The sequence below is a fragment of the Miniopterus schreibersii genome, assembly GCF_964146895.1.
Source record: "Miniopterus schreibersii genome assembly, chromosome: 8".
NCBI classification, from domain to species: domain Eukaryota; kingdom Metazoa; phylum Chordata; class Mammalia; order Chiroptera; family Miniopteridae; genus Miniopterus; species Miniopterus schreibersii.
In genome coordinates, this window is record NC_138109.1 from 38,768,182 (window position 1) to 39,056,539 (window position 288,358).

Consider the following 288,358-nt stretch of genomic DNA (forward strand, 5'->3'; position numbering starts at 1 on the left):
TGGCCTTCCCGAGCCCTCCCGCCCGGGCTCGCGCAGGCGCCTTCCAGCCAGAGCGGGGCGAACGTGCGAGGTCGTCTCCCCGGCCGGCCGGGAAGGGAAGGCGGCCCACAGGGGCAAAGGCGCGGGGGACTGAGGCAGGAGCGCCGCACTTTCCGCGGAGGGTGTACGGTCGCCCACGGCAGTGCTTGTTTTTTATTGGATAGGCGTGGGCTGGGGCTGCGATCCCAACGAGAAAACCCTGGCGCCCGCCGCGAAGCCAGCGGGTCAGCCATTTTCTGAAACTAGTTTCCCTGGTAACCCCGCCAGAGGGTGTACGCATGGAGGGGGCGGGGCTTGTCGCGAGGGCCCTACTCCGGAAACCGCACCCTCGGGGGCCTCGAGGATTCACAAAACGCAGGACGAAATGTAACAGTCGGCAGCAGAGCGCGCACTCGAGTGCCAGTGAGAGCGGGAGCGGAACAGCTCCTGAAAAACGCTCTGCATGGCCAACAATGATTGGCTGGAGCCCCTTCTTTTTTTTTTTAATTTTTATTGAACTTATTGGGGTGACACTGGTTAAGAACCCTTTCTTCTTGGTATTGGCGGAACTTCCTTTCCCCGCCCACTCAACTGGCTTTTGTCTAGGTACTTCTGATTGGCTCCTCTTGACCGGAGGCCGGGGTGAGCTTGGTCGGGGGGACAGCTCAGGGATTGGTGGGTTTGAGCACCTGGCGGCTCCTTCTCCAGGAAGGAGCCCGTCCCATCTTACCCCTGTCCCGTCTCCCGACCCGTATGCCTTTCCTTCAACTCGCGCGCACGAATGGTTAAAAAAAAAAAAAAAGAGTAGGGTGGGGAGGTGTGAGGCTCGAGCCCGCCAGCCAGGCCGCTAGCACCTAGCGCGCGCCCTCAGCGAGGACCCGTGCGAGCTGCCCGCGACAGTGCCTGCGCTGTTTGAAACTGCAGAACCCGTTAGGAATTTGGGGAAACTACCGTTCCAGCTGGTTCCGGAGCACGTGCGTGCCAGGGGGCTGGTGGCAGTCGCCAGGCGGCTTCTGCCTTTCGCGTCTCTGCACCGAGGAGACTAGAACCGGCATTTTCTAAGGACACACTTCCATCGCAGCGCTGGCGCGGGCGGAGGCTAAAACACGGGGGTCCTGAGACGGAGGAAAACGCGCCAAGTTCCCCTCGGTGGTGGAGTGGGAAAGACCCTAGCGGTTCAGGCGCTGCGCCAGCGGGACTACTTCTTGCGCTCCTTTCCAAGCCGGGGCAGGCGCGGCGGGCGCCGCTCCGGGGATGTAATCGGTGCCGGCCAAGGCAGGACCAAGCGGCGGCCCGGGCTCCCGCTCTTGAAAGCGAATGGTCACTCCCCCGCGGGGAAGGCGATCCGTCCAGCTTTTCCTCGGGTTGGGGACTCCGCGCGCTCGGGACAAGGTCTTATCTGTCGCACCCACACTCGTCCCGGCTGGACTGGCCGGCGTCACCGCCGCGGACCTCGCTTCGGGCCATGACCAGGTAAGGAGGGCCTGGGGAGGGGAGGCCGTTGCCGGGCGCCGACGCAAGTTGGGCCGGCTCGGGAGCGGGGCTGCTCCGGGACTCCGGCGTCGGTGCGCGGGGAGGACGCGGTTGGTGCTGCGCCCTGGCGGAGCTGCCAGCGGAGCCCTTTGGCACCAGGCGGGGCGCCCCCTCCTGCCGCGGCAGGACTAGGGAAAGCAGGTGCGGGTTGGGCGTCCGTCGGCCATCCCCGCGGGCGTGGGGGCCGGGGTTGTGGCTCTGGCCAAGGACGCCACGGCCAGCCTCCCGCCGCGCCCCGTGCTGTGACGGGCACCGACATCAACACAATTTCGTCATCTTTCACTTTGTTTTGCGTTCGTAGAGTGGTTCGGGTTAGGGAGGAGCATGTTTTCACTTACGTTGTCCTGTGTTGGTAACTGCTAAATTTTACCGCGTAGTTTAATTTCTCTAGTATTTAGAACGCCACGTGTCTTACACCTTTGTCGAGGGTGTTATTATTTTGCATTTTTCTTGAAAAATGGAATTGAGGCGTGTCATTTTATAGAAGAAAAAACTTAAAACTAATGGGACTGAGTGTTCACACTATTTGTTCAAGAACATTCAGTGTTTGACTCATTGTGTTTTCTGATTTAGACTTATACAAGAGAAATATTTTTTATGTAACAGCCCCCAGTTTTAAGGAAAGCCAGCTAGAAATGTTATGTTCTCATTAATGTTGAATCGTTGCTTTGAGGGAGCCAGGGCGGTTGGTTTAATTAGGGTTGATAATCAGTTATTTCAGCTGCTTGGTCAGTTTTTCTATTTATTTAAGTTTGGTTACTCTATGTCTTAGAGAGTCCAGTTTTCATAATTTATTAGAATTGGCTCCTAAGAAAAACCTTTTGAATGCTTGAGAGAGCCCTGACAACTTAGCTCAGGCTGGTTTATCCATGGTAGCATTTCATCAGTAGCATTAAGTGGCCAGGAGAGTAAATTGAGTTGGAGGAGGGGATGGGGAAATTGGTCAACTTTTCCACATTCCTGAGTTGAGTCAAAAATGTAGTTTCACTGCCGATCAAGTGCTGTGAATTCCCAGATCTGAAGCAACCAGTGAAATGCTTAGTAAGGATGGAATTTGAGTGAATTTTGTTAGTTCATGGTATTATTCTGTATCTGTATTTGAAAGTTGTTGCTGAACTTCTGGGTTCTAAGCAATTCCTCTTAGATAATTTCCCCCCAGATATCCTAATGAAAAATAGGATTGACATATAAAGTACCACAAAGAGTGCCATTTTTTTAAATCTAAAAGTTTTACTTTAAAACTGGGAAGAAAGATAGCAAAAGGCAAACCAAATCATCTTTTTCTACATAAAGCATTTTTTTTTTTAAAAACACCTGTAGTTTAAAAAATGGAAAATTAGTAGTGTGTTGTGGTTTCTACTACATAAGTATTTTATATACACAAAGTTGCCCACTATCCCAACTTTCATTTGTTCTCTTACTTTTCACTCAAGTTTTTAGGTATAACACCACCAGATCTATGCCTTTTCTTGTATTTAAATTATACTTTAAAGAGATGTTTTTAGAGACTTTCATGTATTCATATTAATAAGTAGAAAAGCCCGTGGAAGACTTATTACAGCATCCTTTGATTTCCCATTCATCCCTCTGTTTCCCACTCCTTACTTAGTAAATTAGAGATGGTGGTTGCTGAGTCAATATTTTTTGAGTGAATAAATTATAATAAAAATTAAGGTTTTACTTTTTAATCTACTTTACTGTAGGTCTACAAAAATTTGGTATCTTGTGAGGTGACCCTTACTCTAGTAGCAGGCTAAAAAAATATCATTTATCTGATACTTTTTGTTGTGTAAGAAAGTTAAGGACAAATGGCAAGCATTAGAACATTGAGTGCTTATTGTGAGGCATTAGGTTTCCAAATATGAGGTTTTAATTAGTATTATTCCATGGTAAATTTGTTTTCAAAATTGATTTTATTGCCTGCAGCTGATAACTGAAAACTAATGAAACCTTTTCTGTGATTAACAGATATGATTGGTGATTATAACATCCCTGTATAAATCAATACTTGTCAACTCTTTGGTATTTGAAGAGAAAATGCCTGGTGTCATACCTAGTGAAAGTAATGGGCTTTCAAGAGGTAGTCCGTCAAAGAAAAACAGACTTTCCTTGAAGTTCTTTCAGAAAAAGGAAACTAAGAGAGCCTTGGATTTCACAGATTCTCAAGAAAATGAAGAAAAGGCTTCTGAATATAGAGGATCTGAAATGTAGGTATTCTAAGTATATTTCTGTAGTTTTAAAATTCTACGCCAGTGAAGAAGCGGTGAAATTGGATCGATACTTCCAGACATTCCTACCTGATAGTCCTTAGAGGCAACCCCGCCCCCCCCCCACACACACACACACATTTGTGAGACAAGTCTAGCAATATATAGTAGAAACAGAACAGAACTGGTGGTGTTTCCCCGCAGGGAGCACATCCATAATGGTAACTCATTTACATTGTGCTCAGCCAATCAGCTAACTTGGAGAAATATTTATCAACTAAAACTTTTTCAATTTACACTTGTTTGTAATATAAACAGATTTAGTGTAAGGGAAAAGAAATGAGTGACTTTTTTTGTTTAGGAATACAGTACTTGACAGTTACCTGAGATATTTAAACTTTACAGTCATACCTGATATGTGAGTTATCAAATCTGTTGGTATACAATTGCAAATTATATTTAAAATAAACTTGTGTCAGAAGCATTTGTTTTTAATTCCTTTGGTAACTGAAAAGAAATCAGAACAAAATGAAATACTTTATTCCATCGATAGTTGCTCCACTTGGAGTCTACACTAGCTCCCTATTCAACAGATAGGCACTCTGCTGAATTATTAAAGTAGATTTGGTTTTATGTGTGATTTCCTAATATTAACCAATAATCAGCTTAGATTGTGTATAAAGCTTTTGTTTACCAGCATTCATGCCTATAAACACTTTGAGGTGCTAGAGTAATAGCTAGAAGCTATAAAATAAAAATGCTCTGATGATCTAATGATTGTTAAAGTAAGGTAATAAAATTATAAACTTGAACAATTTGTTTTTAGTGAGGGACAGCCATATAATGCTCTTCATTGTCTCTTTCCTCTTACTCTTTTATTAATAGAATCTAACTTAGTACAGCCTCTCCCAAATATTGTCATAGTCGTTATTCCCAGGTTTCTGTTCAGAGTTAAACTGCAGTTGATCTTTGAACAACATAGGTTTGAACTGTGTGGGTCCGTTTATATGGGGATGTTTTTCTATAAATAGTAAATGTATTTTCTCTCATGATTTTCTTAACATTTTTCTTTTCTCTAGCTTTATTATAAGACTATAGTATATAATACATATAACATACAAAATATGTTACTGTTTTGTTTTCAGTAAGGCTTCTGGTAGGCTATGAGTAGTTAAGTTTTGGGGGAGTAAAAAGCTATAGGGGAGCCCTACCCAGTTTAGCTCAGTGGTTAGCACATTGGCCCGCGGACTGAAGGGTCCCAGGTTTGATTCCAGCCAAGGGCACGTACCAGGTTGCACGCTTGATTCCCAGCCCCAGTCGGGGTATGTGTGTGAGGCAGCCAATAGATGTGTCTCTTGAATCAATGTCTGTCTCTCTCTCTCTCTCTCTCTCAAAAGCAATGGGAAAAATATCCTCAGGTGAGGATTTAAAAAAAACAAAAAGAGCTATAGGGGAATTTCTAACCATATGTGTGTGGGGGGAAGTCAGTACTTCTAAATGCCCCCTACTCCTACCCCCACCCTATATTGTTCAAGGGCCAGCTGTACTTGATAAAAGTGTCATCACTACTAGGTTCCTTAGTTTTCTACTCTGTAAAATGGGATTAATAGCCTCGATGGAATTAACTTTGAGGCTTCTTAATTATAATAATGTTTTTAAAGTGCTTATAAAATTTTTATTCTGGGTGTACAGCACATTTTTCACCTGTACATATTTCTTCTCTTAAAATGTCTTCTGAGTAAAATCCATATGCTTTTCAGATCATACAACTTTTGGGAAAAGACTAAATCTAGAGAAATAATATTTTTGCTTTGTTTTTTTAAGATACTATTTCATTATATCTTTCGCCTCCTCTCTATACTTAATAGTGATCAAGTTGTTCCTGCAGCACAGTCCTCACCTGTAAACTGTGAGAAGAGAGAAAACTTGTTACCATTTGTGGGACTAAATAATCTCGGCAATACTTGTTATCTTAACAGTATACTTCAGGTAAATTCACGATTTTGCTATATAATAAAACTTTAGTAGACAAAGGACGATATAACATTTAATGCTTCTGAGAATTGCAGATTATTAGAGGATTTTAATTGTCCATACTATCTTTGATTTTAAATAAACTAGAATGGGCTTAAATAAGAATGATGATTCTAAGTTGTGTGTTATAAGCTTCCTTTGGGGTAAGAGAAAGTGATACATTAAATAATCCTGGGAGAGCAAACTGGGTAGACCTTAGTTAAGTGGAAGATACCAAACATTTAGTTTTTCTGCCCAATTCCTGGTGCTATGGTGATAAGTATTTAACCCTTGGAACTATATCTGTTTTATGTTGTACTCTTCCAACCCATAGTCTTAGCAATATCTGCTCAGGCTCAGTACTTTATTGCCAGTGAGGGAAGAGTGTGGGCTATGATGATGAAATAGAGAACAATTTTTGACACATCTTAATCTCAGAATTTTAAGTAATGCACATTTAAAAGTGCTCTACAAAAAGCATCATAGTGCCCGATTGGTGTGGCTCAGCAGTTGAGCATCGACCTATGATCCAGGAGATCGAGGGAGACACGGTTCAATTCCTGGGTACAGGGTACATGCCCAGGTTGCAGGCTCGATTTCAGTAGGGGGCGTGTAGGAGGCAACCGATCAATGACTCTCATCATTGATGTTTCTATCCCTCTTTCTCTCTCTGAAATCAATAAAGATATAGTAAAAAAAAAAGGCATGATAGTGTTTGAGTGACTTTAGGTATATTATTATTGTTTGTTCAGTAAACACTCAGACAATCTCACTTTTTATAGGTATTATATTTTTGTCCCGGTTTTAAATCTGGAGTGAAGCACTTATTTAATATTATTTCAAAGAAGAAAGAAGCTCTTAAAGATGAAGCTAATCAAAAAGAGAAGGTAAAATATGAAAGTAACAGAATAATATAGTATGTAAATGAAAATTCACTTCAAAATAAAAAAGTGATACACAGAGGATTTGAGAGGAGGATGACAAAGATTATTTCTCAGTTAAACTATAACTGAGAATTGAATTTCTCAGTAGTTTACATTGTCAGAAAGGCAGTTATTTTTCATTCTTACAGGGTAGCTAACTAGATTATCCCCTTTTACTGTCTTCTCCAGGCCTTTAATTTATTGCTTACCAATAAACATTGTCATTTGTATACCACCTTTGAAATTCATCATACCTTTGCCACACCTGTCACTCATCGATTGTTTTTCCAATTGACTCACTTTTAAAATTTAAGTAAATAATAAAGGAATGGTTGACTTACATAATTACAAAACCATGATAGAAAATAACAAAACAAAAATTGTAAAAGCTTATTTGTATATCTCCATAAAATCAGTGCTATAATGAAATGAAATTTAGAAAAGCTAGTTCTGTCTAATGAGACAAAGACAAGGGGGACGGTACTTAATTTGTTCAAAAATAAAAATATTGATTTGTGTGTTTCTTTCTTGGCAGGGAAATTGTAAAGAAGATTCTTTGGCAAGTTATGAACTAATATGCAGTCTACAGTCCCTAATCATTTCAGTTGAACAGCTTCAGGCTAGTTTTCTCTTAAATCCGGAGAAATATACTGATGAACTTGCTACTCAGCCAAGGCGACTACTTAACACACTCAGGTATAGCCTATTACATAATTTTAGGATTCTAATTTAGCTATTTGTTGCTTTCCTTGGAGGAAAGTGATACATGAATAAATGGGGGTATAGTAAAGGGCAGGGAAAATAGAAATTATAGTTTTATAGCCCTTAATATCCCAGAGGCTCCAAATACTGGAAATCTTTTCATAAGTTTGGTATTAAACTTATTAAATCTAAATTTATATGACTTTATAGTCTTTATTATTTGTAATGTGAAGATCCATACATTTTTTGTAGAAATAGGAATAATGTGTGTACTTAGGGGATGCTGCCCCCTTATCATGTTGGTTATATATATTTTACTTATGTGCCATATTGTCTTTTAATCTGAAAAATTCTGAATTCCCAAACTTCAGATTATGAATTATAGGTCTGTATTAAAAATATGTTATGCATAAGAACTATAAATTCCAAATATTCTGTTGTGTGTGTGCTTAGAAGAGAGCTGTTAACTGGATTAGGACTCTTTGTAGTATTGTCTTTAAAAATAAAACTTTATTCTATATATAAAATAGCTTTATTTAAAATGTTATAGGTTAAGTCTTTAAAAAATTACCTAATCATTTGGTTTAGGAATAGACATAGGTGTAATACGTTTGTTAAGAGTTGTGTAGCATGGTGACTAAGAGCAAGTTTGCATCGTGGCTTTGTATCTTAGCTAGTTCTGTGACCTTGGGCAAGTTACCTTCTGTAAATGATGATAATAGTACCCATTTAATGGGGTTATTGTGGGACTTATGTAATACATGTAATATAACAAGCATTTTGAATAAAACCTGGTACATGGCAAACACTACATATTAGTTAATAATATATTCAGAAGAGGGTCAAAGTATTTGTGATAATGAAAACGAGATAAAATGTATTTCTTTCAGTTACAAGTTGAGGTAAGTTTCACATTTGTAGCTGAATAAATGTTTTTAGATTTTAAAAATAAAGTTACGGGCCTGGCCGGGTGGGTCATTCCTGTACACCAAAAGGTTGTGGGTTCGATTTCTCGTCAGTGAAAGCATATCCTTGGGTGAGGATTTAATAAAATAAAATAGTTATATCCTTATAAATATGAAATCATTTCTATATAGAAAGGTTTTCTTTTTTGTGTTATATCTTTAAAACTAGAATATATGAAATGGCAATTTTTATTTATAGGGAACTCAACCCTATGTATGAAGGATATCTACAGCATGATGCACAGGAAGTTTTACAGTGTATTTTGGGAAACATTCAAGAAACATGCCAACTCCTAAAAAAAGAAGAAGTAAAAAATGTGGCAGAATTATCTAACAAGGTAGAAGAAAAGTCTCATCCGAAAGAGGAAATTAGTGGTGTTAACAGCAAAGAGATGGACAGTATGCGGCATTCTGAAGACTATAAAGAAAAACTCCCAAAAGGAAATGGGAAAAGAAAAAGTGACACTGAATTTGGTAACATGAAGAAAAAAATTAAGGTATCCAAGGAACACCAGTCATTGGAAGAGAACCAGAGACAAACCAGATCAAAAAGAAAAGCTACAGGTGATACATTAGAGATTCCTCCTAAAATAGTTGCCAAGTACATTTCTGAAAATGAGAGTGCAAGACCCTCACAGAAGAAATCAAAAGTTAAAATAAATTGGTTAAAGTCTGCAACTAAGCAACCCAGCATTCTTTCTAAAATCTGTAGTCTGGGGAAAATAAACCAAGGATCCAAAGGACAGTCTAAAGAAAATGAATGTGATCTTGAAGAGGACTCTGGGAAGTGTGAAAATAACACAATTAATGGTTGTGGACTTGAATCTCCAGGAAATAATGTTAAGCCCATTAATGGTAATGAAGTTAAGCCCATAAACAAAGGTCAGTATAATTTATTCTTAGACATTGATAGGTAGGCAGATTAACAGTTGCAGAATTGAAATTTTTCTCTTAGATATATGTACAATATAAATCTGGCTGAAATTTTATTTTGTTTGAAAAGAAATTCAACACAGTGAACTGTGGTGGTTTAAGCACTGTGCTTAGATTTATTTTCTGTGTCTGTATAAATCTCAATCTTAAGGTAATGTTTATGGTTAATAAACTAAGGGAGTTCAGTAAATTTTAACAGAAAGGATAAATACTTTATCCCCTTATATAAGCAATATTTGACATAAACTCATGAAAGGTATTTAGTGAAATGCAGTTTTTTTAAAGTAGAGAACTAACTAGTTTGTACTGTATGTGAACTGGATTTCTACCCACTTTCTTCCAGATGTACAGCTCTCGGGGAATATGGTATGGTACTGATGTGGTCATGGTTTTACCGAAAATGTCATCCTTATTTTGGGGTTATTCTCTTAGGGGTTGTCTTTGGGAAAGGAATTATGAAGACACAGTTGTGACTTCTTCCTTTTTTTTTAAGAGACAACAGTAATTCATATCCTAAACTACCTTTACAGAATTTATATTTCATGAATAAGGCACCTCTTAATGCTAATAAGCAAGTTGAGATTTGAAAGTCAGTCTTTTATTCACACACGCTTTAAATGAATATTGGCTACGTGGGCTGTGCTGAAAAAACTAATATGTATAGACTTATATTTTCCTATTTTTGTTTTAGGCACAGAGCAAATTGGTTTTGAGCTTGTAGAGAAATTATTTCAAGGTCAGCTGGTATTAAGGACTCGTTGCTTAGAATGTGAGAGTTTAACAGAAAGAAGAGAAGATTTTCAAGACATCAGTGTGCCAGTACAAGAAGATGAGCTTTCCAAAGTAGAGGAGAGTTCTGAAAGTAAGCAAAAATTGGAGTATTTGTAAGGACCGTGAAATAGTTTTCTTCAATAAGCACAGTCTAATAATGGCTTGTATGATTAGTGAGGAGTTGTCTTTTAGTGTCTTTGGTGTAGTAAAATCTTTCTGCTTCTATAGCTTCACTTGTCAATAGTTAACATTTGGAAAAATTTGGAATCTTTATTTTGATGTGTAGAGTATATGAGAAAATGAAATACTTTCATAAGTTAACATTTGGGTACCTGAATTTCTCAGAGCTACTGAGGATATTTTTGTTGACACAATATTTGAGCCACTGTTTTGCCTAGTATAAAACAAAAAATATGAAATGTTATAGGAGATGATCATGAGACTGGTTTACCTGTTCAGATATTGGAAATTGGCTATTAAATATAAACTAGTCTGTCTTAAACTGAGTCAGAGACTAGGTTTGTCATGTTTTTCCTGTCTCGAACATCTAAATGTTTTTTGGGCTGACCAAGTACAAATACTTAAAAGACCTGTGCACTGCTGAGTATGAACTTATGATAAGAGGATGAACTTAATGATAAGAGTTTCTGAACCTAAAAAAGAAATGTCTTTAGTTATCATTGGAAGGGTTAGTCAGTTGAAATTGCATGCTAATTTTGAACATGGAACTTTGTGGTTTAGTTTTTAAGTGTCTGACAGATTTTTCATTTGTGAGTGAAAGGATTCTCTTATGTAGTTTCTCCAGAGCCAAAAGCAGAAATGAAGACCCTGAGATGGGCAATTTCACAATTTGCTTCAGTGGAGAGGATTGTAGGAGAAGATAAATATTTCTGTGAAAATTGCCATCATTATACTGAAGCCGAACGAAGTCTTTTGTTTGACAAAATGCCTGAAGTTATAACCATTCATTTGAAGTGTTTTGCTGCTAGCGGCTTAGAGTGAGTATTATAAATAAAAGCTATATGAAGAAAATGAGCTGCTATATAAGAGAAGTTTTGTTCAAAATAGTATAATACAAACTACTGAAATGCAGTAATTTATAAAGATTGCCTTAGAAAAGTTTGTTTTCTTGTTAAGTTTCCCTGTAAAAATGCATCAGTTTAAATCCTTTTGGTATGAATACATAATCTGTGATTTCTTCACACATCTTTTCATTCCTTATTAGATACAGTTGAATTGATTAAAGCAGAGAACAAATTGTATATACATCAAGTTTTTTTTGAGGGGAGAAAAAGGCAAAATTACTTAGTTTTAAGGTAAGCCAGGAAATCAAACGAATCTGAACAATTTGAGAGAGATTCTTCTGTAGTTGAAAATATAAATACCTAAAAGCAATTAGAAAATAAGTATAAAAATGACAAATTTTGAATAGTCTGACTTTCTGACATGTATACATGTCATTGTAGATTTTTTTAAAATTACCATAAGAGCTTCCCAGTAGCTCTCAACATACTTTATTGTGCCAGAAGAATGACATATGGTCCTTTCTGTCAATGGGCTTTTTTTTTTTTTTGCTACAGTACTATTTATTTTTGTCCCCAAGTCTTGGTAGAGATATATTTCACATTAAAATGACGTAATAAAAGGATTTTGGTTTGAAATTTAGTTTTGCTTTTTTTAAAATGCCATTTATTTTCTTACTGCACAGAATTAGGGAAATGCCATATAGCTTTCACAAAAACATCTGAATATGGCATTTTTTTAGTATTTTTTTCTTTAACTATTTTAAGTATATAAATTGGGGTCTTTTTTGTGTTTATTCCTCAGAGCACTAAATATTAAGGGTTCATTCAGAATCTTACTTAGTTTCACATTGGGTATAAGACAATATATAAAAAGTGGAATAGCAGAAAACCTTTTTTTTTTTCTTTCTTCCAAAGGTTTGATTGTTATGGTGGTGGACTTTCCAAGATCAACACTCCCTTACTGACACCTCTTAAATTGTCACTAGAAGAATGGAGTACAAAGCCAACCAATGACAGCTATGGATTATTTGCAGTTGTTATGCATAGTGGCATTACCATTAGTAGTGGGCACTACACTGCTTCTGTTAAAGTCACAGACCTTAACAGTTTAGAACTAGATAAGGGAAATTTTGTGCTTGACCAAATGTGTGAAATGGGTAAGCCAGAACCATCGAATGAGGAGGAAGCTAGGGGTGTGGTTGAAAATTATGATGATGATGAAGTGTCAATTAGAGTCAGTGGAAACACACAGCCAAGTAAAGTTTTGAACAAAAAAAATGTAGAAGGTATTGGACTTCTTGGAGGACAAAAGAGCAAAGCAGATTATGAGCTATACAACAAAGGAGCTAATCCTGAGAAAGGCACCAGTACAGCATTTGCCGAAAGTAGAAATCCTGAGACTAACATTACTAATGGGACCCATGAATCTGACAGAAACAAGGAATCCAGTGACCAAACAGGCATTAACATTAGTGGATTTGAGAACAAAATTTCATATGTAGTGCAAAGCTTAAAGGAGTATGAGGGGAAGTGGTTGCTTTTTGATGATTCTGAAGTAAAAGTCACCGAAGAGAAGGACTTTCTGAATTCTCTTTCCCCTTCTACATCTCCTACATCTACTCCTTATTTGCTATTTTATAAGAAACTATAGAGTGTACATTTTCCTTGTGTGTGTGTGTGTGTATATATATACATATATATATATAAACCGGCCCAGACAAATGTCGATAAAGTTGATTACATCAAAAAGTCTGGCTTATCTTTTGAAGCTATTGGATATTATTGGTCTCTAGGTTTTTATATAGTGAAATTTGAATAACTGAAAACCATGTTAATTTTTAGAATTCATTTTCCTTAGTAGAGACTAGTGATGTATTAGCTTCTGGGAACAAACTTGTATAGGTTCTTAATTGAATTATCCAAAATGGAAGCATTTAAACACTTTTGAATTTACACCTTTTTGTGTTTGCTTTTTAAAATAAAGTGCTTGTATTTGTATCTCCATATTTTGGAGTAATTATCTACATGTTTATAGATCCTGTGGTTTTTCAGCTAAGAAGCAGAATATCATTTCAGTACATTTAGTTTTATAAGTCATGAAGCCAAATCTTTGATGGGCTCTATTAGAGGCACAAAGTCTGGAGTATGTATGTATTCACAATGGGGTGTACATTTTGTGCCTTGGGTCGCTTTGAAAGTGGCTCAGAAAACCTGGACAGTCCTGTCTTCACAAGAATTTTGTATGTATTTATGAAGATGATGATTTAGTAAATCTTTTTGGGCATGGACTAATTTGTATCTCTTCATAGTCATCTTCTGCACGATCTGTATATAGTACATCAACTTAAAAGGTATGACCTTGAGTTTAACTTTTTTAAAAATCATAAGGTCAATAAAATTTTAAGTGCTTAAAAACTATGTATACTAATGCTTGGATTTTTTTACTTGCTTATTTTTACCATAAATATAGCTGGGTTCTCATGTATGTATGTATCATATACATATATTGTGCATACATTCATAGAAGAGAATAAAAAGGCACATTATCTTTACTCAATAATAAATACTCAATACTTTTGACAGTTGGAGTGAAGAAGCTTTGAAGCAGGAGAATTCAAATTGTGCTTGCTTAGTGCATCTAAATTGTCATACTTAGAAGTATAGTAAAAACTGTTTGCTGTCCTTTAAAGTAGACACATAACTTTATAGGATCCAGAACTGGAGAACTTAAGATGTTTTGGGCACATACAAAAAACTGTTTAAATTTTCACTTTAAATACAGTATATTAAATTCATAAGTGGTCAATTATGACTTGTTAAAGGACATTCTAAAGAGTAACATTTTTACCCCATTTTAACAAATAAAGAGTTCCTGTCAACTAATAAATTACATAGTTAAGTAATGTCTTACATTCGTCCAGAAGATGTGTGACAAAAAAAGTCACGGCTCTCACCTCTTTCTATGTTCAGAATCACTAAGGGAACTTTTTAAGTAACAGCTCTGAACATTACCCAGAACTTCTGATGGAGTAGGAATCACTAATATAACTTTTAAAAAGAAATAGCCTTGACCACTACCCATAAGCTCCTGATAGAATACTTCTAAGATAGAGCCTGGGCCTCTGTAATACTCAAGGACAGCCAAGGTTAAGAACTACTAGTACAGATTCCTGATAAGAAAGTTTATAAAGAAAGTTGGAGTACATGGGTAGTTACCAAGTGTTCATATTTTAAGAGTAAGAGGAAGCCTCTCCTGAGTCAAGTCAAAATAATTAGTAATGCATAATTAAATCATAATTATATAAAAAAGTTCTTGATATTTTCAGAGATTTGTGTGAAACTACTCAAATTTTTACATAAATGCAACCTAATGAGAAATGACCTAGGGGTTTAATATCCTGTCCCTTATATCTACCTTCCCCTTTCCACACCCATGAAAGAGAGTATATGAAACCTTTTTTGTTTCAGTTTCCATTAACGCCTGCAATATTGTCCATCTGGATCCTTTGTCCCCAAATATATTTTTGAAATTATACCTTTCTGACTCCTCAGTTAACTCCTTGTGGTCCAACATTGTAGACTCATCTGCAAAATCTCTTCATAATTCAGTCTTTCAATTGATATAGGTAAGAATTTGAGATGATATTGCCTGTTATAAAGGTAGGCTGGAGGGGGGTAGATAACTGTCACTTCACCTATGCACTCAGGAGAATCATTGTTTTGGAGATCTTATTTTTAACATCAACTTCAAAATGAAGACACAAATTTGATCAGTTCTCAGCAATTCATGTAACTGGTCAGTAGATCAGAGGAACAGATTATAAATTATGGCTTTCTATAAACTATAATACTACACAAAGGGAAAAAAAACACTGTTCAAAACACTTCCAGAAATCATTAATGCACTTTCTTGGAACTATTTGCCAAGTAATTGAAATATATTTTCAAAAAACCTTTTGCATTAGTTTCTTATAAAGTTATAATTTTAAATTAATTGGTTCTTCAATTAAAACAACTAATTTTACTTTTACACATCCTTTGTAAAATCTATACAAGTATCAAAAAATAACTTCTCAGCTGATACATTAAAGTCAAACAGTAGCTCTCCCATGTTTTTTATGGTGATGTAACAGCTTTAAAGCAGATTTCCAATTTAATAGTTTGGATCACTAAAAAACTGATGACTGCCTTGTTTAATTTGAAACAAACCATATTAGTTTGCTTGAAAGTCATTAAGTTCATATTACTATCATTAGTATAATAAAGTTGAGAGTCAAAGATCAAGCTGCTGTCACTGGTATTAGTTATCCCAGTACTTAATAAAGTTATTTCTGCAATTTACTCTGAACTCCTCTGTTTTTTTGGTGTCTAAATTGAAAATACCTTAGGAACCAGTTTTAAGATTTCACAAACCAGTTATCTTCATTAATTCATTTAATTTGGGACTCTGGGGCCATGAAGTGACTGCCAATTTTTATTTTCATTTTGCTAGTTTTGGAACTAGTTCTTGAATCAACTCTCAAGACTCTCTGCCTTTGTCAATAAAGAAAATTTTTAAAGTCCCACTCAATAAAATTAGTGTAAACGTTCACATATTTAATAGTACCTTTAAAATAAGCATTACTACATTAAAATGGTTCCAAAATGAATCTATAAATGGTCATATAAATTAAAAAATACAAACTTAAAGTAAATAAATTTAACAGCTATGGTATAAATAATGGTAAACGTATAGTGTACCCTTGAGTCATTAAAATGTCTTTTAAGAAAGATAACAGCGTATTACCAGAACTTTAGAAGCCATAGCCATGATTCTCAAACTTCAACAATGTAAATTTGACTTGGCCACTGCATTCTTCATTGAGTAAATTAATGCTATAATTTTCAGAATTAAGTCCCAAGTCTTATTTTAACTTCTTTTCACACTCAATGTTGAATATGTGGCTCTTTTCAAACAAGTGTGAATAAAACAAGTGTGTTTATTTTAGAGATCCATTTTGCGCAGGCTCATTCGACTGAAGGAATCTCTGGGAAGAAAAAGGATATCATTATAAACAAACTTTGCATATTTCTTTAAAATAGGTTTTACATTTTTTTCTGTCAAAGTTATCTCAAAGTTTTGCCACTTAATAACTTTAAAACTTTTTGCACCAAAGTTGTTATTAACTTGCAAGTTACTCTGCCTTATACATGTTCTGGCTTACAAACTTCTAGATTGACGGTATATTACAGTAACCACTTTACCAAGTGCTTTGATCATTTATTCACTTGCCCAGTAGACGCATTAGATATTATGATAAATAAAACAAGGAATTAAGGGATAATGGGAGAGATTTCAGAAAAAGATTTTTTTTTTTTTGCGGTTATTAAAGGGCAAATGGCAGGTGTTTATTATTTAAAATATTAAGTCCTAAGTCTTAAATCAGTGGTTCTTAAACTTTTGGATTTTACACTTAAAAATTCAGAACCCCAGGAAGCTTTTATTTGGATTGTAGGTATTTACCATATTAGAAATTAAAACTAAGAAAATTTCAAATTATTTTACAAAATAACCCATTACATAAATAACATTGTTTATTAAAAATAACTTGCAAGAGCCTGGCCGGACGTGGCTCAGCGGTTGAGCGTCAACCTAGGATCCAGGCGATCGGGGTTTGATTCCCAGTCGGGGCACATGCCCGGGTTGTGGGCTACAGCCGATCAATGACTCTCTCATCATTGATGTTTCTATCTCTCTCTCTCCCTCTCCTTTCCTCTCTCTGAAATCAATAAAGATATATTTAAAAAATAAATAACTTGCAAGAAATCTTAGGATAATTGCATGCTTACATATTTAATGTCTGGCTTAATAGAAGGCCTAGATTCGCATATCTTTTACAGTATCGTGTTGCATGTAGTCTCTGGAAAACCACTGTACTCTCACAAGAGAGTGATGGTGAAAAAGGCAATATTTGGTATTAATATAAAATTAGTTTTGACTGAGGAATCTCCTTAAAGGGTCTCCGGACACCCTCCCACAGGAGTCCCAGATCACACTTTGAGAACCACTATCTTAATACCTTAATATTCCAGATTTTTTTAAATCAGTAAAATAAAAATTTGAAATTCTAAGGAAGTTTTATTTTCTAAGTTGTGAAGATTTAATAGAAGAATATTCCTCAATACCTCTTAATGTGTTTTCCTTTATCCTTAATTTCTTTTACTTATGCTTCCTGCTATTAAGATTAATCTTTGAGGTTTACAATCTCCAGGAAAGGAGAGGGCAGGTATAAAAGTCATGCTCAGCTTTGAATTTCAAAGTGTGGTTTTTCTGGCTCCAGGGAAAGTAGCAGTATTAAAAACCAGATACTGTTCATAAGAGCTTTTCTAAATTCCAAAAAACTTCCTGTGAACATTAAGAACTGAAGCTTGGAGAATTGACCATAAGGCAAAAAGCTCAGGATAACAGTGTAAGGGAGTTTCCTTCAGACAGGAGGAATACAGTCTTTCCATTGAAAAGAGTGGGAGAGATTCGAAGGAGGTGAGACAAGCATTAGTAAACTGCCAGACTACCTCAGGGACCCAGCACCCTCATTCCAGGATGTTTAACTGGAGTATAAGACTGGTGGAGGGGGTTAGAGGCAGCAAAAAGGCAGAAAATCCAAAGTGACTGAAGGAGATACCACAGGTGGAGGGGACTAGTGTTGCTTCCCACTGGCAATTTTAAGAGGAAACCACCTAGGGTGCTCGCATCAGTATAGGACGGTGGAAGCAAAATAATATTTTGCCAGAGGGAAGATCTAAAACAGGCCCTCTGGTCTCCCTCTTCCTGTAGACTGTGGAACAGATTCAGACAGTCTAAATGCTTCCGGTAGTGGGCATGACACAGCAGGCATTTAGTAGACATTTTTTGAATGAACGTATGATTTTTTTCAGAGGTCTACAAGTACAGAAATACTAGATTACTGAAGAACAAGGATGAATTCCCAGCTGATCAAATAGCCAGTTTAACTGTCTTTTGTAGCATATTTTAGCATACATTTACGTTGTTTTCTTATAAGCAACTTCAAAGGCCTTCTAAATATTAATCAGGTAAGTATAATTTAATAGCTTTACTGTTATTAATTCAGAGAAAAGGGTGGTAAAATATTGGTGCCACAATAATTCAAGTTGTATATACATTTGGATTTCAAAATGCCAAAAAAGCAGTTTACCTTTAGCAGTTATGCCCTGTCCAGAATCCAGGTACTAAAAACTAAAATGTTAAGCATCATTCTTGGAAATTTACATGCCATTTAATGTCCACAACCTTTCCAAGGGAAGAAATTTTAGAGGAGAAATCTAAAAATTAGATTACATTATTTGCTTAAGTACAACTAGGATCAGTTGTAGAAAATTCCAAGTTATTTCCATTTCTAACTTTATGTGTCACACTTAGAAAGTGGAGAAAAATACGCCTTGATAGCGGGGCTACATGTTTTAATACAAACCTAGAACACTGCATACTACTGACTGTCAGGGCTGAGGGAAACAAATACCTGGCTCCTGATATATTCCAGTGAATTCTCCCACAAAAATACCAGAAAATGTGACAGGACTTTAAAAGGAATAGTTTTAAGAGTCCAGAGTTATTACATGTGGTGTCCTGGTTAGTATGAGTACTTAACACCACTTTGTGAACCTTGAATTACAGAAAGAACAAACATCTTGGAGACTGATTCATGAAAAGATGATAAAAGACTTATACTAGTTGAACTTGTCAGGAGGCACAATATCTGAAACCATGTAATAAAATTTACACTAATTCACTATTAAATAATTGAAGCAAGTTTTATTTTTCTGAACATATCACAAATAATAGAAAAATAAGCATACCTGTGGCAGGTGACAGGTAATACTGCCTTATATAACTGAGGGATCTTTCTGTTTATCAGAGGCTGTAGGGCTTCTTTAAGGCGATGATAGTTTCTCTCCAGTTCCCTTTGATACTCCTTTTGATCTGGCCCAATTAAGCTCTTATTCTTTCTTAAGGCATCCTCACACCTAGAAAAAGAGTGTGTTGTCAAAAACTTTCTTCTGGCACAGTTTGAGGGCTTAGTGCTATCTATATATTCACCATGATGAAGACATTCAGTTTCTTGGTTGAATGTTAAATATCCTGTCTTGTATTAGTCTTAAGAAAAGGAACAGATGATCAACTGAATTCCTTAAAAATCTAGCATTCCACTTTCAGTTCTCATTTAATTGAATATTCTATATTTTTATTCAATAAAATTTAAAAATAAAATTGTATATTTTTAAATTTGAAATGTGAAGCTCCCCCCCCCATATTACCAATAAACTAAAAGCTCTAAACTAAAAGAGAGATAACCACATTCATTTATGAGGCACCAATGGCATCTGGCACAGTGGTCTGCCTGTGTTCCAATGTTTCTTAAATGAATAGCTATTGAAACAACTTATTCACATATTTAAGAAAAAATATCTGGACTCTGATAGATAAGTAAAAGGATATTAAATAAAAAGCAATGTATGCATATCACTACTTGCAGAATGTAGCTAAAGTGACGCTCAAAGGAAAATGTAGAGCGTTCCAAAAAGTGTACACACACACTTTGAATAATTATAAAGGCAGTGGTTATTAAAATACATTTCATTTTCAAAATTGAGCTATCAACTGTTAAAGTGTGTATACATTTTTGGGAGGTACCCTGTATATAGCCTTAAATGCTTATGTTAGAAAAGAAGGCTAAAACTGAAGAGCTAAGCAACCTAAAAAGAACAGAATAAACTTGAAGTATAAGGGAGGAAATAAATTTAAAAGTGTTATAGCTCTATATCAATATATACAAAAGTTGGTTCCTTGAAAAAAATAAACTAAGCGCTGGCAAGATTAAATGAAAGAAGCCTAACTATCCCCTACTAGAATTTAAAAATGAGATGAATACAGAAGTTTATAAAGGCACAGAGGATATTATGTATCAAATAAATCTGAAATTATACTTTTCTAGATTAATATAATTTACCAAAATAGACTTAAGAAAAAATGTGAATAATCCTAAATCCATCAAATACATCCAATCAGTCAAATCACATATCTATCCACAAAGAAAACACCAATATGTAAATTCTACCAAATACTGTAAGGATAGATAATCCCAATGTAACCATTATTCCAGAGTATTAAAAAAAAATTCGGAGTATAGGGGGGAAAAAGAACTATTCCTGAGAAGAATTTCTGACTCATTTTTCAAGGCTGGGATACCAAAACCTAATGGGGACTACTAGAAAAAATTGCATTTCAATCTCACCCTTGAACACAGTTGCAAAACTTCCAAGTAAAATAGGAAACTTTTACCAAATATTATGTACACACACACACACACACCCCTCATTTGATAAGTTTTAAATTTGTCATGATAAAAAACAGCATAACTACAAATAGGTGGGAGTGTCTTTAATCTAATTAAGGCAGCTACAAAAAACCTGATGTAAACATTACACTCAATAGCGAAAACATTTCCTTTTAGATCAGAAACAAGAAAATAATGCCTCTATTACTATTACCATTCAACATAGTGCCAAAGATCCTAAACATCGCTGTAAAAAGGTTCTACAGATTATTAGAATTAACAAGTGAGTTTGCCAATATTCTCATGTAAAATATAGAAAATTCAAATGCGTTTCTGTATACCAGTAAACAAAACATAATTTTAAAAGACACCATTAACAAAAACAAAAGTATTAAATACCAAGGAATAAATCACGAGACACACAGGCCTCCACAGAAAATTAAATAATATTAAGAAAACATTTAAAAGATGTAAGTAAATGGAGAAGGACACAGACTATTTTTCACTGTGAACCACTGTCCTAGATTTTCTCTCTTCAATTGTCCCTTAAGACCCTTATTTTTACACTGTGGCTTTGGACACTCTCAATTTGAAGATATTTATGTAGGAAGTCTTGAATACCTTTTAGTAAAATCTTTGAAGCAGAGTCGCAGTTTATTATGATGTCTGAAGAGTTTTGGATCACTGGGTATTTCAGATAGAAAAACCTGGGCAACTTCCAAAGGCCCCTGTAAAAGAAGAAAAACAAGAGGTGTGTTTTGTCTTCTCTAAAACCAAAAGAGAGAGAAGTTACCTGAATGATTTTTCTTAGCACTGAGATGGCTGCATTTCAACTTGATGCATATATCTATGCCTATATTAAAACTCCAGAGACAGATCCTGGCAGTAGGTTTTCAGTTTTTCCTAATGCCAAATCTACATTCTTGCCTACTACATTTAAATTAACCCACTAGTTCATTTTTCAAAGAAAAAGAGTAGGAGCTCAAGGATTGACTATTGTATTCATTAATGTGTTTTGCCTTGAATTTTTTACATTCTTTAATTTATCCTCGATGTAAAAGTTGTTGGGCTACTGGCAATCAATTGTTAATCCAGATTATTAGACTTGATTTCCTGAAACAATGCCTCATTATCCTAAATGTGTTCCCAACACTGTGAATTAAAGATAATCCTTTGAAAGTTATATTATTTGGAGGTAAAAGCTCCAAATCATGTATGTTTTAGGGGGTAAAGGTCTCAAAGTGTCTGCTTCAGTTCTGCTAGGGCCTTCTTCGGCGTTATTCCTTTAACCTAAAAAACAGGTAAGACATATTATGTAAAATCTTACTTGAAGCCTGTCTGGATTTTCTCTGACCTCGGAATAGTCCCTAATCATCAGCAAAGAGACAATCAGATGCCTTCTATCTACATATGATAAATCAACAGTACTATTTTGTGTACATATATTATTAAAAATTTCAAAATGATTCCACATTATTTATTCCTCACAGTTCACTATGGCAATCTGGAGAAAATAACATCAGGAAGCCTCTGAGAAAGTAGGCATTTACATGCACATACATAGCTCTGAAAATGAACTCTCCTTTTTAGAGCATATTCAGTACAAACTTAAAGGAAAGGCTAGTTTATATTTTTAAATGAATCAGTTCCTTCTTAATGGAATGTTTAAGAACAGATAGGTAGAAAAACATAAGCAGTATAGAAGGCAGGAGTGAAAATCTTTACAATTAAGATTATACTAAAAATTTTTGTTTTTCAGTTTATATTTATACTTTCAGTGTCTTTTGCAATCATTTTTAACACCTTTTTTATTTGATTTGGCACTTATTTGTGATCTTTGTAAAATACAATAATAAAATCATTCCAAATTCCATTCATAACTTAAACAGCACTGGCAGAAAGCACCAACCTGATTCACAGTTGTGCCCACAGACCCCTGGAGCACCATCTGAAGCATTTTGGGATCTGCCGGATCCTGATGTGTTGCAAATGCCAACTCCTGTGTCTTTTTCTGCATGTCCTCAATAGCAACTTCAATTGGTGTTAAGATGATCTGGATGAAATAACATTTATTAGGTCAGTGTACTGATAGAAAACTATTTAATGAGCTTTATATATAATCAATAAAAATAGGAAAAAAAGTGGAGACCAATTGTAAACCGTCATCTAACAATAAAATCCCAAACTTTGGATGCCTTATGAAAAGTCACCTTTTAAAGAAAAAGCTGAGGGTGAAGTAGGGACTTAGAAGCCTAAAGTTAATGATTCAAAAAAGGGTACAGTTCTAGTATGTTACTACGTGAGGGGTGGTACGTAATGGCACATCCACATTGTTCTTGCATGACTAATTCTGTTTCCCCATTTGTGAACTTACCTCCTCTTTATGAGTAACATTGACCCTTGTCTTAATATAAGGAAAAGCATGAGAAGTAGTCAGAATGGTCTTCCGTTTGAACTGCTCATGAAGGTCCCCATGGGCACGGCCATCTAGAGTGAAGGGTGTACAGTACATGAAACGGCGAAGATTATAATTTTTGTCAAAATATGTGATTCTGTCCTTCATCTCATATGTGTCAAAGTATGGCTCCACGTAGGTAATCTGAATATACGCCTGGGAAGGGAAAAAGTCCTTTATTTTCTCACTGTTAAATCAAACTCAGTCTTTCTCCAACAAAATCACAGTCTCAAAAATATACCTATGTGTCACTCCAGTCTCATCAACCATACCTTGTTAGGATCTAATTTACACTTGTCTACAGGATTAGAATCCTTGATTACTTCAACCACATCCTCTCCAAATCTTTCTCCATAAAATCCCTACAATAAAGAGAAAGAAATCTTTTACATGAAGTTAACAGTATTAGAGACTAGAAAAGGCCTCTGAGGGAGACTCCTAAGCAAAACTAGGCGATTTAGTAAGTTTTTGTACAACCATGTTAATAATCATAAAGTAAATTATAAATAAATTATATTTAGCCTACAAATTAGCCCAGTCTCAATTCATATTTATTTGATATTATCCCCATCTACTCACTTAACAGAAAGCAAAGACAAAAGAAACTCAGTATCTTTGATGTATAGGATCTTACTTTTATTAAGTTTGATGTGGCCTGATTTCTTGCAAACATGGGTCAATGAACAAGCACTCATTTTTATGAATGATTTAATGCAATGTTCCAGAATTTCAAATAAAAACACTAACCTGTTGAAGTTTTATATAGGTTTAGATTTTGAAAAGGCAACCCTGGGTCAAGAATGTAGTGACTTTTCCACATGACATTGAGTAGCAGCATGGGCAATGAATGGGAGCTATTCAAAAGGAGAAACTAATCTGAATCTTGAAAGGAGAAAACCTACTCTTTCCCCAAAGATATTTTTTATGATTAAGTTTGAGAAATACTGCCTCAATATTTCCCCAGATTTACTTAATTTCTTGAAAAATAAAAAGTCACAGTTTAAGCCAATCTATGGAAGTAGAGCTCAGTCAAGTCACCAATAAGAATAAAATATTCAAGAAATTAACATCAGTTGAGAATAAAAACAAGCCTAAGGGCAGTGCTTCTCAAACTCTTATGTGAATACAAATCACCTGGGATCTTGTTAAAATGCAGATTTTGATTCAGAAAGTCAGGGAATAGGGCCTGAGATTCTCTCCTAGGTGAAGCCAACGCTTCTGGTCCCTGAACCACACTTTAAGTGACAAGAATAGAGAAAGGCTGGAAAGGATAACTACAGCAGAAAAGATTGACTAGAAGATTGACTAGCCTTATAAGTATGAAAAATAATCATTTATGGTGAAAATTAAGAAACTATAAAAGTTAAGGGATCCTAGGAAGTGCTTTCAAGGTATGATTTCAGTCTTTAACATTCTAAAAATATCTCACTGGCCTGGCCAGGCGTGGCTCAGCGGTTGAGTGTCGACCCTAGGATCCAGGAGATTGTGGTTCGATTCCTGATGAGGGCACATGCAGGTGCTCAATCCCCAGTTGGGGATATGCGGGAGGCAGCCGATCAACGATGACTCTCTCATCACTGATGTTTCTCTCTCTCTCTCTCCCTTTCCCTTCCTCTCTCTGAAATCAATAAAGATACATTAAATAAATAAATAAATAAATAAATAAATAAATAAATAAATAAATAAATAAATAAATAAATAAATAAATAAATCTCACTGGAAATCACTTAAGCCAGAGATAAAGCTCTTGGGTCAGAAATTTCTTGGAGTTCTAATTCCATAATTAGATGCTACTTACTTCCTTATGCTTTTTTAAAAAACAAAATGTGGATAATACTATACATTTCTCCATAAATTATAATAATTCTGAAGGGTACAAGGGTTTTTAAAATATGTGTGAAAATAGTGTCTCAAAATAAAGTTAATAATATTGTTTTATTGTTGTCATAAAAGATTTGAAAGAGTATTATTGTCCTTATCAAAATTCCTTGTACTCTAAAGGACAGCTCATTTGGCAGGATCTGGATTGTTAAATGATTCGATCTTGATCTGAAAGTCTATCACTACAAATTAAAGATGACATTTTATGAACCACCACAGCATTCACCTCCAATCTGTGAGATATCTCTGCAAGTTTGGTTATTGCAGGCTCCTTGTAAACAAATTCCTGTTCATCCAAATCCCCGAACTTGGTTCCATAAAAACCAACACGAAAATAAGTGCCAAACATCCGCTTACCATCCTAGGTTTAGGAAAATAAAGAAACTTTAATACAACATATTTTGTTTTTCACATTATGTTTAGATCACTGTAGTATAAAATTCCCAAAACATTGCAAAATGTTTTAATTCAAAATTACAATATTTTATTATTTCTCAAATGAAGGTAAAAAACAAAGCAAATAATCTTTCCTTTTTCATTATTTCCAACAAATAACATTACGTAATTGGGCTTTCACCAAGTAAATATATCACATATGGTATACGCTTTTTAAGGTTTGTACCAAGTGACTACTTCACAATGGTTTATGTTTTAAGTCCATATACTTGAAATAAATTCACTTATTTTCCTTATTGCAAGAAAAGATACTTGGCATAACATGAAGTGTGTCTTAACTGTCCTGAAATTACAGCATACACTACATAAAAACACTAACATTTTTAAATAGCCTCATATAATCTCTTTACATATATTAAGTTAGATCATAAAAGTTAGGAGCCAAATATAGCACCTGGTATAGAGCAGATAATCAGTAAATGTAAAGACCATCCAGAAGCAGTAAAGCAAAAATTTACAATCAGTATCCCTGTGCTGATAAAGATATTTTTATTTGGATGAGTAACTAAAAGTGGAATAGAAAGGGAAAATGTGAGACTGAAAAATAAAAGGGGAAAAACTGAGAGGAGCCGGTTATTCTACAGTCCTCAAACCACCCACTTGTTTCAAGTATGAAGTACACTAGAGTCACTTTTACATAGGGCATTTGGCAACAAATTCCTTCAATAAAGGTAAAATAGTGGAAGCTTTCTATGCAAGTCTTTCAATTTAGATACAAAGATACTTCAGAAGGATTTTGTGGTGGCTCCTACATACACAGGCACATGTAAGTATTTTAGTCTAATCGGTTCTATACTTATTTTTCCTATACTGAGTTCTTACTGAAAAGGCAAAGGGGCATGCAAAATAAGTCACAAATGTCAGATAACCAAGCAAAATGGGAAATTCTGATCTTTAACTCACCAGTTTTATAATACAAAAAATAAAAAAGATAGTGACCAAAAATACCCCATTTTTGTCCAGAAGAATTAAAGTTTTTTTTAAAAAAAGTCTTTGGAGCTAAAGAAACTTGAGGTTTCTAACTTAAAATTTTTTCACAAGTTATTTTATTTCAAAATTTAACATACATAAAAATTAACTGATCTCTATCGCAAAGGAAATCTTTCTAGATAGAGTAAATGTATTCAGCCAAAATTCTGATTAAAACCATCAATATGACAATGGAACGATATAATAATAGCAAATTTTGACATAATCAAGGAATGAAGAAAGCACTGCATGGAAAATAAAAAACTATTTGAGGAAACTAATGATTTGTGATCGTTATTTTTCAAAAATATCATATACACAAATATTCCTACAAATATTAAAATATTGTTATTCTGGCTGTACTCTTCTGAGGTTTCCAATTTAAAACACTATTTCAAATCTTCAATACTGCGGCCTTTTAACTATTTAAAGACAGCTTTTACAATTTATTTCCTTTAGTTAAACTTTCCAGTTCTCAATCATCTTCATAGGAGAATAGTTACTATCCTGTGTGCATTTTATTTGTTTTTCAGTGCCACCTTTTTAAGTGTGGTACCTCAGAAACAGACACAATACTGCTATGATCTGACCTGATCGGTGAGGCTAACTGCCTCCCTGGGTCTGGATTTGAGTTTTATTATTGCACCTTAAAATTGAACTATGAGCAACCATTTAGACTCTTTATTTACTTTCCATACTAACACGCAGTTCAAGGAAAGACACTGAGTGCTTATGATGTGTTAGCCACTATTCATCAGTAAATGGAATATAAAAATAAGATTTGGTTCCTCAAGAGAGTAAAAAATGTAGGAGCAGCAGAGGATGGAAAGTTGAGTCTAAGTAAATTTATTTTCTACTTAGAGTTCTCTAGTGTCAAACCACTGACCTATCAGGCTCATGAAAGCATTAACACACAGCTTCATCTTCAGGAAAAACATCACTTCATCTTTACTTCCTCTTCAGAGGGTGGACCACAGAATGATATGTTTTCCTTTGAATTTTTTTAAAAAAAACAACACTTTCCTATCATCTAGCCTATGATTTCCTAACATTATCTTCCTCTACTGTTAGGAACTTTTTGAACTTCCCATCACACCCCCACTTCAGCTTACTCTTCCTCAGCGGCAGTTCTATCACTGATTCCACACTCTTATGGGTGATGAAACTATTCCAGACAAGGAAATCCACCTACTCATCTATCCATGTTTCTAATGGTTGAAATGTCTTGTGACAAATCTATTAAATCTGTTCAAGTTCTTAAAATCTGTGTTTCATAAGGAACATTCTGTTGGGCTGGTTATATTTCCACAATGACATTGCTTCTCTAACTTCTGTCCTCACCCAACTGTTGTCTAGCGTGCGTCCTTCAAGCAGCATACCAGTATTCCACGGTGGCCATCCCCTTCCCTCCTGTTAGATCTATTCCTTTTAAAGAGAACACGCAGCGCTGGCCTGTGTGCCTCACTTGGTTGAGTGTCGTCACATGCACCCAAAAGGTTGCCGGTTCGATTCCTGGTCAGGGCACATGCCCGAGTTTCGGGCTCTATCCCCAGTGGGGGGCGTGCAGGAGGCAGCTGATCGATGCTCTGCTTTCACATTGATGTCTCTCTCTCTCTCTCTCTCTCTCCCTCTCCCTTCTTCTCTCTCTAAAATTCAAGATTAAAATTTTTTTTAAAAAAAAGTAACATACTTAAAAGGAACTCTTTTTTTTTTTTTTTTTAAATATATCTTTATTGATTTCAGAGAGAGGAAAGGAGAGGGAGAGAGAGAAACATCAATGATGAGAGAGTCATTGATCAAGCCCGCAACCCGGGCATGTGCCCTGACCGGGAATCGAACCTGGATCGCCTGGATCCTAGGTCGACGCTCAACCGCTGAGCCACGCCTGGCCGGGCAAAAGTAACATACTTAAAAAAGAGAGAGAAAACACTTTTATCAGTTTATTTAGTCACAGATCTCAACTTGGGAACATAACACCTCTTAGATTTTATTAACCAAATTGTGTAAATATTTCAAGTAATAGTAATAATAATGATGATAATCACAAATATAGTAACAACAAAAATAATAATCTCCAACATTTTTTGAGTACTTAGTGTGTGCTAGACATTGGCTGTCCACTTTCCGCATTATGTCAATTCTCATCAAGCTCTGAATAAGGAACCATCCTTTCCCCCTTATCTGAGGATACGGAAAAATAACTTGCCTGAGGTCACACTTGGAGACCATACAGTAGTGGAGCTGCGAGTTAAATCCCAATATATTTGACACCTTAGTCCAAGTTCTTGATTAAGCCATATACTCCCCATACTCTATACTGGTATACAAACACTAGGACATAAGTATATATACCATCTTACACTTCCCTGATGTTTTCCTTGAGAATTTTTGAGAATTCCCTTGAGTAATTACTTGGTACTTTTCTCCCTGTATCTTACAACACTCTCTACTATGAATACAAATTGTCTATTTTGGAATACAAATTGATCACTATTTCATAAAGATATAAATGTACCTTTTAAAAATGAAACACACACACAAAATATGAGACAGTTATAAAAATTTCCGAACAGAAATTCGACATTTCTTCTTTATAAAAATAATTTAAAATGCAATAATAAATGATTAAAGCACATTATATTTCCTATTATTTTAAAAAATGGACTTGGGGAAAGTGAACAATAAATAGCGATCGAAGTACTGAAACTGGCCAGCAGTTTAACAGCTACCATGATTCATGAAGGGTTTGTGATTTTGCTAAGTGTCAAGTTTTAGAGTTAATCATTTACATACACACACAAACGCGCACACACATCCCCCAAAAGCTTTGCCAACTCAAACAATTTATACCAAATCAAGGAGCATAATGAAAAATGAAACACATTGCTAGTATAAAATGTAGAAGGCTTTTCCTCTAAGTCAGAGTCATTCTACAATGTATAAATTATCTTTACTGAATTTCAACCCAATGAGAGTTCTTTGAGAATACTAGGAAATTAGCTAGAAAACATAGTTTTTTAGAAAAAATGAAATTACTGAAGTTTTTCGAGTCAAAAAGAAAAATATTCACAAGATAGGAACTTACCACAATAGACAATAGTAAAAGTAGGGAGTAGGGTCAGCAACCAGGGGCAAGAGAGAAGAGAAAACAGAAGGCATTTTAATTAGGGAAATTTCAAAACAAATAAGCAGCAAATGGTAGCAAACACATTTTTTAAAAAATGCAAGCATCCATTTAAGTTTCACAAGGAAAAAGCAAAAAACAAGCGTGCAACAATTTTAGAAGCTACAAAGCTAAAGATCCAGTGAAAGGTAGTGACAAGATAAAAACAAGAAGATAAAGTCTGTGCGACTTTTACCATGCAATAAACATGATGACAGAATGATATTAATATCATAACCAGTGAAAATTATACCTTTCAGGGGTCGATTTAGCATCAAGCAGACTAGTAATAAACTGCTCAGAGGTTTCCATATATCTTCTTTTATGTTTACTTTTCAGCTAATTCCATTTCATGACAGGAAATCCATAAGGAACTTTATCATTCATAGATACCCATGGCCATTCTCTTTATATATGTCTTAATTGAGCCACAGAATGAAGGATTCTATACTAGGTATTAATAAGGTCATACACATTTCATCTGGAGAATTAAGGTAGATGCAAAAGTACAAAAGAAAAAGGTGGGAACCAATTCAGAAATGGAAAAAAATGCAGTAGTAACATTTATTCCTAAGGTTTTCTATTTGGGTCCCAAGACAAGGACTGCAATACAAAACCAAACAGAAAGCCTAAGCTTAGTCAACATGAAATGGACTATACAAAGTGAGAGGGCAAAGCAGACAACTTCACAAATACACCTAGCTTTAAATAAATCTCATGTATTAAAATACTCTGCTTTACCTCATCAAAATAAATTAGAACACATTTTAGAGAATTCTTTCCTTTACAGGAAATTTAAAACAATGGCAATCAGTTTCTTCCTGGCATTTTCAGGTAAGAGTTGATCTATATATAACTCATGAGGCAAACCACTTACTGCGTAAAAGGAAGCACAGTTTTCATTAAACACTAATTATCAAACACTGTCAGAATATGAGGTCAAATTCAAGTTCTCTCAATTTCTTTATCCCTCCCCTCAACAAAATTTAAATGACAAAAGTGAATTTCTTTCCTCAGGAGTGCTTCTACTCAGGGGAAGTGACTCAAGATCCAATGAACACATTCTTTCATCAATTCTAAGATGCACACTTTTTTTGGGCCTACATTTTAACATCTCTGTAGTTGGCATTCATCTTGCAACTGATAGATGTTGTGATTTAATACACAGGTTTCTCTTTTCTTTCTTAAATGCATATAAATTAATGGGATGTCTTACAAATGATGGCATCTTAGATCAGATGAAATACAGTATTTTCTATTTACACCTCTGAGCAATAACACATAAATCGACCTCTGTAAAATGAGGTGAAACAATATGGTTAAAAAAAGAAATCTGTGTGTAAATGTTGATGAAAGAAAATGCTTCAAGGGATAAAAACAAACTAAAGTGATGACAAAGTGGCTCATTTACCAAAGAACCTCATTAGTGTAGTATGGATTTCCATGCACTGCCTACACCTCTTAATAAGAAATTAAAAAAACAACTTACAGTATTTTAACAGAATTTCTTTGGTTAATGAATTCAGTTGATAGCAGATAGCAACAGAATGCCCACAGCTAGCACATGTGGGCAAAGCATTGGCATAAGAAATCTGATCAAATCAATCTATTAGTGTCTTTAACTAACTAAAACATTACCTACCTCCCAGCCAGTACTCTGTATAATAAAAAGTAAAAGAGGGCAGGTCATAAAAAAAATTGTTTAAAAAGAACAAAAAAAGGCCAAAGGAAGCTCAGTAGTATAAAGGCACCGTATACCATAAATTCTTCTCCAAGAATAGAAGACACTAGGATATTTTTAAACCCCATATTCGTTCACTTTTAAGACCTCTGATACCTTTACAAATTGCTTGTTCAAAATCTAAGAGCTAAAATTTCACCTTTTAAAAACTTTAAAAGGGAAAGTACCCATGTTGGGGAAAGAAAGCCTACTACTTGTTCCATTTGAGTGTCTAAATTAGATGTCTAACTAAACTTAGCTGTATGCACTTCACTGAACTACCCGGGGTAAATTTTAATAGAAATTTCAATTTTTCTCAAACGCCTTTGGTAAAAATGGATAGAATTTTCTTGGAATCTACTAGCTCTAGATGTTCCAGACTTGACCTGTATAATTTGCAGTTTACAGTTCTAGAAGCTGAGATGAGTGAGGTTCCTTTGACAGTATATGTATAACTGATTATAAAAAAAGACCCACCTGTTATGTTCATGAATCCTAGTAAATCTTTTGCAATTTCAGTATTTTAATAGATGATAATAAAATTCTGGCGTAACAGTATAGCAGCCCTATTTTAAGACTGTTAACATTTTTAGATTATATCAATTCAACTAGAACAGCTTAGTCCATGGCAAGAAAGAGGAAGTCAGGCTGACAGAGAATAAAGAATAGCACTGAACACAGAAGCGGACATTCCACATCCCACTTCCTTCTTAGAGGGCGGCGGGAGCAGAGGCCAGCAGGGGCAGCGCAGGAAAGGGAGTGGAGTGGAGGCGGCTCAACGGGCACTGCAGGGTATTTAAACGGAGCCAAGGGTTTAGTTTCAGGGGCGTCAACTGCTAATAGTCTGATTCATTTTTAAACCAAGTTTATTTGGAATCTAAATTTTGTGATAATATGTGGATTCCATAAACTATAAACAAGTACTGAAGTCATACTATTATAACTGAATAAACATAAGACAACCATTTTATCCATTACTTTCATATTAGAAATATATCAAAGAATGACTGAATGGAAACATCTAGGAAAAACAGTTAAGTCCAGTGAAATCACAAAATATTAGGGGCTTGTTAAACTTTCCTATCATTTAATAAAGTATTAACTTAAATATAATAACATTTTTGGCAGCAAAGGAATAGAAATCAACTTAAAAATCAGATTCATAATTATAACGCACTGTGAAACAGAAAAGAACTCACAATTTAAAAAAAAACTGGCAACTAGTAATAATTCAAAAAAAGTGAAGAAGAAAGCAAGCTATGTGGGAAGCTTATGATGATCTTACTCTACTTGAGGTAAATTCATTTTTTTGTTAATGAGCCTTGCTTTGGTCCTGAACCATCATTTTGACACTGTTCATTTGTAACCTGATTAAAATGGACATTCCATGGGATCTAGTTTGACATCAGTACAATGCACCACTAATGCTTTTAGACAGTTTTCTCCATTTATACTGAAGCTAGAAATTGCAATCATTACCTGATGAACAATTTTGCCGAATGCTTCTTGAAGTTTACCATGAATTGTGGACAGTTTCTTTGCATCCCGATTAGCTTCATGAATAGGAATAAGTACTTTGTAAACTTCGTTAACTGCTTCATACATACCAGCCTGTAAGAATAACATTATAAGATACTGCTTTCTTTTAATATTTCTGCTAAAACAATACCTGCTTTTCCAATAGACATAAAAACAAACAGTACTAATTTTTAATTTTACCAAAGCTTAATAGAAGAATTTTGCACAATGTGTTGTCTCCCCTAGACAGATATACATGTATGTATGTGTGTGTGCATTTAACATACATATGCATATTAATATTTATTTTTCTAAGTTTATCTTTATTGTTGAAAGTATTACGGATGTCTCCCCCAAATGATCCCCTTCACCCTGCATCTGCCCCCCCCCACTGCATATTTATATTTCTATATAATTTGAATTGGACATTCTGCTTCTATGTACCCAGTAATTACTTCACTAAGGTAAATGTGTGTGTGTGTGTGTGTGTACTTATATATGCACATAAACTTTTGCAGAAACCCAATTATTACATTGGTCACATATACACAGCTATCAGATAACCTGTGGCCTCCAACAAAACTAAAATTATTTAACTTTTCCAAAATATTAAATTGGCACAGGAAATCTTATTGGAAGTCTCCTATGGAAAAGTAACTGATTTATAACAAGACACGAGAAGGTCCTGAGTCATCAGATTTTATTCCTCTAGTAGCTAGTTGGCCAGCGGTTGGCCAAGGGTTGCTCTGGTTATACTCAGAATGAATGATGAAATAAACATATGGTTTTATATTTTCTAGTTAGTTCACAGGAGTATGTTTAAGCAATCATGTAACTGTAACAGTGAACTATATTTTGTGTAACTAAAATGCCTCAGTAATTATTTAAGATTAAATAGATTGATTGAAAAAGAATGGAATTCATAATTACATGCTGTTTATTGCAAAAGAAATTCTGTAATATAGGCCACTGTACCACAATCTAAATTCACTACTGAGAATTATTAAAATTACAAACATACATACACATTAACACAGAGTGTATACTTATTAAAATATTCCATTAATAGCAAAAGGCCTTTTTCCCCTGCTAGTTCAGATCAATTATACTGAAACTCAAGGAGCAGAGATCCACGGAAACCAGGACAATCAAGATTCTCAAAGACAAAAAATTTCAAAGTGGACCAACACCTAACATTCTTAGAGTCTAAGAATCATTATACTTATTTATTTTGAATTATTATTATTTTTTAATCCTCACCCAAGGACATGCTTAGAGAGAGGACGGGAGAGGGAGCGAGAGAAACATTGATGTGTTGCCTTCTGTACGTGCCAACAGGGGATCAAACCTGCAACCCAGGTATGTAACCTGACCAGGAATCGAACCGGGAACCTTTCGGTGCACAGGACAATGCTCCAATCAACTGTGCCACTTCTGCCTGGCTAAGAATCACCACATTTAAGTGAGCTGGTTCTAAATGCCAATGATGATGAAGAGGAGGATAATGACAAACACACTATTACTTACCTGGAGCCACATTACATATATTAACTCCTTTAATCTTAACAACATTCCTATGAAGTAGGCACTATTATTAGATGCAATTAATGGGTAAGAAAAGTAAGGCACCAATAGGTTGAGTAGTGCCTGAAGTGATTTAATGACTAAGGTGGCAGAGCTAGGATTTGAATTCTGGCTGTATGTCTTCTAAATCAATACCCTTAACCAATATATTGCAAGGTAGGGTTAGGGCCAAGAGAAGAAATATCATTTTTCTATAGTAGTACAATGGGGAAGGAGGACAGCATTGCATATTACCTCGAGCTACCGTCTCATGCTAACATGAATTGAACCTCACTGTCTCCTAAACCTTGGTGCTGGGACAGAAAAGCCACAGAAAGTAGGTGACCCTATCACCATGGTTCAAGAAAGGGACTCAGCTAGCTATCTCTCTCTTCTCTGATAAACATCCATCTTGGATCCACATGACTACTTCAATTTTTCACATATGGATGGGGAGAGGATTGGGGTTAAAGCATGGTACAGTAGGTCAGACAGGGATCTAGGATGTAGTTCATGAAATTCCCTGATAAGTATACCCCAGGCCCCGAATACCTACCTAACAGGGCAACCAATGGGATGAGAGACCATAACTTTCCCGAGTACCAGGGCAATGCCCAACACACTCAAAATAAGATTCTCCCTTTCATCCAATAAACAAGCTCTGTATCTAGAGCCATGCCAGTCCACCCAAACAGGAACTTAAATTAAATCATGTAGATTTTATTTTGCTCTGTTCTGTTTTTCATAAAATTTTAAGGTTTTAGAAAATGTTTGGTGGTAAAAGTTTTGTAAACAAAAAAATCTGTTGTAGATTAAGAGTTGGTCCATAAACAAGCAAATGAAAAACACTAGAAGCGACAGATTATTAAGATGCAAAGGAGTAAGCAATGATGAACCTATGAAGAAAATCTGTTCCTAGATAGTTCTTAAGGTACTTAGAGAAAACTATTGTAAAGGAAAAGCAGGGTCACAAGCAGAGAAATATACACATCACTAACAATTCAGAGGTGCGTAACTGGGGAAAGAGAATGAACAAGAATCATCTACCATCGAGAAAGATGCAGCTGCTTGTTCCAGCAATCCCACAAGTCCTGACTCAGTAAAGTACTTTCCAGAGCAGATACCTTCTTCATCTGGAGATACCACATCATCTGAGACTGCAGACTCTTCTAAAACATTAGATGAAATATTCTAGGAAGAAAAAAAATTGAAAAGGTTAGTGAAATGGATTAATTTCTTAGCATAAAAGATGTATATGAAGAAGTAATTTAAGATGAAATACAGTTACCAGCTTAGATTAAAAAAAGGGTAGTCAATGCACAGATAAAAGACAAATCTCCAAAACTTTTTGTAATTTTGAAGATGACAATAAAATGAACCACCATTGCTAGAAAACTTTTCCATCAATAAAAAGTTGAGAAAGAAAATTTTAAAAATCATGGGCTAAGGAAAATAGTGATACGACATAGGACATCTAAGGAGACTTAAATAGTTTTTAATTTAATTGATCTTGTCAAAACTTCCTATGAGGGAAATTAAGGTACAAAAACTGGTCTCTGACTTGCCCAACGTAATACACTGAGTTAGTGAAAAAACTCAGGTATAATAAAAGTCCTTTACCCCATAAGATTAGGATCAGCCATTAGTTTTAAAAAAGAAATGATACATATATAACTTAAGTATTTTATTTTAACCTGAACATTTACAGTAGAAATACACTCATCTGTCAATTTTTTCAAGACTCACTCATAACTGACTCTTTGTAAGAAAAGAATTCAACTAGTGAGCCAGAGGTACGTAACCCTACTAGAGAGTAAACTACCACCTCTGAGTCATGGCATTGGCATATTTTACAGAGGGAATGGAGAATGCTGGTTTATCTGGTGTATTAAGTAAAAGCCAAGTAACAGTTTCTACTGAATTCTGATTCTCAGTTTTTGTTTTTTTTTAAGTATGTCTTTATTGATTTCAGAGAGAGGAAGGGAGAGGGAGAGAGAGAGAAATAGAAACATCAATGATGAGAGAGTCATTGATCAGCTGCTTCCTGCACCGCCCCCCCCAGGGGATCGAGCCTACAAGCCAGGCATGTGCCATGACCAGGAATCAAACTGTGACCTCCTGGTTCATAGGTCGATACTCAACCTCTGAGCCACACCAACCAGGCTGATTCTCAGTATTTTGAGTGTATCCCATAGATCCGTAAAGTCCATAGCAGTCTAGGCAAAGAGAATAAACCTACGCAGCCCTGATAATGCAAAGGTAAGAACATGTGGAGAGATTTAACAAGAAGTACTGTTTAAAAACATTAACAACAATGACAGTGAAATGTCAATCCATCTTATGAAGCATACTTCTCATCTTTATGCTTTCCTTACAAGATGAATTAATCTAAACACCAGCAAGAAAAGTTAAAACCCAAAACAGACATACCTTGATTTAATGTAAATCTGGCAGATTCCTACCTGAAATGTCACACACCCCACAGGAAGATATTTGCGGTCCTCCAGCATACTCAAGTATTCAGCAACCAGTGCTGCTGAGTGGACCAGGCACTGTGCAGCCTCAGCGTGATTGCTGCGCTCTGAGTGTTTGCCAGCCATGTTCTGCAACCAGGTCAGTCGCAGGTCCGGAGAGGTCTGGTAGCCCTTGGCAATTCTAATGAGAACAGAAATTATTCCCAATTAGCATTTGCTTCCCAAGTGGAAAGGGAGTTTATTTATTTTATTTTATTTTTAAAATATATCTTTATTGATTTCAGAGAGAGGAAAGAAGAGGGAGAGAGAGACAGAAACATCAATGATGAGAGAGTCACTGATCAGCTGCCTCCTGCAAACCCCCGAATGGGGATCGAGCCTGCAACCCAGGCATGTGCCCTGACTGGGAATCGAACCCCGATTGCCCTGGAACCTAGGTCGACGCTCAACCGCTGAGCCACACCTGGCCGGGCGGAAAGGGAGTTTAGACTGCTTGTTCAGTGTTTACATACTAAAGTTTCTGTTACCTAACACAACCTACGAAGACACGTTTTTGAGTGGTATGGAAATGTCCTTGTGTACGCTTAGAGAAAATAGTTGTGGGCCCACAGAATGGGTAATATTTTTGGGGGATAGGGCACTAAATCAAGACATGCCATAGTAAGATCTGGCCATTAAAGAAAACGACTGGTAAAGGAAAAACTAGGAGAATTTATGTGTTCTCATTATGGAAACATAAAGTTTTACTCAAGGAAAAAAAGATTTAGAAAAGATAGTTTCATTGCATCATCTACATTTTAAAGAAAGTATCTGTCTTATTCGTGCCTTTAAAGAATTCCAAAACTGTGAAAAGAGAGGGTAATGTGGCAAAGAAAAAGCCTCAGGTTTTACTTACATTTTTCAACATATAATATAGGAATCACAAAATTCTCAAAATCTGCCCCTAGAAATATTATTCTGTAGGCATAACCATATTCAAAGTCAGGAAAATTAATGTTATAATAAACATTAATACACTGTATTATCTTCCTAAAGGACTGATTTTTTTACATTTAAAATATGGGTCTTGGGCCTTCCTAGGAAGTCTAGGGTCCAGGACTCCAAGGTGTTAAATGTGTTAACGATTATTTTTTATAACCCTCTTGTTTTTGATAATTAATAAATACACTGAACAATTACACATAGTACTTAAAAAAAAGAAGTGATACAAGGGATTTGAAAAAGTGCATTTTGACTTTTCAATCTACCATTAGAAAATGACTTAAAATTTTGTGTTTATTTTTTTATCCAATATTTCCTGTGTCTTACCAATTTAAGCCCATATACAAGGTATAACTGAATCAAACAAATGCTACCTGTACATTAGGTCGATCAACATTTCAGGATCCTCCTGGTGTTCCTTCATTTTAACAGTATCAGAAAGGATCATATGGAGATTGAAAACTAAATCTTGGACCTGCAGTAAAGAATTATATGAAAAACATTCTTCAATTGCCATTCATTCACAATTACTAAATTAGTATGGAAGATATTTCAGATGAGTATCTGAAGGTTTCAAAACAAAGGACTGATATTGATATAGTTAAGGGTGGGAATGCTGGGGTATAGTGGGTTAAGGGTACTAAACTTTATACAAATGCCTCAGCAGACTTTTTTTTTTTTTCAGTTCTCTCACCTGGAAACAAACAGAACTGTAAATAGAAATAACATAGAGGGATAGAGTAGATACAAAAAAGAACACAAAAGAAAATTCTCTATGTTTCTGATTTCTCCAAAAGGTAGTTTGTAGAAACTTTAGTTTTTAAGGCAAATTACTATTTCAATAAAATAAGTGGAAATAAATTTTAAAAATTAATTAATTTTAAAAAAATAAAAATAAGTGGAGATGATGTTTCATCATAAAACCTTTTGTTTGTTTACACTGCCTAAGTCTACTGTTCTTTTTGTTACAAATACATAGAGTTAAACACTTTTTACTAACCAATCTGAGAAGGAAGAGTAGCTTATTGAAAAAAAAATCATCATGAGTTCCTCCCGTAAAAAACAAAGTTTGATTTAACAATTTGGAAAAGTGCCTATTTTCACAATCCTGTTTCAATTAGTGATCTAGAAAGTAGCATTTCTAACCTGATCAGGAAATGTTGTTTCTCTCAATTCCAGATCTTCTTCAGCATATGTCAATATAGTCTTCAGAGAACGTCTTAAGAATTCTTCATTAAAATTTTGAGATGTACCCACCAAGGAAGACAGTGACATAGTTACCTGCATTTTAACCCTGGCAAAGTTCTATAAGAAAGAAACAGAATAATGTAATTAATAAGGCATATTTGTTTGTTTAACTCAATGCTCTAAAAATAAAGAATATCCCTTCCTTTTAAATGTTTGCGTAACATTTATAAAAACACTGTATGTACAAACACAAATGCACATATCCATGGTACAAAAGAGACATACAATGTATGATCACACTGCAATAAAACTAACATCAAAACTTTAAAACAAGCCCTGGCTGGGAAGCTCAGTTGGTTAGAGTGTTGTCCCAATACACCTAGGTTTCGGGTTCGATCCCCGGTAAGGGCACATATGAGAACCAACCAATGAATGCATAAATAAGTGGAACAACAAATTGATGTTTCTCTTTCTCCTTCCCCCCCTCTCTAAAATCACTATATATATTTAAAAAGACATTTTTAAAAACCCTTTAAAATAAAAAGAACTATCAACTCTTTGGGTTAAAAAGGAAATGTAAACTGAAATTACAAAGTAACTACAAAATAAGAATATTAAAAATACTACATATCAGAACCGGTAAGATACCAAAAGCAGTGCTCAAAGGAAAATTCTACAATTTAGTTCTTAAGTACTTACGTGAGTAAATATAAGTGAATTAAACATTTGACTCAAGAAAACTAAAACAAAAAAAACAACACATGAATATATTATCAAATAAAAACTTAAATGGAATTCCTCAAAGCCTGGCATATAATCATAAAATATCAAGCCAAGCCCAGCCGGCGTGGCTCAGAGGTTGAGCATCGACCTATGATCCGGGAGATCGATGTTTGATTCCCGGTCAGGGCACATGCCCGGGTTGTGGGCTCAGTCCCCAGTAGAGGGCATACAGGAGGCAGCTGATCAATGACTCTCATCACTGATGTTTCTATCTCTCTCTCTCCCTCTCCCTTCCTCTCTCTGAAATCAATAGATATATTTTAAAAATAAAGAAATAAAATTATTCAATTCCTGGTCAGGGCATGTGCCTGGGTTGCAGGCTCGATCCCCAGTAGGGGGTGTGCAAGAGGCAGCTGATCAATGACACTTTCTCATCATTGACGTTTCTTTTATTTTTAATTAAAAAAAAAAAAGGAATGCTTCACAAATTTGCACGTTATCCTTGCACAGGGCGATGCTAATCGTCTCTGTATCGTTCCAATTTTAGCATATATGCTGCCAAAGCGAGCACTCGTCATTGATGTTTCTATCTTTCTCTCCCTCTCCCTTCCTTTCTCTGAAATCAGTAAAAACATACTTTAAAAAAATATCAAGCCAAGATATTTAAATCTTTAATTTTCTTTATTAATTTAATTTTACTTAACGATAATAATTAAAATTTGTAATAGCTCAACATACATGTATATTCTAAGTCTACTACTATATGTGTTATTTTTAATACAGGAAGCAAAATTACAGATTTGAATTTTTATAAGATATCCAGAGAATGAGAAATATCAAGATAGTCTATGATTAGGCTCAAAATATACAAAATAATTCCATGCTTCCCTCAAAATCCACTTAATAAATAGCTGCAGGAGTTATATTTCATTATGAATCCAGATATAAAATCCAGAGACAAAATACTTACATTCCCTATTTCAAAATTCTGTCTCATCAGTAGGTAAAGGGAGGCACTAGCATGTGACCGTATTGTACTGATGCTACTGCTACAGTGTCGGAGAAGCCGGAGGCATAAATCAGCACACTGCTCTGTCTCTTCCTCAAACAGGAGTTCAGGGAACTGTAAAAAAAAAATACCAACACTGAATTTATGCAGCCTGAACTAGAGATATGTTAGCATAGCCAAGAATTAAAAGAATGGTTAAGGGACAATATTTGCTAATGCTTAATAATGTGGACGAGAGCCAGACAGACTGGGTTTGAATACCAACTATGCTACTTATTGGCTAGGCTAGTAGCAGTGTGACCTTGGACACGTTTTCTCATCCATAAAATGAGACTAATAATATTAATATTATCTACATGGGGCTGTATGGCTATCTTATATTAGATAATGTGCATAAACTCTTCGTATTTTTATTATCACAAAATAGTAATATGAGTTATTTCCACTGGTTAAGTTTCATCAATAGCTCTATATTCCATCTTATAAGATGACGAAGATGAAGTAAGCTACCTTTAAGATTTAAGAATATACATATTTCTGGGAGAAAACCAAGGTAGGAAATAAGTATTTGAAGTAGTTGAACAAATAAATGTATTTCCTTTTTCGTTCACCATAGGATAAGTTAATTTCAATGGACTGAACTACTTATACACTACTTATAACTTGATAAATCAAGTTAATAAGGAACTGACAGAACAAGAAGAACAGAAAACAAGAAAAGACCCAAATGTAAAATCAGCTATTAATTTCAGGCCCTTCTCCACATCAAAACTCCAATTTTTTAAGCCAGAAACTGGTTAAAGGTGATCCAAATAAGAATTCTAAAAGGCAAGCAGTAGAAGAGAGACAAAAAAGAATCAAGGGTCTTGGGTTTTTATGAAAACTCTATAAATATATTAACCACTGAACATGTCAAATGATCTTAGACAATGTTAATAAAATCTGACAAGACTGCCAGTACAAAACTAACCTACCTTTGAAACCAGGGCCCTCTGTGTAGCGAAACAGTGCTGTAGATAAACTGCACTTTGGTTACAGGCCATACTATGTAGTAGCACTTTCAGCACCCCACCAAGGATGCTCTCTTTGGATTCTGTTACAGAAACTGTCTGCAAGATAGATAAATAAAATAAAGATGTACTTGCAATTTGGTTAGGAAGACAGAATATGTATAAACAAACAGGTATTTAAAAGATCTGGGAGGACTTCAAAAAAAAAAAAAAAGGAGTTTACCAGGATTTGGGTAAGAGAAGAAAAGGGGAAAACAGAATGGGCAGGATTTAAATGGGGGGTGGGGAAGAAAGGCATAACTTTTAGGAACTACTGATATTTAAATGTAACTTATGACTCCATAAATACTTTTCCCCCAACCTCAATTTACCAAATCTATACTTTGAATTCCTCTTCTTTGTGTTCTTACCTGGACAACAATCTCTAGTGTATCCAAAATGATTAAGTTTGCTTCAGTAGCCAAATTTCCATCAATCAGTGCTTCATGTTCAATCTCTGCTCTTGACCTTATGCAAAATAGTATAAAAAATTATATTTATCTTAAAGAAAAACCAATAGATCCACAATTCAAAAAATACTTAAAAGATTCACAGAAACTTGAAACCATTTTTCAATATTTGCGTTAATGAGAAATTATAAGAGAATAAGGGAAAAGACAATATTTTACATATTAATGTTTTGTTTTATCCTACATTTTGTCAACCACGCTCATACATATTTTCTCACCCTATTACAGTCCTACAGTGCCACTAAAAGCAGAAATACTTAGCTTCCAGAGATACAGCAAACACAGAAAACAATCTTTTATTCTGAATGGCATAGACACTAGGTGGTGCTATGTGGGCTTGCATTTAGAGCTGCTTCATGTAGCAACATTCAAAATGTTCAAGGATAAAAGTACTCTTCCCCCCTAGTTTCACAATTTCCCAAAATTTTAAAATTTTGATGCATTAAACAATTTAACTCTTCAATGAGACTCTGGATGGAATCATTCATTAGAAACAAAATACCTTGATGCCAATCAAGTCATTTACTTGAATATCCTATATTTACAAAAGTATTATTTAATAAAAATAAAAAAATTAAGAAAAACTACAGATGATTTATGAGTAAAGTTGACATGTATTTTAGTTGCAATGCATGTATAGAAACTATATATTACATCTAAATAGACAAAACCACACAAATCAAAGTGGAAGTGCAAGGACATATTAAATGCTAAATCTCTGAAGTTCTTAGATGTTTGAGTCTCTGAATCTTTATTACTACCACTAAAGAGAACAGTTCATGACTTTACATTTTACAAATTAAACGAGAAAATAAGCATAGTTAGAATTAAATTGAAAAAGAAAATAATACATTGTTCAAACTTAAAATCCAGCAAGATTTATGTGGAGAAACATGATAATAGTAAGATGGTTTAAACAAAAAGAATCAGGAAAACACTAAAAAAAAGGCTTCCTTAGAACACAACAAGATAAGCAGAAAGAACACATTATACAAATGCAGAAATAAAGCAACATACAGATAGTATAGTATCTGAGTGCTTTGTGATTTCCACAACACATGTGGAAAAATAATCAAAGAAATGGACTTGGGCAGACAAAGAAGAGAGGAAAGTGAACACTCAAAGCTTAAAAATGTTAGCACATTTATATTATACTCAGTATCTGCTATGGTCTAACTGTCTGTGTCCCTGCTTAGTCCTCATGTTGAAAATCTAATGCCCAAGGTAATGGTATCAGGAGGTGAGGAAAGAACATGAGGGCAGAGGCCTTGTGAATAGGATCAGTGCTTTTATAAGAGGCCCAAGGAGTTTGTTTGCTCTTCCACCATATATAAGGACAGAGAGAGAGAGGTCCATAACCTGGAAGAGGGCCTTCAGACACCAAATCTGCGGTGCCATGATCTTGAACTTCCCAGCTCCCAAAACTGTGAGAAATAAATTTCTGTTGTTTATAAGTGACCCAGCATGTGGCATTTTGTTAGAGCAGCCTAAAGAGAGTAAGACAAGTTTTGATAATTCTAAACTCTCATCTATATGGTACTGAGTCTGCTGTCTTGTTTCTCTCTCTCTCTCTCTCTTTTTTTTTTTTAATATATCTTTATTGATTTCAGAAAGAGGAAAGGAGACAGAAACATCAATGATGAGAGAGTCACTGATCAAGCCTGCAACCCAGGCATGTGCCCTGACCAGAAATCGAACCCCGATCAGCTGGATCCTAGGTCGACGCTCAACCGCTGCGCCACGCCCGGCCGGGCTGCTGTTATGTTTCTCTATTGGCTTGCATAGGGCCTTGTTTCCTGTTTTATGATTTCACTGTCTGTGAACTAATATTTCTGGAAGTTTATTTGTAAGAATCCTCTAACACTTGGGCTGCAGATGGTTTCAGACGGAGTGACCAATCATCTTGGTTTGTTTTAGGATAGGACTGAGGGGTTCCCTGGGATATGAAACATTTAGTGATAAAATTAAGAGTACTAGGCAAACCTGAATGAACTGGCAACCATATTCTAAAGTTTTTCTGACCAGTCAAGCTACTTGAGGGCTAACTTGTAATTACAAATTGTCAAGAGAAAATATTTAGCCCCTTGATTTACTGCCAAGTTTCAAACAAAGCAATTTTACTGCAGTTGCCTAGGCAGTGAGGAGAGTTTATTTCTAGTTTTCTTTACACTGAAAAGTGCAGTCCTTTAGGCTCCTGGACTCATGGTAGTGCCTTTTCAGTTGTTTTGTGCATTAGGATCAGTCAGTGTACCTAGCTTGCCTCTATGCTAGAATCAGAAGACCCAAAGTGTTTTGACGACTTTAATTATATTTTAAGCTCCAAGAGGACAAAGATTAGTTTTCTAGTTTTTTGTAATCTCTGAAATATTCAGTTCAGTGTGACATCCAAAATATATTCTAAAATAGTTTCAGAATGCAATTTTCCAAGATGGTGTTGCTGGGGAAAATGGTACATTTAAAATATGTAACATTTTGCTTTGCTTTAACCACATTAAAAATTCTTCCCCCAAATCTTTTTAATTCTTCAATTTAAAAATTAAATACAACTTTTTCTTCTAAGATTTGAATCCCTAACATATATATAAAAAACACTAAAATTAATAATTTTCCTCTTGCATTTGAAATTCAACAAGCCTATCAGTAACATCAAGTAGAAGGTTATATTACTTGTCAAGCTTCTCAGTGTTTTGACGCCAGTGAGTCATATCCTTTCTCCACCTCAGATTTTCTTGACTTCCAAAGGCACTTCCAGATGGGCTTCTCTCTGCCAAATAAATTTCAAAACCATTTTAAAAATGTTACTTCAATTGGACCACATATATGTATATCTGCAAACATTTAAGAAACACCGCACAATGTTACTAATTTTATACACAGCTATTTTATCAATATAAGTGGAAAAACCTGACAACAGTGCTTTTTATTAAAAGTTTTCACAACAGTTACAGAAGAAATATATTTGCTACATATATTACAAAACAACAAGACCCTTTTAAATAAGCAAATTTCCCAATACTGATCTTCTCAAAATCTTAACCATGGCTTTTATGGCCCTACATGATATAACCTTACTTCCCACCACTCTTCTTCTTGCTTACACCACCACAGTTATTGTGTGCGGATGTGTATTCTGTACATATAGTTTCATGATATATGCTCCTGATTTAGGACCTGTGCAAGAGAGTTGTTCCTTTTACCAGATTGCTCTTCCCACCTTTTCACTGGCCAATCATCAACAACACAGAAACTCTTAAACACTCCTTTTCCTCTTAATTTTCTTTATTTCTCTCCATAGCATTTATAAACACAAGATCATAAACCACTAGAACAGAGATTATGTCGACTTTTCCACCACTTGATGCCTGGAGTTGACATTTCTGGTACATTTTGAGAGCTCAGTAAGTTTTTGTTTGATAAATAAAAAAAATAAGGAGAATTCCTAAAGTAATTACTTCTTTTGGACAAAGGAAGGCAGAACAAGAGAAAAACAGGGGCTTTCTCTCAAGAGGTTTCTAGGATGGAGGGTGGATTGAATAGTATAGACTCTTTTAAGGGGCAGTAGCAATAGACTTGATTCATACAAACCTAGCAGAAGTGGAGAAGGCATTGGGAATTGTGCAGAAATATAAAAATATTCAAACAATAGAATGTTATGATTTTAGGCTTTCAATGAGAAAACTAATGCTCCTTTTTGAAAAACATAAGACCTTAAATTAGTTGGAAAGATGAAAAGAAAAATGAAAGTAAACATTTAGAGTTCAAATACAAATTTAAAAAAATTCTGAGAAACAAATGTAATTTGTTATACAACAAAGGACATGTCTGGATATTCCTTCTGCTCTCTCTCCCTTCGCTTCTCTTTCTTTTCTTACCTCTTTTTGATTTGGAATCTCTATCTTTAAGAAATTTTGTAAAAGAAAGCAAAAATTATATGCCTGTATTAAGATAGTTCACTGAATAAATACTTGGTTTATTTATATTTTTATCATAAACTTTTTTCCCCATGAAACTGTTTCATCTCCTTAGTTAAGAATGTCTATCATTAAGTGACCTAGCTTAAATGTCCAAATGCAAGTAAGAATCACAAAGGCCCAATTTTTCTAAGACAAGAAGAATTTCAATTCTTTTTTTAAACTGACCTGTAACATAAGTTTCCGATGTACAACATAATGAATTCAATATATGTATATATTATAAAATGATTACCACATAAAGTCTAGTTAATATCCATCACAGCACACACATGAAAAATTTTTTTTTCGCCCGGCCGGGCGTGGCTCAGTGGTTGAGCGTCGACCTAGGATCCAGGCGATCGGGATTCAATTCCTGGCCAGGGCACATGCCCGGGTTGTGGGCTCAATCAATGACTCTCTCATCATTGATGTTTCTATCTCTCTCTCTCCCTCTCCTTTCCTCTCTCTAAATTCAATAAAGATATATTAAAAAAAAAAAAAGGAAATTATTTTAAAAAAAAAATAAATTTTTTTTTCTTATAACGAGAACTTTTAAGTTCTACTCTCTGAGCAACTTTCTAATATGCAACACAGTATTATTAACTATAGTCACCATGCTGTAGATTACATCCCTATTTCTTATATATTTCATAATTGAAAGTTTGTACCTTTTGACACGCCCCCCCTTTACCCATTTTGCCCATCCCCACACTCCTGCTTCTGGCAACCATCTATTGGTTGTCTGTAAGTTCAGTTTGTTTTTTTACATTCCACATACGGAACTTTAATTCTTAATTCAAACAATGATAGCTGTCTGAACACAGGTTTAAAAATGTAACAAACATATTGTTAACAGCTCCACTCTTTCCAACAATACACTTCAAAAAGAACTGTGGTATAATGTGAAGAACACTAAATTGGAAGTCAAAAGATCCTGATTCTGTCATTTAGTTTATAATAGGCAAGTTATTCAACTTTATGAGTTTTATTTTCTTTACCTTAAAGATGAGGCTAATTATTCATTAGGTTTTGGTAATAATTAAATGACCTAGTTAAAGGTTAATTTTCATAGCTTTTTAGAAGTCTGTTGTACATAATAAATGAGTTAAAATAAAATCCATAGGTACACTGTGAACTGACTATAACTACAGTGAAAAAAATGGTGCTCTAATAATTCCATTAAAGGCAAAGACTTATCTTATTAATTAAACTGCAAACACACATAGCACATAAAAGATATTTAGGTTCACTTAAATAAATGATCGCTATGGTATCAGCCTTTCAGAAAACAATAAAAAATATACATGCAAATGTATGTTCATATTTTAAGTCAACAAATATATATGGAATTGTTAGCATGTGTCACATACACAGATGACTAAGCCATGGCCCTGACCTTAAGGAGCTCTCAGCAACAATATTATTTGTGTGTCACTTTAGAATTTATGAAATGCTTACACACACAGTCACTACAAAGATAAGATCAGTTTGTTTACACTACCTTTTAAATTCTCAAAACTATCACCAGCAGATGAAGAAAAGGAAAATGAGGAGATTAAGTGACTTGGCCATGGTTATATGGTTCACGGTTAGCTGATCTGGGATTAGAAACAAGCCTCTAAAGCTACTTTTTCTTCTCCCTGATATTTGAGTTTGATGGGCAATATCTTTGCCTTAGATATAGGGTATATTAATTCACTGTGTAAACTAGGAAACATTTAAGAATAAAAGGTGGCGCTACATAGAATTTATGGCACCAAGAGTGAACCCTAATAGAAACTATAGACTCTGGGTGATCATGATGTGTCAGTGTATGTTCATTAGTTGTAACAAGTATACCACTCTGGAGGGGGATGTTGATAATGGGAGAGGCTATGCCTATGTGCAGGCAGGGAAATCTCTGTTACTTCAGCTCAATTTTGCTTGGAACCTAAAACTGTACTAAAAATAGTCTATTTTTTAAAATAAAGGATACTATTAATAATCATGCAAGAGCAACAGGAATAAACTGAGACTATCCAGAGCAAATCACAAAGTATGTTTTACCCTAAAATCAAAATTCTAACTTGAATTCCTGCAGAGAAATGGTTATTCAGCTTAATTCACAGTTACATTTAAAATACTTTTTCAAAAGTATAGAATTGTCATTGAAGACTTGCAACAATGATCATTATAAAATATACTTAAAGGAAAATGAAGTAATTCTCACCAGAAGGAGAAGGTATTGTGTACGTACCAAGCTGTCCTCGGCTTCGGCGCACCATTTCTTGCCTAGCACCTATGCTCCCAAGAATAGCTTCTTCAAGCTTAGCTCTCATGTCTTTTGATTTCTTAAAGGTCAAACTATTCATTCTTTCAAACACTTTCTTTCCCTAAAATTTAAACATTAGAAAAGAAGAGGCATTGAGAAAAATTTCTTCTTTTTCCACATAGTTCCCTTTCTTGCTCCTCTTCGCAATGGTATAATGACCACTTACTTTGTATTCAAAGCAAGATACACAGAGATAAAGCAGATCTAACAGCCGGTTTAGCTGCAAGACTGAGAGATCTGTAAACCACTTTTGTAGAACTGTCTCATCTGCATTCTTAAGAACCCAAAGTAGACAGATCAAAAGGCTCCGACTTGATTCTGCTGAAAAGGTAGTATGTTGCCTGCCACTCTGAAAATCAAGAACAGTAGAATGAGACAGATTGAACAATGATCTTTTTTTTTGGGGGGGGGGGGTGTCAGTTGTTTTCTTCTAAAAGCAATAAAACAAAATTTGCTTAAAATCAAATATTAAAAAGAACCATTTGATTTAAACAATGCTTGTATATATCATGTAGAACCTTAAACTTAAGGTCCTGAAGTTTATTGAACCTTTCCCAGCAACATAAGATTGTTTTAATTTGTGGTAGGGCTTCCAGCAGATGTTAACAGAAAATATAAAGCAAAAAACGAAAAGGTCTTGCCCGGCCAGGCGTGGCTCAGCGGTTGAGCACTGACCTATATAATCAAGGAGATCGAGGTTCGATTCTCAGTCAGGGCACATGCCCGAGTTGCGGGCTCAATTCCCAGTAGGGGACATGCAGGAGGCAGCCAATCAATGACTGGCTCATCACTGATGTTTTTAACTCTCACTCCCTCTCCCTCCCTCTCTCTGAAATCAAGAAAGACATATTTTAAAAAAACAAGAATAAAAAAAATCTAAAGGTCTTACCATTAAAAACTAACATATCTACCACACAATATCAAACATAGTGAAAGTAAAGGAAAGGAAACCACACAACTGACTCAGAAAATAACAGAAGTATAAGAACAGAAAGTAATAACAAAAAGTTTATCAGGTTTAGAGAACAATTGTTTTCTGTCAAGGGCCACTGACAAAAAGGAAAAGTCTTAAGACATTATATAAATAAAAAGCATTTTTACACAGAGCATATAAAGAGGTTAAGGTGCTATTTTCAGTCTGTATTTGTACACATTATGTAAAATACAAATGAAAAACTAGGAGTAAGAACTTGTTTATAGTATTATATATTGGATATTTACTCTGTTCCAGTGATCAGGCTAAGCTCCTTATATACATTATTTCATTTAGTCTTCCAACAATAGGATCAACAAATTTCATATAATGCGGTGTAACAGACAAATACAAAATACTATAACTAACAATTGAAGAATATTCATTCTTTTATTGTTACTTTAAAAAAAAAAATCATTTTAGAGAGAGAGGAAGGGAGAGGGAGAGGGATTGGGAGAGAGAAACATCAATTGGAACCTGCAACCTGAGCATATGCCTTTACTGGAATCAAACATGTGACCTTTCAGTGCACGGGACGACACTCAACAAACTGAGTCACACTGGCCAGGGCAGACTATTCGTTCTTTTAGAATATATAAGATATTTGCAAGAACTAAACATATATTTAGACTATAAAACCATTTGCCACAAATATAACAAACTGAAATTATACAGAGTCAATTCAAAGTAGCTTTAACACAAGAAAATGAACTGAGCCCAGACGGCATGGCTCAGGGGTTGAGCATCGACATATGATCCAGGAGATTGAGGTTCCATTCACAATCAGGTCACATGCTCGGGTTGTGGGCTCGATCCCCCAGTAGGGGGAATGCAGGAGGCAGCCGATCAATGATGACTTTCTCATCATTGATGTTTCAACTCTCTCTCCCTCTCCCTTTCTCTCTCTGAAATCAATAAAGATATATATATTTTTTTTAAAAAAGAAAAGAAAATGAATTGAGGGGTCACAGTAAAAGACTAAAAAGCAAAATAACATGACTGTTTGAACAGATGCCGGAAAAAAAAACATGATAAGGTTAAACAATTATTCATAATTAAAAAACAGAACTCTTAGCAAACTAGGAACAGAAGGGGACTTCCATAATATATAGCACATATGTTTAAGAATGAAAAGTTGGAAGTTTCTCTTTTAAGGATGTCAACTCTTCTATTCAACATTATGTTGGAGGTTCTAGCCAGGAAAGTAAGTTATGAAAAAAATGAAACAAAGAAACGAAACTGCCATTATTCACAGATGATTGTGCATGTAGAAAAAAAAATCTATACATGTTACTAGGTTATCAATTTCTGCTGGAAATAAACATCATTGTATAAAAATCAATTCTATTTCCACATAAAAGCAATCAACAGTTAGAAAACATAATTTTTGAAAAACATTTTTATAAGAATATAAGATTATATGTAAATATATGTATTATTTTATTATATTACATATAATAAAAATATAAAAAACATGAAGGACCAAAAATATATCTACAAAAGATGTAGTAGGCCTCTTTGGTGAAAACTATAAAAGTTTATGTATTCACAGACAATAGAGAAGACCTAAATAATGGGGAGATCTATCACATTCAAGAATTAGGAGATTCAGCAGTTTAAACATATCAGTGTTCCCAAAAATTAATCCATAGATTCAATACAATTTCAACCAAAATCCCAATAGGTTCATTGGCTTTTATTTATTTTAGTGGACCTTCATAAGGGAATTCTACCATTTATGTAGAAATACAAAAGAACAATTAGCCAAGAAAATTTTAAAAAAATGTATGAAGACTTTCTCTACATGATAGACCATACAGAGGTAGTACTCCAGAGCAGTAAGGAAAATAACATTTGAAAAAATATATTTTTATTGATTTTTAGAGAGAGAAGAAGGGAGAGGGAGAGACAGAAACATCAATGTAAGAAACATTTATGGGCTGCCTCCTGCATTCCCCCCACCGGGGATGACGTCCGTAACCCAGGAATGTGCCCTGACCAGGAATTGAACTAGAGACATTTCAATGCTCGGGATGACACCCAAGCAACTGAGTCACACCATAAATGAAGTTGAGATGATTTGGTATAATATATAAAATAAATAAATGAACCTGGATCCCCCAAATTCCACTGTTCATGAAAACCAATTCCATTATATTTTAGGATTGTATGTAAAAGGAAAAACAAAAAAAGTATTTAAAAAATAACATAAAGGAATACCTTAAAAAACTTAGAATAGGGAAATTAAAAAAAAAAAGACACCAAAAAATACTAGGAAAAGACTGACAAATTTAAGTATTTTAAAATAACACACTCTAATCACCAAGTTTACTACTAAGTGTGGGAAAAAGCAAGCCACATAAAATATAAGACCAACTTATAATTGACAACAGGCTTGAGCCAGAACATATAAACTTCTGCAAACCATAAACAAAGGTAGACAACCCAACGGAAAATGGGGGAAAAACTCTAGACATTTTAAGAGAAAATCCAAATGGTCAATACACAAATGAAAAAATGTGCACCCTCATAAGACACCAGGGAAATGAAATACAACTATAAATTACCAGATTGACAAAAGCTGAAAAATCTGGAAATTCTAAGTGATGATGAACATATGAAAGAATGGAAACTCTCATAGGAGCAAGTATAAACTGAGATGAACCCTTCAGAAGACACCCTGGCATATCTGGTATAGATGAAGAAACATAGTCTATGACTCATTAAATTCCACTCCCAGTAAATACTCCAAATAATAGTATATACATGCATACAGAATACATATAAAAGAATATATAGGATTGCTATTTATAATAATAGACCAGAAACCATTCATGCATCTATCAACAGAATGGGTAAATAAACTGACCTATAGTCGGATAGTGGAATACTATACAGAAAAAAAAATCAGTGAATTATAGCTACAATTTATAACTTGCATAAATACTAAAGACATAATATAAAACTAAACTATAATATGCAGACTTAGATGGTAAAACTATAAACAAAATTAAGCAACTATTTTATTAGTCAGAATAATGGGAGTTTGCTAAATAGTTGTGGTAGAGAAAAGCAAGCTAAAGATTTCTAAAAGCAGTCAATGTTCTATATTTTGTCCTAAGTGATGGCTACAAAGGCATTCATTTTATAATATTTTGTTAACTTGTACATTTATGTTTCATGTACTTTTTCATGAGCAGTATATTTCACATAAAAAAAAAGTTTAAAAAAATGAAAAAGTCAATAAAATTGAGAGTAGTGGTTATTTTGAGGGGAGAGCTGGAGTGACTTGGGAACTTCCAAAGTATTTGCAATGTGCTATTTCTAAACCTGGGGGGTAGGTATACTGCTGTTTCTTCTATTATTTTACTTTAATTGTACATGTACTTTATATATTCTTTTGTATGTGTAATACCAAAAGGACAAGGAATAAAAGAAAATTGATAAATTAGAATTCATCAAAATTAAAAATTTTTGCACTTTAAATGACACCATCAAGAAAGTGAAAAGATAATCCACAGAATGGGAGAAAATATTTGAAATCATCTATATATAGGAGTTGTACCCAAAATGTATAAAGGACTCTTTCAAGTTAGTAACAAAGAGGAATAACACAATTTTAAAATGGCAAAGAACGTGAATGGACTTTTCTCTAAATAAGATAGATGTGCAAAAAGATGTGCCGATAAGCAAATGAAAAGATGCTCAACATTAGTAGATATTAGGGAATTGCAAATCAAAACCACATTGAGATGCCACTTTATATGCACTAAGGTGGCTACAATAAAAAAATAAAAAGATAATAACAAGTGTAAGTCAGGATTTGGAGAAACAAGAGCCTTTCATTCATTGCTGGTGAGAATGTAAAATGTACAGCCACTGTGAAAAAGAGTTTAGAAGTTTCTTAGAATGTTACAGATGACGTGTTGTGGAATTGTGCACCTGAAATTTGTATAATTTTGTCAACCAGTGTCGCCCCAATAGATTCAATATAAAGGAAAAAAAGAGAATAAAATGGATTAAAAAAGAAAATAGGCTATATAATAAGGCACTTTCAAAATTCTGAATGACAGAATACAGAGCTTCATACCGTAAACCCTGAGATAATTAATATTTTAAAAAAAAACTTGGTACAAGATAGTAATATTGTCAGAACCTTAATGTATCCACAAAATAAATTAAGCTTAGAGCACTTCTGCATCAGCTAATATAATAAATAATCTCAGTTATTTAAGAGTACATCCTTGTAAATATCTGTCTTTCCAGAGAAAACTTCTGTAGGAGGGTTGTTTTTACCGTTGATGTGAGGAGGAAACTGCCAGGCCTTGTTAGCTGAGGAACTGACGTTCCTGCAATTGCCATGGCAACTGTCTGGCTTATCATGCTTCCACTCTCACTTTCATAATCATCAGTGGCTATACAAATTGGTCTTCCTCGTTGATTGTGAGTTTCTGGGGGAAAATAATCCAAAATAAATAAATAAATAATAAATAAATAAAATTTCTGTTTAGCTTACTTAACAGTTACTGAGCATGCAACCCCCTTTCCTATTCTCCACTACTCTAAAAAAAAAAACAAACCCCCAAAAACCTGTTAACATGTAATATTTATCCTTAAAGTTACCTCTTTTAAACAGTATTTTAAATAACTTAAACATCAACTTATTCCTACAGTAATAACATTAGTTTTGTAGCAAACTTTACCTTGCTAGTAAACAGTGAAAGAAGATTTAATAATTTAAGCATTTTTGTCTCCAAATAAGGAAACCTACTTGAGTGATCAAAATACTGGAAAAATTACTCAACTATCAGTCCTTTAAAGCAAGAAGTGGTTATCTTTGTATCACCAGCACCTATTAAAGTTCTTCATACTAGGTACTCAGTTTTTATTGAACTGCAAGTATTTATCAAGTTAATAGCTAGGGTTTTTTTGGCTTTATTTTTTAAGGGAACATTAACCATTTATTCAAAGTTAAACAATAATTTGAAAAAGTAAAGTCCTCTGTGACATAAAACCATTTCAAATAATTTCATTTCTCAGCTGAGCAGGAGAGAGTGAAAGGAACAGTGAGTAGGCCCCATTTTGGCAGCAAGATAGTAAAAACGGACTCAACAGCAGCCTCCCCCAGCCTCCTCCCTGACTGCCTGCATGTGTGGCATTAGTAGCAGCATGCTGAGGGCAAATTTTAATGCCATTTGCCTCATTATTAATGTCAAAGACTCCTTCTTGGATTTTTTCATAAATTCCTTTTGCTGTATTAATAAATGCTTCTTCTACACTGGAAGCAGTCTTCAGAAGTTTCCATGAAGATAAGTCCATGTTCTTGTGCAAAAGCTTCACCTTCTTTTTCACTTCTCTTCTAGATTCTAAATCACTTTTATTTCCAATAAGTATAATGACCATGTTGGATTTGGAATGCTGGTAGGTATCTTCTAACCAGGTTGTCAAGTGGTTAATGTATCTCTCCTTGTAATGTCATGTACTAGTAAAGCCCCCGCTGTACCTCTGTAATGACCTTGTGATAGAACGAAAGGACTCTTGCCCTGCCGTATCCCATATCTGAAGTTTTATTTGTTTCCCATCAATAGTAATCATTCGAGCACCGAATTCTTCATCCTACAGTGATTTCTTTAGAGCAAATGAAGGAATTCAAGTAAATTCTAATATGAAAAGCAAGACCAATAAAACTTTGCAGGTCCTAATTTTTAAAAAGCAAAAAAACTTCATCTTATTAACCCAATGTTAGCAATAAACCTAATTATTGATATTCAGGTGAATATTAATTTAAATTATATTTATATCAATAAAATTGACACTGAGGGTAGTAGACAGCTTTCAGGTTTTCTTGTATTTTAGAGGAACAATAAGTACACAAAAACCCTATTTCCTAAGAAGTAGGAATGGAAACACTATATAATCATTATTTTAAATTTTGTCATAAGAACTACTTATAGAAAACTTGCAGTGGATTCTCTCACACAGTCAAAAGATTTTCAGTAATATGGTTAAGTATTTCTAGTTTACTTAGGTCAGTGTACATTTCCTTGTATTTCTTCTCCTAAAATAAGATCTTTATTCTTGAGAAATTTTCTAACACTTTTATATATTGAGGTTTGCTTTTAAAATCTGTCTTAAATATACTAAGTACCTGTAAAATCATACAGCTGAGGAACAGTTTCCATGATGATCCCAATCAGAGGTAGATATAACATGGCCACCCGAGCCTTTGTCGGAGGGTCAGAGTACCGTGGGTCTGAGTCATGACTGGATAGTAAATTGTGTACCATATTGATGACTTTCTTATGCAATCCAAACAGCCTATTTAAAAAGAAGATGGAGAAGCAGCAGCAGTAAGGTCACAGAGATTAGTTAATATCTTTAAAGCAAACAGTAAGCCATGGTAATCAATTTTGTTCAACTTCTTAACTTTGCCACATATTTGAATGTATTCCTATAAAAACACTTCTCATTTTAAAGTTAATAAATATCTCTCTGTGTAAATAAGAATTGAGGGAAAAGAAATGTACACAAACTCACTTAATTTTTTTACATTAACTCATTAATACATTTCAATATTAAATAAGTTAAGAGCAGTTACGGTTGTATTTTAAAGCAAAAAAAAAAAAGGAGGGAAATTTTAAGTAGCTGTAAATTTTATTTCATCAAATGAGATCTTTTCACATTTACCAAAAGTAAACTTTTATTTCCTTTTTCCAAAAGGAAAATCATCTACTTAGTAGATTATGAAGTCCACAGGCTGGGGTTGCCTTTGACATCTTTTTAAACTGAACTTTCTTGCTCATATACCTCATTTGGGCCCTTACAACTTTTCTAGACTCCCAGTTGCCTGCGTCTCAACTGGGCTAATACACTAGGAATGGTCACTCATCTTCACACTTTTTTTGCCTCTCTTTGAAGGCACTTTGACTATGCAAACCATTCTAATTAAAAATTCCTACAATTTCAACTGGCCCTGAATGCTGTACCTGGCATCGGTTTCAGATCTCATTCTCTCTCTTCTTAAGCCTCTCATCATCAATCTCAGTAAAAGACCTTACCCCCAACTTCTTTTTCTTTTAAGAAAAAAGCCATTACAAATTTGCTCTGGTCACATCTTTTAACACATCTCCCTCTTTATAACTAGAGGATCATCTTTCCTTTTGTCTTAGAAACAGCTGTTATCTTCTCTCAGAAAGTAATTACCCCATATGTTCAATGAACCCCTATTTCTTCAATAGCTTCAATGTCCCCCTTCATTTTTCAAACAAGCCTTTCCTATCTTGAAAATACATATTCATGCCTCACTGGGTGTGGCTCAGTGGTTGAGCAACAAACTAAGATCCAGGAGATACTGGTTCCATTCACAATCAGGGCACATGCCCGGGTTGCAGGCTCGATCCCCAGTAGGGGGGTGCAGGAGGCAGCTGATCAATGACGACTCTCTCATCATTGATGTTTCTATCTCTCTCTCTCTCTCTCTCTCTCTGAAATCAATAAAAATATATTTAATAAAAAAAAAAAAAGAAAATACATACTTCACTTGAAACTAGTTTCCTCTAGCTTATACAGCATTTCACTTAGTAATAAACTATTATATGATGTCTCCAGTAATAATCTTTCTGAATGTTAAGACTATACAAGGGTTTCCATTTACTTCCTACTATCTACTCCCTTTGTTTGTAACTAAGAGTATTTGAATGTTTACAACATGGTACTTAATAACTTCATCATTTAATAGCTAAATGATTTTTTTAAAAAATATGTTTTTATTGATTTTAGAGAGAGAGGAAGGGAGAGGGATAGAGAGAAATACCTATCGGCTGCCTCCTATATACCCCCTACTGGGGATCAAGCCAGAAAGCCGGCATTGTGCCCTGACCAGGAATCGAACCAGTGACTTCTTGGTTCATGGATAGATGCTCAATCCCTTAACCACACTTGCCAGGTGCTAAATGATTTTTTGAAGACACTGAACCTGTTTCCTTATCTATGTATGAGGGTAATAACCTATCTAAGGTGGTTTGAAAATTAAGTTACATAATTTATGTAACATGCCTAATAAAGTACCTTGTATATTGCCTTCCTCAGTAAATACTAGCTTTTACCTCTTAAAAGCATTCAGATTTAAAAGCTGGGATTTGAAACCAAGTAGTCTTACTCCAGAACCCTTAATCTTATCTGCCATTTTATATAGCTGTCTATGAATCTAGCTGGAGATTCTTTCTTCTCCTTTTCAGATTTTTATTCAGAAAATATATTTTCTTTCTGAACACTATCAAGAACCATATCTAATGAACATACGTCAGATTTCATTCTCTAGATTTCTACTGGACACTTTGTCATCTCATATATTCTCTTCTCAATACTTTCTCCAAGCAGTTCCTCCCCTACTGGTCACTTGCTTTCTGGGTTCTCCCTTTCTACTTCCTGTCTCACCAGTGATCACTCCCAGACCTGAGTGTGCACTCCTTATCTCTCAACAGCTACCAACTCCAGACTTCAACCCATCTAAACTCAATCACATTCAGTAATTAAATAGAAACTTATGCAGGACCCACAATATCCTATTCTAGATATTGGGATAAGACATCGTCCCTGTTCTTAAAGAGCTTGTTTTAGTAATAGAGGAACAGACAGTAAAGTAATAATTCAACGTTACAAATGCTATAATAAAGACATTAATCTTCTACAGAACTATGTCTGTAGTACAAAATTAGCATTTAATCATAGTATATTGTTTCAGTCTTAACTTTCTTCCTATAATTAAGTTTCTAGAAAACAAATCAGTGATCAGTATTAGAACATATTATTGCTACTTATTACTTAGCAAGCTGATGGAATAAAAAGAAAAGCATTCCGCTCAAGTAGAAGAGTGGGTAAGAGTATTCTTTTGATGTAGGAAGTTTAAGTGAGATGTTTCTGTCCCATTGTTCAAAATCAAACCGATACATTCTCCAAGGCAAAAACTGGTCTACTTACCCTTCAGCCTCAGGGTCTAAAATGACAGCCAGCTCTGTTAATACAAGTCCTGCCAAATAATGCTGTTGGCGGAAAGGCACGGACAATTCAAACATATTTGCAATCTTCTGGTCCTGTACATTGGTGGAAAATCCAGAACTCTGTTTGGAAGTGAGGTAGAACAAACTATAATAGCTGTACAACAAAACATCCCACAGACAGATTACAACAAATAAACTGAGGTGATTATCTGAAAGTGAGACAAACTTTGCTTAGGGTAATTTATTGCCTAGGGTTTATTATAGATCATTATTATTAACACTGGAGAAAGTAACTGCTCTTACTTTTGGTATAGGAAATGATGAAATACACCTTTAATTATTTTCAATTTCCTTTTTCTCATACTAAAACTTTCCATCTGTTTTTTCTTTATTCTTTTAGCCACTTAATGTTTTAATATTATATTTTGAATGGGAAAAAAGCACCTATGTCCAAATAAAACACAGGGTGGGGCAAAAGTAGGTTTAGAGTTCTGAGTATTCAAAACACAGTCTATTCTTGTATTACTATTTATTAATTATTGTATTATTTCCCAAATGAACAACTGTACACCTACCTTTGCCCCACCCTGTATTATGTACTCACTGCTGAGTATAAGGAAAATATTCATAGTCAAGGTTATTAGTTTTCAGAGAAATTTCAAATATGGGTAAAACTGTTTCTCAGAGAAAATATTCTCTCTAGAAAATCACTATCATTTTATGGTCTACTTATTGAGTTTTTAAAATGTTTTTTAATACTGCAAAATAGCAATCCCCAAGATATAGTTCAAGGCAAGAAGGTCCTCAACTTCATCCCCTCTAATCCATAATTCAAGACCATCCACGAGGTTTCTTAGAAGAACAACAGATTTCAGATTTACTACAGAGAAATCATCTTCCTAATAAGTATAAAATTCCTTTTGCCCCTCCCCACCCTGGCAAAACAGTGCTGTCTCTGCTATATATCAGAATCTGAAAATTATGTACTGAAGTTAGATGACAAGATAGGGAACAAGATAATGAAAGAAATTCTGTCAATTTCTTGGCTGAATATGTTCAGCAGGGAATTAGGTGTAAACAAATGTGTTTCATTAAAGGTTTTAGAACTGTACCTATGTTTAATTTGTACTTGACTGTGTAGCCACATCTTTGGAATAGGTTGGGCAAAGAAAGCAAAAGATTAGCTTCATCCGTTACAGGAAGAAGTGTGTGCTAGCTAGGTAAGAGTATATGGAAATAAGATTTTTTGCAAAGGTAAAGTGAAAAGTTGTGGGTGCTCTCAGATGTTTTCCAGTCTTTCTAAGTGAAGTTTAAAATTTTCTTTTATCAAGCATCTGACATTAATCTAACCTACAGAATTACATTAAGGAATTAAGTATCTCAAAAATAAAATTAAGAGTTCAGATCAACTTTGACTTTAGACATTAAGAGCTTAAGGAAGCAGCTTGTTTGCCTCAGGGATTATACAGCAAAAAGACCGTTTCAGTAGGAGGGAAAATCTAAGCTTCTTTGATACTAAAACCACAAAATCCTTTAATCCCAAACTGTATGACAGGATACATAATAATTGCTGATAACCCTTTTCATCTTTAGAGAAACGACTAGCTGTTGAAGTCAAGTGCTACCCAACAAACCTATAAACATCTATGTAGTTTCCTTTGGGTGTTCTGGATACAAGAGAGGTAGGTAGGGCTTTGTCAGGCTTGCAGTGCAGTTTTGTAGCCAAGCCCTTTTGTGATTTTAATGTTCCTAGTATTTTTTCACAGCTAGAATAATATAATTCTTAATTAGGATATAGGTATACGCTATAACTAAATGTTTCAATTCCTCTGTCACATAGTTTATAGTCCAAGATTAAGAAAGTATATTAGTCATGTTCTAAAGGACTGCCTGCACATGAAGTTCCAGGAGAAATGTTTAAAAGTAAGCTTTGAGATAACAGAAAAATATAGCTAGTTAAGCACAAAACAATGATAGTTTAAACAGTGCAAGAGTCACGAGATGTCAAGTTTCTGCCTTTTGCTTGAAAGATAACGTCACTGACAGGAGACAGTCTGTAAAATCTGGGTCCTTCAACCCTGCATGCCTTGTTCTCACTATATAATTTGGTGTTGCAGAAGTACTGCTTCTTTGTTAAGCAGGGGGAAGTAACTTCAGTGTCTCAAGAATTTATTTTTTTGTAGAAGGAAAGAATATCTTCAAGGTAGCTGTGACCAGCTGCTGACGCCTAGGAGTCTGATACAAAAACGTGTTTCTGTGACTAAATAAACATAGACTTCTCACTTCCTGGAACTCCTCCGCTCTGCTTCCCTAGCTACATAAAAACTCCCTACTTTTGTCTTTTGAGAGAGACAGGTCTGAGAGATCTTGCTCTCTCATCCCCTCATGGTGACAAAATCAAATAAATCTGTCTCCGAGCACTGGTGTCTGTTTGGCTAGTGCATTGGGTACACAAACCTGAATTTTGGGAGGTAATTCTGTAACACTTTGACTTCTTTCTCCGCTAAATTATGCTTCATCCCCCTTCCTTTCACTAGTATTAAGTCCTAATAAACATCTTGCACACCAAACTCAGTCTGTTTGCTTCAAGAAAACCCAACTTGTGAAAACATCTAAATAAGTGAGTTTACGTAGGTGAATTCACTTACATGTATACAATCTGTAAGAGTACAACAAATGTCTAGTCACTGTTTTATGCCTGAAACTAATATAATATTGTATGTCAACTGTAATTGAAAAATAAATTTAAAATAAAATAAAGCCAACATGTACCTTGGTTCAAAGCCTAGCTTTGCCATTTTACTGTGTGGCCTGGGGTAAGTTATTGACCTTTCTGTGTTTTAATTTTTTCATCTGTAAAATGGAGATAGTAATAGAATTTACCTCCCAAAGTTGCTCTGAGAATTAAATGATTAATACTTAAAAAGCACTTAATACAGAGCTTGTTATACAACTGTTATTCAACAGTGTTACCTACAATTTCTCCAGTATTTAAAATGCTTTTTCACAAATGTGGACTTTAAGAATATTTCCTTCATACACTTTGCATACCTGAGATGTTGCAGAAGAAACAGAAGGTGATGGTGATGCAGGTGGAGTAAGCAGGCTACAGGGTAAGTTTAATGTAACATAGTGCTCATGGCTGCAGATGATTCTCAGAAAATCCAACCTCAAGGACACCAGGATACTTGGATTTGGTAATGAGTAAAGTTTTGAAGACACCTTGTAAGCACAAACAAGAGAATACCAATTGAATATATCATTTCTCTAGTATCAACCAGAATGAGATTAAAAAATTAAAGAACAGAACTCAGTGGGCAGCTTTTGGGTTTTGTGATTTAAATAATAGTATCAGCTTTCTTCAGAATTACTGTTGAAATAAAAAATTTTGAACTACAAGATTTACCATAGAAATCCACTGATTAGGCTAAAAGGCACATTCTTGTATTTCCAACATAGCATTAAGATTTCTACTTCTCAAAGATGTGCTTTATGGAAAAAAAGTACATCAACAAAACAACTTCATAAAAGAAAGTACCCATTCTTTTTACAGTACCTTGTGTTAACCTATATTTACAATGATCTATTTGCTTATTTTCCCAGCTATACCATAAACTACTTGAGGACATATATAAATAGGCTTAATAACTTTTTAAAAATATATATATCTTTACTGATTGCAGAGAGAGGAAGAGGGAGAGAGAGAGATACAAACATCAGTGATGAGAGTCATCGATCGGCTGCCTCTTGCACGCCCCCAGCTGGGGATCGAGCCCGCTACCCAGGCATGTGCCCTGATGGGGAATTGAACTGTGATCTCCTGGATCCTAGGTGGATGCTCAACCGCTGAGCCATGCCCGGCCGGGCAATAACTTTTTTTTTTAATCCTCACCCAGGGATATTTTTTCCATTGCTTTTCAGAGAGAGTAAAAGGGGGGAGGGGGGGAGAGAGAGGGAGGGAGAGGGAGAGGGAGAGATGGAGAGAGAGGGAGAGGGAGAGGGAGAGGGAGAGGGAAGGAGAGAGAGACATCGATGTGAGAGAGACACATCGACTGGTTGCCTCCCACATGCGTCCCTACCAGGGCCGGGGATCAAGCCTGCAACTGCGGTACGTGCCCTTGGCCAGAATCGAACAAGGGTCCCTTCAATCCACAGGCCAATGCTCTAACCACTGAGCCAAACCAGCTAGGGCTGACTTAATGACTTCAGCATCCTTAGGGTCTAGCTCAATGTTTGACAAACATAGGAGGTCAGTATTTGAAGAATAAAGACAGGAATCGATTTGGGAAGCAACAGTACATTAAATTTTGGGGACAAAGTAAAATTAATGCATACTGTAGCATACTGTATGCAAATGGGTCAGTGCCCACACGTAGTTTTAACTTCTTTATTAAAAGAAACACAGCCCGGCCGGGCGTGGCTCAGCGGTTGAGCATTGACCTAGGATCCAGGCGATCGGGGTTCGATTCCGGGTCAGGGCACACGCCTGGGCTGTGGGCTCAGTCAATGACTCTCTCATCATTGATGTTTCTGTCTCTCTCTCTCTCCCTCTCCCTCTCCTCTCTCCGAAATCAATAAAGATATATTAAAAAAACAACAACAACATACAAGGCATACAATAGAACAGATCTTCAAAATTCCAAATATTAGACTGCTAAATAGCACTGAACCAGTAGTTCTCCAAATCTAATCTGTGGATCAGCTAGGAAGTGCTTTATAACCACTGCGTTCCACACTCCCCACGCCTGCCACCAGGATTCAAACTCCTCAAAAATGCTGAGATGGAACCCAGAGTTCTATATATATATATATTTGTTTCTTTTTGTTTAAAATAGCGCAGATGTCCCTTTTTCTCCCCAATGACCCATTCCACCCTGTACCATCCTCACCATTGTCTGTGTCCTTGGGTTGTGCATATATGCATATGAGGTCTATATATTTTTAAAGCTCCTTTAAAATGTAATTCTAGGATGGTCAAACAGCTTACTAGCAAAATTGCCTATCAGGTCTAATAAGAAATGTTTTCCAAAAGGCAGTTTTCATTAATCATTGATAAAATTTTTAAAACAAAATCAGCTGTTTGTGGGAAAGTTCCAGGATCCTTTTAGTTTAGTAAAAGCAAAATGAATGACATTTGGGACATGGGTAAACATCTGTCTATGATTCTAAACCCTACAATGTCCAGGGCTGCATTAGGAGGAATACATAGCAAAATGCAGCTGCTTTAAATATCACTGAAGACACAAAAAGTGCAGTTAGTTCTTCATTTAGTATAAACACTGTACTTGGTATCTTGGGGCTGCTTTACAAATAGACTATTGACTTGGTGGTATGCTCCAGAATGGGCCAGTGTAACCCAAGGAATAGCCAGTTAGTTGTACTGATATCAGCTTGCCACAGTCTTATGTCCTGATTAAACAAATATAACTTACTTTTGCCTTACTAATAAAACTATGCTGTTTTTAAAATATCAGTATATGCATGTGTTCTTAAAGATCTCTTAGCTCTAGCTGTAAAAAGAGCAAACACAGTATTTAGGTTATTTGATTACTAATTATTACTAATTATGCATTACCTGTTTATAGCAGGTCTTTATAAGGCTAAAGACAAATCCTCTGTCCATAACAGACAACAGATCATTAAGAAAGAATGCAAGACTTGTGTTGAGTCTTTCAACCATTTCTGTGTCCTGAGAAACAGAATATAAAGCAAAAACAAAAGTATGAGAATTTAATGTGAGCTTGAAAAAGATTGAAAAAAAATAAGCCATCATTACCTTCTGAAATCGTGAAACTATATCATTAGCAATTGTACTGACAAGAGCAGCAATGTCATCCATGAAACGCTCTGGAAAACGAGTTTTCCTTGGCGCACCTAGTTTATCATTAAAGTATAAATGGTGCACCATGCTCTTCACCTGAAAAAATAAATAAGCCATTAGTTTAATTTTTTATGGATGCAATTAACAGCTACAGAGACTCTAAACAATAGGGCTAATTTTTCAATGTACCATGTGATTTAATAGATGGCTGAAATACTTTTAGTTCCTGAAATATTTTGAAAAGTTCACTACGATATTTTGTATGTTCTAAAGAAATAACAAATAAAATACAATCCAATCACTGCATCACCTTCATAAAATTATTCTGGCTATGAATAGGGAAAAAAAATTCTGTGTATGCAAAAGAAAAAAATAGCACCCTTCAAAATTGTTTTAAATTAAATCTTTCGAAGACTCAATAATTTTGCCATTCCATATGCCCCAAACTGTAAGCTTTGAGAGGTTGGAAGCCTTGACTTCACTGTAGTGTCTTCGGCATCTAGTATCTAGTGTCAAGTGGACTAAATATTAATTACAAAATATTGGGTAAAAATTAACAAAGTGATTTAAGCTTACAAAATGTTTTTGGGTATAGATTCTTATCACAGCAATATGGTAACGGTAATAAAAATTTGAGATTCAGGGAAATTGAAGCCAAAGTTCTACATTTAGTAAATAGCAGAGCCAAGTCTTCAACTATAGCCTTTTGACTAGTTTATATTTAAGAAATCTGAATAAACATGTAATACTAAAAAACTATATTAAAAGCACATGAGCCTGGCCAGCATGGCTCAGTGGTTGAGCATCGACCTATGAACCAAGAGATCACAGTTTGATTCCCAGTCAGGGCACATGCCCAGGTTTTAGGCTTCATCCCCAGTAAGGGGCATGCAGGAGGCACCTGATCAATGACTCTCTCTCTCACCACTGATGTTTCCATCTCTCTATCCTCTCCCTTTCTCTCTTTAAAATTAATAAAAACATATTAAAAAAACACATGAATTACAAATTTGGTGTTTATTCTCTAGGGGAAAAAATGAGTTACCTATCATTTATGTATGGTCCCTTATTTATTTGATTAGTAAATCCCTAGAAGAAACAGCTTTTTATCCCCAATATAGGTAACATTCAATGCTGAGAATGACCCTATGAGGTACTCTAGAAGCTCCCTTTGTTTCTTTTCTACCTTTTTGTTTTGGTTTCCTTAGCTTATTTATTTTTTACATCTTTTCTGGTAGAAAAAGTTTCAGTGATTTCACAGCTTTCTAGAAGCTGAAGAGGAAGAACCCCAGTGCCAGACTGCCTGCATCTGGAATACAGTTCTGCTCTCTACAAGCAGAGTATACTTCAAGTTACTCAATCTCTCCGTGCCTTGGTAATACTTAGCCCATGGAGACAGTGCTACCAAACTGTACGCACCTGATAAACACATATATACACAAGAAATAAACACTTATGTGTGTGTATAAATATTAAGATACTAATTCATTCACTTAATATCATTTATTAAATTAAGTAAATAAGTATTTTTTAATTGGCTGTAATTGGCATTTCCCTAAGAGGTTTCTACCATAAAAGTAAAAAGTATCTTAGAGCTCTTTTTATTTATGTTTGGTATGAAATCTATAGTACTGCTATTATACAGTAGCATGTTTAGACTAAGAAAGAATGTACCACAGGTCCTTTAAAAAAATAGCTAGCTTCTGCAACCATCCTTAAAAAAAATAAAATGAGCTTTATAATTCCAACTAAATTGTGCTAAGTGTTCACAGTGTTTATTTAGAGCTGTAACATACGTAATTTTGCCTTGGAGGAACATGTAAAACCATTAAGATGGACAATAGAAAAATATTTTTAGTATAAAATAATGAGCTAAGATGAAAGTGTAAGGGAAAAAAATTTAAAAGTGTGTTTATTTTGCTTACCATTAACTCAAAAAAGAACCAGGCTTGTTGCAAAGCTGATTCCCGAACGCTGCCACTGCAAACAACCCACTGCAAAGCCAGCTCCTCATGAAAAAGCTATCCAGAAGTAAATCCAAAGTTATTATCAAAGTCAAGTCTGTTAATAACACAAACCAAATAATAATGCAACTGCAAATGAAGATATAATGAAAATAAGCAAAATAAGGCATGTGAACCATTCAATGATGCAGTGAGAACACCCATTAACGAAACGGCTATTTATACATGTAAGACAGTGGCATGTTGAATAGCTGAAAAATTACATGTTATCTTGCAGTAAAATGTAATTTTAAAAAAACAAGTGGGAAATAGCCTCCTAAATTGTACCTGCAAACAGAAACTAGACCAAAAACTAAGTTACAAATAAAATCTTGTTTGCGCCTTACATACATAGTTCAACATATGCAAATACATTCATAAACTTTGCTGGTACAATTTAGAAAATACCTTTAAAGATTTAAGCTTTGACATAAGACACTAATTTTCAAGTTTTCAGGTATTTAAAGTCTTTTTATAAAAATGGTAGAAATTTCTTGCCTTGTAATGGATATGCGTACAAAGCATTTGCAAAGTAGTGTATAGTAATATGAGAAAGGACTAACGAAACTGTGCATAAGGGAAGCAAAGCAACACATCTTACTAAGAGTGATAATTTTTCTAACTCATCTTCCTTTTCCTGGAGATTTAAAACACAAAACAGAAGCAGTTACAGATACAAAATTAAGAGTTGATACATTTTTTGGCACTAAAATTTGATGATCAAATTTCAATTCACTAAAGTCTAAAAACAGCCAGTCCCAAAAATATACACATTAGAATAATGTAAAAGAGCCTACGCTGGAAAGGTATGTCCCAAAAGGCATCAGTCAAGCAGTGCTTGCGCAAATGTAGTTTTAAATGCAGTGCAAACACTGCAATATCTCATACTGATTATGTAAAGAAATCTTATATCTAGTTAATTGTTGGAGTTATTTTCCCCCTATATGGATTGTCTTCATATGAATCTACCTTTTTAGTTGGTAAGCGTCCCGTTAATGTTTGTAAGAAACTTGACGTCTCTGTGTGCGAAGACATACGATTACAACTTCGATCCATAGCCTATGGAGTGAAGATGAATGAATGACGAGATCACATTAAAGTCTGCCGTGGATGACTTTGCAGCTCAAGGAACACAAACAGTTTTTAAATAGTGTTTTATTGCAGTTTCAGCAACCATCTATTTTATCGCTCATCTCATTTTCACCATTTTAAGCTGTTTTAATAAATATCAAAATGGCTTATAAATATTTTTAGTCTTAAAAAGATGAATATTTTAATAATTACATAAATTCAGAGTGCTGCAAAAAATGAAATTTTTATTTGTGTGATCTATACACATGCACATAGCTAGTAAGAAAATGTAAAAACATACTTCTCAACTGGTTGCACACCAAAAAAAAGAAAACAAAAAATACTTTTATGTTCAATAAAAAAATATAGAAAGTTTAGAATTTCACTTTTCACTATTATCAAAACTAGTACTCAGGTTTGCCATATACTACATGAAATGTAAGTCAATTATAATATTAAAATGCAATTAAATTGTTTCTTCAAGAACAAGACCATTTTCCTCCAAAGCCAATAAACAGATGAGAAGTATATTTTAAGGTATCATGCAGTATTAGCTATCAGGCAATTAGACCTAAGTAAGCAAAACTTAATTCAACTAAATTACAACAAATTTCATTCTTTGCAACACAGCACAAATTAAAACAGATTTTTGCTTCTGGTATTTATTCTTATAGGAGGGGAACATATACTGCTCACATTTAATTTCTGCTCTATTACCAGTACTTTTAGTCGGTGATTATGGAAAAAATGACAAGGTAGTAAATGCTAGATGGAAATGATACAATAACTACACTTTAAACCAAAAGCAAATGGAAAACTGTCAAGTTTTTCCACATAAAATTTTTAAAAATTTCTACTGAAGATGTGCTAGCCCTAAAGTAGAAACTCTTGTCAAAGTCATCAATGCATAAGCAGCAGGCACTGAAATGCTGATAAAGTGCAGGAGGAGGGAAGGAGGACACAGGAAATAGGAAAGCAGAACAATACTGGTGCAACTGGTGGTTTTCATGCATAGTAGTTGAAAAATGTGCTAAGTAAACAAAAATACACACTTTTTAATGATTAAAAACGCAAGCCACTGAAATCATAGTATATGCTAAAAAGTAATGTTCTAAAGGGAAACATCAGCAGCCAATAAAGAAACCTCTAATATAAACACCACCTGTGTTGACTCTGCACTTGGACTGGGGTTGGATCCCCATGGGGCAGCTTTTGGACCACCAGTGTTAACCCAGGAATTGGAGCGATCTAAACCCTAAGCATATAATAGAAAGCAGTTGGAAAGGAAAGAAATATTACATGTGGCATGCTATAAATTATTCTTAAAGAAATCCAGAATTTCCAATGCAAACATTTTTTAAATTAGTACTGTTAAAGCAACCAAAAATTTTAGGCATCTACAGAGTATTAGTTCACCAAAATTATCTTATTACATAAGTATTTAAAAATCACCAAGAACATTAAGTATAGCATCTAAAGGTAATTTCTCTTTATGTAAAGGGATCATCTTGAAGTCCCAACAACTAAAGTTCCCACAGCACCATCCCCCCCAATTTTCTTTAAAGATGGAATGAGTAAGCAACAGTTAATTTACTCTGAATATAAATAGGGCTTAAAAGAAAAAATGGAAGAAAAAAACCACTTCATTCTTTTCTAAAAGACTTTAATTTCATTCCATGTGTCAGCAACTGAAAACTGTGCAATGATACTCCATAATTCTATTTGATCTTGCCTCTTATTTTCTTTCAGGGACTGTTAGGAGAAATTAAGTAAAAAAATTAAGAAAAAAATGTCTAATACTTGCTCCTTCCTAAAAATGATGGTAAATTTGGGGTTGTGCTCAGTTTTATTGTGCTTGTTGTAATTAAACCTAATGGACTACTATATATATTAAGAAAAAACATTCTGGAGCTATTCATAGGAATTATATCTTTATCATTTCTATCACTAATTTTAAGTTAATTTAAAATGTTACTAATGTGTATGACCAGAAGTGAATTATATCTGTCTGTCTCTGAAAGAGGTTATTATAATCCCTGGGCCTAGGGCCTGGGAATCTGCTAATAGAATGGGAGCAAGTTAAAACAAATCTTTAGAGGATTGCTGCAGTAAGATTTATGAAGACAACCCAAGAGAAACTGACTACAAATATCAGGACGTAAGTATGGATCCAAACCAGAAAACACCAAAAGACGGATAGGTAAAAGAAAGAGTAGTTACAGTGCTATTTAATTCTGTAGAGACAGTATCACCTAGGGAAATGCATAGTTCATCTACAGCACAGTATTAAGTATTAGGTAGTAGTAGAGGGTAGTAGGCAGGTAGATGCAATGGTAAAAGTCTACCAAAGTTTTCTTCTGATGACTTCAATTTTCTCAATGAAGTAGAAGATAAAGTGAGAAGGAGGACTGGTGAGGAGGTGTTAGGAGGTTTGAAGCAACAAAAAGTGGCATGAAACCCTTTTCTGGCAGAATGGGGAAGTAAATGGAATACAGAAATATATATATATATAATTGCTTGATAACATCATGGCTCTCTGAGGTTCATGGTCTTTCACTGCAAATGACACCAGTCATCATGGTATTTCTCAAGTCTTGTGGCACAGGTGGTGACATGGCACAGGCAGTCAAATGGGTTGAACTATGGTTTGAGGTTTGGTTAAGCAAGTAAAATGAAGTGAGAGAAGAATAGGAAAATTGAAGTTTGATTATAATGACTGGTCATGACATTTTAGCTGGCTAAATTGGAAGAAATAACAGTAAGGGGGGTAAGACATGGTAAGTATAAAGGTCATAGGATCAAGTATTTGGAGGTTGCAGAGGAGTAGAGAAATTGTTAGAATTGAGGTACTAAAGAGAAAACTAGGAGCTAGTGGTTGAAGAACAAAAATGCATGAAACTGAGATTATGAGGGTTAAAGTTATTGGTAATGACAAGGTCTAGGTTATGACCATGGCTGAGACAAGGTGAAAGACAAAATCATTAAAGAAGAAGAGTTACTTAAATTTCTAGGCCAATAAAATCAGACTAAATGAAAAGCAGCTATAAATAAACTTCAACATTCCTTACAATTTTTCAATAAAATAAAAATATATACTATTATTATTAGGGATTATGACTAAACGACAGTCCAAAATAAAGGTAACTAGCAAAAATTTTGCAAAAAAGAGAAAACATAAAAACCATTTAAATAAAACTTGATTCATACAAGGCTATGTTGTCATTAAAAAAAAATTCTCATCTTATGATGGCTTTCTCAAAAGTTGACATTTATCAGTATATATCATCAAAAGTAAGTTTATATCATTATGTCCCATTTTATAAATTATTTAAAAAAATAAAATAAACTACCTGAAAAACATAAAATAATCATTCCAATATATGTAAGACTTTTGTTCTAAATCTTGATGTTGTAATTTATTAAATACATCATATAAAAGAAAACTCTAGAATCATGCTAAATGAGGCATAATGCAAATCTTACAGAAACTGAGATGTTTTAAAAGTATAAGCTTGAAGAAAATGGTGTCTATAGTTTAATAGGAAAATTTCTTTTAATTCACAAATCAGATTCATTCTACTAAAGAACTGTATTACGTAAATAATGCTAAGTATTACTTCTATTACAGTGAGATATCATAAAAAATAAAGACAAGGATAAAAAACCTGAGTTCTCTTCCTAAACATGGAAATATATGTGGGGTAAGGCTACAAAATACATTTTTTATTTGTGAAAAATTACTTAAAAACTGCTTAAAAGTTATTTTAAAATGAGCAATGCTTAATGCTCATTAGAAGCTTCTGAAAATGTAAAATTTCTGTAACTATATGAATAGATAGAAATAGTCCTGATGTCTCTGATCAATGTTCCAGTATTTCACCTAACAAACCAACCAACCCAGATCTTAAAAAAATATTCTACTGTAGTTCAGGCTCAGTGTTAAACACAGACCCTAGAACATGTTTAGTAATTCTTCCTCATATCCTTATTACCAGGCTAAAATGCCAAAGAAGAGTTGGCTATGTGTATTTTACATTTGAAATGGTTTGGTCAGAACACAATGTGATATGATTTCTTCGCCTTAGTTTTACTGTTCTTTTGTCCACCTTGTTTAAACTCTGAGTTATTTTATACTTTACATACAGAAAGGGAATAAGTATTTGTTCCTTACGTATATTTCTTTGGGTAATAAAGATTAATGCTTTAAATAAAATATAGCTAGATCTTAAACTAGCTGGCATCTCCCTTATTATCTGTAATAATCATTAATCATCGTTAAATAAATCATATTATTCTAATTCTGGTGCACTTTACATAGAGTTTTTCATAAGAAATGTAGCTCAATTACCAATCAAGGCTAATCACTGTTCTATAGTTTTTTGGAGAAGAACTTATATTTTGTATCAATGATGATATGTCCCTTCTACCCAGCAGCCACATAGGTCTGTTTTAATTCTATAGAAAAATTTTTTTCACACAATGAAGTATCAGACAGACAAAAGTGACTCATATGTGACTGGTCACCCTGGACAAATTTGAGAATTTGGCAGATTTTTTTGAGCACAGTGCACAAACCAGTTTGTAGCAAGCATATTTAGTAGAAACATGAAACAGTGTTTACTGAAAGAATAGAAATGTACAATTTCTTGCTTATTACTAACTCAAATACACTTGAAAATTAAGAATAAATTAAAACATTTGGACATTTCTCATTTGTTCATGAACTGAAAATCAAATTTACAGGGGCATATCTTCAGTTTACCTTACTGCCAATGATTGACCGCACTTCATCATCTGGTGACGTGGGAGTCCCAGATATATCTGGATTACTATTACTCAGGCTCCGAGAACGATTTAAATTAAGGCTTGCAGGTCTCACAGCCGATCTAGCCATCGTGGCATAATGCACTGATCCTCCTAAACCCCCAGGACCTACAGTTGTATATAAAACAGCACATAATTAAACAAAGAAAATTAGTCAAGAAAGGGCCTGAAAATAATCTCTGCCACTCTACAAAATTTCACCAAAACCAAGAATTGCTTTTGTTTCTAAGTGAAAAATACTATAAATAAGAAAGAAAAATACTCAAGACCTAATGATAGATACACAAAGATGTTCTACTTCACAGCAGTTGGCAAAACCATATGAATTATAAATACAATTCTCTTCAATGTTTCTATGATTACAGACTACATGTACAATAAAAAACAAAAGTAATAGAAAACACTCACACACACTACCCTTACTTACATACAGGTGTATCTAGGACTCAAAATGCTTCAGCTTGTGTCTCTTGTTTTTTCCCCTACCCTCCTTGCTTTGCCCTTTGATACAGTCACTAGAGGGACAGCCAATTTATTGTCAACATCTCTTGAATGAGATTATGCTTTATTTCTCTATCTTTAATCAGCGACACTCGGAACTATAACAAAATGGTACCTTTATATTATACATATAAAAAAACCTAAAGATAACTCTTCTAAGAGCCCATCTTATATAAAAAAGCAAAGAAACCCTTTATGTCTAAAACCAAGCCTGGCACCACCATTCAACCATGTTCTATGAACGTAAAAATACCCAGTGATTGTATCCATAATTTATCTCTATTTTTCTTATTTAAAGAAATCATTCTGAATGTCATATTTGCAAATGACACTAATGTTAACTAACTGTAAGTCTTTCAGGTCACCATGTAAAAAAGAGGTTTTGTATAATCTGTGGTATTCTAACAGTGTACTGAATGAAAGAGTAAATGGAGGGTATTTTATATAGTCCACACAATTACTTAAACTCTCAGAGCCTCAAATATTATAATTTTTAAAATCAAGATAGGAAATTATGAACCATAACATGAGTCAATTACTACTGTTTTTGCAGTTAAGAAAAACAATGAGCTAAAACTCAGAGTCAGATTATGCTTAGTTTTCATAATGAATGTCATAATTATTTATCACCATTATTAATGTTAACCTTGCCGACTGCTGGAAAGGGCACTTATTATTATCACTAGTGATGAATGATAATTCACACAGACAAATATGTGAGCAAGTTGAAAGGTATGCATAATATATTCACTAACTAACCGAACTACTAAAGATTTATTCAAACTAAGACATCTACCACCATCATATAAAAAACAAGTAGTTACTTTGGGCTCTAATATTCTGAAAGGCTATATTATTTTATTAACAATGGAGAAATCAGAACTTTTCTAGAGAATAATCTTTTATATTATTATAGGATTCATGGGGTTATCAGAAACTATTGAACGACCATATTTCTTTTTTACTGTCCAATAGCACTCCAATGACAAATACAACATTCTCTTTATCGTAACAGGAAATGATAAAATGATTCGAGACGCAAAGTTATTTTCAAGGTTCATTTCCAAAAATTAACCAAGATCTAACTCAAATTAAAAGAAGCTGTGTTAATAATGATGCTCTAAAATGTAACCTATTTATCTTTTTAACTCCAGCACCTTGTATAGTCCATGGTACTTAAAAGGCATTCAATGAATGTTTGCTGTTCATAGTAAAAAGAGTAAAATACCTGGTGATGGTGAATTAGGGTATGTATTTGGTAAGCGAAAAACATAATAGATATATGATGCAAGAAGACTGTTCCTGCCATGCTGGTCATGATTTCCTTCCAGATTTTTGTGAAGCCGATTTATAATTGATGCCATTGCTTCAAAAGATGCTTGACCTAGATTAACTTTTAAGGAGGAAAATATTTTTGCATTAACTTTTTTAGACTATAAGTTCCAAAAAGATCAAGGTTTTGTCATCTCTGTCTGTGTTAGGTATAGTGATTATACACAGTAATCATCACTGTGTAAAGATATTTGATGTTGATTTTTAAAATTTATTTTTCAATTACAGTTGACATATAGTAATATATTAGTTTCAGGTGTATGTTCAACATAGTGATTAAACAATTTGATGTTGACTTTAATAATTATCTTGCATTAGATGAATCAAAATTACTTTTCTAAAGAAAATGAGAAAAATTTCATTTTACTAATTTAATGTGAAAATTGTATGGGTTTGTTTAGTCGAAAAATAAAACATCATCCCACAGATACCTATAATTTTGTAAAACAATACAAAGCACGTAGGAAAAAGAAATTCATCTGGGATATTACCTTTTAGAAGTAAATTCATTTTAAAGATGACCCTGAAAACCTACATCGCAAACAATGAGCATGTGACTTTTGTTTTAAAAAAATCAAAAATATTAACAATAAAAGTAGATTATTAAAAATATCAACTTAAGATAATAAAAAAACAATGAATAAACAAGTTGATTGAAATGAGTGAATCTGTAAAAGGGAAAAAGACTAGAAAAACAGGTTAAGGAAGGACTATACAGCATTTTAAATGTCAGGCTAAGCAACCTAGCCAGTCATTTAAGTCAGTATATAACAAAAATTTTCCAAAACCTGGGAAATTCTGATAGCACACTGAATAAATGGGTAAACCAAACAGCCATTTTGAGCAATAGAGTCTCAAGAGTCTATGATTTATTTAATCAAGACAGAAAATTATGAACAGATAATGAGGCCAATTAAGTTTCCTAAAAGTGGAATAATCAGATAAAGTGGTCATTTTAGGAAGATTTATCTATATATATACTGAACTAGAAGAGAAAGAGACTAGAGACAGAGAAACCTAAGTAGGATTTAGCAATCCTATTTGTGTTCCTGGTTAATTCCTTTTCCTCATAGCTGCTATTCCAAAACATCAGAATGCTCTTCAAAATTCAGGTCCACCTTACTCCCTTCTCAGCAATCTTGCTTTTCATCTCTCAGAAGAAATGTACAAAGCATGAAAGTCCTCAAGTTTTTCCTACAAATTTATCAGAATCAAAGCATTTTTACTTTCTTTCCAACGAAAGCAGTGTTCCTCTCCTACGGAGTGATCTATCCACCTTTACTTTTGTCTTACACACTTGCTTAACCCTCTCACACTCCTGTATCTTAAATTTCCCCTCTCTGCCCCACAACTATTTCTCAGAGCATATAAACATGCTCAAATCTCTCCATTCTAATACCCTAATCAACCTTGCTTCCTCTTTTAACTAAATATCTTTGAAGTGTGGTATATGCGTTTTGTATTCCTTTCATCAATACTGTTTATTACTTCATTCTCTGCAATCTGGTTTCTAGTCTCACTATCTGACTAAAACTATTCTTGTTATTTCACCAGTGGACACTTCTTAAAGTACAGTACAGCGACTTTCAAGCAAGTGCTGCGGCACAATGATGCGCTGCAAGAATTTTTAAAGCAACACCGGACTATTTAGTCAGGGGCACTGACCTCTTTTCCCTTAGATTGTCAAATAAAAAAATGACAACAGCCAATGCAACAACAGCCATCTGGTGTGAATGAATCAAAATTAATACCTTTTTTTTTTAGATTAGCTAAAAATATATTTTTTGGTGTGCTGCAGAATTTTAGTCATTAGTTTATGTGTGCCACAAGATGAAAAAGGTTGAAAACTGCTAATATACTACGTAAATGTGGGACTGTGGAGTCAGCTGCTTGGGCTTGAATCCTTAGGCAAAGAGAATCATGTTCATCACTTTACTCACTCATGAAATGGTGCACTAATGATACTTACATAAGAGCATAGCACACCACTATTACTTAGTAAGGACTATGCAAATGTTTGTTACTATTGTTATTATTATTTTACTTATAGACTCTACAACAATGTTAACATCTTTTCCTTAAAATCTTCTCCTATGACTTCTGTAATGGTACTCCAAATTAACTCTTAACCCACCCTCTCTTCTCCATCCTGCTATCACCTGTCTTTCATCAGGACCTCATAGGTTTTATATGAAATACAAGATCCCCAATTTGTCTCCCTGACTCCAGATTTTCCCACTTTTAACCCATTTCCATGCAATACAGTTATCTTTATAAAAGCCAAACTGGGTCACATTACTTCTCTAATTAAGACCAGAGCCATCAAAGACTATTGATTCCTTACAGAATCATAGTCTCAATTCCCTGAAATGTCATTGAAGAACCTACTTCATCTCCCCCACCACCTATCACCCCTATCACCAACCTTCCAATTTATCAGTAATTACTTATAATTTCCCTAACATTTCCAGGTTCATCTGTGTACTGTGCACATGCTGTTTCATCTCCCTGGACTAGTTTTTTACTGTCAGAGTCCTATTCATCTTTAAATGCTTATCTTTAAATGACCCAAGAATTACCTCTACTTACAAGTCTCCCTTAAAAAAATCCCAAGGCAATGAATACTCCTCTCCCACTTAACACAAAATTTCCCTAACAGCTCAACTACTTTGCAGGATTTTAGGTGGAAGATGTTAGCAAAAGTAGAAGAATAAATCTTGGAAAAAGGGTGAGAAACAAAAATACCTCTCCTTCTAGAACAACATAGAAGAAAAAAATAATACAGAGATTTTGAGTTAATGAAGGAAAGAACAGCTGTATTAAACAGAGAGCAGGTGAGTGAAAATGTAGTCTAGGTATATTATATGTCATATAAATGCAACATGATTTATGTTTGCCTATTTTCCTAACTAGTCTGTGAGATCTTTAAAATAAGAAACCATGCTTTGGACAGTACTTATCAGTGTCTGGGTGCATAGTAAGTGCTTAAAAAATACTTAGTGGGCCCTGGCCGGTGTGGCTCAGTTGGCTGGAGCATCACCCCGTACACTGAAGGTGGCATGTTCAATTCTTAGTCAGGGCACATACCTAGGTTGTGGGTTTAATCCCGGTCAGAGTGTGTATGGGAGGCAACCGATCAATGTCTCTCTCCTCCCCACCCACCCCTTTCCTTCCTCTCTCTAAAACCAATAAAAAAACATGTCCTCAGGTGAGGATTAAAAAATAAATAAATAAAATACTTAGTGAGTAAATAAATTAATTTGTTTCTGTAATTTGAGTAGAAGTCTGTATGGCACACTTTATAAAAAACAAAAGTTATCATTTTTTGGTATTAGAAACAAATAACACACACTCTCCCCCCCAATCAAATGCAGTCCTTAGGGATAGCAAATAGGAATCATGGTTCTATTTTGCAAAAGTTAGGAATACCCAATTATAAATTTTATGATTTCCCAAACATAAGTAATTACCTATTTGGCCAGCAATGACAGGAGGTCTAACAACTAAAAGTATCAGTTTATCAAGCAGAAGGTGAAGAAATCGGACTACTGGTTCCAACTGAGATGAATTCAATGCTGAAATACTGCTCTTCAATTCATTTTCTAAGTTATTTTCCATGATTCGCATGTCTCCAATTCGGACGGGGAACATGTGTTCATCCAGAGCATTGACAAGAGCAAAAAACTTGTCAAGATAAGGATCCTAAAACAAGGAATGAACAAAAGCACTAAATAAGTATAGCTCTGTAAATTCTCTAAACTATGAACCACTAATAAAACAGCTCATATTAATTGATAATACAAAACAGTACATATCAGTATATACAAACATTGTTTCCAATTAAACACTACATCTACAGGATGGGGCAAAAGTAGGTTCACAATTGTCAGTATAAAAAATAATACAATAATAAATAAATAATAATATAAAAATAAACTCTTTTGCATACTCACAACTGTAAACCTACTTTGCCGCACCCTGTACTTTCATTTATTATTGTAAAGTAGCCACTTCAAATACTACTGATTACTCAAGAAATACATTGCTACTAATTAAGAATTTTTCCCCCAGAGTGAGTCTGCCTTATCATTTTAGAGCTCAATTATTATCATAGTTTTGTTAGTAACCTACCTGTGCGCATTCTTAATTTATTGCCTCTCAGCTCCATCCACACCCATCATCTTTGCCACAAACTGAGTCAGATGCTTCAAACTACATTTCTCCCTTGTCAGGCAGCTTGTGGTTAGGCTCTGATAACCACGCGCTGTCTGGAAAGCTACGGGCGGCAGTCTGCCAGGCCTGGGGAATCAGCAGGGGCTTTTCTCCTCGTTTGTCCTCCTGATGGTGACTAGGAGATGTGAATACTGTGGCTCAGCGCTGAGAAACAGGGGCAGCACTGTTCGTCACAGTAACAGTCACCTTCACCAAGTTTCTTCCACACCACAGCATGGCAGGCAATGTGTTCCTGTAGAAGTGGTCCGATTCAGAGGTCTGATTCTCAGCCTTCAGAATCCACTTCTAGGTTTCTAAGCTGCTTCCTTATCATTTTCTGCAACTGCTATCTCTGTTACAATCATAGAATTCTCTTTTACCCCATTTAGTAGTGAATCATCTTTAACGTAGTTAACAATTTATATATAAATTTTCTCCATTCAAATTACCAAGTTTCCACCTCCTGACAAAATCCCGACTATTATTTAACCTCCTCTACACTAACAGAATCAGTCTTATTAAAAGTAGTAAGTGTCCACACCAGGATACATGCTTCCTCTTCCAGCTCCCAGCCTTCATTATACCTAGAGATGACCATGTGCTACAGTTCTGACCAATGAGATGTGAGCAAAAGTCTGTTGGAATTCTCTGAAGGCTTTTACTTAGTTAACAATGAAAATACACTTTAAGAAAAGATAGTAATGCTGAACAGCTTCACATTCATAATTTTAGTATTGTTCTAATTTGTTATGTATGTTTTAAATGAGTAAAAAATAATTCTCTGGAGTTCTAACTATACATCCATTAAATTTCAAAGATCTAAAGCAAAGTATAAAATATCATAAGAAACATTTATTGTCTTCAATCAATCCTTTAAAAAAGGTTACAATACATGATGAAATTGTTTTACATATTTATAAGATTTATAACTTTTGAGTATTAGTCATCAGAATTGTGAAGGCCAGAGTGCTACAAAGCAGACTTCCACTTTATTCTTCCCCTACATTCTATAGCTTCTAAATCATCTATATAACATATTTTGCTCCAAATCCTTCTTTGTCACACAAAGACAACACATGTATTAGCCTCCATAAAAACAAAGTTAGGAGTAAAGCATAAATATACTACCAACTTTAAAAAGAGAAAACTAACAATGATTATAGGAATAAAATAAAGCATGTAAAGTAATGTATTTGTATACTTAAGAAGACATATAATGTGATACTAAGAATACTTCTATTAAGGGAAAGAATATGTTTCAACTATATACTAAAATGTGAATCTTGCCCTGGCTGGTGTGGCTCAATTGGTTGAGTATTGTCCCATGCACCGAGAAGTTACCAGTTCGATTCCTGGTCAGGGCACATGCCCAGGTTTTGGGCTCTATCCCCAGCAAGGGGCATGCAGGAGGCAGCCCATCAACGTTTCTCTCTCTCACTCTCCCTTCCTCTCTCTCTGAAATCAATAAAAACATTAAAAAAATAATAAATAATTCAAAGAATAAAACAATGCCAGTGTTCTTAAAAAAAAAAGTCAATCTTATTATCAGAAGAATAAGGACTATAGGAAACATAGGACATATTCAGTAACAGGACAGGAAAAACTCCACTGGAGCTATTCTTTAACTGGGATCTACCTGTGTAGTGCTAAATAAAACCTTTTCTTGTTATTGTTTTAAAACATAAAAGTGCTCGGTCTTCTTATTTTTCCCTATCTCGCTGTGCAGAAAAGAGTTAACATAGGAAGCTTAAGACTGCTATCATTTGAAAGATCTTCTCACAAAGGTGGCCCTTTGCTAGTATCTAGAAACTTGGATTTCAGGAGGGTTCCTACTGATAGGGATGGTTCACATGCCCAAACTGTGTAGACAATATGGTTTATGCTGAACACCTGTTTTCCTTCTGGAAATCAAGAATTTTGGTATGTGTTAGGCAGAGGGTGCCTGTGTGACAAGTCTGTAGTAAAACCCCTGGGAACTAAGTCTCTAATGAGCTTCCCAGATAGAGCCCTCTGTGACTCCACTAGGAAATGACTCTTAGAAGCCTGTACCTTGTTCCCTCTGGACTTGAACTCTTTTGTCTTTGCCAATTTTGCTTTATGTATTTCACTAAGATAAATCATAGCTGTGACTATGAGTACATGCTGAGTCCTCTGAGTTCTGCTAAAAAAAAAAAATCACCGAATTTGAGGGGGCCTTGGAAACCCCTGCAAACCAGTCCTTCCCTTTTCAAGTTGGAGAACCTCTGAATTTCATTTTAAACACTTGCTTCTTCTCACTCTACATTTTCTCCCTGGAAAAGCACATTCACCAGTATAGTTTCAACTATCACATTTATTCTGTTACCTCTAATCCTGAACACGAAACTAATTACAACTGCCTATAGGACATCTTTATCTGAAGTGTGTAGGCACATCAAACTCAACAGGCTCAAAAATAAACTCATTATAGCTCCACAATTGCTCCCCCTTAGTGTGCTCCCAAATTTATTTCTCTCGTGCTTCCTATTTAGGTTAGAAATCACCATCTATCTGGACTCTAAATTCTACAGCATTCAAGTTTCTTCATAATCTGTTACCAGCCTGGTCTTCCATTCTCAGCCATCACAATTTCCCATGCACTTTAAACTGTGTCCACACCACATCACTTGCCCATACTTGAAAGATCACTGTCCCTTTACACTTGCTTTTTATCTATTCAGTTGCCCACCTTCTCTCTCTGTATGGTAAATGCCTACTTAGTGCAACACCTCAGTTCCCAGCAAAACAGATAACTCTCTCTTCTGTACTTGATTTAGTTCATATGTCTAACATAGTACTAATTTTATTGTACTGTAATTATTTTTACATTTCCCCCTGTTGTACGGTCCTTGAAGGGAAGTCTCTTTCCTTGACAGGTAACAGTATCCCTGATCTCATGATGCCTACAATCTAATGCAAGAGAGAACCAATAAACAAGTGCATATTATGTATGCATATGTACACACACACATGAAAGAAGACACACAGAAAGAGTGAGAGAAAGCGAAAGTGTGAGAGCGCATGAGAGCAAAAGGCAGTAGTAAGTGCAGGGTAAACCAATACAGAGTAATGGGGCTGCTGTGCTTGAGGGAGTCACCAGAGAAGGCCTCTGTGAGGTAAGGAGGAGCCTTCAACAGAGGTCAAAGGAATGTCAGAAGGAAAAGCATTCCAGCTAGAGGAAGTAAATGTAAAGGCTTTAAGGAGAGCTTGGCACGCTCGAGAAACACAGCGAGGGATATGGAATAAGTGATCAAGAATTCTTTCCACTTGAAACACCCAAGTCCGTGAGAAATAAAGTATATTGGATGAAGTCAATAAGTTTGAGAGGTAAAATGTTTGCTTTTGTTGACATTAACTAATATTTTGTTGATAAAAAGTAATTTCTAAATCTATACACTTTTAACTGACTTACACTCCTAAGTCTTACAGCAGGCAACAAAACTGATTTAAGTGCTAGACAATATGTTCAATTCATTCAAGTGAAATTTGATCATAAAAATCATTAACACTCACTTACTTGTGTATGGATAGATGAAACAGCAACAACTTCAACATTAAAAACACCTTTGTGATTATCTACCCATTTCATGCCAGGTAGAGGAACCTATAAAATATAAAATACAATTATCACCGGTGCGTAAGTTGATTATGAACTCTGAAAACAAATTTAAAAATTATAATATCTCAATGAGAAAAAATACTTTGAAATATATTTTTATGCACTGTAAATAAATGTAAAATTTGTTTTATTCTTATTACAAAATCAATGTTTTCTACAATGTTTTTCTAGAATTAAAAGGCTCAAAAAGCAAAAAGCAGAAAATATACACTCAAAATTCTATCTTCCCAGAGACTATTCCTTTATATAATTCCAAACTGTCCTCTATGCAAATATAGTTTTATACACACCCTTACATAGGTGATATCAAAGATATTATTTTGCAATCTGTTTTTCACATATTACACTGTGAATCTCTTTTCATGTCCACGCTATCATTTTAATGGTTTATAATATTCTATTTTCTTTATTTTAAACACCCCTCTTATGTTTTAAGTGGGCTTTAAAATATTCACAAGCCGAAGAAGTCTGTTTTAGCGATGAGAAAACATTTTTTTTTTGCTAGGAATTAAAATTACATAATAAAATCTTCTTTTTAAAAGAGAGAACATCAGTTCCCTCTATTCCTCCTGCTAAGTACTGCTAAAAAAAAAACACCTCAATATGATCCGAAAAATGAACATAGAGACTGAGGGTGGACAGAAGAATGCAGACAGGCCAGGAACCTCAGGATGGGAGAGAACTATAAGGCAGTGTTTCCGGGGTTTTATTTTTGCCTCATATATCCTGGACTAGGTGCTAGAGAAGCAGATGAGTCAGAAACACCAAAAGGAGCAGCCAAAAAAAGCTCCAAGAAAAGCCTGCTCTCTTTAGTCAAAGCCAGTACTTGCCCTACTCTGGCAAAAACAAATTGCCGCCCCACCTCACCTCCATAGGCTGAGTGGAGAGCCTGGGTGTCCACCCTCAGGTGGCTGCAATGAGGTGAAAGATGTTCACCCCTCCCCACACACATTGGGTGGTATCAGAGAAGACAGAGGTGGTGGAACTGATCCCAGCCCAGTGGTACACCCACCAACTGTGGTGTCAGTGGAGGCCAAGAGGAAAGTAGTAACAAGGTGCCCCTCCTCCTCACAGCCAGGGAGGTATCAGCAAAGCCTACTGGGGATTGTGAAATCTAAGCCCCTGCCCCAAACACACTGCAGCGTGAGGAATGTGGACCTTTACCTGGTAACAGCTTCTACCCCCACTGCTAAAACACAAGACATAAATAAGATCTAGAGTCAAAATATCTAAAATGTTCATGATGTAATAAAAAAATGCATCATACTAAGAAGCAGGAAAATCTCAACTTAAATGAGAAAAAGACAATAGACACCAATACTAAGATGACACAGATGTTGGACAGATTTGACAGAATTTTAAAGCAGCCATCGCTTTAAAAAAAACCTACAAACTACAGTAAGTAATTATGAATACCTGTGAGACAAATGACAAAAATATAGTCTTAGCAAAAAAAAAAAAAATTAAAAATAAAAGAGGGATTTCTTTTCCATGGTTTCATATTTTTATGTGTAGAAAAGAAAATCAGGAGGGGGTCAATGGGGGAAAAGGGACATCTATAATACTTTCAACAATAAAGATAAATTAAAATAAATTAATTAAAATTTAAAAAAAGAAAAGAAAGTTAGTTTCCTGTTAAATAATTCAACATAAATAGGTAGAAGATGCAATGTCTCTACTGAGGTAAATAATACAGATTTGGAAACATTTTTGGCAAAGAAGAAAAAGCTGGTGAATTGAAACTACTCAAAGCAAGAATCACTACTAGCTCTCTCAATCCCCAAAACTGTTTTCAGTTACCAAAAAATAAAAATAAAAATAGGATACACAAGTAAAATGTGAATACATACTTCTTTAAAAATAGCGGTTCTCAAAGTTTGAACTTTGGATCAGCAACGCAAACATCATCTGGGCACTTGTTTGAAATGTAAATAATTAATCCCCAACCCACATCTGCATCAGAAACTGGGGGGGGGGGGGGGGGGGTGGTGAAAGGTTCAAAATGGTGTTACAACTCTCCAGATGATTTTGATGCTTGCTAAAGTAAGAACTGCTGTCTTAAAAAATTCTAACAAGCAGTGTGGTAAAAGGAATGGCATAATAGCAGCAAATACTACTTTAATACTCTTTATGTGCTTGGCACCATTCTAAATGCTCTGCATACCATTAAATCATTCAATCATCAGCACAAATCTTTATTATAAGTATAAATTATTCTTCTCAATTTACAGATGAGAAAAGTCAGGCACAGAGAGTGTCGTGTCTTAACTCGGGCTGCTTTTATAAAATAGCATACACTGGGTGGCTTAAGCAACAGAAATTTATTTTCTCACAGTCAGGAGACCAGAAGTCCAAGACCAAGGCACCAACATGGTCAGTGTCTGGTGAGAACCTCCTCCTAGCTTGCAGATGGCCACCTTCTCACTGTGCCCTCACAAGAGAGAGAGCAAGCTCTCTGGTGTCTCTTCTAACTAATTCTATCATGAGGCCCCACCCTCTTGACCTCATCTAAACTTCCCTTTCAAAAGCCAAATCTCCAAATACTATCACACGTAGGGAGGCTGGGGGTTAGGGCTTCAACATATGAACTGGACTGGGGGGGGGACATACAATACAGTCCATAATAGAGAGATTAAGAAACTTACTCCAGATCATACAACTGGAAGTGGTGGAACCTAGAGTAAAAGAAAATTACGCCACACTGCCTTTCCAAGTATATGAGGTTTAAAACAACAAAAACTTTCACAACCCCACGCCCCTTCAAGAACTAACTTTGCTAAATTTGAAGTATATTTTCCAAGCTATTTCCTACACAATTACTGATGTATACTGACATACAATTCAGATGATAGTGTTGTTGTTTTTTTAAAATATGTCTTTATTGATTTCAGAGAGAGGAGTAGAGAGGGAAAGATAGAAACATCAATGATGAGTCATTGATCAGCTGCCTCCTGCACACCCCTACTGCGGACCGAGCCCGAAACCTGGGGCATGTGCCCTGACAGGGAATAGAATGGTGATCTCCTGGATCATAGGTTGATGCTCAACCACTGAGCCACACCGGCCAGGCTATGTTATGTATATTTACCACAAATTTTTCAAAAAGAAAGCTCGTTTTTTATAGCTAGAGAGAAAAAGAATATGGGATGGGGAGGCATAAAGAAATGATGTAAGCTATTGTCACTGTTCTAGCTCTTGGATTGCATGGTGGATGCATGAGTGTTTATTATTAAATAAAAAACAATAAATTGAAAAATGCAATTATCCATATATAGATTTAACCACTGTAAAGTTTAAAAATATGCTATCTACTGCCCTGGTGTGTTTGGCTCAGGGGTTAGAGTGTCATCGGCCTGCGGACCAAAGGGTTGCAGGTTTGATTCCTGGTCAAAGGCATGTACTTGGGTTGTGGGTTCCATCCCCAGTAGGGGCAGAGGCAACCAATAGAGATGTTTCTCTCTCTCCCCCCACTCCCTCCCTCCCTTCTAATCTCTCTTAAAAAAAAAACACAGTGAAAAAAATATCCTTGGGTGACGATTAACAACCACCAAAAAAACCACCTCCAAAACAAAAATCTTTTAAAAAACACCCCCCCACACTATATGATGATCTTTGCATACCTATGCAAATATATCTATAATAGGATAAATACTTAGAAGTATAATTCATGAGATAAAGGGTATGTATATTTTTCATTGTGACATATCAGGCAAAAATAATAAAAACTATTTTAAGGTCCAATCGACTATGATGAGTGCTAAATACCATAAACCTACAGAGAAAAAAAGCTGGTGACAGACTGCCATGCTGGTCTCCAAGTCAATCTTCCATGAATTTTATAAGCATGAATCTGCTTCCTGAAGCCCGATAAACACTGATCCTGAAAAACTGATGACACTAAACTGAGGTAAATTCACCAAAAATACCATTACTCTGTTGAGGTATATTGGTGGCTAAGGTTTTTCTCTCACCATAAAGTTCCAAAAATTATTTAACAAGAATGAATCTAATTTTGGACATTTTATGCTTGAGTTATCTGTGAAACATCTTGGTAAAGACATTACTAGGCATTTTAATTTACAGACAAATAACTGGCAACAAGTGGATGAGCAGAGAGGCAGGTTTAGGATTCATCAACTAACAGTAGGAGTCAAGAACCTCTTGATTTTTGTATAAGTTATACACTTTGGGAGTACCATTCGCATGAACTGTAGCTAGTGGTCCTGCCTAAGAAGAGTGTTTACAGGTTCAGAGTGAAATGAATACAAAAACTTGAGGGAAACAGTTAACAACCAAGAAGATGAGGCAAAACAAAGCCACACAAAGGTTTATCTTCCTTTTTACCCAGTTTTAAAAAGAAAATGATCCATTGATCACTGGAAATGGCCAGTGAGTCAAATATCATAAAACAATAGTTCACTGGTTATAGAAATCAGTTTATCAGTATCTAAGCATGCTTACATGGCTTATTTCATATTCTAAGGCCCCAAAAAACTACTGAAGTTAACCATACTCAAGCAAAGCTCAACTTCAGCCAGGAAAGTAAATAAAAAATTGCATTAAGCAATGAGCTATAAAAGTTGAATGTTAAATAGTTATCTCTCATGTATTTTAAATTAAGCGCTAAAACTAATAATATTTACTATTCTTTAAATATGACAATAAAGCTAAGAATATATACTGTTGTTTTACTACGATAATTAAAATATACAAAAGTTTAAGTACTTTTAATCAGGTGGTTTATCTCAATCAGCCACATTATATATCTATAGTCAAATCCAAATCATCACCACATTCTTTTTATATGAGCACACACAACATAGCTAGAAAGAAGCCACCAACTTCCCTTTAGAAAGCCGACCTTGCATTTGCAAATCAAGGAAAAACAAATATTTAACTTCCATAATATTATATTTTCTTCTAAAATATTTCCTTTTGAAATATAACGCTAGCCCTGGCAGAAGACTAACTTATTTACTGAAAAAATGTGTTCCTGAAAAACTAAATGACAGATGTGGGAAGGAATGGGAGAGTCAGACTTTTAATTCCTACTGTCTTCATTCATTTAATAAATATTTATTGACTGCCCACTGTGAGCCAAGCTGTATTCTAAATACTTATAGATACAGCAAGGCACAAGAAAGACAAAGCCCTTTCCCTCCTGGAGTTTATTTTCTATAGACAATAGATAAAGATACATAATCTATAAAGTCAGCAATAAGTATTCATTCTGAGGATAAAGCAAAGTAAAGGGATAAAAAGTGGCGGAGGCTACTACCTAAAACGTTATCACAGACAGCCTCATCTGAGTGAAACGAAGAAGCAAGTTTTGTGGCAAAGCACTGCCAGCAGACGGAAGTGCAAAGGGCCTGAGGTGGGAATGCTCTTTTCCTGTGTGAGCAGCAGCAAAGGCACTGTGCCACATGGTTAGAGCAGAGTGAGACAATGGTGAGAAATGAGGTCAAAGCAGTAGCGTTATATTGCTGCTGTTGCTTTTTTTTTTTTGAATAAAAACAATACTGATTTATTTGTGAATACTTTCTGAGTTCTATCCTGAAAAAAAATGCCACCAGGACAACATTCACAGTACATATTTCAGATTAACGTTTATATTTATGGTCAAAGCATTAAGTGGCACTAGTAATCACCATGCAACAGTTCTCTCTGGTTTTTCAACAGTGGCTATTGATTCTTGAGGTGATATCTTTCCAGTGTTTTTGTTTCCTTCAAGTAACATAATCATCAAAGCCCCTAATGTCTCTTAAAGTAGCATGTTTATAGATACTTTATTTTCACATATATGATCATTAATTACAAAATGATTCTAAAAATGAATTTAAATCTGTTCTCCTCCCTCCAGCCTTTTAAATATTATCTACTAAAAGAAAGACTTATTTATTTAAAGAAGCTTCTCATGCTACAATATAAAAATTCTCCAAATTTATCTTTTCTTTGAGTTGATATTTCATGTGTTATTTTGATTTAAAATGAATATACTTATATTTTTTAAAGGAGTATGAAAACTTCTAAGTATTCTATAATTTTAATTATAAGAGAAAATAATATAGACAGAATTGCAAGGTTTTGTTTGAGAAAAACACCTTTGTACAAAAAACCCATTTTATTCAATTTGGAGATTTTCAATGTGAGACATACTGACCTCAGGAGACAGTACAGAATAAGCCTGTGGTGGTTTTTCCAGTGAGACAGGCAGGCAAAACTGCCCGGTCTTTAATCGTCCATTCTGAAGCATTGGTATCCACTTTGAAACAAAAAGGAAATAATATTCATTTAAATATGTTTGTTACAAAAGTAACTGCTTGGAAAATCTATTTTAAGAACTTGATACCAGTCTCATTTGTCTCACATCCCCAAACACCGAATGGATGTAATTATGAGCCTTTATAATTTCTCCAAAGTTTGCCTGGCAATATTTTATTAAGGATGATCCATGAGACATTGTTAGTACTAACTAACTATATTTAATCTATAGAAGGTCCATATTAGCCAAGGGAAAGTTGGTAGTAGAGAAAGGCCAGGAAGTATATCAATTTTATATGGGTAACAGTATCAATGTAAATAAGGAAAAAAAAGATTTTATTAGATATGAATGTTGAAAAGAAAACTTGTATGAACATAAATTTATTTTCTTGCATTTAGCAAAATTCATGTCACAAACTGCAAGAGACAAAAAAAATGAATCAAACGTTAACTTTTCTCCTTTGGATGGCGGCATCATTTTTCTGACTAAATCGTAATAGCATATTATGATGTCCTTCACCTTAGGTTTACTTTTACAATTCAATCATAATGACTTTCAAAAAGTACTCAAGGGTTTAATTGCCTTTAATTAAAGTAAAAATGTATTTAATTGCCAAAAGTCTTTTTTATCATTTTTATATTCAAACTATTCTTTTCTGAAGAATCCTTAAAACATTATATTTATATTGCATTGTTCGGTAAACACACAATAATCAGGACCAACACCTAAATGTTTAGACATGTTAGTCAATTAATTACATTAATGAGCATTTTCTTGTTAGTGACTCTTCCTAACCAATGTGGAAAATCAGGTAAGAAATATTATACCAACTATATCTTAAATACTGAACCTATTTTTAAGATCAAAGAGCTAAGTATTTAACAAAAATATACTTACTGTATATCCAACAGGAGTCTCAAGAGGAGTATTTTGTTTTTGTTGACAACTAACATGATAAAAAGTAAAAAGCAAGTGATGATGGTCAGTTAAAGTAGCAGGGAGTTTAACTTTGATTTCTTCATGAAAATCAGGAGACCTTCATACAAAACAACAACAACAAAACAAAACAGATCAATAGTCAGTAATTTGTTCAAAATAAATAATTATTGCAATTGTATATTTGGGTAATTTTAAAATTAATTTCAGGATTCATGCTTAATTTTTCTTCTAGTCCAAATATTTTGCTTTATTCACAAATAAGTAACTAACTCCAACTTCCAGATGAGGGAGCTGTCACTGTTTCTGAAACTTCTCCTATTTTTATTAATGGCTGAGTAATTCTATTATTTGAAAATTCATTAATAATTACCACCTTGATGCTGAGATCTTCATTAGATTGGAAACTATAAAAGAGGAGGCTATAGCAAGGCTTTCTATATTTCTAAACCAATTCTGATACACATCACATAAAAAATAATATAAATTTTTATAAGTGTATATTTTAAAACCATACCACGGAAAAACATTTTTCTGTTATAGGAAGGAGTACAGCCTCAAATTAAGATTAATTTGTATTATCCTTTTGTAAAAAAGAAAAAAGGTATCTTTAGACAGCTTAGTATCAAGTGGGGCTCTCTATGAAATGTCTACTTCAATTACCCCATTGCTAAAGAAATAAATAATGTTACTAAAACATGGACTAGTGTATTGACTAACAGCTCAAAGAAAAGAAAAAAATCTGGAACACCCACAAAATATGTTTATCCCACATTTTAGAAGTGTCTCCAGCCATTATAAGAATACAATAAATATCATATTTGAACAAACCAACAGAATTTTCATCTCAATATTCATTGAGAATTTTTGTAGGAAAGCATGGCTGCTATTTATGATATAGACTTAAAAGGGATAGAATCTTAGCATCCCACTCTTCCATGATGAGTTAGTCTCTCTCAGAGTTATCTTCAATGAAAATGCTTCCAAACCATATAGCTCCAACTACCTTTAAAGTGAAGGCTCTTCCACATAAAAACCAATTAGGGTTTTTTTCTCTGATGCTAATCAGTCAAATATCCTTCTCAAATAAGCCTCAAAAATGCTAAGGGGTATAGATTTGATCACAGAAATAGTAAGTGCAATGAAGCTTTTAATAATCAAAGAAAGATAGCTAATGGTAGCCATCTGAGAATGTGGTGACTATGGTGGGTAAAAGATGCTATACATCTTATTACTGATCTCCCTAGTCACCACTGAATTATGAGAAAGTTGAATTTACTAGCAATGTTAGACGGTACTGTCATTTTAATTCTAGTATTGCTAAGAGCAACAAAAATAAAGACTTAGCCACAAACTGAAATACTTTTAGAAATTACGACTTTCTTTATCAATATCTTTCCTTGCATTGAGTATTTTAGTTCATGTCTTTCCTCAAATTATATTGTGTGAAGACTGTTATGGAAAATTAAACATCTACCAGTTACTCATCAGCAAGTGAACTTGCCCACCTTTAGGTTAGGCATTGTATTACTTCTGTGATGGTTTTAAAGATGAACATAAAAAAATAATTACCCTCAAAAATATACAATTTGGTCAAAATATAATTAAGCAGGGGTTAGCAAACTATGGCCCACAGGTCAAATCCAGTCAACTGTCTAGTTTTGTAAAAACTACAAACTAAGAATAGTTTTTATACTTTCAAAGGGTTGAAAAAAATCAAAGGAATAATATTTCACTTTAAATATTATACGGACTTCAAATTTCAGTGCCCGTAAATAAAATTCTATTGGAAGACAGCCATCTCCATTCATTTGCAACTTTACTTACTGGCTATGGCTGCTTTTGTACTACAACAGCAGGGCTGAGTAGTTGCAACAGAGACCACAAGGCCCACAGGGCCTAAATATATACTATTTGGCCCTTCATGGAAAAAGTTTGCCAACCCCTGGTACAGAGCATATAAAGTTAAGTGCTTCAAGAACAGAGTTCAACAGATTAAAGTTTTAGATCAGAGAATTGTATTTAGGAAGAGATATATGATATGGGCCATAAAAAATGAGTAAAAGTTCAGTAGGTAGAGGCAATCAGTATATAGTAGAAATAAAGATCCAAGAAAGGCCCAGAAACAGGACAGCATAGATTATGTTTGGTGATGAGGCAGAAAGAAAATTATCAAGATGTAAAAGATGATTGAATATTAGAGAAAAGAAGAAGGCAAAGATGTCTTAAAGTTTAGTCAGAGTAACTGGAAAATTGGTAGTACTATTAATAAAAATAAACAGACAGATAAGGTCTGGAAGAGGGCCAGGATTAAATAGATGGAAACTGAAAAGGCAGCAGGGAACCCAAATGAACATGCCCACAGGCCACTGAAAATGCAGGTCTGTACCTCAGAAAGAAGGTTATGACTGAAAATGAAAGTTGTGAACAGTCCACATAAAGGTAAAAGTAGTAGCATTTTCATTTAATGTAACTCTGAGAAATACATATAAAATTATTTAGGGAGAGAATGTTATAGAAAAAGAGGGTTAAGGACAAAACCTTAGGGTGTTTTGTGTGGAATGTTTATATTTGAAAGAAAAGGAAAAATTGGAATAATTACTACAGAAGAAAAAAAGTGTTTAAAGAGATAGAAGGAAATTGAGAGAGGGCCTTAAAAAAAAAATGAGAAAGAAGAAAGTTTTAGGGAGGGCAAGAGAAAACCATGCTACACAACAACACTGCAGAAAGATTTGTTTTTAAAGAATAGGAAACTTTAGCTTCTTTTTGGCAATTAGAGATGGAGCTAATGAAACAGGAACAGGAGACTGATGATACAAGAGAAGGGATAACTGATGGTCATATTCTGGAAGATGCTAGATAAGACTGAGAGCAGAAATGGAACAATTCACATTGAGCAGGAGGAAAGGCAGGTCAGTACAAATTTATCTGAGGTGAAGAGCAAAAAAGTTGATGGATCTCAAGTGGGATGGACTCAATCAACTTTGATAAAGTAGGAAAGCTAAGAGTAAAGCAAAAAGAAAAGAGGTAGGAGCTAGAGGAAGGGGAAGAAACACTTAAAATAGCTACTGCAAAATAAGAGAGAGGGTAAAAAAGTTATGACAAAAATATTAACAAAAATTTATCTTTTGGGGCCAAAAGAAGATAAAATAAAGTAAAATGAATTACTATAGCCCTGTCATATGATAAAATAATCTGTGATCATCCTGACTGGTACAATTTTGTGCTTTTTCTCCAACAGCATTAAGTTAAAAAAGAACAAAAGCAGAAACTAAAGGTTATTCAAAGTTAACAATTTCTCAAAGAAGTAAAATGGAAAGGCACTAAAGCAAAGGATTATTGGATGTTGAAAATACCATCAATTTAACTGACTAATGGGTTCAAGCTTAGTAAAGAGTTAAGTAACGCTGCAAAGTATTAGAGGAATATAACAGGGAAAGGCCAAAAAACCAGAAGCCACAAAGATAATCAATAATAATATAATAAAAATGAAAGGACCAGAGAATTTGATAGAAAAGATGTTTTGTGTTTAAAGCCTCATATTTCAGATGTCTATAGAAAATGTGAATCCGCACATTGAAAATTATAACTTTGATGTCAGCTGTCTGAAATTGCACATTCAGTGCAGCAAAGCATTTGGTAAACACACTAACGTGAGTGCTAACAATGCCACTGAGAGGTGAGTAACTTTGAAAGAAATATTTGAATTCAGTACCTGTTATGATATACTACGGCTGTATAGGCTTCCTTTGAAAATTCTGAACAGCTAGATTTACCAAAGATTACCTGTAACAAATAACAGCATGTTGAAACTTTGTTGTAATAAATGCTGGATGTTTCATATCTATGTAAGAATTTGTCTGATTTAATAACTATTTGAGAACAATGGGCAAAATCAGCCCAGTGAAGAACAATGTGCCTACTGACGTTCATTAATAAGTTCAATTGCTTAATTCTAAATTTCTTTTCAACTATAGACCCATCTGACATTCAAACATTCAAAAAACTTCTATCCATTATATTTATATATAGGGTGTCCCAAAAAATGTATACACATACTTTGAATAATTATAAAGGAAGTGTTTATTAAAATACATTTCATTTTCAAAATTGAGCTATCAGCTATTAAAATGTGTATATATTTTGGGGGGACACTGTATATATTGGGCAATAAGGTACATTTCTTTCTTTTCTCTTAAGAAGATAAAGAGTTTATTTTCAAATCTGGATTTAGTACATCATTTGGAATTTATATAAGAAATATGGTCCTAAAATGGTGGCATATATCTACTATACAAATTGGGGGCTTCTCCACTAACACAGCAATCATTCTGAAAGTCAAATATATATTATTTATAAATGATATTTAAAAATTCTATTTTAGGTATCCTTTGCTTCCAGTACTCCCTATAAGCTACTCTACAATGGAGGAGCTCCATTTTATATTCTTACATATGTATTTTTTAAAAATCCACCACATTAAAAAAAATACAATACTTTTGGAGATGGTTTAGCAGTGAAATAATACAGTCTTATATATCTGCCTCTTGAATTCTAACAGCAAGTGGTGGTTAATTAGAGCAGCTGATTAGATCAATGGCTCAATGATGTCACTGTCATAGCTATGATTCCAATGGAGACAGTTCGGCTTGCAATGTTATCTAGCCATAGACTGAACTCTCAAGTCTGGCCAGCAATCTCTACGTATGCATGAACAGGTATGCAGTCATGTCAGCACACTTCCATCAACACAACTGGTAAAACAACTCAAAGTTTATTCCTTATACAAAGGGATTCATTGGCACCATAACAAAAGAAAAAGAACAGATTAACAGGTATTGTGTCTCTTTTTGCAGTATCTCAAGCAGGTCCTTTTATTTTACGGGTATGTAAAGTGTAGTAATTCTGATTCTCCTCGATAACTCCAATTTCATCAATTTGCTAAGAATACTTTACTATGTTTTTATAAAAGGTTGTTCCAGTGCCAGAATTAGTTTATGGTTTATCATATAGACATTATATGATCAAAAAGTTATCTTAGTCCTTTTTTAAAAAAATAAGCAAACAAAATGTGTCCTGTTTATACACTCTTTCAAACCAACCACTCACATAAACAAAAGCATTATATTTTCATATTGTTAATAATACACAAATAAAGGAATGCAGTACCTTTTTTCAGCTCTGAGAAGCTATCATTTTTCACAAAGTAACTCATTTGTTTTCATAACATGAATGACATACAGTGGAAAGTATTCCTTTTTTGACCATTTGACATGTATTTTTAATCATTTATCAATATGAACTGAGTATCAAATATGCGCCAAGCACTAAGAAAGGCATTAAGATATAAATATGAGTAAGACATGGTTGGTCCCTGCCCTCAAGGAGCTCCCAGTCTAGTGGACATGATGAAAAAATAAACATATAATCATAAAGTGATAAGGCCCATAACAAAGTGAGAAGATGCTATGATAGCACCAAAAGAGGGAGTGGTCTAACTGCAATGTGGATGGATGCAGCTAGGGCTCTGTAGAGGGGGCCATATAGATGGTAAGACAAGGAAGAATTTGTTAGGCAAACAATGAAACAGATTATTTTACACATATTACATTTGTTATAAACTCAAATTCAAATGGCAATTCACATATAAGATAACAAAGCATCTATTTTCACAATCCAGTATCTTTTTATTATTAACTAAGTATATTCATTCCTTCAGCAGAAATAAAGAGCTAGGAAAAAACATGAAATGCTAATTTGAATCTCAAAAATAAATTCTACATATTCAACAAATATTTATTCAAAATGTTTTATATGCAAGGATCTGAAACAGCTGCCATAGAATACAAAGATGAATAATTTGTGCTTGCTGCTATCAAGATCTAAAAATGCCGATGAAATTGAGGCAATAGAGAAGAGAATATACAGCTTTCTTAGTTAGAAGGAAATGAGAACTCGATTCAAATGACTGACACCAAAGGCTAAAATAAAACTGTTAACAATGCACCTATTCTTAGCTCATTTGCATTCCACTAGGGTTATCAGAAGCTGAACATCTACAGTGACAGTTATGCTCTTATTCTATACGTTACTAACTTCAAGTTGAGCCAAAAATCTACTTACATGGAACTTGTATTTATTAGTGTCCCACAAATACTAAATCATAATTTGGTCAGCTTCCCCAGTCTGGCCTCAATCTACTATTTCTGATTTACCTTCCATTGTTCTGGCTCAATGGCAACTCACCACTGTACCTCTGCTGAAGGACATTCTCCAACTGAATTGTGTTTCTACCCTCACCATCTAGACCTATTGCCATTTAACATTTTCACCACCTTTATGGCATTCTCTTCTACCACTGAACACCAATGCCTTTGAATCTCTATGTCAATTTTCTATAATTAGCACATGCCTTGGTTCTCAATACTGGCTGCAAAATGTAATCCTTAGAGGAGATTGTAAAATACTGATACCTGCCTGGTTCCTATACCCAGAGATTATAATTTAATTGGAATGAGATTCAGTCTGGGCACCAATATTTTTTAAAGTCCCCCAGGTAAGTGCCAAGGTTGAAAGCTATTGCCAGAGTTTCTCAACAAAGATGGGAAGAACCACACATATTAGAATCACCTGGAGAGCATTTCAAACTATACCACAGCCCCTTACTTCCCACTCCCGTGCCTGGCCTTTCAGTCTAAAGGAGGAGAATCAGAATCCAGATGCCAAGACAGAGGAAAGGTATCTGTGCTTTGTTATGAGTACCCTAGGTAATTCTGATCTGACCCTCTTTCGAAAGTCACTATTTTAGAATTTTATGTATTTGTCTTATATCCTCTAGGTTACAAGTCTTATTCATCTTTGTATCTCTGGGAGTGCCTTGCACATACCAAATCCTCAATAAATAAGACTTCAAGGAAATTTATTATTATCTGTACAGGAAGTAATGCAGTTAGAAATGTGGTTTACAAGATCACATTAATTTCCAGTTTAAAGCTACCAACCAAGTGATACCAAAAAAGTGTCTATTTGAACTATATATGACGAATAGGAAAAGTAAAGAAAATTTCTTACCGGCATGGCATTGCTCGGATCCTCCCCATACATAAACTGGACTTTCACTGTTATATTTCTGGCAGAACCTTGACGATTGGCAAAATTGAGACTCTGAGGGTATATGTAGAGAAGATTTCTGTGAAGGCAATAGTATACACGATAGTAAATACATATCTAAAAACACTGTCACTACATGTCACAAAAGAGACTGATGAACAAATACTGAATTATTAAATTTGCTAATTATTAATACTATGCTAAGTATCTTCATATACAATGCTTTATTTGATCCTTAGAGCAATCATCCAAAGAGATATACTCCAATTTTGGAGATGAACTGAGGCCCAGAAAAGTTAAGTAAGTTTCATATACAACCAAGTATGTGGCAGAGCTGAAATGAGAATAGAGGTCAGTCAGACTTCCAAGCACATGTTCTTTCCTCTACACGAGGCTTTTGGGAAATGGGTACAGACTGAAACATTATTAAGAAATTCAAAGACAGTTCTAATATTCTCTTAGTTTCTCCACACAGATATAAATAGGATGACACTTATAAACACGGCTTTTGTATAAATGTGATCAAGAATTTAAGAGGTATAATATTCCACATTATTGGTCAAAAACATATGACAATATGGTAAGTATAATGAACAGTAGTATTAGGTAGTTACTATGAGACAATCACGTATTACTCTGCATTTGACTTCATGTCCAGTTTATGATCTTGCATCTTACACAACTTTAATAGTCCCCGCTGCAAACAGAGGAGAAATAATTCAATAATTCAACACAGAGGAGATATAATTCACCAAAGAGCTAAAAAAAAAGAATTAGAGTTACTTTAGCTGAAGTCTAGTGTTGACAGCTGATAAACAAAACTTCAAGTATAGTAATAATATAATATAATAATATAATAACTGCTAGGACAATGAAAATAGGTCTAAATTTTCTGGAAGGAGGTAGGGCAGTATAGAAATTTGAAATGAAGACACCCTTTGATCCAACAAACCCACCTCTAGCCTAAGGAGAAAACTACACACTTGTACACAAATGGGTGTGTCCAAAGAAATCCACTACAACATTTTTGATAAAAGGACAGAATTACAAATAATTACAAATAAACACAATGTTCATCAGTAACTGGATTAATTACATTAATACTTATTAATAAATAGGAATAGTATGGAGTCCCCAGAATGACAATGTACAGTAGTACTTATTCATGTAGAAGGAGATATCCAGCATGTTGGATGAAAAAAAGCAGGTTCCAGAACAGGACATAGAGTGGCATTATCCTACTTGTAGAAATTGCGGGGGGGGGGGGGGGGGGGAGTAAAAGGAATTAAAGGAATGAGTAAAAAGGATATTTCTGAAATATTCATAGTGGTTAATAGTGATGGTTCTAGTTTCTTTTTTATAATTTTGTTTGAATTTTTTTTACAGTGAGAACATATGATCTTTATAATTAGAAAAAGCAACAAAGTAATTTCCATGGTGGGAGGATGGGTGTGTATGACAAGCATACAATCTGAAAATCACTAAAGAAATGAAGAAGTCAGTTGTACTCAAAATAGTCAAAAGCACCCTGGCCAGGTGGCTCAGTTGGTTGGAGCATCGTCCTGTACACCAAAAGGTTCAGAGTTTGATTCCTGGTCAGGGCACATACCCAGGTTTCCAGTTTGATCCCTGGTTGGGGTAGTCAATCGATGTTTCTCTCCCTTTTATTGATGTTTCTCTTCCCCCCTCCTCCCCCGCCCTAAAAAAAATCAATGAAAACATATCCTGGGGTGAGGATTTTAAAAAAAAGAATCAAAAGTACAAACGGCAAATATGGAAAGGTTATGATTGGTTGGTTTCCTAATAAAAGAACTAAAAAGCAAAGACAACTATGGCTGACTAACCACTGAAGTCATCAAAACAATTTGTATAGGAAATACTGATTCTGCACCAGGAAATAAAGAAAGATTAAGAAGCCCTCCTCTGGTCTTGAGGAACACAGTCTGATAGGAAGAAATACCTATAAACAGACCATTTCAAAACAACATAGTATTGTGAGAGGTACACAGAAGCCGTGGGAAAAAGAGATAGTTGACTGCGGGGAACTCTTTTCATCTTCTACCTTTACAATACATATTTTTTAAGAAACTGGATAACTTTTGTGTCGATTTTTCCAGAGGCTATATTATATTGATTATATTCCAGTAGTGACATATAACAAGTCCCTCTGTGTTTTCTGTAAATTGAGAGTTGGATCTAGAGCCTTGGTCATATTTAGGTTCAAACTTTTTTGGCAAGATGACCTCATAAATGCTACTATGTCCTTCTATCAGGAAGAAAATGTTTGGTTGTTGTTTCTCTTTTTGTGCAATTAGTAGACAATGTTGATCAATGTCTAAATCCATTAACTAATTACAGGCTGCCAAAAGGTAATATTCTGTCATTCCTTCTTTACACAGTGGCTGGAACATCTCTACGAAGAGTACTTTTTCCTCATCTACTATTTCCTTAGCCAGTGAGCCATCATATGCAAGGCAGGAATAAATGCTTGGTTATTTTCCATTATTTGCCAGTTTTCAAAATAATCAGTTGTGGATTACAATCCTCTAAAAGGGATCAATGAAGTATTTTTTAGTGTCACTTATAAACTCATGAAGCATACATATTAATCAATAGGTTTCAATACATTGGAGTTATTATCTTTATTGGTGTTCAAATTGTCCCATCTTTGGCAAATAAAAAAGCCAATTCAAACTGGCTCCTGAATCCTTTGGATTCAGTCCTAACAGTTTTTGATGACTTCTTGCCATCTGTTATGACAAGATATTCCAGGCTCTCCTTGTATACCTTCTCCCCAGACCTGGAATCAGCTATTTCTCCAAGGAGCTACAGCTCTTTAAATGACAAATGTATTTCCAAGCCACGGTCTGGACTCTCACTGTGGGTTACCCATTGTTTCTAGGCTATTAAAGTATAAAAAGTTAGGGGTAAATGCTTTTTACATAAAATACATCCTGAATTCATATGGACATTTCAAATTCAAGATTATAAGATTTTTAGTTAATCTTTTTAATCTTGCATCTAAATATCATTTTTTCCCATGCTAAGAATCATTTTCAAGGACCTTAACTATGAGAAAATTAGAATATCACATAATTACTCATATGTGTTATTCCCAGACTGGAGTCTAAGGAACTCCAAGATTATTTGGTCAGCCAGAGGAGGAAGATTGAGAAGGCACCCACAGTGCAGTGAGATGGAGGCCAAGGAAAAAATATATAAAAATTAAATAATTAAGTGTCAAATGCTACTCGGGGGCCAAATGAGGGAAGAATTCAAAACTGTCAGTTGGATTGAAAAACATGAAAGTCACTGATAATCTCAGGCTGAAAACAGATAAAGCAGGTTCAAGAGCAAGTAAGAGGTAAGAAAATGAAATAAGTAAAATTCTGAAAAGCTGTGAAGGGGAGAAAGATAATGCAATAGTTGGAGACAGAATATAGGAATTTGGGGAGTTTTTTTTAAGGTTGGAAAGCTCTGAGTTTGATTAAACCCTAATGAGAAGAACCCAGTTGAGCCTGTTCATATACACCAGAACAAGAACATAAAATTCCTGAAAGGGTGGGAGAGAACAGGAATACAGAGCACATAATAGACTAGCCTTAATTATGTTTCTAATTCCTCCCTGTACTAAACATTCACTGAGTGTACAGGATGCTAGATACTGAGAAGACAGTGACAAAAGACATGAAGTCCTTGACTTCATGGAACTCATGTTCCAGAGGTAGATCAAACAAATAAATAGTTATAATGTAGTACGATAAACGCCATGAATATAGAACATCACTGGAGCCCATCAGAACACTTGAGACTAAACAATCTACCCACAAATTTCCATGAGAAATTTCCAGGTAGGGTAGAAATGCAAAACACACAGAAAAGCAAAATACATCACGCTTTCCTCCACCCCCTGGAAAATCTCCCCATTGGGATTCCCACTGTCTCAGCTTTGTGGACATGGCCTTTCCCATTTTCAAGTCTCAGAAAGCCTTTCCCTTCCTTTCCCCTGCCATCACATCACTTTATTGCATTCCAGTGCTTTTCTTGCTTTTACCCTCACCCGAGGATATTTTTTCCACTGCTTTTCAGGGACTGGAAACAGGAGAGAGAGAGTGAGAGAGCAAAACATCGATGTGAAAGAGACATATCAATTGGTTGCTTCCCATTTGTGCGCCGACCGGGGCCAGGGATTGAGCCTGCAACTGGGGTACATGCCCTTGGCCAGAATTGAACCCAGGACCCTTCAGTCCGCAGGCTGACACTCTAACCACGAAGCCAAACAGGCTAGGGCTTCATTACAACTCTTAAAGAATCTGAACAAGAAATTTATCTTGTTGATTTATTTCTTGTTTATATATCTCCTTTAATAGAGCCTAAACTCCAGGAGGGCAAGGACCTTACCTATCGAGTTAATGGCTAGATTCACAATGCCTAAAATAGTGTCTTGTGTTGAATGAATGAATAGTACAGAATGTATACGAATATTTAGTTAACACTTCTGTTTGGTTCCTGGTTAAATGGGAATTAACTGAACACTATATATAAGCTATGCTTGCTTTCCAATATAAGCAATACATTTTTTCTTTTTTAAAAAAATTTATCTTTATAGTTGAAAGTATTACAAATGTCCCCTCCTTTTTCCCCCCATTGACCCCTTCTACCCCACACCCACCCGCCTAGCCCAGGCCTGCATCACACTACTGTCTGTGTCCATGGGTTAAGCAATACATTTTTAAAAATTAATTAATTAATTTATTTATTTTTAAATATATCCTTATTGATTTCAGAGAGAGGAAAGGAGAGGGAGAGAGAGAGAGAGACAGAAACATCAATGATGAGACAGTCATTGATCGGCTGCAGCCCACAACCCGGGCATGTGCCCTGACCGGAAATCGAACCCTGATCGCCTGGATCCTAGGTCAATGCTCAACCGCTGAGCCACGCCCGGCCAGGCAGCAATACATTTTTAAATTCAACTTGTCTCTGAAGGTGAAAGGCATGCAACTGGATCCAGATTCTTTTCCATTGGACTAGTAACTCCACTAATAAATTCCCACACAATCCTAGTAAGTCTTTACCTTGTATTTATGATACTCCTTCAGAGAAACTTCAGATCATTAGGGAGAAGGTAGATTAATAAAAAGTGTTGAGATAGCTAACTAACCATTTAGGGGGGAAAGCTGAATTCATACTTTACCAAACCCTCCTCAAAATAAATTCCAGATTAATCAAAGGTTTAAATAATAAAAATAAAACTATGAAAGTACTAGAAAAGTTTTAAAGACCATATTTTATAGGAGAGGAAGACAATATTGGGCATGAGCCACAAAAACCATAAAAGACAAATTTTAAAGCCTCTACAGAGCAAGTAGTACCATAAACATAGAAGGAAAACAAATGAAAAACAGGAAAAACGCTGTTTGTTACATATCTGACAAAGAGTTCAAAATATGTAAATAATTCCTAAAATAGAAACAGGTAAACAAAAAAGGGCGGGAGTTTGACAGGAGTACTTTCATACTCACATAATTCACAAACAGAGCAAAATAGATGGCCAACAAAATAAACTAGATATATTTGCCTATTATATTTACTGATTTTTTTTTTTTTTTTTTGGTCTTTCTCATTCAAAGCATTGGTAAAAATTCATGGGAAAGAGGAACTCTCATATACTCTTGGTAGGGATGTAAACGGCAAAATCCCTCTGAAGGATATCTGCCAAGAGAAATCCTAATTTAAAAATCTACATCTATAAATTTATCATGTGAAAATATTTATACATACATATAAAGACATTTTCTATGCATATTGTTTGTAATTAGAAAACTGAAAACAACTTAAATGATCATTGATGGGGTTGATTAATTAAGGCACATTCATATAATAATAAAAGATTGTACAGCCACTAAAAAGAACATGGTAAATCTATCCACAATCATATGAAAATAAATTTTAAAATATTAAGGCCTTGAATTGATTTATATAGACAGTATAACATAAGCTATATATAACACAGTCCCATTTGTGTTTTAAAAATATTATGTTTAGGTAATCACCCAAATAGTTAATAGAAGTAAGGATTTTTATTTTTTACAGGTTTTTTAAATATCTGAGTTTCCACAGTAAGTATTTTCAACATAAAACATTTAACATTTATTAACAGTGAACATGAAAGCAAGATTAAGATAAATAAAATGATTCCTGGAAAGGTTATTCATCTTCTGGATCTGCACTGTCCAATAAAATAGTCTAGTGAGACTATCAAGCACTTGATGTGTGCCTGTTCTGAGATATGCTGGAAGATAAAATATACACCAGACTTAGTGTCTATTTGGAGGACTTAGCATGAAAAAAGAATCTAAAATACCTAATTAGTGTTTTTATAATGATCACATGAAGTAACTGATATATTGGGTTAAATAAAATAAACTATTAAAATTGATTTCACTTGTTTCTCTTCAGCTTTTTTACATACATAATTCACTATATTTCCAATGGACAATGCCATTCTGAACAAAGAGAGGAAACAGGATCTCATGAGTTACTCTGGCATTATTCTTTAGTTAACATAAACATTTCTATTTATAAATGTGTTTTTCTCAGTTACTTTCAGGATCTTTCTACCAAATATATTAATTCAAAAACAAATGATCACAGTTAAAAAGGGAGAAATGAAAAGTATATTACATTCAAAAGATCCAAAATGCCTTGTTAAGTTTTATTTGGAAGGTGTATCCCCAAAAGATTGCACAACCTGGGGGAGGGTAAGGGACTTTGCTTTGCTTGGAATTCAAACAAGACTTCTAAATGTCCTCGATTTCTATGCTGCTACAAATTTTGTGTATTAGCTCTCAGAAACTAGGAATTTTTAGATTAGAGTCTAATTTTGTTTATTTTCTTTGGCATAAAATTTTTAAATTTTTATTATTTTCTTTGGCATAAAATTTTTAAATTTTTATTAACATTACTGGTTATATTTGATCAGGGCTCTATTTAAATAGTCACAAGTTCAAACAAAGATTATATTCTTCCTTTAGTAATGTGTACTCAGGACGCACTGAAAGGTAAATATAAAATTACCACTTTCATCACGTTTCCCACATTGACACTCTTACACAGTTTGTAAGTAGGCAAATTATTTAATTATTTTCAATAACATGTCAAACTACTATTAAAAAATTATCCAAATATTTCTACCAAGAGACAATATACTATAAACCAAGAATACGTGACCTTGCCTCCAATCTACCTATTAGTGTTACAAGTGAGGAAAAAAGTGTATAAATTGTGCAAATGGAAGAAAATTCCTTCACACAGCCTCTCTTTGGTATTAATGTCCAGGTACTTTCATGCGGTGGAAGGGCCTAATTCTCAAATTCCTTTCTCTAAAAAGAACCTCCTATATCAAAAAGGGGTGAACATCTGCCATATGTAAAATATATGGAAAACTCTCATGTTATGACTTAATCATTCTCTTATTAGTTCAGTAAATATTTATTGTTTCTCCAGCAAGTAAGGCATTGTACTAACGTGCTATAAGGGATATAAATTAAAAACAGATATAGATCTTGCCAATAAACAGCTTATAGTACAAGAGACATGAGAAGTTGGCCCATCTCAATTCCCTCTCAGCTAGAAAGTGGGTAAAATATCAGGGTCAACAGTTTTAGGCCAGAAAAGTAGACAGTTTAGTTAAGAGCAGTTTCGAAATATGCCCTTCATGACCAATGATGACAACACTAACTTTTCCCTTTAAAAAAAAGAGGGAGAAAAATTCAAATTTCTTCACTAGTTCAACACACGCTTTTATAATTCCCTAATGTACCACTAGTAAGGGTAAGATGAATATAAAGTATAAGGAAAATTTATTTTCCTCTTCATTAGTGGAAATATTTGTATATTTTTATTTACTTGCATTCTTCATTTCTCTTAACAGAAGTATTTACATGATTCTTTATTAGATACTTAGAAAAAGTATACACAGGCTAAACAAAAGACGTAATTCTTTGTACTACTAAAGTCCAAGAGAACAAAACTCAGAAAACCTAGATTCTAGCGAAATTTCCCAACTTAATGCCTTCATAACCTGAGATTAGATAATTAACAAAATAATACAGTATATACATAAATGCATTGATTGTTTCAAATTATCAAAAAAGCTAATATATAATGCTGTGTAATGTTTACTAAACACCAGGTAGTGTTCTAAGTTCTTTTTAAAAAGATTAATTTTTAATCTTTATACAATCCAATGAAGTAGGTATTAACTTTACTTGACAGACAAGAAAACAGAGATAAGAAAAACCTAAGTAATTTGACCAAGAGTCACACAGCTGAGGAACAGCAGAGCATTCCAACTCAGCCAGTCTCTTTCCATAATCATACTCAACCACTAGAGCCCTTAATTCTAAATCATCAAAAGAAAGGGTCTCTATTTTATATACCAGGAAGAGGCATTCTAAGAGTAGAAATTTTGTTAAGTGTTATTTGACAATTTACAATTTAAAATGAAATTCATTTTATTAAAGCTTTTCCCTTTGTTAAAAAAAAAAGGCTATTAACTTTATGCAAAATTTCTTTTAGATAGGGCTAATTTTACAGACACACAAAGGTTAAAAATCATTTCACTGAAGTGATATAATAATTAACATTCTGAATACTTCCCACTTGCCAGACACTGTCCTAATGCTTTACACGTATTACTTCTTTTAATTCTCATGATCCTATAAAGTATGTACTATATGTAACTACCCAATTTACAGTTGAGGAGACTGAGGTATGGAAGGTTAAGTAACTTGTAAACACTGGTAAGCAAGAGCTGGCTTTTGGACCCAGATCACAGTCTGATTCCAGAACCCAGACTTTTAACAACTTTACTATATTAATTTGTCAAGATAAGGAATTCTTAAAGGATTTGTTATTTTCTCAAAAAGTTCTTCATATATATATATATATATATATATATATATTTAAATATATTTAAATATATATATATATTTAAATTGATTTTAGAGAGAGGAAGGTAGAGGGAGAGAGAGATAGAATCATCAGTGATGAGGAGAGTCATTGATCGGTTGCCTACCCCTCTGGGGATCGAGCCAGCAACCCAGGCATGTGCCCTGACCAAGAATCGAACCTCGATCTCCTGGATCATAGGTTGATGCTCAATCGCTGAGCCACACCAGTCGGGCTCAAAAAGTTCTTAATGTGAACACTCAAGAAGAAGAATCACATAATTTAACCAAAGTATTAAATATTTTTCCTTTTAACCCTAAGTTAGAAGAAGCACAGTGGAACATTAATTTTTAAACATACTACTAATTTTTTGGTTTTGTTGAATTTATATTATCAAAATTGTTACCAGGCTCACAAACTTTGAGAAAATTTATAATGGGAAAATCATTTTTAACACTGGAAGTATTTAATTATGGTTTGACCTTAGAAGACCACAATCTATTGGTCTTTTAGTGGGTAGATAGAAAACAGGCTAGAACATAGATACAAAATATAATAGAGAAAAGGGATGAAATGCCATTTAATGTATGGGATTTTGTGATAATATACAAATATGTATGGTTAAGACAGATCTTTGAAGCAAATATATGTATACTAAATAATTATAGTGACAAATAACAAGAAATATATAATCATATGTTAGCTTACACAAAGTACCATGGGAGTACAGCATTGAGAACCATAAATACCACCCAAAAACATGGAGGAAGGCTCCACAGAGAAGGCATTTATTTTTTGGGACAGGTCACCGTTGCCATAAAAACTAAAATACAATTTTAGAAATTCATACTTAATTCATTAATTTTTCTCAACTTTAATGATGAATTTACCAGTCAAAAGAGTGTGGTGTTTACTTTTAAATCTCTAAAAATCATGACTAATTAAAATGAGCTTTTAAAAACAGGTAGATCTCATAACACCGAAAATGCAATTTATAATATAGCAAAACTAAATACAGTAACAATTTAGAATGACCTATTAAGTCAGTTGTTCATTTCTTTGATTTCACTTAGTATTGATCTAACTCGTGTGGAAGGTTACATTAGGACAAGTTTACACAGCTTAATGATTAACTATATTCACCTGCCAACCTTACCGTTCATGTGGCAAACAGTGGTATATATAGAGTTTAGAAATCTAGGTCTGCTTACAAGAGAAATCTTGTCCAAAATTCATTGATTCATTGAAATTTAATAATTAAGATAAAAATGTATACGATTAAGCTTTTTCTTTTCATTGTTCCTCTAGTTATTTCTTCCAGAATTGACCAAGACTATTTTTCATCATTTGATTCTATACCTCCTCAGACAAAATCAAGATTTGCTATGTTAGATGATGTAAAAATTCTAGCCAATGGCCTTCTTCAGTTAGGACATGGTCTTAAAGACTTTGTCCATAAGACTAAGGGCCAAATTAATGACATATTTGAAAAACTCAACATATTTGATCAGTCCTTTTATGATCTATCACTGCAAACTAATGAAATCAAAGAAGAAGAAAAGAAACTTAGAACAACTACCTCCAAACTACAAGTCAAAAATGAGGAAGTCAAGAATATGTCACTTGAACTCAACTCGAAACTTGAAAACGTCCTAGAAGAAAAATTTCTACTTCAACAAAAAGTGAGGTATTTGGAAGAGCAATTAACCAATTTAATTAAAAATCAACCTGAAATTCAGGAACACCCAGAAGTAACTTCACTTAAAGTAAGTAGAAACCAAAAAGTGTTTATTATCATGTTTCAATGTGGATCTTTTTTTAAAAAAATTTTATGATAAGCTACTTTAAATACTTTGTTGCACAGTTGAAATACTCTAATTTTTTTTCCAAGTAAAAAAAAAAAGCCTCCAGGAAATAAAATTTTCCATTATAATTTTAAGTTAGTTTTTGTTTCCTATTATTATATATAAAAACAACTAACCTTCACATTTCAGATGAAAATTACAACTCCGTTAAATAAAATGTAGAACACAGTATTGCACATTATTGGAGGCAACTAAAATGTTAAAGGAATATAACTTGAAACTATTCTTCCATGTTTAAAATAAAAGTAACACAGTAAATGGTAAAGATTTATTCCTACTAAAATACAGGGTTTTGTGTTTTGTTTTTCGTTTAACTAAAGCAGTTTAAAGTTCAGGAAATCAGATTTTAGAGATGGTACATTTTAAATAAAACATAAAAACAAAAGTATGTACTATCTGAAAGAAGCATACAAGAGAAAAATAATTACCAATATTCATTTTTCTAATCTATTAGCTTTAAAAAATTAGACTGTGATGGTGTTATAGGAAATTTTTTAAAAGTCTAAGTCTAATTAAATAAGTAAGAAACTTCTAACCAACCTATAACCTATGACCAGACTTTTGTAGAACAGCAAGATAACAGCATCAGAGATCTTCTCCAGACCGTGGAAGAGCAATATAGACAATTAAACCAACAGCATAGTCAAATAAAAGAAATAGAAAATCAGGTAAGTATTTTAATGGTATAGCCAATCTTTTACATAAACTTTAGGTGTATGAAAACACTGAACCCTAAAATTATTTCAAATAATTGTAGCTGAAGAGTCAGTAAAAGGATCACATCAGCATAACTGTTACGCTTTGCAGGCTCTGAAACTGATAAACTTACCAGGGTTTGACTCTTGACTCTAAGACTTCTGTGTGACCTTGAATAAATTACTTAACCCCGCTGTCTCTCATTTTCCTCACTTACTCTATGAAGATAATAAGAAACTATCTTATAGGATTGTTGTGAGAAAAAAGAATTAATTCATGTGAAGTATATCCTCAATAAAGCAGCCAAAGTGATTATTAAAATTTAAATTAGATTACATCTCTCTTTGTTCAGAGCCCTACAGTGGCTTCTCATCTCACTCCTATTGGCCTGTAAGACCCCAGATGAGCCTTTATTATCTCACTGACTTCATCTCCTCTACTTTTCGCAGTTACTGAAAAACATCAAACATGCTGCCATCTCAGGGCCTCTGCCTTGCTGTTTTGGATCTGGAATGCTCTTCTCCCTGATTCTGCATGGCTCACTCATTTCCTTTAGGTCTTTCTCAAATATAGAATTCTCAATGAAGTCTTCTCAGGTCACTTAAAAATTAGAATCCCCTATTCCCATCCTTGAAATCTGCTACTTCCTTCATTACTTTTCTTCCTTAGCATTTAACCTCTATTTAACATAATATACATTTTAGTTATTTATTTTGTCTGTCCCTGCACTAGTATGTAAGCTCCACGAGTACAGGGATTTTCTTCCATTTTTAAAATTGCTGTTGTCCCCAGAATATAGCACACTGTCTGACACTTAATAGGCACTTAATAAATATATGCTGAATTAATAAAAAGTCAAAAAAACTTGCTATCATTATTATTATCAGAACCGTGTACCTGATAATTAAGTTTAATTCCCAACAATAAAGTTAATCTACAATGTAAACAACTGGCTTGGTGAGGAAGATGCCTATTTAGAAAAAAGCTGTCAGAATCTAAGCATTCCAATATATAATACCACAGTTCAAAATATTAATTAATAATACTATTACACAGTCATTCAAGAGGGTTCCAAAAATAACACAGATTTGGAGAAACTGATTTAAAAAAATAGTCGCCAAGAATTATAAAACAAGTATTATTACCAATTTCCAGTAAACAAACATATTACAATGATTCAGCAGTTTTAGTAGGTTATTTTTGCTAATTTGTGAATCATAATTTAGTAGGTTATTTTTGCTAATTGTCCAAAATTTTTTTGCCAAGCAGTTTTGATTTCCATAATTTCATTCTTGTTTTACATTATTTTTAAATTCATTTTCCTATCTTTTATTATGATTAGATGAACCTGCTCACAAACGTAAAATGTCATTATTATAAAAAAAAATACATCTAATAATAGAATATATGAAGAATTCAAACAATAAATTTCTGAGTTGGCGGAAGCCTTAGGTCATCTGATCCAACTTCATCAAGTTTAAGTGAAGAACCCAAAACTCTAAAAATTTAAGTGACCGTAAGATCACATAGTTACTTAGTAGAAAAGACTGATATCCAATAAGTGAACTTTACAGCAGATCCTTATGAATTAGGTCCTAGGAAATGCCACTTATGCTGACATCATACAACTCATACTAATAACACAGATATTACAAACATACTCTGCTTTTCCCAGGCAATCAATAAGAAAAGCTATCAGCCAATAAATTGCAAACCTGGCACACTTTAAATAAACTGTTCTTGCTAAACAAACAGACAATGAAATATTGAACATAATGAAAGTAAATAAACCTGCCAATTTGTTACCTTTACTGATATGTTTACATTTCAAAAACTATCAAGAAAGTAGCCTTGTTCAAATTATATGTTATGCCTTTATGGCAGGTCTGAGAAACAATAAGACCTACAATTGAGAATTTTTAAATTTAAAATCTGCCTTGCTATTAAATACAATATGTATTCTATTCATATAAATAAATAGACTATATTATAATATTTACACAAAGTCTCTGCCTTTGGCCTTGATGTTTTTAAAATAATTTGTTTCTTTGCCTTTCTCTATTTTTGAACTCATTAAACGATGTCAGTGATTAAATATCTTGAGAACAGATCATCTGTACAATCTGTAGAGCATTGTTTATCCCTCTTAAAAATCAAAAGTAGTAACACATAATGAACTAAAAGATGCATACAAGTTGTACTTTTAATATCCTCACTCAGATTCCAATTGTATATTCAGTATCATTTTTAAAAGTAGATTTATATTCTTTTATCAGTTAAGAAGAACTGGTATTCAAGAATCCACAGAAAATTCTCTTTCTTCAAGACCAAGAGCACCCAGAACTACTCCCTCTCTGCATTTAAATGAAACAAACAATGTAGAACATGATGGTAAGATAATTTGGGTTCCTATTATCAAATTCTTCTTCCATCAAAAAAATCCCTTTTCTCATGGCCTGAAAGCCACCCTAAATTGGATTGTGGTGGGGTATTTTTTAACCCTATAAAACACATTCTTAAGATAATCGGGGATATGTGAAAAAAGACTTGATATTAGATAATATGGAATTATTAATTCTCTTAGATGTAATACTGGTACTGTAGTCATGTAAGAGAATAATCTCATGTTTAAGAGATGCATGCTGAAATATCTAAGGGTTAACGTCATGATGCTTGCAAATTACTTTCAAATAGCACAGCAAAATATGTACTTGTATATATGTGTGTTTATAAAGCAAATATGGCAAAATGTTAACAATTGTTGAATATGAATGGAAAGATTATGGTGTTCTCCCCAATGTTTCTACTTTCCATTTGCATGAAAATTTTCATAAGAAAAACAAAAAGATGGAGGAACCAAGTCTCCAATCCCAACCAAACTTAAACGAAACGATATACTTTCAAAACACTTTTTTTTAATGTAATTCATACAGAAAAAAAAGTCTCTATTAGTTTCCTCCATGTATGCTAACTCATCTACATACATCCATGACACCTTCTATGAGCCAAACATTATACTGTCTTATATGTGGTATTTTATTTATATTCTTCCTATATCTAGCAAAAAAGTGTTTAAAATTCTCATTTTGTCACTTTTCTTAAAAAAACAATTTGCTCGCCCAGCCTGTGTGGCTCAGTGGTTGAGCATCACACCACAGACCAGGCGGTCACGGTTGGATTCCCAGTCAGGGCACATGCCCGGGTTTTGGGCGCAATCCCCAGTGGGAGGCGTGCAGGAGGCAGCTGATCAATGATTCTCTCATCATTGATGTCGCTATCTCTCTCTCCCTCTCCCTTCCTCTCTCTGAAATCAATAAAAACATATGTTTTTTAAAAATCTGCTTGGTAATAACTATTTTGATATTCTTTGCATAATATGCCATATAATAAAAATGCTTTAGCATAAAGTACTTTGTCAGTAATACATTAATTTCAGTAATACATTACTGAAAAAGGCTCAAGGCTATATTTACTATAATTCTATAAAATGTCAAGTAAAATCTCAAACTCTAAAATATCATTCTTATTACTATATCTTATGTAATAACATTTTGTTGATTCTAGACATTCCTGCTGATTGTACCACCATTTATAACAAAGGTGAACACACAAGTGGCATCTATTCTATTAAACCCAGCGGCTCTCAAGTTTTTAATGTCTACTGTGATGTTAAATCAGGTAAAACTAGCCTATGAAGAAAATGGACAGTAGTTAGTACAGGTTACCTACTACCTAGTTAGTAAGACTGATCCTGTTATCTTTATTCTGAATATATATCAAATGAAATATATATAACATGAGTAGTAGTTACACAGATCTAGTACTTACATTTGTCTTTTTTATGTTTTTAATCACGCATATATTCAATATTCTCCATCTTTTTCCATAAAATAATCTGAAATGACTGTCAATGTTTATTAAGACAAACTCATTAGCTGTCCTTTACTTAACTTCTTGGGACCATAATAAATGTTATTATCATAACATTAATAGTTATCTTACACAGCCACCAGTTAAAAACCAAACCAAGTAACAGTATTTTGTTACATCTGTCAGCAACAATCTACTAAAAATGCACACTTTGGTTCACTATATTCAGGTAGTTCATGGACATTAATTCAACAACGAATAGATGGATCACAAAACTTCAATGAAACTTGGGAAAACTACAGACATGGTTTTGGGCAGCTCAATGGTAAGGTGACTTCATAATCATTCATTTACTTGTTAAAAATATTTATTTATTATGACCTGGGCATTAGGAATACAACAATGAATGAGAACAGTGCCAGCCTTCATAGGACTTATTAACAATAGTTACACATTTGTTAGTAATTACACTTATTATGTATTTATTTAAACTACACTATTCACAACTAGATGTCTGCTCTTAAGTATAAATATCATAATTAAATTTGATGGCTTCTAATTATAATTGTAATTATTAAAAAACAATTTTGATTAAGTGCTATGTACTTTGATACATAGTAAATGCTATGAATGAGCAACGAAGAAAACCATCCTTATCACTAGTCACTCTACTTTCTTATTAACATTTTAGATATCAATTATTTGGAGGCTGGAAGAGATAAAGCTGTCAGATGTACAGTATAAAACGTTTAGATTTCAATTATTTAAATATTATAAATGTATACTATAAGGTGTATGGTTTAAAAGAAATTAGTGAACTCAATAAAAATTATTATATTTTGATCACAGAATAAACAAGATAAAAAATAAAATTAGTAAAATAAAAATAAATAACAAGAGATTTAAAATTAAAAAAAACTATTATAGAATCCATGAATGGGGAACAAGTACACATTTATCAGGTGGAAAGCATTCATTATTTTATCAAATTTTTAAAAACTCAATACTGTTTGAGTATTAAAAATTTTTTGTATTCAAACTATCAGTTAAATCCCTAACTAAATGGTATATTCAGTAATATGTTTTGTAGTTTCAAATCTTCTTCTAAGAGTGAATGAATCCCAAAATAAAAGGCTGGCAGTCAAGTTCAAAGAACTCACTTATTTCTGTAAGAAGGTAAAGCCATTTATAATGCATTCAAAAGTCTATACATGAGTAAGTCCCAATATGTGGTTCTGGTTCATGTCTTTAAATTTAGGTTTTCTTATAATAACCCATTGGATGCACATAGGAAATCAGTTTTGGTGCCAAATTTCTATTTCCCAAGTATGCAATTTTCCCTCCACTGGTGGTGGTTATTTATATGCTTGGTGTTGAAAAAGCCAACTATTCCTTGCTTCCTGGTTTCTAGTCATAAGCATAATTGATTGAACACTGTTGATAGCAATCTTAGTGTTTTTAGCCTGTTTTTGTCAGCCTTCCCATTAAATTACATTTGAGATTTTTAAAAAAGAAAGTAAGCCATTTGTACTTGCAATCCTTAAAATGAAGTCTCTTACTAATTCAATATCAACAGAAAATTTTGACTTTTTTCCTTAGATACTTTATTAAAAAGGATTGTGATCATTAAAAAAAATCTACTTATATTTATGTTATGTTTTAATTCCAAATAAAAGTAATTTTTTTAATTATAGAGAAAAGTTATTAAAAATTATGCTTTTAAATTTTAAATGTTTTTAAATTTTTAGTTCCTTCTTTTTTTTCTACAAAGAAATATATATATAAAGCAAATATCAAAGGCCAAGACTATGTCTGAGGAAAATGACTGTTATTATCCAAGTCACTGGAAATATTTAACAAATCTCTGGATAGTATTTGGGTATTAATAAATAGCTGAGGGCAAAGCCAGTACATATAAGAACCTAGAGGTGAGAGAGTACTTTACCAATGATCAGACCTAAAAATGTCTATAATAGCCTAATATATTTAACCCATGAATATGTTTCATAATACCTATTTTAGAAAGGATAATCAGACTTAAGCAAGGCTATTAATATTTAACATTTTTTGTACCTGTAACTATCTTCAATAAAATTGTTTTAAAAAGAAATATTTTAAGAGGCTCTAAAATAACCAAGAAGTTTGAGACTAAAAAACTCATTTACTTACACTAGTAAAAGACCATCTCCAAAAAAAAGTCAGTACCTAATCTGCAGTTAACAATCCACAGATTTTTACAACTTTTCTTTTCAGGAGAATTTTGGTTGGGTCTAGAGAAGATATACTCCATAGTAAAGCAATCTAATTACATTTTACGAATTGAGCTAGAAGATTGGAAAGACACCAAGCATTACATTGAATATTCTTTTCACTTGGGAAATCATGAAACCAACTACAAACTACACCTAGTTGAGATTACTGGCAACGTCCCCAACGCACTCCCGGAAAACAAAGATTTGGTGTTTTCTACTTGGGATCACAAAGCAAAAGGACACTACAGCTGTCCAGAAGGTTATTCAGGTACCCTTTTCCTAAATATCAATACTTTGTTTTTCTGTTTAAACTATCTTCCCAAAGTGTTATCTGATATCTACAATGTAAATTCTTTAAAATATGAATCTCAAATAAACACTTTATATAGGTAAAAATATCTTAATATAAGTGTTAATTAACACATATAATATTTTAATATAAGTGTTAATTCAACTTGTTTTTTAAAATTTAACCTTGCTCAGATATTTTATTTTGCTGGGGTAAATGAGATTTGTACAGATTATTTAAAATTAAGATACATGCATACAACACTGTCATATTTATAAGAAATGAAGATATACTGATGAGGAAATACAGGAACAGGAACTACATATGAGTTTCTATTCATTAAATTGCATATTTATCTTCTTTAGGAGGCTGGTGGTCGTACGATGTATGTGAGGAAAACAGCCTAAATGGTAAATATAACAAGCCAAGAGCAAAAACTAGGCCAGAGAAGAGAAGAGGAATATGTTGGAAGTCTCAGAATGGAAGGTTATACTGTATCAAATCAACCAAAATGTTGATCCATCCAACAAGTTCAGAAAGCTCTGAATGAACTAAGGCAAATTAAAAAGCCAATAAATTAAGCATTAAAATCATCCCAAATTACTGTGGTTTAATAATCTGGTATTAAATCCCTAATAGAAGGCTTTAGAAAAAGATTACTGTTGATTTAAGATTAAACATATCATCATCATATCACCCAACAGAATATAATTTACCTTCTCAATCAAAGTCTTATGATATCATTTATTCATTCATTTTGTGATATGGAAATCAATTTTAGTTGGTCACAATCTAAATTTTAACCAATGGATGAATATTTAAATTACTTTTTTTAAATAAAAAACTTACAAAGAGACTTTTATTTTAAAAGTCATTATGTTGGTTACTTTCACAACTTCCCCAGTTAAAAAAGACTAGTTTACTTGCTAAAATTCTAAACTTCAATAAGTATAAAGGACTGATAATTATACAGTTCTTAAATGCTGTAATACTATTAATTTCAAAACTAAAATTCACTCAGTTCATAGTACATGTAAAAATCTATAGTATGAATTTTTTTTTAATATATATATATTTTTTAATATATCTTTTATTGATTTCAGAGAGAGGAAAGGAGAGGGAGAGAGAGATAGAAACATCAATGATGAGAGAGTCATTGATCAAGCCCACAACCGGGCATGTGCCCTGACCGGGAATTGAACCCTGATCGCCTGGATCCTAGGTCGATGCTCAACCGCTGAGCCACGCCCGGCCGGGCTTTAATATATCTTTATTGATTTCAGAGAGGAAGGGAGAGAGAGAGACAGAAACATCACTGATGAGAGAGTCATTGACCGGTTGCCCCCTGCACGCCCCTGACTGGGGATCGAGCCCACAATCCGAGGATATGCCCTGACCGGGAATCGAACTGCGATCTCCTGGATCCTAGGACGATGCTCAACCGCTGAGCCACACCCGGCTGGGTATAGTATGAATTTTAATACTGACGGTTTATTTTACTGCAAAATAATCTGGAGAATTTAAATGTTTGGTATGCTTTATTTATGAAATGGGATGAAATACTATATTGAAATAGGTACACTGTCTTAAATTCAGTAGATCATGATTACTAAGTCATATTGACTTTAATATCAGGTACCACTTTACCTTAACATATTACTAAGTCATATTGACTTTAATATCAGATACCACTTTACCTTAACATATATTATCTTACTTATCCATAATGTATACACTTTATATACTTTAACATTTAATACTGAGAAAACAAAACATTTTAAGGGATCTTATCAGAGAACAACAAGAATGAATGTATTTGTTACATCAAGTTAAATAATTTATTGCCCCTGGACATGGTGTCAGTCTAATACTTATGTGTAGGTTTTCAAATAGAATTAAAAATCATTCAAATTATTGAATATTTAACTAATCTAAGATGTGTATGTATGTTTCCCAATTCAATAAAGACTGAGTCCCCTAAATTATAGAAATTTAAATTTTTGTAGTTTTTTATTCACATCCAATAGAAGTGTGATTGTTATCTCTAATTTAAATAATTTAAATTCTAAATCCTCCAGGATTATTAGATGCAAAACTTTTGACAATGATATCATTTTTCAGTATTAATTTTTTAAATAAGTTTTTAAAGAAACTGTCAAAGAGAAATAAAAATTTGAATTAAATCCAGTTTTTAAAAGATATAGTGCCCAAGTTATATAGTGATTCACCTTAGTTAATAAGTATTCACCATTATGTATTTCAAACTACCCAGTATATATGTTATATATAAAAAATATTTGACATATAAAAATATATGACATATGTAAATATGTATGATCTATGTGGATCCTACATAAATATTTTGTTTGAAAAAATTACAAAAGAATATAGGGAAGAATAAGTTTTAGTTTTCAGAACAACAGCCAAACTGTCAAAAATGACTTTTTAGAGCCAGAATACCAAAATAAAGAAAAAACCAAAAGCTTTCAAATGCAAAAGAATGCATTATTTAATAAACCAATTACTTTCCCTATTAGTTTTTCAATTTTTAACAATTCTCAAACAATATATTTAATTTTGTTCCTTTTGGGAGTACTATTATTTTCTGCTTTAAATATATACCTCAAGTTAAGAGCTAATTCTGGTAAAGAAAGAGAAAGAATTTTCTCCTTTATTGTTCACAAAATCATGTCCTTCTGTTCTCACTACTTTGCTAAAAGTGTTGTAATTTCACCACTAACAATTGTCAAATCTAAAGGCCTTTTCTCAGTTCTCATACCCTTTGATCTCCCTACTACTTACTAATAACAATGTTCTTTTTTCAAATTTAATCTTCATTTTGCTTCCACAATATTACTACACTCTCGGAGAATTATCCCTTATTTGAACCCTTCTTTATAGTCCTATTACCTCCTAGTATTTAGTACTGTGGGCTAATGTACAATCTTCAATCATCTCTCCCACTCTGACCTTCAGAAACTCAACCTACTCTCATAGACTCATTTATTTTCTATGAGTAAAGTTCCACAATATTATTTCCAGACCTCTCCCCAATTTCCTTTCTTATATTGCCCTGTCATTTCTCCTTTTGATATCCTATAGTCTCCTCAAATTCAACATATCAAATAACAAATTCATCAATGCCTTACCGCCTCTGCTGGTCCTTCTTCCTGTATTACCCCATCCCACTCTTCTCCTTACTTCATTATATCCATTAATGGCACTACCATGCTTCCCAGTGATAGAAGCTTAAAACCCAAGAACCATCTCTAGCTTTTCACGTAACTTTGTAAAACACCTCTCCTGTATCATAAGCCGTTAGGACTTTACAATCTTTGGAAGTCTCTTAATCTGATATGCTTTCTTCCCATTTCTACTGCCAAAAACCTACCAAGGGCTGCCTTTAACCTGGGTCTTAAAATTATCTAAATAGTCTCCTGCCTGGGCTTCTAATTTTCTGTATGTCTCCCCTCAATCTTCCTAAAACAAATTTGTAACGGCTTCAACCTGTGTCACTCCAACTTGTCTATTAAAAGAGTGTAATAGCAAAGGATAATGAAAACATATTCTTATAGATTCTGCAGTTTTAGGATAAAATGGCTTGATATAAGCACATATTTCCTTTATAACTTAATAGGATTTTATCTTAAATTTTAGAATCTTATCTTAAAACTACATATGAATTGTGTTTTCTATTCCACAAATCTATCATCATATAAAAATAGTTATTTCCTCCCCAAATCTTCTAAAAAGTGATGCTCCTAGAAGATGTGTCATGTTTATCCTGTAGACTTTCATATCCCATATAGCTGTGCCCTCACAAGAATATGTACCCCAATTAAAAGAGCATAGCCTACAGAATGAAATCCAAATCTCTTCCAGGTACTCAAGGACTTTTATAATCTGAGCCCTAATTACCTCTTTAACCATTTCTTATCCAACATAGACCCTCAACTCTCATATAAATTATCGACTTTTAAACATCTCCTATATACTTTCCTAATGCCATTCCACTTGTCCAGAATGCCTCCCCAGACCATGCTGCTTAGTTAAGTTCTATTTCTACTTCAAGTTACAGATAGATAATCTCACTTTTCCCACAAATATCTAGTAAACGGAGGCTCCTTTCTCTGAAACCTTGCAGCATTACTATTTGTAACTCTCAACTGACATTTAGCAAATGGAGAAAAGACAGAAAAGTAAATCTGGCAAAAATAATAATAAAAATTGTGAGAAAAAGTAATAAAAACTCCAAGAGCAAAGAGCGTCAATCTACTTAATTTTAGTGAATTACAGGAGTAGTTCCCCCTTTTATCTTCGGTCTTGCTTTCCAGTTTCAGTTACCCATACTCAACCAAGGTCCAAAAATATTCAATGGAAATCAGAAAGAAACAATTCACAAGTTTTAAATTGTGCACTGTCCTGAGTAGCATCATGAAAGCTCATATCATCCCACTTCATCCTGCCCAAGATGTGAATATCCCTCTGTCCAGTATTGCCAAACTGTATATGCTGCACACCCATTAGTCACTTAGTAGCTGCCAAGGTGATTAGATCGACTATAGTAGACTGCAGTGCTTGTGTTCAAGTAACCCTTATTTTGCTTAATAATGGTCTCAAAATGCAAGAGTAGTGATGCAGGCAATTAGGATATGCCAAAGACAAGCCTTAAAGTGCTTCCTTTAGGTGAGAGGTAAAAGTTCTAGACTTAATAAGGAAAGAAAAAACATATTCTGAGTTTGCTAAATCTACAGTACAAAAAGTCCCTTATCCATGAAATTGTGAAGAAGAAAAAAGTAATTTGTGCTAGTTTTGCTGTTGTACCTCAAACTGCCAAAGTTACAGTCCCAGTGCATGGTAAGTGCTGAGATAAGATGGAAGGGGCATTAAATTTGTTGGTGGAAGACATGACATCATCTGGACTCAATGATCCTCCTGATGTAGTGTCAGAAGGTCAATAGTAGCCTAACACTATGTCACAATGCCTGCGTCATTCACCTCACTTCATCTTATCACGTAGGCATTTGTACCATCTCACAACCTCACAAGAGTGAATACAGTACAATAAAGTATTTTGAAACAGAGAGATACCACATTCACATAACTCTTATTTCAGAATATTGTTATAATGGTCTTATTTTATAATTATTATTGTTAATCTCTTACTGTACCTAATTTATAAATTAAACTCTATAATAGGTAGGTATGTATAGGAAAAAACATAGTATGATATAGCAGGTCCCCAAATAACATTGCTTCATTCAACATCGTTTCATTCTAACGTTGATGAGATGCTGTAGAAACTTAACTCCTGTTTATATCAATTAGGCTATGGCGAAATCAGTTTTGCTATATATCATTTCACTTAAAGTCATAGAACTTATCAACAACATTAAGTGAGGATTTACCATATAGAGTTTGTCACTCCCAGGGGTTTCAGGCATCCTCTGGGGGTTTTAGAAGGTATCCCCAGCAAATAAGGGGAGACTACTGTATTGCAAAATGTCTACACCAAAAGTTTACTCTGAACCAGTGTGAATTTTACTGAAAGCAAGTATACATGTTTCTTCTTTCAGGGTTACCTATTTTAGCATAATCCTTTTACCCACTCTCTTTCATCCTAGAATCAGCATATTTTCATGCCTGTATCTTTCCTTCCTAATAGTGTAACTCATGGAAATCAATTCACATTTATTCATTAATCAAAAATATATTCATTAACCAGTATTTATTTAGCACCTACTATTTGCCTCCTTTATAAAACCTATTCCAAATATGTACTGTTACATATTCTACCTTCTGTTATAGGATAATAAAATTTCCTTGTTTTTCCCCCATCACTAACAACCACAAGCATTGCATTTATGCATGTACTACCAAGTGATCACCCAACACAACAGTTTTCAAAACTGAAAAGTGACCCAACAGTTGGCTTTTTTACCAAAGTCCAAAGTGTTCTTGTGGAAAATCAGCTAGGTCAAAATTACTCAACTGGTGTGAAATGGGCAGTTCAAGGTCATGAAACTAGGATTAACTATCTCCCACAATGAGCCTTTATAAAATGAGGTTTCAACGACCTTTTGAAAAATATAAAATCAAGCATTCTATCTCAAACATAAAAACTACATTTATAAATTCATATCTGTAGACTCGAAATCTCACCCTCAGACCAGTGCATAGTTTCCAGTTTCTTAACTCACTGAATAAATATTATGTGCTTTCTGTGTGCTAACATACTATTCTAGATGCTGAAGATAAAGTGGTAAACAAAATAGACAAGTCCCTGGCATTTACAGTAATTACATTCTAATGAGAAAGACAAAAAATGATCACATAACTACACATTATAATGTCAGATAATGATAAATACAAGAAGAGTAAAGACCTAGAGGAGGGAAGCAGTGGATCATTTCAGGTAGGGTGATGAAAGTAAGCCCCTCTGGGAAGTGACCTTTAAGCAGATATATGTCTGAAAAAGGAACCAAGCCATGCAGAGGTCTGGAGAAAAACAGGACAGGCAAAGAGAAGAACAAATAGAAAAAGCTGTAGGCAGAATTGAATTTTGTTTGTACAAGGATGAACAAAAAGGGCACTGAGGCTAAAATGAGATAAGCAAAGCAGAGATTAGAGGAATATGAAGTTAAAGAAAGAAGACTGATACGTAGAATATTATAGACTATTACTAAAAATTCATTCTTTTTTTTGCTTATAATGGAAACCACTACAGGGTTTGAGAGAGAGGAATGAGTAATCTGATTTATAACTTTTAAAAACCTCTCTGGCTGCAATGTTGAGTTGACTGAGGCTGGGGTGGAAATAAGATGATCAAATTAGAAACATACAGCAAAATTCACGATCAGCAGCTATCCAATATGATCCACTGCTCTTAAACATTTGAAACATGGCTTATCTGAATTGAGATGTGTTTTAAAAGTAAAATATAGCCTGGACAGTGTGGCTCAGCGGCTGAGCACTGACCTATGACCCAGAAGATTTCACTTCAATTGCCAGTCAGGGCACATGCCCGGGTTGCGGGCTCAATCCCCAGTAGGGGGAATGCAGGAGGCAGCTGATCAATGATTCTCTCATCATTGATGTTTCTATCTCTATCTCTCCCTCTCTCTGAAATCAATAAAGATATATTTTTTTTAAAAGTAAAATATTTCAATAATTTTTTACATTTATTACATGTAAGAATGATAATATTTCAGGTATACTGGGTTAAACAACATATAATTAAAATTAATTTCACTTGTTTCTTTTTATTTTTTTATTGTAGCAACTATAAAATTTTAAATTACCAATGTGGTTCCCGTTATATTTTTATTTGACAGTGCTGATCTAGATGGTGACTTAGAATTGAGTTTTAAAGGTGGAAGACATAAGAAATACTGGATTTGGGATACATTTGAAAGTAGAGACTACAAAACTTGCTGTAGGAGTAAATGGAGGAGTAAGAAAAAAAGAGAAATCATTCAAATTCCCAAAATTTTGGCCTCTGGAACTGCGTAAATGGTGGTGAAATATGCTAAAATTGGGAAGTCTGGGTTAGAATTTTATGTTTGAGCTGCCCTGGTGGATATCCCAACAGACATATCAAGTAGTGGTCTCAGCATTCATAATGTGGGGAGCATCGTTAATAAAAAGTATATGTAAAGGGTATCCCTGGAGTTATGTAGTATTCAGACTAAACAGCCTATCCAACAACCTCAAGTCAAGTATTCTCTAAATAGTGTATATTCACCAAGTACTGCTGATAATTAGAATATAGTGTAGACACATAACCTTGATTCACGGTAATGCTAGATTCTGCTAATTAGGACATTTGAGAAAATACTGAAACTGGGAGTTCAAATATTTTAAACTAACAGCCCACGATTCAAGTGCTAGCTCCATCATACTCAAGCATACTTAACCTCTCTCTGTTTACTCATTTCAAAAATGAAGGTAACACACACTTCAACTTACAAGAATTAAGTAAGATAATGTATGTAAGATAATTAACATTATACCTGGCACATAGTAAAAGCTTCACACATTACAGCTATTAATAAAACCATGTGGTAAGAAATGGAATATGTAACAAAGCTACAAAAGACTTTTGAAGAATTTTATACTAGTTCTACATTAATATTAGAATATACAATATCTTAATTCAAAATTCTTCCAAATTAAAATGTATTACCTGTAAGTAGTATTTGGAACATAGACATCCCTGGCAGGAAACTCCAAAATTTCTCTGGTAGGTCTAACTCTACTGTCAGGGTAAAGCTTCACTTGAAGCAGCTCTGGGGTTAGGCAATAATGAGGATTTTCAGGTGCTGGAGAAATGTCTATCTTCAGCTGAGCTGCATATAAAAACATATTGTAAAAACAATGTGAACATAATAAATAAAAACATCATGTTGAAAATGTTTTTGGAAGAATTTAGATCCTATTTTTTCAAGAAGTCTGGGAAGAAACCAAAATCATTATCATCTCAGACCTCTAAATTACTTCATTTCAGAAAGTCTCAAAGGTATAAATTACTGAGATAGAACATAAATACATGTAAAATACCGAATAAATGAATGAGAAGAAACAAAAAACAAACCCCCCCACCCCCTGAAATCTAGCATAAAAATAAGCCAGCATTTCAAAAGTTAAATGTTTAATTTAAACTTGGTAGGCTTAACAACAGTTTCACTCTTGAATGGTTTGCTCTGATCATAATATGAATCGGTTTCTAAATTTTACCACTTCATGCACTTTTTTTTTCTCTCGAAAATAATTTTAAGCCATGACATTGCTCATCGTTCTCATTTCAGTACTCAGATTATCAAAAGTTGCTGAATCCTGCCCCAAACTGTTAGACCACATGAGAGTGGAATGAGACAAAGAGAACTGACAGGCACTGAGCAAAGAAAGGCATATGGGCCAGATAAGTGAAAAAAGGAATACATACACTGTATTACAAACAATACAATATATTTGTGATAACAGTTATAATCATTTCTACTCAATATTTTAAAATACCTGTAATTGGTCTCAGTCTCCGTAAAACAGAAGATGGCCTTCTCATATCAGCAAGGAATTTGTACAGATCTTCATCACTTAAGCGGTCTCCTTCCTGATTTTAAAAACAAAGGAAAAATTATTCAATAAAATAAATACAGTAGATTAAAAATATTGCCTATTAATAATCCTGCTCTTCTTCCTTCAATTTAGTCAGAATGAAAAATAAAATTAATAGAATCATGATTAGAAATCAATATGCTGCCCAGCCAGAGTGGCTCAGCAGTTGAGCATCGACCTAGGATCCAGATTTCGGTTCGATTCCTGGTCAGGGCACATGCCTGAGTTGCGGGCTCCATCCCCAGTAGGGGGCCTGCAAGAGGAAGGCAATCAATGACTCTCATCATTGATGTTTCTATAGCTCTCCCTCTCCTTTCCTCTCTCTGACGTCAACAGACATCCTTTAAAAAAAAAAAGTCAATATGCTGGCTTATTTCCTTTTTTATGCTTTCAAATTTTATTAAGTTATGATACTGCTATTGGTTTTTAAATTTTATATATTTACTTATAGCTCATTATGTCCATAAGGTATTACAGGACACGCTAAAATATGGAAAATGAATACAAATTAGAGGTTGATGAAAAGGATTTTTTAAAAAGAATATAAACAAAAAACATACATATAATGACAAACTTATAAATTTATTACACTTGAGATTATATTTCTTTTCAACTTTACATCGCCAAATTTCTCAAATGCAAAATATACAGCACTGACTAAATTTAAAAAAGAAAAGAAGTAACAACAAAAACTTCTCTTGAAGGAAAGTACAACTATCTTGATACTAAGACCAGAAAAAAATCTCTGAAAAGATTTTAGTCATGGGAAAAGAGACAAACAAAACAAAACCATATCTAATTAATACAAAATTTTCTATTTAATGTAATTTTTTTGCAAATAAAATAGGTAGGGATTGATTTTATTCTTTAATTCAGAAGTTAGTATTTAGATTTTATCAATCCAAACCTCCTGCATTTGATATCTTAGAGTTTTAAAGCATAGTTCATATATTATCTTACCTTATTTAGTAATAAACACATTTAAGGCTACTTTATTACTGTGAGTTCACCCTGAACAATATCCCATTTCCTCATTACTGTATTCTGAACAGGGTACAGAATTGATCATTTTATCCCACCATCTAGAAAAGTGATTTTTAATTTCTAAGAGGTTGGAGATTTTTGCTAATACTTTTTAAAGTGGTTTTTAGTTTAATTGAGTTATGGTTAGCGAATCTGACTTTTTGAAGATTTTTTTGGTGACCTAATATATAATTAATTATTGTAAATGTTCCATCAGTTGCTAAAACAGTATATTATCTCCTTTTGAATACAGAATTAATATATATCTTTAAATAGTCTTTATTTATAATACATTAAGATTATCTCTAGATTCAATGACTTCTGTCTACTTAACCTATTAAATTGACTATATTATTGACCTCCAATCTTTATTCCTATCTGTTTCCATACCTTTTGTTATGTGGGGCATTAATTCCATCTCCTAGGCGTGGCCATGTGACTTGCTTTGGGCAATAAGCAAAGGTGATGCAAAAACTCGAAAAACATTTGCACAAGTGAGCTTGCCCTCCCTCTTGAACTTTTGCCACTGCTAGGAGAGCATGACCCAACTAGCCGGCTAGATGATGAGTACAAATTGAGAAACATGAAAGAGGTCTGAGTCATTTCTGTCTTCCCAGCACAAATCAGACTAGATCAGCTGACTCCACTCAACCTCCAAACATGTAAATGAATTTAGCTGACAACCCCTTCTCCACACTGCATGTTTACTGCTGTGTACTCCCAAAGCAACAGATAACTTACATGCATTTTAATAAACAGAACAAATGCCCTTAAAACTAATGTGTGAATTTGATTTGATTTTAAAGTCTCCATGTATTTCTAATAATTTTAGCTTGTCACATTTAAAATCTGTACATAAACACTGATTACTATATCCTATCATGGATAGTAACTGCTCATCAATTTTTAAAAAACTGCTTTCTATATCTCATTTAGGAGAAACTTGTGCCTTAATCTCTACTTTATTAAAATTACAATTTCTGCTTTTTACTTAATTTGCACTTGCCTGATATGTAATATTCTAGCTATTTAAAAATACTTATAAAAATTGTACATACTAGTAGTTAAAAAAATTACAGAGCTCTACGAAGTTGAATGTTAATGCTTTCCAGTCTCTGTGTCTCCAGCAATCATTGATTTTAAGTTTCACAATCACTTTGTGCTAGTTTCCAGTTACCAGTCTCCAGTACATGGTGAATGCTCAAAAAGCATTTGTTGGATAAATAGGTAGGGGGTAGAATGATGCTCAGTAACATGGTGGGTGCTCAAAAAAATACATTTGAATAAATAAGTGGGTAGGTGGATGGCTGACTTGTTGATTTGAGTTTACAGTATCAGTTCAATGATAAAGCAGCTGAAGAAATGAAAAGAGAAAAAAAAGAGCTGTGGAAATAGTGACAGAAGTGATGTCACAGCTGAAGAAGTACAAAAGGAGAAAAATGTCATAGCTGCAAAGCTGTGTCATTTAGCTGGGTAAATCTACTGCTCTGTTTCCATAGCTGTACTTGGCTATCACGTCATCCAGTAACATCCCTCTCCCCTCCTTCCTCTCTCTGAAATGAATAAAAACATGTATTTTTTAAAAATCTAACCCTCTCAAATTACAAGGTGTCAGTAGGCCAGCATTTCCTCCCTTTATTTAGAACATCTCAAAAGGAGGAATTTTGAGAGTATTTACCATTTTCTTTTAATCTGCTCTAAAACATATGCATGGTACTTCTCCAGTTTGCCACACTAATATAAATTTTCTTCCATTCTTATATGGTTCTGGTCATCTGGTTACTCAAGACAAAGGCTTTCAAAATTTTGATTTTGGTTCTCCATATAAAATTAATTTTACAACAAAATCCAGTGTGCCCATACTCTCACACAAAAAATTAGGGGGAATAAAGCTCATTGAAGCATTATTATATTTTTATTCTACTGGAGTTTTGTTTTGTTTATTAAGCTGGGTGTTATACACTAAATTTCTGTTACCATTACTGGATCATGACTAGCATTGAAAAATACGGATATGACTCATGATTTGACGTGTAGGGAACGTACTTGCAAAGAATAAAATATCTTTAAGAACTTATTGGACTTACAAATTCACCTATAAAAATAACAATGGCATTTTAGTGTAGAGATGCACCACTATGACCTGAAAGTTCTATTCCATGTACCATGGAAGTGATAAATTAGGTAAAAACAACAAAACAAAATTGTGGATTATTCCACATAATCACTCTAAGAAAATCCATAAACTGTCAATATTTAAGAAAAGTTAAAATATTACAATTAAAAATATAAGATAGATGTGGAAGACTGATTCTGATGCATTATTAGTCAGTGTCAATATTTTAATATAATGATAAAATAACAGGTATATAACTTATTTTTTATTTTTATATTTTTATTTAATTTTTATTCTTTAAGTTTTTAAAAATTTCTTGAAATCACAATTATATGTACATGTATTACATGTACATATGCAATCACAATTCTTCTGAAACCAAAAGAAATATACAGACAGCCTCCTAGAATTCCTACATGACAGAACAATACCTGCTTAAAAAAATTTGTCACTGTGAGCGTAGCAGGTCGAAAGCTGGTCAAGTTACAAGCATCATCTCCACTTGTTGTCCTTTCAAGTGATCGTCTGCCAACAATACTGGAATTCCTCCTCTCTGACCAAGACCCTTTTCGTTCTACAAAGAAAAAAAAATAAAATATTAACTTTTATAATATTTAAAACCTCACCTGTAGTAGGATAGCTATAATCAAAGGACAGATAATTAAAGTGTTGACAAAGCTTTGGAGAAATTGGAACCTTCATACAATGTTAGTAGAATTTTTAAAAGGTGGAGCTATATTGTAAAACAACCTGGTAGTCTTTCAAAAGGTTAAACAGAATTATCATATGACCCAGTAATTTCATTTCTAGCTATATATCCAAAATAAACAAAAACATGTGTCAGCATTATTCATAATGACCAAAAAGTTGAAACAAGCCAAATGACCATCAAATGATGGATGGATAAATAAAATATGGTATATTGATACTATGGATTATTACTCAGCAATAGAAAATGAAATGATACATGCTACAACACAGATGAACTTTAGAACATTATATTAAGCGAGAGAAGCTAGACACAGAAAACTAGATATTACATAATTCTATTGATATGAAATGTCTGGCACAAGAAAATCCATACAGACTAAGTAGGTGAGAAGCTGTTCAGGGTTGGGTTTGGAGAGAATGGAAAGTGACTGCTAATGACTATATGGAAGTATTCCACAATTAGATTGCAGTGATGGTTGCAGGAAAAAACATTGAATTATACACTTTAAATACCTATTTAAACTGTATGGTATGTGAATTACATCTCAATAAAGCTGTTAAGGTTTTTTAAAAAGGCAAAAAAAACAACCCCTTTTTATGCCTCATCACATTGCAAAGTCTACAATTAAATAAGCTTATGTAAGAGAAAAGAAAAAAAATTATACATTTAGAAATATTTTATATAAAACACTCTTACCTCCAGTGCTTATTTCTACTTCTGTAGAATCTCTTTCCAAACTCCCAGCACTGCTAACAATATTCATTAAATGGATCGCAGTCCAAGCAAAAGGCATGCGATATTTCCCAAGTCTTTGGCAAAACTGATCAGCTTGACTTTTCAGCTTCTCCAATTTTTCCTTATTCTGCAAAACAAAACTTTATACATTATATGATTATGCTCAAAAGAAATGAATGAAAGGCTATTTCATAATAAACACACTGGTTAAGAATTCTTAGCAAAGATGGAAAAGCAATCTGTACCTTTCAGAGATCAATTAACAGTGTATTATCTTAACCACTGAACAATCTCAACCGTTCTACGAATGTATGTATAGAATAAGTCTTTGAAATTTTTGAGATTATCTCATCTTTGGAGAAAAGAAAAAGCAAGTGTCAATAGAAAAAAAATGAATTAAATTCTTTAACATGCTTTATATAGTAATTATATAATTATTAAATTTTAATTTGGGAGATTAGAGGTTATTTAGGTTGGGTTTGGGGATTTGGAGGGAAGGGAATGACTAGCAATAAATACAAAAGTGGGGGAAATGAGAGGCATGATATTCTATACCTTGGTGGCATCTGCTTCTTTGAAAATCATATATGGTTCCGCACACTCTCCAATGTCTCCTTGTTGGAGGACTTTTTCTAGCTGTCAGAGGCAAAAATTAAAGATTAATTTTTAAAACATGAAATATCTGACTATTTAGTTAGGGACACTAACCTCTGTTCCCTTAGACTGTCAAATAAAAAAAACGACAACAGCTAACACAATAGCCGTCTGGTATGAATGCCTGGTCTTGAGCCAGAAATCTATAGGTCATATAATAGAGTCACACCTTATTTGGTCATGTCGCATAATAAGGTTGCCCCTGATTGGTTAATTCTTGGTACCAGAAATTCTTATATACAAGTATAGGCATCTGATTTTAAAAAAAATCACTTTGGAGCAAAAAGGGTAGGTAATTACTATTATTATTATTGTAAATCAATCAAAATTATACCTACTTTTTTGTCACATGGGCAAAATATATATTTTGGTATGTTGCAGAATTTTAGTAATTAGTTTATGTGTGCCATGAGATTAAAAAGGTTTAAGATTGCTGCCCTAAGCTAAGTAGTTTAGTAATATTCAAACTTTATGATTTGTGATCTTTATTTTTACTTGGTTGACAGTCAAATCATAATGCTCCATAACCTCAATAATTAAGATTTTAGTATTAGTATCATTTAGGAACTCAATAATAATATTATGGCATAGCTCCTGTGATGGTACTTTTTTAGAGGTGATTAACATTTAAATCAGTAGACTGAATAGAGCAGATTACCCTCCATGATGTGGGTGAGCCTCACCCAATTAGTTGAAGGCCACAAAGCAAAAACTGAGGTTTCTCAAAAAAGACATTCTCAAGATTACTTGGCTGAGTTTCCAGTATGTTGCTCTGTGGAATTCAAACTCAAGAGTACTACAACTCTTACGTGAAATTCCAGTCTGCCAGCCTGCCCTACAGATTTCAGACTTGCTAGCCCTTATAATCACATGAGACAATTCCTGTGTGTGTGTGTGTCTATCCTGCTTGTTTGTTGGAGAACCCTGATTAATATGACCACTAACTCAAGAAAAAATATGGTAGCCCCTCTAGTGTATGTTAAGAAATATTAAAATGAAAAAATAAGTAAAGAAAAAATCTGTGCCCATAAAAAGCTGCAACACTGATGGGAAGACAAGTATACAGACACTACAGAAATAAATAAATATATTTAACATTATTCTCACCTTTATTACAAGAAAAACATCTTGGGAAGGATAAGTAATAGAAAAAATTGCTGATCTTGCCAGGGTGGTAATGGCAGCAGGTGGTACATGTGGGCGTAATAATCCTTTCATCTGCTCAGAATTAAGGTCAAAATAAAAGTTTTCTGAAATCTAAAAAATACAATCATATATTACATTTTTAAATCTGTACATCTGATAAAAACCCACAAAAATCATACATACCCACTCTTAAGCTATTACAGATATTAAAACATTATACTATAATATACAGTTTATTATATGTCACTGACCAATCTTTACAAGTCTAAATCAAAGGAAAAGAAATATGCAAACTATTTGGGAAATATAATACAATAAATACAGTCTAAAGAATTATATCCCAAGCTCTTTTGATTAGAAATGTAACCTCTAGCCCGGCCAGGCGTGGCTCAGCGGTTGAGTGTCGATCTAGGATCCAGGCAATCAGGGTTCGATTCCTGGTCAGGGCACGTGCCCGGGTTGCGGGCTCGATCCCCAGTTGGGGGAGTGCAGGAGGCAGCCGATCAGTGACTCTCTCATCATTGATGTTTCTATCTCTCTCTCTCCCTCTCCTTTCCTCTCTCTGAAATCAATAAAGATATATTAAAAAAAGAAAAAGAAATGTAACCTCTAGTAAAGTATACAAATACATTATTATGGAGATGAATTATCTCAAATTGTCTTTAATAATCTCAGCAGTTTTGATTTAGCAAATGCAAGTTGCTCGAGCAGAGCTCCACTGCAAAAAACCGTATTTTGACAGGAGGAGTCACTGAAGGCACTTCAAGTTTCTACTACACCTTAGACTTAGAATATGCAATTAAGGAATGCTGGGATGAGATATAATGGTAAAACTAACACCAGTATTTAAGACAAAATATTAAAATATACGTAAATGATCTGTTGTCTAGTGAAAAACTGAAAATTATGTCAACAAAAACTCACCGTCATCATCCTTATCTTTTATAGACTGCCTAAAATGCTTTTCTTGTAGTATCTTTTCTCTTTCTTAAATTAAAAGTTGCGTCTGCTACTGGCTTTTGGAATTCTTTCAATGAAATAAAAACTAGGCATCAACTAAATTATTTCATAGTAAGAAAATATTTAACAAGTCTTAACACTTCTATTTTTCTTTTTAAAAGATCCATGTTTAGTAATTCTCAAAAAATTGTTAGTTATTTATCTTATAAGACAATTTAAAATCAGGTTTCTGAAACCTATGATTGTGACAAAAAACTATGTTTAAATCAAATATCTTACCTTTTTCTTTTCCTTGACATCATATAAAGCCAAACTTGCAAAAATGGGCTCAATTTCAATCTCAAACCTTTAGGAAGAAAATGAAGTAGTTTAAAAATAAATATAAAATACATTGCTGGAGAGAAATTCTCATTCCAATAATAATCTCAATATCTTGTACTTTTCTACATCTGTGCTACACCATCTACTCTACTCCCTTCTTCCTGAAACACACTTTCCCAGGCATATCTTTCAATTTATATCAATCATTACCTCCTCTAGGTAATCCTCCTTTATTTTTCCAGCTACAAGTAATCTCTGCCTAAATACTCATGTCATTTTAAGACTGTTTTCTGACACTAAGCACTTTCTAACCTATAATTTGGTTACTTACGTATGTGGAAGACTTTAAATAAACTTTAAAAGTAAAGACCTAATGTTTTGTTTTTCAGACTGTAAATCACATATTCAATATAAAAACTTTAGGAGATACGTAAAAATATTTGGTAGAAAATGGGAGCATCCAAAATTCCACAACATGGAGAGAACCATAATTAACAATGTAGTACCTACCCATCCAAACTTTTCTCTATGTATAAATACACTTGTTAAATAGATTACTTCTTTTAAACAAAGAATGTCACTATATACATATTTTATAGTCTGCTTTTTCAACTTAATATTTTATGGATATATTCCCATGACATAAATATTAATCTATCATTTTAAATGCTGCATACTGCTTTTCATTACATATTTTATAACTGTGTGCTTAAGTTGAGATGTCTAATTGACTTCCACAAACAATGACTTACATTTAGTAAACACTCTGTAAATATTTGCTGAATGAAAAAAAATGTAATAGGAGGTTAACTAAAACTCCAGTGGTTATCAACCAAGGACTAATTTGCCTCCAAGGAGACATTTGGCAATGTCTACAAAAGTTTTTGGTTATCATTACTGCAGGATTATTACTGGCATTTATTGAGCAGCAGCCAAGGATGTAGCTAACTTTTTTACATTGTATAGGAGGGCCCCGGACTACAAATAATTATCCCCCAAAAAAATCCCACACCCATTAGTAGTCACTTTGTTTTCCCCAACTCCTCCAGCCCTAAGCAACCACCAATACCAATCTCTTTCTCTCTCTCTCTTTCTCTCTCTCTCTCCCCCTTTCCTCTCTCTAAAAATCAATTAAAAAAAGAAAAAGAAAAAAAAGAAAGAAAATGTGGTATATACACATTGGAATATTATTCAGCCATATAAAGGAATGGAGTACTGATACAAGCTACAACATAGATGGACCTTGCAAACATGCTACGTGCAAGCAGCCAGACACAAAGGAACACATATTGTATAATTCCATTTATATGAATTATGCAGAATAGGCAAACTCATAGAAACAGAAAGCAAATTAGTGGTCACCGGGGGCAGAGAGAATAGGGAGTGACTGCTAATTGGTTTTATAATGGATCAAATTGTGCATGCACACCCAAATTCGTATGTTGAAGCCCTAACTCCTAACTGTGACTATATTTAGGGATAGGGTCTTTAAGTAGGTAATTAAGGTTAAATGAGATCATAAAGGTGAAGCTCTAATCCAGTAGGACTGTCTTTATAAAAAGAAGAGACGCCAGAGATGACACTCTCTCATACAGAAACAAAGGAAAGGCCATGCAAGAAGGTGGCCATCTGCAAGCCAGGAAGAGAGGCCTCACCGAAAACCAACCCTACCAGCACCTTGATCTTCACAGTCCCCAAAACTGTGAGAAAATGAATTTCTGTTGTTTAAGCCACCCGATATATGGTATTTTGCTATGGAAGCCCAAGCAGACTACTATTAGGTATGGAGTTTATTTCTGAGGTGATGAGTATGTTCTGGAATTAGATAGTAGTGATAGTTGCACAACTCTGTGAATATACTAAAAACCACTGACCTGTACACTTTAAAAGGGTGAATTTTATGACATGTAAACTATATTATAATAAAGCTGTTTTTTAAAAAAAAGATTATGTCAGGTGTCCAGATATTCAAAAGACTCAGTGCACTAAATCTAACAGGTTTCTAGATAAATCTAATTAAATATATGAAGAGCATAGCTTTTGTTTTTCATAGCATGGTTGCATGAGTATGCCAGTTAACCTCTGCTAATGTTTTTGAAACCTAGTTTCCTCATTTGTAAAATGGAGAAAATAATATCTATCTTATAGAATTACTCTGAAGACAGCATGAAACAAAATTAGAGAAAGCACTTTGTGAAGCAGAATATAAATGTGAATATATATTTAACTTTTTTAAAGAAGGAAAAAAATAGGTACTTCAAATGAACAAAGCCTACCATGTAACAAATGCACAATCAATTCTTTAAGGAAAAAGATACTTTGTCTTTATATTCCCCAAGCCAAGAACAGTAGCTGGTAACTCTAGAGAAAGGTATTTCAATGTTTTTTTCAAGTTATAAAACTAACTGTACAGCTGTGGCAAAGTGTCACTTTCATCAGTGAGCCAAAAATGCTCTAAAGCTCAGCTTTAGAAGAACAATACTTCTCAAAAGGACACAGTAAACAAAAGGACACAGTAAACAAAATAAATACTCACTTGAGTGATAAACACTTGACAAGAAGTCTTTGACCAAAATGTTCTTTGGGCACATCAGGAACACTAAGTCGTTCTATTGGCTCTTCCTACAAATTGACAAACACCACCAAAATGAATATGCTTCTCATATTTCAACCCTTTACAATTTCTTTAAGAACCTATTTTATTAATACTTTTAGTCTTCACAATTGAACATAAAATAGAATGACCTATTTATTCTAGAACAGAGAAGTCATTAGATCATAAGTGTGCTAAATTCAAAGTTACTCATTAAGAATAAATCCATTAGAATAAAAAGTATATTTCATTTACAAAAATTATAGCTATGTTTCAGTTAAGTTTTATTCCCTACATTATTATAGTACTATATACAATTCATACTCTCAGAATATCTATTTCATTGTTATTTGCTTCTTTAGTTCCAAATAACTATACCTCATCTGGTGATGGATGCAAACCAAAGAGTTCCTTGTGACGGTTTGATTTCCTTTGGTCATCATTCTGACGGTCTATTTCTTCATTTGGAGTTCGATCAAGTAAATTGGGAAGCAGAGCATCAGGAAGTGAATTTTTCAAGTCAAAAATACTGCAGGCCCAGCTACCCCTTGGAGTATCATCTATTGACATTGAACGTCTTTTAAGATCATCCTGTCATGCACATTAAAAATAAATATATTAATTAATGAATAAAACATAAACTATTTTAAAATAACATCTTATAGTCATTTAAAATAAAAGTATTACTTGCTCATCCTGGTAGTTGCTGCCATCTGGAGCTTCATCAGATTCAAAGACCTGTTTTGGCAAACCTTTTTGCCTTTCTTTCTGTTTATCTAATGTATTGGGATTAAATCCTGTTCCCAGTTTATGATATCTATTCAAAATAAAAGTTAAATAAATATCAATTTTTGAAATTTTTTCACTTTTTCATCATTATATAAGCCAAATATTCTCTGAATTATTTCTTTACATAATAAAGATATATTCTAGCAGTTTTGATGTGTTAAGCATTTAACCAGAGGTTTAAGAAAACTTCCAGTCAAAGTTCTTATAATCCAACTAGAGAGCAGATTATGAGTTTCCAGAAGTAAATCATATTCTCCTTCTTTTCATGACAACTATGTGTATATAATTTAAAGTTGTACTTTCAATTCAGAGAACAGATCAGTAAAAAGAAAGGGTGGGAAGCCAGTTTAAGAATAAATGAGAGATTGCATTAATAATAATATAAAGTTTTAAAAGGCAAAAAATAGGAAAAGCACTGAATCTTAAAATTTCAAATAGCCAAAATATTTTTGCTATATCTCATTAGGTAGAGAAAATCTTTTTCTTAAAAAAAAAAAAATCTTTATTGATTTCAGAGAGAGAAAGGGAGAGGGAGAGACAAAGTTGAAACATCAATGATGAGAGAGTCGTCATTGATCGGCTGCGAGCCCGCAACCCGGGCATGTGCCCTGACCGGGAATCGAACTGTGATCTCCTGGATCCTAGGTTGATAAAAGCTCAACCGCTGAGGCACACCCAGCCGGGCAGGTATAGAAAATCTTAAACAACCTAAAGCTGCAGGCTTTTAAAATGAAAACATTAAGCTCTATGTTACTATATACATATATTATTTAATCAACATATATTGTTACACCCTTAATGCAACCTTCTTTCCTAACAACCCAATATACAACAACATCAAAGAGAAATGCTAACATCAAAGAGCAATTACTGTTCCACAGCTCATATAGTCAAACAGGGTAAAATTCTTTTTTTTTTTTTTAAAAAACATATCTTTATTGATTTCAGAGAGAGGAAAAGGAGGGGGAGAGAGAGATAGAAACATCAATGATGAGAGAGTCATTGATTGGCTAGCCCGCAACCCAGGCATGTGCCCTGACCAGGAATCGAACCCCGATTGCCTGGATCCTAGGTCGACGCTCAACTGCTGAGCCACGCCCAGCCGGGCTGGGTAAATTTCTAATTGGAGCAAAAACAATTATGATTACGAGATGATATGCTTCCTGCTATCAGACAATTTATGAAATAGTAAAGAATCAAATTTGATATGAATCATTTATATTATGTCCTGTTACTAAAGATATTAAAATGGAAGCTACACTGTTATTTATAATTATTATTATTAGTACCACCATTCAAACCATCAGCGAGTGCCAACTGAGCACCTAATTTTGTAGGGTGTCATGGACTGTGGCCCTAAGAAGCATCCCCAACTTGCATAAAAGACAGTGCTCTATGCTTGTATTATTTGTAACAGTGCCACCTAGCACAAGTTCAACTAAAATAAAATGAATATTCCTTTAGGGAAAAAAATAGAAACATGATATTCACATCACAGCATAGTGACAAAATGAAAGAAAGCGTTTTTCTCTGGAAGAACTGAAATAAAGGTACTCCACATAGTAACATGAAAAGTAGTATTCAGAAGCAGATGCTTTAAGCTTTCATGAAACATTTAGAATGCCTTAATTTGTAAGTTGGCATATCTAAGCTGCTCTAATAAACCAGAATAGTGTTGCATTCTACCTCCTCTATGTTCTAAAAACTGACATTATAAAATTCAAGAGAGCCGCCTGGCCAGCATGGCTCAGCAGTTGAGCATCGACCTAAGATGCAGGAAATCGAGGTTTGATCCCTGGTCAGGGCACATGCCGAGGTTGTGGGCTCGATCCCCAGTGGGAGGCGTGCAGGAGGCAGCTAATCAATGACTCTCTCATCATTGATGTTTCTATTTTTCTCTCCCTCCCTCTAACTTCCTCTCTCTGAAATCAATAAAGACATATTTAAAAAAAAACACCTCAAGACAGCTGAGGAGAATGAAATGATTCATGACCAATACTCTTTTATATATTACCATTCTGTCCTCTGGTTAACTGCTATAAGGCTCTACATGATTACCCATCCAACCTGCTCCCCCCACACACTACCATTCCTATGACCTCCTATTTTGACATTCTCACCCTCATTTATTCTGTTGCAGCCACACTGACCTCTTTGCTATTCCTTGAACATTCCTAGCATGCTTCCAATATGAAGCCTTTGCATAAACTATTTTTCCCTCTGCCCAATACACTCTTTCCCCAGATATCCAAAGGGCTCACTCTCTTAATTCCTTCAGGTCTTCACTCAAATTCATCTTTATCAGTAAGGCCTCTTCTGATTACTCATATGTAGTAGAAAATTTAGCCTGTCTTCATGGCTCTCCCTATCCCCCTCACCCTACATTTTTTTCTCCACAAGACTTACATCCATCAAATCTAGTATATATTTATCTGTGTTTATTGTCCATTGCCCTCATCCCCAACAAGAATGGAAGCTCCATGTGGACAGGAAGTTAGTTTTACTGATTGCTGTATCATCACTGCTTAGTCTAGTGCATGGCACATACTAGACTCAATAAGTACTTATTGAATGAATAAATAAATGAAGCACTTTCTGTCCTTTCTCCTTTGTGCTGAATTATGGAAGATTCGTGGCTTCATCTATTCCACTCTTCCATCACTTCTACTCTGTCATTAAGCCCATCTGTTGAGTTTTTAATATTTTTTACTGAACAAAATTTTAATTTTCAAAGATAACTAGTTGATATTTGTCTGGTTAGCATATCTGTTCACATCTCCTTGAAGATATTAATTATACTTATGTGTCCTGATACATAGCCCATTAACTATTTCATAATTATTGGTTTTATGTGTAGTTTTATAACTTTTTTTCAAATGCAATGGTTTTCATCAAACAGTTGACAATTCAGGGTTCTATACTTATTTTTTAACTTGTATTCCCATATCTGTATGGAAATACTGTATCTACTCAATCCAGTCCATGCCCAGTGTTTATGAGAAGAGGCCAATCATGCTGCCGGGCAGTCCACCAGTACCTAGTCTTCCGGGTATAAGAGCTTCTTCTTCTCCCAAGAATTGCCCTCCCTGGGCACTATACTATCAACTCAAGCTCCCATAATTACTGCTCTGTAAAAAGGCAGATACCTTTGTTGCCACAGTGCATATACATGGTACAGGGGGTTCCAAAGTAAACGAATGCCCAACAGTTACCCAGGATCCTCTTCGATTGCCTGCATTCACTGCTTCTGAGCTTAAAACACTATATACAGGGTGTGGCAAAAATATGTTTACAGTTGCAATTATGGGGAACAAAGAATTTATTTTTGTATTATTATTTATTATTTTCCATACAAACTGTAAACCTACTTTTGCCCAACCCTATATGGTGTTTTGTACATATATAGCTTCTGCATATATCTTCTTAAATTATTCTGTACTATGGCTTTCTTTTATGCTCCAATCATACCTCTCTTCTATCTTTCAGGGACACTTTAAAACTTTGGGGGGGAAAGGCAAAAAATATAAACAATAAAATGGCAATAAATACATATCTATCAACAACTGAATCTAAAAATCAAACTAAACGAACAAGCAGAATAGAAACAGACTCATAGATACAGAGAACATTTTGACAGTTGCCAGGTGGGAGGGAGGTTGGGGGGAAAAGGTGAAGGGATTTAGAAGTACAAATTAATAGTTATAGTGTAGTCATGGGGAGTAAAGTACAGCATAGGGAATATAGTCAATAATATTCTAATAACTATGTATGGCGTCAGATGGGTATGAGATTTTTCAGGATGATTTATATGTCTAATCACTGGGGTGTACACCTGAAACTAATATAATATTGTATGTTGACTGTAATTGAAAAATAAAAAACTTCTAGTCTATCAAAAGTATACTTTTTGTCTTCCACTTACCACTGCAGATAATAAATAACATCTAGTATAACAAAAAAATATAGAATTTGATGCCCCTATGTTCTAATCTGACTATCTCACTATTTGGCTGTGGGACCTCAAAAAATTTACATGACTACTCTGAGGCTAAGCTACTTTTCTGTTGGAACTTTAAATGAGATGCATGTAAAGTGACCAATAAAATGACCATCACACAGTAAATACCCATAAACATTAACTACCTTACCCTGTTGCCTAACTCAAGGCTGGCAACACCATGATTAGAATTAAGTAGTAGATTCCACGATTCTAGGTTACTATGGTGTACAACTAATCTCTTTTTATTAAGATTTCTGATTATAAGTTTCCAACATACATGCATAGAGGTAAAGACTTTTGAGTTATCTGACAGAGGAACAGTTTTCTTCACTAATGTCTAAAATCTGGCTATTGAAATACTTATCAAAATTTTAAGTCCATAAAAACAGCTCTTCTTTATAAAGAGTAGCAGTCTGTGCTTTTATTAGGTCACACTAAAACTAAAAAAGCATGTAAGCAGTATCCCCGAGAGTAATGCTTAGCACAATATTAAACCCAGTGAAATAAGACGGCAGCCATAAGGGCAAAATGATAAGCAATAGATACATCACTGTTGCTAGTACAATTGAGCACAGAGTACTTCATTTCTGATGACTATAGTGTCATAAAAGAATTCACTACTTCAGTTATATTTCCTTTAAAAAAATAAGTCTTAAAAGTTTCATATAAAGACTCCTCACAAACCTATTATTTTATAAGAAAAGTAAGTAAAAGTAATTTGTGGAACTCCAAAAGAGAAGATATTTTTGAGATTCTTCAGCTTTTTGTTTAAATAAATTTTCAGGTCTCATAATTATTATTAATTTACCTTAATCCATTTATAGATCTTACTCAGTATTTTTAAATATTATAATAAACATATAACTTACTTTCTGATCACAATTGCCCAGTCTTCTGTATAACTTCTTATACAATCTCTAACATGCGGATCCATTTCACTATTTTAAAAAAGAAAACATATTTGTAATTTAGACAGGAAAGCAGTGATGTTGGTGAGTTTGGCTGCCACAGCTCCAGTTTGTATAACAAAAAATACCCCCACCACAAGAAATAGGATATAAATGAAATAATAGAAGGTAGCCTGTCTGTAGTTACACTGAAACCAAAAATAGGTAAACGACTCCCTACCTTTCTTCAGGTACAGCTGAAACAAGGGTTCTGCAGTCCCTAGGACTATAAACAACTTCAATATCATCTGGAGGGAATTCAATCAAGTCCCTTAAAGGCCCAGAATCCACAGCTAAAGGATGAGTAATGAGGTAATCTTCCAAATCCACTGGATCCACTGCTTCCGTAAGGGGCACCTTTATAAAAGGGCGGGGGGGAGGGAGTGGAAGGGAATAAAAGATGAATGGAAAGGAAGAGGTGACTATTTAGAACTTCAAAACTTTAAGCAAAAAATTTTTATTTTTTAAAATATAATGTTTTAAACCTAGTTATTTCTCAATTTTCAACAGATGCACTAAAGAAACCAGAAGGTGCTGACCTTCTAATACTCCTTCATGTTTTGGGTTATACTCTCTTTAATCCTCTTGCTTAGACTTTACCCATACCTCTCATGTAAATCCAGTAATGATCATTAACAGTTTTATAATACTTTACAGTGACAAAATGCTCACTGGAAAAATTCATTTTTCTTTTTTATATCTTTGGAATTTTCATTGCTAAGTTTCTAAGCAGTACTTTTATTTCATTTGTTGCTATTGTTGATTATCCTAGTAAAAATATATAACCAGACTGTGGTAGGTTGAAAAATGGGCCTCCAAAAAATCTCCACATACCAACCCACGGACGGACCTTTCATGGCAAAAAAGATAAAAAATAAAAGGTGTGATCTATAATGTGGACATTATCCTGAATTATCTGAGTGAGTCTTAAATGCAATCATATACATCCTTATATGAAGACAGAGGGAGAGTTGGGCCACACAGAGAAAACCATATAAATACAAAGCCAAGAGAGATCGGAAGATTCTGGCCTTAAAGATAGAAGTGATGCAGTTAAAAGCAGCCACTAGAATCTGGAAGAGGCAAGAAACTAAATCTCTCCTAGACCCTCCAAAGGGAGTATGGTCTTGCCAAAACCTTGATTTCAGCCCATTGATGCTGATTTCAGACTTCTGGACTTAAGAACTGTGAGAAAATAAATTTCTTTTGTTTTATGCCACCCAGTTTGTGGTAAGTTATTAAACAGCAGCCAAAGGAAACTAATAAACAGATCCTATTAAAACTTTCTATTAGTAATAACAGAATGCTCAGGGCATTTCTTAGCCAAGTTGAAAATATACTTTTTACTAAGACACCCAACTTCAGACTCAAGAAAGAAAAAATATTCAGGCAAAAATATGAAGGATTATATAACAAATGTGTAGAAGTGGACCAATAAAAATAAAAACATGTTATTTCTCAAGATGTTTGAGAAAAACACCAAAACCTCCTCTGTGCAGGTATGTGTTACTTAAAAAGAAGGTGTTTTAATCTATGCTTCTTTAGACTGAACAACTAGTAACAGGTAGAGCAACATTTTAAAGATATTAAGTAAAATAATGAAAGATCAGCACATCATAAACACTCAAAAGATAGTAGCTATTATTATTATCATTATGTTTTCTCATTTAAATTTCTCCCAAGCCCTACAAGTTAGAGATAATTACTATTTTAATTGTATGAATAAAGGTATTTGTACTCAGAGTTAAACAACTTCTGAAAATAAAACAGCCACAAAATGATAGAAAAATTTTTTTCTCAGAGATAAATTTATTGAAATATTCACATATTTATGATTTTTAATATGCACAATAGAGCAAAATTTAAAACTGAGTCTTCAAGCTCTAAAATTCATGAGTTTTTCCTCTCATAAGCATTCTATCTTACCTATTCTATCAAGTACATAATACACTATGATGATGTTCTTAATAGAGGAAAAGAAGCAATTCAACAGGGAAAGGGAAATCTTTTTCAAGCATTATTGCTGGAACAATTGGATATCTATCTATATGGGGGGGAGGGAATGAGTGGCAAGTTAGCAAGTAAAAAAGTACTCAACATTGAAAATCACTAGGGGGTACACTTCCACTTCTGGGGCAATGGAGTAGGCATATTTTCCCTATTTTTCCCACTAATTACAACTACAAAGCTCAGATATTATATATAAAATAAACATAAGATGATTCTGGAAGGTGGAGAGAAAAGGGCAGACCAGCAGAGACCTTGAGACCTAAGGAATAGCACAATTTCTTTCTGCCTTATATACTCCAGAATTGTAGCTAAAGAATCCCGCCACCCAGAAACACCAAGGAGTACAGTGGGGGAGGGGGGCACCAAAACAAAAGCCTGTTCTCCCCAGCCAAAAGGACCAAGAAAGGGGCAGCCTAGCACAATAGAAACTTGTAGACAATAACTCCTCTACTCCAGCTACACATCACATGAAAAACTGTGGTGCCAGTCATATTCATACCAGCGAAGGCCAAATGAGGAGCTAGACTTCACCTTCACCAAGCTGTAACAAGGCACCCTGACACTACAACCAGCATGATGTCAGAAAAGTCAGAGTGGGGAGCTGAGACTTTCATACCTACTGGGAAGTAATGAGCCCCCACCCAGTGTCACTGGAGACTACACAGGGAATTTGGACATCAACTCCCATTGTCAGAGGAGCTCTATACATAATGTAATACCTAGAGGGTAAAGGGACAAAAAGGTACATAAGACTTCTACACTTCACTCAAATGGGTAAAATGTCACCATCAGTAGTGTGATAGGTATATATAATATAGCACCTTAAGCAACCACTAAAAAGGCTATACAAAGATAGGCACTCAACAACATTATAGATAAATCAAAATGGAATTCTAAAAAATGTTCAGGTAACTCACAAGACAAGAAAAAGAAAGTAGAGAAATAAAAACAGAGAAAACAAACAAAAATGAAAATGGCAGATTAAAGTCCTAGCAACCAATAACATTCTATTGAAATGGTCTACATATACCAAAAAAAGATGAGACTAGCAGAACCAATTTTAAAACATGACCTATATATATAGTATACCAAAAAACTCACTTCAAATAAGACAATATAAAGAGGTTGAGAATAAAAGGATGGAAAAAGATATACCATGAATACATTAATCAAAAGAAAGCAGAAGTGGCTACATTAATATCAGATAAAGTAGACTTCAGAGCAAAGACAAGCAGTATATAAAGAGGTACATTACCTGATGATAACAGATATGATCCACCAAGAAAACATAGCAATCTTATATGAGTATGTATTAAACAGCAGAGCTATAAACTGTGTGAAAAGCAAAAACTGATAGAACTAAAAGGAGAAATAAGACATATCTACAGTTATAGCTGATGTCATGATGTTTCTCTCAACAACTGAAAGACAATCAGACAGAATCAACAAGGATATGGTAAACCTCAAAAACACTATTAACTAGCAGGATCTAATTGACATTATAGAACAGTCCACTCAATCACAACAGAATTAACACTCTTTTCAGAATAATGCCAAAAAAGCATATACCAAGCTGGATCATACCCAGACCCATAAGACAAACCTTAACAAATTTAAAAGAATTAAAACTATACAGTGTGTTCTCTACCCAAAATGTAATAAAACTAGAAATTAGCAACAGAAAGATAACAGGAAAATCTCCAAACACTTGGGCGCAAAACAACACACTTGCAAATAATCTATGAGTCATAGAAGTCTGAAAAGTGAAAATTTAAAAATACATAGAACTAAATAAAAATACAACATGAAATTTGTGGGAGGAGGGAAATGCAAATCAAAAACATGAAATATTCACATTCATTATGATGGCTATTATTTTTAAAAATGGAAAGCAACAAGTATAGGAGAGGATATGGAGAAATCGGAAGCTTTGTACATTGCTGGTGCAAGTGTAAAATGGTACAGTAGCTGTGAAAAACAGTTTGGTGTCCTGAAAAAAAATACCAAAAAAACAAAGAATTACCATATGATCCACCAATCCACTTCTTGGTATATATTCCCCAAAATTAAAATAAAGACTCAAACAGATTTTGCACACTCATGTTCACAGCAGCGTTATTACTCATAGCCAAAAGGTGGAAACGACCCAATGTCCATCAACAGATGAATGGATAAACAAAACGAGATATACACACACAATGACATATTATTTAGCCTTAAAAAGGAATGAAATTCTAACACCATATAACATGGATGAACCTTGAAGACATTATGCTGAGTAAAATAAGCCAGACACAAAAAGACAAATATTGTACAATTCCATTTATATGAGGTACATAGAACAGACACATTCATAGAGATAGAAAATAGAGGTTACCAGGGATTGAGAGGAGGGAGAATAGGGAGCTATTGTTTAATGGGTATAGGGTTTCAGTTTGGGACAGTAAAAAAGTTCTGGAAATGGATAGTGGCAATAGTTGCACAACATTGTGAATGAACTTAATACCACTGAATTATACATTTAGAAGTGAATTGGTAAATTTTAATGTTATGTATATTTTACCACCAGATAGGTAGGTAGGTAGGTAGGTAGGTAGATAAAATATTCTTAAAAGAACATTTTTTTAAAACTCAAGTCAATGCTTCTCCACCCAGGTATTATTTTGGGAGTAGAATACCTTTCAGGATTTTTTTTTTTTTTAATGTATCTTTTATAGATTTCAGAGAGAGGAAGGGAGAGGGAGAGAGAGAGAGGAACACCAATGATGAGAGAGTCATTGATCGGTTGCCTCCAGCTTGTCCCTTACTAGAGACTGAGCCCGCAACCAGGGCAAGTGCCTCGACTGGGAATCAAACCTTGATCTCCTGGACCATAGGTTGATGCTCAACAGAAGAGCCACGCCAGCCAGGCGTAAGTATCACAAATGAACATTCAATGAAAATAGTGACAAAAGTTGGGAGTCCTTACGTGTCTAATTTAAAAATCTTTCCTCAAAGAAGAACCAATCATATCAAGAGTGTTAGGGTAGGATAGGAAGCTATGACACTTTCTTAAAAACACTAAATCATATAGAAGATATATGATCTTATTTCCATAACTCACAGAGAAGGTCACTGGCTTTCTAGGTATAATGTTAGCTAGATCTGGATCAAGGAAAACAAGTTTATTTTTCCTATAACTGTCTCTATTTTCTCTGATGCCCATGGGGAGACAGCAGCCTCGGTTAGTCTTGGGATGTAGTTATGAGTTATGAGCTGCTTACAACTATAAATTATTTTACAAGACTCCAAAAGAAGATCCTGTATTTACTGACAAAAGAGAGGAGATTGCAAAATGATTTTATAAGAGAGGTGATAGGCAGTAGGCAGGGTTAAAGAGTGACAAAGAGAAGCAACAGTGAAGCACTATAGAATCTCTCACATGCAATGTGAGAACTTGAGGTAAGCTTCAGCAGTCACTGCATTGGAATTTCAGTTGACATGTGTAGTGTGAAGACCTCTTTCAGGCCTCTGCAGTGTGCCATCAAAACTTCTGGCATTTAATTAGTGGTTGTTTCGGGCTGGGGAAAAAGGGATAAAAGGGTCATGATAGCTAAAGAGTTGTGTGTTTTCTGAGGTGATGCAAATGTTCTAACTTGACTGTGGTGATGGTTGCACATATCTACAAACATATTAAATCCACTGCATTGTAAATTAAACGGGTGAATTGTATGGTATGTGAATTAAATCTCAATAAAGTTGTTAAAAAAAAAAAAAAGGGTTGAACCAGAATCTAATCAGTTCCAGGAAATAAAGAAGTAGAAAAACAAGTCTACAAGGAAGAAATTTCAAAAATGCTGAAACAGAATCTAATCAGTTACAGGAAGTACAAGAGATAGAAAAATAAGTCTTCAAGGAAGCAAACACAAAATCCAAAAGGCATGAAATTCTACGAGACAATTAATCAAATTTCCTCAACAAGTCAATGGCATAAAAACAAAGTTAAAATTTCAGTGTTGTTTAAATCTTAAACATAGTTTCAGAACTGACTAGGAAATCAGTAACTTCTATAACACCTCCTAACACTCTCCTCCAACTAAAATTTCAGGCAAGAATGAGGAAACAATAAATAAGGTTATGAAACTAGTGGTGCTACCTAATCTACTAGCTCTTATCTTTCCACTATTTTTCCATGGCCTAGTCAGTAATACACCAGTAACATATCATATTTTAAATACGCTACTTACTGTGGTATGATGGGATATATTGCCAACAATATTGAGGTTTTTAAGCAGTTGGGGAGAACCACTGTATTGTCCAGAGATCTGCTTCCTAACTTCAGCAGCCACAGTTCTATAACAAAGAAAGCAAATACATTATTTTTAAAAAGAAAACAACCTAGGTTTAAAATGGGAGGAAGGTAAGTATATTAAAGATTCATTTAATGAACAATAAAACCTCAGCATGTCAATAAGGCTATAAATTCATAAGATATCAGTAAATACTACTTATAATTACAGAATTACGTCTTTATAATGCTGATGCAGGGTATAAGACTGACAGCGAACTTACATAAGGCTTTTTTTTTATATGGCATTTCAAGGAATATACTTTGGCTTATGTTAGAGCTGGAAGCTATAAGAAGATGTATATATTAAAGTATATATATTTTGATATAAAATTAATTCTAAAATGCTTTTTTAACAAATTAACATATGATAAGAATTAGGAAGAAAAAAACCCTTTTTTCCTTTCTAATATTACTAGCTCCTCATTCATGCTCCAGAAAACTATTCCGTTTTTCTTAATTAAAAATGTCCTTATACTCCCGCATTAATGGCTTTCCATAATCTAACCCTAATCACCTTTCTAGCCTTACATGTTGTTTCCCAAATTCTTGTCAGTGAACATAAATTGCTTCCTAGAATGTTGTTTCTCTCCTGTAGCCACAAATTCAATTCTGAACTAGTTTTAAGGGTAAAACTCAAATGCCAAGGCCTCCATACAAACTTCTTGACTCACTACAACTAAGTATAATATCACCTTTCTTTAAAACCCTTAGAGCATGTATCATAACCTAACTTGCATTTTCCTCCTAGTTACTTTTTCCATGTTTCGTGTATGTCCTAAACAGAGGCAGTGGTTTCATTTCTTTTGTTTTCCCTAACATATTTAACAAATGGTACTACAAACAGGTGACTGTTTAGCCCTATGAAAAATATAGTATTACTGAACTTATCGACAATGAAGTAAACCACCAAGGCATTATCATAACATAACCTGACAGGATAAGTCTTTTTTGAATCAGGATTAGAATTTAGAAGTTCCACAATTTCAAGCTGGTTGTTGACCCTTGGGAGCATACCAATATAATATGTTTACTAAAATAGCATTTCTAAAACAAAAATAGTTTAGATATGCAAGTAACTTTATAGCTCATTAATACCTATATTTCTTAGATTCCACAAAACTATCAACCAAAATATTCAGTGAGTCCTACATCCAGTAACTAAACTTTCTCACATGAGTAATATTTTTATTAAGTATAAAATATAACTCAACAATACAAAATAAAGAACATTATCCACAGCTTTTGTGCAATTATTTTCCTGATGTCAATACCTAACTTCTACCCTATGATCATCAATCAACTGGCCACTTCTCTATTTTATAAAACCTGCCTTCTGCTCTTTCACTCTTTTTCAAAACATAAACCCTACTTTCTTCCTATCATTTCCATAGCACATAAAGTGAAAGAGGCTTCATAATCTGGTTTCTGGGCCAGCTTGATGACACTTTTGTTCTGAAGTGTTTTGAAGCTGATGTTTGAATTCAGAGCCCTTAACAACTTGGTCCTCATTCAAATTTCCAGCTGACTTTCTAAACAATCTTATTTTCTAAAAATTATCCAGATTTTTTAATATAATCTTTTCCCCCTCTCCTTTTATATATCTCATTCCCTTTTTTCATATTCAATCATTCCACACATAATTATTAAGCATTGTTATGAGCCAACTTCTCATAACAGAAATTTTTGACACAAGGTAAAAGAGTTATCATTCTTTAAGGCTCAAGACACTGAATCAGCTCAACTCTTCTTTCTATGGGTAACTCAAGGTACTTCAAATCATGTTTGTGTTTTATAAAAGGCTAATTCATTATTCATAATTGCCAAAACTTGGAAGTAACCAAGATGTCCTTCAATACATAGATGGATATACAAACTATGGTACATCCATACAATGGAATATTATTCAACAATATAAAAAAATGTGCTATCAAGCCATAAAAAGATATGAAAAAAAGCTTAAAAAAATACTGCTAAATAAAAGAAGCCAATCCAAAAAGGCTACATATTGTATCATATTTCTAGAAAAGGCAAACCTATGGTAACAATAGAGATCAGTGGTTGCCAGGTGTTCTAGGAGGTCAGAAAGGGATGAGTAAGTAGTACACGGGATTTTCAGGGTGGTGAAACTATTCTGTATGATACTATAATGGTAGACACATGTCATTACACACTTGTCAACACCTACAGAATGTACAACACAAAGAGTAAACATAATGTAATTATGGACTTCAGTTAATAATAATATATCAATACAGGCTCATCAATTATGATAAATGTACCCACACTAATGTAAGGTTAACAATAGAAGAAACTTGGTGGGGAAGTTTCTATATGGGAACTATATGGGAACTCTCTGTACTTTCCACTCATTTTTCTTTAAACCTAAAACTGCTCTCCCAAAAACCTCTTAATTAAAAAAATAAACAAACATGGCTAACTCAGAACAGACACAGGAGGAAGGGAAGAACATGAAGAAAACAATTCGAGGTTAGAAATGAAAACTAGAGAAGGAATGAAATCTTTAAGAGGGATAATACAGATTGAGAAGAGGGCAAACGGCAAATTCTGTAACACTTCTGGACGTGAAAAAGTAAGAACATTCATTTCAGTTCAGGACTCCCCTTAGGCCTTGTAACGAAACCTGTAGTACTGTGAGTGTTTACTATGTTTAGTTTAAAGGCCTTACAATCTCCTGATCCTTCTGTCAAAATAAGAATATGAAGAAGCCTTCAAAAGGAGAAAGACAAAGAACATTCTATGTCTATCTTCTTCAGTGTTTCTCAACTCAATATACCAACCTCAGCACTACCTCAGTTTTTCTGGGGCTAAACCATGAGTAATCTAAAGTGTAAACTGCTGTATTTCATCAAATTCATGACATCACTAATTGTTAAGGAATGCTATTACTTCGTGTATAGCTAAGAAAGAAAAACCTTGCCAATTAACCATCACACCATCAATTAATTGGAAGACATATTCTGATTTCAGATGTTAGGTGAAACTTGAAATAAATGAAATGACCATTTCTAAAAGAGACAATCTTTTGTTTAATAGCAGATATACAAAAACTAATACCCATGTTACAAATATTTGTCTTATTTCTTATATTACACAAGTTCCCCAAAATAAAAAATCAGTAATAACTGAAAATAATAACCATTTCCAAACTGAACTATAATAGCAATAATCTGCAACCCATACAAGGGATGTATTTACACTGTATGAAAAATTTCATTAAATGGTAATGAAGAAATTTTCCCAAATAAAAAACAGTATCTCTTAACCATACTATGGTCTAGAGTATTCAAGACAAGAAATGTGATGAATAAATACAGTTCTTGTTAACAGTTAAAATCCTTTATCAGAGATTACGTTTCCTGATAACAATTTTTGCTACACTCAGTGATAGCTCATATAGTAAAGCAATAAGGACGTCCTTTTTACTTCTAATAAGCTATTAATATCAACTGCAAAGTGGAAAGAGGAGTAGGTCAAAAATCCCCTAATACTTACGCTCCTAAATTATATGAGAATATCTTCTTCCCTTCACAAAAGAACATGATCCAATATTTGACCTATCTGTCTCCTTATCAACTCTCTCCACCATAGGATGCTGGAAATAACCAACAAAGGAGGCACACACTGAGGGAATATTATGTTGCATTTAACCTTTCCTCGAACCTCCCTTCACTCTCAGATGCACCACCATCCAACCATGATTTCCACAATGACCCAAGGATAATGGGCCAGTCTAGGCCTTTCTCATCTCCAGCCAGCCTGAGGAAAGAGGAATAAGGAGTGTTTAGACCAAAATAAAAGCGTTCAGTTGAGCCACTCCTATAAGGTCACAGAAAATAGCTGCAATGTAACATGTCAAATAAGAGAAGAAGACCTCTTGGAACTGGCACTGTTTATATATAAGATAGAAGCCAGGAAAAAAGTAAAGGGTAAGAGAATATACCAGGTAAGAAAGTACATCAGCCCGGCCGGGCGTGGCTCAGTGGTTAAGCGTCAACCTAGGATCCAGGCGATCAGGGTTCGATTCCCGGTCAGGGCACATGCCCGGGTTGCGGGCTGCAGCCGATCAATGACTCTCTCATCATTGATGTTTCTATCTCTCTCTCTCCCTCTCCTCTCCTCTCTCTGAAATCAATAAAGATATATTTTTAAAAAAAAGAAAAAAAAGAAAGTATATCAAAGACAAGGCAAAAAAAGGCTAAAATCTCCAAAAGTAAAAGGACAAAAACAAGTGACAGCCCAGTGCTGTGACTATCCAAGTCGAAAACTGCTGATTGATGGGTTGAGTCAGAGTTCTACCATTAGTATTAAAGATGAAAAGAAGCAAAAAAGAAAGAAAGAAAACAATTGATTAAAGTAATGCAATACTCTATCACCTACTAAGTAATTTGTGTCCAAAATGTTTAACCTGAATTGAATCAAATCTGTACAACTGAGATGCAGTTTATGGATAATATAGAGAACAGTGCAACAAGTTAACACCAAAGGAAGCACTCAGACCAAAACCAAAAGGCAGGTCATTCTGTGTTTCAAGTCTCTTCACCAAGTCAATGTGAGAGTGAGAGAGTGAGAGAGTGAGAGAGTGAGAGAGTGAGAGTGAGAGTGAGAGTGAGAGTGAGAGTGAGAGTGAGAGTGAGAGTGAGAGTGAGAGGAAGAAGAGGGGGAGGGAGGGAGGAAGGGAAAATGCAACAAATGGTTCTTGGACACTGGTTTGAAGAAACCAGCTATAAAAAAGATTTCTGGGGTTAATGAGAAATTTGAACACAGACAAGGTATTACATAATTAAGAATTATTGGTTGGTTGGTTTTTTAATATGTGAAAACAGTATTACAGTGTGCACGAAAGTGTCCTTATATTTCAGACATGCAAATGATATCTGTAATTTAGCTTAGACTCTTCAGTTATTATTACTCTGGCTTAATGAGGAACACTAGCAAATTAAATATGACATACAGATGGGGCAAAAACCCTTCCATTGGTATATCACAGCCTCCATAAAGCCCTGCCTAATTATTTGTTCTGTTTCACTCAGGTTAGAAACTCCTCTGTACTTTCAAAGCACTCTGTGCTTATCCATATACATTCAAAGAAATGGAGTTCCTAGGAGGCTGGTTCAGACAGGCAGCAGGCTAGTCTGGCTGCTTTCCAACACCGTATAAGAATATGGCCTTGTAGACATAGAATTTGATTTCAACAATGGGAAAACCCAGTTTGTAAACATCCTCTTTAAAAGAAGCACATAAACTGCAAAGTCAGTTTTTCCGGAATAGTGGCAATGCAACCCTCAACTATAAAATTTGGTGGGAAAGAAAAAGGTACGGTGAAGTACCAAGAATTTGGCTTCTCAGGTCCGGCACTCTCTCTCTCTTTAGGGCACCTCTGCAAACCCCTTGAGGAATTTGGGAAGATAGGGAAAAACTTTGTTTCTCACTGGAGTACGCTGTGCTCTCTCTTTTGCATAAATGTCCCAAAGCAGGTTAGTGTCTGCCATTAAAGTGTACAGGGTGAGGCAAAGGTAGGTTTACAGTTGTGAGTAGGCAAAACACAGAGTTTATTCTTGTATTATTATTTATTAATTATTGTATTATTTGCCATACTGTAACCTACTTTTGCCCCACCCTGTATATTCTTTAACTCTGTCTGGTGGCTCTTTTCTACCTCATTGTAATGACTGAACAATAACTTGATCATGGCACCTATCAAATTGTTTTTGAAATCTATTTAACTATTTCCTTGCAAGGAACTAAGGAATTAAAAGGTGGGCCTTCAGCCCTGGCCGGTGTTGCTCCGTGGGTAGAGCGTCTCCGCCCCCCGCCCCACCAAATGGTGGTGAGTTCCATTCCCGGTCAAGGGCACATACCCTGGTTACCGGTTTGATCCCCAGCGCCCGTGGGGGCGCATGCAGCAGGCAACCAATTGATGTGTCTCTCTCGCATCGATGTTTCCTTTCTTTCTCTCTCTCTCTCTCTTTCTTTCTCTCTCTCTCTCTCTCTCTCTCTCCCCCCCACCACTTCCACTTCCTCTCTCTCTCACTCTCAAAAAAAAAAAAAAGGGGGTGGGTCTTCACATTATTTACCCTTGCACCCTTTAGCAGAGTGCCTAATATATACTGGTTCCTTTAAAAGGTTACAAAGCTAAAGTGGAAAATGGGAAAAAAGAGAAACTCATAGTTCCTCCCCCAAAAGGTAGTTCAATAACAATGCTAGAATGGAACAAGTGGTGTGAGCTTCTTGGAGGAAAGGAAGGAGGGAGAGGGAGAGAGAAACAGAGACAGGTATAAGAGTAGAGAGAGAGAAAAGAAGGTAGGTAGTAAGAACGAATTTAGAGACTACATCGTATATGAAACTTTCCAAATGCTTTTTAGAGTAAACTAATCTATAGTATAGTTGGTTTCTAATTGATTGGAAAGGGACAAGAACGTATGCTTTTATATCTATTACTGTCCAATAGGTAAAAATTTGCTGGGGGGGAAATCTGAATCCACAGATTTCTAAATGTATAACCTTTTCTTTATGAGCAGAGCTGACATCATTATTATCCCTGGTAAGGTAAAAACTACCAAAACTCTTATTTTTTAACAAAATATATAAGAAGATATCTTTAAAAAAAAAAGATATATGTGCATGATATTAAAAAATTCAAACTTCATGAAGCGGTAAAAACAAAAGGTGTATCTCTCTACCAGTTCCAATGCCCAATCCTATTCCCCAAATGTAACCACTTAATATTTTCTAAGGTATCCTTCAAGAAAAAGGTGTGTATTTATCAGCATATATATATAATCCTATTTTTAATATCCATAGACGACATCACACAATAACATTTTCTTGATACCTTACATCATACATCTTTCCATACCAGCACGTAAAAATAATAATATTCTAGCAATATTTATCAAGCACTTACAATCTACCAGACAATGTGCAAAATGTTACATTTGTTACATCTCATTCATTTAATCTTCAGAACAGCCCTATTTAGTAGGCACAATATTAGGATACTGAACTTTCAAGAGGTTAAGTTCACATAGCCAATAATGAATAACACCAAGACCTGAACTTAGAGCCCCACTCTTAAGCACTGCTCTCCTTTTTATCTGTAATAAGAGTCCATGACACAGATAAACTGGAACATATTTAGCCAATCTTTACTGGTAGACATTTAGGCTATTTCTAGTTTTTGCAAAGACCACCACGTACAGGAATGTAAATTTCAATAGAGCAGATTTTTTTCTGAATTAAAAATTATGAGTAATTTTTATTTTCTCTTTTGCACCTTTTATATTTCCATATTTTCTGCAGCACTATATATTATATTATAATCATTAAAAAATAGATATTTTTAGATAAACTTCAAAAATAAAGTAACTTTCCGAAGCTTACTGAGAAAGGAAGAGCCAGGGTTTGAATTCAGATCCCTGAAGTTCCTAAGGCCTCTTTTTATGGAAGCAAGTTTCCAAAGGTAAATGATTCTACCTATAGTTCATATCAATGATTTCTCTATTCTTCAAAACCTAGGCTGTAAGGACAGTTAAATATACCCAGGGAAAACGCCTAGTTTATATACTAACATATTAATAGGAACACTTTAATGACTACTGCCACTGTTATGATCTGTTTCCTACCTTTTATGTTTGGCTAAATGAAACTTCCATCTGAGGCACTGCCTTTGTGCCACTTATAAGTTATAGCCTGTGTGAAATTCCTTAGCAATTTAGGTCCAGAGTGCACCAGGGACCAATAAAGGCCCAAGAAAACAAAAACACATACAGGATGGTTTGTGAAACCAAAGAACAGACATAGTCCTTCTATATAACACGCTTAACATTTAAGACATAGCTCTTTTTTGTGGGGAATTAAAAAAAAGTCAGATGACTCATGTATCCCATCTGACACTACTTTGGGATAACATTTAAGTCAAAGATTTATAGAAAGCACTGTATTAAAGAGACTTGGATGTCTGCATCACTCTGATCTACAGCATTTCACTATATTTCAATTTCTTCACCTAAAACATGGTGGTAATATTGCTCCCTAATTTCATGGAACATATTAAATTATAACTATATTGAAAAAGAATTCAAAAATTTAGCATTTAAAAAAATTAACACATCTGAAATTGACAACTAAAAAAAAAACCACAAGAAACTGGGGGGGAGCTCTACTGGAAAAAGTCAACCCTTCTAAAAGGAGATAAATTTATCTTCAATTCCACCCTCCTTCATAAAAATAAAGCCAGAATCTTCTTACCCACAAAAGTACAAATTATATCCTGGTGTAAACTATCTACAATTAATTTGTCTCCTTCTTCCCTTTCCTACAGAATCGGTCTACAAGTAACAGCATACTTAATGCTGAAAGTCGAAATTCTTGCTTCTGAGAAAGAGAAGAAAGCAAGAATGTCTGCTCTCACAACTTTTCTTCAACACTGTACTGCAGGTTCTAGCCAGTGCAAGAGGAAAAGAAAAGAAGGAAGGAAGGGAGGGAGGAAGGGAGGGAAATAAAAGGCATTCAGATTGGAAAGGAAGAAATAAAACTGTTTACTCACAGATAACATAGTCCTGTATGTAGAAAATCTTAAGAAATCCACACAAAAAAAGCTACTAGAACCAATGAATTCAGCAAGGTCAGAGGATACAACTTCAATACTCAAAAATCAATTGCATTTCTATATACCAGCAATGAAAAAAACAAAAATAATTTTTTAATTCCATTCTTGATAACTTCAAAAACAATAAAATACTAAGAAATAGATTTAACAAAAGAAGTACAAGATTTACACACTGAAAACTGAAACTTTGCTGAGAGAAATCAAATAAAGTCTATTAAATGAAGAGACAGTCTGTGTTCGTAGATTTGAAGACTCAATATTGTTCAAATGGCTAGAGGGAAGGGGGTGGGGACCACGTGGAGGGGGGCAAAGGGGAAGAAAATGGGGACATCTATAATAGTGTCAAAGATAAAAATAAAGAAAAAAACCATTGTTCAGAGGGCAATTCTCCCCAAACTAATCTACAGATTCAACATAATCACTATCAAAATCCCAAAAGGATTTTGGCAGAAATTAACAAAATTGATATTTGATATTGATCCTCAAATGTTTGAGGAAATACCAAAAAAAAAAAAAAAAAAAAATCCAGAATAGGCAAGAAAATTTTGAAAAAAAGTTAAAAGTTGGACAACTTACACTCCTGTATTTCAAAACCAACTATAGAGTAATAGTAATCAGAACAATGTGGTACTGGTGTAAGGATAAACATACAGATTAATGAAACAGAACTGAATGTCAAGAAATAAACCCTTACTTTATGGTCAACAGATTTTTGACAAATGGACCCAGGCAATTCAATAAGACAAGGACAATCTTTTCAACAGAGTGTTGCAACAACTGAACAATCCCATGCAAAAAATGACGTTAGATTCTCATCTCATACCATACACAAAAATTAATGTAAAATGGATCATAAGCCTAAACGTAAGAGCTAAAACTATAAAAACTTATAGAAAAAAACAGAAAGAAATCTTCTCAACCATGAATTAAGCAGTCTTAGATACAATACCAAAATAATAATGCATAAAAGAAAAAATGATTAACTGAACTCAAAACAAGATAAATAATCCAATTTAAAAATGAACAAATGATGTGAATAGATACCTCACCAAAGAAGAGCTGTGAAGGTCAATAAGCAGAAGAAAAACATCACTAATCATTAGGGAAATGCAAATCAAAACCACAATAAAATGCCAACTTCACACACATTTGAATGCCCATAATCGAAAAGAGGACAACAACAAATATTAGCAGGGATGTGGAGAAATTAGAACTCTCATACATTGCTGGTGGGAATGTAAAATGGTATAGTCGCTGTGGAAGTTTGGCAGTTCCTCAAAAATTAAACAATATTGCCAAATGATCCAGTTAATTCCAGTCCTAGGAATATAGCCACAAGACCCAGGACCTCCAAAAGTCCCTTATATACCTATACATAGTAATTGGTTCAAAGAACATGTGATCCAAGCCAGACAATAATTGAGTTGCTGGATCTTTTGTGTCAGAACTAACTAAACTGGCAGGATTTGAGCCTGGGGCTGCCAACTCTCATTGTAACTCAGTGGAAAATCTATTCAAGACATGAAGATAAGAGGCCTGCTGACATCATATGTATCTCTGGACCAGATGTACTCAGTTATTGAGTCAACACTTTTTTGCGTGCAAATTAATCCGATTTGAGTTTCTGTCACTTGCAACCGAAAAGTCTCCTCTGTAAAAAGCCACTGAAAAAGTAGTGAGACATCTGGAGTGGTTGCCAAAGGGGTCCAAAATGACACAACCCAGAAGTTAAGGGGAGTTCTCTCTCTGAGTATCAAATTGACTAATGAAATACAGGATGCAGGAGAAAAGCAGGTAAATATGTATCTTCCTCTAGACTCCCATCTACTGACCTAAGGAACTGTTTCTCCATAAAAAGATATCCTGTGGCCAAACAAGCACACCTGCCAACAACCTCTCTCCAGCTCTTTGGGAAGTAGTGGCCAAGAAGATAAGTTGGCCACTGCTTCCCAAAGAGCCTTATATTGTTTCCCTTCCTTTTCTGCCTCAGTTCCCTTCTCCCTTTTGATGCCCTGGAATTATGCCTTCCAGATAAAGCCTCAACTCATAATCCTTGCCTCAGTCTCCTTTTCTAGGGAACCCAGACCAAAAAAAAAAACCAAAACACACACACACAAAACTCGACACAACCATCAGGCTTTGAGATCATAAACAAAATGAGGATTCTCAATATTAATATAATGTTGAATAGAAATGATAATAATCTGCACTCTAATGCAAGGTAATAGCCTATAGAGCAAGACAAAAAATAAATCAGTTATAAAGTTTGGAAAGGAAGAAACAAAAATTTATGATTTCTAGATGATACGGTTGTCCATATAGAAAATACAAATGAATCCACAGTACATTTTTATTTTTTCACAGATACATTTTTAGAATTAACAAGAATTTAGCAAGCTATATAGCTGGATATAAAATCCTTATATACCTAGGAATAAATCTAATAAAAGATATGTAAGAATCTTATAGAGAAAATCATAAAATTTCAATGTAGAATATAAAGAAGAACTAAATAAATGGAGAGTGCACCATAATCATAGATTGGAAACTCAGTAATATAAGGATGTCACTGTTCCCCCAAATTGATACATGAATTCAATGTAATCCTGATCAAATTCTAATACGATTTGGGGAGTTTTCTAAAATATACATAGAAATTCAGAGACCTAGGAGTAGCCAAGACACTTTAAAAAGGTGGGAAGAGTTATTCTACCAAATTCTAAGACTTATTAGAATTAAGATAATTTGTAATTGGTGAAAAGATGTATAACCAGACCAATGGAACAAAAGAGAGAGCCCAGAAAACAACCCACAAAGAAGGACACACAATCTATTATAGAGATGGCAGGACAAATCAATGGAGAAAAAATAATCCATTCTGAAAATTAAAATTTCATACCATACACATATAAAGCCCAGGTAGAATATAAACCTAAATACAAAGGAGTCAACTATAAGTTTATAATAATACAGATGAAAATATTTTTTTATTATTTATTTTTTTGTTAATCATCACCTAAGGATATTTTTCCACTGATTTTTAGAGAGAGTGGGAGGGGAAGAGGAAGGGGGGGGAGAGAGAGAGAGAGAGAAACATCAGCATGAAAAAGATACATCGATTGGTTGCCTCCCACATGTGCCCCAACCGGAGCCAGTGATCTAACCTGCAACCCAAACCCAGGTAAGTGCCCTTAAGTAGGAATTGAACCCAAAACACTTCAGTGCACAAGCTGACACTCTAACCACTGAGAAACACCAGCCAGGACACAGATGAAAATCTTAATGACCTCAGGGTAATAAAATATTTCTTAAACAAGTCCCCAAAATTACTAACCATAAAAAAAAGACTGATAAATTACATTAAAACTGAGAACTCTGTTTAGAAAAGACTCCATAAAAAGGATTACAAACACAGTAGGAAGATATTTGCAACATAATCAACAAATGACTAATACACTAAATGTATATAAATTACACAAATCAATAAAAGACAGAATCCAAAGGGAAAAAACAAAGAGGGAGAATGGCAAAAGATATAAATAAGCAATTTACAAGAGTATTCAATGGACAATAAACATACAAAACAGCTCAATCTCATTAGTAATCAAGAAAATACAAATTAAAATGTTTACAAGAAGATAGCATCATGCATCCACCAGATTGGCAAAAATAAAAAAGTTGGCAATACCAAATGGTGTAACTATATAAAAAACATTGTTGTGGGAGTGTAAATTTCTACAAGTATCTTAGAAAATGGTTTGGTATTACCTAATAAATTTGATGATAAATAAAACTGCAATGACAAGCAATAAAATACTAAGACCCAGCAATTCCATACCTGGGTATACTATAGAGAAACTAATGCACATATGTACCAGAATAAATGTATAGGAATGTTAATAGGATCATTGTTTCTAACAGGCAAAAACTGAAACAACACAAATGTCCATGTACTGTAGAATGGAAAACTGTGGTATATTTATACAATGAAATAATATAAAGCAATGAAAATGAATAAACTTCAATTACTCATAACATCATGAATGAATCTCAGATAGAGATATAATTTTCAGCAAAAGAAACAAGACAGTAAAACATACAAACATACAGTATGATTATATTCAAATGAATTCAAAAACAGAAAAAAAATTACATTGTTTAGGAATGCATTAATAGGTGGTAAAAAAAAAAAAAAAAAGAAAAAAGAAAAGCAAGGAACTTGTTACTCCAAAAGTAAGGATAGAGGATTAGAATAGTCTGAAGAAAGGGGTAAGATTTGGGAAAGAGGAAGGATATACAAAAAACAACAACAGAAGTGAAGTAGAGATGCGAACAAGCAACGCATTTGTGGGTGTGCAGTGAAAACCCTAGGCTGACTGGTCCAGAATGCAAGCCACAGAGTAAGTCAACAAGAGATGGACAAGAGTATAGACGACACTAAAATGCAAGCAAGAGTTTGGATTTGACACAGTAGGAAGCCACTATATAATCTTTTTTTTTAATCCTCACCCAGGACATGTTCATTTATTTTTTTTAGAGAGAGGGGAAGGGGGGCGAGAGAGAGAGGGAAAGGGGAGGGAGAGAGAAACATCGACTGGTTGCCTCCCGCATGCACCCTGGCCAGGGCTCGAGCCCACTACCTAGGTATGTGCCCTCGCCGGGAAAGGACCCTGAGACCTTTGGGTGTATGGGATGACGCTCCAGCCCAACTGAACCAAACCGGCCAGGGCGCCACTATATATTCTTGAGCAAAAGCATGCCATGATAAAAGCTGTGTTTTAGGGAGAATTCATTTGCAACACATTTGAATTAGAAGAGGGACAGCCGGGATCAGTTACACCCTGTTGTGGTCATCTAGAAGTGAGGTAATGAAAGATGTTCCAGATGTCAGGGTGGCATTCATTCAAACACTTCTTATGTGTCCAGTTTACACAGACTCTGTGCTAAGCACTGGAAATAAAAAGTCCTACACCAGCCATGAGAAAGCTCTGAAAAGCAGTATAAAGTAAGAGGAAGGGGGTGAGAGAAGCATGAGAAAAATTTTAAAAACAAGCTGTAGTTCCTGAAATCGGTGGAGAAAAGAAAAAGTAAAAGGTTCCTAATCTTCAAGAGTTCTGTAATTCAAGTACATATAAGGTACCATGGTAAGCACAGCCATATGGCCCAAGGATTGATGAGAACAAGCAGGAAGTAGTCGTGACTACACCACAAACAAGTGAGAAATATGACTAGAAAAGGAGAAGGAATGGTTGGCTGACAGCTAGAAAGGCCAGAAGACTCACTGGTTCTTTGTTTTATGATGAGAAAGGCATAATAAGTCTTACAGTTTAAGGGAAGCATCCATTAAAAGGAATAGACTGAAGATGCTAGAAAGGAAAGGAAAAATTGTGAGATCAAGGTTCTGAGGGAGGTGGCAAGGTATGGGATTCAAAGTACAGTAAAATAGGTAAGCTTCAGGCATAAGACAACTTCCAGGCTCAAAAAAAAGATGGTTAAGTGACACGTTAGCACAGTAGTATGCTGAGGTTAAAATGAAAAACTCACGTTAGAACTCATGTTGAACTTTTCAGTAGAAGATGGTGTAGGAAACAAAGACGATAAATGAGAGAAATGATTTGGAGGGTACCTCAAATGAGAAACCATTCATTAAAAGATCAACTCTGGACTATTTTCGTCTCCCTCTAACACTACTCTACAGCTCATGAGTAAGAAATAGGTTATAAGATATTCAGCATTAAGAATTAGTGACATGAGTACAACAAAAGGTCAACGAAGTATATGTCCAGAGTGATAAAACAGGCAGCACTGAAGTAATTGATATTAATTGCTAAGGATTTACGTTGATCAGGAGTGAGATAATGAATTGAACATAGCAGATTGAGCAGATTGAAAGACTGAGCCTATCCAGCCAGAGTTATGAACAGGTTCAGGACTAAAAACAATTGAGGTTATAAATAAGCCTATATCTAGGAAACCCTACTCCTAACATTTTCATCAGAAATAAAGATCTGATGAAAGCCTTTCATTAAATGCTGCTTCTTTGGCAGAAAAATGATACTAAATTAACAAAAGGGTAACTTTTGAGATGCTAACAGTGGCGCTATTAGAAAATCTGGAACTACTCCAGAAAATATTTTGCAGAAAGAAAATACAGTTCAATAATAAGTGTAAGACCTGCCCTATCCAGTGTTTCTTAATGGTTAGAGCGTCAGCCCTGCACAACAAAGGGTAGCATGTTCTATCCCAGGTCAGGGCACATACAAGAAGCAACCAATGAATGCATAAATGGGTGGAACAACAAATTGATGTCTCTCTCTCTCTCCCTCTTTCTCTCTCTCTCTCAAAACCAATAAATTTTTTAAAAAGCATAAGACCTTAAAACCTGAAATCAGAGGACTAGGATTTGAGTCCCAATTTAGGCAAATAATCTCATGCACTGTAGGCCTCAATTCCTTATCCGGATTTTGGAAAAAAATAATAACAGAAAATAATATAGGAATAACAATCGCAGCAGCTAACATTTTTTTAAATGATTATGTTTCAGGCACAGTTCTAAAATTTTTTCATGTATTAATTTATTTAATCCTCACATTAACCCTATGGAGGCAATAATCCCCATTTTACTGATGAAGAAACAAAGACAGAGAGGTTAAATCAATTGTCTAAAATCACATAACTATTATGTGATATAAGTAGAATTTCAACCTGTACAATGTACCCTGGAGCCTGCATTCTTTTTTACCATGTTCTTCTCCCTCCCTAGGTTATGAAGCTGAGAATGTAGTAAAAAGTAATTTAAAAATACGCAAATGCTCATCATTACTGCTGAATATCAAGTGACAGGACAAATAATCAAAAGAAAATCCTAGATCATTAATCTACAGTCAACATTCCAAAAAACATACTATTATATGCTGGGGTGTTTATAAAGGTTAACAATGCATGTGCCTTGTCCTAAAAAAGTAAGGTGACAAGAGGCAATACCTGATATGGACAAAATGAACATGCTGCTTCTCTATGATGAGCCGAGGTAAGTAGTATGATCAGTGATAGAGAAAAAAGAGCTTGGAGAAATCACCAACTCACAACTTCAAAAAATAACAGCACTAAAATAACAGCAAAGGGGTTAGGAAACATCTGAACCTGAAAAGAAATCAGCATAATTCTTTTTAAAATAAAAGTTTCTGACCATTATAAAACTTTAAAAAAAAGATAAGGTTTCAAATAGCAACAGGTTTTCCAAAGCAACAAATTTCATATATGCACATCATAAAAAGGATTATCACTACCAAGAAAAGGTTCTAAGCCATATTATAAATACTGTAATAAAAAAAAAATAGTTGATACTTACTGGGCACTAGTAAAAAGCACTGTTCTAAGCACTTTACAGGAATTGATTTATTTAATCTTTACAGCAACTCCGTAAGGTAAGTCCTACTATTAGCCCATTTGATAGATAGGGATAATAAGGCATAATGAGGTAAACAAGTAACTTGCCCAAGTGTACTCAATGAGAGGCAGTGCTAGGATGGCAGACTAAGGCAGTATGCTTCCAGAGTTTGTGCTATGATACTTCCTCTAGTTGGAAACTAAGAAGCAGAACAAGAATTTATTCAGTATTATTCACCCATATTTGGCAACAAGGAACAAAGTACCTTTCACTCACAATAAACAGATAATAATTCTATAGCAGTTTTGTCCTTGGTCTTCCATCCAAATTAAGTCTGCGCACTTGTCCTGGATTCTCATCTCCTCTGGCTTCAATTACAATCAACTTACTGAAGACTCTCAAATCTAGATTTTCAGCCCCATCTCTCTCTTCTGCACCTTAAACCTGCACCAACAACCTAGCAGACATTTCTTTTTGAATGCTCCATGAGCACCTCAAAATCAACATGTCCAAAACGGAATCATCTCCATTCTACCACCTCATTTCCACCCTCAAACCTCTTCTTTCTCCTGTACTCCCTTACCTCAATAATTACCTCCATCATCTACCCAGTTGCCCAAGTCAGAAACATGGATGGCATCCCTGACACCTCAGTCTTCCATATCTAATCAATCACCAATCATTGCCATGTCTACCTCCTAAGTACCTCTCTAATAAATGAATGGCTCTTCATTTCCACTGCTTTAGCTTTACAACTTTATATTAATTTCAGTTTAGTGTTGGTTTGCAAAACTGAGTGTGTGTGTGTTGTCCTGTCCTATCTGAGGACAAACTCCATAGATGGAGAACAGGTATTATACATATTTCATACCTAACAATATATCTTTATTGATTTCAAAGAGAGGAAGGGAGACAGAGAAACATCAATGATGAGTCATTGATTGGCTGCCTCCTGCATGCCCCCTACTGGGGATGAAGCTGGCAACCTGGGCATGTGCCCTGGCTGGAACTGAACCATGATCTCCTGGATCACAGGTTGATGCTCAACCACTAAGCCACCCTGGCTGGGCCCTAATGTGCACATCCTTGATCAGTGCAATGTTCTTGGAGATGAACTTTTGGTTCCATTAAAGAGAAATTAATACTAAACATGTGTGCCGAGTAATACATCTTTTTTTAATGGCATTGCCTTCAAAAACAAGACTCAGTTGTTCTACAAAAAAAAAAAAAAAGTAATAACTTTGTACTAAATCTATCACAACTCTCTAGGATATGCTAATTATTATAAGCAGTCAATGATCGGTAGTATAGGGCATGCACTATGCTAAATACTTTACACAAGTTATGCCATTTAATTTTCACAACAACTCTATGATGTAGGTACTATTATATCCATTTTCCAGAAGAGGAAACTAAAACAAGAGAGCTTAAACAATTTGGCCAAAGTGGCAAGTTAGAAAATAACAGTATGTATATGAACCCATGTCACAGTCTGAAACTAGAGTCCATGCTCGTTATCATTTACTAGTGTTTGCCTCTTAAGGAGAAAATGAAGTATGTGTCTGAAAACTTCAAAGAAAAAAAAAAAAAACTAAGCACAAAGCTTAAATCGAAGAAATGTCAGGTTTAAATTTACAACGTGCTAAAATAGAGTAACACTATGTAAGTTCAGGCAGTTAAGAAAGGACCTGTTTGGGAGGTCCAAAAATCTTTAAGAAACGTCAGCAAACTAAAAAGATCCAGACCCACAGAAATACAATTGTCCAAAAAATGCATCTGAATGTTTCTTTTCTTGGGACATCATAATTCAGAGAAACATGGTCTTATTAAGCCCCAAACTGTCTAGTGTCCTATATATTAGCATATTCCACAAAGAAATTCTACAAATACTAGAAGCCGCCACAGTAATTCAAATTTTAGTTTTGAGGGGGAGGAAGGTGGCAATCAACCCACCACAAACAGGTAAAAAGCTGGGAAACCTCAACCTTGATCGCTTGCTTACTTCCAGACTCCCAAAATGTGAGTGAAAGGGCCAGTGTGTAAAGAACACTGCCTATCATCCATCTTCCCCTGGTATGAGAAACACAGGGGCACATTGAAATGCACATGGTACTAACATCAAGCTGCAGCCAAACATTCAGCAGCTACACACCGAAGGTGCAGACCACAGGTTCTTAACTTTCCATTTTGGCGATAAATTCTGGGTGCAGGAGCCCGCTTTGAAGTGGGCCCCTGGGTGCAAAGAGGGTTCCTGTCAGATTTCTCGGGAAGGGAAAGAGGCGTGAAAGAGCAGCGGCCTCCCACCCGCCAGGAGCCCGCGCGCCGCTCCTTTTGTCGGGTAGGAGCGGAGGGCGGACGCCCGCACCCTCCGGGGGAAAAACGGGGAGTGGGCGGGGAGAGGGAGGGGGCGAAGCGCCGCGGCTCCCCGGACGCCGGGGGTGGGGACACAAAGAATTTGGGAAGCGCCGATCCGCGAGCCGGCCGAGGAGCCTTCCCCCCACCCGCCCGTCAATAAGCCGCCGCGGAACTCCAGGCCCCGGCCGCCCAGGAGCCAGCGGAGGCGGGCGTCCCGGGCTCTCAAGGTCCCCACACTGGGCGAGGCTGAGGGCCCGGGTCCGAGGGCGGCGCGAGGCCTCCGCCGCGAGCCTCTCCGCCCAGCCGCAGGCCAGGCCGCGGGATCCCGGCGACCGCGTCGCCACACCCACCCGCCTCCTAGGCCCGGCCCGGGAGGACTCCCCGGCTCGTCCTCCGGCTGCGGCGCGTCCCACGCCCGAGATTTACCTGCTGATCTTCTGGGCGAAGGCGCGGCGCTCGGCCATGGCTGCTGAGGCGGCGGCGGCGGCGGTCTGGGCGCGGGCGGCGGGCGCGTGCCTCCTCGCTCGCGCTCCCTCGCTCGCGGCCTCCGCCAGTCCCGGCTCCGGACTCCGGAGGCTGGGGCTGGCGGCCGGAGCCGGGAACGAGCCCTGCCGTAATGCTCCTGAGAGCGGCGCACCGAGAAACCGCTCCTCCCCCAGCGCGGCAAATCCCCCGGGAGCGCCGGCCTCCGGAACCTGGGGAGAGGACGGGGCGTGGGGGGCCGAGACGCGGCACCGGCCGCCTCGCTGCGGTGGCCGCACGACCTGCGGGACGGAGAAGCCAGACTGGGGCCGGCGACCTGGTGGGGGTAGGGAGGCCGCTCCCGAAAAGGAAGGGAAGGAAATGGAAGCTGGACTTCGCTGCGGGCTCGTGCTCCGCGGCCCTGGACGGCTCGGTGATTCCAGCAGCGCCCATCTCCGACCTAGTAAAAGCACTTTCTGTCCTTTTTCCACGTTGTGAATGGGGTCTGCCTGGACAAAGAATGGTTTGTCTTACAGAAAAAGAGGCACAAGAGACCTTTCTCCTACAGAAGTAGCAGTAATAATAGTTGACTTGCGGTGCTTAGTCAGGCCCTGGCTTAAAGTTTTACCCGCACGATCTTACTTAAAGTTCGCAACAGCTCTCTGAAGTAAGTTGTCACAATTTTAGAGAGAAGGAAACTGGTTCGGAAAAGCTAAGATACTGGCCCCAGGTCACACAGATAGTAATCTCTGCAGCTGACTTTCAAGCCCAGAGCCCACGCCTTTACTTCGGGACCAGTGTTTCTGCGTTGATAGTGCTCTTCCTGAGTCTATTACTTCCCCCTTTTGGATCCCGTTTATATATGTTGGGCGAAGTGAGCTCTATGTACTTTACCAATTTCATATTGTATTAAATAATTTCTATGTTTACCACTCTAACTGATCTTGCCCATGAAATCCGATTATGAAAGAGGGCCCAGCAGAAATCATGTTTTATTATTCTGTTGTAATCCCGTAGTGTCTAGATTGTTTGGCTCCTAAAGCATCCTTGCTGATTGGTGAAGTTACAGTGAAAAATAAGAAAAATATCTTGGTTTCTTGTACCTTTCCTCTTAACTATTGCAAGAATTTAATATAGGTATTTATTTATTATTATATTCTCACTGTGTCCTTGTGAAGTACGTGGGCTACTTGTTTTCCTCTTTTACAGTTGGAAAATTTAGCCTTTAGGTTATTTACCCGGACTCACACACTGAGTCAGAGGTGAAAGCCTCAATTAGTCAGATCCAGAACTTCCTGTCCAGCGCTCTAACCACTGCGGAAGACTTCATTTATGTATTTTGTATAGCAGTGCTCATTCCGGTAAAGATAGTTTACTCAAAGAGGATATATGTATGTAGCTTCTACCAAAGTGTAGAGCCCATCCGGGGTTCTAGAGAAGACGAAGGAGGATTAGGCTCAGTCCTGCTCTTAGGAAATTTGGTCCGTTGGGAAAGATGAAACAGCTACTGAAAGAACTGTAAGTCAGGGCTAACACTGTATCATGGCCTTTCAGAGCCTCTGTATAGGAACCCAGTCTTATATTGCCGCTTCCTTCCTATGTGACCTTGGGCAAATTACTTAACCTCAACTCTAAAATGGGGGAAATAATTGTACCTACTTGAAAGAGAATAGTGAGGATTCATTGAGTAACCATATGTATTAGCTGCTGTTATTGTTATCACTGTTATTATCATTATTCATCATTACACTTAAGCTTGTCCTGGGTGCTTGATAGTCCCTGAATCGGTTGTCTGCTCTCAAGCTCCCAGCCAGATGTTGTATGCCTTTATCTCTGCTCTCCAAACATCTTTTCACTACTCTCATAGAGAACTGACCACATTCTGTTTTGAATAGTTCTTTGTATACATGACTCACTAGTTGCCAAAGTGTCTGGAAGGACATTGCATGCACTGTGCAGCTTGCTGGGAACATTTAGAGCAGGAAGAGGGTTTTGCAGGACCAATCTGTAAGCAGGATAGACAGAGTTTGGGGAATACTCCAAGCAAGAATGGTGGCCCCCACCTCTGGGGAAGAACAGACAGTCCCAGACAAGCCCAGTGTGGGCAGATATCCATGTCCCACAGGGGTCCAATCTCAGGGAAATGTAAAGAGCTCAACAAAGGAAGTGAGAATGGAATTGCTTTGGCTGACCAGCATTCATGCTTTCTACACTACTCCCTGCAGATGCACACGCGCACACACACACACACACACACACACACACTCACTCTCTCTCTTGTCTCAATCTACCATACTTCTATGGAGTTGGTCTCCCCTCCCCGCCCCACCACCACTGCTGCCCCCTGCCCTCCCAGTTTAAAGGATGAGTATATGTGGCCTAAGCCTTGGAAAGCAGAGCAGCATATTCCCCTGACTTATGTTTAGAGATAGGCATGTGAATTAAGCCAAGACCATTGGGCCCAATCAGACTAAAAATTACTTGTGCTATACCAGGGACCTCCATCTCATTTACCCGAGAATGAAGTAAAACAGCAGAGAGGAGAGCAAAAAATGGAAACTAGGAAGAGTTGAGTTCCTTATGACACTACTTGATCCTTGGACTTTGCAGTTACATGAAGTAAAGAACTGAGGTTTTGTTCGTTTGTTTTTTGTTTATGATTTTTGCTTAAGCTAATTTGAGTTACTTTGGTTTCCTGTTATTAGCAACTGAAAGAGTCTTACCTGATAGAGGCCTTTACTTAGTCAATCAATACTACTAGGCCCTGGAGACATAATGGTAAATAAGACACTATTTGTGGCCTCAAAGAGTTTAGAGTCTAGTAGAAGAGATAAACAAGTAAAATGTATGTTAAGCACTAACAGGAAAAATTCAGGATACTCCATGTAAGTTCTACATAGCATCAGTTCTCAGCATCAGTTAAAAACTAGATTATTGCCAGGATGTTCATTTGACAAAAGGTTGTGAAAACTACATGTTTAACCCTGTTAAAACTTTGTGGAAAGACTGGAACTCTGGAGCATCAATGGCTCAGCCATTGACATATTTACAACCCAAGTCTCCCACTGGTGGGAAGATACTAGCAAAGAAACTACTTACCAGCAGCCAGGACCAATTTGGTAAAGCAGCCTCAAAATAGTGACTTTTAAGTAAGAAAGCCTCAGGACAGTTTTCTCACTAGATATACACATTGTACTAGATATACACATTGTTCTAACTGCCCTTCAAGCAGAAGACTTAGGGAAGTGGGAAGAGAAAAAGGGAGAGGGATTCATATTAGTTTCACATGCTAACCTTTACTGAGTTCAAGTTTCCCCTTTAATATAGCACTAAGGAAGATTGTGGCAAGGTCAAGGTTCTAAGGCCATAGAGTTTTTTGTCTTGTGAGGGATGAAATTCTGGCTTTGCAGGCAGAATGTGTTCTCTTTGGGGATTTTTGGGGGGATAGAGAATGGTTCCTTTTTTTAAGTTTGAGCTTTTATGAAGTACCACTGGATTCGTGCAATGAGATTGACATGAGGCTCCCTCCACTGGGAGGCTCTAGGTAGCCCAGACGAAGGGACAACTGGGGCCTGCCACTTGGGCTTCCTCAATCTCAAACTGAAGTCTAGGAGTTGGGCACAAAGTCTAAGCTAGAGATGCTTTTGTCTGCCTTGTTCTCTGTCACTCTCTCTCTTAATATCTAGCAATATGATTTTTGCAAGGGACAATTCAGGGATTCTAAACCTGCCCATACTTCACAACTAATAGCACCTATGTTTACTGTTATATTGCTTACTACACCATCCACTTATTGCTTATTCATCTGCATATCCCATTAAAGTTGATACCTTGTTCACCATTGTATTTCCAGCATCTAGTACATTGCCTGATTCATTTTAATCACTCAGTGAATATCTTTGAGCGAATAAATGCTATGGACTAAAATATTTTTCGATCTTGCCTTAATTTACATTTCCCCAAAAGCAAAGCTTGAAACAAGAACTTAGAATCAGGTAGTTTATTAGGAAGTGATTCTACAAAGCTAGTGTAAGGGAGTAGAGAGAGTGGAACAGAGAGAAGAAAGTCAGCAAAGGGTGTGTCACTGAGGTGTTACCACAATGGGCAACAGGGCTCAATCCTGCCTGCAACCCCCTCTGAAGAATTGTGTAGTATGCTCCTGAACCATCTCTCTGAGGGTGAGTGTATAGCTAATGACTTCTAAACCCCTTGGTTGAAGGCTGACCCTGGGGACATTAACACTCCATCCTCTTGAGAGATATGGTAGGTACTTTAGGTGGAAAACCATCTGTGTGCGTAACTGTCCACCACAGCTACAGCTAAAATCAGAGATGAGCAGTGGGGAAGAAATATGGGCACCAACAGTATCTATTACAAACCCCCTGACAGTGATGCAGAGACGACAATTGCAACCCTACCAGGGTAGGATGTACTTATCTCTCATGGTTCTGCTGCTTTACAGAGCTGGGAAGGACCAAAAGGCCAGGCTACCCCAATCAAAATAGCCTATAACGCAGGCTCAGTGCCCACTTGAAAAACAGGCCCATAGTATATTTTTCCTGAATGAGCTGTATATCAAGGTAGTCAGATTTGATAAGCAAAAGTTCTTTTTAGACAACTTCTAGCCATTAAATGTAGAAGTAATTGCAGCCTCTGGTGAAATAATGAATCCAGGCCTGTACTGTCTGATTCAGTAACCACTTGCCACATGTGACTAGTTAAATTTCAATTAATTAAATAAAGCTTAAAATGTATTTTTCAGATCTATTAAGCATAATTCAAGTATTCAACAACCACCTGTGGTTAGAGGCTACCATATTGGACAATGTACAGCTAGAACATTTTCATTATCATAGAAAGTTCTATTGGAGTTTAATCTGTAATCAAATGATTATAGCTGATAAATCATTAAATAAGAGCCTGTTGGGGAATTTTATGTGATTGGTTCAGACCAATGAGAATAAAACCCACTGGTCAACCTTAACATCACAAATAAAAAGGAGTCAACTAGTTAATTTGTTCCTCTTCATGTGATTTAAAGAGGAGATGTTTAGGACGTATACAACACTTCCTATGAAACATTCCTGCTGGACATTAGAACCCAAATCTGATCAAGCCTCTAGATCCAATTATTAGTTTGTAGAAAATATTAGGGATGAAGAAACATGTTAAGCAACACCCTATGGTTGCAATTAACAAAACTGAAAATATGGGAACTTCTACAGGACAAAATAACCTGGTTCCTTCACTAAAATAAATGGCAAGGAATTTTTTTTAAGATTAAAAATAGAACAAAAACACAAGCAACAAAAGGCAAATTGGACATCACCAAAATTAAAACCTTTCGTGTTTCAGAAGATAACCACCATTAAGAATGTGAAAAAATAAACCAAAGAATGGAGAAAAATTTTGAAAATCATTTATCTGATAAGAAACTTGTATCTAGGATATATAAACAACTTTTATAAGTCAATAAAAACAGAAATAACCCAACTTTTAAAAATATATATATATCTATATTGACTTCAGAGAGAGGAAGGGAGAAGGAGAAAGAGAGAAACATCAATGATGAGAGAGTTGTTGATCGGCTGCCTCCTGCACGCCCCCACTGCTGAGCCACACCTGGCCGGGCAATAACCCAACTTTTAATTGGGCAAACACTTTGAATAGACATTTCTCCAAAGAAGATATGCAAATGAGCAAAACACATATGAAAAGATGGTCAACATTATTAGCTCTTAGGGAAATGCAAATCAAAACCACAGTGCCCGGCCTGCTTGGCTCAGCTGGTGGTTGAGCATGGAAGGACAGTGCTTCCAGTTTCAGGTAGAAGACCATCCATTTCCCATTTGCTTTCTCTGCCTCTTCTGTTGGTGAGGGCTTTGAGAACATGCTATAAAATGTAGGTGAAGGCAGGGAGGCACAAATGATGTACTCCAAGGATGCCGGAGGGCCCAGTCAGTGTGGCTCAGCAGTTGAGCATCGACCTAGGATCCAAGAGATCCTGTTTCGATTCCCAGTCAGGGCACATGCCGGGGTTACTGGCCCGATCCTCAGTAGGGGTCATGCAGGAGGCAACTCTCTCATCATTGATGTTTCCAGCTCTCTCTCTCCCTCTCTCTTCCTTTCTCTGAAATCAATAAAGATATATTTTAAAAAACAACAAAAAACCAACAAACCCAACACAGTGAGATACCATTTCACACCCACCAGGATGACTAGAATCAAAAGAACTGATATAGCAATGAGGAGATAGAGAAATCAAAACCCTTATATATGGCTGGTAAAAATGTAAAGTGCTGCAGCCACTGTGGCAAAGCATCTGGCAGATCCTCAAAAGGTTAAACATAGTTGCCCTATGACCCAACAATTCCATTTCTAGGTGTATACCCAAGAGAAAAGAAGACACATGGTCACACAAAAGCTTTTATGTGGATGTGTATAGCAGCACTATTTAAAATAGCCCCAAAGTGGAAACAACCCAAATGCCCAGCAACTGATGAATGGATAAAATATGGTATATCCATACAGTGGAATATTACTGGACAACAAAAAGAAAGCAGTGATGCATGATGCAACAGGGATGGACCTCGAAAACATTATGCTCAGTGAAAGGAGTCAGACACAAGAGCCATAAGTTATATGATTCCATTTTTATGAAATGTCCAGAATAGACATCCATAGAGACAGAAGGTAGATTAGTGGTTTCCAGGGTCTGAAAAAAAGGGAGAATGGGAAATGGCTGCTAATGGGTATAGTGTTTCTTTTAGAGGTGATGAAAATATTCTAAAATTAATTGTGATGGTTGTCCAATTCTATGAATATACTAAAAACTATGAATTGTGCACTTTAAATGGGTGAATTTTATGGCATGTGAATCATATCTTGAATTGTTTTTATTCACAACACTTTTGACACCAAATGTGTGGAGATTTTTTCCCACGCCAAACAATGCTCCAACTCTCTGGACACCAACTAGGTGACCTATAATTCAGTTCAATTCTGACACTAACTACCTGGTGCTGGTGTAGAATCCACAGATTAAGGGTTTAATCCCAGAAGACTGCCTTCACCTTAGACACCAGTTGCCACTTGTACTTCTGACCAATCAGCTGTAAATTCAGTAGGTTCTCACCATCCCCTCCTTAGGGTCAATAATTTGTTAGAATGGTTCACAGAACTCAGGAAGATACTTCACGTCTGGCTGGTGTGGCTCAGTTGGTTGAGCACCGTCCCATACTCTAGGAGGTTGCCAGTTCAATTCTGTTTAGGGCACATGCCAGGGTTTTGGACTCCATCCCCAGTAGGGGATGTGCAGGAGGCAGTTGATTGATGTTTCTCTCTCATTGATGTTTCTATCTCTTACTCCCTCTCTCTTCATCCCTCTGAAATCAATTTAAAAAAATTTTTTTTAAAAAGGAAGATACTTATTATCACTAGTTCTTTATAAACGGTAGGAATACTCAGCCAGGTGAAGCAGTACTTAGGGTGAGGTGCAGAAGAGTCCCAACACAGGAGCTTCTGTCCCCATTGAGTTGGGGTACACCAGTCTTCCAACACGTGAATGTGACCATCAACTCAGAATCTCCCCAAACCCCATCATCTAGGGGCTTTTATGGAGATTCCATTAGGTAAGCAGGATTAATTAATCATTGGCCATTGGTGATTGAACTCAATCTCCAACCCCTCCTCTCTACAAAGGTGTGTGAATGGGGCTGGAAGTTCCAACCCTGCAATCACAAGATTGGTTCCTCTGAAACCAGCCCCCACCCTGAAGCTATTTTGGGGCCCTCATTTGCATAAACTCAGACATGATTGAAAGGAGGTTGTTATAAAAAACAAAAGATGCTCCTGTCATTTCTGTGAGAAATTCTAGGCTTTTAGAAGGTCTGTATCAGCGATCAGGGACAAAGACCAAATACGTATTTCTTATTATATCATATTTTAATAAAGTTATCATTAAAAATAGCGAATAAAAGAGACTTGAGACATATTAGTCAGGGTTCTCCACAGAAACAGAGCCAATGGGATAAAGAGAGAGATTTTATTATAAGGAATTGGTTCATGGAAATAAAGAGACTAAGTCCCAAGATCTGCAGTTGGCAAGCTGGATGCCCAGTAGAGCCAATGATGCAGTTCCAGTCCAAGGCCAGCAGGCTCAAGACCCAGGAAGAGCTAATATTTCATTTTGAGTTGTCTGAAAATAGGAAAAAACTGATGTCCCAGCTCAAAGTCCATTAGACAGGAGGAGTTTCCTCTTATTCAGGGGAAGGCCAGCCGTTTCGTTCTACTCAGACCTTCCAATGACTGGATGAGGCCTACCCACCTTAGGAAGGGTGGTAATCTACTATACTCACTCTATCGATTTAAATATTAAACTCATCAAAAACACCCTCACAGAAACACCCAAAATAAAATTTGACCAAATATCTGGGGGCACTGTGTCTCAGTCAAATTGATACAAAAAACTAACCATGACACACACCAACCTAAACACAGCATATGGCATTTTCTGGGTCCAAAGAAAACAAACCAATTGTAAAATGAAAGGCATTTGTGAGACAGTCGGCAAATTCTGATCACTGGTTGGGTATTAAGTGAAAATAAAAATTATTATTTTCTGGATAACTTCCAGTTTTTCCTCCAGATACACTCTCCACCCTGCTCTCTTCTCCAGAAGGCTGGCATATATGAACTATATCAGAAGGGCTCCCATGCCCTTTAGCTACTGGATGGACTTGGCCAGTGAGAAACACTAACAAGAGAACCCTGGGAGGAAGGAGAGTAATGTCAAGATGTTATTCCCCTGCCTCCCATCTTGCAAGGTCACCTCGTGCTTGCTGTGTCTCTTGACCAAAGGACATTGCTTCTCTCAGATCAGCCAACTCTCTAGACTCTCCTTCCAGATTCTGGTAACCACTTTCTCCCCTTATCCCTGTGGGCCTGCAGGTTACTGCACTATACATTGTGGTTCCCCTATACCCACAACCTTTAAATGAACCCTTTTAGAGTTACCTTATTTTGAGTGTGTCATCCTGTTGAACTCTTGATTTAGGTGTGATAAGGGTTTTGTGGTTGTACCATGTACCCCCCCACACACACACAGACCTTTATTCCTTGAAGATACAAACTGAACTGTTTATGAATTAAATTATATAAGTTGTGGGATTTGCTTTAAAAGCAATCCAACATGATTAATGTTTCATGGGTATAAAGTTTCAGTATTAAAAGATAAAAAAAGTTCCAGAGATCTGTTGCACAACAGTGTGAATGTACTTAGCTCTATTGAACTCTTACACTTAAAAATGTTAAGATAGTAAATTTAATGTTATGTGTTTTGGGCCATACACAAAAAATAATAATCTAACATTGGGCTTATGTTGATAATTGTTGAAGCTGGGTGATGAGAATGTTGGGGTTCATTATATCATTCTTTCTAAGTGAAAAGTAAAGAAGAAAAAGAAAAAGGCTAAATTAGTATGATGTCAATCAGAAGGCAGAAAACAGCCTGATGATTACAGAAGAGAGTTGAAAACTCTCATAATAACTCTATCATGTGGCCAGACTAAAAGGTCTAAGCAGACAGGGGTTAAGAAAATAAAGCAAGTAGAAGAAATGTTGGCTCAAGGGCCGGCTTGGAACCAATGTCAGTGGTGCCCTGTTGTGTTGTTATTTGATTTCGGAGGGCTAGGATCTGAAACCTGCTGGGGACTATTGATTCTGGATCTGGGCCCAGCTGAGCTCAGTGTTCTTTAGGAACAGTTGGGTAGATCTGGAACAAACAGGTCTGGCACAGAGAAGTGAAGAAGCAGCACTGAAGTTCAAGAGTTGGGGTTATGGAAAGGTTCTGTTGGGCAGAAGACCCTACATGCTTGTAGGTTGCAGGCAAGAACTAAGAGGAGAGAGAAAAATTGAAAATATGAGAGAGACACTTCTGACAACCTTGGGAGAAAGAGGAACCTTTTATCGCTACCTTGGGAGGGAAGAAAAAGATGGAAAACCATGCAGAATTTAGAGGTGGAAATAAGGGAAATCGAGGGAGCTCCATCCAGACAGCATCCCATTTTCTCACTAAATATAAGTATGTAATGCTGGTAAATTCATTTTCTATCACTATGTAATCAGAGGTGACCCCCATCTTACATTCGTTACATAACGTAAGCTATCAAGGGAGTGACTATCTCATAGTATCCACAGGTCCCAGCCACACATTTCGGGGGGGCTTGCACAGAAAGTCTACACCAGAGGCAGGATGTTGGGATGCCATCTTAAAATTCTCCCTACCGCAACTAGGAGAAGAGGGAATCTCGGATGTATGCGGTCATTGCTACAACTGGTTCAGTCTATGAACTGAAAGCTAAGGCCTTGGCTGGGGAGCCAGGGATCACATTGAAAACTTACCAAAAGACATAGAGTGTGAAATGGGGAAGGCCCTGAAAGTCACAATTTCTCTTGATACAGTTGGAGCAGGGGACTAGGAATCAGAACAACCGGGGGGGGGGGTCCTCAGTTCTGGCTCTGCCACAACATTACTATGCAACTTCAAGCAAATCACAACCTTTCTGGGCCTCTTTTTCCTCAGCTATAAAATAAAGATGATAAAACTAGATCATTGTTAAGACAAAAATTCTCTGTATCAGTATCATATAGTACTAGGACAAGCATGAAAAAGAGTTGTAGACTATTCTTTTCCCAAATATTCTGGAGAACTGCATAGCTTGCTCTGTTTAGGGACTACTAGATGGAGCCTTGCTTAAAGAAAGTGGAAAAGTAGATGATTTCCCTTTAAGAATGCCCTCAAACCCATTATTTCATGATTCTAAAATAGAAAGTCATCTTGTACCTTAGCTTTGGTATTTGCTATTTTAATCTATCTACAATTTGCTTTAAGATTCACTGCTTTCTTTACTGGTTTTGCTCTATATTATCACACAATTGTCTTATAATAGGTGGAATAGATAGTCTATTGCTGGGGCCCAAGACAAACCTGTGCCCCATATGCCCCCAAATGTCCCATAATGGCATATTGATTATTTTGAAATAAAGTAACTTGAAAAGCAGTTGATGCCAGAAGGGCACCTTGACCCTCCCTGTCTCCTTGAATGCAGGAAATAAATCTCTCCTATAGAAGGTGCCCCTGCTCCAGGAGGGCTAGAGAGACAACATCATTACTAGAGCTAAGAGATCTAGGGCTGAAGAGCCTGTACAAACAAACCTTATTGCCTCTTTATTAACTTACTACTCAAGCCCAAACCTTATTTAGATTCCTCACTAACAAACCCCCAAGCCTTGCTTAGATTCCTTTCTAATGGGCACTTTTTAAATGTCCTGTCAAATTTTCAAATTTTTATTGTCTCTTTGTCTAAAAAGTATAAAATGGTGTCTGGTTCATTATTTCTTTGAGCATCATTTATGATTGTCCTGCGAACATGTGTTAAATTGTTTTTTCTCCTCTGTTAATCTGATCTTGCGTCCATTTCATTGTTAGTTCAGCTGTAAGAACTAAATAACAGTAAGGGGGGTGGGTTTTCACCCTCCCCATCACTATCAAGATAATTCTGAATCAGATTCTGACTCTGCTTCTGTCTTTGCTGCTGGCTGTAATAAATTATCTAATTTGAAATTGTGATTTATAAGAAATATATATATTTGGTTATTCAGATGACCAAAATATATTTCTCAGATATATTCAGTATCCACAGTTCCTGGCTCACAGTTTCCAAAACCCTTGGAATTTCCTGAGTGATAAAAGCAATGGGAGGAGAGAGGGGATAGAGGTTGACGCAATCACCAATGGCCAATGAGTTAATCAATTATGCCTATGTAACGCTTAAAGCCCCCATAAAAAAAATAGGAGGGGGTGCAGAGAGTTTCCTCATTGGAAAACCAGAAAGCTTCCACTTGCCACCATGCTGGGCCCTAAGCTCTACAAGGACAGAAGCTCATTTGTTTGGGAAATAGCCCTATGTATCTCTCCATCTGGCTGTTGATTTGTATCCTTTAAATCCTTTGTAATAAATCAGTAATCTAGTGAGTAACTAGGTTTTCCTGAGTTCTGTGAGCCATTCTAGTAGATTAATCGAATCCAAGGAGGGGGTTGTGGGAACCCTGATTTATAGCCAGTCAGTCAGAAGTTTAGGTAACAACCTGGGCTTGCCACTGGCATCCTGTGTTGGAGGGATTGTTGGAGCCTTCAGTTTGCAGCCTGTGGATCAGAAGCACAGATAATGATGTGGGCTTTTGAATGGTGTCTGAAGTAGAAGGTGGTCTTGTGGGACTGAGCCCTTTACCTGTGGAATCTGATTTTATCCCCAGGTAGACAGTGGCAGAATGGAGCTGAATTCTTGAACACCTTGCTGGTGTCTGAGAATTGTTGGTGTGGGGAAGCCTACACACACACACACACACACACACACACGCACACAGAGGAATTGGGACCAGGACCCTTTCACCTAATATCACGGAATTTCACATTCTCTGCTTCTCAAAAAGAGATTATAATGGACATTTATGAAAAATTTTATTAAAATAATTGATTTTACAAAAATAGTTTAAAAGCTATTAAGTAGAAATAAAAGTTGCTGTAAAAGTTCACTTTTATTGGAACTTTTTTCAAAGTACAGTTTTTAGTACAAGAATTACTTTGCCAGTCCCTTAAAGTTGTCAGTTCTATAAGTACTTGCATACTTGTACTTATCCCTATATAATGTATTTATAAATTATAGACCTGAAAGGGGCCTGAGAGCTTATCTGGCTCAATTGAAGTGGAGTCACATGATTTTAACTCAACCCATTCAGTGGCAGAACCAGGTACAAAACTCAGCTCTCCATATTTCATTCAAATGCTATTTTCATGACTCCATGGCATCCATTCATTCATTGACTTACTCACTCACTGAATAAATTTTTTTCTTTTTTAAAAAAATATTTTTATCAATTTCGGAGAGAGGAAGGGAGAGCGAGCGAGATAGAGATAGAAACATCTATGATGAGAAAGTAGTTGATCGGCTGCCTCCTGGGATTGAGCCTGCAACCTGAGCATGTGCCCTGACAAGGAATCGAACTGTGATCTCCTGGATCCTAGGTCGATGCTCAACCACTGGCCCATGCTGGGCAGGCAGAAGAAATATTTTTTGAATGCTCCTTTGTGCCAGGGTCTGTGCTAAGGCATGATGATATGGTATTAATGAGAAAATAATCCTTGCTCTCTAGAAGTCGATAGGGGGACAGGTGGGGAAAAAATAGACAAGTCAATAAGCAATTATTTGATAAAAGTATGCACAGAATACTTTGGGAATATGTAAGAGGGAACTATAGCCAATTCTTAGGTGGACAAGAAATACTTTCAAGAGGAGGCAACCTGAATCCTAAGGAGAAGTAGAAACCAACCAGACAGAGAAGCTAGTGCGAGTGGGGACTGGGCATTCCAGGCAGAGTAAGCAGCATGTACAGGTGCACTGAGGTGTGAGAGCTTGGCTTATTCTGTGAAACGGCAAATGTGCCTGTTATTTGAGCTTGGCCTACCAGGTAAGCAACGATGAGAAGTGAGACTGGAGAAATAAAGCAGAGGCCATTCTAATGAAAAGGTTGGTGTGCAGGCTATGGAATGTCAAGTTCACCCTGAAAGAAATGGCCTGGGAAAGTGGAGGATGGTAGGGAATGATCTGCTCAAATTTGAATTCTACAGTGATCGCTCTGGCTTTAATGAGGAAAACAGACTGAAGAGAAGCTATAAGGGGTTCAATGGGGGGAAATGGGGACATCTGTAATGCTTTCAACAATAAAGATAAATGTTTAAAAAATTACTCAAGAGCATTGTGGAAGAAATTCCCAAGGAAAGTGATGAGCAGGCTGCAGATTTCTGATAAGATAGTTTAGCCATTACTATCTTTACTATTTATAAAGTCAGGGAACCTAAATGAGAGCAATAATGGCACCTAATTTATAGATTGTTAGGAGGATAACATTAAATAATTCATGTATTTGGCACATAGTAAGTGCTCAATAAATATTACCTATTTTTGCTATTGTTTTTATAATTATTAGTAGTAGTATTTTGAATCTATTTAATAACTATCATCCACCTCCTACTCCCTCCCCCTCTCCCCTTGTCCCCCTCTTTATTTCTCACTACAGTGAATAATGCCCAGCGTACTAAGAGCACTGGGGAAGTCTGAACTCTATTTTCAACCCTATTGGTATGATCAAATCGGCAGTTCTGGCTATCATACAAATTCACATATAATAAAATCAACTACTACATATAAAGATTGGCTGAGCAGATCCCAGTCATTTTAAAAACATTCCTCTGCTTTATCCTGGTCCTTTCTGTTAGACATAGCCTTTTCTGTGTGTCTCCTTGCATATTTTAAAAGACATCACATTAACTAGAGGACTTTACAACATAGTTAAGAACCCGGGGTCCGCACTGGGACCACTTATGCTATCACCTTGGGAATTTTTTTAAAATTTCACTAAAGTTCAGCTTCTTTGTCTATAAAACTGAAATTATAATAACACAAGAGATAGTAACATCCTGGAGTTATATGAGGACTAAATAGATAATGTATATAAAGTGCCTGGCACAGTGCCTGGCACAGATGTCAGCATCCAGCACTGCTCTGATTCCAGCCTCCCCAGCTCCCATTCCAGCGCTTTTGCCTCTTGAAATTCACTCATTGTTGCATTTGTTATATTTCAAATCTCAAAAGAGAAAAAATTCCCTGATTCTCTTGAGGTAGAACAAACATAAACGACGATTGTCCCTCTAAATGTTGACATAGCCCTGTTTCGTAAATGATGCCATCTGTTATTGCGCAGAGGGCGCAGCTCTGTCTTTCCTGTATCTGAAAGAGCCTGGATAGGAGTTGGAGCGGGGAGTTGGTGAAACCTTACCTTCTGCATGGATCAGTCCCTGAGTTTTCCCTTATTAACGATAATGAATTTGTACTGGTGCATCCTTTCCTTCAGAGACTTAATGATAAAGAAGGCCTGTTCGAGCACTGCCCTGTCTCTAGTAAATGAGGCCGAGTAGGAGAGAAGGTCACCAGAGGCCGGTGTATAAAACTGGAAGCAGGGAGAGTAGCAGGAGTGCGCTAGGGGAGGCTGCACCCTGAGGCCAGCAGAGAGAAAAGTGGAGTGCGGCCATCGCAACACCTGCCTTCCTGACGCGTCCTTTCAACCTGAGCTGTCCGGTGTGATAGTCACTAGCCACATGGCTAGTGAGCCTTGAAATGTGGCTGGTCTAAATTGAGACTTTGTGATACGTGTAAAATCACACTGATTTCAAAGATTTAGCAAGAATAAAAGAATGTAAAATTTCTCATTGATATTCTCTATTGATTTCATGTCAGAATGATATTTTGGATATATTGAGCTAAATAAAATAATTAGCAAAAATAATTTCATCTGTTTTTCCTTTCTTATGTGGCTAATAGAATATTTTAAATTACATATGTGGTCCACATTTGTGGCTTTTATTGTATTTATACAGGGTGTGGCCAAAGTAGGTTTACAGTTGTGAATATGTGAAACAGAGTTTATTCTTGTATTATTGTTTATTAATTATTGTATTATTTTCCTTAAGAACCACTGTAATCCTAATTTTGCCCCACTCTGTATTGAACAGCATTGGTTTGAGAATCCAGCCGTGCCCAAAGTTATCTAACTCTGACTAATGTAAGCTAGTAAATTCACTTTTTGCTTCAGCCATTCGGAGCTGAATTTTTGATGCTTGCCACTAAAGAGTTCTAATATTTACTAGCAAAATTGGTTCAGTAAATATGTCGTTCCCTGTTGGGGGAAACTGGAAAAGATGCTAGAGACAAAGCAGTCTGAAACCTGATTCCCTGGGAGTCAGAGAGCATTTTGTTTTATGCAACATTGGTTCAGAGTAGGAAAAAAAATCACTTGATGTTATTATGCTAGTGTCAGAAATCAAACTTAATTCAGTTATTAAAATATCCTTGGTTGTCTGGATTTACCAGCTATACGTTTTCAGTCATTTATGCGATACATTTTATGTATCCCCACGGCTTCCAGCGTGGGTGAGTGCTCTAATTCAAAAGATCTCCCCACTCTCGGCATAGGCTGCCTCCATGATAGAAGCTAAAGCATGCAGTTCTTACAATCGGTGCTTATAATCTTAGACACTGCTCATTAGTGCTTTGCAAAAACACCCTGTTTCCACTTGTGAGCACAAAAGAAATAGCTTGTTTCTTTAATTCTAGTTTTGCTTGTGTAGTTGCTGATGGGTAGATTTGTTTATGAGTTACATAAACTGCGAAAGCTCTAATAGACAGAAGGAAAATTCTTACCTGATTTTTACCTCAACAGTCGGCTTGCAGAGAAAATATTCTACATGTCAACTTTCAGGACAGCAAAGAAAATGTGAAAAAAGTATCTGCACAACAGATAGCATAATCTAAATGGAACCAATTTATGTTACTTTTCAGTAGAGTTATAGTCACAAACTGATATAGGAGTTTTTCATTTATTTGAGCTAAACACGAACATCTCCAAACCCAATGAACCTTGGAAAGCATGCATCAGAAAAACAATAAAAACATATCTGGATTCTTTTCATAAATCTGTTATCCAGCCACAAAACACTCTATACCTTTGTCAATGATGAGTTGAAATCAGTAGAGATGGGCAAGGATGGTGAAAACTGTGTTCAGAGAGATGCTTATGAAGGGGGGAAAAAGCAGATGCCTTATGTTGACTCACAGACAATTTCATACATGGAACATTAGCTTTAAAAATGAGGGGACACAAATAGTCTACAAAAGTGAGATGCCTGATTTGTTCTTTCCCAGCTCTCCTCTCACCGTGCCTGACTTAAAGGAGGACCTTCTTACTACCAGCAAAGTTTTTCTCTGTGATAATCAAGGGAGATTAATAAACTGGAAATTACCATTTTCATTCCAATTATCCTTATTATCTCCTTTGACTTCCAAAAGAGTTATTGAGTTACCAAATTATTTTAAAACATGCAATATTTTACATGAGGGATGTATTCTTAGTTAATTGGTTAAAAATATTAAAAATAAAATTTTAGTGTTATTTCTTAAAGAGATAAGTTTTCATGAATACAAAAATACTTTGGTAACTATCCAAGTGTTGGATATCCCAAATCAGACCCCCAGCCACCCCTCCCAACACACACACACACCAGTTACTGTTTATTAAATGCTGGGCATTGTGCTTAGTACTTTACATACATTATCTTTCATCTTTGCAACCATGCTAGACATAGTATTCTGAGGGTACCAAAGAAGAAATGAGATTCTCTGAGGCCAGGAGGCTTAACCAAGACCACACAACCAGGATTCAAAATTCAGGTGTGATGTCAGAGTTTGGGCTCTTTCCACTAAGTGTTACATTTTCCTTTACTTAATTATAGGGACAATCTTTACTTAATTTGAAGGGCCAATAACTAGCCCCTTTTCCTCATCTGATTTCTAAATGAATGGAAAAACAAGACATAAGAATTAGGCAGTGGGAGCCAAAAGAAATCACCTTTATTACTGATAAAGTTTAGGTCGGAAGGCTGATATCTGAGCAAGTGGACTTCCTAATACTGAGTCCAGAATTATTCAGCTGCACCAACCCAGTTGCAGGCAGTGCTGGAGCTGGGCAGACCCGTGCTTTGCCCCCAGCATGGGTAGTGCCCATCCTTGGAGGAGCTGGGAGCTAAACACACACTCCCTCTCTTCAGCTCTATCCCAAGAGGAAGAAGCTGAGTTGTTCATGCCCAGGTTTGTTTTTTTTTTCCAAACGTCACCCCCAGAATGGACTGAGTGCAGAGTTGGCAGAAGATCAGAAGCACTATACTAATATATACACTAATGGGCTCCTGTCAAGTAGAAGAAACATCAGGAGTAGAAAAGAAGTATCTTCAGTAACACTAATAGCATTCTCACAGGTTAAATACACCTATTTGTCTATCTAGAAGGTCCCACTTGATTGATTTATAGCTCTTTCTAATATTCTTGATAAAAATTTATTTTTTCCATTGCCTTATAAAGTTCAAGAAATTACCCTGCCTATACTCAGTTTTAATAGTATCATCACTTTATCATTACAAAGCAATTATACTAAGCACCTACCTGTATGTAACCTTGGGATAGACACTTTAATCTGCCATTTTACCACTGCTATGATTTCAAGAGAGGACATTTATTTTAATAGATTATGAAACATGAGAGTATGGATGAGCTCAGTGCTAATGAAAATTTCCAAGGGCCTTTCTCTTTTCAGCACTGCTCCCGAGCTTAGTGCCTGGCACGTAAAGGGTCTCAATAAATAAATGAATATACTTTGCCCCAAAATCCCACATTTATTTAGATGGTCTATATCTAAGTTAGCATTTATAGAAGAGCCTTAATATTTCCGAAGAAATATGTTCTGGAAGGCTTTTGTAATGGGAAAATCCTTGGTCCTGAATGAATGTCTTAGAGGGAGAGGAAAGCCAAGAAGACGAGAGGCAGTTGAAAGAGAGCGGATGATGCTCCGTTTCCAAGTGGACATTTGCAGGTCTTCTCCCCCCGGCATTTCCTCCTTCCACACGCTGTTTTCCCCTCCTTTCCTTCCTCTGAGCTCTGCCCCTGCTGCTGCTCCCCCCTCTCTGTCCCCCCCCTCCTCAGGAAAGAGGAAGGGCAGGTGCATAGGAAAGAGCTTCCTCGCTTTAGAGACTGGCCCGCCCTGGAGGCGCTGGGGGTTCTCCGGGCCAGGCAGCTTGAGCAGGCTGGAGAAGAGTCAGCCTGCAGCTTTCTAAACCACAGGATAACAGGATTTCCCGCCATACGCCTCACTCGCTAAAGATAGAAAAGGAATTACTTTTAGGCCCATAATGGCTCCTACCAGGACCAGAGGCAAAATCAACCAAGTAGGCAAAGTTTGGTGATTCCCCGCTCCTCCAAGGACTCATGGTCTTTATACTGCTGTTCCCCGGGCTGAAGTCCCCCATCCTTCTGGTTTGTCTTCCCCAAATCCCCAAGGTAAGCCCTTCCTTCCTCCTTCCTACTTCTATTAGTCAGCGGTATTAGACAGAATGTGTAGGAATGTGTTGTAGGTAGTTTAAGCAAAAAAGGGTATTATTAAAAGAAGTTAAGAAGTTCACGGACTCTCCCAGAAGGTGAGAGAGCCAGGCTTGGAGGACTAAGCTCAAATGACACGACAGAACTCCACCAGAGAAACCTCATAGTTCCTACTACTGACTCTAAAGTGGGGCATGGGCCCTCCTAGTAGAACCTCTGCTACTGATCCCTGGGAATCCGAACGCACCTACTTCACTCTTGCTAGACTGGGTTACCTGCGTCTTTACCTCCCTAGCCTCCAGTTCAAAGTCTGGTGCAAATGTATGGGACTGGAAGAGCCTAACTGCAGGAAAGGTTGCAAAAGTGAGGTCTGACTTCTGTTCAATAGGGTAGAGAACTCACCAAACATAAGAAGAGTATTCAAAAGTGCTGTGCAGCCAGTAAGAATAATAAAAGTCTATACCACTCTACTCCAGTGAACCTCTCAACGCCTATTGATCTGAGCCAGGTATTCAGCAGCTTGGAGTAATTCACACTGAAGTGTGGATGACTGATGGTTTCCCTCTTTGAGAGTTGGCTATTAAAAAGAGAAGCTTAATAATGCAAATAAACCCCCGGTTATTGAAATATTTATGTGGAGAAAACTACTTTTAAAATATGGGAACTTCTAGCTCGCTCTTTCAGCGCCAATAGTGTTCTTTCCAACATGGTGAAGTTGCTAAAACCTGCCAGACTTTCTGTAAGAAGCTGGTAAGCACCAACCCCACAAAGTGATACAGTACCAGAAGGGCAAGGATTCTCTGTACGCTCAGGAAAAGCTGTGTTACGACAGGAAACAGAGTGGCATGGCGGGAAGACCAAGCCAATTTTCAGCAAAAAGTCTAAAACTACAAAGAAAATTATACTGCGACTTGAATGCGTTGAGCCCAACTGCTGATCTAAGAGAATGCTGGCTATTAAGAGGTGCAAACATTTTGAATTAGGAGGAGATAAGCAGAGAAACGGCCAAGTGATCCAGCTCTAAGCTTCACATTTTTATTATGAAAACAATAAAGTCTTGAGGTTATTTTAAAAAAGGAACTTCTAGTATTCCTTTCATTTCTTCACTTAATACACATTTTATTGAGATTACATCGTACCATATAATAGGTGAGGAACGAAGGAGACCGGGTCCATGCCGTTAGAATGTGACCATCTCACTGAGGACAGAAGAAAGTTAGTAAATGTAAAACAGCATAGTAAGTGCAGAACTGGGGATGTACATATAAGGTAATATGTACATATGTATATAGGGAGCAAGCATTCCTATAATATACACATTTAGGAATACACATTATCCTAAGTGTACATATTAGATATAATATTCCTGCGTATTTGAAGAGAGGCAGTTAGGAAAGATTTCTTGGAGGCTGGCTGAAGCAAAGATATAAAACATGATAATTTGGTAGTGAAGAGGGACAGCGTATGTGTATTAGAGGGAGCCTCATGTGATTTGGTCTTGCTGGAGGGGAAGTAGAAGGTGTGAGGACCCACCAAGACAGAGGCAGGCCCCTAGGCCCCAGGGCAGGACAAAAGGCATACATGAGTGACTCAGTAAACTGCAGAGGGTGGAGGCAGTTCCAGGAATTAACTTAAATCGGTGGGTTTGACAAATACCAGGTGCACTCAAGCTTCAGGTGCCTGTGGTTGAGAAACATCCTGAGCCCACCCGTCCTAAAGAATTTACAACCCTTGCAAGGGCAATGATTGCTTGCTCACTGTAACCCTATATAAGCCTGTTGTAAATTTGGATAGGGGTTCGAGTCAGAATTCCACTGCGTTGGATACAACTGAGCCCCAGCTAGCTGGAATAAAAGTCCCTTTTGCTGTTACATTATCAGCTCTGGAGTGATTGTCTTTCCGCCACATAGGGGATCTGATTCTCAGACATAACACAGGAAAGAAGTGGTGAAAGATGGAATGGCAGAGGTTCAGGCAGGAGGAGGCTCAAGAAGCACCTTCAGGTTCTGTTAATGAGCTTGGACTCTACCTTGTAGTTGACAGGAAGTCTTTAAGAATTCAAGTGAGGGATCAGATGATCAAATTTGTGTTTTAAATAAATTGCTCTGGCTGGTGTGTGGAAGATAAAGTTGAAGGGGTTCAACACTAGAGACCTGGTGAATGTAAGTTGTTGGCAGCATCCAACCAAGAGATTTTGAGGGTCTGAGCTCCCACAGTGATTTTAGAAATGGAGTTGGAGGGACTTGGTTAATAAATGATGAAAGCTTGGTCTTAAAGAATGACTAGGAGTCAACCAGCCAGAGAAGTGAACCAAGGACATTCTTAGGCAAGTGCAGAGGCCAGGAGGTGTGGAAAAGAAAGAAATGTTCTCAGAAGTGGAGAATAATTCAGTGTGACTACAACATAGGACCACTACAGTGGATGGTCAAAGAAAAAACAGAGCTGGGAAGTAAAGTGATATAAACAGATTTTATTTAGAAACTATTGCAATAGGGAAAAAGAGACCTCAGTACAGAACTGGGCTCAATTTGGACTGTCAACTGAAAAGTAGTATCAACTAGGTGTTTTGTCAACAAAAAGGATTTATTCAGGGAAAAAGAAAGTGCATGTGGACATGGCAAGCCATGTGCACACTCTGTCCTGCATGTCAAGATAAAGGGGTATTTATAGAAGGGAAAAGGAAGTTAAGGGAAGGGGAAGTTAGGACCATACAGCTTTATTACAAACATAGAGTTCTTCCTGTAGGGTTCTCACATGTAGGGTTTCCACGATTATCTAGATGCGAGAACTTCCTTAAGCCCTAGCACCTCCCATAGACCTTTCCTCTGATTGTGTTTGCTTAAAGTTCCAGTTAGTCTTTTTGAGGACTGTAAGGAAAAGTGGGGATTTATAGGCAAGAAGCAGGATGGGGTGGGGTGGGGTTGGAGGTGGGTGGTGTTGTCAGTCAGTGAATGGAAGATGACTAAAGGGGTAGGATAATTCTTGCTAAACAGACCTACTAGATTGTAGATTGTAGACCAGGGTGATCAGGTATCACCTGGGAGATGGTGGCAGTGAGGAATTTGACCAGGTAGCAAGGGCGGGGAATTATCTCTGAACTGACTTAGCAGGGTTGTGTTTTTTTTAAAACTGGGCAATATGGCCAACAAAGACAGACACTAAAGCCCAAGGTCAAGGCCTAAGGAGAAGAGGGTGTAGAGGAAGGAGTCTGACTAAATTTTGGTCAAGGAATGCATCCTTGTCAGGATAAGACAAAAGGACAAGCTGTTTGGTTAGTCAAAATTCAATTCATGAAGGCACATTTATTTTTTAAATTTTATCATTGTTTAAAATATTACAGATGTCCCTTTTTCTCCCCAATGCCCCGTTCCACCCCGTTCCTTCCCGCTCCCCAGTCCCTCTCCCCACCATTGTCCGTGTCCTTGGGTTGTGCATATATGCATATAAATTCTTTGGTTACTCTCTCCCCCTCCACCCACCCGCCCTCCTCCATCCCTCTGACATTCGTCAGTCTCATCTATACTTCCATGTCATGGATCTATTCTGTTAAGGCGCTTCTATTTTATGCTTAGGAGTTTGGTCTCCTTGGTAGATTACTACCCATACCTACCCTTTTCTCCCTTGTAAGAAAGAGGCTCTGAGCTCCCTAGGGTGCAAAAAAATCAAGGAGGGCCACAGCCCCTTCCCAAATATTCAGAATGATAATCAGGAATCCTCACACTGGGAGGGCCTGTAGTGCCCTTTGTGATCCTGCAAGCATCATAGTCTAAATTACCACTCACTGTTTCTGACTGAAGCTTTAGTGAGCCTATTGTTGGAAAGGGAAGCACTTGTTCCTCAAGTACAGGAAATCAAGAGACAATTAACTTCCACGAGCTCGTTTGTGCAGCCTGGGTTAAAGGCCCCAGTGTGATTGTCTTTGTTTCCTATCAGGCTATTGAGGAAATGTTTTGTAGGCCACAATCTTGGCTTTAATGTGTTGTTTTGAGTCAATGGAGTCAGCTTGAGATCTCAAACAGTGATAACTATCTAAAGTTAAATGTGAATATAGCAGTCAGAGGTCTGCCACGAAGAAAGGAGGTTTTCAGAGGGGCAGGGAGTTTTCTCTAAAATACATTGTAATTTGGAGATGCAAGGGTAATTTCTTTCTGCAGACCAGAAAGAAATTAGTGTGGGAAGAAAGGAAAAGGAAAATAGTAATTACATTTTGTGGCCAGGGAAGACTACACCCTTGGAGGCAGAGAAATTGGTGTGTGTTGGACACAAGGCCAGCCTTATGGGTAGGCAGAGGCAGTTGAGGGGCACTGGAAAGACTTTCTTGATCTAGAATATGCCTCAGAGAGAAATGCCAGAGAATGTCCCCAGAGGAAAAACAGAGAAGCACAAAATGAAGTGCTATAACAGCAAGGATGAGCTTCCACAATGCCACAGTATTTTCCAAAAAGCCATTTTGAATGGGTTATTTTGCTAGCTGAGGAAAACAATATTCATACTCCAGGACACATTAGCTATTATTAAGAAGGTAGCAACTGATTATTATTACTATTATTACTTTTTTTTTAATGAGGAAGGCAATAGGAGCTAAGGATACAGACTTAAGATTAGACAGACCTGGGTACAAATAATAGCTCTATTACAAACTAACAGTGTCAGTTTTTCTTTTTTCTTTATTGTTGAAATTATTACAGATGCTCCCTTTTTCCCCCCATTGAATCCCTCCACCAGACAACCCCCCCCCCTGCTCCCCCCAGATCTTCTCCACACTATCGTCTGTTCCCATAGGTCATGTATATATGCATCTAAGTTCTTTGATTAATCTCTCCCCGCCACTCCCCACCCCCACCTTCCCTCTGAAATTTTGATAAGTTGCTTAACTTCTCCCATATGACTTTCCTCATCTGAAAAGCGGGAATGATGTCTCATCCATTCCAATGTATTTGCTGAGCAACGCAGGGAAGGAAAAATTTTATTTTTTTCCCTTTACCCATCTTTGGTTCATTGACAGAGGATCTATAAAATAGGCTGACAAAAGACAGATTAACAAGAAAAAATAAACCGAAGCTTATGACACATGCCTCATGCTAATACATGGGAGCACTTAGAGATGAGTAACTCAAAGGGGTGGTTAGAACTTGGGCTTACATAGCATCTTAACAAAAGAACAATACATTTTTAGAGAAGTGACAAAACAAAGGAAAAGGGCTTTGAATTTCCAGGGTGGCAAATTGTGGGAAGGCCAACATATGGGGGAACTAGTGGAAGGTAAGGGCTAGCTAGTAAAGTTTGTTATGTAGGTTCTTCTGGTGCCTCTGGGCTAATAAGGGTCTAGAGTTGCCTCCACTAATTAACTTTTGTCCTTCTTGGTAGAGAGGGGAGAGGAAACACTTTTACAAATTTACAACCTGCTTTTAGGCAAGTAGGTGGAGGCAGAGGGCTTTTCTTGTATCAGCTTCTCATGCATTACAAAGATTGTAACTTAAATCTTGCTAGACTCTCCCTATTGAGTCTCTCACTTGATGGTTTTGGTGAAGTAAGTCACCATATGGAAAGATCCACGTGGCAAGGAACTGAGGACAGCAGTGCGAGGCGTGAGGCCCTCAGTCCAACAACCAGCAAGGAACTGAATGTTGCCAACAATGATGTGAACTTGGAAGAAGATCCTCCAGTCGAATGTAAGATGAGAGCCCAGCCCTGGCTGACTCCTGGTCACAGCCTTGTGAGAGGTCCTGAAGCAGAGAACTGAGCTAAGCTATGACCAGATTCATGACCCAGAGAAACTATGAGATAATAAATGAATAACGTTTTAAGTCACTCAGTTTGTGGTGCTATTATTACACAGCAGTAGATAACTAATAAAAGTAAGGGATAGGAAATATCACATTTCAATATTTTTCTTGATTAAATGAAATCCTTTGGGCTCTCACCTATCAGGGTTGGTAATTCAATCATGGTTATTTTTATAAGGCCCTACTTCATTCTTCATAAGAATCCTAAAGTTTACATAATTCAGAAAAACTGATGTGGGGAATAGGTGTGTAGAGAGTCCTCAATCCATTGATTTGTTACTGAAACCCATATTGCCCCATTCCATATAGTCTGGTCAAGAGTGGCTGCTTCTGCCAAAGATAATATTATCTCCTTCTTTGACAAATTTGGCAACTGAGACCTCACTACAGAGAGAAAGTTACAGCTTAGTTCTCTCAGTCCCCAGGTATACACAAAGCCACTGCCCATCAAAATTTCTATGACTTCCAAGCCACCGTGAGGAAGCAGAGTGCAGAGCCCCACAGCTAGAGGACCGAGAACTGCCATCTGCCTACTCTGGATAATCCATCTCTGCTCCAGTCCCCCTCAAAACCAGAAGCTCTTCCCCTTTAGGCTAGTCCAGCAAGTCTCTGAGAACCTAGATTTCAAAAACAACATTCTTTTAAGTAAGTGTAGGAAACCTAGACCTTACCAAACAGAACATAGGTAGTCCTGGCTACCCTTCCTTCTCGCTCCCCCACAGTACCCCTCCACCCCCTCCAGGAAGGGAAAAAAAAGATCTCATTCTTTTGTTATGATTCTACAGCAACTGGAAGTCATCTGGTTTGTCATTCGGGTTGCTAGGCACACAGTCAATCAGGGCAAGATGAAAACACATTCAATCATGAAGTTCTCGTTATTGTGAAAGATTCTGTTTCCTTAAGAAAAACAATACTCCTCCTAGCTCTAAATTTTACAGGGGATTTTTCTTTTTAAGAAATAAAAGGTCAGAAGTGCTAACATTTGTAAGTTCTGGTCTACTTAAAGTCCAGATGTAAGTGAAATCCTGGTGCCAGTGACCCTGGGCCTGGGCCCAATTTGGTATAGGGCATAGGACCCAAATATGTTTGACAAGGAGAGGACTGATTAAGTGGTAGAAATCACATTGTAGAGGGACTTGTAGGCACCATAAAGAAGACATGTGAAAACTGAACCAAATGCAAACATTTATATTTCATAAGCTCTAAAAAAATCCTATTTACCACTATGGTCTTGGCTGTTAATGATTCTTGATGCGCTTTTTATTTTTTCCCCTTTGAAAGGCATTGGACAACATTCCAAATGATCTACTTAACCAAATCTGCGCTCCGCACAGAGATGTGAATTTAGTTTTTCAGCAGTTCATAAAAAAATTTGTTTCTCCCCCCCCCCCCCTTTTGCCATTATCTCTGACAATGCGGTATTATACCTCCCACTCAAAAGCTGAGAAAGACAATCCAACTACTTCCTCCTCCAACATACTTACAGGAAAGAATAGAAACAATTTTATCAACTCCAGCTGGGCAGCACAAACGCCGGGAAGCTTTTCTTACATCTTGAATCCTGTGCGACTCTCACTTAGGTACTTTCCAACAAATCGGTTTTATTTTTCTTGAATTCTGTTCTTGCTGCAGAAACCTTCAATTAGCTAATACTGGTGGCATTTAATAATCCTTGCCAAGTTTGATTGCAATTCATTTGCTTTGAAGCTTTCAGTGACCCTGGAAGAAGGTTTTGTAAACCTCCTTGTTTTGTGCAGTGGGAATTTGCTCAGGAAGTATTAGTCAGGCTCCCTCTAAGTAAAATAGATTGACTTATTTTCTTTTATTCAAGGGTGGAAATGGAAGACAAACCGAAAAATATGACCATCACTCTTGCTCCCACCCCAGTACAAGTTAGATCTGCAGCTTTGCAAGAGGCGGTGTTTGCCTCAGGACAGTGTATGTGTCTCTGATAGTACCTAAGGTGATTTTAGTTGGTAAGCAGACAAATTTTATTTTAATAATTATGTATTCACTTTAATATGTATCAGAAGAAGATAACATAGAAACCCATTATTTCATGGATATTATTGTTTCAGATTAGCCTGAATAATAACAAAAAAGTCCAAGATAAATGGGAAGTAAGTGATAATGTATTTGGCACTCAAATATGACCAAACCCTGAAAGTAGCAGTAGTACAATGGTGCATAAACAGCTGATGTTTAAGAGACATTGCCCAATGAAAAGAGCCCTGGCCGGGTGGCTCAGACAGTTGGAGAGCTGTCCCGTACACCCAAAGGTTTGGGCTTGATTCCCAGTCAGGGCGGGCACACGAGGCAGCCTGTGGATGTTCTCTCTCACTGTTTCTGTCTCTGTTTCTCTCTCTCTCTCTCTCTCAGATCAATAAAAAACAAATACGTCCTTGGGTAAGGATTGAAAAAGAATACTTAGGGATTTGTCTTAAGTCAGAACTGCTCTGGACCCCAGTATTGCTACCTAGCATCCCTGAGCTTTAGGCAAGTTCATAAACCTCTCCAATTCTCAGTGCCTTCATTTGTAATGTAAGGATTATTCCTACCTTCTAGCATTGTTGAGAGTAACCAAGCTACTGGGTTTAAGGCACGATTTTAAAAGGTGCATGGTGTGGGCTCATTAAGTGATAGGCATCATTATTTGATTCCTCCTGACTCTTTGTTGTCATCTATCTTAAGCAAAATCTTGTAGCCACAAAGCAAGAAACCTGCTCTGCTGTCCAAAATTACTGTTAAAAAATACTGGTGCCCCTGAGAAATAGGGAATCTAATGAATAGGGCACTGTTTTAGGAATCAGGAGATCTGGCTTCTACCCTGGACTTTCTGTCGCAAGGGACTTAACTTACAAAGCAACCATGAAAACAAGTCCTGTGCCTGAAAAAATAATCCATCTCACTCTTTTTCTTGATGTGTTTGATTATCAGGGGATTGTTTTTAGAATTAGGAGAACATGATTCAAGTTCAATTCAGGTCAGGACTTAATTTGTGTCAGGCACTGTGCTAGTTCTAGGATATGAAAATGAGTAAGGCAAGGTCCCCATGCTTTCATTAACTCTTTCACCTAGGTAATAGAAACTGTAGGGGGTCTGGGGAATCAAATGAAAACAGTTACTGCCCCCATGGGATTTACAGTATAGGAAAAGTTATAGACAGCGGTAAGTGTTTAAGAACTAGTTCTCCAAAAAATAAATCAAATTTTACTAATGTGTAGCACATAATATAAATAATAATATGTACTTTATTGTAAAATCATTATAGCCTGTTGATTCTCACAGAAGGAGATTGTTGATTTTTGCAGAATTCTCGCATCCAAGGCCAATTTATGGTTCCAATTGACAAATGAATGTGGTTCTGACCTGAACGTTGGTTGATATTTTCATTTAAGTTAAAAAGTAAGAGGAAAGTGAAACAAAAAACAAGAATGTCTGAACTTCACTTTTTTGTCAGTGATTGAGTGATTTCTTGGAAGACTGAGATAATAGTTTTCGAATACTGGAAGAACATATTCTTGATTTTTTGTACTGTTCACACTTAAACTGCTATAGACACAACCCATTTTAAACTTTAATTGGCATTATTAATATTTTTTTCCATGGCTTTCTCAAATCTACACAATAACACCCTCCCCCCTCCCCCCCAGTATCAGTCTGTTATTTGTAGCTTTTAAATTTTACAAATACTCCCACTATGGTCACTTTTAAGCTACTAAATGTGGAGTTGGAAAGAGATATTTAGCACATCATTATATAATATTTCACTAAAATAATGAAGTGGTGAGTTTTAAGTATTTATTATTTTTGTATTTAACCATTTATTTCATGGTAAGTTGTAAGCTATATTAAACATTGTAAGATTATTTAATTTAATTTTTAGTAATGATTGTTTAACAACTTGCTCACAAAATTTCTGAAAATAAAACTATTTTTGTGAACTTGTATGAGCTGCCTTCAGCACCACTGGAAATGTTAAAAGATAATATATTGAAATATTAATATTTGCACTTTTTCTTTCCTCCACTCCTTGTACTTGATTTTTCCCTGTAACTTAGAGGTATCCATGTTACCTTGAGAAGAAGCATGACTATTACAGTGGGAAATAAACAAAGGTCCTGATTATTTGTGATGGATTGAACACAAGCATTTACAGTTAGTTTTTTCTGAAATCCCAGTAAAGTGACCCCAAAAAGGCATAAGCCAAGAAGGACCAAGAGAATGTGAGAGAAAGCAACATAAACTTTGAAGCATGGAAGCAGCTGAATAAGTGAGAACTATATACTTATAGTTTTGAGAAAGCTCAAAACTGAACTGGCAGATGGGAAAGCTGAAGATTCTTCTAGATTTATGATGGGTTTACGTCCTGATGAACCCATTGTAAGTTGAAAATATCATAAGTCGAAAATGCATTTCATACACCTAACCTACCGAACGTCATAGCTTAGCCTCACCTACCTTAAATGTGCCCAGAGCACTTACAATAGCCTACAGTTGGGCAAAGTCTTCTCACTGCCACTGCCCAGCATCACAAGAGAGAGTACCTTACTGTGTACTGCTAGCCCAAGAAAAGGTCAAAATTAAAAATTCATTTTCTACTAAATGTGTACCTCTTTCACACCATTGTAAAAGTCCAGCAATCATAAGTTAAAACGTAGTAAGTTGAGGACCATCTGTAACAACAAGATGATTCATGCTGTGAAATCCCTAAAAGCTCAAGAATTGGAATATAAAATTGGAGGAAGTCTCTGAGGAAGTAGAACCAAAAGTAAAAATGAAAATGTAAAAGAGATGGACAATAGAAAACCTAAGAAAAGTAAAGACAGTTCAGCATCTAAATAATAAGAGTTTCAGAAAGAAAGAATAGAGAAAACAGAGGGGAGGAGGTTATCAAAGTAGAAATTCACGAAAATTTTCCACGATGAAAAGACATGACTTTCCAGAGTAAGAGAGCCCACTAAATGCTAGCACAATAGATTTAGAAAGACCCACACCAAAGCACCACATGGCAAGTTTTATTTACTGGGATAAAAAGAAGTTCCTAAATATTTCCAAAGAGAAAAAAAAAAGAGGCCACAAACAAAAGAGCTCAAATTTGGAAGGAATCGACTCTTCCAGCAACGCTCCATGCAAGAAGACAATGGAGCAATGTCTTCAGAAATCCAAGCAAAATAATTTCAACCTCAACTTCGTTATTTAGCCAAACTTTCATTCAAGTGTGAGGCTAGAATAATGACATTTTCAGATGTTTGTGTTTTTAAAGAGTGTACTTAACATGTACCCTTTCTCAGGAATTATCAGAGTGTTTGCTCTATAAACCAAGGATGGAAAACAAGGAAGAAAGATATAGAATTCAGAAAACAAGGGATCCAACACAGGGAGAAGAAGGGACTTTTCCAGGATGAACAGGAAGGAGATGCCAGAGAGATACATGCACAACATTCCTAGAGAACAGGGTGTTGGTGTTGGAGCAAAGGAGCAGAGAGTTGCACCAAGGTATTGCCACCAAATAAATAAAAGTAAGAAGCAATCAGATGTATTGGGACATTATGAGAGGAAATTTATAATTCTGGAAGAATGTTTGGGGATAAATTAGTTATGTAGAAAACTAAATAAACAATAAAGACAATTATTAATTCCAGGAGAAACAAAAAAATGGAGCAAGAAAGGAAGTTTAATCATTGTATACTGCGTGGTCATGTTGACTTAGCCAAGAGTTACAGATAATGAAATTATATAGGGAGAACTAGAGGACAAGAATGTGTGTGAATGTGTGTGATGGGGTGTGGGGCAGGTAGTGTTGTAAAACAGCTTCGTCTTCATCTTCCATAGCAGGAAACTGAAAGATACAAAACTGAGAGATCTTGAAATAGCAGCAATAGAAGGATGTTATTTAGGAAAATGGAGGCAAGTACCAGAAGAATATTAAGCTAATATAATAGAAAATAAATGTTGCTTTTCAGAAGTAGGAATTGCTTTTCAAAAATTATAAGTCTCATAATATTTTGACTTTTAAATCTCTGTACAAAGATAAGCTGTTGTTTTAATAAAGGAGCAAGAAACACCCAATATTCTTTCTTTTTTTTTCTCCAAATAATCTTTCAAAATAAAGGGAATGCAGTAAGGAAACTGATAGCGGTGTGTAAGGGAAAGCTTCAGCCCTGATGATTATTTATGTAGTACTGGAGAGTGGTAATTACTATCCTTGTTACAAAAATAATCACACCCGTAAGTGTTATGAAAGAAAACTATTTTCCACGATGAAAAGACATGACTTTCCAGAGTAAGAGAGCCCACTAAATGCTAGCACAATAGATTTAAAAAGACCCACACCAAAGCACCACATGGCAAGTTTTATTTACTGGGATAAAAAGAAGTTCCTAAATATTTCCAAACTACAGAAAGATTAGAAGTTGAGCTGGTTTCAGAGTGCAGGGATATAAATGCTACCAGATTTCAAGATCTGTCTCTCTCTGGGAATTGCCCTTAGACAAAGGGAGATGCCTCCCTCAAGGTTATACCTCCTCCTTGGGAGCAGTTTGCTTCCAAAGACTCATCAATGAGGGATAGCAAGGCCCAACCTCTTGCCTTGATTCAAGACATATCTGAAAGGCCATCCCAGCTTTAGAGCTACCGGTGGGATCAATTGAGGAGTCTGGGGAACTTGAGAAGGTCTGACTCTTGGCAGATCTGAAAAAAATGGTTGAATTAATTTTTTTATTAAGGATAGGAAAGAAATGGAAAGATCTAAACATGAAGTGAAATCATGACTGTTTCAATTAAGAAAGACCAACCACCTGGTCCTGTGACCCCACTCTAAGACTCTGCAGATCTTCATCAAGTGCTTAATGCAAGTGGTTTTTTTGTGAAAGCAGTGAAGAGACTGGGCATCCCTCCCCTCCAGGGCTGGCCTAAGATGGAATGGAACTGTAGAGCACACATGTATTTAAGAGTTTAGAGACATAGACACATGACATTTAGATTATTGAGACATAATCAGGAAATAAGTTCTAGAACTTTGCAGAAACAGTGATAGGGCTATAAACTCTACAGGTTGTAAGGTTTAACTAGTGAATATCTGGATGTACTTGTAAGCAGAAAATATCTTGGAGGAAAACATTTGAGGAACTAACAGTAAAACTAATAAATGCAAAAAAAATCATAGCATAATAAAATAAAAGTAAAATGGTGTAGAAATACAAAGGTCCTGAACAGCTAATTGCAATATTTAAAAAAAGATAGGCTTTTTATAAGTCATTACTTAGCTTTGTAATGCAGAGGAAAGCTGAGGAAAGAATTAGACAGGTCTAAAGTTATAATAAAGATATGAGACAGCAAGAAAAATTGGAAGTTCATTTTTCAAAAAAAATTTAAGATATCAATTATGTTCATCAATCTATCATAGCAGATAAAAATCATTAAAATTCTAGGCTCCAATAAACACATTTCCAAAAGTGTTCCCTTATGCTTTATTAATTAAAAAACAAACAAAAAATAGCAACACCCTCCCCTGCCTTAACTATCCACTGAAGAGGTACCTCTGCAAATGAATTTACAACTGTTGATTGTAAATCCTACTGGAAGACAGACGAATGAATTAGGTAATTCTTGGAGTGCCATTTCTACCCTGTTACTGGGGTTTTCTGATGGTGTGACCTGATGCTTAAAAGCACAAATCTGAGCTGAAAATAAAATAGCAAATTAAGAGAGCCATCTACTGGCAGTTCATTGAAATCTGTTTTATTCATTTGGTTTTTATGCCAAATAGACTTCCAAAGTAGTACTGTGATCAACTTCAGGGATAAATTTAATCTGACCAAACTTCATGCTATCCTTTGTATGAAAGAAGGTATCTTGAAACACGGATAACCATGCCTAGGGTTGTTCTTTGAAATTTAGCCAACTTGGCTATTACATTAGGAATCATGATGACAGGGTATATGATGTTTCTTAAAATAAACATAGTAAGAACAGACAATATATGTCCAGCACTGGTTCATTAGCTATTTTGCCCCAAAGTCAAGCAGCTAATAAGTGTCAGAGCTTGGATTCAGACTCAAGTAATTTGACTGCAATGTCTATACCCTTAACCATAAGCAGATTTTTAAGAAATCTATTGAATTCATATTATGTAATCACCATTGTTATGTCTTACAGAGATACCAAGGCAAATTTTAGAAAGCTACAGTTAGGATGAAAATGCAAACATAGATATTTAATATAGATAATGTGGTAAGTTAATTAATATATGCAAAGGGTGCTCTGAGAACCGTAATGGAGAGGCACTCAGCTCAGCCTAAGGAAGAAAGAAGGGGATAGTGTCTTAGCCTGTTCTCCTAATCACAGCATTAACCACATTAAAATGTAATTGCTTGTTTACTTTTTTAGACTGCAAGCTCCCTGAAGTCAGGGGCTATGTTTGCTCCCCCCGCCCCCGATATATTGGACACTTAATAAATATTTGTCTAATGAATAAAGGTAATTCCGTATTGCAAAAAAAATCTGAGACAGAGTGATGAGAGATCAACCTGAAGGATGTGCAAAGGTCCTGTTCAGAGCCTTCATACACTATATTCAGGATCTATTCTGTTGAACTCTTCTGCTCTCCCCAAATGATCTCACATTCCTCATGGTTTTAAAACTCACGTGACTTTTGATCTATCGCCAGAACTGTCGTGAAGCAATTCCTAATGCGCGCTTGGAGCATCTAAGCAGGATGTCCTGGAGGTACCTGAGACTTAAGATAGTAACATATTCAAAGAGAACACATTTCCTCCTCCATCACCAAATCTGTTTCTTCACCTGTATTTTTTTAGATATAATTTAAATATTATTAAAATTAACTTTTTAAAAAATATATATTTTTATTGATTTCAGAGAGAGGAAGGGAGAGGGAGAGAGAAACATCAATGATGAGAGTCACTGATCCGCTGCCTCCTGCACGTCCCCGACTGGGGATCGAGCCCGCAGCCCGGGCCTGTGCCCTGACCGGGAGTTGAAACTTGATCTCCTGCTCCATGGGTTCACCCTCGACGGCTGAGCCACGCTGGCTGGACTAAAATTCACTCTTTTGAAGTGTACAATTCAGTGTTTTAGTATATTCACTAAACATATACAGCATATGTACAAAATATACAGTACAGTAATAGTGGTTAAATAAAAAATTTGGAACAACTTAAATAGTTTATACAGGGGAATAACTAAGTAAATTATAACATGCCAATGGAATGCAATGCAATCCATTAAAGAATCAGAGTTACTAACTGGAAAATGCTCAAAGCGAATTACCAAATCAAAATAATTAAGCTATAATATTTTATTATGTTTGCTATAAAATGTATTATGTATGCATACACATATGCTAAATGTATATAAGGAAAGAGATACACAAAACATATTAACAAAAGGTTACCACTTGGCCTGTAATAATGTCAACAATAAAAAAAAAGTAAAAAAAAAGGTTACCACTTGATAACCACATTATGGTTTTTAGTTTATATTTTCTTTGTGATTTTCTGGTTTTGATTTTTGCATTGATTAGAATGGTAATCTTTCTGATCTACTTTCAAGTGCACGAATTCTTTTTTCAACTATTTAGTCCACTGTTTAACCTTCCCCTTGAGTTTTTAATTTAATTGGCTACATTTTTTATTTCTAGAAAATCTGTCTAGTCTTCTTCAAATCTATCTGGTCTTTTAAAACAATATGATTTTTCTTCTTTTTTTTATTTTTAAAATCACTTTAAACATTCTTATTTCATAGGTCCTATTGAATAAGTAAATTTCCAGATATTCTTGGGTTTCTAAGTACTTGTGTTTGCTATCTCACTCATGATAAACTGTTTCCTTCTGTGTTTTTTTAAATGGATTGTGACCACACCTTAAACAGAATAGAAATTTTGTTGTGGCCTGACTTTAAGGTGTGTTCTTTCAGGAAAGTTTTATAATTGCAGTCAATTCTCATTATTTGTGGATTCCATATCTGCAAATTCACCTACTTTCTATAATTTGATTATGACCCCAAAATCTATAACCATGGCTCTTTCTTTGTCATTGGTGGACATGCTCATGCATGGAGTTTTTAAAAATACGAGTTCCCTGCTCACATTCCCAGCTGAGGTCAAGAAGGTGACACCCGGCCCTCCTGTTTCAGCTCTCATATGGTAAACAAGTGTCCTTTTCGTGGTATACTTATTGCTACATTTTTTATTTTTCACATTCTTGGGCTTTTTGTTGTTTGAAATGGCCCAGAAGCTAGTGCTAAAGTGCTGTGTCTGGTGTTCCTAAGTGCAAGAGGCTACGATGTGCCTTACAGAGAAAACATCTGTGTTAAAAAAGCTTCATTCAAGGCGTGAGTCATAGTATGTTGACCATGGGTTCAATGTTAGTAAATCAATAATATATATGATATAAGGTGTCTTTAAACGGAAATAAACATAAAACAAGATGATATAGACAATGAAATAGTAAAGTCATGTTAATGCAGAGTAAGAAGTATGTGTCGGGAGGGAGCAGATAGGTAGTTTCAGTGTTACCGTCCAAGCTGTGGTGATGGTGGGGAGATGTTTTGGTTTTTCAACTCATTTTATATCAACTTCTCAACTTGACGATCTCTGCCATGCATGGAGTATAACTCCAGACCTGAGTGAGGGCAGGCCCAAATTACAGAACCTGGAAATCTATAAAATCCCCCGTACCCTTTTTTTTCCTACCCACATTCCAGAATAAGATAGCTACATTTTCCTTCCTTCCTTCCTTCCTTCCTTCCTTCCTTCCTTCCTTCCTTCCTTCCTTCCTTCCTTCCTTCCTTCCTCCCTCCCTCCCTCCCTCCCTCCCTCCCTCCCTCCCTCCCTTCCTTCCTTCCTTCCTTCTTTCCTTCTACTTTTCACTCAGTATTTGTACATATTTTGAAGTGAGAGAATCTGTTTTTTTTTTAATTCAAAATATTATCTCTGTTACATTTTTTCAATTACAGTTGACATTCAATATTATTTTATATTAGTTTCAGGCGTACACCTCTGCTACTTTTATGACTAGGAAAACAGGTTGTTAAGTCCATATATACCCTAGACCACCCAGTTAAGATGTACAATAAATACTTTAAGCACTCTATTTTGCAAAACAGAAAAAATAAGCATTGTTATCCAAGCAATATAAAGTCGAGGGAGAGTCTGAGATGTGGATTTAGACAATTCTAGATGCAAATTCTACTTCTCTCCCTTATACCTTTGGGATCCTGAGCAAATCAGTGAACTTCTCTCAGCTTCACTTTCCTCAGCTCTACAGTAAGGACAACATGCAGAGCTGAGACTAGAATAAATTGAGTATTTGCTACGGTATAAACAACTAAGAGTTTCAAGCAATAGCTCCGAAAGTGTGGCCTGCAGACTTCAGGGGTTTCCAAGACCCTTTCAAAACATTTGCAGTCAAAACTGTTTTTGTAATAATTCTAAGAAATTATCTGTCTTTTTTACTATGTTGCCATTTGCACTGAAGTACTGGAACTGAATAAACATGATCCTTCCCAGCTTTTGTGTTTCTGTAGAGAAATAAAAGAGAATAAATATCAAGAAGAATTCTTTTCTGGAGATGCCTTTTTATTTTAAAATACATACATCTGATGTTTTTATTCTTTTATTTAAAGTTTTGAGATATCAAGATTTAATATTAATATCAACTTAATATTAATATTAAGTGGGTAGCCTCTTTCTGGGCCTTCCTCCAATTGAAAGTTTGAGACCCTGCTTTTAGATCAAATGACAAATTGCCACTATTAGACTCTTTCCTCTTCCTCCAAGAGCACTGAATTGAGTCTCCAAACACCCCAAATAGTTAATTTTTTATTGTGCAAGAGAGAGCAAGAAAGAGAGAGAGAGAGAGAGAGAGAAAGAGAGACTATTTTTAGATTCAGAAGAATCTGAAATTGGGCCAGGCCGAAATTTAGACTAACAGATGTAATGTTTATGAGCAGTATTTAACTTCCTGTCTTTCCCTGGAAAGAGTGTAAGGTAAAAAACAACAACACATTCTTTAAAAAAAAATTATGTTTACGAATAGTCCCTAATAGCATGGAAATGTGCTTTATGTTTTAATGGCAAGTGAAAACAGCTGGATAAAAAGCTATGCTGGTAAAATAATCACAACTCTGTCAAACAAATGAAAACTACACTTAGAAAAAGTAACCAAAATGTGAACCATCGTTGCCTTTAGATGATGACATTTTGAACGATTTTTTTTTCTTACTGCTTTTCTCCCTTAAATACATCATTTCTGCCACCAGCACCAGGTAAGAGGAAGCACTGTTTTAAGTCCACATGTCGTAGAGGCCAGGCATATAATATACCCACAAAAATCATACTAAAAACACAAGAGTATCTTTCTCGTCTACCTGGCTCTCGGCACTAAGGCAGTGCAAGCCCTCTCCCTGAACATCCGCTCTCATGACTAACAGCGTTCAGGCCCCAGGGAAATGCTTTTCCACAGTCTTGCCCCACAAAGGCAGCTGTGTTTAAATGCTGTCATGCTGGTGGCGACATGGAAGATAAACACTGCTTCAGGGTGTGGAGAGGATTTGAGTGGCAAAATGTTTAGATAGGAAAAAAGACTTTCAAACATTTTCTCTCAGAAATTATGAATGGAATAGATTCCCTTGCATAGTAAAGAATCATTTTGCAATATAGCTAGGCATTCGCTTCCTTGCTTTTGCTCTTATTCCAGTTTGTGGTTCCAGGGTACTTATGAATTAGCATGGTATTTGCAGCCACTGCATGTGGTGACTGAGGTAGGTATTTCTAAAAGGGCCTCCAATGATTCCCATCTCCTTGTACGTGTGCTCTTGTGTGATCATCTCCCCTTGAGTGAGAGCTAGACTCAGTGGATTGTTTCTAATAAGTGGAATACGGCAAAAGTAATGGGATGATAATTTCATGATTGGATTTTAAGACTCCGACTTCCTTCTTGCCTGCAGACTTTCTCTGTTGCTTTCTTGGCTCACATGCTCTGGTGAAACAAGCTGCTATTGTTGAGGAGGCCCACGTGGCAAAGAACTGAGAGTGACTATGGCCTACAGCCAGCAAGGAACTGAGGCCCTCAGTCCAACAACCGCAAAGAACGAAATCCTGCCAACAACCACAGAACGGACTTGAAAGCACGTTCTCCAGTCATGACTTCAGATGCCACGGCCAACACCTTGGCTGCAGCCTTGTCAGAGGCAGAAGACCCAGCTATGTCATGCCCAGATTCCTAACCCACAAAAGTGGTAAGATAATAAATGCTGTTTTTCAAAACCACTAAGATGGGTAGTTTGTTATATAAAATATATAACTCATACAGTGGCTGAGAAACATTTTGCAATTTTAAACATTATATATTACTCATTTTAAAATATATATATATTTTATTGATTTTGGATAGAGGAAGGGAGAGGGAGAGAGAGACAGAAACATCTGTGATGAGAGTCATTGATCAGCTGCCTCCTGCAGACCCCTTACTGGGGATTGAGCCCGAAACCTGGGCATGTGTCCTGACCAGGAACCACGATCTCCTGGGTCATAGGCAGATGCTCGACCACCAGACACGCCGACCAGACTATACTGTATATTACTCTTAAATGTATAAAATCTAGGTCTAAATATAAAAATATATTTTATTTATCATAAAAATATGATTAGTGATGTTGAACATCTATTCATGTACTTATTGGCCATCTGTATATATCCTCTGAAGAAATGTCTATTCAGGTCCTTTGCCCATCTTTTAGTTGGGTTGTTGCCTTTTTGTTATTGGTCTGTAAGTTCTTTATATATTCTAAATACTAGACCCTTTTCAGATATACTTGCAAATATTTTTTCCCATTCTGTGGATTGTCTTTTCACTTTCTTCATAGTGTCCTTTGATGCATGGATGCTTTTAATTTTGAGTCCAATTTATCTATGCTTTCTTTTTTTGCATATGTTTTTGGTGGACTATCTGAAAGGCCATTACCAAGTCCAGGTCACAGAGATTTATTTGTATGGTTTCTTCTAAGAGTTTATCATTTTAACTTTTATATTTAAATCTTTGATCCATTTTTAGTTAATTTTTTAATATGGTATGAGGTAGGAAACTAATTTTATTCTTTATATACATATACACACACATATATATGTTTTTTATTGATTTCAGAGAGAGGAAGGGAGAGGGAGACAGAAACATCAATGATGAGAGAATCATTGATTAGCTGCCTCCTGCATGGCCCCTACTGGGGAAAGAGCCCGAAACCCAGGCATGTGCCCTGACTGGGAATTGTACCGTGACTCCCTGATTCATAGGTTGATGCTCAACCACTGAGCCACACTGGCCGGGCCCAACTTTATTCTTTTACATGTTGAGGAGACTATTCTTTTGCCATTGAATGATCTCGGCATACACTGCTTTTTTCTGCATTGTTTTTTATTGTGGTAAAATACACATAAGATTTACTATTATAACCGCTTTAAGTGTAGATTTTAGTAGTATCAAGTACATTTATATTATTGTGCAACAATTACCATCATCCATCTCCAGGACTTATCTCATCTTACAAAACTGAAACTCTATACCCATTAAATAATAACTTGCCCCCAGCCCTTGGCAATCACCATTCTACTGTCTGTCTCTGTGAATGTGACTACTCTAGGTACCTTATGTAAATGGAGTCATATAGTGTTTGTCTTTTTGTGATTGGCTTATTTCACCCAGGATAATCCTTTCAAAATTCACCCATGTTGTAGTGTGTCAGATTTCTTATTTTTTAAAGGCTTAATAATATTCCATTGTATCTATATACCACATTTTGCTTCCCCTTCATCTGCTGATGACGCCTGGGCTGTTTCCACCTTTTAGCTATTGCGTATAATGTTGGTGTGACATGGGTGTACAGTATGTATTTTTTTTATTTGGGAGAAAAACTTTTCCCAGAGGCTCCCCAGCAGACTTCCCCTTACATCTTATTGCCTGGAATTATGTGACACATTCATGCCTAAACCAAGAAAGTGGGCCACAGCCCTGTCCGGGTAGCTTAGTTAGTTAGAGCATCGTCCCCATACACCAGGGTTGCGGGTTCAATCCCTGGTCAGGGCACAAACAAGAATCAACCAATGAGTGTATAAGTAAGCAGGACAACAAATTGATCTCTCTCTCTCTCTCCCTTCCTCTCTCTCTGAAATCAATACACTTAAAAAATTATTAAAAATAAAAGAAAGGCCACAATGTTTGATTTAGAGTCTAAACTTTAGGCAAATCGTAGTTTAGGGCTTGTAGGGCTTGGGGAAGTATCCCTCCCTGAAGCTCTTGGCCTTGAAGAGAAGGGGGCCTTCCATTGTGAGGGAAGGGTGCGAGTGTTGCAAGCAAGTCAGCTGCTCCCTGCGCCCGGGTTAGGGCGGAGCACAGGTTCGCACAGGGGCTCGGTTTTGAAACCTGGAGGCTGGTGAGTGCCGTCTCACTTCCCTGTCGTCCTTCGTCACCGTCTTTCTTTTTGTGCCCTCACCTGCGCTTCCCTTCCCAAGACCCAGCGTCCCGCTGCTTTTCTCCCTTCAGATATTTCCGTCCTTCCTCCGATGCTCCTATTTGCTACATCCTGATTCTCTTCACAGAACTCTTGCCTCGCTCCTTGGTCTTCAGGCATCTTGACTCTTTCCTGACGATTCTGTCCCCCTGCAACTTTCTTGAATTTATGCTTTTTTGTCTTTTTGGTCTCATTTATTCATGAACACCACATCCGCAGCCCACGGATGAGTTCAGCTCTCTCCTCATTATTTAGTGCCATATAATCCAGCGGTCCTTTGCCTTGATGTAAAAAGCCTATTCCTTAAAGGGTTTCAGGACATTTGCATGTATCATTCCCCACCTTACCTCATCTCTGTCACATTTTGGCTGGCTGGCTACTAGCTCAGATCCCCATCCACCTGGCTCACAATCTTATCCGTACCCATGGTTTCAACTGTCATCTAAAGCTGAGGACTCCCCATGCTAAACGCTCAGCTCAAATCTTCCTTTTAAGCTCCAAATCTAATTGCCCCCCCTCCCCCTGGGCATAGCTATCTGACCGCTCCAAAGCTTTCCTAACTCAACACTTGGAAGGTTGAAAAACAGAAACCTGGGATTCTCCCTTGATTCCTTCTCTCCCTCACATTTCCTCTTGATTCTATTGTCCTAATGCTCTGACTTGTTTTTTTCTCTTTCCTTATCACTATTCAGATATCCCCCCCCCCCCCCAAACCTGAAATATAAAAACAATCTCCCAACTGGTCTTTCCAGTCCAAGCCATTTTCCATAATACTGCAATCAGCAGGCTAAAATGCAATCTAATTATGTCATTCCCGTTCCCTAAATGGTTCCTTTTATAACCAGGTTAAACGCCAAGATTCTTATCATAGTATACAAGGCCCCTTTATGAAACAGCCCCAGTCTGTCTTTCCAGCCTTTCATTGGACCACTCCCCCATTCTCATGCTCTAGTTATAACGAATTTATGGGTTATACTAAACTGGTTGAATTTCCTTCTTCTGAAGCTAGTTAATAATTATTTTTGTCATTTAAGTTATCTCAAAGGATTCCCTCCTCTAGGATTCCTCAATTTGAGAGTAACTGACACTTCTTTTTCTCATAATACCTTGTCCATACCTCTATTATAACATTTATCACACTGTATTGGAGACCATAAATTCCATAACTAAATTCTCTCCATATTTCCAGGTTTTAGCACGGTGCTGGATGTTTAATAGGTACTAGCCGTGAATAGGTTCTGCGCTGCATTTTAAGGCTAAGGTTTACTTTGTAGCGCTTGTGAAGTGTGACTATGAAAAGAAACGGGCAGAATAATATTGCATTTAGGAGGGAAGCTGACTCCACTGAAGATGCTTTCAAAATTGTGGGGAACCTGTGAATGTTTGCCGGCCAAGGTGCAGGGAGCAGTGGAGAGAGAGGCTGAAGACAAAAGTGAGGTGACAGAAATAAGGTCACTTGGAAAGGAGGAAAGTTTTCATCAAATTCTGCCTAAAATAATGTTTTAGCCTTTCAAAGTCTAAAGGTAGTCGCCTCATCAAGGCTGAGTTCAATTTATCTCAAAATAATATCCTTGATCAAGTGCTCACTGTACACATTTTCTTATTAAACAGAACCTTCATCTTTCCTAGGCCTTGGGGGATGGATAAGAAGCACACTAGGTAAGGCCCTGGTCAGGTAGCTCAGTTGGTTAGAGCATCATCCCCATATGCCAAGGTGGCAGGTTCAATCCCTGGTCAGGGCACACACAAGAATCAAGCAATGAATGCATAAATAAGTGGAACAACAAACTGATGTTTCTTTCTCTCTCTCTTTCTCTCTCTCTCTCTTTCTCTCTCTCTCTCTCTCTCTCTCTCATCAATAAATTTACAAAGTATACTAGGTAGAAGTTAAGGACACTAACAAAAATGTGGAGCTCTATTGCAATCAGTATGCTACTAGAATGGCTAGTATGCTCTCCAAGTACATCATGACGTTTTAGAAACAGCTTGACACTTAACACAAATGTGTTTTATATATCTATGTGTTGTTATCAGAAAGGGGGCCTGGGTCTTTGTGGGACTGCCTTGGGCCGGCCGGTAGTGTGTGGGTTCTTGACTTCATGAAGGAAAGAATTCAGAACTTCACTCCAGGTAATTTTGAGAGTACATTTATTAAAGCTTGGGACAGTGAAACAAGGAAGGACCTAGGATAGAAGAAACAACAGGAGAGAACCTAGGCAGGGCTGCTTTGGTTCTCTAAAAATGTTATAGGAAAGAAATGAGCCTAGGCAGGGCTGCTTTGGCTCAATGAGAAGTCAGAGAAAAGGGAACTTTGGAGACAAGTTCAGGGGGTTAGCCCAGGATGAGCTGCTGCTGCCCATTGCTCCCCTGGTTGCAAGTCTAGGAGATGCATGCCTGTGGGGGAAGAAGGGGAGGGAAAGGCGTGGACATGCTCCAGTGAGGGAGAGCACACTGAGTCCTTTTTTTTGAGGATTTTTGAAGGCTGGGAGTTTAGGAAAGGTCTTAGGAGAGATCTCAATAAAATGTTCATCAACTTTTCCAGGCATGCCATTTTGAGGTCATGTTCTCCACTGATTGTTAACACCAGGGCAGGGGGTCATTAATAATTGCAGCTGCTCCTGGTGTTGTCCAACAGGTTTTGCTGCTTTTCTGGGTCTGGAGCCAAAATTTAATTGAGGTCTAGATATTACTTCTAGGGAAGAAGGGTCAGGGGGTCTAAACTGTATGACCAGTGACATGCCAGAGGAGGCAAGGCCACCCTGGGGGAGAGGTCCAGAACCAGTTTTGCCTGTTGATAGGCACCAGGGACTTTCTGCCCTAGTGACCTTCTGTATCTGGCTGTAAATTGCTTGGCCAGTTTTTTTCAGCTGTCTCAGTTTCCCCATTCCACTGGCCAAGGAATTTTTCTAGCTTCTTACTATCCTGCCTCATGTATATACACAGCAGTAAATTGCTGTCTTTCATTATTTTTGAATGTAAAATTCTGATTAATCAAATATTCTGGTTTTAATAGCTATTTTATTATATAGTCTGAATTATTAATTAAAAAATAGCTTATGTTAAGACTACAAAGTATAAATGAGAAGGGAGTTTCAGGGCTTCAGACATCACTGTGAACTCCCACAAACAGTTATGGAGTGCCCAGTCACTCTGTACAAAGTACTGTGCTTAAAGCTGAGAGTGACGCAGATGTTCAAGATGTGGCTCCTGCCCCTTAGAAGGTATATTGACTATTATAGAGTTCCAATTAACCAAATGAATAAGTGCTTATTAAAAGCTGAAGCCACACGTTATTTTATTTTTTCCATTCTGATGAAGCTCTTATCTTCTTTTCATTTCCCTTTAAATCTTTCCTAATTATCAAAACTGTCTGTGCTTCAGAAACAGACTGTAGCGCCTAGGCAGAGTGCTTTGTCCCTAGCAGCACTCATGGTCTATTTGTTGAACTGAAATGAACATCTTGTCCAATTTGAACTCTTGTGTGATTGGCAATTGGCTGAACTGGAAATTCAAAGATGCATTTACAAGAGAGAATACTGCTAAGCACCACAGCTGCAAGAATCTCTTTTAAAAACCTAAATTCTGTTACATAAATTATGTATTCTTTAAACTTTCTTCCACATTCATTTACCCAATTGATCATTGAAACTGCTTTAGAAATATGGGTATCAAATATTTAGCATATTTTTAAAGCTTCCTTAATAACATCCCTAATAAGTGGATGCAATTATGTATTTATTTACTACAAACACCTATGAATAGAAGATAACCTAATTATAGCTTATCATTACTTCTGAATCATTCCAAAGGAAATGTTTTCTCTCTCTGTGTTATTGTTTTGGTGCATGAGTATGGAAAGCAGCAGATTGTTTTCCATGATCATAGATTTTAAATATTTACTTGCTAGTGCTGCATAATTTAGCACACCAGAGTCAAAGGCAGTTTGTATGGTAGCTGATGCCATGTCAGTGTTACAGAATGTAATTTCCCTCTGTGACTTCTATGTGAAGTTGTAAAATTGGAAACTATTCTAATCTGTTTTCTAAGCAATTAAAATGTTTTGCTATAAATCCATAGAAAACCAACGTTTGTGGTATACACACATTTTTATTTTGTGTAATTACCATCTACTTTATTTTGAGAATCCAGGCATTGCTTCTCATGGCCTGTAAATGCACAATATAAAAAATAAAATATATTCATTCTTGAAATCCAAGTCTTTTTTTTAATCCTCACCTGAGGATATTTTTTCCATTGCTTTTTCAGAGAGAGTGGAAGAAGAGAGAGAGACAGATAGAAAGAGGAACACCGATGTGAGAGAGACACATCGGTTGGTTGCCTCCTGACCTGGGCTGGGGATTGAGCCCGCAACCAAGGTATGCGTGCCCTTGGCTGAAATCAGACTCAGGACCCTTCAATCTGCAGGCCTATGCTCTAGCCACTGAACCAAACCGCTAGGACTGACATCCAAGTCTTAATGAAAGTAACAAAAAGGCATGCACACAGCTTGTTAGATGCATGCTATCTGTCCTAAGAAATCAAAACAGAGTTCTGTGTTTTAAAAGATGGAACTGTTACCAGATTGGGCCTGGGTCAGGTCTGCCTAGGGCCTGCTGGTAGTGTGTGGGTTCTTGACTTCATGTAGGAAACATTTCACAGCACGAGTCCAGGTGGCTTTTGAGATTATGTTTATTAAAGCTGGGGACAGTGAAACAAAGGGAGGGCTTAAGGTAGGAGAATTAACAGGAGAGGAAAAGTCAGAGAAAAGGGGACCTCAGAGACAGGTTCAGAAGGTTAGCCCAGGTTGAGCTGCTGCTGCCCACTGCTCCCCTGGTTGCAAGTCTTGCGGGGTCCCTTAGAATTTAGGAGAAAAACAGAAAAGATACAGGTGTGGGCATGGTCTTGGGCAAGTGCACTATGACTCTTTTGTGGACTTTTTTATCTCTTTGGCCTGCTGGAATCTTAGGGGAGGCGTCAGGGAAGGGTCTTAACAGAATATTTATTAGCTTTTCAGGTGTGGTCCTTCAATGTGTTGATTCATCAAAATGTGTGTGTAAAGGGACCAGGGTTATTTTCTGGTTAGTTTTATTTTTAAAGAATGTTATTGAAGGGGGACTGGGAACAAGGCCTATCTGCCCCGGCACAGTCTGGAATGTGTCAACCATTTGCTGCTAAGTGTCCTTGGCTAGGGAAGATAAAATCTTATGATTTATTACCTGGCTGTAAATGGCTCAAATTGTTTGGCCTTGTCTAATTAGTTTGTCTCAGTTTCCCTTATTCCACTTGTTAAGGAATTTCCCTAGATTCTTTCTATCCTGCCTCAGAATCACAGGCTATCTAATCAGGCAAGAAAACAGTGATTTTGTTTGCTCACTCTAATAAATGTTACATTTGGATTTTGCTACATCCTCTGAATGATTGGTTAATTGGTTTCCCTACTACATAATATACAATAAATGTTCTAGTTACCTGTTTTAGTGAGAATAATGAAAAAATAAGATAATTCAAACCACTTAACACATTAAAACTTGAAAAACATTTCAAATTTAATTTTGAACTTTTAAACTCTGCATTCTGAAAGGTTTCCTTTCCCAAGTGGTTTCAGAGTCATGTAGTACAGCCTGTTAATTTTTTTACTTCTAATTCTTATTACAATTTTCCATGCAATTCAGGAGCATATCCGACAGTCCTTGTTCCAACACAATCTTGCAGACTGCAAAGTGACATAAAATTACACTTTGCATTAATTTAGTATTTCTCTCAACACCCCTTATGAGTAAGCATACAAATTTTCATTTCATAAAAAGCCTTTGCAGATTGCCATGTATTTCAATCCTTAAAAATAATCTGAATGTGGAAAACGAGTGCACACATTCCTTAATATTTTTAGAAAGTATTTACCCATAGTCATAACTACAGATTCCTTTAGAGCACCTTCACAGTAGGTGAAGGAGGGAATACTGCTATTTAACAGAGTGAGGCTTAGGAGGAAGGTCTGCATTAGTCTTAGGGATTCAAGGAGTCCGCTGAAATCCCGCTTGGGGTCTGCGGGGATAGAGGACAGAGTGAAGAATAAGTGCAGCCGGCAGGGCGTGGCTTAGCGGTTGAGCATCTCCTAGGATCCAGGAGATCCCCGGTGAATTCTGGGTCCCGGGCTCCATTCCCAGTCGGGGACCTGCAGGAGGCATCCGATCAATGACAATTTTTTTCATTGATGTTTCTATCTCTCTCGCGCGCCCTCTTCCTTCCTGTCTCTGAAATCAACAAAGGTATATTAAAAAGAAAAAAAAGAAAAAAAAAAGAGGCGCAGTGCATACTGGATGTTGTAGTTCCTGCGGCAGGCAGCGTGGTGTTGCACGGCATGCTGGGAGTTGAAGTTCAATTGCTCAGCAGACACCCAAGTGCAGGCCGAATGTGGTTTGTGTATCAGAGCCCCCGCTTACAGATGGATACTTTCCCTTGGTTGTGGGCTTGCAGCATGGTGACTGCAGCGGCTGGGGTGGCGGACAAAGGGAACAAAGGGACGGATGGAGTCGGCGGAGCAGGAGTGCCCGGGCGGCTGTTAGGGCGGCCGCCAATGGAAGGCAGCTAGTACCCCGGAAGTGGCCGATCTATTGGGTTTGAAAGAGGCCGTTCCTCTCACTACGGTGGCCAGGGAACTGGAGGCGCGGCGGCCGCGGCGCCGAGGTCGCCGTCTGCGGTGCGCGGGCTGTCGGTGGCGGCTTGGCGGCTTGCGCTAGAGCTGGGACGTTCGGCGGGTTGGTGGCTCCTGCGCGTTTTTCACACTTCTCCCGGTCTCTTTCGGTGAGGCGGTCGACTGGAGGCCAGGGGAGCCGGGAAAAGGTTGGGGATTAGTGTCTTCGTCCCCGAACGATCCGGTTTCTTGGGGGTTCTTGAGGGGGCCCTACCCTCAGGGGAGACCCTGTGGCCATCAGTTTTGGGCTCTCTGAGGGTTTTGGCTCCTCCCTCCTGTCTCCTTTCTGATGTCATTTGTCTTCTGACTTCTTGCCCTTTCTGGGCTCCGGAGCTAACGAACCCTAAGCTTGCCCGTGGGCAGCTGTCCCCTCCCTCTCCTGGTGCCTTTCCTTAGGTGTTCCCGGCGCCACCTCTTGACCCCTGCGCTTTCGCATCCGTTTAACTCTTATTTCTCCCCCATGGGAGAAGGTAAAAGAAAGGAAAAAACCAAAACAAAACCCCCAAACCGGATTCCTGAGATTGCAGCCTTCTCATTCCTCGGTCCCCCATATTTGGCCTTTGTTACTGCTCAGACCTCAGACACTCGTCTGAGTATCTTCACGCCTTTGCATCCAGCTGACTTGCAGTCGCTTCCTCTGCTGCTCGCGTCACCCTCAGCCTTCCACCTCCAGCACCTGTAAGGGCTCTTTAGGCTGCAGACTCGGGTGCGTTCTTACGATGACCGGTGAATACGAAAACGTCGGTGGGCAATCAGTTTGTCTCTGCTTATTGAGTTTACAGTTCTTAGGGTTTCTTTGGCTTACATTTTTGTTTTGTATTGATTGTTTCCCACAAGGAGCTCATTGTTACCCTATAACTTAGAGAGTATATGGCCGTACATCTCATATCCGAATTACTTAAATGGGATTTTTTTTTCTTTTCTTTACCTACCTGGAACATACGTTCCCTGTGGAACTTTTGCAGTGATTGTGTGTCAGTTAATAGCAGATAGACTCAAGGGAATACTCTTTCCTCCTTGTTTGTGTGTAATTTGTAATTAGATTATGAATTTTTGAAAGTACCCAGTGGGACTGGAAAAGCTTTGAAAGGTAAAGCCTGTGTATGGCTCAATTTACACATTAATAAAGCTTCTTCCTGGAACAAGGAAGAGTTTGAAATTAGTCCAATAATCTCATGCTATGTTGAATTAGTTATCAGTTCATTCATTGTAAAATTTTGGGGAACAGTTTAAAGTTAAAAAGTAGCCAATATACGGAATTGTATAATGTAGTAAAAAGTTAAAAAAAACAAACCCACCCATTTAATTGATGTTCTTTTCCTGTAAAATGAGTGCAAATATATTGAAAATTTTATTTGTTGTAATTTTTCATGAGGTATTTCTGTATATTTGACAGATATGGTAAAAGAGCATTGTATACTATTCACTGATTTTTGTAGACAGAAATTATTGTAGTTCCTGGCTTTTTGGGGACCACGTAACCCAAATAAGTGTGCAACTTTTCTATTCTGATTATTGCACTATAGAAATTTTAATAATAAATTTGTTTTTCTTTAAACAATCAAATATAATCTTTATGTGTCAATAAAATAGACATATTAATACTTGTACCCTGTCAAATTGGGATTATTCCTAATTAATCAGAAATGGTTTCAGCCTTGCTTAATATTTGGGGCTAAATGTAAATATTTCATAATTACTTCACTCATGGGATTCTTTATTGGATAACTGATAAGAGGCTTGATATTATGCAAACTTTTAATATTTTTCCTGAGATTTTATTCATTTAGTAGGCATTTATTGAATACTTTTTATTATTTATCTATTAACACAAAATTATCAAAACGTTAATTGAGAGTGTCTGCTTGTCCTCAGGTCTGTACTAGATGCTGTTAAAGCATTATTGTATTTAATGGTGATAACAATTCAGTGAGCTATTGAACATTATTTACATTTAGCAGAGGAAGAAACTGAAGCTCAAAGAGTTTATTTAGTCTAGTTCTTTTCTTTCCTGACTGTAAAGATTGGCTTACAGAGCTATAAGGGTTTGTTCTCTATCCTGCAATATATAAAGAGTATTAATTCAATACATATTTGCTGAGCAGCTATTATGTACCAGATACTCTTCTAGGTGCTAGAGATAGAACTGTGAACAAAACAGATAAAAGCCCTGCTCTTAGGGAGCTTATACTCTAACAGAATGTATGAAATGTAACCTGGCCTTCAAGAAGCTGAAAAAATATAGCCAATATGCATTAGATTTTATGTGTTTTAGAATGTTCAAGCTGAAAAGAGATTAGGGAAGATTTCATGAAGAAGATAAGATTTGATTTAGAACTTAAGTAGCAAGTAGGGATTTGGTAGGTAGAAATTGGGAGGAAAGTAATTCCAGCTTGAGGCATAAAATGAACAAAATTCTGAATTGTAGGGGAGAGAGACTGGAAGGAGGGACAGGTAACTGGACTGCTTTGTATCTTCAGTTTCTTGCACGTAGGTGCACAGTGTTGATTGAATCTGAAAAAATGTTTAAATGAACGAAGCTAGAATAAGAGTGCAGCTGTGAGGCAATGGGGAATTAGATCTAGTGTTATTGTAGTAGAAATGGTAGAAAGGATGGATTTAACAGCTGTTGGTGAAAGAAACCAGTAGGCTCTGTTAATTGTTGAATGTGTGGAATAGGGTGGTGGCCAAAGGAGAAAGGAGGCTAGTTTACCAGTTTTGAACAGAGTATTTTAGATTTTCCTATTTCATCAAATCATGAGTTTTTTAAAATTCTAAGGTGCACCATTATTTTATGAGCCACTATGAAAAAAATATTGCCAATTAAAGATTGTCAACTGTAGGATGTATTCAGTGTCAGAATTAAAATATAAAAATGTGTGATCTATAAATTATGAAATAAGGTACTCTTTATGATGGTTAGTGAGCCTTATAACCACTTTACTTTTTTTGAACTATTTATAAATAAATTTGTAATCTTTGACATGCATTCAATCATGTAGCATTTATTTATTTATTAACTAGGCACTCTTCTAGGCCACAGTGATATAGTGGTCAGTAAATACATCTCTACCCTCATAGAACTTCTTGTGTAGCATGGGAGGCCAACATAAATCAAATATTCCATCAAAGAAATTTAAAGTTGCAGCTATTGTGCTATGAAAAAGTACTTGATGTAATACAGAAGAAAAACTGATTACAGGGGGGATAAGAGTGTGGCTGGGAGGGCCCAATGACAGATGATAATATCTTGCACAAAGTGGTGGTGAAGACAGATAGAAGTGGATGGATTTTAGAGATGTTTAGGAGGTAGAACTGGGTGATGGACTGGATATGAGGAATGAGAGAGAAGAAGGTGCCGTCGGCCACCACTAACTTTTCGGCTTTTTAACTGGATGGATTGTAGTATAGTTCACTGCGATAGAAAACATTGTAAGACATGCTTTGTTTGTTAATTTTTGTGTGTGTGTGGCATCAGTGTTCAAGGTTAATTTCTTACTCTTTTTTTCTCCCCTTTATGTCATTGTTTTAGTTAAGTATATTTGAGGAATGGTGTACCTGAAATAAGTTTTTTCAGTATTTTTTCTCTTGAGCAAGCAGGGATAAAGTCCTAGGTGAAAGCATTTGGAAATACGTTGGTATTTGTTTTGAATTTATATGTAACATATTCAACCATATATATGAATAGGTAACTGAATAATACAGTCATATATCATGTTTACTTTCACCTAAGATTTGGCAGTAAATTGGGCATCTGGTTAAACTTTAACTTTATTTAATTGATGTATATGTAAATATAAGTGTGTACTAGGAAAAAAAGACATGCTTTTGAATTTTCTTTGAAATATCCCTTGTGTAATTTTTGACAGATACTGAATCAATATAATCAGTTTATTATATAAATTTTACATTTCATAGTAAAGCAGTAGAGTGTATAGAGCAAAGAACATGGGCTTTGGAGTCAGACTACCTGAATTGAAGGTGTGTTTTGCTGTTTACTAGCTGCATGACCTTGCAGAAGTTATTTTGTTGTTTTAAGCCTGTTGTCTTTTAAATCTATAAGATGAGGATAATAATAATGCCTGCCTTATAGAGTTGTTCTGAGGATTAAATGAGATGGTATATATGCATAAATTAACAAAACTTCTGGTATAGAGTTTGTGTTTATTATTATTATGGTGATAGTGATATGGGGTCTGAGATCATCTGGACTCTGTGACACTTTTTTTTTAGAGTCCAGGCCAATTGTTTTGTAGAATGCTTTACAACATGAATTTGTCTGATTGTTGCCTCACAGTTTCAGGTTAAATAACTTTTTTCAAGATTGTTAATTACATAGGAGATGTTGTAAACTTTCCGTAGCATCTCATAGTTTGTCCCATTATTGGTGATGTTAAATTTGATCACTTGGGCTAGCCAGATTTGTATATTCAAAAAGTATCTTTCCCCTTTTGTACTTAATAGTTAATCTGTGGGAGTAATACTTTGAGATCATTGGATATTTTGTTTTCCAACAATTTTTTTTTTTCTGTTTAGTGGTTTTAGTAGCTGTTGATGATCCTTACTGAATCAAGCATTGCATTGGTGGTTTCCAAATAGTGGCTTTTCAATTCTCTCAATCCTATGTTTGCTGGCTATCGTCTCTAAAGAAGAGCTATTTCTCCTCTCCTTTTTATTTTAGTATCACTATGTACCCAAGGATTCTTTAAAAAAAAAAAAAATTATCCAATGTGTTACAACCTGTTATTATTCTGATGGTGATTAAATTATCTCAAATTTGGTTAGTCCCTTCCAGCTGGTTCCTGTGGCCTTTGTATATGTCCATATTGGTGTTTGAGCACATTCTTACTTTTTGTACAATAAACTATTCAGGCTCACTGTGTATATTCCTTGCTTGAGACCTGGAATCAGCCATTTTACCATGGAGTCCTGGTTCATTTTAGGGGGAAATGGTACTTAGAAACCAAGATTTGGGCGTTGACTATACAGTTAGCCCTTGAACAATGCGGGGGTTATGGGTGCTGACCCCTGTGCGATTGAAAATGCACATGTAACTTTTGACTCCCCCAAAACTTAACCACTTGTAACTTACTGTTGACTGGAGACCTTACCAAAAGCATAAACAGTGAATTAATAAATATTTTGTAGGTTATGTGTATTATATACGGTATTCTTACAATAAAGTAAGCTAGAGAAAAAGTGTTATTAAGAAAATCATAACAAAGAGAAAGTACATTTACAGTATTTATTGAAAAACATTCATGTGTAAGTGGACTAATGCAGTTGAAACCTATGTGTTTCAAGGGCCAACTGTTCTCTTGGCTACTGGAGTATCATTGTTTCTAGGCCCTGTCAATGGGGACACACACACACGTATACCGTTTTTTGAAGAAATAATGAGTTTATAGGATACCTTCCATTCAAATTCAAAACCACAGAGTTCATCTTCACCTTCTCTTAGTTCATGCTGTATCTCCCTTTTCATACAGGGAGGGTTCTCATTCCCAGCCATATCAGTACTATACTGATACTCCCTCCAATAACATTTACCAAGTAAAGATTTCCTTGCAATTTTATGTCCTTAGAATATATCCCACTAAACATGCATAGTCAAAGTAGGTGTTCAGAGTTACTTGAATTCTTTTTTTTCTATGTGATTGTTATCAATTTAAAATATTCTTTGAGAATATTATGCTAAGTGAAATAAGTCAGTCAGAAAAAGCTAAGAACCATATGATTTTACTCATATGTGGGATATAAAATTGAAACTCATAGACACAGACAACAGGATGGTGGTTACCAGAGGGAAGGGGGTGAGGGGGAGTAAAGGGTAAAGGTGGCCAAATATATGGTGGCTGAAGATACTTGACTGTGGGTGGTGGGCACACAATGCAATAGACAGATCATGTATCTTAGAAATGTGCACTTGAAACCTATATGATCTTATTAACCATTATCGCCACAATAAATTTAATAATAAAAAAATACTTAAGTTCCTACCAAACTACTTTTTAATAGACTCTTTTTACAAAATCAGTTATCTGTGAAACTCCTAACACAGACATATTTTAAAACTTTATCATAGTATATATAGTTATAGGGAACTCCACAACGGTTATATCAGATAGACAGTATGCAGTTTTTTAATCTTTGTAAAGCTTTAAACTTGTAGCTCTATTTTCAAATTGATAGCATATTATTTAAAATTAGAAATGATTAGAAAAATGACATCAAACAATGCCATTTGAAAGCCAAAACAATTGTGATTGATTTTAAACAGTGTTCTTCTTTTGACTGATGATACAATTCAAGCATTAATCCTTAACAATAGACATAATTGTTTGGGGTACTTTAACTCATTCCTAAGAAATATGGCTAGTGTTGTCCTGCATTTTTACCCAGAATAGAAAGATTTATGTTATTTTTAAGTCCTTGTTCTTTGTATTTGAAGAATGCCAGTTGTGACTATGTGTTACCCTGTAACACATATATTCACACATATTTTTTATGTGCAAATATTTTCATTGGAAAGGGAAAAATATTTCTCTTACAAATTATAACCCTTTTTATTTCTGTCGTGAGACACAACCATAAACAGTCTTGATTTCTGGTTAGTTATAAACATCTTGCTTATTATAATGTAAGGTTAATGAGAACAGGAACTGGGTTTCATGGTTCACTGTACTTCTCATAGTGCCTTACAGAAGTAACCACTCAAATACGTGATGAATAAAAAAATGTGATATTTTATATTTAAAAGACATGTAATTACTAGTCTCAATATGGATATACCTGTTCCTTGGCAAAAATACTTAATGGAATGGGACTTGGAAAAGAGCTTATCATATTTAATGGAATGGGACTTGGAAAAGAGCTTATCCGTATTGTTACAAAGCTCAAAATCACTGTCTCAAACTGAATTCTGCATCTCCTTAACCTTCTCCTCTTGGTTCCCTGTTTCTGTTAATGGCATCCTTATTCTAGACATCAGACCTGAAATCTCTGTATGTGGGCATATAAACATTCATATGTATGGGCGTCCCTCCCAAAATGTATACACACTTTAACAGCTGATAACTCACTTAATTTTCACTCCTTTTCAGGTTTAACTGATTTGAAATAATAGGTGAAGCCAGACTAAGCTTTGAACAAAGAAAATTTGTCCTAAAGTGCTACTAGACTTTTTTATGGGGATTCATAAAAGATAAAGTTATGGTACAAAACCGGAAACAATCGACAAATTGAGGGCACACAAATACCGAATGAAATGATTCTTGATGTTTGGGATTCCATTGCTTCGCATTATCAGTAATGCCTGGACCAGAATAGTCATCAGTTTGAAAACAGACATTGACAAAAAAATTATTCATTTCTGTAGATTCTTTTAAATTTTGAAAATGAACTAACTGTATCTTAATAAACACTGACTTTATAATCATTGAAAGTGTGTATACATTTTTTTGGGACATCTTATATTTGTATGATGTTGCTAGTTTTACCATCTCAGCTTGTTGCTTATATCTCCTTATTTCTTACCCCTTTACCAATAACCTGATTGAGGCCCTCATTACCACTCATATAACATATGAGTGAAGGAACTGAGAATATATAATGTGAAAAAGAGACAATGAAGGTGGGGGGGAGTAGAAGGTATGTCTTTAAATATCTGATATGCTCTCACATAGAATAGGGATTAGTTTCAGAGGGCACAAACGGGACCAGTTCATGGAAATTAAAGGACACACAGACTTTTGGTTCCGTATGTCTTTCAAGCAAGTGTGGTTGTTTAAAATTAACCAATATCATGTAGATATATGGATACTCTAGAACAGTTATGTTAGCTGATGCCCTAACCACTAAGCCAAACTGGCTAGGGCAATATGTTACTTCTTACATGTAGACTGCATATTTAATAGTTTTTAAAGTTGCACTTTAAAGTATGGAGGCTGCAAACGTTCATATTTACCTCGGACTCATCAGAGATTACTAAGGTCCTGACATAATTAAAATTTGTTTATCAGACTGCAGTAAATATTATGTTCTAAGAGGTAATGATTAAGATAAGAAATGCTTAAGACAGCTCAGATATTAAAAATTCTTACTGTGGTGTTCAAGTAAATGGTTAAAGTCACTTAAACTCTTTCTGTCCCATTTAGGTTGGTTATGATGACAACTTTACAGTCTGTGAACATATAATGCTCAGTGCTGCACAAGTGCAGAATTTTGCCTATTGGAACTTGATCCAAGTCATGTGTGAGGGTAAATGAATATCTGCTCAGTACTTAGTTTCTTCCATAGATGTTTTTCTTTTTCAATTTAAGAGGAGAACACATAAATAGTACGTTCTATTTGTATCATCATTGTAAATTCACTGTGCATTGTTTTCAGCTGGAGGAGGTAATCCTGAGGAGCCCTAACAATCTTTATAAAATGTATCCTCGAGGCAAAACTACCTGATTTTTGCTATCAGCTCTTTATTTTCTTTCAAAATTGTTCTGAACATGTGTGTCCTGCTCTTATCACGTTGCTGTTCCTCTTCTTAGTCTTTTTGTCTTTATCTCTTACTGTCATCTACTTCTCCTAATCCTTAGCTGTGAAAGGAGACAATCCAAATAAATGTTAGTGTTCTTCTTTTCTTCATATTTGCCACTTAAAAACAATAAGCATGCTGGGTTTATAAACTGAACACAAAGTTCAGTACATGAGGTTAGACGATTGGCAAGTATAGGTAAAGAGGGGATAGAAATGGATACAATAATTGATGTTTCTATAAATAACTGAGATGGGGAGAAGAAATAAGAGGGCAGACATGACAGATCAATATGTCGAGAGACATTTAAGGTCAGACGAGGGATTGATATTTGTTACTAAAAATGCAAGCAGGTAGAAAAGGTTGCAGTAGCTGAACAACTTAGAGTGGACCTCATAGTTCATTTTATTTGATTGTAGAGCTAAAAGCACATCGAAAATTCTAAATCAATGTTTATATTTTACCTAGCTACAGAATATAATTTGGGGAAGATGCTCAAGCATACGCAAATACTGGAAGTCTGCAGTGTTTTTATTGGTCATACTGTGTGGCTGAGATATATTCTATAGAATCAGTCCCTAAAGTTCTCTCTGCCAGGAGCTTTTACTTGGCATTAAATCCTCAGTGGGTAAAATATTCTCTGCATTGCCCTATGGGAGAGGCTGATTACCTTCATCTGCCCTTCAAAGACATTGATTTGAGTACCCATTTACATTTATCAGTTCATAATTTATTGACTGTCTTAATGCGTGGTTATGGTTGGAAAAGTGACTCTCTAAAAATGACATCTGGGTCTCAATCGATGATTTTCATATCAAATGTAGCTCTGCGTTCCAAAAGGACTCTGCTTAGTCTTCACTCTGCTTTTCACATCATTGACAGTAAAGTTTAGTAATAAACCTCATCTGATAGCTTTATTTTACTTTGATGAAAGTTTTCTCCTTTTTAATGCTGTTATCTTTTTATATATATATATATCTTTATTGATTTCAGAGAGTGGAAGGGAGAAGGAGAGAGATAGAAACATCAATGATGAGTCACTGATTGGCTGCCTCCTGCATGCCCCCGACTCGGAATCGAGCCTGCAACCCGGGCATGTGCCCTGACCGGGACTTGAACCCCACTCTCCTGGATCCTAGGCCACGCTCAGCCACTGAGCCCCGCCCGGCCGAGCTGAGACTACTCTTAAAGTTCACTGTGGTTTCTTCATTTGTGCTTTTTGCTCATTTGTAGTTAAACTAAAAGTACTGTTTGTCTTATCTTTCCTTGGCTCATCTCACAGAAATATAAAGGAAATATTTTAATGGACTCAAGTATTAATTTATTGTTTTTCCTCTTTCCAAACTCACACACTTATGTTAAGGAGAAACAGAAGTTATGACTTAAGGCCTGTCTGCCAAGTTGTTTTTTTTAGCCAAAGCTGCCCTGGGGAGTAACATTGAGGAAGTTCAAGTTTTCTACATAACTAAATAGCTGAACCACAAGAATAAAGTTGTTTATCTTAAGAAGGAAAAATCACTGTGTCTTAGCATTTTTATCTTTCTTTAGGATGTTTAGGAATTTCATAATAGAATGTTTTCTCGGCAGGTTTCTTAGTCAAACAGTTTTATTTGTTTTGTTAGAATTTAATATAACCTGGACACATTTGTAATTTTGTGTATTACATTTTTCACTTGAGCAACTTATTTTGAATAATTTGTTATTTTTAAAAGAGTCTCAATGTAGACAATTTAAATAATAAAGTTTAAAAAAGGGAAGTAAAAATAATATTTCATCTCTTAGAGTTTCCACTTTTAACATTATGGACTTCTAGACATTGTTTTATGCATGTATATGTGCGTGATATAAAATACATATGCATGTAGATGCATAAATCATATTCATGCTGTTCTTTCTTCTCACCCTATTCCCTGGATACCTCCTTTTAAAAATAATAAACTTTATTTTTTGGAGCAGTTTAGAGGAATTTTAGGTTCACAGCAAAATTGAGATAAAGTATACAGAGTTCGCGTATACTTCCTGCCTTCCAGTACACACAACTTCCCCTACTATCTACATCACTGTCAGCAAATGGTTCATTTGTTACAGTGAACCTACATTGACACGTCATTATCACCTAAAGTCCATACTTTATTTTTGATGCTGTATACTTTATGAGTTTTGATAAATGTATAATGACATGTATCCACAGTCATAGTATCATACACAGTTTCACTATCCTCAAAATCCTCTGTGTTCTGCCTACTCACCCTCTTCCCATGTGCCCCTAAACCCTGGCAAACCACTGATCATTTTATTGTTTTCATAAGTTTCCCTTTTCCAGAATGACATACAGTTGGAATCATACAGTATGTAGCTTTTAAAAATTGGCTTCTTTTACTTAGAAATATGCATTTGTTTTTTCTTGATATCTTTTCATGGCTTGATAACTCATTTCTTTTCAGTGCTAAATAATATTCCATTGTCTGGATATACCACAGTTTATCCATTCACCTACTGAAGGACACCTGGTTGTTTCCAGGTTTGGCAGTTATGAATAAAACTGCTGTAAACATCTGTATGCAGGTCTTGGTGTAGATACAAGTTTTTATTTCATTTGGGTAAATACCAGGAGTGTAATTGCTGGATCATATCATAAGAATATGTTTAGTTTTGTAAGAAACTGCCAAACTGTCTTCCAAAGTAGCTGTATCTAAAATTCAAAATAATTTCTACCAGCAATGAAAGAGTATCATATTGCTCCACAAGCTTGCCAGCATTTGTTGTTGTCAGTGTTTTGGACTTTGGCCATTCTGATAGTTTGTAGTGGTATCTCATTATAGTTTACTTTTATTTCCCTGATAATGTATGATGTGGAGCATATATTCATCTGCTTACTTGCCATCTGTTATCTTTGGTGAGGTCTTTGGCTCATATTTAGATTGGGTTGTTGTTTATGTTCTTCTTTTTGAGTTTTAAAAGCTTTTTGTATATTTGGGATAACAGTCATTTATCAAATATATCTTTTGCAAAGATTTTCACCTATTCTGTGGCTTGTCTTTTCTTTTTCTTGACATTGTCTTTCTCAGTGCAGAAGTTTTTCATTTTAATGAAGTCCAGCTTGTCAGTTATTTCTTTCAGGGGTTGTGCCTTTGGTGTTAGAGTTAGGAAGTATTCCCTTTGCTGCTTTCTTCTGGAAAAGATTATAGAGAATTGGTATAATTTCTTCCTTAAATGTTTGGTAGAATTCACCAGTGAAGCCATCTGGGCCTGATGCTTTCTGTTTTGGGAGGTTATTAATTATTCATTCAATTTCCTTAATAGATACAGTCCTATTCAGATCGTCTGTTTTCTCTTATGTGAGTTTTGGCAGACTTTGTCTTTCAAGGAATTCATTCTTTTCATCGAGGTTATCAAATTTTTGATCATAGAATTGTTCATAATATTGTTTAATCTTCAAGTATCTTGGGATTTTCCAGCTATCTTTTCCTTGATTTTTAGTTTAATTCTGTCGTGATGAGAGCAGACATTGTATGATTTCTACTTTTTAAAATTTGTTAAGGGTTATTTTATGGCCCGGAATGTGGTCTATGTTGGTGAATATTCTATGTGAAACTAAGGGAAATGTGTAATCTGCTCTTGTTGGGTGAGATAGTCTGTAGATGCCAATTATATCCAGTTGATTGATGGTGCTGTTGAGTTAAACTATGTCTTGACTGATGTTCTGCCTGCAGGGTCTATTTCTGATAGAGGGGTGTTAAAGTCAACTATTATAGTGGATTCATGTATTTTTTTTTTCCAGTTTTATCAATTTTGCCTCACATATGTTCCCTGGATAGATTTTTATGGTGATAAATATAGATTTTATATTATTATAATATGTATATGTCATAATTTATTTATCAGCAAATAAATGTGCCTATTAGCATACCAGTGTGCTAGATGTGAGGATATAGTACTGAACAAGACACATTCTCTGCCCTGAAGGAGTTTATTATTTGAGAAATAATTATGTAAAATGCTTGCTTCCTCAGGCTCACCAATTTCATCTCTTGTGATGATTGAAAAAATATGAAGTTCCTTTAATGTGAATTTGATCTAGTAAGGGTCAAAATATTTTCATGTTTTCTGCCCTTTTTCTTTTAGAATGTCTGTCCTATTTTCCATTTGGGTTTTTCTTTTTCTTATTGATGTATAAGAGCTCTTTGTATCTTAGAGATATTAACACTTTGTCTATACAGGGTGTCCCAAACACATGCATACAAACTTTAACAGCTGAGAGCTCAATTGATGTTTCTTTCTTTTCAGCCAGACTGAGCTTTGAACAAAGGAAATTCATCCTAAAATGCTACTGGAAGTTTGAAAATGCAGTTGAAGTACAAACACTGCCTTTATAATTATTCAAAGTGTATATACATTTTTTTGGGACACAGGGTATCTCCCCCCCCAAATGTATACACACTTTAACAGCTGATAACTTAATTTCGCTCCTTTTCAGGTTAACTGATTCGAAATAATGGGTGAAACCAGACTAAGCTTTGAACAAAAAAAATTTATTCACTAGACCTTTTTTAAAAGATAAAGTTTATGGTACAAAACCCGCAACAGTTTACAAATTGAGGGCACACAAATACCGAATGAAATGATTCTTAATGTTTGCAATTCCACTGCTTTGAGTTATCAGTAGTGCCTACAGAATGGTCATCAGTTTGAAAACAGGTATTGACAAAAAATTATTCATTTCTGTAGATTCTTTTAAATTTTGAAAATGAACTGTATGTTAATAAACACTGACTTTATAATCATTCAAAGTGTATATACATTTTTTTGGCACACCCTACATATAATAGATATTGAATTTTTCCTAATTATTGAATTATAACTCACTTATTAATAACTCACTTATTAATGCTCTTTTCTTCTTCCTGTATAGAAATGTTCATTTTTATGCAATTTCATTTTTCTTTTGGATTTTCTGTTTTGAATACCATCCTAAGAAAGGCCTTTTCTGCAAGATTATTAAAGCCATTTTAATTAATACTTCCTTGTAGTATATGCACATGGGTCAGGTGTTTGATTCATCTAGAGTTTATAATGTGTGAAGTAGCTTTATTTTTTAAACTGGCTAACTTATTATTCTAGTATTATTTATTAAGTTATCCATCTTTTCTCACTGATGTGAAAATTAAGAAAACATTTTTTGTTGTAAATTGAAACCATTCTATTTTTTAAAAATGCAGTATCAAGATGGGAAGTAATTGTAGGAAATTCCTTAATTTAAAAAAGTGCAACAGACATTTAGGCTTTATATGAAAGTAGTGACTTAATATGAGTGGAAGCCTCCATTCGGAAGATAGTCATCATATTTTATAAGATTTTAAATCACCTTCTCTAATTACAAATAAATCTTAAATAGTCTCTCAAATACCAAAACTGAGCTGTGTTACTAAGTTAACTTATTGTTTTTAATTGTAAGTACCTGAGGGAGATCATTGTCTAGTTTTGTATGATAATTTATGCTGTATATTTGGTATTAAATGCTTTTTTAAAATTGAAAATATTTATTGAATATATTATAGTCTACTCTGTAAAATGAGAAATTGGTTTGCTCATTTCAAGTTCAAATTTTATTTAATCACTTAAATAACTTTAGCAGGTATTGTACCATGTAATATGCACTTATTACTTGTTTTTCTCTTTTTTTCTTTTAGTCAGTACAAAAGATTAAACTCAATAGAAGAATGCAATCAAGTGATGGCTTTTTCTTTAGAATTTGAATATGGAGGCCACAGGGACAGAAGTTGTTGACAAGCTAAAAACTAAATTTGTATCTGCTTGGAACAACATGAAATATAGTAAGTATTGTGATTTAAAAATTGTATAAATCCAAAGACATATTTGAAGATGTGTATCATCTTCCTTTTAAGCCACTGGCAATTGGTTGAGGTTCTTGTTGAATGAAATATTTCTGTAAGGAATGTAGATAAGAGTAACTCCTGAAGAAGGAGCCAAATATCATCATAAGCAATGCTTAGAAACCCAAGCATACTTATGTGGCCCTTTTTTTTTTTTTTAATATTCCAAACAGAATTTATTCAGGTGATGGTAATACCTTTGTTTTTAGACTTAATTTCAGGCAACCTCATGTATAAACCAGGAAGCAAACAAAATAGACCCCTGAACACACAAAGCAGACAGTATAAAGTTCATGCACTGATAACTATGAGTTTCTCTTAAACCTAGAAGTACCTTCAGACTCTTTATTTTTAACCTAGTTACTCTTGGTTTGCAAACAAATCCAATAAGAATCATATGGTGGTATTTTTTGTGTGTGTTTTTGTTTTTTACAGTTTATCCCTTTTTACTTGTTTATTTTTCAGTTTTTTCAGTTACAGTTGACTTTCAATATTATATGTTTCAGATGTTTATATGACTTTCAAAGTGATCCCCCCAATAAGTCTAGTACCATATATAATTTACAGTATTTTTGACTATATTCCCTATGCTGTATTTTATATCCCCATGACTATTTTGTAACTACCAATTTGTACTTCTTATTCCTTTTACCTTTGTCACCTAGCCCTCCAACCCTCTCCCATCTGTCAACCGATCATATGGTAGTTTTGAAGCTCACTTCAGACTAGAAACAAATAGGAGATTAAGAAGCCTTCAGTCATGGAAAAATACTCTAAGCAGAACCAGTTTCAACAGGTTTAAAATAAAACTAATAAAATTTAGTAAAATTCCTTGATATTGCAAATTCAGGTAAAACATGTTGGCAATTCACTCCTGGTTCACTGGAAGGCATGGCCAGCTAGCTATTTAGACATTTATACCTTGATAATAACATGACATTGCATTTTGAAAATTATGAACATTTTTATTTTTATTTAAAAAATTTTTTTAAACATATGTCTTTATTGATTTCAGAGAGAGGAAAGGAGAGGGAGAGAGAGAGTTGAAACATCAATGATGAGTCATTGATCAGCTGCCTCTTGCATGCCCCCTGCTGGGGATCCAGCCCACAACCTAGGCTTGTGCCCTGATCAGGAATCAAACCAGGATCTACTGGATCCTAGGTTGATGCTCAACCACTGAGCCACACCCAGGCGGGCTGAACATTAATTTTGAGAGTTGAGACGTAATTTATATACTATAAAATGTACCCTTTTAAGGTGTATGAGTCTGTGATTTTTAGTATATTCACAAGGTTGTGTGATCATTATCACTTTCTAATTCCAGAACATTTTTATTACCCCAAAAAGAAACCCTGTGCCCATTAGCAGCTACTCCCTATTCCTCCCCACCTCCCTCGAGCCCCTGGAAACCACCAGTCTATTTTCTGTCTCTGTGAATTTCCCTGTTCTGGACATTTCATGTAAATGAAATCATACACCTGTGGCCTTTTGTGTCTGACTCTTTTCACTTAATGTTTTCAAAGTTCACCCAGGTTGTAGCATGTATATATTAGTACTTTCTTTTTTTATATAGCAGAATAATATTTCGTCATATGGCTATACCACATTTTCCTTACCCATTCATTGGCTGATGGACGTTTAGGTTGTTTCTACTTTTTGGCTAATGTGAATAGTGCTGCTGTGAACATTGTGTACAAGTATTTGTGTGAATGTATGTTTTCAGTTGTCTTGTATATATATCTAGGAGTAGAATTGAAGGATCATATGTTAACCCTAAGGTTAACTTTTTGAGGAACTCCCAAACCATTTTCCAAAGTGGCTGCACTGTTTGAGGGTTTGAATTACTCCACACCCTCACCAATACTTGTTATTGTCCTTTTTTTTTTTATTAGAACCATCCTAGTGGTTGTGAAGTATATCACTGTGAGTTTGACTTGCATTTCTCTGATGAACAGTGATGTTAAGCATCTTTTCATGTACTTATTGGCCATTTATATGTATATATTCTTTGGAGAAATGTCTATTCAGATTCTTTGTACATTTTAATTGGGTTGTTCTTTTATTATTGAATTATATGAGTTCTTTATATACTCTAGATAAAAATCCCTAAGCAAAGATATGATTTGTAAATATTTTCTCTCTCTCCCTCTCCCTTTCTGTCTCTCTAAAATCAATAAAAACATATCCTTGGGTGAGGATTAAAACAATTTTTTATACCATAAGAACATTGTCATCTATTTGAAAGTAAATTAAATTTTTCCCCCTCTCATGTTCTTTAAGTAGAGAGAATGTAGTTAAAATATTTAACTGTATTTGAAAGTAGCATAAATCACCCTTATTTTCAATTCATTGTCCAAATATTTTGCTAGCCTTGCCAGAAATGCACATCCATAGTTGAGAATTGATGATTTGAAATGAAATAAAAGAAAATGTTGCTAACTTTTAGTGTGTAATCCTTTAATTGCAGAATAATTTTTCTCTTTTCTCATTTAGGTTGGGTGTTGAAAACAAAGACATATTTTAGTAGAAATTCCCCTGTATTATTGCTTGGAAAATGTTATCATTTTAAATATGAAGGTAAGTGCTAGGTTTGTAACCCATTTAAAAATTTTTGTAGAAATTTATTGTGTAACTGTTTTCACTATTTTATTTCTAGTTCTACTTTTGGCACAGTTCTTTTGTTTTTTACTTCCATTTTTAAAAATTGTAGTAAAATTTACCATCTTAATAAATTTTAAGTTCAATGGTATTAATACATTCTTAAGCTTATGATACCGTTACTACCATTCATCTCCAGAACTCTTCATTTGTAAAACTGAAACCCTGTACCCATTAAACAATAACTCATTTCTCTCTTACTCTGAGTCCCCAACAACTACCATGTTTCTTATAGTGCAGGTGTGTTGGTGATGTCTTTTTCCAGCTTTTTTGTCTATGAAAAAACATATTACTTTCATTTTTGAAAGATATTTTTGCTGGGTATAGAATTCTGGGTTGGTGGTTTTTCCTTTCTTTCAGTAGCTCTGAAGATGTTGCCTCACTATGTTCTTGGTTGTTTTGCTTCCAGTGAGAAATCTGATGTCATCCTTATTTTTCTTTGTACATAATGTCCTTTTTTTTCTTGACTGCTTTTAAGATTTTTTTATCACTTGTTTGGAACAATTTGATTATGATGTGCATTGGTGTAGTTTTATTCATGTTTCTTGTCTTGGGTTTTGTTGAACTTCTTGGACCTATTGGTTTATAGTTTTCATCACATTTGAAATTTTTTAGCCATGTTGTCTTAAAGTACTTTTTCTGTTTTCCTCTCTCTTTCCTCTCCTTCTGGGTCTCCAAATACACCTACAGGGTGGGGCAAAAGTAGGCTTACATATTCATGTGAAAAATAATACAATAATTAATAAACAATAATACAAGAATAAACTGTTTTCCCGTACTCACAACTATAAGTCTACATTTGCTTACTTGTGTATATAGATAATATAATTAAATTTAACATATCTATGAAACCTGAGTTGAAAAAATTTTATCCAAAGAGAAATTAGCTTGAAAACTTGTTCCTTAAGATTGGTGTGATGCATTTTCCCCCTGTTTGGGGGACAAGAAGGAGAAGTGAATTTTTATAAAAAAATAATGCAGGAAAAAATGTTTGATAGGGAAAATCTGACAAAGTCCAATTAAATTTAAATGTAGATACACTCTAATGCAAGTAGGGGACAAGCTATTACTTCTTCCATTAGTAACTTACAAAGCAATATGCATTGTTTTAGGCCTATATCTCATAAAGACATACTTTATATTTTTCTAGAACATCCGGTAAAAAGCACCTCTCCTTTTTATTGTGTTAAAAAATATCTTAACAACAGAAATCCAGCAAATAAAAATAAATGCTTTTTTCTTATTTGCTAACTGGCTTTCCCTTCATCCACCATCATAAGATTAAAATGGAAATTAAAAAATTCATATGTAGGTCCTTGAAATTAATATATAATAGACACCAGTTTCTTAACCTGATCTTTGAAAAGGACAAACGACTGAAATTATATATGGCTAGAATGCCTTTAGCATAAGGGGGTCTGTCACTCATCCCTTGGCAACCTAGTTGTATTCACCATTGGACTGTGGTTCTAAGATTAGGCTGGCTGACTGTGTTGTCATCTAGAAATATTGTTGAGCATGAGCTATACTTTTTAGTAAGTCTCCCAGGAGATACATGAAGGGGAAGGGAAATAGAAGAAAATGTCACAGTAAGTTAAACCTATAAAAGTGTGGTTTTTCCTTAGTTAAAATGTCAATCGATTAAGCATTGTAATTTTTCTTACGCTCCATGTACTGCTTGAGTGTGATATCATGTGCAGCTCTATAGTAAACCCATTAGATACTATAACTTCCACAGATGAGATTTGAGGAATGGGTTATAAAATGCTGCCCTTGATATAGTACCTATAATCAAACCTGGCAGACACCTATTATAAATATCCTATATAATAATGTAAAAAGTTTAGAATAAGATTTTAGTGTTTTATTTTCTTAAGTGATAAAAAGCAGCTGAGATTTTCTATTTCTACTATTCATTTACTACAATAAAATTTAATACCTTATATAATATTGAAGGAAGAGCATTTGATTGCAGTAAATGAAAGCCAATAATAAATATTTGTTCAGGAGACAGTGTGACAAAACAAATGTATTTGAGTCAGAGGCCTGTGTGCTGGGCTGCCCATTTGCTAACAAACTGGAGGGGCCAAAGGTCTCTCTGGGCCTCAGTATCCTCATCTGGAGAATAAAAGAATTTTGTTACAAGATTCTCTCATATCCCAAAAAACCAGATAAAACAACCTGAACACATTAACTCTCACTTCATGCTTAAATAAAATTATCATTATATTACTCAAGGGAGAACCTCAGAGAATACTTTTTATTCATTTCTAAATGTTACTAATTTATTTTCTAAGTTATTTAACACTCATCACCACCCTGTCTCACTCCTGCTGCCTCCCAACCCCAATTTGCCTCCAGCAGCTACACTATAAAACTTATCCCTTTAGTACAGTCACATAGCTGACTTACCACCTGTTACAAGGTATCAGTTGCCTACAGGGTATCCCTCTCATAAAAAAGTAAGCTTCTCCAGGGAAGAGAGGACTCTTACTTTTCTCCTGTCTCCAGCTGCTGAGCACAGAATCTGGGACAAATTAGGAATTCAATGAGTGTTTGACAAATTACTTAATATCAGTTACAACTGCAAGGTAAATCTTACTACAGATATTAATTAGAATTTATCTGCAGTGGTATTGGAGTGGTGACAGTAAAATGTTTGAGACTCTCTAGGGTAGTGATTTTCAACTGGTGTGCTACAAGAATTTTGACAACATACAATATCTGGCTAGTCAGAGGCACTGACCTCTTTCCTTTAGGTTGCCAATAAAAAAATTACAACAGCCAACACAGCAATAGCTGCTCAGAGTGAATGCCCTGTCCTGAACCATAAATATATAGGTCATATAATAGAGTTACATAGTATTGGTCATATCGTGTAATAAAATTGCATGTGATTGGTTAATTCTTGGTACCAGAAATCCTTATGTACAAGTACAGGCACCTGATTTTTAAAAAAGTCACTTTGGCGCAAAGAGGGTAGGTAAATACTATTATTATCATTCTTTTTGTAAATCAGTAAAAAACATATCCATATTTTTGTCAGATTGATAAAAAATATATATCTTGGTATACCACAGAATTAGTTTATGTGTGTCCTTAGATGAAAAAAGGTTGAAAATCACTGCCCTGGAGAATAAACTGTCCTTAACACACTGTAGAAGTATCCCTTTAGCTTTGAAATATTCATTGATTTGTAACGAGCCCAGCAATCCAGCAATGATCAAATACTGAAATAGCCTAAACTATGTTAGAACACTTCTCTTCCTTAAACAAGGCATTGAGTAACTAATCCTAGTCACTGTAAGTAGCTAAAAGAAATAGTAGCAGTTTTGAATATCACAGAATTTTTAATAAAGATTTTTTTTATTGCCCAGCTGGCATTGCTTAGTGGTTGAGCATCGACCCATGGGCCTGGAGGTCACGGTTCGATTCCCATTCAGGGCAGATGCCTGATTGTGGGCTCGATCACCAGTAGGGGGCGTGCAGGAGGCAGCCGATCCATGATTCTCATCATTGATGTTTCTCTCTCTCCCCCTCTCCCTTCCTCTCTCTGAAATCAATAAAAACATTTTAAAAGAGAGTCTGTATGATCTCTCCAAGTGCAGTGAATACTCTGATGATCACAGTATTTACACAAAGCACATAAGAGGGGGTCCACCTGTTGCTGGACACAGTGGCATGTGTGGGATTTCCTCGGATTCATGGCTGAGGCCCAGACTCTCCTTCAGTCAGCCAGAGTGCTACACTCAGAACCAACACACATTGGTGACTGCAATACCACTTTAACCCGAGACGTTCAAATGGCATTAAAGTATCTTTGCAGCTATACATAAGGTTGAACTATTTAGGCATACCAAAGTGGGAAGTATTTTTAGAGCACTGTGGAGATTGCAGTGGTAGAGAGCAGTCAGGCATCTACCAAAAGCCATTTGGGTGCCCTCCGTATCTCTGCTTTCCATGTGTTCATTAACGTGACTTCTAGTTCATGGGACCAGAAAGGTTAGTGGGAAGGAGGTTCTAGCATAAGTATCAGCTAAGATATAACAATCATGGATATGCATTCAAAATGGAGTATTTACAAAAAACATGTGACACTGGCTGGGGTCATGGGACTCCCGGCGTGGCCTCATAACTGGTCTTTGAGAAAGAACCAGGGGTGATTATTAGAGGTTGATCTCATCCCAAGCAAGGCCGTTCATATTCTTTAGAACTTTCCTCACCAGCTTTTCGAGGACTCTGTTTTTCCTCCAGAGATTTCCTTATCTTGTTATCCAGTCTTAATTCTTGGACTTCATCCTTTAACAAATATAATGAACAAAAATTTGTAGGAGCCAAAATAATGTTTTGTTTAAAAATTACCCATAAACTTACAACCATTATTATGAGTTACTTTTCTTTTACTTTTTAAAAGGAAGTTCTAATCAGTGTATAATTTATGTTTATTTTTGTTACTGACAAGTGAGCTCTACCCATTGCAGCATATTTACTGTTTAATGGCCCATAATGGCCCATCGGGTATTTTTTTTATACTTCACTTAGCCACTCCCCTATTGGGGCTTAGGTACTTACAAAGTCCTATTCTTATAACACTATAAAGAAAATCTTTATGTATATATGTTTTTAAAACAATTTTTTAAATCTCCTGAGGAAAGATCTTCAAAATAAGATGACTAAATGAAAAGGTTAGATCGTTTTCATGGTTCAATATATAATACATTAAGTTGCTTTTTAAAAAAAGGTGGGAGCATATTAATGTATAATGCTACCAATCATACCAGTTTTAAGTCCTACCCCAGTCTTGGACACTTGGGAAAAAACTGCCTAGTGATGTGAATCAAGAACCTCACAGTGTCTGTAATTTGAGTTTGTTTGCTTACAGAGTTTGACCACAGTTAACAATTAACAATTAACGGTGCTCTTTCCACTTCGGTGAGTTGCCTGTCATTTGTATATATTGTATGTATTGTACCCACTAGAAACCTACTGTTCTCAATTTGCATGAGGCTTTCATAAAATATTTTGTTTATAGCCTACAATAATTTTATGTATAACTTGTACTTTTTGCAAGTGACAATACTGTATCACTCTTTTATGGAATGGATTTAAGCAGCATATTTCAGAAAGACATTGATTTTAACATATTGATTTCAGTATATTCCAATTAAATGGAAATGTCAGCAGTTTCTGAGCCAACTGCTGTACACCTGTTTTCTTAAGGCTTCCTGCATTTACTGAACTTCTCTACCATCCTACATTGTATTCACTGTACATTGTATTAGTTTTACAGCCCATAACACAAAACATAAAGTCTAACATAAAGATTTTATCTCTCTGAGTCCACACTTTCCACCTCAGTCAGGTAATTCCTACCCAATGGCCTTGAGCCAGCCACCTCACCAGAGGGCAATAAGTACACTCTTGTGTTTCCCTGTGTACTGTCTACAACTCCCTGAACCTTCCTTCTGCTCTCTTACCCTCTGACAATCCTGACTTTGGCTTCCCAGCCACTTCTGTAGCTTCTTCTGCCTTGGTTTTCAGTCTTGCCTTGTTTTAATCTCAATCCATGTTGTAGTGACTGACTGAGATGTGACATTTCATGTAGTAAAGTACATTTTTCTTTATTTCTAAAAAGGACTTTGCTCAGTATCTTGGACTCTTAAAAACATTTCTGAGTTGTAATTTACTTCAGTTTTATTTCACATTATGTAGTGTTACTGTTTTAACCCTAAAGTTTAATTACTTTAAAACACTAAAAAAGGGGCTGCACAGACAGGCATGGCTCAGCGGTTGAGCATTGACCTAGGATCCAGGAGATCTCGGTTCGATTCCCGGTCTGGCACATGCCCAGGTTGTGGACTCAATCCCCAGTCGGGGGCCTGCAGGAGGCAGTTGATCAATGACGACTCTCTCATCATTGATGTTTCTCTCTCTCTCCCTTCCTCTCTCTGAAATCAATAAAGATACATTAAAAAAAAGGGGGGCTGAGTAAAAGGTAGTATCCTCAAAGCTGATCATATGTTACATCATTGTATAAATTCTATTTTTAGGTACCACATAGCTGTACCTTACATTTCTGCTCTATCAAATTTCACTTTTCAAATCTTAAACAACTCAATTTATACCACTCAGAACCTGTCTTCTCACATGTAAAACAGATATAATTCCTATACTACCTAATTCAAGACATTTTGAGGATCAAACGAAATGCAAGAGCAATCTTTATACTATATATAAAGCACATACACACACAAAAGACAAAAGAAAGCTTTCACAAATTAACGCAAAAGGAAAATGTGAACACTTAGCATTGTATTGGAAATTGTATGACGTGTCCACTTATTACCTATTCCCAAATATCATCTTAGGTAAATATACTCTGGCTACCCAGTAAAGAGGAGGGAATAATAGTCACACAATTAGTAAGAAGTTCTCTCCATGCAATTTAATAAAAAGCAGATACATATTTCTCCTGCTCCTGTCATGTGGATTACTATACATCCTCTCCTTTTTAAATGTAATTTATCCTGGAGATCACCACATAGTTGTAAAGTAATATCTTAATTCTTTTTTATAGCTCCATAGGTCTCTACTGTGTGGATGTACCAGTTTATTTTACTAGTCTTTTTTTTAAAATTTAATATATCTTTATTGATTTCAGAGAGAGGAAAGGAGAGGGAGAGAGAGCGAGCGAAACATCAATGATGAGAGTCACTGATCTGCTGCCTCCTGCACACCCCCGACTGGGGATGGAGCCCGCAACCCAGGCATGTGCCCTGACCGGGAATCAAACCCCAATCTCCTGGATCCTAGGTCAATGCTCAACTGCTGAGCCATGCCCGACTGCGCTATTTTACTAGTCTTTTACTGGACATGAGTTACTTCTATTACCTTTCTCTTGAAAATAATGCAACAAAAACTTTGGGAATGTGTGGTTTTATATTTGTGGGGTATGTTTTTGGGAAAAATTCCTCGAAGTAGGAATTTCTTGATTAATAAATCTGCATTGTTGTGAGTTTAAGCAAAGGTTCCCTTTATGGGAACCTTGTATTTCCATCAGCAATATATGAACATAACTGTTTCTTTGCAGCCTTACCAAAGAATTAAGTGTCAGGTTTATGGATCTTATCCCAATAGGAGAGAAATTACAATATAGTTTTATTTGCATTTCTCTTATGTATGAAGACAAATTTAAAGGTAATCTGCATTTCTCTTTCTGTGACTTGTCTATTCATATATCTGTTACCACATTTAGGTTCATTTAATTTCTTATATCAGCCTATTTTAGGCCCTTATTGTTTTTTTGTTCAAGCCACTGTTGGCTCTGACCTGAACTACTGTACCAGCCTTCTACCTGCTCTCCCTGCTTCCACCCTATTCTCACATGGTAGCCTTTCTCTTTTTCTAGAATTAGCATCATTTCTCTGCATATAATCCTCCCATTACATATATTTTGGGAGGATTCCCATTACATATATTTTGTCAAGGCTCCCTAGGCATACAAGCTGTTAATCCACAGTATTCCTCTGGCATCCCTTTCACTCCGCTGCAGCCATCCCTGTGTCCTTTTTGCCTTTGCCTGCACTCAGCATGTTTTCATCTGAGGGACTCTGTGTAGAAGCCTCTCCTCCCTCATCCTCACATGTCTCCCTCTCATTTCTAGGACTGCTCAGTGTCACTGAGGAGAGCAGCTGTCTTTAGCAAACCTGATTTTCTTGATTTGTTCACGTGTGGCCTGCCCCTGAGCGCTTCTAGATTGTAAGGACCTGAGTTAGGGTAGGGGCTTTGTCTTACATATCACTGTTTGTCCTGCATCTGGAATGGTGCTCAATAAACATCTGTTTCAGTGTACCCCAAATTAGTTAGATTCTCCCAATTTTCCTATAACTTCTAAGATTTTATCTAATATCTTTTTAATTTAAATTTTTTATTGTTAACACTATTGCAGATGTTCCCCATTTCCCTCTCCCTTTGCCCAGCCCCCACCCCATCAGAGATTATCCCACGTAATATTACCAATTCCTTCCCTACTTCTTAGGGGGAGGGGGAGAAAGGAGTAACCTTTGGCCAGAAAATTAGGAAAGCTCATAAGTCCATAACATAAAAGGTTGTATGAAAAGTTGATGAGCAATAATAAAGTTGGATAACAGGACTTTAGTGTCTTTATGTGTTACTGATACTACCATCAGTTATATTAGATACACTGATAGATAAAGGCGAGGTAGTAGAAAACTCCTTTTAAGTTTATCTGAAATCTATACGAGGTTCTTAGGAATAGCTCTTTGAAATGACTTAAAAGAAATCATGTTGTAGTCTTGCAGAAGAACATGGCAGAGGATCATTCACAGATACTTTTGTGTAACCAAATAATTCAGTTCTCCGTTGTAGAAAAGCCGAAATGTTTTGCATTTAAGTAGGTATTTCTTAGTTTCCAGGGTAACTGATATAAAATTATCTGAAATAAAGACATTAAAAGCAAACTTTCAATGTGCTTGTACTTTATATTTTAGTGTTATGACCTTGTTTCTATGGAAACTTTATAATAAGCAAATGCTGAAATTGAGATTTCTTATATCACTTTATTGAATGCCTCCCAAACATTAAAAACAAATTGAAATGAAAGTTTTACTGTCATGTTGAACATAAAAAAGTAAAGTCTGTACTGACGAACTCTATTTATTAACTCTTCTGACTTAACACCTTTTATCATAGCTCTATGCTTCATGCTAGTAGCCTCCCCTGCTTGCGCACCAGCTTCTCCTAAAGGTCCTCTGTCCAGGGCATTCTCAGCTGCAATTAAAAGTCATCAGAACAATCTCTTTAATATATACCAACTTGTTTACCTGGTAAATTCATGCTATTTCATGGAGGTGTTGCTTCTGAGTTGTATACAATAATTTTGAATGGAAATAATCAAAACTGGAATAAGTGCAGATAGACCCATTTTATGGAAAAATGGTAAAATATGAGCTGCCTTCTAAAGAGTTTTTTAAGCACTACAGGAACTGAATTTAGCGTATCTATCAGCTCAATGCCAGCTTCTCTTCAGTAGCTGTTACACAGTCATTTGAGATCTCTGTCTCGGTTTCTTCATCAGCAGTAGAGGGAGAATATACATGAGCCTTATTTGCAGTTAGAAGGGCCAAATGAGATATACATGAAAGTAAGTTGTAAGTTGTTAATTTTAAAAGAATTATATAAAGGTCCTATTTTGGTTTCTAACATTATTATCTACTAACACTACCCATCTACTAACTGCTTTGTAAAATCACTCAGGGGCTTACCGTACAGGACCAAGCAGAGCCCAAGTTTTTACAAATAATTATTTGCTTTTCGTTTAAAGGCACACTTAATTCACATAATTTGTTCCTTTTTTTCACAGCATTTGAATATTCTGAAAAAAGCGTACTTCCCAGTTACAAAGCCACGTTCCATCTGGGTGAATCCACAGGCTTAATTATTCTAACTTTTAATGAAATGAAGGGCTTAACTAAAGTTTAAATACAGTAAGAGCTATAAGACATTTCCTCTATGAAACAAATAATCTCTGGCATTTAAATGACACAAATGGACAAATGGGGCTTTAACATCTTTATGACAGATTGTTTTCTACTTCAAAGAACACAGTCTTCATTAGTCATGTTGTTACCCAGAATTATTTTAATGAAACATTTCCTCTTTTTTTCCTCTCTCCTCCCCCTCTCTTCCCCCTCCTCTCCCCTAACCCCTCAGTTATTTGAACTTTAGAACTTTTACCTCAATATTCTTAAAGTTGAACAGGATTCTATTGGCAGCAGGGGAGAGGAGGGAGAGGGAGCCATGGAGATAAACATTCTCGTGGAGGATCTGGCATCTTAATACCCAAAACTTTATATTACAAATTAAAGTTGAAATTTGTTTTCTTTTTTCTTTTTTAAACTTTTGACCAACAGTCTCATGAACCACAACGCCTCTCTTTTAGAACAGTCAAAGTGAAGGGGAAGTCTGTTAAGTCACTGAAGTAAAACTAAAAACATATTTGTGTAAAAGTGGAAATTTTAAACTAATTAGAACTCCTTTGGGTAAAAAACAAGCAAAGAAACAAAAAACTATTCTCTGTAGTGCTGGCAGTCACATTTCACATTGGATCAGTTATTTTATGTTTTCTTTCCCACAACATTCTTTCCTTCTGTGTTCAGGTTATAGTGGAAGGAGTAAGGCAACTTCTGTCCAGGAAACTGAAAGCAGCTCACTTAACGCCATATGGACTTTCCTTGTCAGTCTCTATATTGAATGAATAGATAAAATAAATACTCCAATGTTGGGGTATTAAAGTTCTCATTGAGAAAGGACGGAAATATACCCAAAAGGCTTCGTAAAGTCTCACAAGACGTTAAATAGAGCTATAAACAGGAATGGCTGAGGACTGGAGGGTCTCAGGCTGGTTTGAAAAATGAAAATAGGGGAAAGAACTGGGCTTTCAGGTAGTAAAGAGAGAAAGAAACTGGCTAGACACGAGGGGGAAAGAAGGCCTGGGGACACCAGGCATAGCCAGCATTGGTCCCTGCTGTTCAGTCCTGGGAAAGTCAGCTCCAGGCAAGGAGGAGCCCAAGGACAGTGGCTCCCTCCCAGGGGACCCAGGGGACAACAAAGTCCAGAGGTACTCCTGAGAGTAGATAGTGCTCACCACCTCCTTACCCCTGGGCATCTCTGGGTTGCTGGTGTGCTGCAGATGTTGTTGCTCACCAGCTCCAGGGCAGCAGGTGATGGTGCTACTGCCACCATGTTTCCTGCCACCACCTCATAAATACCAGACTCATAGTGTGGCTCTACTGGCCAGGGTCTGGCCCAGCTTGGGGCTGACACTGGACTTCAGGAAACAAGTCAGTTTGTTCCCCATGGTGTACTTTCACTCCTTGCGTCTGTCACCGCTGCTCATCCCCCATGCCCCAAACCAGGCATGGCTGGCATGGGTAGCCCTCAGGGTTTCGCTGTTAAAGCAGGCACAAACTTGCTCCCCGATTGCCTGGCTATTTGGCTGCAGGGCCCCAGAAGCGCTCAGGGCCAGCCCTACCCTCTCTGCTGAACTGCTACTACATCCCTTTAGCTGATTAGTCTGTGAGGGTGGCAACCAGCCAAACATTTAAAAGAGATGGGGAACGGGTAAGTGCTGAGAACTATAGCCGCTTTGGGAAGAGAGCACAGCCAAAGCTGCTCCTCCTCTGCAGCCACCTCTCACCTGAAGGCTGTTCTCCTGGCTGGCACCCGTCAACCAGAACATGTTCTGTGGTCACCTGGTTGCGAGGGACCAATCACACCCAGCGTGCTCTTTATGTGCCCGCCTCACAGAGAAGGCATATGATTTCCATTGCCCCACCCCACCACTGCTCTCCCTGTCCCCCCTAGTTCAATGTGCCCTAGGCTCAGTTTTCCACTCATCACTGGCTGCCTGGAGCTTTCTGGTCTTTTGGGAAGTGCGATGGGCATTTGTTAAAGCAAACAAACCTTTGGTTAGCAACTCAGTTTCATGGGGACTGACAGCTGATTGGTTTGGTGTATTGCTCACTGAACTAAGTTACACCTTAATTGTTGATCATTTTTGTAACTAAATGCTCCTCTGCCTTTCAAAAATTGTTTTTACCTGCATCTTGACCATAGCAACCCCTCGGGCTCTGGTCCTACTCTCAATAAAGAGCTATGACAGTGTGTCTAAAATGAGAGTAAAGGGTACATTACTCCTCCACTTCCTCATTGGTAAAATTGGGACCAATTTAGGAAATGCAAGGATTCACTAAATTGCGTTTCTCGCCTCCGTTTCTCCCTTCCACGGCAGGAGTTTCCAGCTTTTCCTTTTTCAACAACAACAACGCTTAAGGCATGATTTTCTCATATGGAATAGAGAACCACAAAGTGGGGTACCACTGTGTTGATTCGATGAAGATGATGATGATAGTTAACATTTGGCAGACACTTGCTATGCCCCCAAACTTGTTTCAAGTGAGGTATTTAAGAAGTAGAGTAACTTTCCTAAGGTCACATGATTGTTTAGGGGTGGGGCCAGGATTTGGTCCCAGATCATGTGGATCCCCGCAGGCACTTTATCACGGATTAGCAAAAAATAAAGGTAGAAGTAAAATATGGGAGGTAAGGACGTTATATCAGGATTTTAAAGGAAGAACAGTTGTTTTTTTATGTGGATTTTAAATATATTTTTTGCCATTCAACATTAAGTCTCTCCTATGTGTCAGGCACTGTCTGTGTGAAACACTCCTTTCAATGAGCTCAGGCAGATGAGAAAACAAAGGCTTAGTCTAACTGTCTGAGTTTCCAATGTTGGCCGGTGCTTACACCTGAGACTCAGACCTAGATATACCTGACTTTAAAGTAGATGCTGAATTGAATTTTATCCTGGAAATATAGACCAAATGAATAATGTGAAGTCAGATGGTTTGTAGTGAGGTCACTCTGGACAATAAGGCAGATTAAAAAACACACGATGAGACCAATTAAGATACTCTGTTCATCTGGAAGAGAAATGGGGGTGCGTACTAAAGGCAGTAGCAGTGACTGGAATGACAGAAGAGGATTCTTAAGACCTCTCTGGGAGTAATCAAGGAATGTTAGTTCATTTTTAGCACTAGTGTTTTATAAATTATTGGGAAAACAGTGACCATAGTTTTCCCATAGAAATTGTATTAGAGGTAATCAATTTGAAAAAGCTTTTAAAAATGATACATGTGGGTTGTAACAATTAAAAACATTATACTTCCACACAAAGGGATAACTATATATTTAAGAATTTTATAGTTTTTACTCTTTATCTTGGTTTTGATTTTATAATTTGAGTTAAGTATTCATGACAATGAATACAGTGTGCACATTTTATTTGATTTTAAGAACTAGTTTAAACACATTTTTACATATTGACAATCATGGTATTTTTATTGCAGATCTCATTTTAGAGAGCACTAATATCTATATCCTGAGCCAAATGAGGCAAAAAGAAAAGCTATTATTATATTATCCCCTCATAAAAGGGTTGATTGTATTTGGACTATAGGATATCATTATTAACAATGGTATTACTGATAATATCTTACATTAGTGCTGGAGTGTACAAAACATTCAGCGTTCATTCGCATTTGATTTTCATAACAGTCTGATTAGGCTGAATAAGGTTTATCTTCATTTAAACAGAAAAAAGATTGAGAAAAATTGTGGCGTACCCTATAGCATATGGACAATAATGGAGTATGCATTATTGACATCTCTTAGCATATATTTAGACTATAGTTTATATTTTTATTTTGTAGATGAAAATAAACTGTTACCTACAAGACCAGGATATACAATAGAAGATCATGTAATTGCGGGAAATGTAGAAGAATTTCGTAAAGATTTTATTTCAAGAATATGGCTGACCTACAGGGAAGAATTTCCTCAAATAGAAGGCTCATCTTTGACAACAGACTGTGGCTGGGGCTGTACATTACGAACTGGCCAGATGCTATTGGCTCAAGGACTCATACTACACTTTCTTGGTAGAGGTAAATCAAATCTCTGCTTTTTTTTGGTTTTTGTTTTTTAAATTTGAACTCCAGCTTTCAAACCACATAAAATTCCCTTAGGTTGATTTCCTGACTCCCTAATGTCTTCTAAAGTTGAAACTAATCTAACATATTGCATCTTTATTGAATTGGGTCAGGTATGACTTATACGTAAACTTTCATGATTCCCTTTTCAAAAATACAGGTTAAACATACCTATTATTCTTGGCTACCACCATTAATTAAGTAAGTGCAATTTTTAGTAGCCTTTTTTCAGTGTGGTTATTATTTATTTCTTTTCGATTGAACTCTCTGGATTGTCTCCAGTAAATCCTGGACAGGTCAATAGCAGTGACTTTGAGCAGATGGTTAATATTTTTACATTATTTAAATCATAACAAATTTTACACTGCTTTATTTTCTCTCTACATATCAATAATGCTTTAAAATTATTTTTATTTTTATAAATATGATTGTAATCAGTTAAATGATTTGGCATATTCTTAATAAGATTATCATGCTTAGTCTTTTAGACTCTCAAAAATGTCATTGATACCTAACATACATATATCTTTTTTTTTTCTAGTGTGCCACCTTCTTTACCATTCCTTAGTCCATTTTTTATAATGTGTACATTTGTAGGAGGATTTTAGTCTACCATTTTAGGCTATCATATCTGGTTACTAAGTGCTGTCATTTTTTGTTAGTTTTTCTGAATGCATGGCAAATATTTAGTAACCTTTCTATAGGAATTATTGATGAGATCATAGAGAATGTTTATTCAAAAGTGGTGTGGGTAATGCAAGGAAGAAGAATTTTTAAACTCTGGGATGATTTATTTGTAGTCTTGTGAAATCAGGGGCAAGAGTTGGAATATTTTTCATAGTCTTGACTAGGTCTCTGAATCTAGGACTCATTTTATTAACTTGAAATCACATCTATGTTTGGGGACAGTCTTGTTATTAAAAACAGTGCAGTTGTGGAAATAGTTGACTTTTTTGAGATCTCTAATCTTTAGTGACTTCATTTATTGTAACTTTTCATTTACTGGAGAATTGATATTACTCCTTAAACAATGATTACATTATTCTGAGAGGGTTATATGGGGGAAAAATATTTGGGGGAAAAAATTTAAAATTTCCATGGTCAGACTTCTCTTTTAACATACAATCAAAACAAAATCTGCTTTCTGAAGTTACTTTCTCACAGATACTCTGAATGTTAGTGAATGTGTTTATTGTGCCTTTGGGTGGCCAAGACTGGATGTCTGATAAGCAGTACTGGTAATGGAATACAAAAGTCTTTATTCCATCTCAGCACTGTCAAAGAAAAGAAAAAAAAGCATATCCAGAATTGTCTCTGTATAACCCATATGAATTTAAATGCTGCATACTTATTTTAGTAGAATTGTTAAAGTCTAACTATTTAAAAGATCTGAACACCTTGCTTTGGAACTACTGTAGCTTGGACCTGGCCTGATGCTTTGAACATTGAAAATTCAGACTCTGAATCATGGACTTCCCACACTGTAAAAAAATTTACTGCATCATTTGAAGCATCGCTGTCAGGGGAAAGAGAACTCAAAACCCCAACAATTTCTCTGAAGGAAACAGTTGGGAGGTACTCTGATGATCATGAAATGCGAAACGAAATTTATCACAGGAAAATCATCTCTTGGTTTGGTGATTCCCCCTTGGCTCTCTTTGGCCTACATCAACTAATAGAATATGGAAAGAAGGCTGGGAAAAAGGCTGGAGATTGGTATGGACCAGCTGTGGTTGCTCACATTTTAAGGTAAAATTGTTTTACAATCTTTCATATTATGGTAGAGGTCCTCAGGCTCAGAGATACTGATTTTTGCAGTGTATATATGTAACTGGAACTTTAAAGTCTAACTGTATGAGAATATTCATAAAGGAGCTTTTATTTGCAACATTTTGCAACTCTAGTTACATTTAATTTAGTGACAGAGTTTTCTTCTTTTGCTCATAGGTATAGATATCTAAGGTCTCTTTCTAACCAGGTTTTCATTAGACTACCTTATTGAATTGTTCTAAAAACTAACAACTCTTTCAACCTTGGAACATGCATAACATTACAGTTGTTTTTTTAATAGTATAACCTGGGGCTGTAATGTACTGCTAACATAATGAAATGTCAAGAACCAAAATGGATGTTTTCAGCATTTCTTTGCACACATCAAATTCTTGTGAATTGTAAATGTGTGGGACTATTAATATTCTAATTATATCATAGTAAAAGTAGAGCGTCTGTGACAGAATAGTTAGAAAAAACAGTCAAAAGTCAAATTTCACTATACCTCATGTTTTTATATGCCACTTATTTGGATACTACTTAAATTTTTAAAAAAATTTTCTTATTTGTTGTATATCCCATTATTATTATAGACAATTGTGAATAGGTCATCCAAGCATAGTATGTTGTAGTAAATTTATTCCATTTAGAATCATATATAAATTTGAAATTATTACCAAATTTTTTGCATATTATATTAAATTGCTTTTATATTTTAAAGGCCAGATGCTTACAGTTGAAAAAGTATTTACATAATGTTATTAAATGGATTGTTAATAATAATATCAAGTTCAGCTTGTTATGACATTTATAAAAGCATAATCATAAAAGGATAGTTTCTGTTCGTCAAAATACAGAAACTTTTTCTGTAAAAGGCCTGATAGTAAATATTTTAGTCTTTGTAGGCCCTATAAGGGCTCTATTGCCCATTTTTCTGTTCTTTCTTTCTTTTTAAAAGCAGGCATTTAAACTGTACAAACCATTCTTACCAAAGAAACAGGCCACAGGTCATACTGGGCCTGCGGGTCATAGTTTGCTGATCCTTAGTCTCTGTTAACACATACAAACATGCATAATAAGGCATGTTAAGTTAAAAATTATAAAGATACAATTAAATAACATATTTAAATGTCTACAACTTGTGTAATTTCCTTTTACAAGATATTGTGATTTTTAAAAAATATTGTCCACCTTTTTAAAAAAAAATGTTTTTATTAATTTTAGAGAGGAAGGCAGAGGGAGAGAGAGAAGCACCGATGGGAGAGAGAGAAGCATCTATGGGAGAGGGAAACATCTGTCAGCTGCCTCCTGCTGCATGCCCCCTATTGGGGATGGAGCTGCGCCCACAACCTGAGCAGGCACCCTGACTGGGAATCAAACCAGCAATAATGCTCAGCCAGCTGAGCCACACTCGCCAGGGCTATATTGCACACCTTTGAGAACATCACAGTCAGAAATATTTTTCAATTTGCAGTTTTACTTATAGAATCCTAAGACTTGAAATTAGGAAATTCATTTGTTCAGGTCATAAAGGTTTTTGAATGAAGGGGAAAAAGTCATGCTATTGTTTAAAGAAAAGAAAAAGACTTTCATAGGTATACCAGAGGACAATCTAACAGTGATTCACTGCTGGTCAGTAATGTAAGTTAATATGAAGCAAACCTCGAAGCATATTGTGATGTCATTGGTTAGCAAATGTTTAATGTTCTTTGAGTAATTTAGTGTACTGTTCAACTTTGAAAAAATTGACCTGATTTTTTTTTTTTAATCCTTACCTGAGGATACTGTTTTCATAACTTTTCAGAGAAAGTGGAATGACGGGGGGGGGGGGGGGAGAACGGGACGGGACATTGATGTGAGAGAGAGACATCGATTGGTTGCCTCCCGCACATGCCCCTACTGGGGCTGGGGAGCGAGCCTGTAACCAAGGCACGTGCCCTGACCGGGAGTCGAACCACGATCGCTTGGATTCTAGGTCGATGCTCAACCGCTGAGCCACGCCAGCCGGGCCAGATGATCATTTTGAAAGGAGACGCTATAGGTTAAATTAGAATGTCAGGAAAATGATGGGTTTCTTTCCTCTGAAATTAAATCTTCAGTTACCAACTGGAAGCAGTAGTTAGGCTTTTAAAGTATGATGCTTGTTATTTCTTAGAAAAGCAGTTGAAGAAGCAAGACACCCTGATTTACAAGGAATAACTATTTATGTTGCACAGGATTGCACAGGTAAGGAATGTATATAATTTAAATTTTCATCTGTTCACTTGGTCAGACTTTTTCATATGTGTTTAGCTTATCCCAATTATATTCTAAATGATTGTGAAGGTAGGGACCATGTCTTACACATTTTTGTTTCTATATAACACCCTACTCATAGTAGGCACTTATTAAATATTCCTTAATATACTATGTATTCTTAGTTGTAGTATTAAAATAAGCTATGAGAGAAAATTTCGATATTTAAAATGACTACCTTAAAAAAGCTAGATGGTAAAATTTAACATAGGTATGGGTATGTTTCAAGGACGGAAATTTCTTCATTTGGACATGTTTTGCAGTAGTGCTTCAGTACATCATCTGATAATGATGCAGCTATTGTCCAGAATTTTGCCTTGTTTTTTTGTTTTGGGTTTTCTATTAAAGCAAGGCTACCTTGATAACTAACTAGTGCTTATAGTGTGGAAAGAACGGTAACCAAATACCATTTGTACTTTGTTTGGTCTTTTGTAAAGGTTAATTTTATTTTTTAATTAAAAAAAAATTTATTGATTTATTTACTGTGGCATTTTTGTAGCTCTGGTTTAGACCAGTGGTTTTTAACTCATGTGCCGCAAGAATTTTTAAAACATGCAACACCTGACTATTTAGTCAGGGGCAGTCACCTCTTTTCCCTTAGATTGTCAAATAAAAAATTACAACAGCCAATATAACAATAGCCATCCAGTGTGAATGAATCAAAATTAATACCTTTTTTTTTTTAGATTAGCTAAAAATATATTTTTTGGTGTGCTGCAGAATTTTAGTAATTAGTTTTCATGTGCCATGAGATGAAAGAGGTTGAAAATCGCTTGTTTAGACTGACTAGGAAATAGGGAAGCTTGTGTACAGAGAATCTGATAGCTCATAGTCTAAATTTAGAATTTAAAGGGAAGAACTGGGGCACAAGAGTCAGAATTTGTTAATCAGTTAACTGGAAGGGGAGCAGAGTTTGGTTAAACTGACAGGGAGTGTGGATGGAAAGTAAGTTTTTAGTAAAACTATTTTATGTTGAACAAAACAAAATTAAGTTTTGTCTGTATTTGCTTCCACCTAATTCTTTCATTTTCTCAAATTACTCCACTTAGGCTCTCCCATCCCTCATTCCACCAAAACTGCCTTTATCAATAATTTAATCTTGCTAAATCCAGTGGTCACTTCTCGGCCCTCACGTCACGCGGCCTGCTGGGAGCAGCTGACACAGCCGGCCACTTCCTCCTTTGCTGTGTAACATTTTGTTTACTTAGTTTCCAGAACATTACTCTTCAGGTTCCCTCTCTTTCCTTGTCCACTCCTTCAGTCTCCTTTGCTGGCTTTTCCTGATCGCCCCGATCTCTGAAGTTATTGGTGTGCTCAGCCTTTAGACTCCATCTCTTTTTCTGGATTTGAATTCACCCAGCCTCATGGCTTTACAGTAAGTGCCATCTGTCTGCTGTCAGTACCCAAATTTATAGGTCCACCCTGGGCCTCTCCCCAAATCCGGGCTTTTATGTCCGTAACTGCCAGCTCACCCTCCCTGCTTGCGTGTCTAATGGACGTGTCAAACTTAGCGCGTCTAAAACTGATTTCCCAGTCCCCCCTCTCATATTTTCCCCTCCTACGGTCTTCTATGTCTCTGTAAATGGCAGCTCTCTTACTGTTTGCTTACACCAAAACCCTTCACATCTCCTGTGACTCCTTTGCTTCTCACACCTTACATGTAATGAATTAGGGAGCTCTTCATCTTCATCCTGATCCGCCTCCACATGCCCATCCTGTGACCGTTCCCGTCTTCATAATTACTGCCTTTGTTCCAGCCGTCATCATCTCTTGCTGAGCTGCAGCAGTGGCTCTCTAGCTGTTCCCTGTGCTTCAGCCCTTGCCCTACAGTCTGTTGTCAACACATGAAGCAGACTGGTGAAGTGTAAGTCGGAGCAGGACTTTCCTTTCCTAAAAAACTCTTTAGTGGCTTCCCATCTCACTTCACTTAAAAACTGAAGTCTTTACAATGGCCTTTAAGAGTTCATGCAATCTTGTCTTCACTCTCTCCTAATCTGTCACTTTATCTCCTTACCTCATTTCTGCTCCAGGGCTCCTTGGCCATTTCCCTTCAGAGGCTCTGGCCTCTGATTCCTGGGATATGATATGCTAGCTGTGCTTCTGCCCTAAGGCATTTACACTTTTTTCTTTCTACCTGGAATGCTCTTCTCCCAGGTATCTGTATTACTGGGTTTCTTACTTTATGTCTTGACTTAAATATTAGTTTCTCATAAGACATTGCCTATCACCTGATTTTAAATTGTCCCTGCCCCTAGCATTTCCTGTCATCTCTTGCCCTTTGTTTTTCTTTGAAGCACCCATCACCATTTGACACATGTTATATTTTATTTACTTATTGCCCATTTCCCCATATTTGAGTGTATGCTCTCTGAAGACAGGGATTTTTCTCGTTTGCTCACTACTGAAGCCCCAGTGCCATACAGTAGCTACTCAATAAGTATCTATTGAATGCATATACGAGGTAGGTATGTTTAACTTGTTGAGACCTTGATAGTGATGTCAGAGGTCAAATGACTGGCCAGTGTGGGGGAAAGTGGGGAAAAAATGTTTCTGAGAACATTTAATACATATTCATTGTGTTTTTTTTCAGTTTACAGTTCAGACGTAATTGATACACAGTGTGCTTCCATGGCTTCTGGTAATGCAGATGACAAAGCTGTTATTATTCTGGTTCCTGTTAGACTTGGTGGAGAAAGAACCAACATTGACTACTTGGAGTTTATAAAGGTAGGCAATGAGAGCTCATTTTTTTAAAGGCAGTGTTAGCTCATCTGAAAAATACAAAAGATTTACAATGTTTTTTTTCTATTAAATGGGTAGTGATGATTTTGTACTTGTAGATTATAAAGTTCGATATTAGAGATTTTTAAAAAAAGATTATAATTGATTTTTAGAGAGAGAGGAAGGGAGAGGGAGAGAGAGAAACATCAATGTGTGAAATATCCGCTGCCTCCTGCACGCCCCGTACTGGGGATCAAGCCCGCAACCCAGGCATGTGCCCTGACCAGGAATATATATGGCAACTTTTAAGTGCATGGAATGGTGCCTAACCAATGGCCACACCGGCCAGGGCTGACATTAGAAATTATAAATTTCAGTATTATAAGATCACATGTGATTTGAAGAATGTAGTGTTCTATGACAAAATGAAAAGCCTTTTAATCTGTGTAGCTAATCAAGGAGACACAAATGCAACAAAAATCATAACCTGTAATATGTCTGTATTTCCCATTATCGTTATTTGTGGGGTTTTTGGTTTTTAAAAATATATATCTTTATTGATTTCAGAGAGAGGAAGGGAGAGGGAGAGAGAGAGATAGAAACATCAATGTTGAGAGAGTCATTGATCGGCTGCCTAGCCTGCAACCCGGGCATGTGCCCTGAACGGGAATCGAACCCCAATCTCCTGGATCCTAGGTCAATGCTCAACCGCTGAGCCACACCCGGCTGGGCATTATTTGTGGTTTTTAAAAGTGTGTACATTTATTAATTCATAAAACCCACATTAAACTATGTCAAGTGATTATTGAAACAAACTGACTTTTCTATTATGGCTGCATTATCTATTAATTTGTTTCCTGTGTCACCATGAGGTCAATAAGAAGTTAGGATGATTATTTGTATATACAGAAATGATGAAAATAGTATGGGGAGAGGTTCCAACTTTGTTTTCTTCATGTTAACCAGTTAAAAATCTGTTGTATTTCAGAACACAAAATTCTTTTTTCCTAAAGAACCTAATTATGTTACCTCATTTGGGGCACGAATATATTCAGTTGTCATAAAACTTTAACTTTTGAAATACTTAGTTTCTGGTCAATAATATAATATAGTATTTATATTATTTTCATAGTTTTAATAAACTTTCTTATTTTTTAAGGGCAGAGATGAAGATTCCGTTTTGAATGGAGTGTTAAGGGATATAGTGATCTTGAAATAAAGTCTAGGTTTTTGTTTTATGATTCAGTAACAATTTTTCCCCCACATGAAGCATTAATCCCATATTGTAGTCCCTATGTATCTGGTGGAAAATGTATACTCAGGTTAAATAGTACTGATTTTAAAAATCTAGAACAGTTCTTTTCAGTATGTGGTATATGGAAGTCTTCTAGCTGGTATATTGGCTTTTCCTAACAGTTACTACATTTTTGTAAGCACACTTGTTACTAATAACACCAATATATTAATAACATATGAATCCTTTAGATAGAAATGGGGCCTGGGTTCTTTAGTGGAGCTATTGGTAGAACGTGCAAAGTTACGAACCATTTCACCTGGAGAGTCCATTGAGGGTTTTGAGACTTGGGGCATCTTGTCATGTCTCAGTAGGTTCCAACCAATTCTGAACTGGATTCCCTCCCCTTTTTCTACTACCATGAAAAGATTAGGAACTGAGCCAGTCTTGGAACTGACTTCTTTAGCCAAAACCCCATTGTGGTGGAGTGGGCTGCAGATGGCTTCGAGGCATGTTAAATCTGGCGAGGGCTTTGCTATTTGGTGGCATTGATAGTATCTATCAGATGGTGGGACTGCCTCATGCTCCCTAGTGATTCATTGGAGCCTGACTTGTGGTGAAACGAACCGTGGTCAGCATATAGGAGTTGCTCAACAAGTATTTGTTAACTCTCATATTTGTATAACACTTTCAAAACATATTGATCTTGTTTGCCCTCACAATAGCTAGGAACTGGATTGTCTTTATAAAACAGAAAAGACAAGTTAAGTGATATGTTCAAGCTCAGATAGCAAATTGGTTCACAGACTAGACCTTTGGTTGTTTTTCATATTTTTCCATATAGTCTGCTAAAGTGGGAGAGCAGTGACTATTGAAACATTTTAATTTTTCCTTCATCTCTACCCATCCCTTCCCCCCCTTTTTCCTGTCCCTCTGCTTCCTTCCCCTCCTTCATCAGCAGTTGTATTTTTCCCTTTGAAACCATTCTATACTATGTTCTCTCAAATTCACCGTTCAGTTGTGTTTTTCAACATTTCAGAGATGGTACCTTGTCCTTTATCATTCCGCGAGGAGAAAGGAATTTGGGGTGGTGCTTTGTCAGCCCTTACACAGGAAGTTTGTTTGTTTGTTTATTTGTTTATTTGTTTTTAAGGGATACAGAATGAGGAAAATCCTGTATGTTCTTTCTTCAGCAAGATAAATTAGGACTTTCCTTATTGACTGACGACTTCAGTCTTTTTTATTGTTCCATGGATACAGCTCAATAATTTCTCACCACTAGATAAATGTGAAGAAGTTTTCTTTAGGAACAGAAAAGTGTTTCAAGTTTCCAAAAATACAGCCTCTTATATGCAGTGGTGTTCTCGCTCCCAGTCTGCTCCTGAGTGTTTATTGCTGTATCTGCTCGAGTCTGTTGTAAAGGAAATATAGATGCCAGGAACCAGAGTCTTTCTCCCATTACTTGGACTCATTCTTCTGAAGAAAATCAGTAATGATTTTTTCTTGGCTATGAGGGACTTAAAATTTTCACTTCCTCATGGGCCCCTATGTCATAAGCATTATGTTTCAACTGATCAGGTAACCTCAAGTTAAAGAAAGACACTATTTGTGTTAGGACTTTTATTTAGGGGGAAAGCAGTAGATTCATTAATGATAAATACTATTATTGTCTAGTGGTTTGTTTGTTTTTTGGTATAATTTCATCTTAACTTATTTTTTAGTTAGCTCTAAAATTTTAATCTAATATGCCTTCTCTATTTTATTTAATTTTTTTTTACAGTTGCAGTTCTCCTTTCCAAAAAAACCCCTCTATATTTTTCATAAGACTGAAAGAGTTATTTATAACAGTAAGAACCTGAAAATAATTTAAATATTCATAATGGGGGTTTTAAAGCACATTTTGTTATTTTCATAAAATAGAATATTTTATAGTCATTAACTATAATATAGGCCTATATTTATTGACAGGAAATAATATTTATGATATAATGAGTGACAGAAGTTACAAGTATACATTATGTGATGCCACATATATAAAATTGTATTTGTAAGTCTATCTGTGAATATAGGTAATATAGATAGTGAAGAAGTTTTCCCCCAAAATGTTAATTATGATGAACTCTGAGTGTTGGGGTTTTGGGAAATTTTTACTGCATGTGTTTTTATTACAATGACCACGTATTTTTAAGAAAATAATTAAGCTTAAAAAAATACTATCATTTGATTACTTATTAAAGAAAAAAAAGCATTTGTTTATATATTCTTTATTTTTATATCTTCTAGATTTCAAAACATCCTCTCATTTATGAGAAGGAAAGTTTAATTATTGTTTAATACTTTGGTGTTTTTTTTTTAAATAACATACACTTTATCACTGTTAGTGTTTCCTAACAATATATGCTAAAATTAGTGCATGAATTGATCCCACTGGACATATTTTTTAACTGAGCCTACTGGAATTTTTTTTTTTTTTTTAGGTATAGGGTTATTTGGCCCACCTTAGAGTTCTGCTTAGACTAGATGCTGAGGGGCATACCAAATAATTTATTGAGGTATCTCTGGTATTTTACAGTTAGTAAAATAAATTGGCTTTAAATACAATAGTAATTATTATTTTCCTTGGATTAAAACATTTTCATTAGTCCTTATATTTATTCCAAATAAAGTAGCATAAAAAAATCTTTCAAGTAAATGCCATTGATTAGAAAATGGTTCTTAGTTTGGGTGGGATTCTAAGATTCTGGGTTCAATGAAAACAGTAACAAGGTCTAAGGAATATTTCTAGCCTTTCAAAAAGTCTGACCAAAATACATTGATTACAATAAGGTGTGCCAGCAATGAAAGGGCCTGGTGTTTTGATTTTAGCAGGAAATTTTATTGTCTTTATGTGGTAACGTTGTCTATCTCTATAGTTGGCACACAGTTGTTGTTTGATGTTGAGTGACATGTTGGTCAGAATAATTGATTTAGTCATGTTAATGTTGAGTGAGTTAAAGACGAGGGAAGATAGTTCGGTAGACAGAGTGATTTCAGAACAATGTAGTAAAAGTAAAACTGGTGGTGAAAATTTGGGAACTACTAATATTAGTAATACAAATTTGCTTGTTTTGAATAATTGCCGTTTGTCTCTTGACTCTAAATCTGAATTAATTTCTTTTGGCAGGGTATTTTAAGCCTTGAATATTGTGTGGGAATTATTGGTGGCAAACCAAAGCAGTCATATTATTTTGCTGGATTTCAAGGTTAGTGATTTAGTAAAGTATATTTCTTCACTGTTTTCTTTTGAAAGTCAGTAAGTTAATATGGGATCATCTGGAAGCGGGCTGATTAACAGAGCAAAATGAGTGCCTTATAAATTCATCAGTCCTACCGTAGCCACTCATTTGTCATTTGGTCCACAACATAATTAGATTCTGCAAAATGTATGTTTAATTTCTGTTATTGCATAAACAAGGCATAATTTATTGGTTTCACTAAACTTCAGAAGACATCGCTTTCACATTCTGGCAGTTGCTATTTACATATTTACTTTTTACCAGGTTTAGTGGTGCTAGTTGATGATAAAATGACAAGCAATATGTTCTTCCTGTCAGGATAAAGTAGCGCGATACATTTTTCATGTGCAAACTGTAGAATATAATTGTGTGTTTGTGAAAGTAATTTTATCACCAAAAATTAAATGACAATCTCATCACTTTATAAAAATTCTGCTTATACAAGCATATTTGATTATGCAGAAGTTAATCTGTCCTGTGCAAACCTATGTTTCAGTCAATGAATATCAGTCTGGCAAGCTGTTACTCCCAGATTTTTTTCAGCTATTCTACATAGAAATTGGATTGTAAGCAGTGTAATAATAAGGTGTTTTTTGAATTACTTGTCTTCTGTTTTGTCCTTGTAGATGACAGTTTGATTTACATGGATCCTCATTACTGCCAGTCTTTTGTAGATGTCAGCATAAAGGATTTCCCTCTTGAGGTACTATGGATTAAGAGCTGTTTTCTTACCATATGAAAGAAACTCTAATTATTTAGAGTTGTGCTAGGCAGTTAAGCTTTTATGGTATTACAATTATAGCTTAATAATCAATATTTTACTGACTTATAAAACCATAACCCACACCATGGTCAAAGGTTAAATAATTTCTTGCTGATTTTTAATTTATGATATACCTTTTTTTCCCATTTATCTTTTTCTCTAACTTGTTAGATACCCTAGCCCTACCAAAATAATTGAGCAAGCCTCCAAGTAATTTTGTAGATATACAGCTGAGCAGTATTGAAGAATAAAAATGTTAGACATGTTTAAAACAAGGAAAGGAGGAAAAATGGGGCGAAAGAAGATGATGGAGTAGGGTTAGAATGAGAAGGTGACTTGAGACCATCTGCTAAATTATTTTGCTGCAAGTCTAATAATTAAACCTTAGCTTCTAGTTAAGAAGTTTTTAAGAGTTTAGTTGGGTTTCTAATTTTTGTTTTAGCTTTGATTTATTTGTAACAACTTATATTCCTTTATGTCATTTTGTGATCCAGTATTTTAGTTCAGAAAATCTGAGAGTGCATAAGTGAGACATGTAATTATTACATTGTTTTTGGATCTTGTTTTCCCAGTTGATGCTTTTACAGACTTTTAAAATAATTTTAATCATTTGAGTGGCATGGATCACTAATTCTCAAGGGCTTGACAAGTTAGAAATGTGGTTTAGTACTTTGCGTTAGTAATAGCTTGCTAGCTAATAGGAATACCTAAAAATATTTAAGGAGAAGGTTATGAAAACCAATCAACTACAAGATTAAAATATGGTTCAGAAAGACACATTATAAAACATTCTAGCACCCTTTGTAAACTGTTACCTCAACTAAAACACAAGCAGCCTGAGGCCAAAGATCAGGCTTGCTTTCTACTTTCTTCCTTCACAGTATCTTGCATGTAGACCTTAGTAAATATTTCTAGTTGACTAACTGATACTGGGGGAGGCACTACAGAATTATGCTGTTAGAACCACATTGTAATTCTTTCTGCTCCCTTGTGGTCTGTGACAATGATTCCAAAGTTACATTTCTAGTGTACATGTGCCAAAGTGACTCCTTAAAAATGTAGATACTGGAGATTTCTAGTGTTACCTAAATAGCCGAATTAAAAGATGACCGGTGTTCATTATTTTGACCAGTAGAGAGAGACTAGTCATCTGATATTTTGAGAGACTCTGCAGAGATGCCAGGTCAGTGAACATCCTGGTTATGTCTAGACAATCAGTATTAGAAAGGTTACAGCTCATCGTTGGGAGATTGTTGCAATACCTCAAGGTGAGTCAATAAAAGCTTTAAGTACGGTGATAGTAATGAGAATGGAAAAGAATTGATTTTAATGCACAGAAGCATTTATTTCTTATATAAGAAATTAGGGTTAGATGTTATATTTTTGAAATGCTGCTGGAGTATCTCAACCTGTCTGGGTAATTCCTCTGGACAATTTTTCATTTTTCTCAATTCAGGGATTTATCTTAGATTTTTTTGAATAGCATCATTTATTTTCCTATGAGAATATAATGTAAAAATTATAAGAAGTTGTCTTTGTACAGAAATAAAATTTTACTTTTTATCATATTTTAAGCTTAACATGGCCCAGGTGGAGATATTTTAACAACCCTGTATTACTAACCATCCTTGCCTTGCTATGTTGGTTGTGTGTTTATATGCTATGAGATTTTGCAGTTGATTGATGTAATAAATTATATGCATGTTCTAAACCACCCTTATACCTCAATTATTAAAATTATTCTTGAAAGCAACTTTTTTTGATCAATACTTCTTTTGGTCAATAGATGGAGAAATTAAGATCTTAGATCTTATATTCAATTCTAGGTAAATAATTTCTATAAACAATTTAAGGGAGTTCCCTTAATTCCATAGGATTATGAAACTTTAAGAAAGTAGTATGATATCAAAATATATGAGATCGAAGGAGAGATTTAGCAGATTATATATTTTGTTGTTGTTCTTGTGGTGTGGAATTCCTATAGTTCAAGTTGAACTTATAAAATTTTGAAACCAAATCAGACCAAGTTATTTCTTTCTTTTAAAACTATCATTAATTGAGCTCTTTCTCTATACAACGCACCATCCTAAGCACTTTAATTAGAGTCCTTTGTGGAACTCTTTTCTTACCTGTAACTCCAAATGCTTTGATTATATATATTTGTATTAATTTTTAATTCTCATGACTTTCTTCTAAAATATATTGTTATATACTGTTGGATTTCTATACTAACTTTTTGGAGAACCTTCCTCATCTTTAGCTATCCGCACTGAGTTTTTAACATGGTAAAGTGAGTGTAAGGGGCCATATTCAGTCCTGAGCTTGGTCATGGGGATATGCCAAAGCCATCCTTGGTTCAGACTGAGGAACGGATCTCACGGTTTACCGCAAGGACACGTTATATCGTGTCGACTCATACTCTCTAGTTTTCATTTGGAGAATGGGATTCAGAGATGCAGCGTGAACAACCAAGGGAAAAGTCGTGAAACCAGGTCACTGGAAGTTAGAGGGAATGACAGGAGCTCTAATGTGCCTTAGCAGTGGGAGTGCGCTTAATTGTGGGCTTCGGTCGTCGTCAGTGCTTGGGGCAGGGAAAAGTGTCAGTTTCAGCTGTTGGGATGAGAGATTGTGTGTGTGTGTGTGTGTGTGTGTGTGTGTGTGTGTGTGTGTGTGTTTAATAAGTTAAGATTTCCTAAACCAGAGACTTGCTTCATGTTATAGTTTTGGAATGACCCATTCTAATTCTTATGAACACCAAACTATTCTCCTATTAAGGTAATTAGTATTTTATTAATAAGGTAAGAAAAGCCTTATTGGTCCTTACGTTAGTTTGTTCTAATTCCTGGGCCCCCAATTTCAAGTTTCAGGTTTTAGGTTCATACAGTGGTAACTACTTTAATCTAGCCTAGTAAATTCAGAGAAGACTCAAATTAAAGCTATTAGAATGTGATATGGTTAGATAGATGGATGAGTGAACTCATCAGTGGAATATGTACCCTTTATGAATTACACGTGAGCTGCAGTTAGTAGGAGGTGCTTCTTAGTAAGTGTATTCCCTAATTAACTAAGGAAACTTCATCTAAATCACCAAAATAGCATAGATATACCTGAAAGCATTTTTTAAATTATTGTTTGTATATTTTGGTAATAGAATCCACTATTCCAAATAATAAGCCTAGGATAGTACCTGGCATTTAGCGTAATAGCTATTTGTTGAAGCAATGAATAAAAAAGTATTGAAAAAATTAAATAAAAGAAAATTGACTCACTGTGGCCAGTTTTTTCAGAAATATATTTCATTGTCACAGAATTGTATCAGGTGAACACTCCTAAAAATGTGTGTGCTACTCTTGCCAATATTCAGAATTTTTTAAATTCAAAAAGGAATTATCACACAGTAAACAGCCTTGTAATACCACTTGGGAAAATATTTAAAAATCTAACTTGTTCTGCAATAAATAGAAATGATTCTGAATTATAAGTTAATGTTGGTTTGACTTCAGAATCTTCTTGGGTGAACAAAAGAATCTAATTTAAGTTTAAATGATACAACATGCCTCTCTGTAACATGATTCCTTGTACTCATGCAGTAACACCCAATAGCAACTTCAGTTTTCAGTGATCAGAGATTTATATCAGTGTTTCTGTGGATAATTACAGTTTTTTGCAGATGTCAAAACAACCATGAATAACGCTTCGGTGTGACTATCTGTGATGATTGAAGCAATACTGTGAAATAGCACTAAGTCTGTTCTGGTTTAGTCTTATTGGTTCTTACATAAAAACTTTAATCAATATTTTAGTATAATGTAGGATGCTGTTGTACATGAGTTAAAAAATATTTTTTTTGACCTTGTACAAACTTTGGTTCTTCTTCTTTATCCCCAAGAAGCAATACGTAAACAAACAAACCAAACAAACAAACCAAAAACCAAAACCAAACCAACCAACCTTGCTTTGGAATGACTTAGGCAAATGACTATTTTTAGATACTTTGTATGTAGAATAACTTTTTGTAACTATGACCTAGAACTTTGTGTGCCTTATATACCAATATACTCCTGTATATTGTTAACTAACAAGCTTGCTTAGCTCTTCTGTGCCTTTCCAGGTCTGTTTTTAATGTCTCCTTATAAATAAAACACATGAAACAATGTTAGGAAAAGTGCAACTAAGACAGTACTTGTGTTGGCTCGTACCCTGGAGGTTCCAGCTTAGTTAGGTTGGATCTCACTATATAAAGTAAGTGTTAGCTGAGCACCGTGTGAAAGTCATAGTTCTGAAAGCCCGTTTGGTCTGTATTTACTGCCATGATGTTGTATTTGAATCTTACATGTGATTGAACTATTCATAAGGGGGGGAGAGGCAGCTTGAATGGATGCATTTTGCATATCCTCTGGTGACAGTGTGGACCCTAATGGGATCACTAGGATAAAGGGGGGAGAAGAGAGGGATTTCAATTGGTTCACCAGGAACACAGCAAATATTAAAGCCTGTATTTTCCCACATTTTGGTAGATGGCTTCTAAAACTAAGGTAAATCCCTTAGCTTTAGGCATTAAATGTAGGGAAAATTTAATTTTATGAGTTCAAATTCAGCATAGATTGTTTCTCAATTGAGCTTGTTCTTAAAATAAAAAATATAAAGTATACAGCGCAGAATTTCCATACCTGTCTCCCATCCGCCCAGTTTTCTTCCTCTCCCTTAAGCTTGTTAATTTTTGTATATCCTTATAAAATTTATTGACATACATATAAGTAAATGAGTATATGTTTTATGGCCCTCTTTTGTTCATGAACATCTTTTTCAATATATACAATAAAAGACTCAGTAGCATCAGTGATATTTAAGGACAAGAGCATTTAAGCAGGTTTAAAAAAAAATGTTTAACACCAAGTACCAGAATGTGGTGGAGAAGGAAGAGAAGATTGGGATGATTAGCTTTACATTCTGCCCCTTTCCTGCCTTTGTATCTCTGGAGATCCGGACACTACGAATAGCCACGTCCCACCAGCAAGGGCAGCGAGGCTGCAGCAGCCTCCCTGGCCCATTTTCCCCTGCTGCCCGGTGACCACCTGAGGGCAGGGAGCTGAAGGGGCAGGAGGCCTGGCAGGAGGGAGGCAAGGCCTGTAGCAGAACAGTTTTCACCTGTGTCTTGTGTGGGGTGAAACAAGAACTTAAAGCAAAGTAGAAGAATGGGTTGGAAGACTATGCAGTTACGTACTAATTGTGTCAATTGCTAAAACTCTTAAGTTGACCTCTTTTCATATGACTGGAGCATTTTTTTTAAAATTAAATTTATTGGTTAACAAGATTACATAGGTTTCAAGTGTACATTTCTATAATACATCATGTGTATCTTGCATTGTGTGCCCACCACTATGGAACACTTACATGAATTTGTGTATTTGTTGAAAATGTCTTGACATCCTTATTTTAAGGTTTATAAACATTAAAAAAACTCTAATGAAACATACATCCATAGAAATGGCTAACTTGATTCTAAACCTTGTATTAGCTTATTCATATATTCTTCAGTGGCACGTTTCCTCCCCTTTTGAAGTGTTAGCAATGCACACCACTTTGACACGCTTTCTTTTGCAGAATGGCACTAATGTCACATAAGCAGAGATTTGGTGAATTGAATGTACACAGCGTTGGCTGTCATATTTTACAGCTTTGGAGAGTAGGAAGGACTGTTTGCATTAGATAGACGAAAACACCATTTGAAAAGCATGTTTAAGTTTTGAGAAAAGTCAGGTATTGAATTTTAAATTAGTAATATTCTTGTATGTAAGTCCATCAAATAAAAGTAAATTAATCCTAAAGAACTTTTAAAATTACAGACATTCCACTGCCCTTCTCCCAAAAAGATGTCATTTCGAATGATGGATCCTAGCTGTACAATAGGATTTTACTGTCGAAATGTTCAGGACTTCAAACGAGCTTCTGAAGAAATCACTAAGGTACTTTTATTTAAAATATTATAATAATATTTGTAAATGAGCTAATTTTTATTTGAGATAGCCCATGAAAAGACAAAAATATGTAAATTTTGATACTTTTGTAAAATTGCCTCTCGAGTGTTAATGTTATTACGAATATTTAACCAGAAAATAAAACTGTTTGGGGATTCCTAGCCTTTGATACTGATGAAACCACTACTGTAGTGAACAGTCAAGGGTATTGATTGCTCCACTAGGTGGCACTGTTGAAGTAAAAATCCCTTTGCAAATGGATTAGGTTATATGTGCAAGCAATTAGGTTATATTTTATTTGAAGAGGATTTTAAAAGGGCAATACCTTAGGGGGTAGAAAAAAATTAATGAAGTATTTGATCAAGCCAAATTGTGCATTATTTCTTGTTAGTCCAAGTGCTTCTTTGGTTTTTTTAAAAAGAGAAATGGTATTTTTGGATTTCTCAGAACTGCTTTATCAAATGAGCTGTGTTGTTACCTTCCAATAAGCTTGTCTAATCTGATCTATTCGACTTATAGGATCTTTGAAATAGGTTTATTTAACTCCCTCTCATTACCTTTAAACTTCTGCATTTTTCTGGTCCTTGAGTACAGTACTGCTAAACATTAATAGAGCCTCATGGATTGTCTATATTCAGTACTTTAGAAAATAAAAAAGATTACTTATTGGGGAAGTAAGCATAACTGGATAGGTCTCTAATTTATTAGTATCAGTAGCTATAGATTATCATTTTATGGGTAAGTAAAACCAATACTAGAATCACTTTTGGGAATTCTTAACTTGAGCTCAGATATGATAGTACCTTATTACTGCTTTACTCACAGTTAATTTTTTTAGGAAAATGGACACATATAAAACATTAAATAAAAGGTTTCATATAAACCAGGTTCACTTTACTTGACCTGCCCTGTAAAGAGGAAATTTAAGAAAACCATGACAGAAGAGTGAATGAGGCGAGGAGGAAATGAGATATGTGAGGGCCTGTTCTTATTCTTCGTTCCTCACAGTTGTCGTGTTTTCATCTCCATTTGCAACCTGGAAGGCCAAGTGAAAATAACAGAATATGCATTCTACATTCCCCTCTTTTATTACTTGAAATTAGTAATATTTCTATATTTTAGTCTGACAATTCTCTGTCTTTATAAAGTATTGTGTATGTGCTAAAATATATAAATCCAGGTGGTATTATGATACAGATTGATACTGATGAACATACTCCATTAAAAAGTTCCATTTCTCTTTCTATTAATTTATTTTCTATCTCGATTAAAATAAGTCAGTTTGAACAGTAAAGCAGCCTACTCCTGGAATAGAAACAAACCAAATTATTATTATCAAGTTGAAAAACAAGATTCACAAATGAATTGCACGTTGATGTTTTCTCATTAAAAACATGTTTTTTATACTGATAGTTATTAGGATTTTTACATCAGAAAAGTGCTTAGAAATCATTGCTCTTAATGTATCAGAGTAATATACACTATTGAGGCAAAGAGAAACCATATTGAAGTATCATTTGGAAGTACTGAGAATTTTGTAGAGTCAATTAACTTTGCTTTAATGATAGTATTGTTCTTAAGTTAATAGCTTTTTGTAGCAGTATCAGAAACTCACTTTGTCAGTTAATAACTGGATTATTTACTTTTGCTTGGAAGGTTATAAGTTGAGCAATTTTCCTTTTCTTCCTAAAAACTGATTTTGGCATTTTTAGTAAAATAGTCATTTTTTTCCTCTTTAAAAATAAAAACAATTTAAAATTATTTTTTCTAGATAGGGTGTATTTTGAGTTTTCTCATTTTGAAAGTGCAACTAGATAGTTTAGATTATAATGTTTAATTTATAATGCTGTATGAATGAATATTCTAAATCCTTAACTCCATGACTTTTAAAATGCTATAAAAATTGTTAAATTAATTCTGTGTTTAGCAGAGCTCAGTTCAGCAAGTACCTGAGTAACTATTATATTGAAAGCATAAAATAACGAAGATATAATCTCTACTTTTGAACAAGGTATAAGGCTTCTGCCCTCGAGTAGCATTTATAGTTCAGGAGGGGAATAGACATATATTACATTGAATATTGTAAGCATCCATACAGAAATAGAAATAAATTCATGGGGGAAGGAAGGAAGGAGTGTTGAATTGAGAGGGGTGTTTCATTCAACTCAAAGTTCTTTATTGTGATGGTGATATTTAATTTAGACCTGAAAGTTTGGGCTTAATTTCTGTTGGTTTAGGGAGAAGGAAGGGTGCTTCAAGCAGAGAAAAGGTATTGGAAAAGGAAAACGTAGAGCTTGTCAAGAGAATGGCAAATAGTCCAGTTTGGTAGGTGCCAAGGGTACACATAGGGCAGCACTCACTGTCTTCTGGCTGCCTGAATCTCTGGGGTGTGGCCTGGGACTCTCCATTTCTAACAAGTCTCCCAAGGGACCTTGCACAGTAAATCAAAGGTCCACCAGTGTAAGGCAGTGCAACCCAAAGTGTGATACTCAATTTTAGGTAGCACTGGAACAAATATTTTAATACTTATATACTTATTTATATTCATATTAGAAAAATAGAACTGGAATATCAAACATGTGATTTCCTATTTATTATTGATGTCACAAGGCTATTTAAGTTAAAAATGATGGAAAGAGAAATCATAATTATAATAGAGATGGGCTTCATAGCAAAAATAAAGGTATATAAATGTCCAAGGCCTGGGGAACACGGCCAGAAGAAATCGTGAAGGGTGAGGCTAGAAAAGGAGGTCAGTGCATTTGAGAGTCTCAGATGCCATGCTGAAGAAGTTTGTACTTGGCAATATGTTGATTTTATTAATTTCAAGCATACAGAGATACAGAGAATAACATAGTAATACCTATGTGCTGCCACTGAGCTTAAGGAAAAGAATTCCATGTAAAATTGAAATGTGTTACCCATCCCCAATCTTACTCCCTTCCTTTCTTCCCAGTAGTAACAGCTATCCTAAATTTGTATATAATACTCATACCTTATGTAACCATAAACAGCATATGTTATGAAACTTTTCCATCTGATATATTTATATAAAAATGTATATCCCTACTGCAACCAGCATTTTCATTTAGTAGTGACCTAGAGATTATCTGTTTCTATACATGTGGTCTAGCTTACTCATTTAAACTGCCTTAGCCAGGTTGGCCTCCTTGCAGATCCTCTGGTCTAACCTAAAAGGCAGGCTCCTGTCTTAGAGCCTTTGCACTAGACTGAAATGCTTTCCTCTTAGATATCTGTGCGGCTGATGCCTTCACCTCCTTTCAGTCTTAGCTTAGATGCCTCCTTCTTAATGAGGCCTAACCTGACCACTTTATTTAAAAATGCCATCTTCCGCCACCATTTCCTCTTACTTGGCCTTTTTCCGTAGCACTTATTACTTTCTAATACACTACACAATTTGCTTATCTATTACATTTATTATTACCTGTCTTCTCCAGTGAAATATAAACTACACAGGGGCAGGAACGTTTTGCGTGTTTGGGTCATTGATGTGTGTGTCTCAAAGCATCTAGAATAATGCCTGTTCAGAGTAAGTATTCAGTATATTTGTAGAATGACTGGAGCTGAGTTTGCAATGGTGAACTGATGGCTTCATGGACTTGCAGTCTAGTGCAGTGAGTTTCAACCTTTTCCATCTCATGGCACATGTAAACTAATTGCTAAAATTCTGTGGCACACCAAAAAAAATATTTTTTGCCAATCTGACAAAAAAATAGATATAATTTTGATTAATTCACACTGGATGGCTATTGTTGTGTTGGCTGTCATCATTTTTTTATTTGGCAATCTAAGGGAAGAGAGATCAGTGCCCCTGACTAAATAGTCAGGTATTGCATGTTTTAAAAATTCTTGCGGTTCACCGAGTAAAAATGGATGGTCCAGTGGACAATATGGACTTTAAACACAATGTGTAACAAAAACTAAAATTCCATAAAGGAAAAAAGGGAAATAAAAATAAAAATAGAAGAGACTTAATTTTAATTTGGGGATGCAAAAACATCTTATAAGGTATATTCACTGCATTTTCCTTAAGTTCCCTATAAAGTTGTGACTGGTCCACAAAACCTGCCCTATTTAAACTTACCCTCAAATTAGTAAGAAATCAGCAAGAGAATAGTGAGGGTCCTTCTAATTATAATGGACTTAACACAGTTTCATGACTTGCTTTAAGTATGCCTGTAAGTCTTGAATTGGAAGCAGCTGAAGTGAGCAATAGAGTTTGGTCTAATAGGGATAGTAGATTTCAAGTAGATTTAGGAGTATCTTTTATTTCATTGAAATGGTCAATCACGGAATCCCTTTGGATAGGGAAGCAAATGGTCAGGTAGACTTGAGAGAGGTGGGAGATTTGAAGGTCAGATGAATGTGATGAAGTCAGGTTTACTGGGCGTCCGTCTAAAACAACCACTCTTCCCTCCACCCCTTCTAACTTCAACATCTCTGTGGAATAGTTCTGTTTAATCCTGTCTCTGATCTTTTTATTAATAATCTCCTTCCTCCCTCCCTCTTTCCTTCTCTCCCTTCCTCTTGTCTCTAAGTAGTGAAATCATGTTGTTAAAGTCTTTCATGTTCTTTTGGTTTCTGCATGGTATATAAAATATGTGATAAACGTTTCCATTGTGATTGTGGGTTTGTCCATTTCTCATTTAAGTCTTCCTTTTGTTTTATGTATTTGGAGGCTATGTTATTAGTTACATATAAATTTAGGACTGTTAAGTCTTCTTATTGAATTGACTCTTTTATCATTATATGACCCTCTATCTCTAGTAATATTTCTTTTCTTAAAGACTGTTTTTGTGCTTGGTTGTCATATATTTTAATCCTACATATATTTTAAATTTCACAAGGCATTGCATTTTAAACAGTCAGTATTACCCTTTCTGACGCCCTTCATTCTCTCCTATATTACTCTTCTTTCTTCTGGGATCATTTTGCTTCTCTCTGAAGAACTTTCTTTACTATTTCTTCTCTTGCTGTTTGCTGGTGATAAATTCTCTCAGTTGTTTGTTTGAATACACCTTTATTTTGCTTAAGTATGCGGTTCCTTCAAATACATTCTTCTACCTAACTACAATACAATTATTAAAGTCAGAGAAGAAGCACTGTCTTGTCATCACCATGTATCCATCAGAAACTATTCAAGTTTTGCTAATTGTCCCAATGATGCTCTGGATTACTACTGTCTATAAGATTACTATTTTTTATGTTGACTAGATTTTTGCAGAAATATTTTTCCAAATATAGTGATCTTTAGAAAAACCAAACTTAATTTTAAAAAAGCTTTATATTATTGATTTTGGTCATTTTAACAATTCTCTGAGGTAAGGAGATTGGGTACCTGTTGCCCCATTTTATAGATGATACTCAGGTAGAGTGATTTGTCAAAGATCACATCAAGGTAAGTTATAGAACTGAGATTAGAATGGACCTTCTGACTCAAGTTAATGCTTCTTTTTCTGGTATCAAGCAGTCTTTCACAATATTTTACTATAGTCCATGATATAATTTTGTTTCATTGTCTACTACTACTAAAAGGAGATAAATATTAACCCTTTAGAGTAAGCCTTCAAAATAATGTGACCAGAAGATTTACTTTGGGGTGAGGGGGTGGGGGTCAGAGGTAGAAAAATGTACTTAATTTTTTATGGCTAGTCCTAATGGAGAAGCAGGTATTTATCTATAAATAAACTAAACAGTGCTGATCAATTTTGTCTTTTAGCCAGAACGTTAAAGTGATAGCGCTGAATAAATGTAAATGAAAAAAGCTAACAAGAGATTCCAGGCTAAAACGTTAGATTTTTGTCATGTGGTCCTACTGTGCACTGTTGGGTAAAGGGTTCTCCTGTACTTTCTGTTACAGATGCTGAAAATTTCTTCTAAAGAGAAATATCCTTTATTTACTTTTGTAAATGGTCATTCCAGAGACTATGATTTTACATCTACTATAACCAATAAAGAAGACCTTTTCTCAGAGGATGAAAAGAAGAGATTAAAAAGATTTAGTACAGAAGAATTTGTTTTGCTTTAAAAGATAAGCACATTTCTGCTTGATGAGAGGGACTCCTCAAATGGGGAAAATGAAGAGAAACAAGTACATATGAAACTGGTTTATTTTCACAAATATCTTAATTTTATATGTTCTTAAAAAAAATTGAAAATATACACATTTAAAAATATTTTTCTGAGAGAGAAATGATTTAATGAGTCTTGATTTGTAATAACAAGTGATTCTGGCTGCATGACTGTTTCGCTAAGATCTTCTAGTAACGCTACCGTAACTGCAAGCCTTCCAGTCTTTGAATTCTTCCACCTTTTTCTGAAGGTTTTGATACAGGCCCCAAAATTGTGATTACCAAATAGTTTCAAAAGGACCAGAAGAACAGAGAATGAATCTTCTGTGCTGCCTGGCCTCCTGATATTAATGCAACCAGGGGATACTTTTGGATATCTTGATATATTAAATAGTCATTGTTAGCTGTTTTATGCATACAGTTATATAAGTAGAATTGTGAGTTTAGGTAGTATTTAGCAGTATGATTTTATAATGGCTTATCATTTTTATTGCCATTGAGCCTTCTCTGAGGAGTGAATATAAAGTATTGGTTTTCCCCACAAATTTAAAGGTTATGTTACTAACAATAATAGGATCCAATTGGATCAGATAAAGGCAATTTTAAGATAGAGATAGTTATTTGTTTCTTATCTCAAAATTTAAATTTTATGGGAACTCTATTTACTATGCAGTCTTGAAATCTAAAGTTAAGTACCAAGAAAGATATCAACAGATGCTCCTCTATGTGATTTTTGTTGTTTGTATAAATCAGTGTAGTGGTGTTTAGAAGCTGAGGCCCTCTATAATGTAAATCTGCCTTAAGTGTGTTATGTGTTATTTAAAGGCCAATATGTGATATAAAAATACAAGAGTTATTATTGAGCCAAGATTATAAAATAAATACTTTAATAAAGATGTGAGAACATAAAATGCCTTTGTTTTGGTTTTAATGGGATTATTTTAATCCTTTCATTTGAAAAACCATTGTCTCCAATGAAGTCTCTTTATTTATAATGAAGACAAATAATATTGTTGCTCTGAAAGCAAAATATTAACTTATTTTATGGAGCTTCTATGTTTCCTTGTGAAAAGGTGACTTATAAAGACATGAAATTGTACGTCATTTAAAGTCATTGATCTCTGCCATCAGAAAGCCTGTTTGTTAGGTTTAGAGTTAGTTGCATGCAAAACGGAACAGAGGGTAGGCAGATTGCTTTAGTTTGCCTGACGAGAGAAATCGGGGTTGGCATTTCCCAGTGAGGATAGTTTATTGAATTGAAATAAATGGTCTGAAATCTAAAATTTTTCTTTTCCCTAGATAAGATTTGGACAAATTAAGTCCAGTATTAATTTTCCTAGAAGGTCAAAGCAGTACAGGAACAATGGTATGCCCGATTTTACACACTGCAGTCCTCTCATCTAAGTTATTCTTGTACATACCTGCAGAATTCACAGAATACCCAACCACACTGAATTAGAGCACCCGCATCTTCCAATGAATCAGAACTAATTGTAAGTGTTGTCTTACAAGAACTTTGTAAAAACTTCAATTATATGGTAACATTCTGTGCTCAGCATATTTGGGGATCATTTTTAAGTAGGATATTGGAATGAGATAAGATTACACTGGACAGAATGGAGGTGAGAGGAGGCAGAAACTTCCCTTTCCATTGAATTATATTGAAAATACTCAGTATGTTGCATGGACAAAACAAATAAATCTTACCCATACAATCATCCTCATGACTGAGAATGAATGTTCAGAATTAGAAATTATTATTAAAAGAGTTTCATAGTATGTATGAATGAATGTATACATTCATGAAAATTAAGAGAGAGGCTGATGGATCCATCTTGCCTGTTAATTCAACTTCAGCTGAGGTCTGGACAGAAAGTTGTGGTTATCTTTTATTGGAAAGGCAGCAATAAAACTGCATCACTCTAATAAGAATAGAGGTACTGTGTATATCCTGGTTTCACATTTTGTTTTAAACACAGATTTCGTTTCAAATTCTGATCAGCCAGTAAAGCTTATGGCTGATCTTTTTCAGCCTGGAATGAAGGAAAGCGAAAAAGGGCAAGACTCTAAGGTGGGTGTTCTGTTAGAATTAGGATGGGAGGGTCCTCCTTTTGGACATCAATATTAAGACACTGGATTTTGCCATTAACATTTCAGAAATGAATTTTTAAAATGCTTGATGTGACTTTTGATGGTGAAGGTTTCTTTTCTTCCTTCTTCCTAAGACTTGACACTTTGAATCCCCTTTTGTCAATGTATTAGCCACCAGCAGGCAATCCTGAGACTCATCACTTACTGAATGAGTGCATGAAAAGGTCCTTTATAGTATAAGTATTTCCGAAAGAATTTCCCTGAAGTATCTATTTTTTTTCAGTTTTTATATTAAACTAATCCCATTAAATCTGTATTAGTGAGAAGATAACTTTAGTGGATTAAAATTTTAGGTCACTTTTTTGTTCTGCTAACCTTCAGATTTAACACTGTCCAAGGGCAAACATATCTAAAAGTAGATATGTTAATTCTATCTTGTTTTTAGAAGAATTAAAGAAACAAAACAGCAAAAATGACTTTATCCAATTTCAGGTAAGAAATCTCTACTTTTTTAGAGATCTCTATTTACTTTCTGTTATTCAATGCCAGAAAGCACTGTATTTCTCGTCAAACCACACTAATCCAGTTTTTCCCCTGTTTTCTTTTATCTGCTAATTTCGTTGTTGCTAGGAATGTTTCATTTTCATGTTTTAGCAGAGATCACTTTTGTAGTTTACATTGTATATCTAAGTCTCTTTGACTATACAACCATAGAAACATTATAAAGAATTTTCTAGAAACAGGAAGAAACAAGAGGAAGAACAGATAATGAAAAAAATATTTTAAAATACTAAATAACGATATGAATTTCTATTGAAACAGATGTAAAGAGGAAACTGAGAATTTAAAATAATAGTAAAAGAGAAGCAAGATATCCAGAATATATCGATAGAGGCAATTTCTTGGAAAGGACAAGGGATTATTATTTTCTATAAAAAGAAGAGCGAATGTCTTTTAAAAAATTTTAGGAGAATATTTATCATGTAATATTTATTATAGCCTCAGTATTGTCAGTCAACCACAATTCAGCAGTACTCTACTCAATTGAGCTTTTAGACCAAATATCTTGAGATGAATTGAAAACGTGAAACATCAGACCAGAAAAAATTGGAAACATCCTATTGATTTTAACATATAAATTTTATATCATTTTATACTTTGACTCTTAAATCAATTTAGAAATCTTAAGCATTTTTGTGTCATTTTCATGGTTATGTAAAGACTTTCTTCTTGCCTATAAACATTGAAAAATATTATATTTAGAGTCAGTATGGCAGCACATTTTTGAATTAGCATTTCCCTTTCTTTTTCACAGTCCTCGACAATTAGTGGCAAGCAATGGCCCCAAACATTCACAACTACAGTTATAAAATTTCACTTCTCTTACAATAAGAAAAGTATGTTAAAAGTGGGGAATACATGTTTGTTATTAGCTGGAAAATTACTGTGCTATCCTCTAACTAATTCCTCCAGAAATTTAGAAATTCGATCTTTTCCTATTTTAAGTCAACAGTCCAGATACTGGATGTCATCTAAGAGTGAATCATAAAAAAAAATTCTGCAGAGAATTATTTTTCACTTAAATTATTGAAAATTAAATTGATCATTATAAATGTAATACATGCTATATTTGTATTTTATACTAAGATACTATAAATTAATAAGAATTAGGAATTCTTGAGTTATTTTATAAGAAAAGAGTAAAAAAGGAAAGTTAGAGATTTAATACGAGTCTGCTAACAAAAGGATGAGAGAATTATTGACAACCAGTTTTGAGTGTGTCTAGTTTACCCTAGTAAACTGACACAGATAAAAATATATGAATTTAAAAGGCTTGCAGGCTGGAATGATTTAAAATTTGATGTAGGCATTGGAAGAAAGCAAATACTGACCGATACTAGAAAGCAAATGTGGGGCTGCCATGTTGCACAGAGCCAGGGAGCACAGTTTTTAGTGTATGTTTGTGAATGTCCCTGGAGTTGTGCGACGTGGCATCCCTGTGGCTGACATTTACGTGCTGCTCACTATTTACCTAGCACTGTGCTCATCCACCCACTTGTATTAAATAACAGCTAATGAATCTAAGAAGGAGAATTGGATCTGGGATTAAGGAGACAATATAAGTCCTGGGACTCGGATGATCACATAATGGAACAAGAAGAGTCTATGGTCAGCATTCTAGTTAGTAATCAGAGGGTTTTAATGGAGTACATGTATCTATTTAAATTAATTCCAAAATATCTTAAGTAGTACAGAAAGGAATCCACTCCACATTTCTGGTACTTCAACATATTTTTACTTGTCTATATTCCCTTCTATTTTTTGTTTTGGTTCACGTTACTCTAAGCATGTTTAATAGGTTGAGTTTTGATTTTGATTTTTAAAATTTAACTATTTTATTTGATGGAGAAGGCCACTACTCAGTCTTTCATATTTTGATTTGTATATTGACATTGTTTTAAGCTGATTTACAGAGTAGTTTTTCCTGTGTCTTATGACTCGTTTCTAATCCCAACCCACTGTGCGTGGCTAGTTTTGTGGCTACCAGCCCACGTCTCTACCTAGAGAAACTCTTATTGTACATTACATGTTCTTGTAAACACTTAAAACAGTTGAATGTGAAGGAACCGAATTGTACATGTTTTCAATGTCCCAGATAATATAAAATATTATAAAAATATTTTTAAATTATAAAGTTATTTTGAATCACATAGGCTTGACATAATCTTGGATGATACGTTCCAGCATTTCATAGGTGCCTTTATTTTTGTTCTTTTGTAGTCAAACGTTAAGTTGATTGACTTAAAGTCCAGCGAGCATTTCTTTGAGGCTATTGATTATTTCTATCTTTATACTAATTATATTTAATTTATGAGACTTACATTTCTTATCACGAGTCTTAGCACTTTCAGTTTTCCATTTTCCTGTCATGTTTACAAAATAAGGGGAAATGAAGTGTAAAATCCAATAGTGTATAATCTGCTATATAAAGATTGTGATATTGGCTGGCAGGCAGCATCAGCTCAGAGCTCAAAGTGTTTGTCAGCTGCTTTTCAAAAGTTCCAACTTTATAATACTTAAGGTGAAATCAGATTACATATGAAAGTATAATGTCTTTTTGATTATAGCAATCCTAGTGGATGTGAAGTGGTATCTTGTGTTTTTGTAAAGTAACAGTATTATTGAGTTGTAATTTATTCTTTTAAAGTGTACAGTTCAGTGGTTTTTAATATTTTCACAGAGTTGTGCAATGATCACCATCATTAAATTCCAGAACATTTTCATTACTCAAAAAAAAAAAAAAAAAAAAAAGCCCTGTACCTATTAACTAATCTACTTTCTGTTTGCATGGATTTGCCTATTCCAGGTATTTCATATAAATGGAATCACAATATGTGGTTTTTTGTGTCTGATTCTTTTCACTTAGCATAATGTTTTCAAGATTTGTAGCATGTATCACCAGCACTTTATTCTTTTTTGTGACTGAACAATATTCCATTAGATGGACTTACCACATATTACTTATTCATCAGTTGATAAACATATGGGTGGTTCCCACTTTTTGGCTATTATGAATGATTCTGTAATGAACATTGTTTTCAATTCTCCTGTGTATATGCCTAGCACTGGAATTGGTGGTTATATGGTAGCTCTGTGTTTAGTCATTTAAGGAAATGCCAAACTGTTTTCATAGTGGCTGCACCATTTTACAACCCCACCAGCGATGTATGCGGGTTATAGTTTTCTACTTCCTCGTCAACCCTTGTTACTGTCTTGTTTATTTTAACCACCTAGTGTTTGTAAAGTGGTACCTTAATTTGGTTGTGATTTTCATTTTCCTATTGACTAATGATGTTGGGTATCTTTCATATACTTGTTGGCCATTTGTATATCTTCTTTGGAGAAATATGTATGTATTCAAATTCTTCCCTCATTTTAAATGGGGTTGTGTTCATATTAGTGAGTTGTAACTGTTCTTTGCATATTCAGGATACAACGCCTTTATCAGATATATGATTTACAAACATTTTCTCCCATCCTGTGGTTTGTCTTTTTGCTTTCTTGATGGTGTCCTTTGAAACACAAATGGTTTTAATTTTGATAAAGCCTAATTTATCTACTTTCTATTTTTTCTTTGTTTGCTTGTGCTTTTGGCATTACACTTAAGCCATTGCTTAATCCAAGGTCTCCAAGATTTATGCCTGTACTTCCTCCTAAGAGTTTTATAGTTTTAGCTCTTACATTAGGTTTTATTAAAATTCATTTTGATTTGATTTTTGTGTACAGTCTGAGATAGGTGCCCAAATTCCTTCTTTTGCATCTGGATGTCCAGTTGTCCCAGTGCCATTTGTTGAAAGGACTATTCTTTTTGCATTGAATGGTCTTGGCCTTCTTATCAAAAATCAGTTGACCATAAACATAAGGCTTTATTTCTGGACTCTCAGTTCTATTCCATTTATATGTCTATCCTTATGCCAGCTCCACACTATCTTGATTACTATAGATTTGTAGTAAATTTTGAAATTGGAAAAGTGTGAATCATCCAACTTTGTTCTTTTTCAAGATAATTTTGGCCAATTCTGATTCCCTTGTATTTTAATATGAATTTTAGAATCAGCTTGTTCAATTTCTAAAAATCTTTATTTTCCCCCAGTCTTTATTTTTGAATATTTCTTTCTAATGAATTGACAGTTATATTTCCTAAGTTCTGAAATCGTCAACAGACCATAGAAAGACATTTCTTTAGGCTCCTGCTAGAAACCGCCTTCAGCAAATTGCTGGCCTTGATTCAGGGCCAATCAGTCTTTATTTTTAAAACATAAAGTGTTATTGAATTTTAATACAGTGTAAAATTGGTCCCAAACACCAAAGATACATGTTTGGAAAGGAATAACACATGAAAAACATAGGTCTTATAGCAATGGTCATAGTCTATAAGAACATATCGAATTAGATAGTGTATTACATGATACCATAGCATCAGCTAGAACAAGTGCTCCAAAAGTAAGACTTTACATATTCACTTAATACTACCAGTTTGGAAAAACTTATGAGTCCTTATAATTAGGGAAAAACAAGTGTTTCTCTGTGAAGCTCCAGCATTACACAGTGGAGGTGGCACTCATGAACCAGCTAAACTGTAGAGTCGGACTGGCTCTGCTCAGATAGTGACTTAAGCACTTACCAGCAACATGGCCTTGAGTGAGCTACTTAACCTCATCTATAAAATACAGATAATTGCAACTATCACATTGGACTACTGTGAGGAGTTAGTGAGAAAACATGCGAAAAAACAAAAAAACAACACAGAAAAATGCCTGGCACATCATGAGTGCTCAATAAATGTTAGCCTTTAAAGCTGTTGTCAAGATTTCATTCATCTCTGTCCTAAGATTTGAAAAGGCTTTAAGGGTAGGTTTGCTTTTTTTTTGAACTGGCATTGGAGAACAAGAATTAATTAGAAAAGAGAAAAAACCAAAACCCTTAGAATCTCTTAATTCCATTCCAATATTGAATGTGTGTAAGGCTCTTTAAAATACATTGAGATAAAAAGGAACACTTCTATCTGGGAGCATAGAAATTTACTTAAGGGTGGGGAAAATATACAAACTATCATGCTTGGGAGGGGCAGAGAAGACTTAGAAGTTCTACAGAATAGATTATATTTGGTTTCAAAAGAGAGTTCCCATCTGGTTATGGGGATTAGGGTAGTCTTCATGGAGGGGGTGGCATTTGAGATGAATCCTACAAGTCTGGTATGATTCATATGTAGGCAGGGAAGAGGTAAGTATTGGGCTAATTAGGAAACAGCACAAAGACCCAGAGACAGGGTCCTTGCACGTGTTTTCTAAATGAAAGTGGGGTTGGGGTGCATTTGAAGTGCATGTGGCTGGTTTGGTGGTTCTCCTGACTGGGGAGCACTGCTGGCATTTAATAAGGGGGTGGTGATAAACATCCTGCAGTAACGTGGGCAGAAGGAGGAGTGATAGCGATGAAACGTGTGTCATTTACCACTGAGGGCCTGAGTGTCAGGCTGAAATTTGTACTTATGCAGGTAGGTAGATGCCTGGGAGAGAGACACAGGAGGAATGATGCTATGAAGGAAGAAACACAGGGTCCCGAAGTAGAGGAACTGGGGTTTAGTTCTAACATTTTAAAATAGGAAGATTTAAAATGGAAGATGATTTCTCAAGTGCTACCCTCAGAGTCCGACTTACCTAGATATCATCCTATGGAGTCTATGGATGAACTTAGTGAATTTAGATGGGACTGAGGAACGGTCATGTAATGGAGAGGTGTTTTACCCTGATGAGCCCACAAATAGAATTCAAGGGTCCATGAACTTGAATGTGAAAAAAAAATCACATCTTTATTTTCACTGACATCTAACTGAAACATAGTATTTCCTTCCACACAGAATGCAGGCAACGAAGTATAGTACTATCAGCAGTACCTAGGATTTTGTCATTAATAGAAATCATAAATACTTTCATGTCATAGTTCATGCAGTTATCTTAAAATATTTACACTGCTTTGAAATGATGGGTGGAACTTGCTGCTAGCACTTATTAATGTACCCATAAAGAAGCAAATATATTACTATATATTACAAATTTAAAAATATTTAAATAACAGTTCCCTTTGTAACCATAAGCATTTCACTTACATTTAAAACATGTTTTATTGCGAATGGGTTGAGAGACTTTACCAGACCACCAAAGGCTTTAAAGTGAGGAAGTGGGAGAAAGAGAATGATGGAAGGCGGAGAGAACGACAGGCGAGACAGAAGCTGGAGCTGACGCTGGGAGCTGCAGCATTTCCAGTGTTGGAAGTGGACGCGTGACCATCAGCAGAGAGGGTGTGAAATGACGGAGCCAGCACGTGGGCGTGGGCCAGCACGGCCACCCCTCTCAGTCAGAGGCGTTTCCGTGGAAGGAGCCTCTGCTGGGTGAGTTTAGGAGGGAATTAGTACCGTCAGGAAAAGCAGAAGTTTGAGTCTATTCAAGAGAGAGGATTCATGATACCAGTGGCAGCAACTGCTACTTATCGGGCACTTACTAAGTATTTAATAAATACTTATTATTTAGTTTAATCTTCACAAAAATCTTGGGGAGCATAGGTATTTGTATTGTCTCCATTTTATAGATGAAGAAACTGAGGGTCAGATCCAGTAAGGGAACTTGTGGAGCTAGCACAGGCCTGCGAACCAAACCCTCCTGATTCTAAAGCCTGTCCGAGTTGCCCTGCACCGTGTTGAGTTAGCGGGTCCCAAGGCGCCAGTAAAAACAGCAGCTGGGGGGGGGGGTGAGCTGCCCGGGGGTGAGAGCAGGGTGAACCCGGGAGGGAAGCCTTTGACGGAATGTGCCCAGGATTTTGGAAAACCAGGCTTAAGGACACAGGCATTGTGGTTAGTAGACTGGAGAGGTTGAAGAAGACATGGGATGGCACAGATTTACTTGTATTTCACTGGCATTGAAAACCAGGTTCCCATTGTTTCAGAAAGTTCTAGATAGATGGGAAGTTTATGTAAGAGACTCTGTTTCTCTCTTCCCTCTGCACAGCACATCCTGCCCACCCGGGGGTGAGGAGTCTGGTCTCCGTGGCCCTGTGAGGCGACACTTTGAGGCTTCTCTTCTTTGCCTGGCCTTCAGACCCCAATTTTCCAGAGACCGCAACGGAGAAAGCCCTTTTGTTGCTGTACGATACGGGGGAAACTCCCAGTGCTGTAAAACAGACCGAGGACTTTGCAAAATATAGCAAGTTCATGTCTGCTAATATGTTAAGTTATTTGGCCTCCCTAGTGTGAGTAGTGATTTGTTGTTTTCATGCTAATACAAATTCTTGTATTAATAGGAGCATGGCCCTGGGTTTCTTCATCCGCCTGGGAAAAAATTACTTGTTTGATGGTAAACAAAGAACAGAAGAATTGATTCACTGTCTTCATTTTTAAAAAAAGATGGTATGAAGCAATAGTGGAATAATTTTAATTGTAACCTTCTAACACTTGCCATCAGTAAGATCACTTGTGCTCTGTTTTTAGGAAACGGAGTATTAAAGAGTACATAGAGCATTAGAAATGCAAAACATGACCGCATGTTCTCAGGATTTTGTCAGCGTTGCATGAAAGAGCGCTTGTGCTGGGATGCTCAGCTCTGAGGGTATTCTCTGTTCAGTGTGTATTTACAGAGATGTATGAATATTTGATTAATGAGTCATGGTCTCTGGAGAAATTTAATAACTGGATTGCTGTACAAAGCCAGGCCCTTAACTGTTAACACAGCTGCCAATAGTGTCATTGACATTGCAGCCCTTTCTGAATCTAACAGATTCTGAGGAGTAAATGCCTTGCTCAAAAAGGGAGCTGTGAGGGGCATTATTCAGTTATCTGTTTTGAACTTTACTCAGTTTATAGGTTCTGATTTGTCAAGGTTTTTCCAATGAAAGCAAGCAGTGATACGGAAGCTTAAAAATGACCTTTTAAAAATGATTCCTTTCCCCAGAAATTAGTGGGAAAGTCATTGGTAAATAAAAACGGCTGATTATCCTCTGTTAGGGACTCAGTAATAATTTTTGTCTTGCTTATAGTGTACAAAATATCCACAGAGAAGAAGAAATAGGAGGTATATTTGTGATTTAGACTCACATCTATTTGAATGCCATAATCTAAATTCATTATTAAATATAACTTAATCTTCAGGAATTATTGAAGGCTAATTTATCCCTTCTTCATCTATTTTTTTTGTTTTGTTTTTCATATCTATGGAGAAATCAATTCCAACTTTCAAAGTTAGGTAGATATTTTAGTAATGTTACCTCGTTTAACTGCTTGAGTAACAGGGAGAAATGTCAAAAAAAGATAAATTTAGTGCAGGTGCTTTTGCTGGAAGCTGTAACTGCAGGTTAGAATTATCCATGCTATGCAGAATTTCCTGCAACACTTCTCCTTAGGGCCACAATGCATTACAGCAGACATATAATGAAGCTGCTATAAAATCTCTGGTAATTAAGGGGGATTTGACAGTAATTGCAACAGTGAATCAACTTAATTATTACCTGCTTCAAAGAGAGCTAACCTGATGTTATAATCTAACCTTTTCTATTTTTAAAATGGGAGATTAAACAAGTGTATATAGCATTTAAGAATTAAATCTGTTGAGATAGAATTGTATTAATATACTTCTAATATACATTTTATGCACACGTACACACCAACTACTCAAGAAGAACTAGGAGTGGGCTCATTGTGATAATATACATTTTATGCACACGTACACACCAACTACTCAAGAAGAACTAGGAGTGGGCTCATTGTGATCCATCAGAATTATTGGGATACCCTGGAAATAGAACCAAACCCACAGTTCTGATTCAAGTCAGCTGCTCCTCAAGACACACATAGACCTTGACTGTGGTTTACCCGACACCCACAGCCTAAAGAAGGCTACTTTCTTAATATCAGCATGTAAGGAAAAGAAATGCCCAAAGTAGTATCATTGTTTATATTTAAATAGACTCGGTCTTAGAACCTTAAAATCTCATCCAAAGTTACAAGCAGGTTGATATGAGGGTGAAGGTTTAGTCTCATCTGAGAGCTTTTATATAACTTGGTATATCCAACCCTGGGTACAAAGAACATGACACCCAGGTTTTAGCCCAAGTCCTGTCTGTGGTAAAGCTTCTTGTTAAAGATCTCCTCCCGCTTCCTATCGCCTGCCACCTTCCTTCTCGGGTGGGAGTGGACAGAGATGGAGGCATCAGTGTGGCGTTGCTGTGAGTCCATGAGCAATCAGGGACCTAGAACACTGAATAACAGGTTTCTTATTTATGGCTTGGCCCCTCTCAGGCAGGTTTCCCTAACCCTCTTTTCTGCATTTATATTTTATTCTTGTGTCTTCACTGGCTTTGGTTTTACCAATAACCATATTAACTCTGTAATTATGGAACGCTTGGACTGCCGTTTTGTTTTGGTGTGAATAGTTTTGTTTGGTTTTGCGTTTGCCATAGGCAGAGACCAACGAACGGACTCGTTTTACAGGAGATGACTGATGAAACAGATTTGGTACAGTTTGGGGATGGAACAGTCTCAACCAATGTTTGCCACACTAAAAGAATGTCCATGTGAAAGTGAACCAGAATTGATTCTCCATCCGGGCAGCAGGCCCCCCGGGCCAATCATTGATCTTCTTAAGATTTATTTTGGTGCATTGCAAATTCAGCTTGAATTCTCTGAAGGAAGATTGAGAACACATATTATGTACTGTGTTTTCTAAGGTTGCTTCATACCACTAACCAAATTCTCTCTCAATGCAGGAAGCAAATAAGTATGGTCAATAATTGAATAGCGATTAGGGAGATCAAGCAATGCGAGTTCTAATTTTGATTTCATCACTGATGGACCTGGGGCAAATGTTCTAGAACCTCTATCTGTTTGATTCCTCTACCAGACCAAATTACAACTACTTCGCAGGAATTCTACACAACCCAATTCACTTGTTTGTGAGAAAATGTTCACCAAAGCAGCAGCTCACCAAAGCAGCGGGCTTTGTAAAGGTAGTGAGCACAACTTCCAAAAGCACCTGTTTTGTGAGCAGGGTTTCTGCTATCCCATGTGAACCATGGTGTCTTTAGTTCATACTCATGACTTTTAATTTACCAGGGAGTGGGGGGTCTATGTACCATTGATCCTTCTGATTTTTGTTTTTTAAATGGTTCATTCTTTGCTAGTGATGAACAGAGGAAGTTAGAGGCCATAAAGCCCAAGCCAAGTGATTTCTACTTGATAAACAGTGTGACAAGGCCATGGAGAGAAGTGGGAGCTGTTGGCCAGAGTAATAACCTTTTACTTCCACAGCTTGTCCATGTACCTGAGACAGAAAGGTGAGCAAAACAGGCAAAGCTCCCACTCTCATGGAGCTCCGATTTAATTGTAACTTCTATTTACTGAGTGCTTACTATTCTAGGCACTTTATATACATTATCTCAGTTTTATGCTATAAACAGAAGTCTGTGCTTTATAAGTAAGAAACTTGAGACTTAAAAGAGGTTAATCAAATTGCCCAAAGCTACCCAGCTGGTATTCTAATACAGATCTATTTGCTTCCACAAATGGTTGAAACCACTCAATTTTGGAATTGTCTATGGAATTAATGAACCATAATGTTCCTTTCCTAGATATTATAAGTAAAAACTAACTTTGTCATATTTACCATACCAAATATTTATCCTATTTTACTGTAATAATGCAATGAGCTAAAGAGCTATACGTTTTTATTTTGGCCTGGTTTTTAATTAGACTTACATGACACGTTAATATCCTGTGTCTTACTAAACCCAGAAGTTAGCAGTGTTTCATGAAGACCCCCTGAAATACAGCAGAATTTTCAGTGTCAGCATTTACAATGTCAGACATACATAGGGTCCAGTGAGTTTTGAAGCTGTTGCCTTCCATGCTAAAGCTGTTACCCTCTCAGCTCCTCTCAGATCTTTGCCACAAGCTAAATATGTACTAACTTCTTAGGAGCTCTGTGAAGAATGGGCACCCATTTAGAGACCTGCATGGTAAAGACAAATTGTCATACTTCTTTGTTCTTACAAAATGATGGAGTAAAAAAATTAGGATTATACTTCTGAGAGAAAGTTAATTACACAATCACCTCAATTATTCAGGGGTAGAATATTAGATTAAGGATATATTCTTTCCTGCCTTCGGCAACAGAGAAGGACTTTTTAGTTGACACTAATGTGATCACGATAAGTGATTAAGAGTGGGCTGGCATCACTTGAAAAATGACATATTGACATATATCTTTGAAAGGCGAAGTTTTAAGGGACCTTAAAGATTATGTAGTTCATTGTCTTCTTTTTACAGATGAGGAAACTGAGGCCCCAAAAGATAAAATTACTTGCCCAAGTTACACAGCTACACATGGCAGAGCTATGATTAGAATCTAGTTTATTCTTTGAATTGAGAGGACATTTAATTTAACGGGTTTATGTTTGGCAACTTCAGTGTAAATAGCAGAACATCTACTGATGTCTTTAAAATTTTATTCAGATTTAAGTAAATTGGATGACTTTTAAGAGTAGAATCCTGGAAAGGGATGGGGTTCCCATATTGAAACTGCCTTTCCTTTGGTGTCCAATTTGAGCATTGACGTAGACTTGGGATAATTAGTGAAACTGAAGAGAGAAAATAGAAAATGAATTGCAGAGGTAATAAGTCTGAGCTCCCTTTTAAAAATAATTCTACCCCCTCCCCCCAATTCATACCTTCACTTTTATTTTATTGTTATTGGGCCACTTCTGCGAGAGGCATAGGAACATCAGTTTCGACTGTCAGTTGGCATAACTTCAAAAGGAGGGTAGGATATGAGAAGAAAAAGAATGGAGATTTTTATGATAAATGTCTCTGTTTTTGTTATGTACCACCATGTAACATATTACCTGAAAGCATCACGACTTAATCTAATAAGGATTTGTTATTCTTGATGATTCAGTGGGTTGACTGAGCTCAGCTATGAGGTTCTTCTGCTCCACATGGTGTAGCTACAGTCACTCAGGCAGCACTATCAGCCGGGTATTTGCCTGGGGCTGGAACATCCGAGATGGTCTCTCTCTCTCTTTTTTTTTTAAATATATCTTTATTGATTTCAGAGAGAGGAAGAGAGAGAGAGAGAGAGAGAGAGAAACATCAATGATGAGAGAGTCATTGATCGGCTGCCTCCTGCATGCCCCCGACTGGAGATCGAGCCCCGCAACCCGGGCATGTGCCCTGACCGAGAATCGAACCCCGATCACCTGGATCCTAGGTGGACACTCAACTGCTGAGCCACGCCCGGCCGGGCCAAGATGGTATCTTATCTTCCAAGACCACTCTCCAGGGGAACTCTCATCATTACGTAGTCTAACCCAAATTACTTTTACAGCAGGGCAGCTGACTCCTAAGAGGGCGCAAAAGCAGTAGCTTCCAGGCCTTCTGAAGGCTGGGGTGGATCTCACACAGTCACTTCCGCTTAATTCTACTGGACAAAATAACTCATAAAACCAGCCCAGATTCACAGGTAGACTCCACTGACTGATGGGAGAAATGGCAAAAAAAAAAAAAAAAAAAAAAATTGTGGCCTTCTTTAATCCACTACAACCTCAAATTTTTAGAATCTCATTTTTTGTTTCTCTTTCAGTCTTGTATCTTAACCTTCTTGCCACTTTAATGTTCACATCAAATAGTCAACAAATGCCAGCATTTCTTTAGCCCACGCAAGAACTTATTTTTTCCCTCCGTTTTTCCCAAAGATACAGAGATTCACAGACATACATGACTCAGGAGAACACTAAGATTATGACTGTGAAACCCTAGGTTTCAGAGGTGAGGAAAGGTGGATTTCTCAGCACCCTTCTACTCTTTTTAAGGGTATAAAAAGGCTTCCAGACCCAGGAAATTTAAATTTTGAAATTAAAAGAAATATGAACATGTGAGGGGGAGCCAGAGAGAATTCTGGCTGGAAACTTAGATGTGTAATTTGGTTTGGCAAGAAGACCTAATCCATTTTCCCGTTGGCTGCTTAATTCTAATTTCTCTAATATAGAGTCTGAATTTGGAGAATTACCTTCTCTGACCACACACTCTTCTGCCAGACCAACAGAAAGTGTCAAACTGCCTCGGCAGAGATGGCCTGTTTGACATGGAGATGTTGTAGAAACGGGAGTGAGGGATCAGCTTTGATTTCCCTAAACCTTATTTGTTTAATACTTTGGAAGGCACCACACACAGAGCGCAGGCCTGCTCCTCTGCTGAGGGCAGGGACGGCCCAGCCTGCAGGGCCCTCTCACCTCCCATTCACACAATGGTGGGAATGGGTGTTACAGGGTGGGTTTCACCATAGAGACAGCAGTGCGATTTCGAATCCCTTTTCCCCGAAGGTACCGGCGGAATCGCCAAGAGGCAGCCTATTCCTTCTCAAATGAGATACAGCCGTTTATCATGTCAGACTGCGCCAGGGAGGGTTGAGGCTATGGGGCTTCTGGCTGTCTGGAGCAGGATTTCATCTTGGGGCCCCTCAGGCCATATGGAGGAAGCCGAAAAAGTTCATTCTTCTGCCTTTTCCATTGTCTGGCATTCTGCCTCCTTTCCCCATCTCAGTGTCCTCTTGACCAACCTTATAGCCCAAATCCAACTCATGTGTGTAAAATAAGCATCATTAGATGTTGCTCTTATCCATTAAGAGGAGCCTTCCAATTGTATCCAAATCAATTTAGTGAACAGAAATATAAATAAATGGGTGGTTTTAATTTATAAATTTTACTATACTTCAGAAAACTTAGGAAACTGTCTTTGAACATTTGGAACAATTCTGTGAGATGAATTTGAAATTATTTCAGCCTAATAGAGACACAGTCTATGGAGGCAGGATCATGAGAGAAAACTATACATGTGTATTGTTTTTGTGGAGCTGCAATATTGAGATTCTGTTCATAGCTCCTATTAGCGTTCATCGCCACCTATTTCAGGTTTTGCACACAGTAATCGTTGCATTGTAAAAATCTTTTGTGTCTATTTTCTGAATTGCTACGTTGTCTATAAATATTTAGTGATAATTCATGATTGGGTTGTATTTACCCCTGTAGTTATGTATTACAAATGAAACGACAGCATCTGCTGAAATTAAAAGTGGCCACATTTTCACTGGAGCTTAATTAAATGCCAAAATTTATCTACATTAACAACAAAGTCGTGAAATTTATTGATCAATTCACATGATATAAGTTGACAAATGGCTTAAGCAATTTCCATAATTTTCTACACGTGTTAAAATTTGTAATGAAAAAGAACACTATATTAACATTAAATGAGAAATGAAAGGGAGGTTTTGTGCTGGGGCCAGTGCCCTGGAGCAGTGTACTTTGTTTTCCAGGCCCTGTCCAGGCTTGCTGTTTGAGCTGTGTACAGATGGGTCTCTGACAGTCCTACAGCTGTTCTCCTAATTGTCCATTAAGTGTTCTATTGATTCTCCGATTCAAAGTACATGTCTTTCAGCTCAAGCTATCGTGTGAAGTGGCAGACACATTCCTTGTAGAATGACAGAGCTGCTTGAAACCTAAAAATGTGGTCTGCCAGTTTCAATTGAGGATCCTGCTTTCAAAGGAGAAGGCTTGGTTAAAGGCGCTTTGTAATAGCTGGTTAGGTTTTATTTTCTAAACTTTTAGCATCAATCAATTAAAGCAGCAGCAGCATGAAGAGTTTTAATTCCTGGTTAAGCATGTATGGGTTGCACCTGGCTGATTCTGGTCAGGGTGAGGCGATCCGTATTGGTCAAAGAAGATCAGCCTCCTCTAGCTGTATGCAGATTTTTCCCCCTGTGCACCTGACATGCGCAAAGTCATTTTCATTTGACTTGCAAGTTCACTTTTAGCATTTTTTTAAAAATTGAGATCATCTGCAATTCCAGATTATGCCAGTCAGAAGGCTGTTTAAAATCATCTCTCTTTAATCTGGAGAGCGAAAGATAAGATGCATATCTGTTGCGAGGACCATAAATCTTCAGAGAAACAAATAACCATAGATAAAACTGTAAAAGTTATTTAGTCTCCACTGAAAGCGGTTTATTAATCTAAAATTTCCAGTCCATTGTGTCATGATTTGGTTAGCACTCTGTATCTCATTTTGTGCAATTGTACCTCAAGCACAGAGCCGATCTCTTCCTTTTGAACTTAATCTTCTGTAATCTTAAGTGCAAGGGATAAAACAAAGCCTCCGTCAGAAACGGTGGCCTAGGTCACCCCAGATGTGTTTGCTTTCTTTTCTTAATGGGATGACATATCTGAATGTTTTTACCATTTAGGTTTATCTCTTAATTACTTTGTAATATAACATTTCAGTAGAAAAGAGTCTTATTTATCTAGTCATCTTTCAACTCTAAATGAAATGAATAAATAATGCTCATTGTCTCCTGTGTATCAATTTAATTAGGAGCTATCCCAGGGGCCCTAATCACAGATGAGGTTCTCTGGTGTGGTTTTCGCTGTTAAATAAGTTTTCAGATCCATCTAGATTCTGAAAGGGGGGAAAGAAGACTATCAAATGCACATATTTAAATGTGTTTAATATATTCGATGTACATATTTAAATGCATAAAAATGGAAAGTATAGATTATATTAAGGAAAATCACTTTAAGGATGAACTGAGAACTGTTTCTCACAATTAGCTGTTCATTCCTTTTTTTTGAAATGTCTCCTTTGTATCTTCTCACAATAGCCTCTTTTGAAGGATACTCTCTTTTCTTTTTCTCTGGTTATTGTTGAGTAAAGGAGCATGGTCACTAAACTAGTGTTCCTTTTGTCAAAAGCCAGTGATTTGTATCCCGATGCCCGGCCTGGAGTGTGACTCGCGTCACCCTGACCTCCCACCGCCGCTGGAGCTTCCCAAGTAGGAAGCGAGTTGCCCGAGGGGAGAGCTGCTGAAACGGGGAGGCGGAATTTGTATACTTTTAATTTCTATCTAGTGCAATGTGTTTAGGATGTGGAAAATATTAGGAACTGTATAATCTATTCGCTTTTTAAAAACATTCACTTTGAAAAAACAATACTCGCTTTGAAATTAATAAAATACGGGAATGAGTGGAATATGTGGTTTGCATTACAGAATCTAATCTGAATGCAAGGCTTTATATATATATTTTTGGATTACGGTACCTTCAACCCAGGTGTCCTCTTACCAAAGGATGATAAACCTTCCTGCCCTGCTTTTTCTTGGGAAACAAGTGAAAAATCTATTTCTAACACGGTAATATAGTATATATTGATACCTGCAAAACATTATGTGAATCTACTTAGACGCCAGCACTTTCAATTACACTGTTAGCCAGTTTTTAAAAAAGATTTTTAGAAGCTTTCAACTGTAGACTTTTGTCTTGTTGAATGAACTTCAGCTACACTAAATTTTAAGTAAATTTGTGATGACTGAGCAATATACATTGGCTGAGCTGGAATCCAATAACCCACAGGACAAATTAATTTTCAACAAAAAGGGCAGAAACCTCAAGTGCCATGAGTATATGGAGTCTCATTCTATCTCTCTGGAGCCATTTTTGCAAATCACCACAGCTATTCATAATCTAAATCAGTCTCCTTTAGCAGAGGAAAGATCTTTTTTCATGACAAAACAGAAGATGACATTCATTAGTGCCTAACTTGCATAAGCTACCTTAAATTTATTGGCGCTCTTCTACTTATCCGAGTAAGAATTCCTTTGTCTACAGCTATAGGAAAATTCCAGTTGTACTACTTAAAAATATAAATTGTCACTTTTATCAGAACTTTTGGCAGTTTACTTTATTTTAGGAGTAAAACTGGTGGTTAAGGTTTTAAGACTTCCAATGGGCGTTGTTTCAATCATATTTAATAGGGGCCTAGGATAGTAATAGGATTATGTATACGCTTCTCTGCTGCCAAGAAAATCCACCGTTTCATCCACGCACCGCTGGGAGGTTTGTGGGGAAACCAGCGTTTGTGGCCGGCAGTGTGGCTAAATGTGTCCTGTTTCCTGCCAGCGGTGGACACACTTAAAACGACCCAGCCTGTTTGCTTATATATCCAAGGGCTATGTGTGATTTTAAAAGGGACAAAATGCTTATAAGGCATCATTTTGAAACGTTTCATGAGCTGTTCTAAACCTTTCTACCTGAAGAAGAGACCAGTCAGGGGGAAACTTCGCCTTGTGTTATGTTCATCACCTTCTGATTAGAACCCTTCTTTTGCTGGGCTCGTTTGCAAGAACCAGCCTTGGATCCATGTGGAAAAATTAAGCTGTTGCTACATCCTTAGAACCATATTTTTGCTTTTTGTCTTCTCCTATCTCAACACATGCTGGTTAAAAAAAGATTAGGAAAAACAGAGTATACATAAATTTTGCAATGGTAGTGTTCGTTTGTTTGTGTTGGGTTTTGATCCCGACGATCAGATGCTTTGACCTGATGCGACAGGGAGGAGAATTACCCAGGAAGGATTCGGGGCAGGGCGCAAGGCCACCGTGGCGCATCGCTGTGGAGCTGGAGGAGAGCGTGGGTATGACCTTGACTGAACCTGACTTGGCTACGGTAGCATAAGAGAGCCCGGTCCGGAAAGAATCTTTCACTAAAGCTTCTTTTTCTGTGTGTCTGCCTAGCGCCCTAAGGCCTGAATCCACATTTTCTCTCTGTTGCTGGTCATCATTTATCTTAGGAGGCAACACTGGGGCAAGCCTTGGGCCTGGAATGAAGGGAGAATTGAGTAGACCACAAGTGGTGTGGCCCATGAAATGGAAGAAGCCTTGTACTCCAATTACAATAAAAATAAATATTTAATTTAATGGTAGGAGTTGTGGGAAATTTGGGATTAAAGGGAGATGAACAAAGAGAGTTACCAATCCTTTCTGATTATATATTGGCAAGGGGGGTTTCAGAGTACCGATCAGCATAATCTCAGATGTACCCAGGCTTGACAAAGACTCCCTAGTGGTGAAAACACTGTATCCAAGTTAGTGAGTCAACATGTAGAGTGAAAGTTAGAAGAGACTACCCACAATTATATAAAATATAAAGTTTATTATAAATTTCTCATCTCCAAAAATGTATACAGAGTAAATCCATGTGAGCAAAACTGAGTTTGGTCACTAGACCTAATAAACAGGGCAGAAGCCAGGGTATGATTACCTGAAGAATGAATTTTTCTGAGGTCTTGGAAGTTTAAGTAGTGATTGATACCTGGAGGTTTTTATTAACTAGTATCAGCTGCCCAAAGACTGGTAGTTTACTAACTAGGTAATGCTCCCTCAGAAGTCGAGTTGATTTTAAAAATGATATAAAACAGTTGAAATTTCCTTCCCCCAGATTTATTCAAAGATATCCCTGATCCTTGCTAATGATTTATTCAGGTTTTGTCTCCATCCAATTGGTTCCAGAATATAGTCTCTCTCAGTTTTATAAAAAGTAGTTCTTTACTCCTCAAAATATAGTCGTATTAGTTTACAAATCTGAGTTGTTGAGGATGCCATCCTTTTATGAAGATGTGGGCACAGTAAACTATCCATCTCCTCAACACTAAAAAAGAGAGTCACATGTCCCTTGAACAGTGAAGAGGGACTACCTGGCAATAGAACACGTACTATAATTATTTTTCCAGCAGATGAGCTGGCGCACTGAATCTGCATACAACACATTTGTCCAGGAAGAAAAAAATTGAAGACATCGTTGTTCTGGTAAACCTGACTGGTTCATGTTAGGTCAGTCATTGCGACCTAACCAATTGCACTAATCAGGCTAGTCGTGGTTATTAAATAAGCACTCACAAAGTCTCCATAAAGGTGGACTTTTAAAGTCAAGCAATGCCTTTCCCCCCCAAGTTGGAACAAAAAGCTCTACAGCAGATTAAGTCAAAGAGCAGGACTGGAAGTGGAGCTTCAGTGTGACAGGCTAAAACTCACATCCTGGGCTCTTCCCATAAAACGCCGCCTGTTCTTCCAGAACCACGCTGCCCGCATTCAAACACCAACATGACCACTTGTCGTGCGACCCCGTGCAAGTTACTCAGTCTCCCTGTGCTTCAGTTTCCATCTCAGGAATAATAATAATTCCTACCTTACAGAGTTGTGGGGAGTCTTAAATGAATCGATACTATTGGTGCCCACCTGCCTCTCTGGTGTCCATGCTGTTATGCGATGATGATTATTAGTTTTCTGTATATTTGGCCCATCAGCACCATTCAACAGTTTATCACTTTCTCTTCCTTGCCACACCCTTCGCTTGGTTTGCAAGATGCTTGTCCTGGCTTTTCTCCTCCACTGCTTTTCCTAACGTGTTCATCTCTCTAATCTCTCGGGGTGGGAGTGCACTAGAGCTTAGTCTTTGGTCTCTCTCTTCTCTTGTTTATGCTCCTTTATGATTTTCTGCAGGTTCATGTCTTTAAATATCATCTATATGGTGTCTACTCCCAAATTTATAACTCCAGCTTGAATCCCTCCCCTTGACTGTCTTACCTCTCCAGTTGGCTATCTCAGATTTAGCACAAAGTTAAAGCCCTGACCCCCCCTCCCCACCTCTACCCCTCAAAAGCTGCTTCTTCCACAGTCTTCTGTCTCAATAAATGGCAGTTCTATCTGTTCAGTTGCTCAGGCCAAAAACCTTGAAGCCTTCCTTGACTCCTCTCTCTCTTTCTCATGCCTTGTATCAGTTCCACCAACAAATCCTGCCATCTCTGTCTAAATAT

At 35.9% G+C, this 288,358-nt stretch overlaps 4 protein-coding genes and 1 pseudogene across 15 annotated transcripts; 3 read left to right on the forward strand and 2 right to left on the reverse strand.

Moving 5' to 3' along the window:
• The first annotated feature begins 369 nt into the window (after positions 1-369).
• USP1 (ubiquitin specific peptidase 1) lies at positions 370-13,508 on the forward strand. Of its 2 annotated transcripts, XM_081146130.1 has the most exons (9): positions 370-1,491; positions 3,520-3,758; positions 5,627-5,747; positions 6,554-6,658; positions 7,230-7,390; positions 8,561-9,243; positions 9,986-10,156; positions 10,862-11,063; positions 12,006-13,508. In XM_081146130.1, exons 2-9 carry the CDS (start codon positions 3,589-3,591, stop codon positions 12,739-12,741), a joined length of 2,349 nt encoding a protein of 782 aa, XP_081002256.1. In that variant the 5' UTR covers positions 370-1,491; positions 3,520-3,588; the 3' UTR covers positions 12,742-13,508. The 2 variants fall into 2 exon arrangements, with proteins under 2 accessions (XP_081002256.1, XP_081002257.1); XM_081146131.1 differs by lacking the exon at positions 6,554-6,658 and having other exon boundaries at positions 1,113-1,491.
• Positions 13,509-14,812: 1,304 nt separating this feature from the next.
• Positions 14,813-164,683, reverse strand: DOCK7 (dedicator of cytokinesis 7). Of its 7 annotated transcripts, XM_081146128.1 has the most exons (50): positions 164,164-164,306; positions 145,260-145,365; positions 139,205-139,380; positions 138,946-139,014; positions 133,975-134,104; positions 133,666-133,878; positions 133,231-133,316; positions 130,653-130,719; positions 129,375-129,524; positions 128,169-128,249; positions 127,575-127,740; positions 126,598-126,740; positions 122,929-123,022; positions 122,099-122,261; positions 95,948-96,065; positions 92,592-92,662; positions 88,838-88,976; positions 87,839-87,940; positions 81,577-81,663; positions 77,300-77,531; positions 73,726-73,890; positions 71,935-72,104; positions 68,335-68,427; positions 67,071-67,160; positions 66,024-66,119; positions 64,054-64,194; positions 63,853-63,966; positions 61,329-61,499; positions 58,258-58,397; positions 55,427-55,596; positions 53,575-53,729; positions 48,472-48,654; positions 48,231-48,366; positions 44,709-44,805; positions 41,943-42,039; positions 41,497-41,631; positions 40,484-40,636; positions 38,749-38,907; positions 37,977-38,077; positions 36,610-36,802; positions 35,195-35,338; positions 32,546-32,677; positions 30,989-31,003; positions 24,985-25,110; positions 23,150-23,239; positions 22,797-23,033; positions 22,332-22,475; positions 21,044-21,150; positions 18,945-19,112; positions 14,859-16,117 (listed from the first exon to the last, which is right to left on the reverse strand). In XM_081146128.1, exons 1-50 carry the CDS (start codon positions 164,199-164,201, stop codon positions 16,075-16,077), a joined length of 6,396 nt encoding a protein of 2,131 aa, XP_081002254.1. In that variant the 5' UTR covers positions 164,202-164,306; the 3' UTR covers positions 14,859-16,074. The 7 variants fall into 7 exon arrangements, with proteins under 7 accessions (XP_081002255.1, XP_081002249.1, XP_081002254.1 ...); XM_081146129.1 differs by lacking the exon at positions 30,989-31,003 and having other exon boundaries at positions 14,813-16,117; positions 24,985-25,119; XM_081146127.1 differs by lacking the exon at positions 68,335-68,427 and having other exon boundaries at positions 164,164-164,683.
• LOC308561294 (ras-related protein Rab-2A pseudogene) lies at positions 54,387-54,873 on the reverse strand (annotated as a pseudogene). Its single transcript has one exon. The product of its transcript is annotated as a ras-related protein Rab-2A pseudogene (transcript).
• On the forward strand, positions 106,096-114,506 carry ANGPTL3 (angiopoietin like 3). The gene is made up of 7 exons (XM_081146132.1): positions 106,096-106,707; positions 107,364-107,474; positions 109,779-109,893; positions 111,067-111,180; positions 111,602-111,697; positions 113,626-113,892; positions 114,279-114,506. The coding sequence occupies exons 1-7, from the start codon at positions 106,210-106,212 to the stop codon at positions 114,461-114,463; spliced, it is 1,386 nt and encodes a 461-aa protein (XP_081002258.1). The 5' UTR covers positions 106,096-106,209; the 3' UTR covers positions 114,464-114,506.
• Positions 164,684-211,158: 46,475 nt separating the features above from the next.
• ATG4C (autophagy related 4C cysteine peptidase) lies at positions 211,159-266,943 on the forward strand. 4 transcript variants are annotated; one of them, XM_081144404.1, is made up of 12 exons: positions 211,176-211,354; positions 223,788-223,854; positions 225,465-225,608; positions 228,165-228,248; positions 241,622-241,855; positions 243,319-243,649; positions 245,826-245,896; positions 248,556-248,692; positions 253,084-253,162; positions 253,822-253,898; positions 259,805-259,924; positions 265,818-266,943. In XM_081144404.1, the coding sequence occupies exons 3-12, from the start codon at positions 225,533-225,535 to the stop codon at positions 265,983-265,985; spliced, it is 1,377 nt and encodes a 458-aa protein (XP_081000530.1). In that variant the 5' UTR covers positions 211,176-211,354; positions 223,788-223,854; positions 225,465-225,532; the 3' UTR covers positions 265,986-266,943. The 4 variants fall into 4 exon arrangements, with proteins under 4 accessions (XP_081000532.1, XP_081000529.1, XP_081000530.1 ...); XM_081144406.1 differs by lacking the exon at positions 223,788-223,854 and having other exon boundaries at positions 211,159-211,308; XM_081144403.1 differs by lacking the exon at positions 223,788-223,854 and having other exon boundaries at positions 211,173-211,354.
• The last annotated feature ends 21,415 nt before the right edge of the window (positions 266,944-288,358 follow it).

What these genes read in the sequence shown, in the direction of transcription:
- USP1 (XM_081146130.1), top strand. Translation starts at nt 3,589, where the DNA reads ATGCCTGGTGTCATACCTAGTGAAAGTAATGGGCTTTCAAGAGGTAGT. An exon ending in GAATATAGAGGATCTGAAAT is followed by an intron (nt 3,759 to 5,626) that starts GTAGGTATTCTA and finishes TATACTTAATAG; the next exon opens with TGATCAAGTTGTTCCTGCAG. An exon ending in AGTTAAGCCCATAAACAAAG is followed by an intron (nt 9,244 to 9,985) that starts GTCAGTATAATT and finishes TTTTTGTTTTAG; the next exon opens with GCACAGAGCAAATTGGTTTT.
- ATG4C (XM_081144406.1), top strand. Translation starts at nt 225,533, where the DNA reads ATGGAGGCCACAGGGACAGAAGTTGTTGACAAGCTAAAAACTAAATTT. An exon ending in TTGGAACAACATGAAATATA is followed by an intron (nt 225,609 to 228,164) that starts GTAAGTATTGTG and finishes TTTCTCATTTAG; the next exon opens with GTTGGGTGTTGAAAACAAAG. An exon ending in TAAAGGATTTCCCTCTTGAG is followed by an intron (nt 253,899 to 259,804) that starts GTACTATGGATT and finishes TTAAAATTACAG; the next exon opens with ACATTCCACTGCCCTTCTCC.
- ANGPTL3 (XM_081146132.1), top strand. Translation starts at nt 106,210, where the DNA reads ATGTATACGATTAAGCTTTTTCTTTTCATTGTTCCTCTAGTTATTTCT. An exon ending in TAAAAGAAATAGAAAATCAG is followed by an intron (nt 107,475 to 109,778) that starts GTAAGTATTTTA and finishes TTCTTTTATCAG; the next exon opens with TTAAGAAGAACTGGTATTCA. An exon ending in TGGTTTTGGGCAGCTCAATG is followed by an intron (nt 111,698 to 113,625) that starts GTAAGGTGACTT and finishes TTTTCTTTTCAG; the next exon opens with GAGAATTTTGGTTGGGTCTA.
- DOCK7 (XM_081146128.1), bottom strand. Translation starts at nt 164,201, where the DNA reads ATGGCCGAGCGCCGCGCCTTCGCCCAGAAGATCAGCAG. An exon ending in TTTCTTCTGCAACATCTCAG is followed by an intron (nt 58,398 to 61,328) that starts GTATGCAAAGTG and finishes ACTTCCAAACAG; the next exon opens with AGTTCTGGATTTTCCACCAA. An exon ending in TATCTTGCTTTGAATACAAA is followed by an intron (nt 48,367 to 48,471) that starts GTAAGTGGTCAT and finishes TTTAAATTTTAG; the next exon opens with GGAAAGAAAGTGTTTGAAAG.